The sequence below is a fragment of the Magnolia sinica genome, chromosome 15 (assembly GCF_029962835.1).
Source record: "Magnolia sinica isolate HGM2019 chromosome 15, MsV1, whole genome shotgun sequence".
In the NCBI taxonomy this organism is placed as follows: domain Eukaryota; kingdom Viridiplantae; phylum Streptophyta; class Magnoliopsida; order Magnoliales; family Magnoliaceae; genus Magnolia; species Magnolia sinica.
Genome location: NC_080587.1, coordinates 72,138,594 through 72,426,951, shown reverse-complemented (window position 1 = coordinate 72,426,951; position 288,358 = coordinate 72,138,594). Strand labels below are relative to the sequence as shown.

Sequence of the window (288,358 nt, the reverse complement as noted above, 5' to 3'; positions counted from 1 at the left end):
AGGTATTGTGGTTGTGTATGTGTAGGAGAGCATTTAAGTCTCGTTAATGCTTAAAACCTATTTTGAGCAAAATCTCTTTTTCATGTTGTGCAGAGTGATATACTTTCACAAACCTAGTATGATTCCTACTCATTGAATGAAATAGGTGCTAAAAAGCCCACTTCTCCTAACCAATCAATTGCTTTAAAAAAATAAATAAATAAAAAATCAACTTTTGAGGGAACCTTCTTTCTAATAAGGCTGGCCTAACCCATTGCTAGTTGAATTTATATGAACCGCTGTCCTAATGGTGTCCATGTAGACCCTTCAGGCCCATTTGGACCTCTCTCTATAAGGGTTTTCACGTATCTCTATTATTTTGATTTGCGTTTTCTTTAACCCATAAAAATTCCATAAGTGAGCCATTTAGTGCCCATTTTGACAAGTAATAATTATACATGAGTTTGGGAAAGTACATTAAAACATATAAAAGTATGAAGATAGAGCATGGTTCAAATAGATATTTGGCCCTCATATGGCTTCTCGAGGGTGTATGCAAATTCTAAAGTGGGCCTTAAATGGAGCATAGGGCTCGATTGAGAGCTCGTAAGTGAAGGTAAATGGAAAATGGAACTAGAGGTAACTGAATAGGGAGTAAATGCCTTAGTTTTGTTTGGATGAGAGTAATTGAAATTTGTTTGAAATCCAAATATCTTATCTGGAGGGGAGTAAATGGGAGGAATCATAATGCATTGAAAAGGTTTCAATATATTCTTAGAAACACATGTGATATCCCAAATCAGCTTTAATATCTTAAAATAGTGTACGTATGTAATATTTAACATAATGATTATAATAAGCCTATTGAAATACATTAATAAAAAATGAGAAATTTGGAACCTCAGGTGAGCGACAATTATAAGGATTACAGCGGTTAACCTTTATACAGTTTGAATCATACTATTAGTGTAATTTTATTGATGTAGCTGATAACTAGATTATTTTGGAGTACCATCAGCAAGTCAGGTATGCGATGGACATTTTGGGAGGAACACCTTTGTTTACTTGTGCAACTCACAAAGAGAGCTCGTAAAAGCATTTCAACTTCTCTTGTAAGGAGTATTTTATTTACTCTCATTTTATTTCAATATTTCAAGCTTGATCCACTGTCAAGTAATCACATCGGTACGGCCAGTGTTGTGGGTATCACAATGATGCATGTGTTTTATTCCTGCTATCCATCCATTTTGCCAGTTCATTTTAGGGCATTAGCCCAAAAAAATTAAGCAGATCAAAAATCTCAGGTGGACCACATCAGGCCAAACAGTGGTGATTGACCACCCACCGTTAAAAATTTATTCGGAGCCATGAGTTTTGGATATCAAGCAATACCTGTGTTTTCCCTTCATCTAGGTTTATATGACATAATTAAATGATTGAATGGCAAATAATTATTAGAGTAGGCCCTAGGAAGTCTTCAATGGTGGGTGTTCAGCCACCACTATTTTTTATGGTGTTGTCCACCTAAGATTTGGATCTGCTTCATTTTTTAGCTTGTGCCCTAAAATGAGCTATGAAATGAATGAACGGACTGGATAAAACATATACATTGTATTTGGTCCCATAGCTCTCACCCAGTTACTGTATGGGTCACTACCTAATCCGAGTCTTCTACTTTCGGGGGAGAAATAATTAAAATTGTAGACGTGTTCATACGATGCCTTTTTTTATTTTCTCCGCCTGAAAGCTTATTTTGCGAAAAGCAACCTTTTAGGGTTCGGACGTTGGTATTTTGATCAAAATACCCTTGTCTGTTAAGGTAAGCGACTGAAAAAGCAGGGGTATTTTGGTCTTTTTGGGTTCATTAGTACAACTTGAGGTCTGCTTTCGCAATTAAGGTTTCGTTTGGGCAAATGAAATTAATGAGTGGTACGTTGGGTCTATACGCCGTTAGGGAATGCGGATTGGGTACTCCACTGGGCTGTTCCAAGCTCGGCACAAGCAGTTGCTTTGAGCGGTCCACCGTGATGTATGGGTTTATCCATACCATCCATTCAATTTTTTCATATTATTTCATGTTGTATGCCCATAAATTAGATAGATTGAATGCTCATTTGGACCACACCATAGGAAGTAACGGTGATAATGACCACCACCATTGAAACCTTTTTAGGGCTCACCCTGTTGTTTTTTTTGCATCCAACCTGTTCATAAAGTCACGTAGAATTGGATGAAGGGAAACCACAAATGTCAACTGATCCAAAACTTCTACGGCTCCCAAAAAGATTTTAATGGTGAGCATTTAGTCCCCACTGTGTAGTCCACTTAAGCCTCGGATCTGCATCAATTTTGGGTGTCCAACTAAAATGATAATGAAAAAAAAAAATATGGATGGACGGTGTGGATAAACCCATACATCACGGTCGGCCCCTCAGAGCCCCAGCTTGTGCCGAGCTCCGGACAGGCGGGGTAGTATTCAATCCGCGTCCGTTTCATGGCAAGTGGGCCACCGGCTCGACGCCATACGTTGGCCACCTTAGTGGACACTTTGCTGGCCAAATCCAGGTCTGCATTGGCAACGTAGGCCACATATCCGTCTCGTGATCTGATTTTCCCAACCGTCCAATTTTTTTTAAAAAATGAGAAATTTCTAACTGTACGACCCATATATGGCCCACTAACCTTTTTAAGCCCACTTGCTTTTACCTCCCAAGAATACGCCCCAGCTGTACGGATAGCTATTCTTGGGTCGAAAATGCCCCTGCTTTTCCTTCCAGAAGCGGATTGCCTGGAAGACGAGCGCTGACGCTCCTCGAACTCCTAGTTGTACGAACGGCTCAAAAGAGATCAAAGTTACATGACCCCACAGTTATATATTTATTATATCCATAGTGTTCATCCATGTTTCGAGATCATTTCGGAGCATTATTCAAAAAAAAAAAAAAATCATATCTAAAGATCAACTGGGCCACACCACAAAAAGCCGCGACAAAATTGATTTGCACCGTTTAAAATTTTCTAGGGCACACCATAACATTTATTCACCATCCAATCTATTCATAAGGTCACAAAGACCTGGATGAAGAGGAAAAACAAATTTCATAATGATCCAAAACTTCTGTGACCCCTAAAACGGTTTCAATAGTAGACGTTCAATCCTCCACTTCCTTTTATAGTGTGGTCCACTTGATTGCTAGATCTAACTTATTTTTCGTCTCAATCCTTAATACGAGTTCGAAAAATAGATAGACGGGTTGGATATAACACATACCTCATAATGAGACCCACAAAAAGCAGCTGGGATTACAACAGGGAAAAAAGAGAAGCCAGCGAGGTCGAACATGTTAGGAGCCGTTCGACCGTATATGAGGCTACGAATTGTAACCGTAGCCGTTATAGCCGTAATGCCACCACAGACTATGCACTTTTCTTTTCTTTTTTTAAAATGGAGAACCTTATTCAACCTACATTTTTCTCTACTGCATATTTATATAAATACGTATATATGAGCATATAAAAAAAAACTCCCTTTTTTTTTCCATTTAACAAGAATATCTTCTAAACCAAAATTAGTTACTTGACATACCATATATGATTTTGGGGTAGAAGAAGCTACTTTAAGGTCTATTTGGTTTTTCAAATTACATTGTATTTGGATGTAAAGAAGTAATAATAACTTATTACATATAATTGTAATGATTGGTACTACCATAGTTGACTGTTGGCACATGTTTGTTTAATACAAAAGATACGGTGTACTAGAAATAAAATCACCAGTAGTATGTTTGGTTCACTGGTATAATAGACATGTCAAATTAATAAGGATGTTATGGTGTCCACCACCTCACCTCTAATACATCTACAAATGCTGTTTGATTTGCATTGCAATTCCAAAAACAGTAAGATTGTTAACCATTGCTTACAGTAACCATCGGTCACCGGTCAATGTATTCTCGACCCCAATTTTTGTACATCTTTCATCCACATTGTTCATCCAACTTTAATCATGTGTGCTACTTGGTTTGAATAACTAATAACTCGTAAAGTTACAGCTTTGTGATTAGTCCCACGGATCATCATTCAGGGGTTTTCACTGTGTTCTAATACTCAACACAAGAAGATGTCGAAGGATCGCACTCTCTTCTAATCGGTCGGTGGTTTAAATGTGGGAGGTATTTTATTAATCAACCAAAATTTTATGTTTGTTGTACCTGTTGGATACAAGTTGTTGTTCCTGATATTAACCAAGTGAATTCGAAGAACTTCGAGGGAAAGGAGATTTGTTTAGACCTCCACTGTTTCAGAGTATGACCTGGGAGGGGAAGGAGATCTGTTCAAAGCTCCGGCGCCCATCAAAACAGAACCCGAAGTGAGGTTTGAGTCGCTTGAGCCCATGACTATTGTCATTTCCATGATTTCCAGTGGTGAAGATGTTTTCTGCTTGGAGCTGATGAAGGTTACAAGCTTTGAATCAATTCAAAGCAACCAACTGTTTAGAGAGGTCTTCTATAAGTGCAAGAATGACCTGTTTACAGAAATCTATCCTCTTTAGCAGATCCAAAACAGATTGCTGCTATGTAATATATTTGAACAAGGTTCATACTGCTACTGGAAGTCTTTTGTAGATATAGCAGCAAATCCTTGTCTAAAACATGTAATAACATATGTTTTCATAGTCCATAACACTACAAAACCTATGTAAATCATTGTCTAAAACATATCCCAAAACGTCCAAAAAAATGAAACAAATGTAAAAGCTAGTAGCACCACGGGATGAGATGAATGACGAGGATAAAAATCAAGCAACCGAATATTAACTGTATTAAGGCCTCTATTGCATGCGGCATTTCTTCAATACCATCTCCTTGTGTCCCGTGGGCAGCACTATAATGACAGTAATATGATGCTGATTTGGAGCTCCCTATAGGATCGTTGCTGTAACTGGAAATGCAACGCAATCCATGCTTCGATCCCATGTTCTCATAATCCTCTTCCAATTCAGCCACTGTTGCATTCTGATGCGCTGAAACCTCGTAGAAAGCAGTCCATTGAGTAAAGGCCTCCGACGCCGACTTGTAGCCACGGAATCGGGCTGAGGAATATCCCTCAACTTGTTGACGACACTCCTCCCACATATAATAGATGCCGGGTCGGCGACCATTGAAAACAGCGTACATCTTTTTACCCATTCGAACATTACGAAATATTATCAACAACGTCAAACCATTTATATTAATATTGAAACATATTAGGAAGAAATTTCTATTTGTATATAACTACATGAGATAAGTGAAAATACAACGACTGTTAGATCATACCTGAGGCGATGCCCAAAAGTGTTAAAGCTTATCCTATACAGATTGTAAATATGAACAGGATAGTCATATAATTAAAACGAATTTACCAGTAGATTAAAACAGGTAATGCAAGTTAACGGACATTAATGGATAGATTATTAAATACACATCATAATCCAAAAAGAAACAAAAAAGATCATCCAAAATAACCCACATTCATCCAGCTAGTGAACACAACTAGCACGTGTAACCAAAAAAAGTTATGTCCAAAAAAACATTGGCTGACCAGCTAATGAAAACAGAAACCCCTACGGTCAGGTGGAAAGGACCATGCTTAGTCGGACGACTGATCAGAAGCAAGCAGCATCAGCACAAACTCCAACCTCCTATGCTCAGTGAGAGAAAGGAATGAAATAGATTGTTGTTTATCTTTCGATAGTATCCTTGTTGCACGTATGATCTCATGACCTATAAGGCCCTCAATCTGCTCCAGATCTGGTACAACCTGGGATATACGTATCATGTCCTTCCCTTGGTGTATGGTAATAGTCAGTGACTTGACGACTTCAGCAACGTCACTCATTCGTTTGCCTATGCTATCACAAGGGCAATTCATCATAGCTCTCTTCCTTGAATTGTTTGTACTTCCTGTGTTGACCGAGTTGTTCCCATTCACAGACAAACTTCGATTTGCAATATGAGTACCATCACGACTTTGATATGACCAGTGGATGTTAGGTGCACTGTTCCCTACATCGTCACTCGATAACACGAGCGTATCGTCATTCAGATCGACCGACGGTGTCAATAAAGTATCAGGATCCCTGGACCTTATCAATGGCTGAGTATTACGCATGTTTCTTGTGGAAGTATGCAATCCAATCGCTCGGTTATTACTAAATAGGTATATTAGGTCATCGTACCTTTGCACCGTTTTCCCCTGAACATGTTGTGCGTAAGGATGTGACTAGTGACAACAATGACGAAAAACCAATATAAGTAAATATACATGATAAAATATGTATGCTAAAGTTATACATAATAAGATACCCACTAACCCGTTCGTCCCCAAATTGCTGTCCACCCTCTTGCAATCACCCCAAGCCTGGTCGGCTGGGCCAACCCTATATCACAAAATTTTGTCTTCCCCATCTCTTTTATCCAAGACCCAAACGCAAGCACACACTTTCTCTTCTATTTTCTCAAATCTTTCTCTACAAATCCTCCACAAATCTAAAAACCTTGAATTGACCGTAAAGTGAAGGGAATCGCCAGAATTGGTCGTGAAATGCATGGAATTAACCATGAAGTGAAGGGGATTGACCGTGAAATGAAGGGAATTGACCGTGAAGTGAAGGGAATTGACCGTGAAATACATGGAATTGACTGTGAAATGAAGGGGATTGACTATGAAATGCATGGAAATGACCGTGAAGTGAAGGGAAATCGCTGAGATTGACCGTGAAATGCACGGAATTGACCTTGAAGTGAAGGGAATTGTAACGCCCTGAAAATCGGGGGTCGAGCAGAAGTTCAACTCTCGAGTTCCAACGCATCACCTATGCAACATGGATAATGATGATTAAATGTTGTCCGTGTTAGTGCACTAAACATGAGTGGGATTATACCAAATCAGCATATCATACCCCAGAGACAGTTAAATTACGCAAGCGGAAGACCATGATAGGTATGTATAAAACATATAAGTGGTGGTGCATCTCCAGAGTATAATCATGTTCCAGGTTAAATAATTACATGTATCGTTTCAAAATATAAAATATCAAAATGTGTAGGTCCGTCTACATCATGAAATCCTTATAGCCTCGATGATCAGAATGCGGCCTACATGAACCTGCCAGAATACTGCATATACGAGAACTCCTCCTCATCGTCTTAAAAATCAGGCTCCACTTCATAAGCTGCGTCATCATCTGCAACTAAGATAGAGTCTGGTTGGTGTTTTAAAATACCATCCCAGAGTGAAAGTGAGTGATCAACTAGTGGAACTATAAGGCAAAGGTTAACATGTTATCAATTCAGTCAAGCAGTATAGCAATCATGTCCTAGATTACTCTTGTTAATACAAGAATAGTATGCGATAATGATGCATGCCCTCGCCTATACTCCCTTAGCGACTTCATCTCACGTTCGCGCATGACATCGTCCCAAACGTGCACTTCCTCACCAAAGCACATGCAGTGCGGTGCATGATCGTGATTAGTCAAGTTCTTCATTAGGCATATTTATACAGCAGGATTGGGAAGCTAAGATACCTCCTTTCATATCATTTACCCAGACATTGATTCATTTAGGGTTATCAATCCTAGTTAATCACATACGAATAACAGTTTCAGGTAGTTATGGAGCGGCTCGTCACCTCAGCGTAGGCCTGGTTTATACTCGATGTCACTACGAAAAAGCTCGTCGCCTTAACGTAGTCTTAAAGTATATCCGAAGTCACTACGGGCTCGTCACCTGATCGTATACCAACAACTCGAATAAAGTGTTTCATACCACCATATTCAGCTCACGAGTCTGGGTTGCTCATTAGACACTACGGGGAGGCTTGTCGCCCCAACGTAGGCCGACAGCTCGACCACGGTGTCCCATACCACCATGCCCGACTCATGAGTCTTAGTGGATTGAGGTACCAAGGTTAAACGGGCCTTTCGTTGGTAAGTTTGGTACCTTAAATTCAAGCAGTAGCGTCCATACATGGTGAACATACATTGGGCCAATCGGGTTACTTGACAAGCTCGACTGGTACGAGCGTACATTGACTTGATCGACATGGAATGCGTAAGCATTCCGCGTGGCCTAACCACTGTCGACAAACAGCGTACGACTCGGATTCATCAGGCGTATCTATTGTGGCTAAGCAGTACGGCTACCGATCGTAAACCATTACCGATTGCCTGGACTACATCGTAGCCCCAATCACACTCCAACCAATAGAATCCACATGTGATATTCCAAGACAGCATGTGACAACCAAATCTAAACATAAATCACATTCGAGCATTTCAACAAACACATACCACACATGTCATCATACATAGGCATTCATCTATAAATCACATAGTAGTAAGATATGTTGCATAAAGAAAATTGTAACTATATATAAGGGAATTGAGAATCTTATCTCAACACCCTCAGTAAGTACATTACATCAAGCATTTTCTCATTCAGGCATTTTTTCAAATACTTAGACCACACATATTGCATACAGGTAATAAATTCGTTAAAAACACATACTATAGCTAGTCCTTTCACAAGGAGTAGCCACGTATACAACGATCATGTATTAGCGATCAATAATCATAGCAAGCACAAATCATAATTCCATACTCATTCAAACATTTTTATAGACACTTAGACTACACACTTCAACATACATTGCGTATGTTGGTTATAACATGTATTAGGGCAAATCCTTTCACCAAGGAGTCGTCACATATACAATAATCATATATCCATGACAGATAATCGTGGCAAGCACGAATCCAAATTTCATATCCATTCAAACATTTTTACAAACACTTAGACTACACACTTCAACATACATGGCGTATGTTGGTCATAACATGTATTAGGGCAAATCCTTTCACCAAGGAGTTGTCACATATATAACAATCATATATCCACGACGGATAATCATGGTAAGCACGAATCCAAATTCCCTACCCATTCAAACATTTTTACAAACACTTAGACTACATACTTCAACATACATGGCGTATGTTGGTCATAACATGTATTAGAGCAAATCTTTTCACTAAGGAGTTGTCACATATACAACAATCATATTTCCACGATGGATAATCATAGCAAGCACGAATCGAAATTCCATACTCATTCAAACATTTCAACAAACACATGAATTACACTATATTCAACATAGTTCATATATATTTGTAAAGCGAGGGAAACATCGTATCCAACATGAGAAATGGCAACCAAGTCAGTTATAAATCATTAACCGACATTGACAGCCTTGAAAACTATAACTTAAACATTTATAATCCGCACCTTTCGCCGGTAAACTACTAACGAATTCAGCTTGAACACTCTCGTCTTCTAAACTAGACTTTGAATACCTAATCAATAAAACCGGTTAGCTATTTCACTGATCTACGAATTTAGATTCCTAAAACAGGTTAGGGTTAGGGTTTCTTACCGAAGAACGGAATCAGAATCTCCGGTATAGCGACACGGAAGTGGTAGTTACGTACGTGGAGTAGTGGGATCGAATCCTAGGAACTATCTCACAGTCGCTCTCTCACTTCTCCACTTTCTCCTTGACTTTCTCTCTCTTTTCTCTCTTAGGGTTTAAAATTCGTATGGAATGAGAGAGAGGTGGGTAAAGACCCTTATATAGGCCCAGAACTGAAGGGAATGGCCCCAAGGCCATGGTATACTTAGGTTATAGTCAAAGAGTGGCTGTTTCGGTCCAACGAAGCACATCTGGAGGCCCATTTTCTGCATACAATCTGAGAAAAGTTCCCTGACATTGGATCTAGGTCAGGTTAAGTTTTCGGTCCGATTGAATTTACGGAACAACTGTAGAGGACCGGTTTCAGTTCAACGGTCTTCGCCGCTTAATCAGGGCCACAAATACACTGACCTGTGTATGAAATTTTTCATGATCCGAGGGTGTATTTGGGTCAAATTTTGACGGTCTGAAACCTTAGAATTAGCCTGCAAGTGAACGGCCTAGTTTACTTAAATCTGAGTACATTTTCTAAAGATATTCGCGTTTCTCACACACTTCGCTCCGGGCTAAAGTTGTGCGTTTCTGGATACTATCTGGACTTGATTTTCGAGATGGTCATCAAGCTCAGTAAGGCATCATATTCGTATAGTCTCGCGGTAATCGGACTTTCAACGTGCGGTACAGGTCTGATACGGAGTTTCGGTGTGCTCCCAAGGGCAACCGAGTTTTGAGATTGATTCTAAATTTCAGGATAATGTAGCGTCAACGATTCTACACATTTTGGGTCTTGCAGTTCGTATTTAAAGTGGTTCAAGCTAATTTCATAGATAATTTAGTTTAACACTTGATTAATTTTTGTTTAATTTCTAAAGGATTTGATCATGAGCGATTTTTGCCTGAGGTGGAACTCGGGTCTTTGAACGGATTTTTTTGAGATGTTAAAGGAATTGACCGTGAAATGAATGGAAATGACCATGAAGTGAAGGGAATTGACCGTGAAATGCACGAAATTGAACGTGAATCGCCAGAATTAACCGTGAAATGAATGAAAATGACCGTAAAGTGAAGGGGAATCGCCAGAATTGACCATGAAATGAATGGAAATGACTGTGAAGTGAAGGGAATTGACCGTGAAATGCATGGAATTGACCGTGAAGTGAAGGAGATTCGCCGGAATTGATGTTGAAATGAATGGAAATGATCGTGAAGTGAAGGGAGTTGATCGTGAAATGCATGGAACTGACTATGAAGTGAAGGGAATTGACCGTGAAATGCATGGAATTGGCCATGAAGTGAAGCGAATTGACCGTGAAATGCACGGAAATGACCGTGAAGTGAAGGGAATTGACTATGAAATGAATTGAATTGACCGTGAAGTGAAGGGGAATTGCTAGAATTAACCGTGAAATGCATGAAATTGATCATGAAATGAAGGGAATTCACCATGAAATGAATTAAATTGACCGTGAATTGACCAGAAAGTGAAGGGGAATCGCAGGAATTGATCGTGAAATGCATGGAATTGACCGTGAAATGAAGGAAATTAACCGTGAAATGAATTGAATTTACCGTGAAGTGAAGGGAATTGACCGTGAAATGAAATGAATTGACCATGAAGTGAAGGGGAATAGCCGGAATTGACCGTGAAATGCATGGAATTGACCCTGAAGTGAAGGGAATTGACTGCGAAATGAATTGAGTTGACCGAGAAGTGAAAGGAATTGACCGTGAAATGAATTGAATTGACCATGAAGTGAAGGGGAATCGCCGGAATTGACTGTGAAATGCATGAAATTGATCGTGAAGTGAAGGGAATTGACCGCGAAATGCATGGAATTTACCGTGAAGTGAAGGGAATTGACCGTGAAATGAATTGAGTTGACCGTGAAGTGTAGGGGAATTGCCGGAATTGACCATGAAATGCATGGAATTGACTGTGAGGTGAAGGGAATTGTCCGTGAAATGAATTGAATTGACCGTGAAGTGAAGGGGAATTGCCAAAAATGAACGTGAAATGCATGGAATTGATTGTGAAATGAAGGGAATTAACTGTGAAATAAATTGAATTGACCGTGAAATGATTTGAATTTACCATGAAGTGAAGGGGAATCGCTGGAATTGAACATGAAATGCATGGAATTGACTGTGAAATGAAGGGAATGGACCGTGAAATGAATTGAATTGACCGTGAAGTGAAGGGAAATCGTCGGAATTGACCGTGAAATGTATGGAATTGACTGTGAAGTGAAGGCAATTTGACCGCGAAATGCATGGAATTTACTGTAAAGTGAAGGGAATTGACCGTGAAATGAATTGAGTTGACTGTGAAGTGAAGGGGAATTGCCGGAATTGACTGTGAAATGCATGGATTGACCGTGAAGTGAAGGGAATTGACCGTGAAATGAATTGAATTGACCGTGAAGTGAAGGGGAATTGCCGAAATTGACTATGAAATGCATGGAATTGACCGTGAAATGAAGGGAATTGACCGTGAAGTGAAGGGAATTGACCGTGAAATGAATTGAATTGACCATGAAGTGAAGGGGAATCGCGAAAATTAACCGTGAAATACATGGAATTGATTGTGAAGTGAAGGGGAATCGCCAGAATTGACCGTGAAATGCATGGAATTGACTGTGAAATGAATTAACCGTGAAGTGAAGGGAATTGACCGTGAAATGTGTGGAATTGACCGTGAAGTGAAGGGAATTGATCGCAAAATGCATGGAATTTACCGTGAAGTGAAGGGAATTGACCGTGAAATGAATTGAGTTGGCCGTGAAGTGAAGGAGAATTGCCGGAATTGACCGTGAAGTGAAGGGAATTGACCGTGAAATGAATTGAATTGATCGTGAGGTGAAGGGGAATTGCCAGAATTGACCGTGAAATGCATGGAATTGACTGTGAAATGAAGGGAATTAACAGTGAAATGAATTGAATTGACCGTGAAGTGAAGCGAATTGACCGTGAAATGAATTAAATTAACCGTGAAGTGAAGGGGAATCATCGGAATTGACCGTAAAATGCATGGAATTGACCATGAAATAAAGGGAATTAACCGTGAAATGAATTGAATTGACCGTGAAGTGAAGGGAATTGACCGTGAAGTAAAGGGGAATCACCAGAATTGACCGTGAAATGCATGGAATTGATCGTGAAATGAATTGAATTGACCATGAAGTAAAGGGGAATCACAAGAATTGACCGTGAAATGCATGGAATTGATCGTGAAGTGAAGGGAATTGACTGTGAAATGAATTGAGTTGACCGTGAAGTGAAGGGAATTAACCATGAAATGAATTGAATTAACCGTGAAATGAAGGGGAATTACCGGAATTGGCCGTGAAATGCATGAAATTGACCGTGAAATGAAAGGAATTGACTGTAGATTGATTGAAATTGACTGCAAAGTGAATGAAATTAATCGCGAAGTTAATGAAATTCACTGCGAACTAATTGAAATTGACCGCAAAGTGATTGAAATTGACCGTGAAGTGAATGAAATGGATTTTCAACCATTGACTTGATGGAATCTTAGAAAATAACCAGGTTGGTTGGCTAAAGTAGCTTCTCCTACCCCAAAATCATACTTGGTACATCAAGTAACTAATTTTGGTTTAGAAGATATTCTTGTTAAATGAATAAAGAAATAAATGAATAAAAAGAGAGAATATTTTTTTATATATGATTATATATTCATATTTATATAAATATGTATTAGAGAAAAATGTAAGGGGGAAAAAAGTTTTTCATGAAAAAAAAAAGGGGTTACGGATCGGCGCGGCACTATGGTTATGGCTACCGTTATAATAGGTAGCCATAAGGAAACCAGCTTTCAGAAATCAAAAAGCTAAAAAAGTAAGGGCATTTTCGACCTGAGAAATGGGGCCGTACAGCTGGGCTTATTTTTGGAAGCTAAAAAGCGAGTGGGCCTAAAAAGGTTGGTGGGCCATATACGGGTGGTACAGTAGGAAATTTCTCTACTCGCAGTGTGGGACATGTGCCTAATGTAATTGCACTTGAACGCGTTGTACCTGCTACGAGGAAGCAGTTCTAGTAAAAGCCTGCCACACGTGCGACGTATGATTGATCCAAACGACTTATCAGGCGGATTATATCTAGTAGAAACCTAACTTATAATTAGGCTGATCTTATCATTAGATTAAGTAAATACGGCCTTTGACTTGATTTCTTTTATCCATTCATCATTTTGTATCTGATTGGCCATATCATGATCAAATCTACCAAAATTTCTAGAAAAAAGATTCTATAATGTGGGTCAACCTTTATAACGGTTTGGATCTTGTATACATTTTTCCAATCACCACACAAAAAACGCGTGTGCAAAAAATGTTTACTCATCCGCGGTTCACTGCTTGGAAGCGGAGCGTTGAGGAGAAATTTCCAACTGGACTACCCATTTATGGCCCATTTACCTTTTTAAGCCCACTTCTTTTTACCTCCCCAGAATACTCCCCAGCCGATACGGACATCTTGCCACAGGTCGAAAATGCCCCTGCATTTTTTGCAAGTACAGTTGGACAGATGAGGACGAAAATACCCCTGCTCTTTAAAGTAAAACTATGGCTACGGATTATAAGCGTAGCCATAGATAAAATAATCCGTAGGCATAAGTATTGTAGGTCGGTGTGTCAGCCTTCCCCCACTCCTTTTTATATATTTTTTCTTTTTTTCACACACACTCACCCCCACACACTCGTGGGAATGAAGGGAATGATCTTGGAATTCGCTGGAGTTGCATATAGTCCACATTCAACTATAAAAATCATCAACTATTTGGGTAATGCTTTTCAGTTAGAGAAAATCTTGGGACCAGTGTTCAAAGTATCAGTATCGCTACAAGTTTCACTAGCCAAGGATACGAAAACAATATCGATATCGTCGATAATATCGTTGATAACCGGAAATGCGGGCAATACAAGCAACACCTAGAATTTACATAGTTGAAGATATTGGTGATTACATTAGTGATATTAACACATTGGTGATACAAGGGAGAGATGTTTGAAAGATGAAAAGACGGTGGTGTAAAGATGAAGAGAAAGATATTTAGAAGATGAAGAGTGGGGTGTTTGGAAGATGAAGAGAAAGGTATGTGGAAGATTTCGAGTTTGCCCCGCTCAACTTTCAGTTTGCCCCCCTGATATTTCATGTTTGCCCCGCTCAATTTTCAGTTTGTGACGCTCAATTTTCAGTTTGCCCCACTCAATTTCATGTTTGCCTTGTTGAATTTCGTGTTTGCCCCGTTGAATTTCATATTTGCCCTGCTCAATTTCCAGTTTGCCCTGCTCAATTTCATGTTTGCCCCGCTGAATTTCATGTTTGCCCTGCTCAATTTGTAGTTTGCCCCGTTGAATTTCGTGTTTGCCCCGCTCAAGTTCCAGTTTCCCCCGCTGAATTTCATGTTTGCCACGCTCAGTTTCCAGTTTCCCCCACTGAATTTCATGTTTGCCCCGCTCAATTTCATGTTTGCCCCGCTTAATTTTTAGTTTGCCTTGCTGAATTTCATATTTCATGTTTGCCCCATTGAATTTCATGCTTGCCCCATTCAATTTCATATTTGCCCCGCTCAATTTTGAGTTTGCCCCAATTAATTTCATGTTTGCCTCGCTCAATTTCATGTTTGCCCCGTTGAATTTCATGTTTGCCCCGCTCAATTTCGTGTTTGCCTCGCTTAATTTCCAGTTTCCCCCGTTGAATTTCTAGTTTCCCCCGCTTAATTTCATGTTTGCCCCGCTCAATTTCTAGTTTGCCCCTCTGAATTTTCTGTTTGCCCCGTTGATTTCTGGTCTTCTCTACTCCCGTAAAGAATCTCTACGAGAAATTTCCTACTTTACGACCCATTTATAGCCCACGGGAGTAGAGAAGACCAAAAATCTTAATGAGCCTCGCGTGAGTGAGATTATGGAAAGGCCTTGCCATACATCGGACAGATATGATAATTTTTAGCGATCGGGTCCACTCATCGGATCATAAATAATTTAATTCCTTCTTACGAGTAAAATAATGCACTCAACACGTAGATTTAGCATAAGATTATGAGGTACATTGTTAGATGATCCGTTTAACCTTTGCATATGGATTTTATAAAGGAAGGGCCCACATATTTAATAGCTTGGGTATCTCACAATCATGTTAAGTTCTCCACCTATTCAATGGTAAGTCATCGATAATATCGAGACTGAATCGATAGTATCGATAACTAATGATTTATGTCCATTGATGTAGATGGAAAAACTTGTATCGACATATATTAAGAGTGTCTCGATAATATCAAGATTCAATCTTCGATATATCGAGCGTTGCTCGATAATATCGACTTTCTCTTTGAAATGTCCAGCAGCCAATATTGAAATTTCAATAATTTCTCGATATATTGAGCATGTCCCGAAAATATCGACGTTCAAATCTCGATATATCGAGCAATGCTCGATAATATCGAACGATCTCTCGATATTATAAAAACCCTTTATATGCTGCATTTAATGTTTTCACCAAACACTTCATTATTTCGAGCATGAAATTGAGCGGGGCAAACTAGAAATTGAGCGGGGCAAACATGAAATTGAGTGGGGCAAACTGAAAATTGAGTGGGGCAAACATGAAATTCAGCAGGGCAAACTGAAAATATAGCGAGCCTAGCATGAAATTGAGCTGGGCAAACATTAAATAGAGGGATCCTAGCATCAAAGATTACAGCTACAACCAGTTTGGAGGATTTCATGTAACCCTAGCCAATATGGAAAATGACAAATGTAGAATGATAATATGTAGATGATAAAAGAAGATTTTAGCTAGGAAAATAGGAAGAAAAACGTACTTACGAGTGTTTTTCTTTGAAATGGGGTGAGAAAGGCATGTGTTTTGAAGAGCAGGGGTATTTCATGTTTGCCCCGTTCAATTTCTAGTTTGGCCATCTCAATTTCCGGTTTCCCCTGCTCAATTTCATGTTTGCCCGGCTGAATTTCGTGTTTGCCCCGCTCAATTTCTTTCTGACTTTATCGACAGGATGAATTGCAAATAAAAATTCCAGTGACGCATAAGATGTTTTTAATTGTGGGTATTCAATCACAACCGTTTCCTGTGGCGTGGTCCACCTAAGGTTTGGATCTACTTCATTTTTCGAAACATGCCTTAAAATGAGCCATCAAAATAAATAGACGAGTGTGTGTGAAAATTGTGTGAATATATATATATATATATATATATATATATATATATATATATATATATATATATATATATATATATATATATATATATATATATATATAAGGAGTGAGGGGAGGCTGCCACACCAGGCTATGGTGCTTATACTACGGTTATAATCCGTAGCTATAGAGGGCAGCTGGATCGCCGTGACCTTGCCGGATAGGCCAGCAACTGGCGGGGGATCGCTAGTTCGGTAAGCCTGCCCCGATACGGGTTTTTTGGTTAGGGCTGTGGATTATGTTATTTATGGCTACGGTTATAATCCGTAGCTATATGTCTACTTTAAAGAGCAAGTGTATTATCGTCCTCAACTGCTTCAACCGTTCTTGCAAAAAATGCAAGAGCATTTTCGACCTTTAGCAAGACATCCGTACGGCTGGGGAGTATTCTGGGGATGTAAAAAGAAATGGGCTTAAAAAGGTAAATGGGCCAAAAATGGGTCGTACAGTTGAAAATTGTCTATCTGGAGAAATTTCCAACTGTACAAGAAAAAAATGACAGTTGACCAAGCTTGTGACTCAGCTTAAGTCACCATGAGTCATGTCGAGTCGACTGAGTCCACAGTCAAACCCAATGGGTTGATTCAGGACCAAGCCACATTCACCAGCTAGTTCTTAGTGAATTGACTTGAAAGCTCGTCGAGTTGAGTTGACTCAACCTGGTTCTGAAGCAAATCACTGGGTTTTAGAATTGTGACCTATGTGTGGCCACATGTGCCAAAATTTGGTGGACATCTGAATTATGCATCGAGTGGGCCACAACATGTATGCTGAATGAAGGCAGTTGGCAGTTCTATTTACAACCTTCCATTGTTTCATACATGTGTGGCCCACCTGATGAGTTGATTGTCTGATATTTGGGCTAGGTACTATACACGGTACACCACCTAATGCATGCATTGGATATCCACATTTAGAAGTGCATGTGGAGAGGTATATGTGGGCTCAGGAGAGCTCTAGACCATCATGTATTTTATTTTACCAAGAGAAATCCAATACCAGGAGAGCCACCAATGCTCCCTGATTTTGCAAATGATCACCTTTAGCTGCTCCCAGAGCTACTGAAAGCCTATTCTTGAATTCTAGCAGTTCATTGGAGATCTGAGCTGCACCTAGAGGAAAAAAAAAAACCCATAGATCTATGTGACCAACTTGCCTATAAGTTCATATTGGAAGTAACAACACAATTACCATATAAGTGACTGGAAACACTGCCATTAGCTATGTACTCATAAACAAGCATTTGCTGGTTGTTTTCCTGGTAATATCCCAAAAGAATCAAAATATTTCGATGCCTGATCGATGACAAGTAGTGTACCTAATAGAAAATTAAAACTTCATTATATAACGTTTAAACGATAAGAAAAACCAGAAAATGCAGATATTGATGCATATCATTACACATGTGCATATGGTTGTATGCTATCTTGTAAAACAGAGATTTCTATAAAACAGACTGCCTAATCAGTCCAAAATATGTTATGCATAGACTTGTATGCTATAACACGGTCTATATTATATGTTTTACTTTGAAATTACAGAACTAGATCTACAATAAGAGCCTGAGCTCCCTGTTCAAAACTTCTCTGTTGTGCATCTAGTTTGTAGATGTGGGGTCCATGTTGGTCGATCCAAGCAATTGATCTGATGGCCCCATATGGATGGACCATTTCCCCTAATATCCCAAATTGGAAGATCCTAGCCATCGAATCTTTGGTCTTTCCTACACTGAATGTTGCTTATTTCTGCATTCCTTTTAACCACATATTTGCATGCCAACAGTGGGAAGGTTAGAGTTGACCAGTTGAGGGGATTTTTCGGGTATGGTCTATCCATGATGGGCCATCAGGTCAAGGGCTTGGATAAACCAACCATGGGCTTCATATGTACAAACTTATTGCAAATAGGGAATTTCCATGGTCGAAACAAATAGGGAACTTGGCCTCTTACAATAACTCTTTTAGAAGTATATAAAATTGTTTTATTTTTTGTTATTTTGAGCATTTAAATTTGCTTGTCTTTTATTTCCTTGGTTATACATATTGAAAGCTTTTTTTTTTGGTGGAGGTTATGAATTCGGCCCTTGATCGGTGTTTTTTATATTAAGAAAACAGTTATGCACCTAGTAAGCTATGTTTCGACTGAGCTGGCCCATTTGGGTGGTTGGTTCCAGTCCAAACTGGTCTGATCTGGGTGTTAAAACACAGGCTCTACCGACCCGATTCAGTGCATCCATAACTAAGTAACACGGGCTCTATTTCATAATCTCATGTGGATAAAGATGCAATAACCACTTTGATAAGTTCCTGATTAGGTGCACCAGGCCGCTTTTTGATGGCCACAATCATCCCATCATTAAGCAAACCCTTGTACACTTCTCCAAATATTCCTTGCCTGATCAGATTGATATCGCTGAAATTCTTTGTAGCCAGGTGTAACTCATCCAACATAAAACGCCTTGCCTCTCGCGAGTCGGATGGGTGAGGGCCACCTCTCAGAAGAGAGAATTCAATGGCTTGTCCTGCTGCAAATTATCAAGAAAACCACGTGATTACTTTCTTCAGACTGAAATCCACATGACTCCCACATACTCTTAAGTTGGCGTTTGGATACATTAAATAATTGAATTGCAATAATTAGTTCAATCTAGCAGAAATTACCAAATTATAAGTACCTTTGTAGTAATAGTATTCAAATTGCAGAAGTTACTTTCAAGTTGGAATTGGAAGGGATTTAACTGCTAAATGAATACTATGGAAGGTAAATGCAATTTGGCCATTTCCAGTTAATTGAACTGCTATCCCAATCGAATTCAGTAGTGCACCCAAACACATCCCAAAAGTAAGGCTATGTACCTTGAAGAGATGGATCTGAAGAACCTGTCTCAGAAGTTCTTGAAACACTCCTCTTACGTAGTAGGCAGAACCATAGGAATACAAGTAGTGCCACCAATCCAACAGCTCCTGCAGCGCCTCCAAGTATCACTGCAAGAGATGTTGTCATTTGGTACGTGCCACACTTCAATGATGCAGAACAGGAGCCTGGAAATATATATTCCTAAACATCGAAGCTGAAATATAAAGGACATTACTTGATGTCAACAGAATCACCAACTGAAGACCTAAAAAGGAATTATGGCCTGTTTGGCAGACACCTAAAGATTGGTCCATCTCATTTTAGTTAACTCTGATTATGCAGTAGGAATCATATTTTTTTGGACAACCAACAATCATGATCTCTAATACATAATTACAGTTATCTAAAATGAGAAAAACTCATTTTTAGGTGTCTACCAAACAGGCTCTTAGAAGATGCCAATGACATGTCCTAATTCAAGAAACCAAGATCAGAATTATCGAACACAGGAATGCTGATTCAAGAAAGCCCATCTTCAAGTGTCAAACTCCTGTGCCAGATGTGCAATCATTGCAGATGCCTGTGGCATCCGAGACTTTCATCACACATGCATGTTGAACATGATCGTTGATGTCATTTTTCTAATAATCTATTTCTTGATACACGTGTCCCACCTGATAAACGGACCAACCGGACTTTTGGGCTAATGGACATTCACCACAGGCACCAACCAACATCCCGGATCCTGCACACAAGCATTTGTGTTGGTTGAAGATGGGGCATCTGGAATTAGCATCACCTTGTCGAACCTGTTTCAATTACATGATTCGCATCTCCATATTGATAGTCCTAAGAAGGATCGATCTAGAGTCAATTTCCACTCTTTCTTATTGTTATAGAATTTTAAAATATAACATATTGCAACCAATTCCATGTTTCTTACTCCAAATCCAAAATCCTGTTATCCATCGATGATCATACTCTACTATGAATGAGGAAATAAAAGAAAAGAAGAGAAATCTTGAATTATGTCGACATATTTCAATTTCTGGCAAGAGTAGTTCAATACCCGCAACCTTTTCCCGCAAAAAGATCGCAGCACAATCTCAACAACGCTTCGCTTCATTCGCCAATCATCGATTGATTCAATCACATTCTCCACACACCCACATTGCCGATACAAAAAATCACCCACATTCACATCAAGAATCCTCCTTGGCAAATCCTTACAAACCGACAACCAATTGAAAAAAATGAGATACATAAAGACAGTTCCACCCAATTCCCCTCAAAACCAATCTGGAAAGTTCCTGTAAAGACAGTGAACCAATCCACCAAATGCTTCTTGAGTGTTTGAAGAGCACAGCTTGATTTGAACAAGCTTCACATCATATCAATTCAATCAAAATTCCCATTCGTGCATGTGTCGTCCTAATCAAAATTCACATGCATTCTTCCTCATTGGACCCCAACAAAACCTCCCACATCAATAGGAAAGAAATCGATGAATACCCAGATGCCGCCCCATGGCATCTAGAGAACAGTTCCACCTGCTCCTAAACGAATCTGATTCATGATCTCCCAATCGAAAACAATCCCAACTTGCCGGCTTTCAAAAAAATAAGACCCTCCAACTACTCTCGGATCCCAATACAACCAACACTCACCTTAGGCCAGGAGAATCTGTACTGTATTTGGATTAATTAAATCGAGTCCGCTTCTCTGTATCATCGTTTCGAATACCGACAATGCCGACAAATGGACAATGACCCCACACTGATAGTTTGGGTATAAAAACACCATCAAACTACCATTTCAAAGTTCAAACCAATTAAAATTTTCAAAACAAACATTTTTTTCTTCTTATTTTGATGTTTCAAAGAAAACCCATGTGAGCAAAATTCAAATGGATGGTAAAAAACCTCGCCCCAAAAAAACATGGGTCTTGAACAATACATACATAGAGAGAGAGAGAGAGAGAGAGAGAGAGAGAGAGAGAGAGATAGATATAGATATATTGAGAGAGAGAACATGGGTCTTGAATAGTATATACAGACAGAGAGAGAGAGAGAGAGAGAGAGAGAGAGAGAGAGAATTTGAATTATAGGGGCTGTAAAGCAGTTTGAACGGGTTGTCTGGTACTGCAACTTGGAGGGATTTGGATGTTTTTTTTTTGCCATCCTGTCCTATTTTTGGGATGTTGGGCAATGGCAGCAGAGAGAGAGAGACTCTTCCCCCCTTTAAAAAAAAAATTTAATTTAATTTTTTAAAAACCATATATCTATCTATTGAAAGCTGTGGGGTTGTGTTATTGTTAACATCCAGCTGCATTGACGTTGCTCCAACCGAAGGGGGTAAAAAAAATAATAATAAGAGCTTTGCTAAGCACATGTGCCAGAGTGTCCCACATGTGCAATAGAGAATCCATTCAGAAGGTTGGTCAAAATATGTAAGTGTTCTTGCACAAAAAATAGATCTGGTCCACCCAGCAGGTGGGCCACAATCTAAAAAACATCTGAACTGGTTAGAAATTTTCATCAGTAGAGTTTTTTTTTTTTTTTTTAAAAAAAAAAAATTTAAGAACGATTTTTAACCATTGATTTACATGGATAATGTTTGGATGGCATAGGTTATCCTATTAAAGTAATTACAGTGATGTAGATAATATGATTGTTTTGATATCATCAATGGGTCATGTGCCCAATATATTAATAGCCTAGTGACACACGTGTTACACATGCAACTCTTGAAAGGATTTTAGATGTAATCCAAGCTTCTACTTTGGATTTAAAACCCCCTCTTTAACAAGATTTGAAATTCCTTGTATTTAAAACCCACAATTACTTTATGATGCCAAACCTATAAGGGAATTTGAAATCCTCCCAAATCCATGGTGTCAAACTAACCCCAAGTCTAATTATCTAGAAGTGTTCCAAGTCAATTTTGGTGATTTTGCTACTTTTAGTGACTTTACTAGCATTTGAAGTGGAGTTGAGTTAGGAATTTAAGGCCAGTATAAGCATCATCAATTTGTTTGTAAGAAGGGCAACTCATTTTAATCAATTTTATTTCACTTCGAGAAGTTTTCTTTTCTTGTGGATTCTAGTCCTTACATAGAGAAAGAAGAGGGATGGTCTTTTTTATTCTCCTTTTGCCTTTGAGAAGTTTTCTTTGAATGTCGCTAGACATAGCCCTTCCAAGTTGGGGTCCATTGAATTAACAATCTTATAAATCTAATCACTAAAGCATATCAAGTTAGAAGTCTTGGATACTAATTACATCTTTAGGGCCATTTGGGAGCTTGTATTTCTAATGCTTAGATTTTGAATCAAGGTGATTCAGAATCCTTCACTTATGTTTGGCAACTTGTATTCAAATTGCACTGGAATCCAAAAATACAATGCATTGAAATTATGTAGTATATTAATGGGATATTGAATTTGATTAGTAAATCAACTTTAATATCCCTAATTAATGTGGTTATATAATGTTTGTCACAATGATTGTAACAAGCCCACTAAAATATGTACTTTGGCAAAAAATAATGAAATTCAAAGCCTCGAATGGGCCACAAGCATAGGATCACAACTGATGAACCAACCAACATTTTTTAACCATTGATTTATGTGGCTAACTTGGACTGCTCGTATCATTCTATTAATGTAATTTTAGTGATGCAACTGATAATATGATTTTTTAAAGGATATCATAAGTGGGCCATGTGTGCAATGGATGATTAGACTAACGATAATTATGTTATACACATGTGACGCTCCGACCTTTAAAAAGGAGTAAAATAGAGGAATGACAATTTCAACAAAAATAAGAGACTTCAAAACTCAGCAAACTGAGTATTTAAAATCCACATAGATTCCAAATACTTCCTAATCCATACCGCCAAATGATCCCTGGTTTCTGAATCCATTCAATACCCCCAAAATCCATTCAACACCCCCATCCACGACCCCTTAATAGGTTCATAATTTAAAATTATATGAATACTTTAAATGGTATGAATCAAGGAATAACGATATTTCACTTGTCATCAATCTTGTGGAGACACTAGCCATAGATTCAAAAAACCAAAATCCAGACAACCAATCCACTCACCCAAACAAAAAATACGATTGTCCATTTCTAAAATTTAAGCCGTGGACATGTGCCCGGTATTAGTTCGCGCCGGCAAAGGATCTCTTCCAGCGTTGGCTTTGCTCCGGCAAAGGCATAAAAGGGTATAGAAAAATGGATGGATGGTTTGAATCGTACACATACAACAGGGTGGGTCCTACGAGTGTACCACCTATTGTTTGGAATGTTACTAGTTCAGGCCTGTATCACCTTATGAAAAGTCAAGTGCAATGAATGCAATGGTACTGGGTGGTGTCCAATGGTGGACGTTTTTTTCTCCAACCATTTCCTATAGTGTGGCCCACCGAGAATCTGGGTCAGGCAGATTATTAGGACCAATGTCTAAAATGGAATAACCAATCAAATGGATGGTGTAGATTCTCACAAAACGGTGGATCCACGACAATATGTATCAACTATATATTCATGTTTTCACTTTACATAGGCATACGTGACAATACTAATAGATTAGATGGCAATATATGCCATGCTATGGCTATAGGAATATTTCAATGGTGCACAATGGTGAACACTGTATTTCATTTTCGGCTTTTTCCTGCATAACATGAAATGGGCATAAATGCTTGGATGAAGACCATCCATCCACAAACTTGAAAACCCATGTCCCAAAAACAGAAACCAATGCTTCTCTACTTATTACAAAGTCTACATGATCTTTCGGGAAGTGTAAAAATTCAACACGTTATATGAATCAAAACAAATCCTAACTTAAAATGCTGAGATGAGTGGGTTATACCTGAAAATGATAACCAACAAGAAGGTCATTGATGGAAATAAGTTGGACATGACATATACAAATGTCGATGAAGTTTGTTCTAGTCGTCCAATATAATACAATGTCCTAGCAAGCATGGCCCTGAAACACACCATAACAAAAAATAAATAAAAAAACCTCGGAAAATCATGGGTATTAAAGACTGCATTTACTTACAAATTTCAGCTGAGTTGGGAACATCGATTCTGTTTTCCAGTAACTTTTGGGAATGCATGGTCCATTAAGCAAAAGAGCTTGTATAAGAAACTTCAGCGATTTTATTTCCAGATAGCTATCTATAGCACCTGTCGTGTGCAATGGGTACAAACCAGCCTATCATGTTGTGTGTGACATCTACTCGGTCGGCATCTCATGTGAATGGATGGTCCTAATCATAGGTGAAGATGCATTCATCATGAGGCCAGAGTGACAAAGGGCTTGGACCACCAGCATGTGTTTCAACTTTCTGTTAGACACCTATGCTGCATACATGACCTCATAATTACCCTGAGTAGATAATAAAACCCATCTGATTAAGAGCCTTTGAAATGGACGATAAGACCATTTTGCACTACCGTCCCTTTTGCTACAAATGAATGGTCATGGAGTGTCATACCACATCCAAACTGAGAGTTGGATCTACTTCATTTTTGGGCTCATGCACTAAAATCATCTAGAACAATGGATGGACAGAGTGAATAAAACTCTTACACAATAGTGTGTAGTGTGTTCCACAAAGCTTTTCCAGAACCACCAAATAACTATGTTGGTGTGTGCTACAACAGCCAACCATGTGTATGTGAAATCCTATTCTATCAGTAGATGTGCCTAGAATTGAATATTCTTATGGTTATAGCTATATTGTTGAGCGCACAAGATACTGTTGGAGTCCATCATTTCTATTATCTTGCTTCACCATGGAATGCCGCATGATGATTTTATTGTAGGACATTTTCGGTAAGTGCCGGCTCTTCATTTTTTCCCCCACTTTCAAAATAGCTCCTACCTTTATCTTTAGAAAAAAGCAAAGCTAAAAGAAAAAGGAAAGAAAAAAAGAAAAAAGAAAAACTAAGGGCTTCTTTATCTGTTCATGACCCCACGTTTTTAGACCTTGTTTTCAGTTCAAGCAAAAGATTTTTCTGAAAAAAAAAAAAGAGAGAAAAGAATCATCCCAAAAGCAGAAAGAACTGCATCATCATAATCGTAAAGAAACTGTCCCTCTCATGGGACAAAATGGCAACTGATGGTTGAAAAAAATCAAACTGATAGGACAATCCTAGCTGCCTAAAATTTTCCCACTGAATGTGATCCAATGCCATTTTATTTAACTGCCTGTTTTAAGGCCATTAATCTGACGAATAGGAATAACCGACCTGTATTTATACAACTGCCCACTGCATGCAACTAGAACCCACATATACAAATCTCTTCTGTATTTTGAATCTCATGTAAACGTTTTGAAATGAACAGACCAATACCTTTCTTAAGCATTGAATGTGGGGTCCATCTATCTCAGACAAAGTATCGAGATCTGAGCATTCCACTTTCTTTCTTCTTTTTTTTGGAAAAAAGGGCTTTCCCCTGTATCTTTGTTAATTAGCAAAAAGAGATATACAAAGACTGGACATCCACAATCACATCGGGCCTCACCTATCATATAGCCAAGACGGGCAGCAGGAAAAGGAAGAAAGGAAAAAAGAAGGAGAGAAAATTGGATAGACAAAATGGGCGCTTCTCGAGGATGAGAAGAGGGAGACAGGGAATCATGTACGATGAGAGGTTGAACCTAGCTGTGATGCACTCCAAGCTCCCAACCCACTCCCTGAGATCGAGTCTCTCAACCTACTCTCTGCCTTGCGCTGGAGCTCCTGATAAAGCCTGTACCGGTGCAATCTAGCACAAGGGAGCCTCTAATGTGTCTCGGGAGATCAGCTCTGGAGTGATAAAGGGAGTCAGCCTGTTTATCGCTACCTAACTTTGTTAGAGCATCCGCGACAGAGTTACCTTCATGGAGGGTGTGGGAAAAAAGCAGGTTAAGCGGCCGAATCATGCATCTGAGCATTCCACTTGAACCTGTATGCAACATGAAAATTAAAGCATTTGAGCAAGTATTCAAAAAAAGCTAAGGTAAGCTAACAACATTTGAGCAATGCAAAGAACTCCAGCTGCAGCACCATTCCACATCTAAAATCCTTTAAAATCCATGTATCAGAAAATTGATTTCTTCTCGTATAAGTGAAGATCTGATGTAGTGAGAAAAATTGAAAAATCATATAGTAGACTAAGGAAATAAAATTTCAAACAAAATTCACAATGAATCATTAAATACAAAGAAGCAGAAAATTCAGAATTTCAATCAAACTAGCAGGTCAGGACAGATGCAACCTATTACTATGAAATCTAAATTTTTTGAGTAAGAAATGATAACAGAACAAAACCTTTCTGTAAATCTTCACAATGAGCATATGTTTTTATAATTTTTAGTTGGAACTTGGAATTATAATCTAATGGTACATATCATGTGCCGTGTACTCATGATGCATTGTGCACACTCTTTCTCTATTTTCAAGCAACCGCTAATTTTCTTCTTGAAAGTGCTTTAAATTTGTCTGCATTGGAAATCTTTCCATCTCTTCTGCTCTGTTTGTTTTATTCTCTTAGCTTCCATTTCTAATGAGTTTTCTCACTGCCTTTACTGAAAGATATGATTGTGGGACAATTCTCATATATTATATGATTATTTTTATTTTTATTTTCTGTGCTCTTGACTCTCTTCTCAATATCATCCAAAGAATCTTATTATTATTCAGTAAAATCCGGAAAATCTGGCTGTAATGCTCTGTGCATTATAATGACTGACTTTTTTTAATCAGCCAAATTCTAGCAATGTGAAGGAATTCAGAATGAAGCTTGAGGAGCGGAGACACATGTTCAAGCAAGACAATGTAAGAGCACATGATGAAAACATAGCCCACGTACAGCTAAAAGTAACTGGGTGATTGGAGTGACAGATAGATTGATTTTAAAAGTTTAAATTAACCTATGAGAGGCAAGCATAATCTATCATGCGGCTGAAAATGAAGAGAACGCAGATCAGAAAGACATTACACTTGAGAGTGAGTTTCAGGTGTAAGTTGCATACAAGTGAAATCACTTCTTTTGCTCAGGATTTCAAATGCACTAAAAAAGTTGTGAGTGATTTACAGCTTGTAACTCGCTTACAGGTGAAATTTTCTGTCCAAACACCACCTTTAAGTGGGGTTGCCTGTAAACCCTTGACAACTAATAAAACTTCCAGGCATCCAAATGACCCCTAAATGCACCGGAAAATTGAGAAATCATATGATCATTGGTCTAAGCATGTAGTGTCCTCAGATAGATGGCTAGAAAGAACTAGAGTGACAATCTAAATTCAACAGAAAATGCCAAATTTGGGTTGGTGGGTCTTTCCAATCTTGCTATATTTGGGGCATGGTCCATCCACTGTGCGTTCCATCATAGCAACGGTCTCAAAGACTGAACCACAGGCCCCACTTGTACAAATTCAAGGCTTATACAATAAGTATCCCTAGGCCAAGGGTCAATTTCAAGGAGAAAATCAGATAGAGGAGATAATTACCACAGTCAATGCGGTCCAACCATGAAAAAACCCATGCTGTCTGATGGCTTCTCCATCTGGAGACTTAGACATACTTGCCAATAAGCACAGGCTTCCAACTATAGACATTTCCACATTCATGAAGCATGAGCTGTGTTTCTTCACCTGCACCAAAAGGAAACAATATAGAAAGGATAGAAGAAAATGGAGAAAATGGAGGAATGTAAAGGAGTCTAACTTGAGAAGCCCACTGACAAAGAGAAGAAGCCAAACCAGAGAGCACAGAAGCAACTAAAACAAGAATGATTCCATGAAAGAGAACTTGATCTGAGTTAGTGCCACTAGAATCCCTGCCAGAACCTTCTCCAAAGCCTAGAAGTATGGCAGCAATTATTAGTAAGAATAGGGCCCCCATTTGTTTAACTGATTGCTTCTGCCTACAGATTGCACCCAGAAAAAATATAGTAAAGTGACTGTCAGAGAACCTGGTAATTCTCTGAAATTACCTGCAATCGCATAGCCATTAAAATGGCCTAGCATCAGCCTAGCCAGCAGAAATGCTCAACTCAGAAAATATAGGAAAAGCTTTCTCCTGCCTTTGGAACCAATAGGAAATGATTGAAAAGTTAGACATAAGACGGTGATTTACTATCTGGAATAGGCCTAGGAAAATAACCAGTGATTAATAACCACTGCATTCAAAGAGTAAGTGGAGAATAAAAAACAATCTACAATACATCTGGTAGTATAAACTATAAAGTGAGTCAGGAGTCAACAAAAAACATTGAAACTTCTAAAATACTCTTACATGTATCAAGACCAACGGACCAAGTCTATGGTTCTTATACTGTTTCCCCTCAGCTAGAAGCAAGGTTCTCAAAACTCGGTTTCAGTGTGCAATTCAACAATGAATTAAACCAACCAGGCAGACAGTGACTCATCAAAGCAAGGTTCTCAAAACTCGGTTTCAGTGTGCAATTCAACAACGAATTAAACCAACCAGGCAGACAGTGACTCATCAAAGCAAGGTTCTCAAAACTCGGTTTCAGTGTGCAATTCAACAACGAATTAAACCAACCGGGCAGACAGTGACTCATCAAAGCATACATGTTTATGGTCAAAAGTCCAAAAAGAAAGAAAGAAAGAAAGAAAAAACTGATGGCTATGGTGGGGCTTGTGGGACTCCCCCTCCATCGCTTCTCTACAACACAAGATCCACATACAAATAGGCACATGTACTAAAGAATAAAAAAATAAAATAAAATAAAATAAATCCATGAACAAAGAACCAAATGCATATAAAAGAAACACAATTATTTATCATGTTTCCATTTCCATCTTTAATGAAAGTGAGATCTCATGCATTACCTTGTAGAAATCGACAGCAATGAAGTTGGGCCATCGTTTTCCTGTTGCTTCATGACATGTACCAGTCATGCCAGTAAGTGGAGCTAAGTTGTCCTTACAAGCTGTTGCTAAATTAGGATTGTCAGGGAAATAGTTCTCTAAAACAAGGGATCTTGTTGTTGTGTTCATGGGAGATGATTCCGCATGATTAGGAAAAGAACTCGCCTTCATCCCACTGTCACCATCTGCAGTTTCAGCCCAATCACCAAAACCAAAAAAAAAGAGAATCAACGATAGCTTCACATGTTTATACTCCTATGCATCAGAAATTTAAATTGGACAATGCTTCCTATTTTGATGTATTTTATATCAATTTCATTTTATCTCCAAAAGCAAATTGATTCAAGGAGAAAACACAGAAATTTTATATTTTTACTGAATTTCATTAACAGTGCAGACCTACTCATGAGGCCACATTCACCAACCTGCGGAAAGCATTAAAGCATGCATCAAGCGGTCCACGCTAATAAATAGCCAGGTCCAAAAATCACGCCAGTTCACTCGTCAGGTGGAACACATTTAAAAAAGAATAATGAACATTTTAAAAGAATTACCAGGAGTCCACATTCAACTAAAGCACGTGGCTTGCCCAATGAATGTACAACAAGCCTGATTTTCATGCCACATCATCTACTCGGCAAGGCCCATGTAATGCACGGCTCTAACATCAGGGATGGATGCATGTGGGCTTAGCAAAGCATGTACTAAATTTCTACAGAAAAAAAATAAAATCATCCGTCTATCTATAATAGTTCCATTGCAAGATCTGCATGGGATATACATTTATGAAAGGAGAGAAAACAGGGCTTACATTGGTTTTCTACAACATATCTCCACTCATAGGCAATGCCTTCAGAAGCCTCCTTGGCTGATTTTGAGGTGAATACCAACAAACGCTGGTTCTTACTAATCATATCATCGATGATGGGCCAATCCTGCCCATTTTTAGGCATCCCTGATACCAGAAACCAAAATTTCCTAAGGCCGGCGGCATTGAATACCTTAGTTAGGCCTTGAGGTGATGTGACATAATCTTCTATGAAGATTGTAATGATCTCCAAAGGGTTGGCATCAAGGAACACTTGAATTTCTTTCAGCACATTAATAGCAGGTTATTATTAATCAGATAGGTTAATCAGAATTCAATCATTTCATTGGATTTATATAAAAAGGAATCAGCTGCGACTTACGAATGCTATCAAATTGTAGCATTGGCCTCCAAAGGAGTGGCACAACCAAATGTCATTGTTGAAGTCGTACGTGTCAGGCATCACCCCTCTAACATCCTTCTGAAATGATTCAGAGTATAAATAGCAGCAATAAAAAAAATAACCATATCTTTTTTTCGTTCACTTTTTTCTTTTTGCAAAAATAATTATATATTTGTTAAGATGGACATCTTGTTCATGAACATTATACAGTAGCGAGCATGTAAATCATATCTTCTATTTAAGAAGACCCACCTACACATACATACAGATCCCATCTCCACGATGCAAGTATTTCTATGTTGCGTGTATGTGATTTTATGTTAGTAGAGTTTGCTTACGGGTTTATTATGGATTCCTAGCTGAGCCCAGGTGATGACTTCCAAGAGCTCTTCTAAGGTTCCATACCCACCTGAAATAGGAAAGGAAATAAGAAAACCTGAAGGCTTTAGGAATCTGATTAAATGGGTTATTGAGAGAAGAAGAATAGAACCTAGTAATGCGATGAAAGCGTCGGAATGGCGGGACATCTCTGCTTTCCTTTGATGCATGCTGGCCACTGGTTTCACCCTCTCCTTCTGTTTCTCCTGTAATCTGCCATTAAAGAACGTCTTTCAGCAGTATAAGAAAATGAGAATAGATGAAAGAAGCAAGAGAAGAAAGGCATATCTACTTATTTCTTTGCACATGAGAGTCTTCAGTATGATCCTACAAAGAAAAGCCATCAAAGAAAAGGTCGAAAAATGTTCATTAATTCAATGAAAAACAAAACCCATATAAAAAATCATTCCTTTCTTTTATGATTGTGTCGGTTTTTCTCACCCTAAAACATGTCCTCCTCCTTTATGAAACGAGTGAGAAAAACTCTGTTTTAACATTAAGAAAAGAGTGACAAACTCATCTCCTTTCTTTCAACGAACATTTATGAAAAAATTTGTTTTCTTCATCACGGAAACAATGATAAAGGTTGATGAAAAGAGTAACAAACTCAGCTCCTTTCTTTCAACCAACATTTATGAAAAAAAAATAATTTCTTCATCAAGGAAACAATGATAAAGGTTGATGAAAAGAGTAGCAAAACCTTGAGGAGAAAATAAAGTGATGATGGAATGATTAATGCCCCAGTCGCGATTACAGGATTCAAATGTCTAAAAAGCAAGATATGCACACATGCCAATATATTAGCATTAATATTATAAAAACTTATGTATCAAAAAAATATATTATAAAAACCTACAAAAAAAAACTAACAAGCTTTTATTCTCTTCACAATTTGTTGAGAGAAACCAAGAAGACAAATAGTTTGATCCGGATCCAAAAGAAATAGTACCATGCCTAATCAAATGACACTTGATCATCACATCAAGGATTAAAATAATTTGTGTGATGACTTCCAATGTGTCCACACGTGCAAACATGGGTAGAAGCACGATTGTCAAACTTAATTCTAAAGCATTTAAGCAACCATGAAAGGTAAAGATAAATTAGTACAGGGTGCATAGGGTGAGATTTAGCTTACAGGAATGATTAGCTTTTGCCCCCCACGATGGAATTCAATTCTCCAAAAGGTTCCTTACAAGGACAGTTTGAGTCTAAATACATTGAGCATGACAAAAGGAAAAACAAATCTCAACAGGATAAATGGTGCTAATTCAAGGTAATTATGAACCATCGACTAAAAGATGATTTTTTAGAAATTGAAACGTGAATTGAAAAAATGACAAAATGACAAAATGACAAAGAAAGCAAGAAAAGAATTCACATTTAGATACAAATGGCAAAACAGAATACCTTTGACAAAAACAGAATTGTAATGAAATCCCAATTTCCTAGTATTCATGATGAGAAAGTAGCCCTCAAATTACAAATAGATTCTTTTCAAATCCAACTTGAAAGTAATGCAATTGCAATTTGGAGCATGGTTCCTCAATATGAATGCTAAGGAAGGTAACTACTAAATATTTTTCTTGCTCTAATTTTAGTGATTTTCAACTCCATTGCTGAGCATTGGAGGAAAATCGATGTGGGTGTCGTCGTTTGGGGCCCGCCAAGCCTTCAATCAAGTGTTGCAGCAAAGTGCAGATCACGAACCATATGGGGCACATCCAATGGACCAATCTTCCACTTCAACAACCACAACTTTGAGTTATAGAAACTTTCCACTAATGTATAAAAGATCAGAAACAGTAACAGATCAAACCTCGAGAACAAAACATGGTGAGCACATCTAAGGTCTTGTAGCAATCGTTTGAAGCTTCAAATTCGAACCTACAGTAGGCCGATGACATTTTGCCGGCTAGGTTATTGCAAGATCCAAATGCGATTGAATTAGCTATATATGGGTAGTAATTGTTAGTTGATAGTTAGTAACAATTACATCATTTGGAACATTACTCATGTGAAAACTCAGTTGTAATTTCTATATTCAACCAAGACCTAACTTAAGACCGACCCAAACCCAAACCATGTGATAAACGGGTCGGGTTTGAGTCCTCTGCTCTTACTGATCACACCAACAAGAGTACTGCAATGAAATCCCAACAACAGCCTAGCAGGAGTATTGTAATGAAATCCATAACAAATATACATCAGCAGTTAAAAATACAATGCAATGGCAATACACAAGTAGCTTATCTTTTAAGAATCCATCTTCATCTTTCAAAAAGAAAAGGAAAAGAAATAGTTCAATGTCAAATTTGCCCAGATTTGCTTTAGATTTATCAGAACCGATATGAGTGTCCATCCGGACAGGGGATAGCCCAAAAACTGGGATATTGGCTCCATGACCTCCATGTTGGATTTGCTTAATTACAACTACAAAATTGTGACTAAGTAGGGAACTCCATCACCTTTGGAAGCAATTAACCATCTCTTGCCAAGCGGGCATGGAGGATGAATGGCTGTACATGCACAAAGGTCCCCTATGGAAAAGAAAAACAGATATTGTAAAATAAATTAAGCTATATTTACAAAGCTCGTCCATGACCAAGCAAGATGGGGCCTATTCAAAATTGAATGGTGAGGATTGACAGCCCTACCAACCAACCAAGTGTGTCCGTGTGTGTGTGTGATTTATACAAGCTTCAATTTCTCCTCACTTGATCTATGAAAACACTTGTGTCCATTTGCAAAACTCAAGAACAACCTAATTAGATGTTAGTATTAGAATTTTCCATTAAATAGAGTTAGTAGATTGTTTCGCGCTATCTTACTCATGAAAACAAAAGCATGTATAAAAACTAAGCTAATTAGATATTAGTAGTAAAATTTACATGGCTCGTGTCTCTCAATCCTCACAAAACACAAAAACAAGCTGTGGTTGGATTAAAAACTACATGTGTTAACAACAACCTAATTAGATGTTACTATTAAAATTTTCATTAAATAGCGTTAGTAGATTCTTCAATGCCATGTTACTCTTGAAAACAAAGGCATGTATAGAAACCAGTGTTTCAAATAGCGCCCGTAGCGTAGCGGTAGTGTACACTACGTACTGTAGCATAATTGTAGCACTATGTATCGTCCTAAATAGCATAAATGTACGCTATAGGGGTCATAGCATACGCTAAAACTAAGCTAATTAGATATTAGTAGTAGAATTTAGATTACTCGTGTCTCTCAATCCCCACAAAACACAAAAACAAGATATGGTCGGATTAAAAACTGCATGTGTCAACAACAACCTAATTAGATGTTAGTATTAGAATTTCCATTAAATAGCGTTAGTAGATTCTTCAGCGCCATGTTACTCCTGAAAACAAAAGCATGTATAAAAACCAGTGTTTCAAATAGCACCCGTAGCGTAGCGTTAGCATACACTACGTACCGTAGCGTGATTGTAGCTCTACATAGCGTCCTAAATAGCATAAATGTACACCATAGGGTTCATAGCATACGCTACAACTATGTAGCACGTAGCGTCCGTAGCGTAAGCTCCAATGTATTTTTTTTACTATTTTATTTTCTTCACGTTTTCTTTGTATCTAATGTTGAGGAATGTGACACTTGTATTGTACTTGATACTTTTAACCGATGAGATTTTTATTTCTTTTCATAATTATGACTTGTGGTTTCAATTAGACATTATTAATTAAAGTGGTTTGATTAGAAAGTTGTTGTTGTGCTAATTCTTTAATTTGGCTTATATATGTGGATAGGCTTTTGAAAAATGATAACTAATAACTTGTTTGAAGATGCTTATAATTTATAAAATTAATCATCTTTTAGGCATATTTATATTTGTTTTTTCTTTTTTTCATATTTATTTATTTATTTTCCTTTTTTTCACTATTTATTATATTTGTCCTATTTTTAAATTAATCATCATTTAGGCTATAATAATGCTACACACTATAGAGGGCTGAGAGCTACGCATCATGCTACCGCTATTTAAAACACTGTTAAAAACTAAGCTAATTATATATTAGTAATAGAATTTAGAGGGCTTGTGTTTCTCAATCCTCACAAAACACACAAACAAGCTGGGGTTCAGATTAAAAACTGCATGTGTCAACAACAACCTAATTAGATGTTAGTATTAGAATTTTCCATTAAATAGCGTTAGTAGATTCTTCCACGCCATGGTACTCTTAAAAACATAAGCATGTATAAAAATTAAGTTAATTAGATATTAATAGTAGAATTTAGATGGCTTGTGTCTCACAATCCCCAAAAATTACACAAACAAGTTGTGGTTCGGATTAAAAACTGCATGTCTCAACAACAACCTAATTACATGTTGGTATTAGAATTTTCCATTAAATAGAGTTAGTAGATTCTTCCATGACATGTTACTCCTGAAAACAAAAGCATGTATAAAAACTAACTAATTAGATATTAGTAGTAGAATTTAGATGGCTCGTGTCTCTCAACCCCCACAAAACACACAAATAAGCTGGGGTTCAGATTAAAAACTGCATGTGTCAAGAATAATCTAATTAGATGTTAGTAGTAGAATTTTCAATTAAATAGCATTAGTAGATTCTTCCGCGCCATGGTACTCCTGAAAATAAAAATAAGTATAAAAATTAAGCTAATTAGATATTACAGGTAGAATTTAGATGGCTCGTGTCTCTCAATTCCTACAAAACATACAAACAAGCCGTGGTCGGATTAAAAACTGCATGTGTCAACAACAACCTAATTAGATGTTAGTATTAGAATTTCCATTAAATAGCATTAGTAGATTCTTCCGCGCCATGTTACTCCTAAAAATAAAAGCATGTATAAAAACTAAGCTAATTTGATATTAGTAGTAGAATTTAGATGGCTCGTGTCTCTCAATCCGCACAAAACACACAAATAAGCTGTGGTTGGATTAAAAACTGCATGTGTCAACAACAACCCAATTAGATGTTAGTAGTAGAATTTTCAATTAAATAGCATTAGTAGATTCTTCCGCACCATGGTACTCCTAAAAATAAAAACAAGTATAAAAATTAAGCTAATTAGATATTATAGGTAGAATTTAGATGGCTCGTGTCTCTCAATTCCTACAAAACATACAAACAAGCTGTGGTCGGATTAAAAACTGCATGTGTCAACAACAACCTAATTAGATGTAGAATTTCCATTAAATAGCATTAGTAGATTCTTCCGCGCCATGTTACTCCTAAAAATAAAAGCATGTATAAAAACTAAGCTAATTTGATATTAGTAGTAGAATTTAGATGGCTCGTGTCTCTCAATCCGCACAAAACACACTGACAAGTTGTGGTCGGATTAAAAACTGCATGTGTCGACAACAACCCAATTACATGTTAGTATTACAATTTCCATTAAATAGCGTTAGTAGATTCTTCTGATAAAAAACTTTAAGCCCCAGGCTTCGAAACCGGGCTCGCGGTGTGGACATTTTAACCGTCATTCTTGCATCTGAGTGTGAGGCATCCCATGACATTTGCTCACTGTGGTGGTAAATTAAAAATTTCTGCATTAGTTTACGTTTTAAATTTGTTAAATGGCGTTAGTAGGTGCAACGCGATATGTTAAATCACGAAAACAAAAACAATTATAAAAATTGTCACGCCTCAGGCACAAAGCTTGCCCCCAACCCATGATGTGAGCGTTTAACGTCATTGTCGTCAGTATTGACATTTAAGCATTTAACTCATAGGTAGCCGGGTGCAACAAGCAGAAGTAGATGTTAGTATTAGCATTTTATTAAATAAGCGTTAGTAAAGTCTTAGCGATATATTACTTTTAGCAAGCAGTTATAAAAGCGTCACCCTCGAGCTTCCGAGCGGCGGGCTTTCATGTGTAGAGCGTTTAACGAAGCCGTTCTGCATCGATGTGGGCGTGAGCGACATTGCACCCTAAGAGTAGCCATTTAACAACCAAAACAGATGTTAGTATGAGAATTTCTATTAAATAGTGTTAGTAGATTCTTCCGCGACATGTTACTCCAGAAAACAAAAGCAAGTATAAAAACTGTCACGCCCAAATTTCAGAAACCGCGCTCACAATGTGGACATTTAACCATCATTGCTCATCCATGTGGACATCTAACCAACATTGCTCCCTATGAGTTGCCATTTAACAACCAAACTAAATGTTAGTCTTAAAATTTCTATTAAATAGTGTTAGTAGATTCTTTCACGACATATTACTCATAAAATCAAAAGCAATTATAAAACTGTCACGCCCCAAACTCGAAAACCGAGCTCAGAATGTAGACATTTAAGCATCATTGCCCATCAATGTGGACATCTAACCAACATTGCTCTCTATGAGTGGCCATTTAACAACCAAAGTATATGTTAGTATTAGAATTTCCTTTTAATAGCGTTAGTAGAGTCTTCCGCAACATGTTGATCCAGAAAACAAAAGCAAGTATAAAATATGAATCGCTCCAAACTCGGAAAACGGGCTCACAATGTGGACATCTAACCAACATTGCTCCCTATGAGTGGCCATTTAACAACCAAACTATATTTTATTATTAGAATCTTTATTAAATAGCGTTAGTGAATTCTTCCGGGATCACAATGTGGACAGTTAACAATCATTGCTCCCTAGGAGTGGCGACTTAATAACCAAACTAGATGTTAGCAATATAATTTTTATTAAATAGCATTAGTAGATTCTTTCCCGAAATGTTACTCCTGGAAAAAAAAAAGTAAGTATAAAAATTGTCCCACCCCAAACTTGGAAACCGATCTCACAATGTGGACGTATTACCATCATTGTCCATCAATGTGAACATCTAACCAACATTGCTCCCTAGGAGTGGCCATTTAACAACCAAACTAAATGTTACTATTAGAATTTCTATTAAATAGCGTTAGTAGAATCTTCCGCGATATTTTACTCATGAAAACAAAAACAAGTATAAAATCTGTCACGCCCCAAGCTCGGATACCGGGTTCACAATGTGAACATTTAACCATTATTGCCCATCAATGTGGACATCTAACCAACATTGCCCCCTAGGAAAAGCTATTTAACAATCAAAGTAGATGTTAGTATTAGAATTTTTATTAAATAGCATTAGTAGATTCTTCCGTGACATGTTACTCCTAAAAACAAAAGCAAGTATAAAAACTGTCACGCCCCAAACTCAAAAATCGGGGCTCACACTTTAGACATTTAACCATCATTACCTATCAATGTGGACATCTAACCAACATTGCACATGTTACTCCAGAAAACAAAAGCAAGTATAAAAACTGTCACACCCCAAACTCGGAAACCGGGGCTCACACTTTAAACAGTTAACCATCATTGCCCATCAATGTGGACATCTAACCAACATTGCTCCCTAGGAGTGGCCATTTAACAAGCAAATTAGATGTTAGTACTAGAATTTCTATTTAATAGCGATAGTAGATTCTTCAGCGACATGTTACTCCGAAAAACAAAAGCAAGTATTAAAACTATCATGCCCTAAATTCAGAAATCGGGCTCACAATGTGGACATCTAACCTACATTGCTCCCTAGGAGTGGCCATTTAATAACCAAACTAAATGTTAGCATTAGAATTTCTAATAAATAGCGTTAGTAGAATCTTCCGCAACATGTTACTCCTAAAAAGAAAGTGAGTATAAAAAATGTCACGCCCCAAACTCGGAAACCGGGCTCACAATATAGATATTTAACCATCACTGCCCATCAATTTGGACATCTAACCAACATTGCTCCCTAGTAGTGGCCATTGAACAACGAAACTAGATGTTAGTATTACAATTTCTATTAAATAGTGTTAGTAGATTTTTCCATGACATGTTACTCCTGAAAAAAAAAAGTAATTATAAAAACTGTCACACCCCAAACTCGTAAATCGGGCTCACAATGTAGACATTTAACCATCATTGCCCATCAAGGTATACATCTAACCGACATGGCTCCTTAGGAGTGGCTATTTAACAACCAAAGTAGATGTTAATATTAAAATTTCTACTTAATAGCGTTATTAAATTTTTCCGCAACATGTTACTCCTGAAAACAAAAGCAAGTATAAAAACTGTAAAGCCCCAAACTCTAAACCCGGACTCACAATGTGGACATTTAACCATCATTGCTCATCAATGTATATATTTAACCAACATTGCTCCCTAGGAGTGGCCATTTAACAACCAAACTAGATGTTAGTACTGAAATTTTCATTAAATAACATTAGTAGATTCTTTCACGACATGATACTACTGGAAAAAAAAAATAAGTATAAAAATTGTTACGGCCCAAACTCGGAAACCGGGCTCACAATGTAGACATTTAACCATCATAACCCATCAATGTGGACATCTAACCAACATTGCTCCCTATGAGTAGCCATTTAACAAACAAACTAAATGTTAGTATGAAATTTTCTATTAAATTTCGTTAGTAGAATCTTCCATGGCATGTTACTCCTGAAAACAAAAGCAAATATAAAAACTGTCACGCCCCAAACTCGGAAACTAGGCTCACAATGTGGATATTTAACCATCATTACCTATCAATGTAGACATCTAACTAGCATTGCTCCCTAGCAATTGCCATTTAAAAACCAAATTAGATGTTAGTATTAGAATTTCTATTAAATAGCGTTAGTAGATTCTTCCGCGAAATGTTACTCCTGAAAACAAAACCAATTATAAAAACTGTCACACCCCAAACTCCGAAACCAGGCTCACAATGTGGACATTTAATCATCATTGCCCATCAATGTGGACATCTAACCAACATTGCTCCATAAGAGTGGCCATTTAACAATCAAAGTAGATGTTAGTATTAAAATTTTTAATAGATATCGTTAGTATATTCTTCCATGACATGTTACTATTGAAAACAAAAGCAAGTATAAAAACTATCATGCCCGAAACTCGAAAATCGGGTTCACAATGTGGACATTTAACCATCATTGCCCATCAATATGGACATCTAACCAACATTGCTCCCTAGGAGTGACCATTTAACAACCAAACTAGATGTTAATATTATAATTTCTATTAAAAAGCGTTAGTATATTCTTCCGCGACATGTTACTCATGAAAACAAAAGCAAGTATAAAAACAGTCGCGCCACAAACTCGGAAACATGGCTCACAATGTGGACATTTAACCATCATTGCCCATCAATGTGGACATCTAACCAACATTGCTCCCTATGAGTTGCCGTTTAACAACCAAACTAGATGTTAGTATTAGAATTTCTATTAAATAGCGTTAGTAGATTCTTCCACGATATTTTACTCCGGAAAAAAAAAAGTATAAAAACTGTCATACCCCAAACTCGAAAACCGAGCTTACAATGTGGACATTTAACCATCATTGCCCATCAATGTGGACATCTAATCAGCATTGCTCCCTAGGAGTGGCCATTTAACAACCAAACTAGATGTTAGCATTAGAATTTTTATTAAATAGCGTTAGTAGATTCTTCTGCGATATCTTACTCTTGAAAACAAAAATAATTATAAAAACTGTCACGCCCCAAACTCAGAAACCGAGCTCACGATGTCGACATTTAATCATCACTGCTCATCAATGTAGACATCTAACCAACATTGCTCCCTAGGGGTAGCCATTTAACAATCAAACTAGATGTTAGTATTAGAATTTTTATTAAATAGCATTTGTAAATTCTTCTACGACACGTTACTGCTGAGAACAAAAACAAGCATAAAAACTGTCACGCCTCAAACTCGGAAAATGGGCTCATAATGTAGACATTTAACCATCATTGCAATCAATGTGGACATCTAACCAACCTTGCTCCCTAGGAGTGGTCCACATAGAGCCAAACATATAGTGAGCTCATAGCCTCACAAAAACAAAGGTAATTAGATATTAGTAATAGAATTTAGATGGCTCTTGTCTCTCAATCACCACAAAACTCACAAACAAGATGTGGTTCGATTTAAAAATTGCATGTATTAAGAACAACCCAATTAGATGTTAGTATTAGAAGTTTTCATAAAATAGCGTTAGCAGATTCTTCCGCGCTATGTTACTGTTGAAAACAAAACCATATATATAAACTAAGTTAATTAGATATTAGTTGTAGAATTGAGTTGACTCGTGTCTCTCAATCCTCACAAAACAAATTAACAATCTGCCGTCGGATTAAAAACTACATGTTTCAATAACAACCAAATTAGATGTTAGTATTAGAATTTCTATTAAATAGCGTTACTAGATTCTTCCGCGACATGTTACTCCTGAAAACAAAAGCAGGTATAAAAACTATCACACCACAAACTCGGAAACCGGGCTCACAATGTGGACATTTAACCAACATTGCCCATCAATGTGGACATCTAACCAACATTGCTCTCTAGGAGTGGCCATTTAACAACCAAATTCAAAGTTAGTATTAGAATTTCTATTAAATAAAGTTAGTAGATTTTTCTGCGATATGCTACTCCTGAAAACAAAAGCAAGTATAAAAACTATCACGCCCCACACACTGAAACCGGAATCACAATGTGGCCATTTAACCATCAATGCAGACATCTAACAAACATTGCTCCCTAGGAGTGGCCATTTAACAACCAAAGTAGATGTTAATATTAGAATTTCTATTAGATATCGCTAGTATATTCTTCCACGACATGTTAATTTTGAAAACGAAAACAAGTATAAAAACAGTCACGCACTAAACTCAAAAATCTGGCTCACAATGTGGATATTTAACCATCATTGCCCATCAATGTAGACATTTAACCAACATTGCTCCCCAGGAGTCACCATTTAACAACCAAACTAGATGTTAATATTATAATTTCTATTAAAAAGTGTTAGTATATTCTTCCGTGACATGTTACTCATGAAAACAAAAGCAAGTATACAAACAATCAGGCCCAAACTCGGAAACCGGGATCACGATGTGGACATTTAACCATCATTGCTCATCAATGTGGACATCTAACCAACATTGCTCCCTAGGAGTTGCCATTTAACAACCAAACTAGATGTTAGTATTAGAATTTCTATTAAATAGCGTTAGTAGATTCTTCCACAACATTTTACTCCGAAAAAAAAAACAAGTATAAAAACTGTCATGCCCCAAATTCGGAAACTGAGCTCACAATGTAGATAACCATCATTGCCCATCAATGTGGATATCTAATCAACATTGCTCCCTAAGAGTGGCCATTTAACAACCAAACTAGCTGTTAGTGTTAGAATTTCTATTAAATAGCGTTAGTAGATTCTCCCGTGACATGTAATTCCTGAAAACAAAAGTAACTTTAAAAACTGTCACACCCCAAACTGGGAAACAGGGCTCACAATGTAGATATTTAACCATCACAGCCCATTAATATAGACAACTAACCAACATTGCTCCCTAGTAGCAGCCATTAACAACTAAACTAGATGTTAGCATTAGAATTTCTATTAAATAGCATTTGTAGATTCTTCGGCGACATGTTACTGCTGATAACAAAAGCAAGTATAAAAACTGTCACGCCCCAAACTCGGAGACCGGGCTCACAATGTGGACCTTTTAATCATCATTGCCCATCAATGTAGACATCCAACCAACATTGCTCCCTAGGAGTGACCATTAACAACCAAACTAGATGTTAGTATTAGAATTTCTATTAAATAGCGTTAGAAGTTTCTTCCGCGACATATTACACCTGAAAACAAAAGCAAGTATAAAAATTATCACGCCACAAACTCGAAAACCGAGCTCACAATGTCGACAGTTAACTATCATTTCCCATCAATGTGGACATCTAACCAACATTGCTCCCTATGAGTGGCCATTTGACAACCAAACTAGACGTTAATATTAGAATTTTTATTAAATAGCGTTAGTAGATTCTTCTGCGAGATGTTACTTCTGAAAACAAAAGCAAGTATAAAAACTGTCACGCCCCAAACTCGGAAACTGGGCTCACAATGTGAACATTTAACCATCATTGCCCATCAATGTGGACATCTAACCAACATTACTCCCTAGGAGTGGCCATTTAATAACCAAAATAGATGTTAGTATTAGAATTTCTATTAAATACCTTTAATAGATTCTTCCACGATATGTTACTTATGAAAACAAAAACAATTATAAAAACTGTCACGCCCCAAACTCGGAAGCCGGGCTCACAATGTGGACATTTAACCATCATTGCCCATCAATGTGGACATCTAACCAACATTACTCCTTAGGAGTGGCCATCTAACAACCAAAGTAGATGTTAGTATTAGAATTTTTATTAAATAGCGTTAATAGATTCTTTCGCGATATTTTAATCCTTAAAACAAAATTAAGAATAAAAACTGTCACGCCCCAAACTCAGAAACCGGGTTCACAATGTGGACGTTTAACCATCATTGCCCATTAATGTAGACATCTAACCAACATTGCTCCCTAGGAATAGCCATTTAACAACCAAACTAAATGTTAATATTAGAATTTTTATTAAATAGCGTTAATAGATTCTTCCGCGACATGTTACTCTTGAAAACAAAAGCAAGTATAAAAATTGACATGCGCCAAACTCGAAAACCGGGCTAACAATGTAAATATTTAACCATCATTGACCATCAATGTGGACATTAAACCAACATTACTCCTTAGCAATGGCCAATTAACAACCAAAATAAATGTTAGTATTATAATTTCTATTAAATAGTGTTAGCAGATTTTTCTGAAACATGTTAATCCTGAAAACAAAAACAAGTAAAAACTATCACACCTCAACTAGGAAACCGAGCTCACAATGTAGACATTTAACCATCATTGCCCATCAATATGGACATCTAACCAACATTGCTCCCTAGGAGTGGCCATTTAACAACCAAATTGATGTTTGTATTAGAATTTCTATTAAATAGCGTTAGTAGATTCTTCAGCGACATGTTACTCCGGAAAACAAAAGCAAGTATAAAAACTTTCAAGCCCCGAACTCGGAAACCGGGCTCACATTGTGGACATTTAACCATCATTGCCCATAAATGTGGACATCTAACCAACATTGCTCCCTAGGAGTATCCATTTAACAACCAAACTACATGTTAGCATTATAATTTCTATTAAATAGCGTTAGTAGAATCTTCCGCGACTTGTTACTTCTGAAAAGAAAACTGAGTATAAAAAATGTCACCACCCAAACTCGGAAACCGGTATAACAACGTGGACATTTAACCATCATTGTCCATCAATGTGGACATCTAACCAACATTGCTCCCTAGCAGTGGCCATTTAACAACCAAACTAGATGTTAGTATTACAATTTCTGTTAAATAGCGTTAGTAGATTTTTCCCCAACATGTTACTCCTGAAAATAGAAACAAGTATAAAAACTGTCACGCCCCAAACTTAGAAACCGAGCTCACAATGTGGACATTTAACCATCATTGCCCATCAAGGTGGACATCTAACCAACATTGCTCCCTAAGAGTGGCCATTTAACAACCAAACTAGATGTTAGTATTATAATTTTTATTAATTAGCGTTTTTAGATTCTTCCGTGATATTTTACTCCTGAAAACAAAAACAAGTATAAAAATTGTCATGCCCCAAACTTGGAAATCGGGTTCACAATGTGGACATTTAACCATCATTGCCCATTAATGTGGATATCTAACCAACATTGATCCCTAAGAGTGGTCATTTAACAACCAACCTAGATGTTAGTATTATAATTTTTATTAAATAGCATTAGTAGATTCTTCTGCGACATGTTACTCCTGAAAACAAAAGCAAGTATAAAAATTGTCGCGCCTTAAACTCGGAAACCGAGCTCACAATGTGGACATTTAACAATCATTGCCAATCAATGTGGACATCTAACCAACATTGCTACCTAAGAGTGGCCATTTATCGACTAAACTAAATGTTAGCATTACAATTTCTATTAAATAACGTTAGTAGATTCTTCCACGACATGTTATTCCAGAAAATAAAATAAAAAAACAAGTATAAAAATTGTCATGCCCCAAAATCAGAAATTGGGCTCACAATGTGGACATTTAACCATCATTGCCCATCAATGTGGACATCTAACCAACATTGCTTCCTAAGAGTAGCCATTTAACAACCAAACTAGTTGTTAGTATTAGAATTTCTATTAAATACCTTTAGTAGATTCTTCCACGATATGTTACTCATGAAAATAAAAACAATTATAAAAACTGTCATGCCCCAAACTCGAAAACCGGGCTCACAATGTGGACATTTAACCATCATTGCCCATCAATGTCGACATCTAACCAATATTGCTACATACGAGTGGCCATTTAACAACCAAACTAGTTGTTAATATTAGAATTTCTATTAAATAGCATTAGTATATTCCTCCGCGACATGTTACTCCTGAAAACAAAAGCAACTATAAAAACTGTCACACCCCAAATTCGAAAACCGCGCTGAGAAGTGGACATTTAACCATCATTGCCTATCAATGTTGACATCTAACCAACATTGCTCCCTGTGAGTGGCCATTTAACAACCAAAATATATGTTAGTAATAGAATTTCTATTAAATAACGTTAGTAGATACTTCCACGACATGTTACTCTTGAAAATAAAAGCAATTATAAAAACTGCCACGCCCCAAACTCAGAAATCAGGCTCACAATTTGGTCATTTAACCCTCATTGCCCATCAATGTTGACATCATACCAATATTGCAACCTAGCAGTGACCATTTAACAACCAAACTATATGTTAGTATTATAATTTATATTTAATAGCGTGAGTAGAATCTTCCGCGACATGTTACTACAGAAAATAAAAGCAAGTATAAAAACTTTCTCGCCCCAAACTCAGAAACCGGGCTCACAGTGTGGACATTTAACCATCATTGCCCATCAATGTAGACATCTAACCAACATTGCTCCCTATGAGTGACCATTAAACTACCAAACTAGATTTCATTATTAGAATTTCTATTAAATAGCGTTAGTAGATTCTGCTGCAATATGTTAATCCTGAAAACAAAAACAATTATAAAAATTGTCACGCCTCAAACTCAAAAACCTAACCCACAATGTGAACATTTAACCATCATTGTCGATCAATGTTGACATTTAACCAACATTGCTCCCTAAGAGTAGCCATTTAACAACCAAAGTAGATGTTAGTATTAGCATTTCTATTAAATAGCGTTAGTAAAGTCTTCCGCGATATGTTACTTTTGAAAACAAAAACAGTTATAAAAACTGTCACCCTCAAACTCGGAAACCTGGCTCATAATGTAGACATTTAACCATCATTGCACATCAATGTGGACATCAAACCAACATTGCACCCTAAGAGTAGCCATTTAACAACCAAAACAGATGTTAGTATGAGAATTTCTATTAAATAGTGTTAGTAGATTCTTCCGTGACATGTTACTCCAGAAAACAAAAACAAGTATAAAAACTGTCACGCCCAAATTTCAGAAACCGCGCTTACAATGTGGACATTTAACCATCATTGCTCATCCATGTGGACATCTAACCAACATTGCTCCCTCGGAGTAGCCATTTAACAACCAAACTAAATGTTAGTCTTAAAATTTCTATTAAATAGCGTTAGTAGATTCTTTCATGACATATTACTCATGAAATCAAAAGCAATTATAAAACCGTCACGCCCCAAAATCGAAAACCGGGCTCAGAATGTAGACATTTAAGCATCATTGCCCATCAATGTGGACATCTAACCAACATTGCTCCCTATGAGTGGCCATTTAACAACCAAACTATATGTTAGTATTAGAATTTCCTTTTAATAGCGTTAGTAGAGTCTTCCGCAACATGTTGATCCAGAAAACAAAAGCAAGTATAAAATATGTATCGCTCCAAACTTGGAAAACGGGCTCACAATGTGGACATTTAACCATCATTGCCCATGAATGTGGACATCTAACCAACATTGCTCCCTATGGGTGGCCATTTAACAACCAAACTAGATTTTATTATTAGAATCTTTATTAAATAGCGTTAGTGAATTCTTCCGCGATATGTTAATCCTGAAAACAGAAAAATTATAAAAATTGTCACGCCGCAAACTCAGAAACCGGGCTCACAATGTAAACATTTAACCATCATTGTCCATCAATGTCGACATCTAACCAACATTGCTCCCTAGGAGTGACCATTTAATAACCAAAATAGATGTTAGTATTAGAATTTCTATTCGATAGGGTTAGTAGAGTCATCAGCGATATGTTACTTTTGAAAAAAAAAACATTTATAAAAATTGCCACCCCCAAACTGGGAAACCGAGCTAACAATGTGGACATTTAACCATCATTGCCAATCAATGTGGACATCTAACCAACATTGCTACCTAAGAGTGGACATTTAACAACCAAACTAGATGTTAATATTACAATTTCTATTAAATAACGTTAGTATATTCTTCCGAGACATGTTAATCCTGAAAATAAAAGCAAGTATAAAAACTGTGTCGCACTAAACTCGGAAACCGGGATCACAATGTGGACAGTTAACAATCATTGCTCCCTAGGAGTGGCGATTTAACAACCAAACTAGATGTTAGTAATATAATTTTTATTAAATAGCACTAGTAGATTCTTTCCCGAAATGTTACTCCTGAAAAAAAAAAAGTAAGTATAAAAATTGTCCCGTCCCAAACTCGGAAACCGATCTCACAATGTGGACATATAACCATCATTGTCCATCAATGTGAACATCTAACCAACATTGCTCCCTAGGAGTGGCCATTTAACAACCAAACTAGATGTTACTATTAGAATTTCTATTAAATAGCATTAGTAGAATCTTCTGCGATATTTTACTCATGAAAACAAAAACAAGTATAAAATTTGTCACGCCCCAAGCTCGAAAACCGGGTTCACAATGTGGACATTTAACCATTATTGCCCATCAATGTGGACATCTAACCAACATTGCCCCTTAGGAAAAGCTATTTAACAATCAAACTAGATGTTAATATTAGAATTTTTATTAAATAGCGTTAGTAGATTCTTCCGCGACATGTTACTCCTGAAAACAAAAGCAAGTATAAAAACTGTCACGCCCCCAAACTCGGAAACCGGGGCTTACACGTTAGACATTTAACCATCATTGCCCATCAATGTGGACATCTAACCAACATTGCACATGTTACTCCTGAAAACAAAAGTAAGTATAAAAACTGTCACGCCTCAAACTCGGAAACCGGGGCTCACACTTTAGACAGTTAACCATCATTGCCCATCAATGTGAACATCTAACCAACATTGCTCCCTAGGAGTGGCCATTTAACAAGCAAATTAGATGTTAGTATTAGAATTTCTATTAAATAGCGATAGTAGATTCTTCAGCGACATGTTACTCCGAAAAACAAAAGCAAGTATAAAAACTATCATGCCCTAAATTCGAAAATCGGGCTCACAATGTGGACATCTAACCTACATTGCTCCCTAGGAGTGACCATTTAATAACCAAACTAAATGTTAGCATTAGAATTTCTAATAAATAGCGTTAGTAGAATCTTCCGCAACATGTTACTCCTAAAAAGAAAGCGAGTATAAAAAATGTCACGCCCTAAACTCGGAAACTGGGCTCACAATGTGGACATTTAACCATCATTGCCCATCAATATGGACATCTAACCAACATTGCTCCCTAGTAGTGGCCATTGAACAACGAAACTAGATGTTAGTATTACAATTTCTATTAAATAGTGTTACTAGATTTTTCCATGACATGTTACTACTGAAAAAAAAAAGTACTTATAAAAACTGTCACACCCCAAACTCGTAAATTGGGCTCACAATGTGGACATTTAACCATCATTGCCCATCAATGTATACATCTAACCGACATGGCTCCTTAGGAGTGGCTATTTAACAACCAAAGTAGATGTTAATATTAGAATTTCTACTTAATAGTGTTATTAAATTCTTCCGCAATATGTTACTCCTGAAAACAAAAGCAAGTATAAAAACTGTAAAGCCCCAAACTCTGAACCCGGACTCACAATGTGGACATTAAACCATCATTGCTCATCAATGTGTACATTTAACCAACATTGCTCCCAAAGAGTGTTCATTTAACAACCAAACTAGATGTTAGTACTGAAATTTTCATTAAATAACGTTAGTAGATTCTTTCACGACATGATACTCCTTAAAAAAAAAACAAGTATAAAAATTGTTGCGCACCAAACTCGAAAACCGGGCTCACAATGTATACATTTAACCATCATTGCCCATCAACGTGGACATCTAACCAACATTGCACCCTAGGAGTGGCCATTTAACAACCAAACTAGTTGTTAGTATTAGAATTTCTAATAAATAGCGTTAGTAGATTCTTCCGCGACATGTTACTCCTGAAAATAAAAGCAAGTATAAAAACTGTCGCGCCTCAAACTCGAAAACCGGGCTCACAATGTGGACATTTAACCATCATTGCCCATCAATGTGGACATCTAACCAACATTGCTCCCTAGGAGTGGCCATTTAACAACCAAACTAGATGTTAGTATTAGAATTTCTATTGAATAGCGTTAGTAGATTCTTCCGCGATATATTTTACCTAAGAACAAAAATAAGTATAAAAACTGTCATGCCCGAACTCCAAAACCGAGCTCACAATGTAGACATTTAACCATCATTGTCAATTAATGTGGACATCTAACCAACAATGCTCCTTAAGAGTGGCCATTTAACAACCAAAATAGATGTTAGTATTAGAATTTCTATTAAAAAGCGTTAGTAGATTCTTCCACGATATGTTACTCGTGAAAACAAAAGCAAGTATAAAAACAGTCACACCCCAAACTCGGAAACCGAGCTCACAATGTGGACATCTAACCATCATTGCCCATCAATGTGGACATCTAACCAATATTGCTCCTTAGGAGTGGCCATTTAACAACCAAACTATATGTTAATATTAGAATTTCTATTAAGTAGCGTTGGTAGATTCTACTGCGATATGTTACTCCTGGAAACAGAAACAATTATAAAAACTGTCACGCCCCAAACTTAGAAACCAGGCTAACAATGTGGACATTTAACCATCATTGCCCATCACATCTAACCAACATTTCTCCGAAGGAGTGACCGTTTAACAACCAAACTAGATGTTAATATTAGAATTTCTATTAAATAGCGTTAGTAGATTCTTTCGCGAAATGTTACTCCTGAAAACAAAAACAATTATAAAAACTATCACGCCCCAAACTCGGAAACCAGGCTCACAATGTGGACATTAAACCATCATTCCCCATCAATGTGGACATCTAACCAACATTGCTCCCTAGGAGTGGTCAATTGACAACCAAACTAGATGTTAGTACTGAAATTTTCATTAAATAACGTTAGTAGATTCTTTCACGACATGATACTACTGGAAAAAAAATAAATATAAAAATTGTTATGCCCCAAACTCGGAAACCGGGCTCACAATGTAGACATTTAACCATCATAGCCCATCAATGTGGACATCTAACCAACATTGCTCCCTACGAGTAGCCATTTAACAAACAAACTAAATGTTAGTATGAAATTTTCTATTAAATTTCGTTAGTAGAATCTTCCACGGCATGTTACTCCTGAAAACAAAAGCAAATATAAAAACTGTCACGCCCCAAACTCGAAAACTAGGCTCACAATGTGGATATTTAACCATCGTTACCTATCAATGTAGACATCTAACCAGCAGTGCTCCCTAGCAATTGCCATTTAAAAACTAAATTAGATGTTGGTATTAGAATTTCTATTAAATAGCGTTAGTAGATTCTTCAGCGAAATGTTACTCCTGAAAACAAAACCAATTATAAAAACTGTCACACCCCAAACTCCGAAACCAGGCTCACAATGTGGACATTTAATCATCATTGCCTAACAATGTGGACATCTAACCAACATTGCTCCATAAGAGTGGCCATTTAACAATCAAAGTAGATGTTAGTATTAAAATTTCTAATAGATATCGTTAGTATATTCTTCTATGACATGTTACTATTGAAAACAAAAGCAAGTATATAAAAACTGTCATGCCCGAAACTCGAAAACCGAGTTCACAATGTGGACATTTAACCATCATTGCCCATCAATATGGACATGTAACCAACATTGCTCCCTAGGAGTGACCATTTAACAACCAAACTAGATGTTAGTATTATAATTTCTATTAAAAAGCGTTATATTCTTCCGCGACATGTTACTCATGAAAACAAAAGCAAATATAAAAACAGTCGCGCCACAAACTCGGAAATCGGGCTCACAATGTGGACATTTAACCATCATTGCCCATCAAAGTGGACATCTAACCAACATTGCTCCCTATGAGTTGCCATTTAACAACCAAACTAGATGTTGGTATTAGATTTTCTATTAAATAGCGTTAGTAGATTTTTTCACGATATTTTACTCCGGAAAAAAAAAAGTATAAAAACTGTCATGCCCCAAACTCGAAAACCGAGCTTACAATGTGGACATTTAACCATCATTGCCCATCAATGTGGACATCTAATCAGCATTGCTCCCTAGGAGTGGCCATTTAACAACCAAACTAGATGTTAGCATTAGAATTTTTATTAAATAGCGCTAGTAGATTCTTCCGCGACATGTAATTCCTGAAAACAAAATCAAGTTTAAAAACTGTCACACCCCAAACTCAGAAACCGAGCTCACGATGTCGACATTTAATCATCACTGCCCATCAATGTAGACATCTAACCAACATTGCTCCCTAGGAGTAGCCATTTAACAATCAAACTAGATGTTAGTATTAGAATTTTTATTAAATAGCGTTTGTAAATTCTTCTACGACATGTTACTGCTGAGAACAAAAACAAGCATAAAAACTGTCACGCCTCAAACTCAGAAACTAGGCTCATAATGTGGACATTTAACCATCATTGCAATCAATGTGGACATCTAACCAACCTTGCTCCCTAGGAGTGGTCCACATAGAGCCAAACATATAGTGAGCTCATAGCCTCACAAAAACAAAGGTAATTAGATATTAGTAATAGAATTTAGATGGCTCTTGTCTCTCAATCACCACAAAACTCACAAACAAGATGTGGTTCGATTTAAAAATTGCATGTATTAAGAACAACCCAATTAGATGTTAGTATTAGAATTTTCCATAAAATAGCGTTAGCAGATTCTTCCGCGATATGTTACTGTTGAAAACAAAACCATATATATAAACAAAGTTAATTAGATGTTAGTTGTAGAATTGAGTTGACTCGTGTCTCTCAATCTTCACAAAACAAACTAACAATCTGCCATCGGATTAAAAACTACATGTTTCAATAACAACCAAATTAGATGTTAGAATTAGAATTTCTATTAAATAGTGTTACTAGATTCTTTTGCGACATGTTACTCCTGAAAACAAAAGCAGGTATAAAAACTATCACACCACAAACTCGGAAATCGGGCTCACATTTTACTCCTGAAAATAACCTACTTAGGTTCAAGCAATTTTCCCCCTTTTCTAGAAAGATGGTGGGAATGGGATATTGTAATATTTCTACCTTTGCCTACATTTTAAAATATACTAGCATTTACCTCTGTCCAAAAAGTAAAAAATATTTTTGCTGAAAGTGCTGTAAGGGGTAATGATCTGATAAGGCCGACGAATGGGGCTAGGCTGGGTGTGGCCAGGCTGAAGCATGCTCAAGTCCAATACATGAGCTGAGGACCTGAGTCGAGGCCCACATGAATTGGGCTCCTGCCACCCAGGGTGGATGACGAAACCAACAGGCTGCAAGGCTCAGCCCAGTCTCTTCATCCCCTGCATACAGTTACTATTCTTCTTAACCATCTATTTGTAGGCCACAAATAAAAAATGTTAAGAATGCCATTAGTTAACAGCTCACCAAACTAGCAGAATGGAAAATAGATTCCTTCTTTTTTTACTCAATAACTTCAAAAAACACAATACCATGAATTTCATTACTACAGCTTCTTTTCCATTTCCATGCACAAAACTAGAATGACCCTTTTAGCATTAGAGCTTTGGAAGCTCCAAATCAACACACCAAACAAAACACCATTTAGAATTTCTTGAAATGGGCATCTAGAAAAAACCCCCAAAAAACATCAATTTCTGCTGAAATTATTTAGGAATGGAAATTTGCAGGACTGGTTTATGGTTACAGCAAACACAATAATAGTACTTTTTTGCCAAATGGGGTGTCCTAACCATTGCATTTTAATTGAGTGTTGACTGTTGCTGTATTTTCTTTCTTGCCCATCTTTTTGTTGAATGTGAACCTCTGAAATGGCCAATTCCAGAGCATAAAACAGGAAGGTTGATCTAATGTGGGCAATCAATCCTAAAACGTCACCAATCTAACATTTAAAAGTTGACCCCAAACTGTTGGAGAAAGGCTAAGATGATGACAGCATTAGAAAATCTTACTCTTGGCCAAATCTCCACCTTGATTCTTGGGTCAACACCCTGCACTAGAAATAGCAAGAATGAGAAAAAAAAAAAAGAAAAAAAACAGAATTATAGCAAATTGTGGCCATTGTGTTCATTTCTTCTATTTGATGAGGTAAGCTCACTTGCCATTTGTATTTGAAGGATGCCCACTCATTCCTCTATTTGTGCTATTTCCAAAATTGTCACTTTGATATAAAAATGAAAGAAACCTTGCAAAACCAAGGCCAATTGTAAAGACCTTTGGCTAAGCCCAATAGATCACATAAACAAGCCTCAAAACCTACTGTTCTACAGATTTTTTTTATTTATTGAAAGGTTGCAAAAGCATTGGAAAACAAGCCTCGAAACCTGCATTTCTACATTGAACAATCATAGTTGGTAAATGACAGGATGCACAACTAGATAGGGAAACAAGCCTCAAAACTTGCATTTAACACTGAACAAAATCATGGTTGATAAATTACAGGATGCACAAGCATAGGAAAAGAAGCCTCAAAACCTTCATTTCTAGATTAAACTATCATGATTGGTACAAATGACAAGATGAACAAGCATAGGGAGTCTTCAGTCATAGTACTTCTGAAATTCTTACTTTGGCATATTGGGTTATATCATCATACAATCCAAAGAAGAAGCTTCCTAATTGATGGATGTGCCTCAAAGAGGATTCTCAATCCTCTTTGTACATTATCCTTAGCATTCATGATGCAACATTTAAGAGTTGCTGAAATAACATTTAGAACAGCAATAGGACCAAGACGTTATTTGCCACAAAAATTATTGAGTTGTTTCAATTTCAGGAAATGGTCTTTCCACATGCTAGAATGCCAAATCAATGGCCCCATCACTATTTGCATTCATCAAGTGTGTGGTGAGGACCATGCTAATGGACAGCATATGCATAAAGCACATTGGTGGGCCCATGGGTGAGAGAGTGGATTCAATAAGGCTCTGACATGGCGCGATTTGATTGGGTCATGTGCTGCTGCCAGAGTCAAGCAAAGCATGTTTGAAAGTGGGGCTGGACCAATCAAATCTAGCAAAGCCAGGGCCTCACGAAATCCACTCCCAGTGAGTGAAGGGTCTGCATAGTACCCATGAGAGAATTGACCAAACAGCTTTGATAAGCCGACGAGTGTAAAAATCTTCTCTCCTACATACTGCCACATTCACTTGAGTGGCAAATAGCATGATATCCATTTATCAGGTGGACCATACTATAGGAAACAGTGGTGATTGAACATCCAATCATTAAAAACTTCCTATGGCCCACTTTAATGTTTATTTGCCATCCAACCTGTTGATAAGGTCAAATAAACATGGATGAAGGTACCAAAATAAAAAATAAAAAAAACAAATATCAGCTTGATCCAAAGCATTTGTGGCTCATTAATGGTCAATCACCATTGTTTCCTATGTAATAGCTGACCTCTATCAAAATCATCAGCTAAGAGGCTTTCATGGTCAGAATGCCTAGGTTAAGGATCTATAAATCTTGATATCTTAAGAAAAACATAGGAAGTCAACCGTGCCTATATAACTGTGACCGATCATTTGAAAATTATGGCCAGTCAAATAAACATGTGGGCCAGTATCTCCACCACAATGGAGGAGCTGAAGAGTGGACTGGCCTGATTTCAGTGAAGAGAGATAAGCATGGTGGAACCAACATGATGGGTGCCTTGGGATCTCATGCCCAGTTCACACTGCCACATGGTGGCCTGTTCACGAATTGCCCTGTGCATGCTTGTGGCCTAAGCAAAAACCTCATTGTAGATATACAGATTTGAAACCAGCAATTAGATTTCCCTCTAGATTTTAAATAGAATCAAGTGAGACTTTTGTGCCATTCATCATATTGTTTGGGGGAAAACAGAAACTGGAAAATACCTAAGCGAGTGCACCTTATGGATGGAGATCCCTAAGCGTATGGACCAGATCCAAACTCCAGCCGCTCCACACCTGCGAAATCCGATCGTCGGAAGCTCGATCAGATCAATGGCTCGAAGATCGCTGTTTCTGTTGAAGGAAGAGGAAGAGTGAGAGAGGAAAATAGAGAGAGTGAGAGAGAAAGAGAGAAGGGAGCGAAAGAGAGAGGGAGAGATCGAGACGGAGGGAGATCGTCCATGAGGGAGCGGGAGACAGATGGGGAGAGAGATCGAGAGGCAGGGAGTGAGGTTGCAGGAGAGAGAGGGAGAGAGATCGGGAGGGAGCGGGAGAGAGACGGAGAGATCGAGAGGAAGCAAGGGAGAGAGAGAGAGAGAGAGAGAGAGAGAGAGAGAGAGAGAGAATGGGTGCGGCTGCGGTGGAAATTGGGTTTTTCTTTGGTTCGGGAACGGCTTAAAAATTTACAACCGTTCCGGAACCAAATACGTGGTCGTTCCTAAATGGTATTTCTGGTGGAGTGTTCCAGCTGGCGCCGGGCTGTTACCGTTACGTTGACATGTTACCGTTCCATTGATATGGGTTTGAAACTGGACGCGGATTTCCTGCGAAAGCCTTTAGCAGGAAGTTCCTGCGCTTGGGAATCCAGGTGGGGCCCACTGTGATGTTTATGAGAAATCCACCCCGTTCATCCGTTTTTTGTGTTATTTTTAGGTTATTATAGAATAAATGAACCAGATCCATCGCTTAAGTGGGCCGATGACGTGATAATTGAACGTCCACAGTTGAAATATTCGTGGGGCCACAGAAGTTTTTAATCATTTTAATATTTGTGTTTTCAGCTAATCCCAATAGGAATGAGGTTATGAATGGTATAGATGGCATGTGAACATCACTGTCGACCCAAGAAGGTTTCAACGGTATGAAATTTCCTAACCACCTTCTCTTTAGTACGGCACACTTGAGTCTCGAATCCTGCTCAATTTTGGTTTGATATTCGAAAATGAGCTCAGAAAACGGATGGACGGAGTGGATTCCTTACAAACATCACGGTGGGCTCCACCTCGGTTTCCAGCGCAGCTCCCAAAGCTTTGGCAGTAAATCCGCGTAATTCAAACTTGCGCGCGGATTAGGTATCACCGCCATCTCAGGACAGGGAAGGCTTCTACAGGGGATACTGTGATGTATGAACTTTATCCACACTATCCATCCATTTTTCCATATTATTTTGGAATATTATCCCAAAAATACAGGAGATAAATTTCTTAAATGGGCCACATAATGGATATTAAATTTCTACTGTTGAAAAATTCTTAGTGACCACAGAAGTTTCGTATCAAGATGATTTTTTTTTTTGAACTTCATCCTAGTGTATATGATCATGTCAAGGGATTGGATGGAAAATAAACTACAAAGTGGGCCCTAAGAAGATTTCAACGGTGAGCGTTCTTAGCAGCACTGCTTTCCTATGGTGTGGTCCTCTTGAGAATTGGATATGCGTTATTTTCGGTTGTATACTCTAGAATGATATGAAGAGAGGGATGTACAGTGTGGATAAGAGTCATACATCACGGTGGCCCCTCGGTGGCCCTCGGAGCCTCCGCCTGCCCCGAGCTCCGAACAGGCGGGGTGGTACCGCGCAGGTTTCAAAGGACGCGGATTTCCCGCCAATGGATGGTTCCTGCGTGAGGATTCTGGGTAGGCATACTGCGATGTTTATGAGAAATCAAACTCATTCATCCGTTTTTCTACATCATTTTAAGACATGCTACCAAAAATGAGGAGGATCCAAAACTAAAGTAGACCATAGGAGATGAAACAATGGAGAAAGGAATGCCTACCGTTGAAACTTCCCTAGGCTCCACCTTGCTGTTTATATGTCATCTAAACCCTTAATAAGGTCATTTTCACTCAGATAAAGTGAAAACACCAAAAACTTATACCGTTAAAAAAACTTTTATGGCCATATAAATGTTTCAATGGTGGTCACTAAATCTCCACTGTTTCCTGTCGTGTGGCCCACTTGAGTTTTGGATCCTCCTCGGTTTTGGTGTCCCCTTATAAAATGAGCTTAAAAAATGGATAGATGGGTTAGATTTCTCACAAACATCTAAGTGGGCCCCACACAGAATCTTTGCACAGGAACTTCCTGCCAAAGGCTTTCCAGAAAATCGGCGTCCGGTTTCAAAGGGGCGCGGATTAGGTACTTCCCCCGCCTGTTCACCTTGATCCAAAACTTCCGTGGTCCTGAGAATCTTTCAACGGTAGGAATTTAATCCCCACCTTGTGGTCCATTTAAGCCTTTGATATTCTCCATTTTTGTCGTAATAATTTAAAATGATATGGAAAAATGGATGGACGGTGTGGATAAAATTCAAGCGTGACGGTGGACCCTTAGTTGCCCTCAGATCGTCCGCCTGTCCCGAACAGGCGGGGGAACTGCCTAATCCGCACCCGTTTCAAACCCATATCAACACAACGGTCACAGCCCACTGGAAGGCGCGAACGGATACTTCTCCGTTTCCAACGGTCACAGCCAGCTGGAAGGCGCCAACGGATACTTCTCCGTTTCCAACGGATACTTCTCTCTGCCCGCATCGTTCTCTCTCCCTCTCTCCCTCTTCCGAGCAGGCGGGAGTATCAAAGTTTTTCTCTTCCAAATTTGAACGCGGAATGACGGTCTGTGCATCATGTATGTTTGCCACCGTTTACCGTCCACCATACATGTCTACGGTTATCCCGACCATCCAAATTGTGAGTCCGTGGTGGATTGGGAATAGCGCGACAAGACGGTTCCTAGTCACCTCTGCCGATAAAATGGGTTGCCAGAAAGAAAACGTTCAGTAGCCGAATTCAACAGGCTAAATAAGAGAGCGCCATGATCTTAGATCGTGGATGGTTTGGATTGAGAGACATGGGAAACTTTGTGGCCCAAATATCAAGACGCAAATTTCTTATAGAGATCCTGTGCAAAAAAAAAAAAAAAAGCCTCTGTGGGGTCCACTGTACTGTGTGAGTGAGATCCACTTCGTCCGTCATTTAGAATGCCTATCTAAACCTCAAGTAGACCCACCCCACATAGAGAACTGGAAATAGAGGTTAAGCTTAACTTACAATGTATTGTATCGGGCCCACTATGATGGGTGCATGACAACCAATCCGTCTATCATCAGTGTCTTCTTGGGTCATCCTTGCCTCCCAAAAAATCAGATGGGACATATCATGAAAAATCATGCCTAAACCTTTAAAATCCAGTGGTCAGGTCCACGTGGATTTTGGACTGGTCTGATTTTCTCTGTATCAATTCATCCTTGTGGGATGTATCTTGTGAATGGATTAGATGACATGTAAATAATAAAGTGTGGCCCCACAAACAATCTAAAAGGTTTCTAATGTTGGGTATTCTCATTCCAACTGTTCCTGTGGCATGACCTACTTGAGTTTTTGATCCGTCTGATATTTATTTTCTAATAACAACACGAGGGCCCGCACATAATGGATGGATTGGATGTCATGCATATATCATGGTGGGCACTATACATTGACTTGTACGTTGAGCTTCACTTACCAAACATACTATTGGATCCAGCCTCGTTTATCAATGTGGTTTTTGGTCAATGGCCCATCCACAATGAAGCCCGTAATTTGGACGGTGCAGATTGGTGACTACATGCTACGTGTACGTTGGATAAGTTGCCACAATCTAGCAAGCAGTTGCAAACGCAAACCGTAGTGCCTGCCCCCGGCTTGAAAAAATAAGACCAATTGTCTACATTGAGTCGTTGCGACCATTGTTCGGTAATGCGAACCGCTAACATGGTTGGGACCATTTTAGATGGCTCAGGCAATAAAAAGGAAAAATAATAATAATAATGATAATAATTTCTACTAGGTGGATGAAATCTAACCCTCCAATGGGAAGTCCCGACTCCCGAGCAATCAAAGAGCTCCCTTCCACCAAATGAAAGTATCCAAGTTATCAATCATGATATCGATGCACGTATGTACGTTGCATACGTGTACCAGATCTGGACCATTTATCTATGAAGCCTTACCTTAGATAGGCCATACCCCCAAAAGCTATAGTCATATAATTCTAGCCAAGTGAATGACACGTGGATGGATGGAGATGGATTTTTGCCTTCCAACTAGTGGGCCTATCTTCATGGGCAGAATTGTCCGGTTTAAGTGTTTTTCAACCTTAGGCCATCCAATCACTGACCACTGGATAGACGGTTTGGATCCACTGCCTCACCTGCCAGGTTTCAAGTACTAGAAGCGCACGTCTGCAAGATAATGACCACTCGTCTTACCTTACGGGGGCTCGGACATGTGACATGTTGACACAGACTATGTGCTTCGTCACCACTAGGGCAAGTGGACACAGATTGCCTGGTTCGGTAGTGGGAAGCTGGGTGGGCCCACAGATATGCGTGTGACAAATCCACTCTGTTCATAGGTTTTGCAATGTTACAATAGGACAAAATTTATTAATTACTCCTAAAAGCAAAACATGTATAAAAACTAAATTAATTGGATATTAGTAGTAGAATTTAGATAGCTCGTGTCTCTCAACCCCCACAAAACACACAAACAAGCTGTGGTCAGATTAAAAACCATATATGTCAACAACAACTCAATTAAATATTGGTATTAGAATTTTCATTAAATAGCGTTAGCTGATTCTTTAACGCCATGTTACTCCTGAAAACAAAAGCATGTATCAAAAAATTGATTTTTTCTTGTATAAGTGAAGGTCTGATTTACTGAGGAAAATTGAAAAATCATATAGTAGGCTGAGGAGATAAAATTTCAAACAAAATTCACAATGAATCATTAAATACAAAGAAACAGAAAATTCGGAATTTCAATCAAACTAGCTGGTTAAGACAGACGCAACCTATTACTATGAAATCTAAAATTTTTGAGTAAGAAATGATGACTCACAGCGAGCATATGTTTTTATAGTTTTTAGTTAGAATTATAATCTAATGGTACATTTCATGTGCAGTGTACTTGTGTTGCATTGTGCACACTTTTTCTTTATTTTTAAGCAACCACTAATTTTTTTTCTTGAACGTGTTTTAAATTTGTCTAAATTGGAAATCCATCCATCTCTTTTATTCTGTTTGTTTTATTCTCTTAGCTTCCATTTTTAATGAGTTTTCTCATTGCCTTTACTGAAAGATATAATTGTGGGACGATTCTCATATATTATATGATTATTTTTATTTTTTTCTATGCTCTTGATTCTCTTCTCAATATCTTCCAAAGTATCTTATTATTATTCAACAAAATTCATAAAATCTGGCCGTAATGTTGTGTGCATTATAATGATTGACTTTTTTTAATTAGCCAAATTCTAGCAATGTGAAGGAATTCAGAATGAAGCATGAGCGGAGACATATGTTCAAGCAAGACAATGTAAGAGCACATGATGAAAACATAGCTCATGTACAATTAAAGGTAACTGGGCGATTGAAGTGACAAATAGAGTGATTTTAAAAGTTTTAAATTAACCTATGAGAGGCAAGCATAATATATCATGCGGCTGAAAATGAAGAGAACACAAACCGTGAAGACATTACACTTGAGAGTGAGTTTCAGGTGTAAGTTGCATATAAGTTAAATCACTTCTTTTACCTAGGATGTCAAATGCACTAAAAAAGTTGTGACTTACAGCTTGTAACTTGCTTACAGGTGAAATTTTCTGTCCAAACACCACCTTTAAGTGGGGTTGCCTGTGAACCCTTGTCAACTAATAAAACTTTCAGGCATCCAATTGACCCCAAAATGCGCAAGAAAAATTAAGAAATCATATGATCCTTGGTCCACTTGAGCGTTGGATATGCCTTATTTTTGTGTTCATGGCTTAAAATAATATGAGAAAAGGAATTGACGGTTTGAATGTACAGATACATCACAGTGGGCCAGCCCACAGACCTGCCCGTTCGGAGCCAGGGACGGGCAGGGTAGTACGCAATCCGCGTCCCTACCGGCTTATACGGATCCTGGAAGGGAGAGCTGCTGCTTTTTTAAACTGGTTTTATCAGCAAACAGACGAAATGATGCCACGTGGACGCGCGCTTAAACGAAAAGAAGTTTTATTGGGGCCACGTTTCAATGATCGGAACCTTTTATGTCATGGGCCTCAACGTGGATTGTGGAAAAAAAATAAAAATTTTGTAATATTTTAACATTCATGCCCGTTGTTTTGTGGAACAAGTTTAGTTTATTCTAGCCTTGAAATTTTCAAGGCAGCCCCAGAAATTTTGCATCGTCTGATCAACGGCTTGGGAAATTGAAACCAGATCCAACAGCTAAAACTCCACGTGGTCACCAACAGCTACAACCCTCTAAAATCAAGTGGTCACACGTGGGCGCGTGTTACATGTGTTAAAGATCAAGCTTTCAATTTGGACGGATGAATTGATGGAAAGTGATCAAAATTACTTACAAATCAAGTTATTTATTTATTGTATTAAATACCTGTGCTTGGAAAAGTTTTAACCGTGCATTCTTTTGAGGGCTGCGGATGCTTTTGATCAACCCAACTGATGAACCGAATGGATCTCCCCACGAGTGTTCACGGCTTACTGCAATTACTCGGTGCTTGGTACGCACACGTCTCCTTGTCAGGAATTTTGTCTTGAACAAAAACAAAATGCATGGTTTTTTATATTCTGCTGAAAAAATCTGGTATCTTAAGCATTGCGTATTAAAAGCTTGGGACACGGTGTTCATTCCAGGCCAGACATGAACGGTGCGACCCTTGCCACAATCCCTGGATGCTTTTCTCGCCGTAGATCCATTTAGGGAATGAACCCAAAAATAAAGCAGATCTAAATCCAGGTGGACCGTGACTTAGAAAACACTGGTGACTGGCCATTAAAAGCTTTTTTGGGCCACACAAGTTTTGGATTTTCCCTTCCATCCAGCTTTTTGTGACCTTATCAACAGGTTAGATGTCAAATAAATATTATTTAAACATTACAGTGGATCCGAACAAGTTTTTAGTTGTAGGATGCTCCATCAGTACTGTTTCTTTTAGTACACTCCACTTGAAATTTGGATCTGCGTCATTTTTGACCTCATGTCCAGGACTGATCTAGAAAAATTGATGGACGGTGTGGATATACAATAAATGCATCAAGGTGGGCCCCACAAGCCACACCTAATCCGCTCCCAGTTTCCCACCCATTAGCAGGTGCACATATGAGTGAAATAATAGCTTGTAAATGTAGGTATTTTCTTGCACCCAACGTGAACCCAACAAGGCGCAAAACACCAACCACACCAACCCAAGCTCAATAAGCATATACGTGCCTTTTCAATGCTGCTAATACCACGATGCGATAGCGCTAACCTTACTTAGTAGGTCGAGCTAAGACTCAAAGAGCCAATAGCCTCATAGTGCAAATTGCTCGACAGTCTTGAACCGTAGTAGCGCCAGTTATCTATATAGCTGCACTACACAGTATCCACCCCAATGTTATACTTATATCTGCTCAGTACTCAAGCTTCGTACAATGTTCGATATATCCTGAGCCCAGCCTAGGTCCACCATGAGCCAAGTACAACTTAAAAGCTGCCCATAATGTTTGTGCTAGTTCTAGGTCCCAGCTCAAGATTTTGTCTACGAGAGAGCAATGCTCACACAACGAGTTGGAGTATAAATGGGAAGCGGATTGGCTCACACCAGTTATATAATTGTTGTATTGACATCAGTAAGTTCTGTAGGTCTCATCACGAGGTATGTGTTATATCCAAACCATTCATCCATTAGGCCAGCTCATATTTAGGCTTGAGAAGAAAAATAAGACAGATCTAACTATCAAGTGGACGACACTGATAAAAGCAGTGGGGGATTGAACGTCGATCAATATTAAATTTGTTTTTCCTCTTTGTTCAGGTCTTTGTGACCTTATGAACAGATTGGATGGAAAATAAAAGTTATGGTGGGCCCTAGAAATTTTTTAACAATGAAAATCATTATCTCCGCTTCTATTTATGGTGTGGTCCAGATGATCTTTGGATATGATTCGTTTTTTGGATATGCTTTAAAATTATCTCTAAAAATAGATGAAGGGTGTAGATATAATAAATACATCACTGTGGGGCCCATAAAACTTTGATCTCCTTTGAATCGTTCGTACAACTTGGAGCTCAAGGAGCGTCAGTGCTCGTCTTCACAGACAGGTAACTACAGCAGCTATATAGTTGGTGTGTGGTACACCAGCCAATCCACTTCCTTATAAATGAGGCCTCCACCGGACGCGGATTTCCTGCGAAAGACTTTCGCAGGAAGTTCCTGGGCTGGGAACTCAGGTGGGGCCTATTGTGATGTTTGTGTGAAATCCTCTCCGTCTATCCATTTTGTGAGTTCATTTTAGAACATGATGCCAAAAATGAACCGTTTCCAAAGCTCAAGTGAGCCGAAAATGTGATAATTGAACGCCCACAGTTGAAATATTTGTGGGCCGCAAGTGTTTTGAATCATGCTAATATTTGTGACTTCAGTTCATCCTAGTAGGAATGAAGTTATTAACGGTATGGATGGCATGTAAACATCACTGTCGAAGTATAAATAGGAGAGAGGAAGCCTCTGCTATTTATTTTATTTTCATTTAATGTTCTCTCTCCAATCAATGCTCTCTCTCATTTGCTTTATTTAAATAAATAAATAAATAAAAATTCTACCAAAATGAAACAGGGATAATGTTAGAGCTGGGTATTGAATTGGGCCCAACTCAACTCAGTCCGAGTTCTGCATGGCCTGACCTGAACTCGGTCCGATCCAGGACCGAGTCCGGGTCATCTGACTTGATTCGATCCTAACTCATCTGACCTAGACCGATCCGAGTCCAACTCGGTCAGGAAAATCGAGTCAGATCGGATTGGTCCAGGTTCGGATTGGTTTTTTTTCCTTATGTAATCTCACTCATCAGGTTGTTTGCAACATCTTTTAATAGTAAAGCTGTAGTTTTTATAATGCAAGCAAACCAAAGTATCACATTATATATAGTGGTAATGAAGATGCAGATGTTTGGCTGATCGAATGAATTAATGCAAGCAAACCAAAGTATACTACAAACTAGGGATTAGATCAAGATTAACCAGACACACATCACAATATTACAAATGCAGGGAAGTGTTTGCAGGGAACGCAATTGAACCACTATTGGATAAACGAGAGTTCTCTCTTACCATATTTGGACTGTAATTACTAATCAGGTAGGCTGCATTTGGATGCACAAGTGAATTGGACTGTCAAGCATTCATTTTCATCATAGATAAGAACGTTTAACAAAGAAAACTAGTGACGCTTCCAAGCATTTATAACAGGTAGGGCCCAACTGTAGCTGCATCGCTTTCAACTCCATCCCAATGATGTAATTACAATTTTTTTTGTAATAAACAAATGTTAAGGTTTAGTGATTGTCACCTCATTAGACTAACTTCAGTTCAATTTTGCAACCAAATGGACTCTTAGTATTTGTATCAGGCAAAAAACCCAAACCCAGAGAGTTTTCGGTGATAATTGCAAATAAACTCAAACGCCTGACCACATATCTTAATTAGAAACAAGAACATAAAGATATAGAGATGAAAGAACGCTTCAAATCTATATTCTATACTCATGTGTAAGGAACCTATGCATATCCGACACCTGATATGTTTCCCCAAGCTTAAATATCTCTTTGAAACCTAATTTACATATCAAATAGCACTTGAGAGATCAGCAAAGAGAAAACAAAATTTAAAAACACAGAACTTGCGAACCTTCAAAGTACACAAATGAATGAAAATTGCTAAAATACAAAAATAAGAGATGGTGGACATCATTACGAAGACATCATTCATGGAAGCACCTTTATAGTCCAATGAGTAAATTCCCACACCTTAGCACATGGAGATGGTGGACCCCAGATAACAAGGAAACTCTAGAATGAGTGCTTCAAATTTGAAAGAGAAGACAAATAGGTGATGCTGCACCCATGCTCTCTTTTTTATAGCATTCCAAGGGATGCATAATTCTCTAACCTACCCAGAACATCCACTAGAGATCCAGTATTCTCATCTTTAAGATTCCTTGAAAAAGAAAAAATATTCTATCCTAGAACCCCCCACAAACAACAACAACAACAACAACAATAACATATAGAAGGAAAAGAGAATTCAAACAACTTTTGAAAATAAATGTAAACAGACCAACTATAAGCAAAATAACACCCATCTACCAGTCATGAAAGAAACAGCTTTACAGTTACAGCACAGGGAGTACATCACCCACAAAAGGAAAAACTACTCCTAAGCATTTCATCTGAATCAATGACTATCGGCAGAATCAATTATATCAACTTGGGTTTTTTTCCTCTTTTTCCAGATGGTGTTTGCACTCAGTAAATTATGCTTGGCCAAAACAAGTAAGCTAGCACTATGCCATTCAATCACATTTTCTAAGAAGAAAAATATCTTGAAAGCTGATGGTGGCTACCTTGAAAATCACCATTAATAGCCCACAAAACAATAGTTACTGAGACAATGTGTTAGATTGCACCATTATTTCATGAAAATATCATGATATTTTGTGCCACATTAAACATGATATTTAGTGCAACCAAGATGTTAAGAAGTTGTATAGATAAAAAATGGTTATGGTTGCGGCAAATACTATGAAATTTCATAACTTATCAATCTAATTTGGTGCAGATTTGAAATTTGGTATCAAACACACTTTAAGCTAAAATTTAAAGAATAATAAAGAAAGAAAAAGAAAAAGATTAGGCCAGAAAAGCAAAGTAGCATCCAAACAAAAGAACATAGCCACCAAATGAGGTATCCCAATGATCCAATACCCATCCTGGCATATTTGCAACAGACCAACCATGAACTGTGAATTCTGGTAGTTCTCTGCATTATTATTATTATTATTATTATTTTTTAAATTTATAAAATGCTTCTTTCACTTTCTTTGTGAAGAAAACCTAAGAGCATGCATCCAAAAATAGAGCATTGCTAGTAAAGGTACCCTAAAAGAAGATACAAAGTCCATAAGCTCGACTTTGGGACTATTGCAGCATATAACAGCCCCAAAGTGGATGAGTAACCCAAAGGATAAGCTTTATGTGTCTGTTGCTTTCCTCATGGTTTTCATAGATGTCTTTGATGAATGTTTGAGAAAGCATTGGAAAGTCAAACTTTCAGTTTTCCACCTATATGTCCAAAACTCAGAAGTTGCAAAGAAAAAATTTGTCAATTTAGCTCGTTCTAATAGCCAAAATAAAGACCGAAAAGATCAGCAATGTTGCCATTAGGGGGATTTTGGCACATTGCAACAATATTGGCAATTTTTTTATAGTAAGATTTCAGTGTGATTTTGAAATATCCAGTGGAACGTTGAAATATTCCAGACTAAAACAACTACTCTTGGACATGCTCTGCATGTTCACAGAAACATATAACTGAAGTTTATGATACATGCAACATAGACAAGTTATGGAAATGTGGGTCTGTGCCACCTGGAAATCTGGAAATCCTAATGGATGCACCAAAAAAAAAAAAAACTGATATAATTAATTGAGAGTTACAGTTCCCTCATTCCATCTAAGTTTTGGGGAGCTCTTACCAATGATCTTCACAAACATGAGGACTGGATCTACATCCTGTAATTTGGTCTGTGCAGTTAGGAAGAAACTAATGCAGAAGTGGTGTCGGGGGTGATGATTCATCATTAACTTCTAACATCTTGCACAGGAATTGACTTGTGTTGATATCGCCCTTATATTTCGTCCTTTTCCATATTAGTTTTGATCCACTGAATACCCTATTCCAGGTTGATGGTGACAGCTGCATTTTTGTGTGGAAGATGCCGGCTTTACTATCATCAACAATTTTGCAGAAGATTATGGAAAATGCTTCTTATCTGTTTCCAGTAAGCTCATCTCAGTCAGCAGCTCCAAGTGAGGGCATAGTACATGAAGAGGTCAACCACCCAAACACTGATTTCAAGGATATCTCTGCACTGCAAAATTGCAACCTAGATGTTGAAGGAGTGGTTACTGGAAGGGTGTGCGAAGGAACATCAGCATTTAAATTTAGTATCTCAAGGCTTCCGAAGTGGGCACAAATCAAAGTAACAAGCAATGAGACTTCTGATGGAGACCCTGAATTCAATTTGTCTCAGGTAATTTGTAGGAAAATTGGAGATCCTGAAATTCATCAATTTAGTGTCTGGCTGGCTTATTCAGAAACTGTTGGTGGTAGTTTTCCATGTGAGCATTTTGGTTGGTTTAAGATGATGTTGGTCATTGTACTCAATATTTTGGCATGCTATTGGAATATCCATGCTATTGTTGTAATCTGAATGGTGATTTTATTTTATTTTTTTCCCTTTGGGATGGGGTTGCTTTTATTGCAATCTTTCTTGATGCCACATGTGGCTGTTCGTTAGATATTTAATTTCTTAGGATTATTGTCAGCAAGTAAAACTGGAAACTCTTTTTTCAATCGATGGTCAAGGTCAGGCCTCTGGTACCATGGTTCCTATCGCAGTCCGGATTCCATGTCAACTCAACTTGGGAAACAGTCAAGTATGTCACACTAACACATCTGAAAGCCCATTTAGTGCGGAAGCTCCCCAGAGTTCTCCAATGGGTCAAGGGATTCCAAGGTGGTTACTACGATCAATTTACAAGTTATGCTGCTTGTTTATGTGATTGTTCTAGAACCCGTCACTTCTAATTTCTTTTGTTTGTGCATACTTAGCAGCTTTAATGTGGACGGGCATTGGCGCACCATCCATACTGTTTATCTTGATCTACTGGATTCCCCTGAAGTGCGAGATGTCAAGGACATCAAGTTGTCAATTTCCATCCCGTAAGTCCAAACATCATGCACTATTTGCACTCTTTGGTCTTCCTCATGTAGAAGACAGAATGTTCTGAGGTATTCAGCTAGGATATGAAGAGATAGATCATTTACTTGGTACATTTTGTCTAAACTTGTGGAAAGGCAAAAATAGGAGTCCCTTGAAAAATTTCATATACTCAGATAGGATGTGAGGAGATAGATCATTTACTTGGTACATTTTGTCTAAACTTGTGGAAAGGCAAAAATATGACTATGGGTCCCTTGAAAAATCCCTTTGTGCCCATATATTCTAGAATGGAATAGATCCACTGCCGTTGGAGGCACAGTCATTGTACTTTCATAACAAGTCTTGTACATGTGGCGCATGTGTTTGATAGTCTCGGCCCTTGATCAGACTATCCTAGTTTCTGTCTAAGAAAACAACATTTTCCTATTGGATGTGAGCCACTGCTAACAGTCTTTTAGTTTCCATTTATATGCAACCGATCGCATGGCTAGTGTCATGCAAACAATGTGTTTTTTGGTCCATGGTCCATTTACTGCATAAACTGTTGAATAAAGGGCCTGTAGTTTATCCATCTATGCCATGGGTGACGCATAGTATGTCCCATCCCTGAAGGCATTGGATCAGCTCCCTTCTAAAATAAATGTGCACAACATGTGATCCTTCATAAATGCTTAGCTGTTTGTCACATCACTTTGATGAGTTTTGCCTGACGAGTTCTCTGCTCGCACCTCCTACCCCACCATGTGATGTCCATACATGTTTATCTAGAAGTATCCAATGTAGATGGTCCATGTGGAGAAAATCTTACCAATCGGAGATGTCATCATTTGTACAATGTGTCTAAGAAACAATGACACAGAAAAGTAGTAATAACTCCATATAAGTGCTGATGTTCCTCTATCAATGAGATTAGTTCCATGGTGAACATATACTACAGGAGCTTTTGAATCATCATGTGGTGTGGCAGAAAGGTTTTGTGAAATGAAGATCAAGATCCACACTATTCTCAACATATCAAGACCCATTATGTCTACTTTGGGTTTAATACAAAACCATCATTAATTTATCAGAAACAATTACTTAATCAGTGATTTGGTTTGCTTTTGTTTCTCCAACACTACGTAGGAAACTCTACTACCATATGGGCTGTCCTAAACTGCAATATGACTAGCACTTTCTGTTGATTCATTGACATAGGGTTGGCTCCCTATCCCTTAACTTTCCAAAATTTCCTTGAGTCCTAAGATACGAAAGATTTCACAAATTTCTGGGAGTGAAAGCCTGAATTGTCAAGTACTAGTGAGATTCCATTATCCAAAATTGCATGACACTCAGAAAAAGAAAAGGAAAAAAAAGAAGTGAGCCTGATGGGCAGTACGAGTTTACCAAGATAACCCCAAATTGAAGGAAAGAACTCTTGTAAGTCTAATTAATTGTCCTTTTATCAAGCCTTCAAATTATCAAAATTTCTTCCTTCTAATGAGGTCACGGAATTCTACCTATTCTCATGTTACACTTGCATCCTACATGGATATATATGCCAGTAGATAGTTATGATAGAAAGTCCTCAATTTTTCTTGGTCCCATGGCTTACAAGTTCACTGCTGTAATGCAGTAGAAGACCCACTCCTGGATGGACCAGGCTGTGGTGAGGGGAGAGAAAATCACGTTAGGTGATCATCCTGCCACAGACCATATCTTGCTGCGACCACATTGTGGGCTTGGTGGTGAGGCAATAAATGAAGAGAAGGGATGTATATCAAGTGAGCAGCTCATGCTGAGTATCATTAGCAATTCAATTAAGAATAAATAATATTCTTGTGTTAGTAATGCCTTGACGTGTTGCAAAGCAGCTGCAGGTCAAGGTTCAGGTGAACAGTTATGCTCAGAGGCAAGTGAAATCCCAGCGCAGACAACTAAGGATGATGAAAGCAATGGCCGACAACATGAAGATGATGATCTCTTCAGCCAACACTTCAGCAATTTATCAACACTATTGAAGGTAGGAACTTTATCATTTGTGTTTCTTGTTGATATAGATGGGAAGGCTAATATATTGACGGACCACTGTAATTTTTGATAGCATCTCTTTACTTATAAAAGCACGATACCATTTTAAGAAAAGTGAAGGTGGAAAATTTGAGACTTGGATTCAAATCGACCATGTGTGCTTGCATTCATTTACGCACATGCATGCCATCGTTTATGCACGCATGCATCTGATAAGTGAGAACCAGTAGGAGATTTGTTTGTGTATCATACACTTTTAATACATGTTCTCTTTTTCTAGGTTGAGGGCAGGAGATCATCAGCAAGAAGAAGCTTTTCGTCACGCTTTGTTGTGCACCGTGACCAGCTTACAGGCTGCAAGAGTCTTTTTGAGATGACTGCTGAAAATTTAGGTGCCGAAGACTTGAATTGTTGTGATGAAGCTGTGCATCAAAGTTCACAAGGGGATCCATCAACCGATCTGTGAAAAGACCCACAAATCTCAGATATTTGTGATCTGGTACGTCTGCTAACGATTAATTCTTTCAGATATGCTAGAATTATTGTTGCATTTTGATTCCTAAAATTCCCAGAGATCATTAATTTCTCCTGTTTTTCTGGGTGAAAAAAAGTCGGAAGTACCTCAATGTAGTATTTCAATGAGAATAATCAGAACCAAGCATTTTTACATAACTGTGCAAACCAAAATCTTGTTGAAGGGAAAATTGCTAGAATATAACATCCCTGGTTCTATAAAAATAAGAAAGAAAAGATGCGCCAGTTAATAAGTGGAATGAGCTCAGACAACAATTGACATGCTAAGCTTCCCATGTTGCACCATTTTTCCTGCCAATGTGTCAAAAATGTAGGACGTCCCGGCTGTGCAAATGATGGGACACATACACTCATTATGAAGATCATCTGGCACCAAAATCAGGCTGATCCACTAGTTAGGTGGGCCACTCCATTGAAATGAACGGATGACCATCGATCTGGCACAAAGTGCAGGTTTGAACGACGTCCGTTTGTCGCTTACTAGAGCCATCGAGATTATCTTGCAAATCTATGATATCGATTGATCCCATAGGGAGGAAACTCCCGCTTCGAATGATTTTATATACCTAAAATGATTTGGCAAAGCATTTAGTTTACATTAACAAGATATTTTTAGTTGCTCAAGAAGAGAAAGATGTCATGATAAATTGTTTGCTCCTACCTTTTCCACCCGAACAAAATAGTAAACATCCATTAAAAAAAAAATCAAATAGTGAAAAAAGAGTTTACGTTTCATGCGATATTTTAATTTGCAAATTGAAGAAAAAGAGATTTCCCTCATCAAATTGCAATTCAAATACTTTCAAATAGCGTTTACACTTGAGCTGACGTGGCCTAAACAACCGAGCAAGATACCATCACATATCGTCACACACGTATGAAGCTAAAGAACAAACCTACTCTCAGTTGCAGAAGATCTTATGTACCTATCTGTTGAGAACACGTATTCTGTAAAAAAGGCCGGGCACCCAGAGACGTTTTCATGGCCAAAGCTCTAAAGACGGTTGTCCACCTTATGATAGGTGACCAACATGTGCAAAGCGCATTCAATTTACAATGTATAAAAGCAGCATCAGTGAAGAGTTTCCATTGTTGAACTATTGCTTGACTAGAAGTTGTCATAAGTCAACTTGACGGTCAAGGCATAAGTCGGGTTAAATGTGATTGCTCCCATTTTCTAATGCAGAAACTCCATTTGGGGACTCAAAAATCTTGAAAGCACTCAAGAAAAGTAAAAAATCATATTACAATATAAGCATTCTAATTAAAGGAACTGGTTCGAGTACTCATTTTGAGTTGGCTACGATTAGAACCCTCATTGGGTCCTGGTTCAGGTCCTAGTGTAACTAATGTGGGAGTATTTTCACACCGGGCTCGAGTAAGGTAGCCCGTGGGATGCAGGGGTACACTTGAGGTGGGCGGCCTGTACCCATAGATTTGGGGCCCGTGTGAAGTGGGTGACTTGTGTGAGGCGGAACCCATGGATTTGGGGCCCACGAGGAGGGTTCGGCTGAGGACCTAACCCATGGATTTGGGGCCCACGATGAGGGTTCGGCCGAGGACTTAACTCATGTATTTGGGGCCTGAGCTATGAGATAAATGGATCAATTCGCCATGTTCTATCAGTTTGAGCTTTTAGAGCAAGTGGTTAATTATCATGCATCAAATTAGTATCAGAGCGAGAGGTCTTGTGTTCGAGACTCCTCATGGGGGTGATTAATGCAGGAGTGTTTTCACATCAGGCTCGAGTGAGGTCCCTTGTGGGATGCAGGGGCACACTCGGGGTGGGCGGCCCGCAAAACCCATGGATTTGGGACTTGTGTGAGGCGAGTGGCTTGTGTGAGGCGGAACCCATGGATTTGGGGCCCACGATAAGGGTTCGACTGAGAACCTAACCTATGGATTTGGGGCCTGGGCAGTTCATTCTGGTTTCTAAAACCTTGATTTGAAGGGAATCTTGGTTGTTTCACTTAAAACGTGAAACTTTAGTTTCTTTTAGAATTTTCATTTACTAAAAGATTTCAGTAATATAAGCCAAGCTTGCGTATATTATATGATCGAGGGCATAAAGTTTTTTCCACCAGCAAATGTTTTAGTTTCAATAATCTTTGTTAGGAATCCTACTCACAGTTGCACATCAGTAGTCACCATACCTGGTTGCCATCCACGTCTATGCCATACTCGTATTAGATTTGGTCCATACGTGAGGAGCTCTTCAGATAGGGTGCGTTTGGATCTTAAGTTGCTTAAGATAAGCTACTTATTCCACAAGTAGCTTATCTTATTTTCTACTTATTAAGAAGATAAGTATGTTTGGCAAACAACATATTTATCAGCTTCTCATCTCTTTCATCTCTCTTGATACACCTCTCTTCAACAACTTCTGAAAAGTAGAAAAGCTTTTAAAAAAATAATTGAAGTGATTATGTATTTTTAAGTAAAAAAGTTACTTAAAAGTTATAACTAATCATAAACCAAACTTACTAATCTGAAATAAGTAACTTATCTACTGTTGTAAGTAGAAAAGGTAACTTATTTGGTGGTATCCAAACAGGCCCTTAATGTGCCCTAGTCAAAATCAGACCAGTTTAATCAATTAGGCGAGCCTCATGCGTGTGCGAATAAATGGATGCTTAAACAGGCTAGTTCATGTGTATGCTTTCCTCCCTGATGAGAAAATTGGCCAATGGTTTTAAATAGCGGTTCCCAAGTGCTACTCGCGAGGAGAAAGAAACTGGTATGACTTGCCTCAACTCGTTTAGTTTCAGTCAGTCTTGCTCCAGTGACTCTTTTGCGTGCCCATCAAAATTGTGACAACTCAACCAGGTTTTGGACAGTATTTAGAAGCATGGAATGGTTCGATCTACGATCCAGGACTAATTAACAGCAGGCCACATGGCGAATGGCTTGGATCTCATACAACCAAGCCACTTTGGTAGGCTGCCTGGAGATTGATGGCTGCAAGTAGCATTCCTCGTTTTGGGTTTGTGCTGTATACCAGTTTGCTGAGGCCTTGTTAAACATAACCCACAACTAACATTTTTGAGAACTTGATCGTACTAAGATTCGGCTGCCATTCCATACCTATTGCAGGGTGCAGAACAAAGTGGAAGCTCTTCAGGCTCCACTGACAATCATGAAGAAAGTGACTCGACTAATGAGACAGCAAGATGTTACATGACAAACACAACTTACTCAGAAAGAATCACGGAATGCAGAGCAGCATTACTTAGTTTAGATACTGCTGCGGAAAAGGCACTTCAGTTATTCACAGACTTGAGGTTTCCGGTGGCTAGAGAAGATGTGCTGAGTGGGCCCACGACTGAACTATCAGATTTAGCATCGGAGCTTGTCCCATCGATAACTAGGAAAGTTCAGGAGCTTGCTGATTTGGTGCACTCTAGCAAGATGAATTCCTGTTTGGATGCTCGAGTTGAAGCAGTTGAGTTTGAGCCACTGATCGGGAAATTCGTGGAGAGTCTTTCACGTCAGGTTCTTTAATTGGTGAAGAATAATATCTAACATGATTTTTCTTTCCCGCCTCTTTGTTTCTATCCTATTGATAATAATGTCTGATGTATCTATGTAGAATCCGACGAGCTTTGTACAGTGAACTGCAACTGTTCTGAATAATAGGAATGATAAAAGAGGTATTATACAATGCTTGGGAAGAAGGTTTGTACAGTACAATGGGCCTTTTGGTTTGTACAAGTGAGGCCCATACATGAGTGATCCAAACAGTTGGATCAATGGGTCTAACTGTCGGTCGTCTACACCAAAAACCCTGCAAGATTGATAGATCCTGGCCACAGAATGTATGGATTGCTCTTGGTCGAATGCCAACTTTGCCCCTGTTTGCTTTCTTAAACCGTCCATTTCTTGGAATCAATTCTAATTCTCATACCTATCCTCTCTTGAAAATTGGATCATAGGAAGTTCAGATTTGGATTTTAATGGAATATCTTCCAACTGGATGAAGATGGGACTCTGAATCCAGTTGCGCTTATGAATCAAGCATAGATTTCCCTGATCTCTACAAATGGATCCTTGACGCCCTAGTTTCCTACCTTTGAATTCACAAGCATTAGATTAATATTTCACCATTATTCTCTTAAATTTTTCTGATTTAAATTACATCTTCTTTTAGTTCTAGTTACTTTCAGAATACGTACAAGGTTTAACGCCTGTGGATACGACCTCGGTCTTACCGAGATTATTACTACATCGTAACCCTATACTTGGGGAAGTGAACACATGACCCCTAACTATCGCCTGATCCGCCATATATGCACGTATAACGTGTATCCCAGGTCGAGCAACCGCACGGAATGCACTAGATTCATAGTGAACTTCTTGTACCGGGTAGGATAAGGAGATAAGGTGTGCCTGCCTACTCTTGTCTTGACCCAAATTGTGAAGGCGACACAATCTGCTCAGGGGGATCAGTCCCTCCCATTTGGCCGACTAATTTGCAAGATTGCCCATAGTTTTGGGTTCAGACTGTACATAGACAATCTCGCCCCCATTCACTTCATCGACAAGAACACCCTCAGCAATATGAAGATAGGCCTCTGGCAGCGCCATGCCCGACTTGAGGAACTTAGGGATGAGATAGAAGAGGAGACTGAAGAAGAGGAAGAAAATGAGGATGAAGAACAAGAAGAAGAAGTAGAGGCTCAAGACTCCGACTAGGAGCCTCCTGCCTCTCATGACAAACGCTAGGATTGGGTCGCTCGTGACGCCCGCCTGCCAAGATTGAGGAGAACTATGAATATCTGAAGAAATTCAAGAAGATGTCCCGCACTCTTAAAGCCCTCCTGTGTTTCATGCAGGATTATGGAGCACTCCCACCTTCGCCAGAATCGGAGGACTAGGAGTGTAGTATGTGGTTGTTTCTTTCTTTTGTAATAGCCTTGGATAGGCTTAGTTTGGTTGTTTTGGTTGTTGGGATTATAAATGCTGAAATACTTTTGTTTAGTCAGCAATCATGCATTCTCAATTATTGTACATGTAATGTCTTAGCATATGTAACTATGATGAATTTTGTTTAATGAAATGCATGAAGCCGCTTTTGTTAATGTAACATCCCGTCCAACCAGTATAGTGTCCTGGGGCGTCCACGTAGGACTTTTCGCAAGACCGTTCATTTAAACCATTCGTGGTGGGGTACCAAAATCAAATCAACCTAGGATTAGCCCATTAGAATAAACCAGACGGGTTATGACAGGACCCGGTACGGGTTGTCAAGCCAGATGGCTCGTTTGCACTTAGCAACAGCCATACGGGCTACACCGCGACGTAGGAAGGTCAAAAAATTCTAAAAATATAGGGAACCATAAATCTCACTGGGCTTGTGGACCATCGCGGATCGCAGACCCAGTGGACACCCAGGAGTGGGATCTGGCACTGGCTAAATGTGCCCCACCAATGCCAGGATCAGAATCTGGCACTTGCAAATGAAACCGAGATACCAGGCTATCCAACCGTCGGATCTCTTCTACATTTACGGTGGAGGTCTAATGAATTTTTCTACACCTGTCCACAAACTCTGGGACCCGATTGTGGAACGGTGACCGTTGATCACAAATCAGACTCATACGACCAAACTCCAGATCCGATTGTCTCCAAATTTTGCATGGCCTTTCATCGAGCCATGGAGCAACTATCCTATGAATTTCATAGCTAGAGGGCCACTAGAACTACTCCAATCACCAGAATGGACCCCACGGGGCCAGATAAAGATCGGAACCGTTGACTCAAACCCCATAACCGTCCATCCGTTTGTCCCCAAATTTTATATGGCCCCTCATTGGGCCATAGGGCACCTACCCACCAAATTTGGTGGCCAAAAGATGTGTTGGGTCCACCCCAAATTCCATATGAAGACCTACAATGCTATTTTGGGCAAGTATAGGAACTTAAGGCCAAAGGGCCCAAGTCTAGGGAATAAACCCTAACTCTCATAACTCACTCTCATTTGCCACAACCACCAAGAGAAAAAAAGAGAGTAAAGGAGCTAAGAGGAGAAGATAGTGTGAGGGAAGGAGACACAAGGTGGACCCTAGATCGAAGTGGGGCCCAAGAGAGTCAACCCTTCCAACTCCCTACCTCTCTTATAAGGAAACTCTCCTCCTTAACCTCAACAATCGTCCATGGGTTGTTTAGGTAAGATCTTTCATCCATTCTTCTTGAAATCCATGAACTAAGATGGGATTGGCTTGGAATTCTAACATGCAAGAGCTTGTTTTAGGGATTCCGGCCGATCGACCCGAAAGCCCTCTTTCCTAGGGCGTTTTCCGAATCTCCAACAACCCATAAGTGCGGACTATTATTCTTAGGTGGCGTAGCACCAATTTTAGTATAAACTTAATGATTTTGATCATTTGGATGTAATATTTGAAATTCTAGAGAAACCCTAGGAAGTATATGTTTGTGAAATTTTATGGATTTGTATGTTTGGCTCCTTAATGTCGTTCTTGCCTCTCACATGATTTTTGTGTATGTACGATTACATGATTATGCCATGTTTGATTTCTCCATGTGTTGTGCCTCATAGTATATATGATGTCATTTCGCTTGTGCACATGATTTCGTAACATGGGGGAAGTGTTTAACTTCCTCGTAGACCCACATAACTCACATGCACTTGTTCATGATAGCGATAGCTTGTTCCTTGAGAATATATGATTTTTATGATTGAGAGGCATGAAAACATGATGTGATATACTAGTTGATAACTTAGATTGCTGATATGTCATGGATCACCAACACACTATTGGATTGGTCAGTAACAGGATGAGAGGCGGTAGTCTCATCGATAGGATTATACTATGACAAGACCCATGGGTTTGGGCGGGTGTGTTTGGGTGGCTGTAGTTTCACTACATGGGTCCCTTATGCCCGATGTCACTATCTCACGTTCGCCTGACTCGCGTGGTCTAGCCTACTGTCTGACCAACCTTGATTGTTAACCATGTTTGCTCACACATGTATGGAATCTAGAACACCCTACAACCGTGGTAGCCCATTAATAACCCACTTGAAATTAGTCCACAGCCTCGTGAGCCGGGCATGGTGGAATGGGACACTGTGTCTGAGCTGTCAGCCTATGTTGGGGTACCGCGTCTCCCCGTAGTGACCGCGAGCGATCCATTTCCTTCGGCACTCCTCATGTGCTTGGAGTCGGAGATGAGGAACCTGACGAGATCACAGACCGCGGGGTCTCAGCCTCACACATTGGGGGGTCTTGGCCTTGTAACCAATTTAGGGCGTTGATACGTGGGGTGTACCAGAATCCCCAACCTGCTAGATGAAAGGACTTAACTAATAACTCGGTTAACACGATCGCATTGCACCGCATTAGTTAGGGTGGCGACTCGGCAGTCGAGGTCGCTCTGAGGGAGTATTGACATGCGCAATCGTTAGATGGAGTCGCTCGAAGGAGCGTTGTCGTGAGGGCATGCATCATATCATACAGCATGCATACGCATTAATAAGATTAGTTGGATGTTTATGATTGACTGTTTTTCATTAAGATCATATTATAATTGATATCTGTGATAACTTAAGATTAATAGCACCCACTGAGTTGATCACTCACTCCCAATCTGGGACGGTGTTTTCAAACACCAACCAAACCCGTTCATAGATATAGGTGACTCAAGAATGGAGAAGCCTGGCGAGGCAAGCTTCGACGAGGAGGATGAGTTATCTTATTTCCAGTTAATGGACGGCTCTCCATCGGCTTGATGGGCAGGATCGGGATTGCTGAGTAGTGGGCTCATCCTTATTATTTTTGGGATATGGTATACTTTTATTGTTTTGGTTGGGCAACGCCTTATGCGACCCACTTATATTTTTGGACCTGTATATATGATAGGTTTCCTTCATTTTAGGAGACTTGTGTGATTATGTTCATGTTCCAGAAAATTTCAAGCTGCGCAATTAAACCGGATTAAATGCACATTAATAAAAATCGGTTATAAGTGACTCTCGGGAACTCGGGAGTTGAGCGTGTGCGCGACCCCCAAATTCCAGGGCATTATAGTTAAGTTATGTGTGAAATGGTTAGAGAATTGATGGTGTATGTATGATATCACTCTAATTCTATGAATATTGTACCCTATGTTGTATATAGGGAATGTCTCCTAAGACTAACCGGAACATGATACGTCTTCTACATGGCGAATTGGTCGACGGGGCCCCTCCCCCGAACAATAGCCAATAGGGCCCTAGTTTGGGTCCAAGTAGCGAGACGATGCCGGACTCGCAACTGGCCACCGACGTTACTGATGGGCCAATGCCAAATGTGTCATCGACTCTAGGCCAGAACCATGCCTCTTCTTCGGCGCCACCTGTGCCTCAGGCAGCCCTGCCCGCAGATAGGATGGAGCAGATGTTGCTTCTGATGCAACAACAACAACAGGTCCTAGCAACTATAGTGGGGCCATTGCACAAAATATGAACATAGCCCCGCCGGTGCAACACATGCAAGCTACCGGGACAATGACTGTATGCGGGCTATTTGAGCGTTTTCAACGCCTCCGTCCTCCCACGTTTGCAGGCACCCATCGGCCCGAGGAGGCCGAGTATTGGCTAGACCGAATATCCAAGATAATAAGGATGTTACACTGCTCTAGGGCAGAACAAGTCGAACTCGTTACTTACATGTTCGAAAAGGAAGCTAGCATGTGGTGGGACAGTGTGTTAAGGACCGTTCCCGCGGGAGTTGTGTGGACGTGGGACAGGTTCGAGACACATTTCCACGAGAAATATTTCCTTCTCACCTATTGCAATGAGAAAGAGGGTGAATTCCTCCACCTTAAGCAGGGGGGAATGACAGTGGAGTATGAAAACCATTTCACGGAGCTATCCAGATATGCTCCCCTAATCTTGGCTAATGAGCCGATGAGAATGCGACGTTTCTCGGAGGGTTTGTAGGCTAACATCCGCACCAAGATGTGTTGTACTAGCATCCATATGTACACTAAGCTGGTGAACATGTCCCTGTGAGTTGAGCAAGACGGTGAGCGAGTGTCTCAAGCACACTTACCAATGGGCCCGAGGCTTAGGCCCAAGCTAAAGACCCAGCCACTTCTCGGCAAGAGGCCGCGTGTGAACTCGCCCCCAAGACTAACGGCTCCACCGGCCCAACAAAGGCGTTCCGATCGCATGTGCTCCTACTGCAGCAGAGCATGTCACACTGACCCCTTCTGCTTCACCAAGATGAGGGATAATGGCTACGTGTCACCCCAAAGGATCAATCGCTAACCCCCACACGCTATTTTGGCCCCTCCTTTGCTAGTCATGGCACCGGCACAACAATTCAATCGGCCTCCTGCACTCCGAAATAGGCCGCCTCAACGGCCTATGACAACGCCGCCTAACCGCTCGAACAAGCTCGCGTACATGCACTTGCCGTCAAGGCAGCCGAAGCAACGACAGCGATACCTCTACCTTTTGAAGTCACAACTCACATCCAAGGTACATCTGTGTTTCTATTAGTGAACACCGGATCCATTGCTTCCTTGGTATCGTGCTCCGCAGTCAAGCGCTTAGGGTTGGATACTACCCCCATGATTGGGGTGAGGGTCATCGCCGTGGCAGGGACCATCTCAGACGCCACTAAACTCTATAAGGGTTGCCCTATAGACTTAGGGAGCAGAGTAGTGCACATTAACCTGATTGTAACCAAGATTTACCATTACGACGTCATCATCGGCATGGATTGGCTCACCGAAATGAAGGTGGAGATTGACTGTGAGACTAGATTGGTGACTGCCCATGGGCCCGAGGGTACGACCTTCACCTTCCCTCTGAGACTAGACTTAGGTCAGTTGTCCCTTGCAGATTCGTTGTTATGCTTCCCTATTAAAGGATTATGATGGTTCATCACTTGGGGCCACGCCTGTGGTCTAAGATTTCACTGATGTGTTCAGAACGATCCCTGGACTACCTCCTCACGGATGTATTCATGTGTTCAGGATGATCCCTGACAACTAAATCATGGCAATTATTCATGACAATTAAATCAGGGTAATAATACAACACATCAAACAATCCATCTATTTTAACTTGATGGACAAAAAATACATCGAGATCACTCACTTTGATGTGGTGGAGATGATTCCGTGAACTAACGGTTTGAATTGAATTAAAACTTCCTAAAATCACATAAATAAGAATTTTCTTTAATTTTACGATTGCACATAATGAATAAAACATATGATTTATTATTTATCATTTGTTCAGATCGATGTTGCTCATCCAATGGTCTAATCTGTCTAGAATTTAAGATTTTAATTTATTTTGATGGGGATTTTCTCCTTATGGCTCTACCGGGCGAGTGCCTCGCTCGACCGGTCGAGGGTGGTGCTCGACCACTCGAGTGGGGCTCGACTTAAAGTCCAGCGACCAATTGTGTTAAATCTTCAATGTTACTCAACCAGTCGAGGAGTCTACTTGACCGGTCGAGGGTCCGCTTGACCGGTCGAGGACTCTGCTCGACCGGTCGAGGGTCCACTTGACCGGTCGAGTACTCTGCTCGACCAATCGAGGTTACGCAGATTCATGTCCGAATTTTATACGGACTGCGTAAATTTGAAGCGGTTTTCAAAGAGGTGCAGAAGGAAGTTGCCTAAACTATAAATAGGGGTCCCTAGGGCTATTTTAGGGTATGCAAGAGAGTTTTCTAAAGCTTTGCAAGGGTTTGTTAAAGGGTTTAGGGCTATCAAAAGGTATGTGTGAGAGAGAGAGAGAGAAAGATAGAGGAAGCTTATGGAAGGGAGGTTATGCTCGTAGAGGTGATCCATTGTGCACTCGACATCTCAGCATTTCTACGTCCTCGTGATCGGTGATATCTCTCCATTTTTTTAAATTCTCTTATTGTTTATCCACTCCTGTGTGAGTGAAGAAGGTTTAATCCAAGCAGCGTATGATTGTGATCAGTTGTAACGTTCTACTTCATAGTGGATTGTTGCTCTCGACTAGGTCCCGTGGTTTTTACCTCTTTGAGGGTTTTGCACGTAAAATTCTCTTGTGTTGTATAGTTTGTGTTTTGATTTATTTCATTGCTTTATTATCCCATAATTCTGGTATTTTTGGGAGGCTAATCCTAAGGTTTTGTGCAAGGCCCCCAACAAAGTAGTATCAAAGCTATTGGTTCATTGAACGGAGTGGGATCAGTTCTGAATTATGGAAGGTGGCTCATCAAGGATGATCAGTCTCAATGGTTCTAACTGGACCATATGGAAGGCTAAGATGAAGGACTTGCTTTATTGCAAGGACTTGTATGCTCCAATCCTTGGCATATCAGCAAAGACTGATGATTGGAAGAAGTTGAACCGGAAGGCTGTGGGGTTTATTAGACAATGGTTGGATGATTCCATATTCCACCATGTGTCTAAGGAGACCTCGGCCGCCAGCCTATGGCTGAAATTGTAAGGGTTGTATGAGAGGAAGACAGCCGACAATAAGATTTTTCTGATAAGACAGCTTGTGAATCTCAAGTTCAAAGATGGTAGTTCTGTGGCTGAGCACATGAATGAAGTCAACAATATATTGAACTAGCTCTCCGCTATGAAGATGGTCCTGGACGATAAATTGCAAGCTTTACTATTACTTAGCTAAATTGCCTAATAGTTGGGAGACATTGGTGGTGTCTCTGAGTAATGTTGTGCCAAACGGAAAGGTGTCCATGGAACAGGTAACTAGTTGTCTCTTCAATGAGGAGACAATGAGGAAGTCTCAGGGGTCTACTCAGCAAGAGGCCCTTGTGACACAAGAACGGGGGAGAGGAAAGAACAGAAAGGGCGAGAAGGCTTGAGATAAATCAAGAGGCAAGTCGAGTACCAGTAAGGATGTTAAATGCTGGAAGTGTGGCAAGAAGGGCCACTACAAGCATGAATGTCATAATAAGAAGAACGACAAGAAAGGAAAAAGAAAGGAGAAGGAAGATAAATCAGATTCCACTGCGATCGCTTAAGATGGCGACGCTGTAGTTATTCTTTCAGCAGATCATGATGTTTGTCTCAAGGCTACGAGTTAAGACACCGACTGGGTGATAGACTTGGGAGCCTATTTTTATGCGACTCGACGCAGGGACTTCTTCACAAGCTATAAGTCAAGTGACTTTGGGACCGTGAAAATGAGAAATTCTGACATATCAAAGATCTTAGGGGTCGATGATATTTATGTGAAGACAGATGTGGGATGCACATTGGTTCTCAGGGATGTGAGGCATGTCCCAGACCTTCGCATCAACTTGAAGTCGACAGGAAGGTTGGATGAGGATGGCTATGAAAGCCGGTTTGTTGGTGGGCGCTGAAAGGTCATCAATGGTTCGTTGATCGCAGCCAGAGGATGGAAGTGTTGCACCCTTTATAAGGTAAGTGTCAGTGTGTGCAAGGGTAGGTTGAACACAGCAGAAGATTCAGCTATAGACATGTGGCACAAGCGTCTAGGCCACATAAGTGAAAAGGGGCTTCAGCTACTAGCAAGGAAGTGGATCTTTCCAGACGTGACAAGTATACCTCTCAAAACCTGTATTGATTGTTTATCAGGGAAACATCATAGAGTTTTATTTGTTAAATCTGCTTCTCATGTTAATAAAGTGCAGACATTAGATTTGGTTTATTCTAATGTTTGTGGTCCTATGAGGACAAAAACCTTGGGTGGGGTATTGTGTCTTGTCACTTTTATAGATGATGCATTAGGAGGGTTTGGGTTTGTGCTTTGAAATCTAAGGACGAGGTCTTTGGTGCTTTTAAATTGCTTCATTCTATAGTCCAGAGAAAGACAAGTAGATCATTGAAGTGCATCTGCACTAAAAATGGTGGTGAATACATCAGTGACTTTCATAAGTTTTACAAGTCCCTGGGTATACGGCATGAACAGACGGTTCTCAAGACCCCCTAGCATAATGGTGTAGCTGAGCGAATGAATTGCACCATTAGAGAGAATCAGATGCATGTTATCCCATGCAAAGTTACCCAAGACGTTCTAGAGAGAAGCAATGCACACGACATTGTATTTGATAAACAAGTCTCCATTAGCCCCGTTGAATAGAAAAGTACCCGAGAAGGCGTGGACTGGACAGGATCCATCGTAGTCATTTCAGGGTGTTTTGATGCAAGGCATCCATTCACGTACCAAAGGACGAGAGGTCCAAGCTCGATATGAAGATCAGGCAATATGTGTTTTTAGGGTACGATGATGAAAAGTTCGGTTACAAATTGTGGGATCCGACCAAGAAGAAGCTCGTTGGAGCAGAAATGTGGTATTTTTTGAATATCAATATATAGAAGACATTTGTAAACTGGAGAAGAACCAGCCTAGTTCAGGAGAGCTTGCCTGATGACAGGGGAGTACAAAAAGGTGCAGAGGATGAGGGAGTTCGTACAGAAGATGGACCGAGGAAGCATCCCCCAACTTATCCACCTGTTGAGCCACAGGTGAAGAGGTCATCTAGGGATAGACAGCCGTCTAAGAGATATTCACCGCATGAGTACATTATTCTCACTGATGGGGGAGAGCCAGGAGATTATTCTGAGGCCCTAGCCTACAAGCATAAGGAGGAGGAGTTGAAAGATATGTTAGAGAAGATGGAATTCTTGCATAAGACCACACTTATGATATGATGAAATTGCGTGAGGGCAAGAAAGCTCTAAGCAATAAGTGGGTGTTCAGAAAGAAGATTGAGTAGAAGAATTCACAAACGAGGTTCAAGATCAGACTTATGGTAAAAGGGTTCGGTCAGAGGAAATGCATAGACTTCGAGGAGATATTCTCACTAGTGGTGAATATGACATCTATACGGGTGTTGTTTGGGTTGGTGGCTAGCATGGATCTGGAGATAGAACAGTTAGACGTTAAAACTGCCTTTCTCCATGGTGACCTGGAAGAAGAGATCTACATGCACCAACCAGAGGGGTTCCAAGTCAGGGGCAAAGAGCATATGGTGTGTAGGCTAAGGAAGAGCTTGTGTGGGTTGAAACAATCTCCAAGGCAATGGTACAGGAAGTTTGACTCATTCATGTTAAAGCATGGATATGATAAAATGGAGTCGGAGCACTATATGTTCACGTGCAAGTTCTCAGATGGTGATTTCTTAGTTCTGTTGTTATACGTTGATGACATGTTCATCATGGGAAAAGACATCAAGAAGATTGACAGGCTGAAAAAAGAGTTGGGAAAGTCGTTCGCGATAAAAGACTTGAGCCCAACTAAGCAGATCCTAAGAATGGAGATAACCCGTGACAGAAGTAGTAGGAAGCTTTGTCTGTCACAAGAGCAGTATATTGAGAAAGTCCTAGAGCAGTTAAATATGAATGCAGTGAAGCCTGTCAGTACTTCACTAGATGGTCACTTCAGATTGAGTGACAGGCAGTGTCCCAAGACGAAGGCAGAGGTGGATGAGATGCAAAGGATACCTTACACGTCAGCGGTAGGAAGTTTGATGTATGCTATGTTGTGTACGCTCCCAGACATAGCATATGCGGTTGGTATTGTCAGCCGGTATCTTGCCAATCCTGACAAAGAATATTGGGCAGCGGTGAAATGGATATTGTGACATCTAAGATGCTCGTCCAGGTTGAGCCTATGCTATGGTGACGAAAAACCTGTGTTAGAGGGTTACACAGATGCAAATATGGCAGGTGACATAAACTCCAGAAAGTCTACATCGGGGTTCATGTTCACATTTGCAGGGGGAGCGGTCTCTTGGCAGAGAAAGCTACAGAAGGTCGTAACATTGTCGACGACAGAGGCCGAGTACATTGCAGTCACAGAGGCATGTAAAGAGATGCTTTAGATGAAGAGGTTTTTATAGGAACTTAGCCTTAAGCCGAAGCAACACATGGTCTATTGTGATAGTTAGAGTGCTATACACTTGAGCAAGAATCTAAGTTAGCACAAGTTGAAGACATAGAGATTTAGTATCACTGGATCAGGGATACTTTGGAACAAAAGGTACTACAGCTTAAGAAGGTCCACACGGACGATAATGGGTCAGACATGATGATGAAGGCTTTGCTCAAGGGCAAGTTTGAGGTTTGTAGAAACTGGGCTAGCTTGAAGAAAGTGAATTCCTCCTGAGTCGAAAAGGGAGAGATTTGATGGGGATTTTCTCCTCATGACACTCAACCGGTCGAGGGTGGTACTCGACCAGTCGAGTGGCGCTCGACTCAAAGTCCAGCGACCAATTGTGTTAAATCTTCCGTGCTGTAGTCTACTCGACCGGTTGAGAGTCTGCTCGACCAGTTGAGGTTACGCAGGTTCATGTCCAGATTTTGTGCGGACTGCGTAAATTTGAGGCGGTTTTCAAAGAGGTACGGAAGGAAGTTGCCTAAACTATAAATAAGGGTCCCTAGGGCTGTTCTAGGGTATGTAAGAGAGTTTCCTAAAGCTTTGCAAGGGTCTGTTAAAGGGTTTAGGGCTATCAAAAGTTGTGAGAGAGAGAGAGAAAGAAATAGAAAGTGAAAGCTTGCGGAATGGAGGTTCTGCTCGTAGAGGTGATCTACTGTGCACTCGACATCTCAGCGCTTTTACGTCCTCGTGATCGGTGAGATCTCTCCATTTTTTTCTCTTATTGTTTATCCACTCGTGCGTGAGTGAAGAAGGTTTGATCCAAGCAGCGTGTGCTTGTGATCAGTTGTAACGTTCTACTTTATAGCGGATTGTTGCTCTGGACTAGGTCTCGTGGTTTTTACCTCTTTGAGGGTTTTCCATGTAAAATTCTTTTGTATTTTGTGGTTTGTGCTTTAATTTATTTCATTGCTTTATTATCCCATAATTCTGGTGTTTTGGAAAGGCTGGATCCTAAGGTTTTGTGTAAGGCCCCCAACATATTTTAATCTTAAAGAACTAATGAATTGTGATGATTTAATCACATATTTTAAATTATGTCATATAATTCTCTGTGCCAAATTGTATTTTGCGCAGATAATTACTCTTCTGTTTTTTTTTTCAATTTCGTTAGATTAAGGAGTAAAATTTGTGGGTCTATGATCAGTACAGTCCATTAAGCTGTCGAATTAGTCTGATTCTTAAAAATATTACATAATTAAGTCTTTTAACACTCATGAATAGTACAAATCACACTAATCGCTGTCCATCATGAAAAAATCTCACATTCTACACATTAGCCTTAAAGTCACGCGCATACCTTTTTTTCATGAATGAATTAAACCTACACAATGGGTGTTTGATTGATCCAATCCATCAAGTATGTAGATCATGCCAGATTAATTATTGCATAAATAAAATAAAATACTTACCTGAATAAGTGAATTCCAAAAATTCTCCTTCCTACTTTCCTTTCGTTTTAAAAAATAAAAATAAAAAAAAATTACGAGTTTTTCTTTGCTTTTTTCAATTTTGATAGAACTCTCGCTCTTTTACGTTAAGAAAAAATGTTCGTCAAGAAACTACGACATATGAAAATTTTATATAACGAGAGATAAGAGGAAGGATGTGATGCGATCGGTGGATTTCATTCCCAATCAAAACCTAAAACTTAAAATTTTAATAACAAAAATTGGAGGCATTACATCGTATCATGTGAACCACACTTGGATGGTTAGGATTGACTTGACTCAGCAACGTGGATGCCGTATGCATGTTTGTCGTGTGCATATGCACAGTTGTGAAAGAGACGGTAAAGACTGCAAAATCTTCAAAAGTTCTTAGAATAAGGAAATGCTACGGTACAGGTAAGTCATCCAGACCGTCCATTCAGTGTCCCTCACTAAGTATATCTAAAATGTCGAAAATCACCCCTATCCAGTGATTGATTATATTCGTAAATTTTATTCATTTTATTGAAATTAATAATGACCGTTAATTACTCCTCTTCACTTCCCTTTTCTTCGATGGCCACGATTCTTATTACGTCAATCATCCGAGCTACGTGTCATCAGATTTCTCCGTCTGTAGTATGTCCCACTAGATAGACAGTCCCGATTGACAGATTATCATGCCACGTGTACTTCAAAGAGATCGATGTGTCATGTTCCGGTTCCTCCGGTTCCACCTTATCATAAAATAAAAAATGTCTGTCTGACGAGCGCGGATTGGATACTGACAAGGTCAGTGGCCAAATTACTACTGAAGTGACGTCACCAAGCTTTGTGGACCCCACCATGGTGCATGTGTTGTATCCATACTGTCCAAACATTTTTATAAATCGTTTTATGGCATTACAAAGAGTCTAATTTCAAGTGGACCCATTACAGAAAACCGTGGGAATAGTCACACCCACCGTTGAAACATTTATAGAGCCCACCATGATGTATTTTTGAGATCCAACCTATTCATAAGTTAAAATAGATATAGATGAAGTGAAAACAAAAATATCAGCTTGATTGAAAACTACCGTGGCCCCTAAAAAGTTTTGAACGGTGGATGTCACTGTCTCTACTATTTTCTGTGGTGGGACCGTTTGAACTTTAGATCTATCTCATTCTCTTCATAATTCCATAAAACGATCTCTAAAAATGGTTGGACGGTATGAATACAACATATGCATCATGGTGGGGTCCATGGAGCTTGGTGACATCACTTCAGTAGCGATTTGGCTACTGACCTTGTCAGTATCCAATCCGCGCCCCTGACTCACATGTATCCAGCGTGTGTTGCCGACCAAGGGCCCACATGCAGACCAGTCCGATGCGTCCTACCCCCGCTCGTTTCCAGCTGGGAACGAGCAGGATCTTTGAGAAGCCACCGTGATGTATGGGTCTTATCCACACCGTCCATTCTTTTTTTTTTCGTATCATTTTAGGTTACAAATCCAAAAATGAGCCAGATCCAAGGCTTAAGTATACTACACAATGGGGTTAAACTCCTACAGTTGAAAACTTCTTGGGGGCCACAGAAGTTTTGTATGGAGCTGATATTTGTGTTTTCTCTTCATCCATATCTATGTAACTTTATGAATAGGTTGGATAGTAAATAAACAACACGGTGGGCTCTAGAAAAGTTTCAACGGTGAGAATCACTATCACCGCTGCTTCCTGTGGTGTGGTCCACTTGAGCTTTGGATCTGCTAAGTTTTAGGTTTGTACGTAAAATGATACAAAAAATGGATGGACGGTGTGGATAAGATCCATGCAGCTGGAGACGGGCGGGGTAGGACTCAATCCGTTTCCAAGTCCATTGATCTGAACAAGTGATTTTGACCATTGATATCAGTAAATAAGTTTGGATCATCACTGACGTGTGATTACATGAAAACAGCGTATTCATGGTAGTAACGAGAATACAGACGGTTCAAACCAACGGACCATCAATGTGGGCTCCAGATCGTAGTGGCGGCGGAGACGGACGCAATTGTGTCCTACCCCGCCTGTCTCTAGACAAGAGCAGGCAGTTCTGTGGGCGGGCCCACCATATTGTATCTGTTTATCCACGCCGTCCATCCCTTCTCTCAGATAATTTAAAATTATTTTTATAAAAATAAGGCAGATCCATCACTCAAGTGGACCACACCAAAGATGATCTTGCATTTAATGCTTCGTGTATTTAATGCAACCCAAGCTTATTATTTGGTGTGGTCCACTTGAGCATTGGATCTATCTCATTTTTATGTACATATCTTGAAATGATCGAAGAGAAGTGATGGACAGCGTGGATAAACGGATTCATCACGGTGGCCCAGCCACAGAACTGCCGTTCGTGGCCAGGGACGTGCGGGGTAGGACGCAATCCGCGTCAGGCGGAGACAATACTTTGATACTCTGGCAGACTGTCATTTACAGGCAGTTAGAAATTAAATAAAAATTGCATACGTGTTATACAATTATTGAAGATAAACCGTCCAAATTATTTGAAAAAGAATTTGGATTATTATGAAGAAAAAATTAATTTTATTTGGTTATCCAACAGTTAGATTTTTGGACATTTAAAAAAAATAAATCTAACCTTCTAATTTCATAAACATAAGTATATGAATCAAGGGTTATGATTTATAAATAAATTTTATTTTTATATTCAATTACTTACACAATTTAGACGGTTTTCTTTATACTAATATACACAATGTGTGCCATTTCTAAGTGCCTGTGTATCAAGTGTAATATGCAGCTGGAGTATGAAAACACCCCAATTAAAACGGTCAACACGGTCTGCTTGCCAATAGGCAATAGCCGACGCGTGAAGCATCTTATTTCTTAAAGCCCACACGCGCGTAAAGGACTACCCATCTCCACGCAAGCATACGTGTGAGAATAAAATCTTGTGAAATATCAGATTCATCCATTAGGTGGGAAAAATAATTCAGATCTTCTACTATTTTGTTTAAAGTTTTAAAACATAAACAGATGGATCAAATAAATTGCTTCCAGCCATCCATTCGCCTCGCACACAGTCGATCATATGAGAAGTGAAAACGTCTGGGTTTTAAAGATCTAAACCGTGTTGCCCAACAGATGGAAATATCAGATATCTCACAAGTGTTCCAAATCGCACCTGTGTCCGCTTGTAAATGGGCAGTGATCGAAGCGCGCGTTTGGTCTAGACCAAAACTAGAGGCCTGCTAATTCCGGAGCGGATTTGGTAAAGCCCTAGCCGGCCCTAATCATGGGGCCTAACCTGATATATTTATATTATATCCATGCCGTCCATTCATTTTATAATATTATATTATATATTTTTACAAATATTTAGGAGATAAAATTCTTGGGTGAATCACACCAAAGGAAACAGTGTAGATTTACCATTATAACTGTTTATGGGCCACCAAATTTTTGGATCGAGACTGATAATATTTATTTTTACCTTTACACAGTTCCTTGTGACCTTATCAACAGGTTGGATGGAAAATAAAATTTACAGTAGTCTCTAGGTATTTTTTTAATGGTGGGAGCTCAATCATCACAAATTCCCATCTTTCGATGCATCTTAGTATTGCATATGGTTAATTTTTCGTATTATAAACTAAAATCATCTGATAAAACGTATTGACGGAGTGGATATACGATATATACCTTCAAGGTGGGCCCACAGTCAGGGACGCACCATGTTCGATGAGGAAGGGGCCGTACCTTATCGGCTCATCCACCCGCGGTCGCACGTGTAAATACAAAACACGTCTGCTCAGATCTGATCTTTCCAAAATGTTCGAAATAATTCCTAGATATTCTTCCTAAAATATCAGAGAATTTCCTTCCTCAGGCGGCCCACAAAGCAGAAATTAAATTAACGGCTAAGATTTTTTAAAATAGCCATTCATTTTTCCGTGGCCCACCTGAGACGTGTGATGGCCCGATTTTTATGCAATACGTTTTAAACAGTGTATCTCACCTGATGGAAAGCTCGGATCTCACACACGTGCCAGCTTGTAGATCCTACACACGTGTGGATTTAATAAAACCTCTCAAAGACTCTATATAAGAACGGCCCAAGCGGAGGCACTTTGGAGTGGAAGCATGGCTGGGGAAGACGTGAAGCTGCTTGGGGTGTGGTTCAGTCCGTTCGTTCGGAGGGTCGTTTGGGCACTCAAACTCAAGGGGATCGGATTCGAATACGTGGAGGAAGATCTGACCAATAAAAGTCCTTTGCTCCTCAAATACAATCCTGTCCACAAGAAGGTTCCCGTCCTCGTTCATAATGGCAATCCGATCGTTGAATCTCTCGTGATCGTCGAATATATAGATGACACGTGGCGTGATAATCCGATCTTGCCTGCGGACCCTTACGAGAGGGCCATGGCTCGATTCTGGGCTAAGTTCGCTGAAGAGAAGGTCAGGATTTATTTATTTTTTCTTTTTTCTTAGAATTGATATTTAAGTCCTTTTTTCTACACGCGGGCCACTTTTCTCTGCTTTTGGTGATGGAATTGTACATTTTGGTACTATTCCGGCAGAGAAAAGGAGGAAAATGAGAAGCGACCTTGCGTGTGAGAAATCCACGCCGTCCATCAGTTTCGGCAGCTGATGTTAGGACATAAGGTCGGAAATGAGTTAGACCCAAAACTCGAGTGGGCCACTTAAGAGGAAAGAGTGGGGATGGAAAGGCCTACCGTTGAAAAGTTGCTGGAGCTGGACGCGGATTTCCTGAAGTACTTGCGCTGGGATGCTAGATGGGGCCCACTGTGACGTTTGTGAGAAATCCACCCCGTCCATCCGTTTCGCGAGATCATTTGAGGACATGTGACCAAAAATGAGTGGATCAAAATCTCATGAGGGCCTCGCAAGACGGAAAATTGGGGAAAGAAATGGCTACCGTTGAAACCTTCCTGGGCTCCATCTTGATTTTTATATACCATCCAAACCGTTTATAAGGTAATTCCCGCTGGGATGAAGTGAAAAAAATAATAATAATAATTATCCTGATACAAATCTTTTGTGGCCATGCGTATGTTTCAACGGTGTTCATTGAATCCACTGTTTATTCTCGTGTGGCCCATTTGAGTTTTTTGATCCGCCTCGTTTTGGTCTCATGTTTAAAATGATCTCATAAAACGGATGGATGGGGTAGATTTCTCACAAACATCAAGGTGGGCCCCACATCATGGGCATCACCCAATCCGTGCTCCCGGCTCGAAACCAAAGAAGGGATTTACTCGAAAGCTTCCCGATGTGTTCCGAATCGATACGTCGGGTCTGACCTAATCCGATTTGGATGTTTATATGCCGCCGAATGTTAAACTTATCCAAAACTTGTATGGACCCACCGGTCTAAGTCTGCACTGTTTCGTCCGGTGGGTCCCACTTTGGATCGGGCTCTTTTTTTGAACTGATGTACTTGACATGAGCCGTCGAAACTGATGGACGGAGTGGATGCCACGTGGACATAGCGGTGGGGTCCACATAACTTCAGCCGGGTAGAATCCGACTCGATTGGGTGGATCCGACCCAATTCGAACTGAACTGAAGGCCTGGATCAGTGTAGATCGACTAGGATCACTCAGATCCGATTGTACATCGGATTGAGTTTGGATCATGGTCAATTCGAACCGATTCAATCCGAAATTCAAACGAACCCTAATCCCTCTTTCTTTACTCGAAGTAGGCACCACACCCACCCATCTTTCATCCTTTCTCTCCCTCTTTCTCTCCCGATTTCCCTCCTCTCCTTCCTTCTCTCCTCATTTCTGTCCTTCTTTCTCTTCCCGTCTCCCACGTCTCATTCTTTCTCTCCTTCTCTCTCCCTATACTCAACTTGCTCCGACTCATTTCAGTTTCCCAAATCAAGTCGGACTCAATTCAAGTCAGGCCAACATGGATTCAAATCAGATCAAGTTAACCCTATTGAACTCAGTCCCGGATAGGATCGAGTTCGAATAAGGTTATTGCAAAATCCTCTCGAGTTGAGTCGTACCAATCCAGTATGATCAGACTCTACGCCCGCCTCTACATCTGCCTACGGAAACTAATGGTAGCCGCGAGGGGCACGGGCAACTCGTGCACCTTCGACTTTGGTGGGGCCCACCGTTTGAAGTCCTCTTGTTTGAGGCCTCCTCTCTCATCATGCTGGCGCGGATCTGATGGATGGATTGGCTGGCAGATACCGAGCTAGTTGGGCCCACATGCAATCCGGAAGTTTTTGTGGTGGAACTCTTTTTCCATCTCTCCCCGTTGTATTTTGATGGTTTTTGCTTTCTGGGCCTTACATGGGTATGGACGGTTTGGATGGATCACAAACATCATGGTGGGCCCCACAGGATTTGTGATCATTCCATTCGCAATAAAATATAGAAAACAGCCAGTGTCCGGACAACAATCACCTGTGACCGGGGTCCCAGGGAGTCCCTGTGAAGATAAGTTCTGTGGGGCCCACCGGGATGTCTGTGTGACATCCACTCCGTCGATCAGTCCGGCAAGCTCATGTTAGGAAATCAACCCAAAACGGAAGGAGATGTAAAATCCAAGTGGGCCTCATCACAGGAAACGGTGGAGATGAAACATCCACCGTCGAAACCTTCGTACGTAGCCCTGTGACGTTTATATGCCATCGAACCCGAACCCGAACCCGTTAATAGGGTGATTCCAACCGAGATGGAGGGAAAACACAAATATCGGCCCGATTCATAAGTTTTGTGGGCCCCAAGAAGGTTTCAACGGTGGATGTTTCATTCCTGTGGTTTCATGTGGTGTGGCCCACTTGAGTTTTGAATTTTCCAGGTTTTTGGTCTTATATCCCCAGATGAGTTGGCAAAACTGATAGACCGAGTGGATGTAACACAGACATCACGATGGGCCCCACAGAGATCAGGATCGCAGGGACTGTCATGGATGGGCCCACTTACTTTAGTACGTTGCGATTGATAGGGTGGGCCCACTGTGGACTGTCATGGATGATCATATCTTTCTTATTAAGGGCATGCAAGGTGGACATAAATAGAAAAACTGATCCCACCGTCCATCTTGCACACCTTTAAACAGATGGTTCTGATAATCTGATCACTGATCTCACCGTACACCCATCCTGTGCACGGTGGATCTGCCATGTTCCAAAACGAACCCACTTCTATAGCTGAATCTAGACGGTTGATCTTTCCCTCTGTTACCCTTTTATTGAATAAGACCATGGTCAGGTCCACCAATCGTGGACCGTCCATTGCAATTTTTTGACATTGGACCATCCAATGATGATGGGCGGATCCGATCATCAGACCATACATTCATGTGTACCACCTAAGCAAGTGTTTGTGGATCCGAGCTCGTGCTGCTATGTATGCTCAACGGACCTGATTTTCAGGCCCACTAAGACAGCCTAAGATTTTTTTTCGTAATGTAAATGGGCCTGGCAGCCCATCTGGCTCACCTTCTTTGGGCCATGCTTGTGCTGGAATATGAGACCTGATGGCTGGGCCCAGGCTAACTTGAACCCATTTATTAACCATGTTGGGCCAGGGTCCCACCCAATTGCCTGGCCCATTAAAAATCCTCAAGGACATTTTTGTCATGTCTGATGCATAGTGGTCACACCTAATGAATGGCTAAGATCTTGCACAAAAACGGGTTGTTGGCCTATTTAGTTGGGCCCTTCATGGGCCAGGCCTGGCTCATGCTTAGGATTTAAAATCGTGCCGGTCATAGACAGACCTCGTCCGTCGGATATGAACGTGGCCCACTAATAGCCCTAGCTTTGGTATTAAGTGCTTTCTTATAGGTATATCGGAGCTGATCGCCCGACATGTTTTTGTTATGGTCCTTGTTACAAACCCAGCCCATGAAAAACGAGGCCCCGGCCCATATAATAAACAAGTGGGCCCCACCAGCCCATCCAACCCATTCCCATTTATATACAAGATCTAATGAATCCCATGTGCATTGGCCCAGTGCATGAATTCCATGTGGACCGCTTACATGTCGGACGGCGACGATCAAGCGAAGGCGATTGAATCGATGGAGGAGGCCTTGAAAATCCTTGAACAAGAGCTGAAGGGGAAGAAGTTCTTTGGAGGGGAGACGATCGGCTTTGTGGACCTTGCCATGGGGTGGGCCGCACACTGGCTGGGCGCGATGGAAGAAGCCGCTTGCATTAAGGTGGTGGACACACATAAATTCGCTACATTTCATGCGTGGATGGAGAACTTCGCGGCCCACCCTGTGATCAAGGACACATTACCACCTTACGATCAGTTGGTCCCATTTTTCAAGAGCTTCAGGCAACTTAGCGCCGCTTCCGAGTGAGGTTTGGTGTGGGCCCATGCCCATTAGTGGTAGTTTACTATGGATGGATGTTATCATGATGGAGTTGCTGATGATGATGTGGAGTGGGCCACACTATCACATTTCTATGTCAGTTTCAAAGTGGGGCCCACTTTCCACAATGACTTGATCTTTATCTTGGTTGAATGGTTTTTGAATAATAGTGGTTGTGTTGCAGTCTCAAAATGAATATACTGATTGAGTTCTAGGCGGCCCAGCGGCCAGAGTAGGCCCACATGATTGAATCGAGTGATCTAGACCGTCCAATCTGGAGGGACATTCTATGGATCTGGGGAGCCTTAAAACAATGAAATTAGTTAGTAGCTGCTGAGATACGTTCATTAAAACAATCAGAGGGTAAATGGACCGGTTGCAACATTTGGTGGGCCGTTCTATTTACGAGCTATGGCCCATAAATCAGGTGAATAAGATGATCCTAGCCAATGGTCTGGATTGTATTGCCATGGGGCCTGCATGTGCTGGCCACTAGGGTGTTTGGCACTGTAAGCTGGTGGTAAATCAAATGTTGCTTTTGTTGACATCTGCTTTTTGAATGTTAAAATGGAGGACAGGTACCAAATAAATGTGGGGTCCACTGTGATGTACGTGGCTTATCACACCATCCATCCGTTATGCTGGCTAATTTTAGGGCATGAACCCAAAAATGGGGCAGATCCAAAGCTTAGGTGGACCAAATCGATTTGCATGGTTTTAGAGAATTTCAATATCCATTCTTCTCCTTATTGTTTTAATGGTGCTGGTTTCCTAAAAGATGAGGCATGTTGATGGGAAAGATGGTACAATACCAAAAGGTAAGTCGTGTTGACGGGAAAGATGGTGCAATACCATAAGGCATGGTGCAGTGCTTATTTGGTGATCAGTCATTGTCAAGGGCACATTAATCCAGGATGTACAACTTTAATCCAATAGCCATACGAGGAGATGATTGCATGCTTTGTCCTATCTTTCAATATAATACTGTACGACGGATGAAAGTGACATCATTATTGTGGGCCACGAATGTGTGGTGCTTTGCTCTTAAGGGCCCGTTTGATTTGTGAAGTAAATGGAAATTACCCAGGAAATAAGTAATAATTACTTACCAGGGAATTGCCTTTCGTTTCCTGTGCGCTGATGTTGACGGCATAACCTTTTGGCGTTAAAATCGAGGATGGCTGTGAAAAGAATATAGGGCCCACTGTGATGTGCATGATGTATCAACACCGTTCATCCTGTACGTCGGCTTCATTTAGGCCATGAACTCAAAAATGAGGCAGATCCACCCCACGTTTGCTGTATAAAAATTTTGTGGCACTTAGATGTTTTGGCTGAAGCTAATATTTGTGTTTATCCCTTATTAATTTTAGACTTAAGCCCTAAAATCTTCTGATAAAATAGATGGACGGTGTGGATATGTCATACACATCACAGTGGGGTCCACAAATGCAAGTCAACTTTTTCGGACCAATTTTTGAGGCAGAATTGCATTTGAAAATCCAAACAAGGGAAAAGGTAATAATGAACTTTTGCAAGGGTATTTCCCAAATCCCTTGAAATCAAACAGGCCCTAAATATAATACTATGAATCATATTTGTATACAGTGATAATGTTATCCAAAATTATTGTTGCCGACCTTAACGAGGGTGGGAAACTAGATGGCAACAAGTATTGTTAAGATTATGTTAACTTAAATTAAGGGATATTATTTCACGTGCATATTTATGAGATTTGTAATCCCTTCAATCAAGGGAATTAGATAGATCTTAAAGGATATTATTTCATGTATATATTTAGGAGATTTATAATCCCTTTAATCAAGGGAATTAGATAGATCTTTATTTTATTTTTCTTTAATTTAGGATCTAATTTAGTATCTTGATTTGCTCTTGTAAATTTATATATAGCAGTCCATTTTGACTGTTAAAAATAAGACAGAGAAAAACATAGATTTTTCTGTAAACTGATTTTTCTCATGGTATCAGAGCGCCAATAATCTTGTTGCCTCTGTAAATCATTTCCGCCTACTCTGATCACACCATGTCTGCGTCTGCGATTGATTCTGCAGATCCTTTTTTTCTCCATCCTTCTGATCATCTTGGCATGATTCTTGTTCCAAAAGTCGTAGATGGGACCAATTATGCTATGTAGAAGAGATCTATGCTGGTAAGTCTCAGTGTTAAAAACAAACTGAGGTTCATCAAATGAACAATTTCCACCCCAGATGAAAAAGATACAAAATACTCTTTATGGTAGCGCTGCAACGATATGATGCTTTCTTGAATATTTAACTCTCTAAGTTAGGAGCTTACAAACAGCGTACTCTATGCTGAAACGCCTTCAGAGATCTGGACAGATCTTCAAGAACGATTCTCTCAAGGTGATTTTTCTCATCATTATCAAACTCAACAATCTATTGTTGAATTGAAACAAAATCAAGAATCAATTTTTTCTTACTATACAAAGATGAAAATGTTGTGGGATGAGCTAACTACCTGTAGTCCTTCAATCACGTGTACTTGTGGAGGACAAAAAGATCTAAAAGAAAAGGAAGAAAGGATTCGGCTGGGACAATTCCTTATGGGATTGAATGAGACATACTCTACTATGCGAGGACAAATCATGTTAATGCACCCTCTACCAACTGTCAAAAAGGCATATTCACTTCTATGTGAAGAAGAAAGGCAGCGAGGACTTACTGAGGCCAAGGGTATTGATCTCATTCATGCTATGAGTATCAAAACCTATGACAACTCTAGGGAATCACAGTCTGATGCTCAACGACAACATAGATAGTGGTCATCCTCTCATTCCAAGTCACATGGCACCAGGAAATCTCTGTTATGTTCTTATTGTGAGGGCACAACTCACACTGTGGATCGTTGCTACTACTTGAATGGATTCCCAATTGGTCACAAGCTCCATGGCAAAGATGTCCAGCCACCAAATCGAAGCAGAAAACATGCTGCACATCAAACCAGTGCCGAGATGCATCAGGACTCAATCAAGATACTAATAAAGCAGACCCCTCAATTCACCTCTGAAGAGCTTGCCCAAATAAAAGCCTTTTTCCGTAATGGTAAAAATTCTGCCAGAGCAAACTATACAGGTATCTCTGCCCCTTTTTGCTTATCCTTTAGTGTCCAAAAGACATCCTTGAATTATTGGATTAATAGTGGTGCAACAAATCACATAGCATCTTCAATATCTAATGCCTCTCCTTTATCTTCTCAAGTAACCTTGCCCAATGGTGCATATTCTAAGATAACTGGCATTAGCTCCACACAACTCTCAGATCATATGCATGTTAAAAACATTCTATGTGCACCATCTTTTCATGTCAATTTACTATCAGTAAGTCAACTCACAACTGCCATGAATTGTTCAATTCACTTCTTTCCCACTTTTTGTATATTGTAGGACCTAACTTCGAAGAAAATGATTAGATTGGGAAAGCAGCTTAATGGCTTGTACTACTTTGTTCCTCCAGTGAAGTCTATACCAACTTCTTATCATGTTGATTCTACTATAAACCTTCCATGGCACAAGCGGTTAGGACATCCCTCCAAGGCACCTTCACAATTTTTGAGTCATGTTATTCCCTCATTTGTATTTGATTCTAGACATTCTTGTGAAACTTGCCATTTGGCTAAGCAAACGCAGCTACCATTTTCTTCAAATTCTATTCAAACTTTACATCCATTTGATCTTATTCATTGTGATATTTGGGGACCTTTTCGTACTGCAACTCATATAGGGGCACATTATTTTTTAACCATTGTTGATGATTATACTCGATTCACATGGATATTCTTAATGAAATTCAAATCTGAAATGTAAGGATTATTAAAAACCTTCATCTCTTTTGTCAACACTCAGTTTAATTGCCAAGTTAAATGCATTCGAAGTGATAATGGCTCAGAATTCATCTCAATGAAATCTTATTTTTCCAACCTTGGCATTTTATTTCAAAGCTCTTGCCCATCTACACCTCAACAAAATGGTGTAGTTGAACAAAAACATCGACATCTTTTAAACGTTAGCAGAGCCTTAAGAATTGATGTTAATCTTCCCTTGCGAGGGAGAGTTTACTTACCGCTGCTTATCTTATTAATTGTCTTCCTACCCCTGTTCTGCGACATAAATCCTCATATGAAATGTTGTATAACAAACCATCTATCTACTCTCACTTGAGAGTTTTTGGATGTCTTTGTTATGCAACCAATTTGCAACCATTTCACAAATTTGACTCTCGCGCTAGAAAATGCATCTTTGTCGGTTATCCTATAGGCCAAAAAACCCATCGCTTATATGATCTCAACACTCAACAATTTTTTTCAAGCCGTGATGTCATTTTTCATGAATCATTTTTTCCTTTTCTTGCTCCAAAAACCTCACCAGAAAACATTGTTTCCCAACCTAAGATATCTGAATATATTACTGATTCACCTCCACTTGCAATTCCTCCTATTTCTTCATCATCCGAGATCACTCCTTCTTCTCCTTCTTCCTCTATATCTCCTGCTGCACCTCCTCTTCGCAGAAGTGAACGTGTAGACAGCCATCCACCCTCCTTCAAGATTTTCATTGTAGACAAGTTAGTACAACGCCATCAACTGCAACTTCAAAACAGGCATCTTTGACTAAGTCAGGTACTCGGTATCCTTTAAGTACCTATCTTTTATATGATTCTATGTCTTCTACTCATAAACACTTTGTTAATACCATTTCGAGTGTCCTAGAACCCACCTCATATGCTCAGGCTATCTTAGATCCCAAATGGCAAGAGGCAATGTAACGTGAACTTAATGCTCTCACTACCCAAAAGACATGGTCCTTGGTTCCCTTGCCTGTTGGTCATCACCCCATTGACAGCAAATGAGTTTATCGTATCAAATACAATTCCAATGGCACAATTGAACGCTACAAAGCTCGATTAGTCGCTAAAGAATTTTCTCAACAAGAAGGCTTGGATTACACCGAAACATTTGCTCCTGTTGCCAAGTTAACCATTGTTCATTGTGTTCTTGTTGTTGCTGCTGCTAGACATTGGCCATTGTATCAAATGGATGTGACCAATGCCTTCCTACATGGTGATTTAGAAGAAGAGGTGTACATGACTCCACTACCAGGTCTTTGTCGACAGGGGGAGAAACTAGTATGTCGACTGCATAAGTCTCTTTATGGGCTTAAACAAGCCCCTCGAAATTGGTTTACAAAATTCTCGCATGCTATCAAACAGGCTGGCTTTGTTCAATCACATTCAGATTATTCTTTGTTCGTGAAGACTAAAGGCTCATCTACAACTATGGTGCTTCTCTATGTAGATGACATAGTAATAACTGAAAATGATGCAACTGCTATATAAAGTCTTAAATCTCAAACAATTTCTTCATCAACAATTTCATATTAAAGATCTTGGTCTCCTTAAGTATTTTCTTGGATTGGAAGTTGCAAGGTCTAAAACAGGTATTGTTATCTCTCAACGAAAATATACTTTAGAGATCATAGAAGATGTTGGATACTTGGGTGCTCAACCATCAAACTTTTCCATGGAAATGAATCTGAAGCTCACAGATTATCAAGGTGATTTGCTACATGATCCAGCTTGCTACAGGAGATTAGTTGGACAACTAATCTATCTCACAATTACAAGGCCAGACATCACATACTCAGTTAATATTTTAAGTCAATTTATGCATGCTCTAAGAAAGCCTCACTAGGATGTTGCTCTTCGCATTATCAAATATTTGAAAGGCAGTCCTGGTTTAGGATTGTTGTTCTCCTCAAGCAATTCATTTGCCTTAAAGACTTATTGTGATGCTAATTGGGCAAGCTGTTCTATGACAAGAAGATCAACTACAGATTATTGTGTGTTCTTAGGGAATTCATTGATTTCATGGAAAGCAAAGAAGCAGAAAACAGTTTCAAGATCATCCTCAGAAGCTGAGTACAGGTCTATGGCAGCGGCAACCTGTGAGCTAACTTGGCTCAAATTTTTGCTCAATGATATGCAAGTTTCTATAGGACCATCAATGTTACTATGTGATAATCAAGCTGCTCTCCACATAGCAGCAAATCCAATATATCATGAGCGCACCAAACACATAGAACTTGATTGTCATGTTGTAAGAGAAAAGATACAAGATGGTCAGATTATCACCAAATTTGTTCTATCTCATTTGCAGCTGGCAAATGTTTTTACGAAGGTTCTTAGAGGAAATGTGTTTAAAGAATTAATAATCAAGTTGAACATGCTGGATATACATGCTCCAACTTGAGGGGGAGTGTTAAGATTATGTTAACTTAAATTAAGGGATATTATTTCATGTGTATATTTATGAGATTTGTAATCCCTTCAATCAAGGGAATTAGATAGATCTTAAGGGATATTATTTCATGTATATATTTAGGAGATTTGTAATCCCTTCAATCAAGGGAATTAGATAGATCTTTATTTTATTTTTCTGTAATTTAGGATCTAATTTAGGATCTTGATTTACTCTTATAAGTTTATATATAGCAGTCCATTTTGACTGTTAAAAATAAGACACAGAAAAACATAGATTTTTCTGTAAACTGATTTTTCTCAAGTATGATGCATTGGGAGTTGGATCATTCCAACTCCACCTGCAGATGGGTCGAACGCTACTACTCCATGACGCAGTCTATGCACCTAGTGTCGGGCACAATTTGTTTTTTGTGCTTTCATTAGCTCGACTTGGTTTTTCCTTTACTTTTCATTTCGATGTGGTGGACATCATTCTTCATTCTTCTTATTATGCCTGCATTTTATATTAATGATAATTTATTTATGCTTTATTCTGATTATTCATATGATTATAATGCACATACTTTTTTTTTTTTTTAAACTTCAACTAACACTAACCTACACATTTGGCATGCTAAACTAGGTTACATGGGTCAAGATAAAATGCGTAGACTCACTAGAGAAGGCTTCTTAGACCCGCTCGCAGACATAGTTCTCCCCACATGTGAACATTGTCTGATTGAAAAATCAACAAGAAAACCATTTAGAAAAGTACTACGTGAATCAGTTTATTTAGAACTAGCTCACTATGACATCTGTAAACACCTAAATGTCAAGACCCTCCGTAGACACTTATGAGTTCTTTGAGATGATAGACTCGTACTCTAGTTCAATCTCAATTAACCCCATTTGTCGCTCAATGAGGGCGGAGATATTGATCACCCACCTGTCGGTCCAACTGATCCACCGTTTACCGAGGACAATGGGAGGGATCTTTTTACCTAGTGGGAGTGTTCCATGAGAGGTTGAGATTGACTCAAACCATGAGCCTAAAATAAGAAGGAGTACTCGTGAACCAAAATCCCATCGTCATTTTGAGATTGACGATCAATCATTCATGGGTGCTTCCTTAGATGACGATGAGCTTGGCTTATCTCATGAGGCATTGCCATCTCCTGTTGTAAAAGAGTGGATAACAACTATAGAGGATGATATACGCTTCATGGAGAAGAATGAAGTCTAAATAGTTGTTGATATTCTGTGTGAACATAAAACTATTAGGGCCAAATGGGTCCTAAAAGTAAAGCGAAAGGTAGGTAGAGCGATAAACAACTTCGAAACTCGACTTATAGCCAAGTGCTATACATAGATTAAGGGCATAGATTGCGATGAGACACTCTCCTCAGTGGTGAGACTCGCCTTGATCTGCCTCATTATGGTTATTGTTGCACATTTAGATTTGGAACTCTATCAAATGGACATCAAGACATCATTTCTCAATGGTGACATATATGAGGAGATCTACATAGATCAACCTATAGGCTTCAAGGTCCAAGGACAAGAGCATAACGTTTACCGCATTAAGAAGTCTATATATGGCCTGAAGTAATCATCTAGATAGTGGTGTATGAGATTTCATCGAGCCATCACCTCGTATAGGTTTACGATGATTGAGGAAGATTATCGTGTGTACATCAAGCTGTCCGGGCATACTTTTATAATCTTATTTCTATGTGTTGACAACATTTTGTTAGTTGAAAATGACAATGAGATGATTGTTGCCACTCATAAATAGTTGTCCTTTAGTTTGAAATGAAGGATATGGGCAAAACATCGTTTATGCTCGAGATTAAGATTCAAGGATCACTTTAGAAGACTTTTCGATATCTCTCAAGAGAACTTTTCATTAAAAAAGTGCTCGAGTGCTTCTAGATGTAAGGTTGCAAACTCATCGACACTCCTGTCGAGAAGAGTAAGAATTAGTCTCAATCTTTGCCCCAAAGGCGGACACAAAAATAGTTGATATGACGCATATTCTGTGTGTAAGTATAGTTGGTAGTCTAATGTACACTATGATGTGTACTTGATCGGACATCTGTTTTGTAATAGGGTTGGTGAGTTGCTATCAGAGTAACCCGATATTTGCTCATTGGAGGGATGTTAAAAGAATATTCCAATACTTGCATGGGACAGCATATTACATGTTATGATACAGGGAACAAATCTTCGCCTACGAGGATACCATGATGCAGATTGGGGTAGCGATTTGGATGAGTGCAACTCTACTACTGGATATGTGTTCTTACTTGTGGAGGGCATCTCTTAGGCAGTAAAAAGCAACCATGCATCGCACTTTCTACCATGGAGTTGAAATATATTACGGATCACTTTGCCATTTAGGAAGTTGTACGGTTGATGAGGTTGCTTTAGCATTTGAAATGTGTACCGCATGCTGATGACCCCATTAAATTGTATTGGGATATCATAACGGTCGTTGCTTTATGTGAATGGTCCTAAGTATCGTGGCAAATCAAAGCACATACAAATCCGCTATCATTGCACTCGAGATATGGTAGCGAAGAAGAAAGTGGTATTGGCACATGTACCTACTGAAGAGATGGTTGTTGATATGCTTACTAAGTCGATCGCCCGAGACGCTTTTCAAACTCATGTTCAAAGTTTGGAGTTTTTGTCTGATGCAATTTTGTGACATTAACACTTTGATACCTTTTCATTTATATATTAGACCCACGTGTGTATATTAGCGGTTCTCTATATTTGTGTTTGTGAATGGACACATTGTGGGCACACACATTCACTACGTTCTTTTTGTGTGAGACGTGGATTGAGATACATCACTAGGCAAAGGTTATATATCTTACATGACAATCGCCCTGTGGGGAGCAAGATAAGATATGTGATTGTCATATATCTACAATCGATCATAGTTGCATATTGCCTTAACTGGGTTTGAAATGAGGTCTATTTTTTTATTGAATACGACCATTCTCGTTAGGGTCATACGGCCTAAATAAGCTAGATGCGAGACTTTATCTAGGTGCTTATGAGAGCAACTGAGTTGAGTGGCTCAGACAAGGTATCCAGATGGCTGCCATGTTAAGATTCGTACAATGTGGAGGTTGACGTACTCCTTTTAGGAAATCCATCATAACATGCATTCATATGACATGTGTTAGAGACGACCGAAAATACCAATAGCTGATGAAGAATTGATATGAGTGTCTCCTCCGCGTGAGAAAAATAGTACATATGTGACCCTCGTGCCTTTAGGACTATGGACTATGCCTTAAAGTTGAGGCCTAATGCTACTACTCTAGCTCATTTTTCAAGGACCATGTAGAAAAAGGTATAACAGAGCGAGTATGGGAAAGCAATTAGGCCAAGATGGATGTGTATGAGCGCTTCGGGAAGGTTGTCTAGTTTTTCACCTTACGAGTTTATGCATGTGAGCACGATGAATTCATGGTCGGCCAACGAGTTCCTCAACACGTTCGAACTTATGGTTGCGAGCAAATACTCAAAATTCACTCGAGTTGACAATATCGTCGAGAGGTTGGTGTATGTCCAGTCTAGTATAACCAAGACAAGTATGGGGCAGGTTAGTCTTGCAGAAATGAGATGTATTATGCTAGTTAAAATGAAAACTTGGTATAATTGCTTTCTCTCTTGGGTTATGCACTTCACTGATCGCACACTGCATTTCATGGTATGAAGACTTCTTTTTGCCACTTGTGATACAATCAACAGTTGGGTTGGTGCTTGACTTGTATGATTGGGAGATGATGGATGTAACGTCTTAATGGCCCCCCACCCATGTTTAAGATGGAATTGAATGGGGATTTAGTTATGGTAACTCCTAGGCCACTTTAACGCAGTTATACAAACTGCTATCATCTTTCTCCATAAAACAAAGAAAGGTGAGAAAGAGTTAGGAGATGCATGGTGGTCTACATGGCTTGCTATGTGGAAATCCAATCGGAAAGGAAAATTTTTGGTAAACTTATCCTTCGCCCGTGAAGCAAGCAAATCCATTTTCCGCCGACGTAAGACGCATCCGGTAAGATCCAATAGTTTTCCACCATCTTCCGTTGTGGGTGGATCGGTGATTCGCTAATGGACGAATCTCACACCTCCAAATACACATTACTAAACGAGCCAATGTAGTTCCATCAACACTCATATCCACTCAAACACATTCAAATACAAGGTTCCAAACTATCCTTTATTAGCTCAATTTTAAAGGTGAGAAAGTCACGAGAGTAACAATGGTGTCGCTAAACTATTAATCCATTATATACATGTCACACTGATGGTATAAGAAGAAATCCAAATACGACCGCATCACTAAAATCACACAAAAGAAATGATTTTAATTATCCAAACGTTGGCAATATAATAGACTTTTAAAAAACTTTGGTGAGTTGTGTCACTTGGGATCCTTATGTTTGTACCCACCTGAGGCTTGAAACTCTCTCTCTCTCTCTCTCTCTCTCTAAAGAATGTATTTCAATTGGCTCATCACTAATTTTATATATTAAAGTTTATTTACATAATTAAATTCAAAATTTCACAAATATATTACAAAATTTAAATGCATTCAAATTAGAGTAGCTAACATAATTTTCAAATTCCAATGATTTTCAATTACAGGCTTCGAATCCATGGCATTTATAATTTAATTTATAATTCATGCCAAAGACAGGCTACCAAATGGGAAGCGGATTAGGTGAGACCGTGACTCACTCAAGACAATGTAGCCCTTGTTGTGGGGCCCACCTTGATCTATGTATTGTATATCCATGTTGTCCATCGGTTTTTCCCGACCATTTCAGGGATTTATCCCAAAAATGAGGCAGATCCACTAATCAGGTGGACCATACCATGAGAAACAGTGATGATTAAACGCCCCACCATCAAAAACTTCCTCACGTGCAACATAATGTTTCTGCAGTGTTGATTTGCCATCCAATCCGTTGATAAGGCCACATAAGCCTGGATGAAGGGAAATATCAAATATCAGCTTGATCCAAAACTTTTGTGGCCCATTAATGTTTAATCACCATTATTTCCTAATGTGTGGTCCATCTGATAATTGGATATGCTTCATTTTTGGGATAGTACCCTAAACTGATCCTTAAAAAAAATGATGGACGGTGCGGATACAAAATAAATGCACAAAGGTGGGCCCCACTGTAAGGGCCGCACTGTATTGGGTGAGTCCGGGGTCTCACCTACCGAACGAGGCTAACGGTAAACCCAAGTACATTGAGACATATCCTCAAAATGTACTGGACTTTTTTAGTTTCCATAAGTGGGGCCAACGGATTAGTGATCCAGACCGTCAATCATTATTTGACTATACTCAATTGGCCATTCTCCAAAATTTTCTTGGGTCGACAGATCACAGCTGCATTTTTTCAAACTTAATTGCCTGAGACAGCCGGTCACAGGAAGTTACTGTACTAGGATGTTTGTAAGAAATCCACTCCGTCCATTCATTTTTCCAGATCATTTTAGGACAGGAGATCAACAATGATTAGGTTACAAAACTCAATTGGGCCACATGATAGAGGATTGAAGGATTACCGTTGAAACATTTGTAGGGCCACGGGAGTTTTGTATCGGGCTAAGTTTCTTTTTTTTTTCTTGTCATCCCAGTGGAAATGACCTTATGAACGGTTTGGATGGCATTTAAACATCAAGGTGAACCTCAAAAAGATTTCAACGGTAGGCGTCTGCCCATTGAGTTCAGTATCATCCTCATTTAAATTTATTTATTTTTTACATCTCCAGTCCTAGAATGAGCTAAACGGTCAGGTGAATTTCGAAAATAAAGTTACAGTGGGCCCCACCTAGCTTCAGGCAATCCGCCTCCCATTTGTTCTCCACCGTCCTTTCAAAGTTCATAAATTGAGAGGTTAGGATCGCTCCATTTCATCTTCTACGGATCATGGCATCTCTCCCTTGATTATCCAATTAAAAAAAATCTCAGTGATCACACTATCTCAACCGTCTGATCAGCAAGTACGAAATAGATGGCCAGACCTTGAGAATACCTGGAACAAGTTGTGGTGGGCCGTACCTTTATAATCAACGGACAATCAACAGTTTGACTCAACGAACACATGTGGCCCACACTATGAACGGATCAGCATGATTTTTGAGAAGAGAGATCTTGACCGTGAGGCCCATCATCTTCACGGTTGAGATTTACCACACGTGTGGCATGTTGGTAGGAAATATGGCACAGTACCACAAGTTGTGGTCCCTTCACTGCCAACTGATCAGTTCCAAAAATGAATACTACCAACAGCCAACAAACTAAAAGGCGGTCTATCGATGGGAGGCTAAGAACCGTCCAACTGTATACAGTGGTCCATACATGGTGGGTCCCACAAGGGTGGAACACGTCAGCATAATCAACCTCCTGCCACGCGTCAAATTCATATGGCCGGGGTCGGTGCGCGCAGCGCTCAGTTGAGATTTTTTCTTTTTCGTAGTTATTTGATACTCGGGCAGCTTATGACGGTTGATATACGGAGACACTTAGTAACTGTACACGTGGCATGAATGGACTCAAATTAAACTGACAGGACTGTGGATCCACTGCTGCTGATTCAGATCCCCAGAATCAGACGGTTGAGCAATGCTAACTTCAGATTCATAGACATTTTCCTATTGAAATAGAAAATAATGGATTCTTCTCAATTTTTGACCGTCCAATATATGTCCACCAATCCAATGGTCAGACAATCTAAGAATCTTAATTTCGCTTCCCCATGCATCTGAGTACACTTCCACATTACCATGTGCCACGTATGTAATTTCTAAGTGCCTGCGTATCATCTGTCGCACCATGCCAGAGTATCAAAGTTATTCTCAACCAGAAATTACAGGACACGAGGCTTGAGTTTGCACAGTACACGTGTCCAGTTTCGCAAGTGGGGCCGTTGTTTCTTAATCCAGACCAACGATCTGTTTCGCTCGTCTGATCTGACGATGACCCAAATGTCTCCCAGAATGGAAGATCCTGGCCATCGTACTTGGAAATTGATGCTTTAGTTCTCTTCTCAACCGTCCATTTTATCCACAAATTGAACGACTTACAACAATCAATGTACCTACCAACGCAAGGTTATTACCATAAGATCAATCGCAAGGCATCTACCGTGATCTCTTAATACCATCTAAACCGTCCATTGTATGTGCCTCGACCATGATAGTCCTAGCTGTCAACATCCAGACCGATCCATAGCTCAGGGGGCCACACTAAATACAAAATGGGAGAGTGGGGAGGGTGAGACCCACCATAGAAACTTCCAGTTCCAATGTGCAGTCTACAGTAATGTGTATATGTCATCCAACCCGTTCATCAGGTTTGACCCACCACAATGAAGGGACCCACTAAAACTAAGGCGATTTCAGTACTCAGGTGGGGCCTACCACGTGAATACGTAGGTTTTAGTGGTGACTGTACATTTCCTCCTTTCATGTGCCCAACCTGAGTTTTGGGTCGGAATGATTCTTCAGATGTACGGTGAACGAGATAAGTACCAGCAGAAGATTCCACTTATAGCGGGTGGACCCCACACAGCTTTCAACATTTGGCCACTGCCATCCCAGTATGTGATCATTCGCCCACAGAGTTGCGTTACTATCCAGATTTTTCTGATATATCAAGGTGCACTTGGGCTGGGGACTGCTCCGACTCGTCTGACTCGTTACGACCTGACCTGACTCGAATTAAATGGGTGAGTCGGTCCCAAACAAGTAGGTTTCTCTCTATTTATCCGAACTAAAATGAGTCAAGTTCGAAGTACCCAGTAACTCTTCCCGTGGCTTGATTTGATCCGACATCTTTTTGTTTTTTTCCCTCACACACCCTCACACACTTACACTACAACGGGATTTCACCACCTCTAGATACTCAAACCCTTGACCAGGTGATAAAACTCCTGAGGGTCTACCACCAGATACTTGATTCGAAACCGACTGGACTTGGTTTCGTGTGTATGTAGCTTTCAACTTTTGGCCACTGCCATCCTAGTATGCGATCATTCACCCACAAAGTTGTGCTACTAATTAGATTTTTCTGATATATCAAGATCCACTTGGGCAGGGGACTGCTCCGACTCATCTAACTCGTTTCAACCTGACCTAACTCGAATTAAATGGGTGAGTTGGTCCCAACTAAGTAGGTTTCTCTTTATCCGAACTAAAACTGAGTCGAGTTCGAATTACCCAATAATTCTACTCATAACTTGATTCGATCCGATTTTTTTTTTTTCTCACACACCCTCACACATTTACACCGCAGTGGGATTTCACCACCTCTGGATACTCGAACCCTTGACCGGTTGATAAAACTCCTGAGGGTCTACCACCGGATACTTGATCCGAAACCGACTAGACTCAGTTTTGAGTATGTGTGTGTGTGTGTGTATATATATGTGTGTGTGTGTGTATATAAACCCCCACCTAATTCCAAGTTTTCTTTTCCTCCCTCGTCATCCTCCATTTCCAATCCCGGTAACCACCCACCTCCATCACCACCCTCCTCTCTCTCATTCACTCTCCTCTCCACTCCCTCACACCCTCCTCTTTCAAGCCCACTACCATTACCAACACCCTCCTCTCTCTCTCTCTCTCTCTCTCTCTCTCTCTCTCATGCCCACTCCCTCCTTTCCTTAGCTCTCAATCTGAATCAAATCCGAATTACTACTAACTCGAACCAACTCGGTACTTTTTACTAGTAGGATTTGGTCCAGATTAGTCCAGGCCAAACCCGATTCGGATCGCTTAGAGATGCCGGACTCAGTGCCGATTTGAGTTGAGCTTGGGTCAGGCCTATTTCAAAAACCGAATCAAGTCGGGTCATCCCTAACTCGGTCCGACTCGACTCGATGCCCAACTCTATGTTCCACCCATCCACAGTGGGTTGCAACAGACCAACGGTCCGGATATCTTTCAGTGGGCCCCATTTGTCAGAACATAAAACCCGAGCACACCGCGCAAAAGTCCTCGGGCCGCGTAATTCTATTTCCCCGTTCCTCTTCCCGATGAAATTCACATCCTCAGCTTTCTCTCTCGCGCAACCACATCTCCGTCTTTCCCTCGCAACGCCGTCCGTCTCCTCTTCCCGACGAGGTGGGGAGCACGGAAATCCGTGTCCCTCTGCGAGACCACCATACCTGAATTCCTTCTTTCTCTGCGAGACCACCATAGCGGAAATCTTCAATTCTCGTCCAGGTACGTCGACTCGTTTCGACTTTCTATACGTCGCCTCTTTCGCCCTTTCAGAAGTTGGATTTTAGGGTTTCTTTCATTCTTCTGTGTTCTTGTCTTTCCATCTGTCTCGCTTTCTCGGATGGGTTTGTGCTTTTGATGGATGGGCTGCACACGTGGCAGACGGGTAGGCTGATCTGGGCCGTTGATGTGGTGGGCCACCATATGGACGGGCAATAGCCTCGGAATCAAGGTCTATTGGACTATCTCAGCCGTCATATACACAGAAATGTGAGATCTTGGTCATTCATCCAGTGCGCCACGGCACGTGTATGCTCTCACCCGGAATTTGAGCTGGTATGGGATAACGGACGGCTTAAATCAATTGCCTGGTGGTCTGATTTCAGTGTACACGCATGGCCCTGATGAGCATGCGGCCGATGATCGGGGCATGGTGCACATGAGGCAGAGCGTGTGTGATGAACGGCTGGATTTTCTAAATTGTCGTGCATTGGCACTTGGGGTGGTTCCAGATACGCGGAACGAGCTATGGTCTGCATATCAATGGCAGAAATTTCTTAATTGCCGGGTGGCTAGGATCGTCGTGTGGCTCGTCCACATGGAGGCCCACCATGTGGATGGTGCTGATACTACCCCAGTTGCTATTTATACAGTTGTGATGTTAGAGACCTTTCAATGATTCGGGCTGCATTCCAACTTCCAACAGCTTAGTTTGCTAGCATTGCCTCGGCATATGCTAGGGATGGTTGCTTGTCTATGTTAACCGCAGATGCGGCAATCGTCTCAGGTGATTGCGAGGTCTTTGAGTGAAGTCCATCTCTTAGTTGTGGGAACTTTCTACCCAGATACTGCACCTGGTTTGAATCATGCTTCGGAATGACATTCCTGCTTGTGTTTTAGATTCCTAGCTGCTATGCTTGCCAACATTTAGGAACATCCTACACCTGAATCTGTTGCTGCTTCACTACACTGTTCGTGCAACTATGTTACAGCTCAAATCTCCCCAAAAATTCATGTAGGGCAATTGGAGCCATTCATATGTGGCCTATCATATCCATTGGCCATAGCCTGTAAATCACAGTGATTACATGATCCTGTCCATCTGATTTTGTCCACTAATTTGGACTGTTTGTTAAAATTTTGAACCTCCCGTGTTGTATGTTGAACATCACCGATGCAATGTCTAAAACTAACCACTACTATCTCTCAGCCCTTCAAGACTACTAAAATCTTAAAGACTGTAAGTGATACTTTATTTTTATTTTTTTCTATTTATTATTATTATTTTTTTAATGGACTCAAAATTATATTTTAAGTGCATAGGGGGTCCAGTCTACTGGATGGGCCATAGGTCCCAGGTTTTGGGTCTTTGGGAACCACAATTTTATTTTATTTTATATTTGTTGAAGATGAGGAATTTTATTAGGCCACAACCAAAAGAAAAACAAAAGCAGAAGAAGAAAATGAAACAAAGAAAAGAGAACTAAGAAAATACAAGGCAGCCCCATGGCTGAAACACCCAAAAGCCCTAGAGATCAAGGAGCCCACTCTTTAATAAACTGGAACACATTACATAGAACTCCTAAAGGCGATCCTTTCCTATTACAGAAACATTGATTGTTTATTTCAAACCAAATAGCCCAAAGGACAGCACAAAGGGCGAGTGTCCATCTTTTCTTTCCAATCTTTCCTCCACCCCCAGAGTGCCAAGACCTGAAGTGACCCTTGATAGCTCGCATTACTTCTAAGGTCCAAAGCCATGAAAATGCTAGGAAACTGCTAATGTTGGTTGTTTCGATTTCCCTGCTGTTAAACTTTTCTTTCTGGTATTCAAAACCAATTCTTAAGCTGGGTTCTCAATTTGATGGAGGAACAAGAAAAACCTTTGGGGTGAAAAATAAAAGGAAGCAAAAGGATGCAGAATCTATGTTCTTCTGATGGATTTTTTCAAACTGCTGGTAAAAAAAAAAGAAGAAAAAAGAAGAAGAAATAGGATGTGTTTCTCACCTTTCCAAAAAAAGAAAAAAAGGATGTGTTTATCAAACTGCTGTTTTTATTGTTTTGATGGCTGGAATGTGGAAATTTTGTACTTACTAACGTACGTGCCCATCTAATGAATAGCTTGGATTGTGCACACATGTGTGTGCATGAACGGCTTGGATTGTGCATTACATGCTATGTGCCTCTAATGAACGGGTTTCCATTTTTTAGCAGGAGATTATAGCATTCCCTTTTTTTTACTGGAATTGGTCCCACCAAATACAAGACACATGGCACTTGAGGGGTGGATCTAGACCATTCATCCGGTGGGCCAGGAAAAGTTGGGACTGTAAAAAGGAATTTAGGAATCATTGATGGTTCATCAGGTGGGCCATAGATTTGCAAAAAGAGATGGATGATCGGAAGAAATTGACCGACGGTGCCCATGTATTGTATGGCTTGGATCTTGCGCACATGTGCATGCATGAATAGCTTGGATCCTTCGCTATATACCACATGCCCATCTAAAGAATGGCTTGCAGCGTGCACAGGTGTGTGGAAGAATGTCTTGTATCCTGATCCATATGCCAATGATTGTTTGTTGTGGCCCACCTAATGAGTGAAATGGCCTTGTCCTTGGAATGTCAACTACTGTCAAATTTCTTTTCAGTTGGAGCTAACGTATCCAAATGCTAGGATGACAACTAAGGACCAATGGAGGAATTTAAGAATGAACTAATTGGTAGTTTGGGAGTTGAAAATGCCTTGAATGGTTGAGACTGTTGCTTTATATATTCTACACTTATTTCTGGGTAATTTAAATTCATATTTCTTTTAATCTGGCCTATGTAGGAAGATGATGGGTTTTATTGCAAGATGTTAATCTATCATGAGAAGCAGAGATGGTAAACATGCATTATTAAGTTCCATGTATTTGGGAGATACTGTCATAGGATGTGGGGCAGCGAACAACCTTGCATGAATAATCAGGCCGACACAGGAGTAGACTATATAACTTTGGAAAACGATAACACTGATAGTGAGATGGCGGCGGATGTTGAACCTGAAAGTGATACAGCAGTGGATGTCGAACCTGAAAGTGATACGGCATTGGACATTGAACCTGAAAGTGACGCAGCAGTGGACGTTGAACCTGAAAGTGATACGGCAGCAGACATTGAACCTGAAAGTGATACAGCAGGGGATGCTGAACCATGTGCAAGTTCAGAGGGCAGTTCAGTTCCTCATGTAGGTATGCGGTTTAAAACTGCCGATGAGGCATACACATGGTACAATGATTATGCAATGCGTGTGGGTTTCAGTGTGCGTAAAGACCGCCAGGAAAAGTCGAAACGCGACGGAGAAGTTATCTCCAGACTATTTGTATGCTCAAAGGAAGGAAAACGTCGGGATAAAGACCCAGATAAAGAAAATAAAGACAAGCCTGAGCAAGCACACACAAGGGTAGGTTGCGAGGCATATCTCATGGTAAAGAGAAGGAAGAGAGGTACTCTGGAGGAGTTTTGGGTGGTTACAAGATTTCGGGAGCATCATAACCATGATTTAGTATCTCCAGATAAAACGCATTCCCTTCGATCGCATAGGAAGAGGGGTCGTTCGGGTGCACATTTTCGTGGGGTTCATATGTCTTCCTCACTCACGGAGTCCAATGCTATTGAAAATGGTTTGTGCAATCATCTGAGTGTTAAAGGGCATGAGGCTCCTACAAAAGGAGATGGTGCAGCAGCTGACTATGATTATGGAAGTGACAACCCCGAGGATACTTCAGCAGACAATCCAGGTCCACGTTTAGGTATGCAGTTTAGAACTGCTGACGAAGCATATGCATGGTATATTGATTATGCAAGGTGGGTTGGTTTCAATGTGCGAATCGATCGTCAGGAAAAATCGAAACGTGACGGAATAGTCATTTCTAGATTATTTGTATGTTCCAAACAAGGAAAGCGTAGAGATAAATACCTAAATAAAGAGAATAGAAGCAAAGTTGAGCAAGTGGAAACAAGGGTAGGATGCCAGGCATATCTTATGGTAAAGAGAAGGAGAGGTCCTGTGGAGGATAGTTGGGAGGTTACAAGGTTTCAAGAGCGTCATAACCATGACTTAATGTCTCCGACGAAGTGTGGAAGGCGTGGGGCAAAAGCACTTGAAGATAACAATATGACAACCTCTGCCATAGAGAAGTGTTGGAAAGATATTATTGAAGGCAAACAAACTGAAGCAAAAAACGGACAGCTCAATACTCCATTGACTGGAAGTATTCAAGAAGGCAATATTGGGGAAGGGAACTGCACTGGCCATTCCAATAGCCAAACAACTCTGCATGGACATGAAGACATGGACAGAGGTGGATTCCCTTCTAATGAAAGTGGTAAGAGCAGGTCAGAGAAGCGACGGAAGGGTACCAAGAGCTGCAGCATTTGCAAGAGGCGCGATCACAACAAGCGCAAATGCCCCTCATTGAAGGCCACAGGGTAATATGAGAAAAGCTCATTCCATAGCACTCTTATTGATGTTTGTGCATGCCAAACAATGGGTTCTTAATCTCATGTCTTCTAATTTTCTTTTGTTTCCCTTCATTTTTTATTTTTATTTTTTTTAATTTTTCTTTTTTAAATTTGTAGGGATACTCTACAGCCAGACAATGACTTGCATCCAGACATGATAGATAGGTACAATTTGGTTTAGCAAAATCTTCTGTTCTAGTTCATGACTTCGAAAATACTCCTTTTTTTTTACTATTTCTTCTTTCCTATTATGACTTTGCAGTGAAGTTATCAAGGATCGGCTCCCAAATGGTATCATGTATCAGGTAATGTCAGCCTATTGGTTGGTTTTTCTGTTATCGATAAAATTCATCACCAAAGAGTTCTCTTCTTTGTTTGCTAATTGTTATCTGGCACATTGGAAAACAAGCAATTCTCAAGCATGAAGTTTAGCAGGTTATGATAACATTACATTCTCCCTCATCAATCCTTTTATCTCATCATGCACATAACTGAAAGATGTCTACATGAATTACAAACTCTTCGCAATCACACTCATTCATTTCTTTGATTTGTAATGGATGCCGTAGGGATCCTCACTATCTTATTTTTGTAGAAACCAGCAGTAGGGAGGAAAAATGTGAGAGAGATCAGACGTTGACGTTGTGGGGGGAAGAGAGAGGGAGGGAGGGAGATGTCCTAGCGTTTAGGTGTCCTCCCCCTCTCTTTTATTAATAAAAGGATAATTTACAAAAAAAGGGCCTTTGGCCAGCTGGGCCTAAATACAACCAAGCCCACCAACACAAGTTCTTTAACAATGTCAATATTATGTTCACTATTACTGTGGTTATTTTATGCCCAGATCTTTCCTAGTAATTTCTGCCATTTTAGTTGGTAGGGTTTGAGCCGATAACTCGATTGGGTATTGTCTTGTGTTGCAACCTAGATGTAGTAGGTAAGGCTGTCAATGGCCAGACTGGCCTGTTGGGCTTTGGGCTTTGGCCCATGGATTACATGGGTCGTGAATCATTCGCCAACCAATAAACTGGCTGGGGCTGGTTTGACAACTTTTTCTATCAAAGCCTGGCCTGAGCCAAGGTTCCAGGCCTGGTTATGGCCGTTACATGTTGGCCCCCGAGCCTCAATTTCAGGATTGATAATGAACGTCTCCGGCTTGGCATACCGTGTTACTTGTAGGCTCAACTAATGAACAGTGTGAATGTGGCCGATTTGGAACCCAGCCCATTTCGACCCCTAATAGAGGTTATTGATGAATTAGAAAAGGAACAGTTAGGTTACAGGTTACTTACCAAGAAAAGAACAAATAGGTCAATCAAGAAAGGTTAGTGATAATGGAATCTGAATGATAACATGTTATGTCTGACTTTTCTCCCTCAACAATTTTTGAAAGATCAAAGAAGACGTTGGGTTGATCCGCTTAGAGGAGGATCATGCCTCCTAAATCTCATAAGAGAAATGTTTTTGGAAGAAAATTTCTGCCTACACTTCCATTAACAAGGTTTATTTAATACAATTCATAGCCCATAGGCCACATCACCATAACTACCTACATGCTACAAGGACCATTCTCCCCACTATTAGGTAACTACTCCACTACACACTACTGGATAACTAACCCCACTACCCACTACTAGATAAGTAACCCCACAACCCATTACCAATCATGGGTTCTCATGCAACTCCATTTACTTGGCACGCATCACTCTTCCCCCCTTGCACCCACCTTCTGCTTAAGGTGAAGGTCCGTCCGGGAAACAATCAATGATGGACTGGTACTTCTCCCATGTTGCATCTTCTATGGGTGCACTCTGCCATTGAATCAGGACTCCAGTAATAGCTTGGTTCCTACGGTTAACCATCCTACAATCAAGGATTGCTTGTGGTAGGGGTTGTAGGATGCCTTCTTTAGTAAGGGGCACCAACACATTGGATGACTGAATTTTCTTCCCTAACTCTTTTTCTTAAGGCATGAGACGTAGAACACAGGATGGATCTTGCAGCCAAGGGAAAGGTTGAGTTTGTATGCGATCGGTCCGATTCACCATAGAACTTGATATGGTCTGAAATAATGACCCAATATTTTGAGAGACCTTACCGCTAAGAAAGTTTGACAATAAGGCTGTAATATGAGGTAGACCCAATCTCCAACTGAGAATTCTCTCTGTGTTTGGTGGCGATTGGCATACTTCTTCATTCGTTCTTGTGCTAATTTTAAATGCTCCTTGAGTGGTTTTAAAACCTAATCTCTATTTAGGAACCCTGGTAGTTCCAAAAATGTAGGCGGGCAAGTTTGGTGGTGATACACCATACACCACCTCATAAGGAGTCATCTGTATTGCTAAATGATAGGTGGTGTTGTAACACCATTCAGCCCAAGGAAGCCACCTGACCCACTCCTTGGGTCTCATGCTTGTGAAGCATTAAAGGTAGTTCTCGAGACATCGATTTAGGACTTTGTTTGGCCATTAGATCGTGAATGATAGAATGAACTCATTTGAAGCCGGGTTCCCTGTAAGCGAAACAATTCTTTCTAGAAGTGACTAGTGAACGCTGGATCCTGATCACTGACAATGGAGACTAACATTCCATGAAGCGTAATTAAGTTTTCAATGAAGACTCTTGCTACGGTAAGTGTTGTTTATGGGTGTGCCAGAGTGATGAAGTGTGCATAGTTAGATAATCAGTCTACAACTATAAAGATGATAGGCTTGTCATGGGATGGAGGTAGCCTGTCAATAAAGTCCATGTCGATTTCAGTCCATAACCACTATGAGACCATAATGCAGGGGGGTTTTCATATTGGGCTTGAGTGGGGTGGCCTGTGGGATGTAGGAGCACACACTCGGGGTAGGCAGCCCGTGAGAGGCGGGTGGCTTGGGTGAGGCGACAATTGGAGAATCAAAACAATTCTCTTTTGAGATTTTGAAGGTACAATCCTCCTTGAAGTGGATCAACCCAACGTCTTTTTCGATCTTTTAAAAATTGGTTGGACGAGAAAATGTATACATAACATTTTGGTATCAGAGTCGTTGACCCATGGAATGACTGATAGTAAAAGAGCAACAAAAATGAAGGAAGCGGTGAAGTAGTTTCAAGATACCGCCAAGCAGCATGAGCAAAAGCTTAGGGAGATCCTTCAATTACTCACAACAATTGATCTCAAGTATGATCAAATGTCCCAAAACCTTATGCGAGATCATGTAGAGACATCAGATGGGCAATCGGTTAATCACCACCCTTAAAGCAAAGTTGGGGCTATACGGCTTGATTTCCCCCGATTTGATGAAACCAACTCATCTGGATGGATATATTAGGCAGAATAGTTCTTTGCTTACCATAACGCTCCTATGGAACAACAACTTGCCATCACTTCCTTCCACGTGGAGGGGTAGGCTGTACAATGGTTCCATTGGTATGAGAAGTGCCAACCTCATTTGGCGTGAGCAAGGTTTGTCACAACTCACAACGCTCAACACGAGGTTTGACAATAAAGTTCATGGCGATGTCAGTCCATAATCACTATGAGACCATAATGCAGGGGGGTTTTGATACTGTGCTCGAGTGGGGTAGCCTGTGGGATGCAGGAGCACACTCGGGGTAGGCAGCCCGTGAGAGGCAGGTGGCTCGGGTGAGGCGAGAATTGTAGAATCAAAGCAATTCTCTTTTGAGACTTTAAAGGCACAATCCTCCTTGAAGTGGATCAACCCAATGTCTTCTTCGATCTTTTAAAAATTGGTCGGACGAGAAAATGTATACATAACATTTTGGTATCAGAGTCATTAACCTAAGGAATGACGAACAGTACGAGAGCAACAAAAATGAAGGAAGCGGTGAAGCAGCTTCAAGATACCGCCAAGCAACATGAGCAAAGGCTTAGAGAGATCCTTCAATTACTCACAACAATTGATCTCAAGTACGACCAAATGTCCGAAAACCTTATGCGAGATCATGTAGAGGCATCGGGTGGCCAATCGGTTAATCACCACCCTCAAAGCAAAGTTGGGGCTGTACGGCTTGATTTCCCCTGATTTGACGGAACCAACCCATCTGGATGGATATATTAGGCAGAATAGTTCTTTGCTTACCATAACGCTTGTATGAAACAACAACTTGCCATCACTTCCTTCCACGTGGAGGGGTGGGCTGTACAATGGTTCCATTGGTATGAGAAGTGCCAACATCATTTGGTGTGGGCAAGGTTTGTCCCAACTCACAACTCTCAACAAGAGGTTTGACAATGAAGTCCATGGCGATTTCAGTCCATAACCACAATGAGACCATAATGCAGGGGGTTTTTTATACTGGACTCGAGTGGGGTGGCCTGTGGGATGCAAGAGCACACTCGGGGTAGGCAGCTTGTGAGAGGCGGATGGCTCAGGTGAGGCGAGAATTGTAAAATCAAAACAATTCTCTTTTGAGATTTTGAAGGTACAATCTTCCTTGAAGTGGATCAACCTAACGTCTTTTTTGATCTTTTAAAAATTGGTCGGACGAGAAAATGTATACATAACATTTTGGTATCAGAGTCGTTGACCCAAGGAATGACTGACGGTACGAGAACAATAAAAATGAAGGAAGCGGTGAAGCAGCTTCAAGATACCACCAAGCAGCATGAGCAAAGGCATAGGGAGATCCTTCAATTACTCACAACAATTGATCTTAAGTACGACCAAATGTCCCAAAACCTTATGCGAGATCATGTAGAGGTGTCGGGTGGGCAATCGGTTAATCACCACCCTCAACGCAAAGTTGAGGCTATACGGCTTGATTTCCCCCGATTTGACGGAACCATCCCATATGGATGGATATATTAGGTAGAACAGTTCTTTGTTAACCATAATGCTCCTATGGAACAACAACTTGCCATCACTTCCTTCCGCGTGGAGGGGTAGGCTGTACAACGGTTCCATTGGTATGAGAAGTGCCAACCTCATTTGGCGTGGGCAAGGTTTGTCACAACTCACAACACTCAACACGAGGTTTGGACCTAAGGAGTACGAGCAAGGTATTTCGTAATGGTAACGGGGGCCATAACGGCCACTGCCATTACCTTTGCAATACGGGTCATAACAGCTGTTACAACCCTCGTAACGGCTGTTACAATGTCTTTTTTTATTGAAAGAAAAAACCAGAAAAAACTGTATCTATCTCGTAACGTTGAAAAAAAAATAAATCTAAAAAACTTGTATTCGCCCTATAACAGACCATTACGGGGTAGTTACAACCTTTACAAGGGGCGTAACGAGCTGTTAATGACGGTTATAGGTCATTTTTTTAGAATGACCGTTACAACCATTACGTGCCCGTAACATGTAACGGTTGCCACCGTTACCTTTACATAATGGCCTTTATGGCATATCATGAGTACGGGGATTATATGGGATCCCTTGCCAAGCTACATCAGATGACCATGGCCTGAGACTATCAAAACTAATTTGAAAGCTTGCTAACCGTACAGATGGGCTCAACGAGGCCTTTTTAATAAGATGTTTTATTTGCGGATTGAAGGACAAGATACGCCTTGATGTTCAAATGTTCCATCCTATGTCATTGTCTGTTGCCCTAGGATTGGCCCGACTCCAAGAGGAGGTGGTGGCACAACATAGGCGTATCCGGTTTAAAGCAAACAAGTCTATCCCAACTAATCAAGCTAGTGCTTCTAAACCATTACTGCCTCTCATCAAGCAATTACCTGGGGGGAAAGGGTGGATTTGCCACAACTGTAATGAAAAGTTTCACCTTGGCTGCGAGTGCAAAAATCAAAACTTTTTTTTGATAGAGGATCATAGCGAGAAGGGGGGAATCGATGAAGGCTACTAAAGTGATCAAAGATAATCCAACCAAGTCAGAGTAGGCCTCACTAGAGATATCACTTCACGCCATCGCTGGTTCGACCACTCCGCAGGCAATGCGGTTGGAGGACTTCTACGACGGCAACCTATTATGGTGTTAATCAACATCAGAAGCATGCACAATTTCATAGATCCCAAAGTTGTTCATAAAGCCTAGGTACCGGTAGGCAATGGAGATTGCCTTGCCAGCAAGGGGAGGTGTGCCGGTCTAATCATTCAAGTTCAAGGTGTTATGATCACAACAAATTTCTTCTTGCTCAACCCGGGTGGCAACAATGCCGTTTTGGGGGCTTGATGGTTACAAACCCTTTGATTGGTATTTTTCTCAACTCATCATGAGTTACACGGATGGCAGTCAACTGCGTAAGCTCAAGGAGCTATGGCCCTCTCGCATGGAAGCCATCGATCAAGGGTTGCTCGAGAAGGAGGTTCATAAAGGGGGAAGGGCTATGGTGCTACAACAATACATCATCACGCCACCCCCATCAGCCACAATCAAGGATGAAGCATTACAGAATTTACTGGCCGAATTCTATGACGTGTTTCATGAAACATCTAATGTGCCCCCCGCCGCGATCTCATGATCACCACATACCCCTCATTAAAGGAGTGAAGCCTGTAAGCATCCGCCCATATAGGTACCCTTCTTATTAAAAAGAAAAAAAAAATGTGATGGAGCGAATAGTAAAAGGTGTGCTATCTTTGCGGATTATAAGGCTGAGCATGAGTCCATACTTGTCACCAATGCTCTTGGTCTGTAAATGGGACGGAAGTTGGCGCTTTTGTGTTGACTACCATTCTTTTAACCAAGTCACGGTTAAGGATAAATTACCAATTCCAGTTATAGATGAGCCGTTAGATGAGTTACACGTGTCCATGTTTTACTCGAAGCTAAACTTGCGATCCGGGTACCACCAGATTCGAGTCCATGAATAAGATATACCCAAAACAACATTTTGCACTTAGGAAGGCCATTATGAATTGCTGGTGATGTCGTTTGAACTTGTCAATGCTCCATTGACTTTCCAAAGTTTAATGAATGAGGTACTCAAGACATATCTTCGATGCTTTGTTTTATTCTCTTTTTTTTTTTAACGATATTTTGGTATATAGTCAAACTTGGGAACACCATCTCCACAATCTTCGTTTGAAATTGGAGGTTTTAAGGCAACACCAACTCTATGCTAAGGAGGCAAAATGTAAGTTTGGTCATCAAAGAGGTAGATTATCTTGCTCATATACCTTAAAAAAGAAGAAGATTATCTTGCTCATATAATTCCAATCAAAGGGGTTTCATTGGACCACACAAAAATTACAAGCATGTTGGAATGGCTACAACCATGGACCCAAAAGGTTTTGCATGGGTTTCTAGGCCTAACGGGATATTATTGTAAGTTCATTAAGGACTATAGTAAAATCACATCCCATTCATTCGCATTGCTAAAAAAAATGCTTGGGGGTCGTTCGATGAAGCTGATCGAGCATTCAATGAACTTAAGCGAGACATGACACAAGCTCCCATACTTGCACTACCTGACTTCTCGAAACCATTTATTGTCGCGTGTGATGCATCAAGAATAGGGATTGATGGTGTATTAATGCACAAGGGCATCCAATAGCATTTTTGCATTAAGCATTGCATGGCTGAAACCTAGTTTTGTCAACGTATGAAAAGGAGTTGCTTGCTTTTATCATTGTTGTTAAAAAACGGAGGTTGTATCTCTTGGGTCAAAGATTTGTAATACAAATCGATCGAAAGAGTCTTAAATTCTTGTTGGAACAACAAACCACTATCCCGGTACAACATAAGTGGTTGTCTAAACTGTTGGGTTATTATTTCATAATCGAATTCAAAAAGTGTTAGGAAAATCGAGCAGATGATGCCTTATCCTAACATGATGAGGAAGTTGAGATCCTGGCCATCTCTATGCCAGTGACTACACAGCTAGATAAGGTGCAATTGGAGACTTCAAACGATCCTTATTTACAATCCCGAATCAAGGAATTAGAAGGCAGAAATCTCAATGAACAAATAGAGTTGCACACGAGTCGAGTTAGCTCAGTCAGCTCGCTTGACTTGACTCGGAAAAGCTTAACTCGCCTTGGCTCAAAATTGGATTTGGACCGAGTCGAGCTGGTTTTTGGAACTTGAAAAAAAATTAAGCCGAGTTCAAGCTTGCCCGAGCTCGACTCGACTCGACTCGGATCGAACCTCGACTTGAATCGACTCGGATCGAATCAGCTCGGTGACTCGATTTTTTTGATATTGATGTTGCTCGCCGAGTGTTTGATGAAATACTTGTAAAGCGTTGTTAATATTTTGCATTTTGAGAGAAATTGAAGATGCATTCTATGTGTTTGAGAAAATGTCGCACCAGCTCAAATTCGGCTCGAATTGCTGACTGAATCGAGTTGAGCCGACTAGACAGGCTTGAGGACTGAGTCGAGTTCGAGCTAGGGTTAGCTACTAGCCGAGTCGAGCCGAGCTGTGCCAAGCTCGACTTGGTTCGACTCATGTACAACTTTGTGAACAAAGATGTGCGTTCAGGAAAGGACTCTTAGAAAAGTGAGAGCAGTAATAGGGCCTACCTCACCACTACGGAATATTATTCTCATAGAGATGCATGGAACTTCCTCTTATCAATCGGGTTACCACTAAACCCTTAAAAGGATCACAAATACATTCTATTGGCCAAGGACGCATAGGGACGTGTAAAGGTTTGTGAAAGAGTGTGACACATATCAAAGGCACAAGGTTGAAAGCGATCTTGGAACCTTTGTAAAAGTCGAAGATGGATGGTGCACATCTAGCAGTCCGACTAACCATCAAGGGAGCAGAGAGGTCTGATCACCCCTCTGATTCCACGGTTAAGATGACCCTGGATTACTACGATCCATGGCTTGGATCGTTAATGGGGCAATCCATATATACAAACTTTGGATATAATATTTATACCTGTTTTATCTTTAATAATTCGCGACTTTAGGATATGATTAATGAGAGAATCCCTCCCTTTTCTATAGGAAATGGTCGGGAAGTTAGGATGAATCTGGATGTTATTCGGTCTCATCCAATCTTACCCTATCCCAATCTCAGTTTTGAAATTGAATTTAAACCTTGAATGTTTGAAATTCAACTTCAAATCTTGGAAAGAAATTTAAAAAAGAAGATAAATATGAGGAAAAATTCGTGGGACCCACCCACTAGTGGTTGCCCACAAGTGAGCCTCACGGGCCCTTATCCAACATCTACCACTCAATAATGTTGTGGGATGGGCACAATATAAAATTGTCCATCTGATCTAGCTCGTCTCATAACAATCAAAACAAAAAGTCACAATCGAAAAAATTAGAGTTGTAGGACCAGTTGGAACATCGTTGCATTCTCACAGGTGTTTATGTACTAAGTGACCACCTAACTAGCACTCAAGAACCCAAGCTTTGCAATGCCTATTCTAGCACGTACAACTACACAAGATGGAATTGACTCCCAATCTGGAGTACTCGACTAAGAAACATACTTATCCAACTTATCAAATTATTATGAAAACTTGGTTTTTCGCAAATATCAATTGATTTCTTTTGAAGTAATATTATAATACATATACTTTTGGAAAGAATCTTGTTGGCAAAAAAAATGTCAAAATCTCGATATTACCAGGGAATAAGTCTTCAAGTGTGTATTAATAATTATAATTTTAGAAACTTGGTGTAGCTACCATAGGATCTTCTACACGTAGATGTGTAATTTGGAATTTACCAAGCTGCTTTTCTAGCGTAAGTGAGTCTGACCAATCAAGGGCCCTTCATCATCGTTCACTGAAGTTGTGATACTCAATCTCATCCTCTTGTACACAAGAGGGTAGCTAAGGACAAAGAGTCACCAACGGGACTGGCTACTCGCATGTTATAACGATTAGATTGAATCAAAGCAATTTGTAAGTAAAAGATCCCAACACGTGGCTATAATTTATATTGTGAAGTAGACAATACTAGTATATGTCAGGTCTACAATAAACATGTTATCTCACATAAGATATGACTCATCTCATATCCTCACGATCTGGCTTTTATTCAGGCCATAACATTGATCGCATGGAAGAGAAATTGAGTGATTATGTTATTCAACTTGATCAGTCTCATCTTCAATCTTTTAGGATTGAAGGCGGATGCGACTCATTTGTGGTCTCATCTTCAGTTCTTCACAATAGATGGCGGTTCACACATCAACGTTTGAACATCACCCTGATTGTACCTCTCTTATACATTTAGGATTAGTCTACTTGTGAGAGTGGGTGACCGATTTGCTAACAAAGGTAGAGATCCTACATGATCATAAGATAAATGCTGATGATCTATAAACCTAGTCAATAATTATACTCATCTCACAACGTGATTGAGTGGGAGATGTTGGATATGGGCCCATGCGGCCCACTTGTGGGCAACCACTAGTGGGTGTGACCCACAAAATTTTCCTCCTATTTATCCTTTCTGATTTCTCTTTGAAGTTTGAAGTTGAATTTCAAATATTTGAGATTTAAATTCAATTTCAAACTTAAATTTGCGATAGGGTGAAATTAGATGTGACCGGATAACTTCCAGCCTCATCCAAACTCCCTGATCCGTCGCTATGAAAAAGGGGAGGGATTCTCTCATTAATCCCATCTTAAAGTCGTGACTTATCAGTGAATAGATTGAGAGAGAGAGTATATTCAAAGTTAATCCATTTAGCCCACCCTATTAACGATCTAAGCCATTGATCGTAATCCGGGGCCATCTTTAACTGTACAATAAGAGGGGTGATCAGACCTCTCTGCTCCCGTAATGTTAGGTGAACCATTGGATGTGTACCATCCATCTTCATCCTTTGTGAAGGTCCCAAGATCGCGTAGATCGCCGGATCCTATGGGCAAGCAATTGAAGTATCTCCCCAAGCCACTACCCATGCTACACGGTGGGATCTTGAAGCTGCTTCACTGCTTACTCCATTTTTACTGCTCTCATACTGTCAGCCATTCCCCGGGTCGATGGCTTTGATACGAGAATGTGACGTCTACCTTTTCTCCTTATGCCAATTTTTGGAAGATCGAAGAAGACGTTGGGTTGATCCACTTCGAGGGGGATCGTACCTCCTAAATCTCAAAAGAGAATTGTTTTTGGGAAGAAAAGTTCTGCCTACACTTCCATTAACAAGGCTTATTTAATACAAATCATAGCCCATCGGTCACATCACCAGAACTACCTACAAGGTCCATTCTCCCTACAATTAGATAACTACTCCACTGCCCACCACTACTAGATAACTAACCCCACAAGGCATTACCAATAATGGGTTCTCATGCAACCTCATTTACTTGGCATGCATAATAACACTGTAGATTTATGAGATGATGGGGATTGTACTAACTACCAACTATTCTGATGCGTTGCCGATTCAAAATTGTGACTATACCTCCAATAAAACAGGCTTAAACTATTTCCATGAGAGAACAGTAAACCAGCATTATGATAACTTGCAGTCACAGCCCATGCTGGACACTGCACTGACTCTTCCGTGATTGGTTTTCAGAACTTGCTAGTGGTGTAATGATTCTGAAACAGATTGCGAAAATATCAAACTTCAGACTCAAAACCATATAGCAAACAATGAAGATGCAGACCTCCACCAATAATCTAATATGTAAGAGAGCTACCACTCGAAATGGTGTCAACGTTAAGGACTTCTGCAGAAGTAATAGGGGCTGAGGTTGGTTATGGAATTAGTTATTGATATAGAGGAAAGGTTAGAGCTAGGAATAAGTCTTTTGGGGATAGAATTTAGGGTGGGGGGTAGTTCTGGTAGGAGCTCAGTCATCTCCCTGGTGCCTGGGGCGACCTGCAAAGTAATCCAACTTAGTCATGGAAATTGGGCGGTTCTAGAGTCACCACAAGTCTGATTGGGTTTAGCAAGTTTGTCGACAATTGTGGTTTGATCAACCTTCCGATTCCAGGCACTAAACCTAGTTTTACAACCAAAAGTTTCCAATGATGAGCCGCCTTGGTAGGTTGCTTATCTTATTTTGTAGATTGCGAATTTTATTAAAGGGAGCCAAAGCAACCCAAAAAGAAAAAGAAAACAAGGCAGAACCAAAACAACAAAAAAGGAGCAGCCGTACAGAAAGGAAAGGGAAAAAAAGAAAAAACTAAAAAACAAAAAACAAAGAAAAACAAAAAAGAGAGATGCCTAAAACAGCCATACAACTCAAGGATGACAACCAATGCAGAGCCTCAACACTGAGGGTAGAATAATTCCATTCAAATTGGTTTAGCCAGTCCCTGCCGATGTCGTTGCTGTTCATGTTGACCTGTCTGGTTAGGGTTTTTGCGAAGATTGAAGCAATTAGAAAAAAGTTCCTTTGGATGAAGATGAAGTGCACAAATAACATTTTGCTACGTGGAAATTGGTTTGCAAACCTATTTGATATGGTTGTTTGGGTTTAAAAGATATCAGGACATCTAAAAGCCTACTGCGGCATTGCTGGGAGAAAGGCTAAATAGCCTTTTAATAAATACTTCCAAAAAGAAGGGGGGGCTGAAGGCCTGTTTGGGGGCCACTTAAAAGTGTGTTCATCTTACTTTATTTAAGAGTTGCTCCAATGCTCTCAGGCACTATGACTTACAGTGCTCCTAGTTGCATGGGGTAACTTGGACTGCAATAGATCAATCTTAGCTGTACATAGGGTATGTAACACATTTGAAGAGCTATCATGCAAAATTAAGGCTGATTGTTGATTAATCCATCAGTGTGGACTTATTTTTTGTAGGCAACTTTTTTCCAACCCATTGATGCGATGGTTACAATTTCCTAATAGAAGTGATTCTATAGAATCATAAGCAATCCATGATGGAAACTATCAGTAATCAAATACATGAATTGAATTGTTGGGTAGACCTCTTTTTGTACAATTATTCTTGACTGTCCATATCAGAGGCCACTTATCAGGTGGTTAAGATCATGAGATTGGTGTGATATTTGCGTGGTAGCCCATGAAATGTGTTTTGGACCTAACGGGTAGTCTGGATCAATCGATTGAATTGCTTAGGTGTCCAAACACTAGGAGCATCTCCAGATAAAAAATAAAATTATAACCAACAATTTATATAAACCATGATCTCTAATACGTAATTGATGTTAACAGAAGTGAAACAAACACATTTTTAAGTGGGGCATTGGAACACATTTTCAAGTGGTATCCAAAAACGTCCTAAGATGACAATTATGGATACTCAAGAGACATTCTCATTGCTATTTCCTCCTACTTAGAATGAAAAGTTCCAAATTTATTTCATTTGTGCATTCAAACATTAATTTTTGATTGTAAAGTGATCATTTGATCTAAATTCTATAATTGCATGCTTTTCAGGATTTTGTGCATAATCGGGGAATTTACAGACAACCAGCCAGTGACATTGTACTTGGTTTCTACTTTGGAGACTGATCTTTTGTTCATGGTCTTCTTTTAAAATTCTGACGACCGATAAGGTAGTAGGGCCTGTTCTTTGTAAGGTATCAACTACACAATCTTAGAACATTAATTACATCTTAGAAGATGTTGATGTAATTCATGTCACTAGGAAACATGCCAATGCAAGATGAAAGACCATGATGGGCACTTCATGTCCTATGGTCAGGTGGGGCTGCCTATGGCCTGGGCCTGGGTAACACAGTCCGGCCAAGGTCAGACTCTGGGCGAAAGCCACGCGGGCCCTTGACAGCCCTAAATTGGCGGTTAGTATCATTGTTGGGCTGGACCCTTATGATAGGTAACCACCATTTTGAAAATGGCAGTGACTCATTTTCCTCGCATGTGGCGCTCATGTAAAGCTATCTAGACCGTCCAAATTGCGCACTGTGGGTGGAGCATATTGTATAAAATCACACTGATAAAAAACCTAACCATGCAATGGATGGCTATCAAATGAATGGTTAGTGGGGAGTGGTCCAATTTCAGAGGGAAAATTCACATGTTTACAATCATGTTCTCATTGCAATTTTCGGCATCTGCTCCATCCATAATTGGTTCAGAGATTTGTATGGTCTGGAACACACCACAACTATCCCATATGTCGGGTTGAAGAGTCACCGCCATTTTAGAAACATTACTGAACTACGAAAGGAGTCTAGCCTGCCATTGTTTTATGTAGGGGTGCAAATGGGTCGGGTCGACCAGACAGGTCATTGGACCCCACCCGACAATATGTCATGGTCCAAAATTTGGATCTATGGGGGCAGGTATGGATCCCAAAGTTCGACCTGAAATACTAAATGGGTCCTGGTCTGGGACATGTTGAAGTCAACCCGACTCGACCAAGGCCCAGTTTTTAAACGGGTCTGATTTGGTTCATACTAAACGAATGTGACCTAGACCTGACCCAAACCCAAACCCAGAGTGGACCCAGACCTAGGAAGAGTTGTTGATTAATATATAGGTAAGTCGACCGAGTCTTTTAAAACATGAATGATCACATATCTTCGAACTTGTGCTAAATACCATACATTCAAGCTGTGTGGGGCCCACCATCCACTAGATGCACCCAAAATCCAGCTTGATCCATAACTCACATGGGCTGCACCAAAGGGAACAATGGCGGACACCCCGGGGAGGGTGAGTCTCACCATAGAAAGCATTCTATATTATTCATGGATTATTTTCTTCTTCTTATTCTTTTTTCCTTTTCTATATGTAGTTTGAGAGTAGTTGTTTGAAGACAATTTATATGTAGATTTTCATCTTAAATTCTTCTCGAGTTTATCCAAGATTGCATATTAATGTTGTGTTCTTGAATCTCATCCTACTTAAACCTTGATACAACTAACGTATTTCGAATGGTAGTTGCGACTTAGTTATTTCTACGTCTGATGCAGAGCCAACACATGAGTTATATGGGTCGGGTCTGAATTTTAATGTGTTGGGTCTGGGTCCGGGTCCAGGCCAGAAGTTCGACCGAATTGCTCCCCCTAGTTTTATGTAGAAAGGCGAGCCTTATGGGAAAAAAGTATGATTATAGGTCAGGTGAAAATGTACAATGCTTGATCCAGGGCTTGTGCATGATGCGGCCCACCCGATGAATGGCGGGAACCTCCGTAGCGCATGGTGACGGGGGGATTATTGGGCTGATTTATATATATATATATATATATATATATATATATATATATATATATATATATATATATATATATATATATATATATATATATATTATTTTTTTTTGAAAGGTACACTACAGTCTCCACCACCTCATCTAATGAGTGGGAGATTGTTGGGCTGATATTGATTGTGTTAGGGGCCATGGCCCTGCAATCCATACTGTTTGATCTGATGGGCCTTACCTGGGATGGGTCATACTCCAAAAGTCTCCCAAGTTGAGAGATCCGGGGCCGGACATTTATCTGTTGACCATGGCCGCGTCTTTTCTCAACTTGGGTTCGTTTTAACCATCACCCACTGGGCCCCACATGCAAAGATGGTCTATGATTTGAGCTCAACATATTCTGTATAATAAGGTATTATACCATAGTCACACTTAAATCGTGGTCCTAACCCTTGATTTGTAGAGTCGAATGTGACCATGTAGAGAGTGATGGTCACAAGCATCCGTTCAGCGAATCTTCTCATAGTGGGACTGCAGGGAGTAGTGTGGTCGACAAGGGAGCGTTTGGTGCATGGTATTAGATGGGATTAAGTACGATGAAATTGCATTTGGTCCCATGCAAATTTCATTCAGCATTCGGGGTGGGCTGGAGGGTTGGGATTAGGTGGGATGGAATTGCATTTGGTCCTATGCAGGATTTTCGTGGATTTTAAAATCCATTTCATGTGGGCCTCATATTGATGCATGTGTTATATTCATGTCGTCCATCCATATACACCATTTACAAGTGACATTCTAGTTATGTATGTGTACAAGTAACAGACATCAATTGTGAATTTGGTTAGTTGATTACAATTTCATGGTCTACCAAATGAGGTTTTGCTTAATCTAGCATTTTTCTGTGATAAGAATTTTATTCCAAACATAGGATTGGATGGTCAAAATACCATGATATTTTTGGACATGAAATCATTATGCAATAATAGTGCTTAATCCCATGTAATACAATTCCATACCATTTAATCTCACCGAAGAAATGAGCACTCAGACTCTACCATCCAACTCGGCGGACTAACTCGGTTTGACCCAATCGGGTTCGACCCTACACTGGAGAGAGTTGGGCCTGACTCGAGTCTCGAGCCATCAGGTTGTGCCAGGGTGTCCCACCATGTGTGGGATCATAATAAGTGGGACCCACCATCCCTGTGTGCTGTAACTCACCTATTCAGTCCAATCGTGTCTGAATCATCAGCGTAGCTTATGTTTGAATAGCATATTAACATCTCAGTGGGCCTAGAAAGATTTCAACGCTAGGAATCTTAATTCCCACTGTTCCCTCTGGTGTGGTCCACTTGAGCGTTGGATCTGCCTCGTTTTTGTGCACATACCTTAAAAGGTTCTGAGAGAAGGGATGGACGGTGTGGATAAACGGATACATCATGGTGGGCCGGCCCACAAAACTGTCCCTCCGTGGCTAGAGACCAATGAGCTGGTGAAAAACGGTGGGCCCCACAGAGCTTAGGAAGAATCCCTACAGCACCGGATCCAGGTTTTCTGCGTCCTTGCGTCCTAAGATAGCGGCAGGGGGGGATGCGGATTGCACACTGAGTAAACTCTGTGGGGCCCACTGTCTTTCATGCATTTTATCCACTCCGTCCATCCATTTTACCAGATAATTGCAGGGCTTTAGCCCAAAAATGAAGCTTTTCCAAAGCTCATGTGGACCACACCACTGGAAATAGTGTGAATTGAACCTCTACCGTTGAAAAGTTATTGGTGCCACAGAAATTTCAGATCAAGCTGATATTTGTTTCTCCTTTCATCCATGTCTGTGTGATCTTATGAACAGGTTGGATGACAAACAAACATCACTGTGGGCCTTAGAAAGGTTTCAACGGTGGAAATCATTACTTCCACTGTTTCCTGTGGTACGCTCAACTTGAGCTTTGGATGTGCTTCAATTTTGGGCTGAACATCTAAAATGATCTGTAAAAACGGATGGACGGCATGGATGAACCATCTAATTTCACGGTGGGCCCAACAGAGTTTACTAAGTAAATAAGAGTGTATCGAGTAACTCACTACGCAATCCGATTTCGGCAGTGGGTTCACGAGAAGTACTTGATACTCGGGCCGCATATGATGCCTGGTACGCAGATACTGCAAAATTATACACGTGGACTTACTGTCTTAAAATCAGATGGATATAGCATTCCGCATCTCTGATTCGTGGAAAATTAATTGTTGAAATAAGGCCATTTGGATATTTTACATTCTTAACCGTCCAATGAATGTCCATCGATCAGATAGTCCAATAATCAAGACCGTATGTTTTGTTTAATGACACACCTGAACTGGAACCCACCTTTTAATTTAAATTACTTGTCTGTCAGGTACGCAATTTGTGAGTTATTTCTAACTGCCTGCGTATCATCCATACACTCTGCCAGAGTATCAAAGTTTCTCTTGACAAAATGGGTCGAAAGGGTTTTGCTAGGGTACGGTGGCATGTACCTCAGCATGATGTGGTGGCTGGTTTTCACGTAAGCTGATTGGGTTGTGTTGGGTGCTGTGGGGCCTACCTTGATGTATGTGTTTTATATCCATGTCGTCCATCCGTTTTATCAGCTCATTTTAGGGCATGTGACCAAAAATGAAACAGATCTGAAGCTCAGGTGGACCACACCACAGGAAAGAGTGGGGACATGACATCTACCATTGAAATCTTCCTGGGGCCCATTATAATGTTTATTTTCCATCCAACCTGTTGATAAGGTCACACAGACATGGATGAATGGAAACCACAAATATCAGCTTGATCCAAAACTTGTGTGGCCCCAAGAAGTTTTTAACGGTGGCCGTTCAATCATCACTGTTTCTTGTGTTGCGTACGTCCACTTTAGCTTTCTATCTACTTCGTTTTTAGCTAATTCCCTAAAATGATCTGGAAAAATGGATGTACGGCGTGGATAAAACACACATAACATGGTGGGCCCCACAGTGGTGTTCAGGTCACCACCCAATCCGCTTCCACATTTAAACGAACGGGATTCTATGTCATGTGAAGAAATATTTGTTGAATGGTGTCTGTGCATGAGATGAATACTTAATGCCTTATATTTAAATTCATATTCAAAGGTCAGGATCATCAATGAAGTATGATTATAAAACCTAGCTTCTATACGGTGGTATTGAGAACGTGAACGGTTCAGATCAATCTAGTGACGGAAACCAGTCAACGCACCGAACGGCGGTACGCGTCCAGCGTACGCTAGCAATATACGCGTCCGACTCCTTTCCATTTCAGGTCCCTAGGACACTGTGAATGGCCGAACGATTACAGAAAGAGATGGGAAGGGTATCTGCACGACGACAGCTTGAAGGAGTACTTCGCAGTAGGTCACACGCGTTTGCGGCATGGGCCACTCAAGAGGTGGGGCCCACAAGTTTGCGGCATGGGCCCACTGATGAATGGGACGGCCTGGTTGCGGTATGCCGTGGGGCTCCACACGATCAGTGCCCACTAAAAAATCACACGTGTGCCACCATTCTGTCACGTGACCCGCGATTCGCCTTTCGGTAATTCTCTCTGGGAGTGAATGGTCGCGCCATTCATCTTCACACAATCACTCCCTCCCGCACGCCCGAGTTCCTTATTGCCTCCATCGCGAGTCGCGACTAACCATCCTCCGTGTGTTGCCACCCACTGGGGCCCACATTCTTATATGTGCCATTGATTTCAACCGTTCGTACTCTCTTTAATACTATAAATAATCCATTTCTCCATCATCAAGGTTCAGTGTTCATCCTAACCTTTGATTTTTGGATATGAATGGGACCAATTGAAAATACTAAATTCATCTACTGTTGGAAAAAATCATGCATTCATCATATTTTTCAAAATAGGTACTTTTTCATATTTTCCACAAAATGGACGGTTTCGTTTATCATATCATTTAGTATGTGGGTCCCAGTGGCGGCTGCACACGCCCGATTGTTTGTCGCGACAGAGGCAAAACGAACTCATTCCGCCCAACTTCCCAGTTCCCACGAGCGCGACTATCCGGACTCCACGGCTGAAATTCAAATATAGCAGATTTCTTTTACGAATCCGCTGCAGCAAGCAGAACAGTCGAGTAGAACAGAAGGAGAGTGATCTGAAAAAAGATTCTCTCTCTCTCTCTCAATTCCCTTCCATTCAACACCTCTCGTCTCTCATCCGTCCGATCCGAAATCAACGCCCCAGATATCTCTCCTGCAGAGACAATGCCGATGCGAGTATCGATTCGCTAACTGCTTTCAATCCTACGGTGAAATTTTCAAACTCCAATTTCCCAAATATTTATTTTATTTCATTTTCTATTTTCAAATTCTTGCTTTTTAGTTTGATTTCAAATTGATATTAATAACCCCCTGATTTTGATAGTTCCACCCCCCTAATTTTGATAGTTCCACCCCACACGATTTATTTGGTTCTAGAAAAGCTTGTTAATTATCAAAATGGCTGTTTGTCGGGTGGAAATATCAGTTTTGGGGAATTGATATTTCGACCCCATGAAATTGTTTGTTTCACCCCTAGTAGGGTCATTTGGTCATTAATAGAGGCCTTTTTGGAACTTAAAAAGCACTCATAGAGGACTTTTTATGGCCAAATGAGCCATTTTTTGGGTGAAAAATATCAACTTTTAGGAGGTGGAAATAACCTTTTCTTTTGAAAATTTGGGATTTGATATTTCCACTCGTATAAGGCTGATGACCAGAGTAGTTTGTATGGGTGGGAATATCAAATTTAGGGGGTTGGAAATAACATTCCCCCTTAATGAGATTTTTTATTTGTTCTTGAAAAAAATAATTAATATTATTATGTACTTTTGGGATGCAGTTTGTCAATGCATGTGGAGGATTTTAAATGGAAGAAGTGTTTATTGATGTGGAGACGGATGGTGGAGATCACGTTTATGAGACTTCGCTTGGAAAAATAAGCTCTTCTGAGTCTTCTTCAACTGATGCTGATCCTGTTGTTTACAAGCTCGTTCGGGTAGCTACTTTTTATTTTTATTTTTTTATTTTTAAAACTAATGTATTTTTAGTTTGTCATCTGTTCTTTACTTTTTTTGGTATTGGGTTGTAATTACTTGCTTATAATTCGGTGGTCGTTATAAACTTTGTTGATCGGATGATCCTAACCATCCAATTGCCTGTGATCAAATGGATGGTCAAGAAGAAAATAATGAGCAGGCCAATACCAAAAGTTGTATTTTTAAAATCATTTGATGAGTGTGAATTTCTCGCATATGTTCTATACATAATTGGGCCCACAATTTGGATATTTTGGATTGAGTTAGATGTATGCCACATGTATAATGCAGCTAAGTCCCCACCATAATAAAAATGGTGGAGATGGCAAATGGTAATGCAGCCCTTTCTTTTTATACATTTACATACTAACATCCAATAGTTGTAAAATTGGTATTGGATCATTTCAAGGGCATCATCATCATCATCTAAGCCTTATCTCAACTAATTGGGGTTTGCTTCATGAATCCATTTCCATCATTCCACTCTATCAAGGAGCATATCCTCAGTTGATCCATAGGTCACCAAATCTTTTCTTGTTACCTTTGCCCACGTCCTTTTGAGCCTTCACCTTGCCATCCAAAGTCTTCAACTTGAACCAACTCACTCCTAACCGGTGCAATTTTTGATTTGCTAGTCACCATTGCACATGGCCAAACTATTTAGCATACTTTCTCTCATCTTACCACATATTATTGTTACTCCTAAGTTCCCTCGAGTGCATTCATTTCTAATTCTATCCCTCCATGTCTTGCCACTCATCCATTTGAACATCCTCATTTTATCTATACTCAACCTTTAAACTTGTTGTACCTTGACCTCCCAACATTCTGTCCTGTGATGTATTTGTGGTTGTATAGCTATCCCATAAAATCTTCCCTTCATTCTGATTAGTACGTTGCGATCACGTAAAACTCTAGAGGCACATCTCCACTTCACCCCTAATTCTATGAGTAGCATCCTTCTCGATTGTTCCGCTCGTATAAATTATCAACCTAAGATATTGAAAATGGTCATTTTGGGGTGCCTCTTAATTAGTAATCTTAACTAATTCCTTGTTTCCACTCTTGTTGTTATTAAAATTACATTCCATCTACTGTTTTGGTCCAACTAATTTAAAAACCTTTAGATTCTAAAGCATCCCTCCGGAGTTTTGTGTTTACCCCTCCCTCAGCTCATCAATCAAAACTATGATGTCATCTACAAATGACATACACGAGGGGACTTATTTTTGTAAATGCCTTGTTAGTTCATTCATAACCAATGGAAGAAGATACGAGCACAATGTTGAACCCTCATGTAAGCCTACGATAATTGGAAACTCACCTATCCTCTCCATTGGCGGTCCTCAAAATTTTCAATATATCTTCTTGAGATTCCTTTATTCTCGATACCCATTAGATTCTCTCTTTATGGACCCCGTCTATGCTTTCTCTAAAGAGAAAGAGAGAAAAAGAAAAATCCCTCTAATCGCTTGTAATCGGGTCGCCTTGTTGGCAGTTTTTTGTTTTTTCTCCTTCTTATACTTTTCCCGTTTATGCTTCGCAAGTAAGCCTTTAATAAATTCCCCATTTGGAAGGGGGGGGGAGTGATCCTATGCTTTCTCTAAGTGAATAAAGACCATGTTGAGATCCTTCTTCCTCTAGCTGTATTTGTCTATTAGTTGCCTAAGTAGGAAAATGGCCTCAATGGTTGACCATTCATATCAAGGGCCTGGGCACCAAATTCCACTCGTGTTACTCTCTAGTCGGACTAGGAAGGGACATAATGAGTACATTTGAGAACAACTTTGTCATGGTGAATACTTGGAAGCAACACTAAATTTTGTTGTTTCTATTGATTATAGTGATTATTATTATTATTATTGTTATTATTTTGTAAGTAACGCCCTTCCATCATATTTCTCCATTTATTTATGACTCTTTCAATTGAAGCTATCTCCAAATTCTCCAGAATTCCTCATTACATCGGAAATTTCAGTTTTGACCATTCCACTGTCCGATCCGAACTTGCATCACTCTTAAGACAAGTGGCCAAGTGGCCAAAAGTCACTCTAAATTTCATAGTCTTTAAAACCCACTTTACTCAAACCCTCATTCCCTATCTATTAAATGATTCAAATCCAAGTTCCTTACACTTCTCTAACTCCAAATCTCCTAAACAATCTAAAAAAAGACATCCGAATCTTCAAAATCCATATCCCACTAGCCATCATAACCCAATCCCCCCAAAGCCATGTGTCACAAAAGCAAAGTAACACCCACCAACACACACTCGAAGTCCAAGATCCTATCCCAACAACACCAGCCAAATGCTGCCTAAACGAACTTTAATTTTGGATCTATGACCATTAATCTGCTTGTGTAAATACCCTCTATTGTGTCTTATATCCATTGTCCATATGTAAATGTGCAATGAATTGGATATTTCAATGTTGTTTCCCTTGCCTTATAGGTTGAAGGTGATGGAAGACTAGTGCCTGCTACAGATGATGAGGTTATGGAAGTTGAAGATTCACTTGAAGATGACAAGATAGAACCTCCTCTAGTTAAAGACCCTGCACACACCGAAGGATACATTTCAAATGATGGGTTTTCCTCCAAGACGGCTGATTTTGAGAGCTTAGAAGGTTTTCTTTCACAATGGTTCCTTCTATGTTGTTTCTTTATGGTTATTTATGATTGTGCACATATTCTGATTATGAATTATATGTGCCCACTTTAGTGAATTGGGTACTCAAAGTTCTATTTTGTTTCATCTCAAGGCATTTCAACTATTTCCTATAATCATTGCTTTCTAGAATCTTCTACTCTAGGATGCATTGCCCCTTAGGAATTTCAAATATCTAGATGCCTTAGAACCCAAAAAGGGCTTACTCTTTTCCTTCAATTCCTACTACGCGCCATCTAGTTGCTTTTGGAGACCAAGGTTTTACTTATTTTCGTTAGGTAAGAAAATATATGGAATTAGTAGAAAGAAGGTAAAAAAAGAAAAAGAAAAAGAAAAGAGGAAGATATTAAGGTGGTCGAAAGGTTTGAGTGAAAGCTATCAAGTTGGAAGGGTTGGCTCCTCTTATTGGGTGGGTGGCTAACTCTCATCAAAGCTGCTTTATCTAACCTCCCTCTCTACTATGTCCCTCTTTTGCTGCCCAAAATCTGTGTTGGATAGGTTGGAAAGATTGAGAAGGAAATTCTTGTGGAAGGGAGCCGAAGACAGTCACGAGTTCCATTTACTTGAGTGGAAAGAGTTATACAAGCCTATCCATGGAGGCATAGGTGTGCGAGACTTGGAAACTATAAACAAGTCCCTATTAGGAAAATGGGTGGAGCAGTTCAATATGGAAGAGGTTAACCTTTGGAGGGAGGCAATCACACACAAGTTCAAGGTCCATGAAGGTGGATGGTGGGTGAATCACTCCTCTCTTTATAGGGCATCTCATGTGCGGAAGTCGATTTCAAGGGCGGCATCGTTGGTTGAAAGGGGAGGTTTCTTTTCCTTTGGTGGCGGTCGTATTTAGTTTTGTGGAGATTGGTGGGTCCCCGAGAGGCCACTTCTCTTGGTGTTTCCATTGCCTGCTTGGCTTACCATAGTAAAGGGCATTGAGGTTGCTCGATGTTTCTTAGTGAGTGGGCATGGTGTGATTTGGTCTCCATCTTGCTACAAGGTCTTGATAGATGAGGTGGTTGCCGAGTTTGTCAGGCTTTTGGAGCAGCTTGAGAGTTGTCACCCCATGGTGGGGGCAAGAGACTTGATGGTATGGGGTAGGGAGATATCATGAAGGTTCTCGGTTTTTTCATTTGGTGGGTGGTGTGGAAAGAACGTAATGAGAGATTCTTCAACAACGCTCACTCATCGGCGTCCACCGTGGGATCCCGGGCTAAATCTTTTGTTTTCAAATGGGGTACCAATGTATCGGCCCTCAACAGCTTTGATTTTCTTTTCTTAGGTTCCTAGCGCTGTTCTTTCCCTTTCTTTGTTTTTGTTTTTTCTGCCATCTTGGCAGAGCTTGTTGTTTGTGTTCTTGTTTTTCTTTCTTCAATGAATTTCTTCGTTATCTTTATAATAATAATAATAATAATAATAATAAAAGCATCTTGGGGGGGGAGGTTATGTGTTATTACAGTGCACCCTTTAAGGTGACGAATTTTGTGTGGTTGGTTGGAAGGAATCGAATTCTCACCATAGATAATCTCCATTGAAGATCAATGGTGCCCCCTGAAAGATGTGGAATCGGCAGGTCATCTTTTTTTGCTCGGTCAGTTCGTGGCTGAAGTTTGAGTAAGCTTCCTCGAGTTGTTTTCGACTCTATGGGTTATGCCGAGGTTGATTGTGGACCTCCTTTGGCTTGGCATGGGAGAGGGGTCGGTAAGGATGAGACTCTTTGTGTGGAGGCTAGTTCTTATGGTAGTGTTATGGGCAATTTGGGGGAAATGGAATAAGCGGTGCTTTCAGAACCAAATCGAGTCGGTTTTGGATGTTATTAGAAGGGATGTTAGGGATTGGGCATCTGTGGCCAAGCTTGAGGATGTTTGTAATCTTTTTTCCTTTGTTTAATTTGTAGTTGGGTCCCTAGTTGAGGGCTTCTTAGCACATAGCTTTTTAATAAAAGCTCGGTTACCTTTCCAGAAAAAAAGGAAATAAAGAGATTTGTGTCAAAAAGAAAGAAAAAAATATTAAAGTGAAAACAATCTTATGAGAAGATAAAGAGAGTTCTTAGTATCAAGTGATCTTGCATGATTGGTGACCTATGATATTCATGTCAGGTCCTTAAATTCCTCAAGAGTACCTGTCAAATATGGTGTGGCACAATGCTAGGATGGTTATGAGATTTGTGTCGGATTTAGCTTAGCCGGATGGAAATATTTTATATTAACATGATATTAATCTTTTTTTATAAAAAATTTATTTGACACAATAATAAAAATGACACAGAATCTGGGTTCTTGTAAATCTCCTCCCTCTAGGTATGCTAAGGCTAATTTTGATGGTTTCTTGTGGGGAAAGCTAGGCCGTCCGCTGTTGGTGGTATTCTTTGAGACTAGGATGGGAAGATAATTACTAAGTGCTCTTGGACTCCCACTATGTTGAAGATGCAACTTTGCTTTAAGCTTGTAACGCAGTGATGGAGTTTGCCTTAGGCCTAATTATTTTTAGGGCAATCCCAACAATGTTATCACTCGGGTAAGTGGTGATTCATATCTACAGAAAGTCGCTAATCTAATTGAGGAAGTTCGTGACCTGTGCCAAATGGTTGGATTGTTTCTCTCTCAAAGTGCTAAGACAAGTTAATGTGGATGAGGACTTCCTTGCTAAGGCTAGTGATAGTATAGATCGCCTTAAAACAATTATTTTCTGATTTTTGTTGCTTTTCTTCCTGCAGTATTTTGCTACTTTTTTTTTTGGTCTGTGTTGCATCCGAGCTCTTGGCGTAGCTCGGCTTTGGCTAGTTTTTGTTTTTAAAGAAATTCTAGCTTACTAATAAAAAATTAGAACTACAAAATATATTTTATAAAATAATTAAATATTTTAATTATATTTTAGTCATTAAGATAGTAATTGTTAAATGCATGGTCATGTCACTTGGAGTGCAATTCTAGTAACAATAGGAGTGGGAACAAGGAATTTGTTAAGATTGTTGGCCAAGAAGTTTCCCAAATGACTAGTTTGATATTATTGGGTTGATAATTCATGAAAGTGGAGAGATTGAGATTTGAGAAGGATGTTGCCCATAGACTTCAAGTGGGGTGAAAGAAATGGAGATGCACCTCTAGAGTTTTATGTGATTGTTGGGTGACACTCAAATTGAACAAGGAAAATTTATAGGGTGACTATAAGACCAGCTATGCTCCATGGAATAGAATGTTGGGCAGTTAAGGAACAACATGTTCATAGGATTAGTGTAGCTGAAATGAGGATGTTGAGATGGATGAGTGGCAAGACAAGGAAGGATATAATTAGAAGTGGATGCATTTGAGGGAATTTAGGAGTAGCACCGATAGGAAATAAGATGAGGGAAAGTAAACTTAGATGGTTTGGTCATGTATAACGGAGACTAAGAACTACACGGGTTAGGAGTGAGTTTGCATAAGTTGAAGGCTCTAAAAGGGCAAGGGGAAGGCCCAAAAGGAAGTGGGTGTAGGTAGTAAGAAAAGACTTGATCTATGGTCTAACTGAAGTTATGGCCCTTGATAGAGTTGAATGGCAGAAAATGATTCACGTAGCCGACCCCAATTAGTTGGGATAAGGCTTAGATGATGATGGTGATAGTCATGCCACCATATCTTGGGATTTGAGGTTTGAGCAATTACGACACCTAGATTGTACCCTTACTTGGCACCTGTACGTAGGTGACATGGTGCGATATTGTGAGACACGTCAAATCTAAAAGTCACTCATCTAAACTTTTTTTTTTGGCCTCTTATGAATTTTCGAACTCTTCATGACATCAAGCTGCATCCTTCAAGTTGGAGGCATTAGAGAGAGGCCTGAAGAACTGGAGATGCCGCCACACAGGATCTGCATGAGTTGTCGAAATCTAGATTTCCTTAATGAAGTGACTGTGATGAAAGGTGGGGATTGGAAGACTGTTTGGCCAAGGATACTGTAGCTGGGAGGAAGGCAGGAGAGAGGGGCACCTTTTATGGTGCTCGTGGTTGGTTTTGATCTCAGGTGGAGGGAGGTAGAGCTAGCTTTTGTATTTGAAAAATTATTATCACTATTGGAAACAATAATTCAAAGAAGAATTTCTGCGAAAATGTGCATTTTTTTACGGCTCTGGTGGGATGAAGCTTGTACACCAATGCGAGGGATGGATGGATGGAGGGAATTAATTGTTATGTATCAGAATATGGAAGAAGCCAAAAGAGGGTAGAAAGTTAATTCTGTAGCAAATTTTGGAAGAAGGCAAGGATGAGTGGAGGGTGCGAAGAGAGGGTGAAAATTGATGGTTAGTTGGGTAATCTGAGAGCTTGGAAGGATTTGGATGGAAGGACCAATATGTTGATTACTGCATTTCAACATTGAGGTCTTAGGTTTGGGCCCAGCTTACCTATTAAAAAATTATCAATATCCTGATTAGGACGAAAAAGGTAGATTGGATGTATGTTATGTTCTTCTCAGTGTTGAGAAAGAAAGTCGAGAGGATTTTAAAGGAAGGTTGCATGAGAGAAGGGGATTTGGCCTTGAAACTTCAATATTAGAGTGAAAAGCTTGGTTCATTTAGGAGAGTTTTGTGCCTCAAGACAAGGGGCATCAGCTTCATGTGTGGGATATAGAAACCCACATGGCGCTTGGTTCCTGCTAAGGGTGGTGGTAAATACTCATACAGTATATAAAAATGCCATGCAGGTGGGCAGCTTAGTCAATGACACCATTGGAACGAGATTGTCATCCAGCTGATGGTAGAAGGAAGATTAGAGGCGGATGTAATGCTTGGAAGTTGAGGAGATGGGAGGAGATGGGGGTCAAGGATTATGAGTGGATGTAGACATTACAATCCAAGCATGAGAGGTGGTCAGAGCACCCTGAGGGGGGTAATGGATTCCTTTAAAGGACAATTTTCCTGGTGCGTACCATTGAGGGATACTTTGACGGGTTTCCAATGGGTTTTCACGACTGTATACGGACCTAATAGGCCAAGGCAAAGACTTCAATTTTGGGATGAACTAAATGTATGTTGGAATTGATGGCACCGTGGTATGGGAGGGGATTTTAATGTGGTAAGATATTCGTATGAAAAATCGAATGGGGTAAGATCACGCGCAATATGAGAGGTTTTTCAGAATGGATAGAAAGAAATGAATTCGTGGATTTGCTGATGGGTGAAGTAAGGTTCACATGGTCGAATGGTCAAGACAAACCTACGAAGTCAAGGCTCGATCGATTCTTACTCTTGGCGAATTTTAATGTGGTAAGATATTTGTATGAAAAGTCGAACGAGGGTAAGATCACGCGTAGTATGAGAGGTTTTTCAGAATGGATAGAAAGAAATGAATTGGTGGATTTGTCAATGGGTGAAGCAAGGTTCACATGGTTGAATGGTCAAGACATACCTTCGAAGTTGAGGCTCGATCAATTCTTACTCTTGGCGGATTTGATAGAGTTGCCTGTAATGCATCAAAGGGGGCCCTTCCAAGACCTATATCAAACCATTGCTGTTACGTTGGAAATAGATGAAGAGGATTGGGGTCCACGTCCATTCATATTTGAACTAGTGTGGTTGGAGGTAGAGAGTTTCTCAATTTTGGTTTAGGAATGGTGGAAGTCCTTTGTGGACTTTCTTTGTGGTGCAAGGAAGTGCGGGGAACAAGTTGTTTCAAAAATTAAAGTTGTTAAATATCAAAATGAATATCTAGAAGGAGGAGGTTTTTAGAAGCAGGGAAGAGGTGTCAATAAGGTTGTTGCAAGAATTCAAAGCTTGGACGCCTTAGAGGAAAGTGGTGATCTGTCAGAAGAAGACAAAAGGATGGAGAGAAATTTATAGTGCTAAATATAATGCAAGGTTATGAGAGGAAGGGATAAAATGGCGATAGCGTTCTCGTGCCTTCTGGTTGAAAGAAGGCAACAAAAACACAAGATCCTATTATGTGGGTAGCAAGCGCTCGAGCAAGGGTGAATAAGATAAAATCAGTGGTGGTGGAGGGAGGCAGAATGCTAGGCAGAGCCAGGGTCTGTGCGGTGATAGTGGGCTTTTATAAGAAGCTTCTGTCAAAGGAAAACTAGCGTAGACTGAAGCTAGAAAATTTGCCATTTGATATGTTATTAAGTGGGGTGGCTGAATCCTTAGAAAAAACATTTTCAGAAGCGGAAGTGAAGCAGGCAATCGACAATTTGGGTAGTGACAAAGCACCTAGTCAAGACGGATTCCTGATAGCATTTTATAAAAAAATTTGGGAGTTCGTTAAAAAGGATGTGATTGATTTCGTAAATGAATTCTATGAGAGAGGCTCTATTGCGCCAGAGCTGGGTGCTACGTTTATAGTATTAATCATTAAAAAAAAGGAGTGGAGGCTTTGAAGGACTTCAGGCCTATAAGCCTATTGGGAGGGCCTTATAAGATCTTGGCTAAAGTATTGGCATCGATATTTAGAGAGGTGATATCTAAATTCAAGGGGCTTTTATGGCGACCCAATAGATAGTAGATAATGCAGTGGTGTCCCATGAATGCATTAATGAAAGTAATAAAAGAGGTTCAAAAGGGGTGGTGTGAAGTTAGACATAGAGAAAGCCCACGATCATGTAGATTGGGAATTCCTCGATTATATGTTAGACTGGTTGGGATGTGGTGCAAAATGGCGAGCTTGGATACAAGCATGTGTGTAGTTGGCTAGATTTTCGATACTGGTTTACGGCTCCCCGAATCAAGGTGTTTCATAATGGTAACGATGTTTGTAACGGCCACCGCCATAACTGTTACGATATGGGCTATTATGGCCTTTTTTAAAAAAAAAAAAGAAAATTTTGCAAAAGAAAAAAAAAAAACCATGGTTTGAGACTATTACAAGCAGTTTTTTCTGTAACGGCCGTTTCGGCCTTGTAACGCAGCCATTACTCGTAACCGTTTTTGTACCATGCCCCGAATGGTTTGTTCTCATCTTTAAGAGGCTTGAGGCAAGGGGATCCGTTGTTGCCATATCTATTTGTCGTGCTGATGGAAGCTTTGAACAGAATGATCGGAAAGGGGGCAGAGGTGGGGCTCTTAAGCGCTTTTGAATAGACAATTCGGATTTCCTAATCACTCATCTTCAATATGCGGATGATAATCTCCTATTATGCAAAGCTGACGAAACAATGGTAGACAATCTGCGATTGATTATAATGTGTTTTGAAGTAGTTTCGGGCCTAAAGTTCAACATATGCAAGAGTGAACTGCTGGGGGGTTGGAATTTCAATGGAAGCGACAAGCTTTATATGCAAACGTATTTGGGTGCAAAGAAGGCTCTTTCCCATCTACATATTTGGGCCTTCCATTATGCTTGGGCAAACCGGCGAAACATCTATGGGATAAAGTGATCGAAAATTTTCAAAAGAAATTATCTCTATGGAGTAGACACTTATTGTTCGGTGGTAGACTAAATTTAATTAAATCGCTGATGTCAAATCTCCCTATTTACTTTATGTCACTTCTTAAATGTCCGAAATTGATGGTGGAGAAATCAGAAAAAATTAAAAGGGATTTTTTGTGTGGCAAGGAGCGGAGGATAGGCAAAGGTTTCAACTTGTGTAGATTAGATGAAATGAATTTAGCGTTATTAGGAAAGTATGTTTGGAGATTTGGGGTGGAAGCATTTAGTTTATGGAGGGAGGTGGTGGGGACGAAATATGGGGTAGAAGATGGGGGTTGGTGGACTCAGGCTTCGTTATTATGTAGGGCATCTTTTATGTGGAGGTTTGTGGCACTTGTAAAAAACAAAGTTTGGGAAGGGATAGCTTTCTTGTGAGGCAATGGTAAAAAAAATAAGGTTTTGGGAGGATATATGGGTTGGGGATCAAAAATTGAGTGAGGCCTTTCCTAGGTTAGCGAGAGTGGTGGTGGAGTCAAATGTATGGGTGACGAATTGTTTTGATATGAGAGGCAAGGAAATTGTTTGGTATTTGTCGTGCAGGCAGAACTTAGATGATGCCGAATTTGAGGAGCTTGTTAACTTGCAAAAGCTTTTGTTCGTCCAGTGTTGAGCGAATTGGATTCGCTCCTTATTTTCGAGCTTTCTAGAGAGTTGGCTTGAGCCGTAATTATCTGTATTTTTCTTTCTTTCTTTCCAGAGTGTTGTTTTGCTTTGTATCTTTTGTTCTCTTTGTTCATTTGTATTTTTTGGCTTCGGCCGGTTTCTTGATATATACGCAATGTTCAATAAAAAAGAAGGAGAGAATGCAATATCTGGTCTCATGAATTATGATAAATCAAGAAATCAGGACAAAAAGAGGGAAAGGGGCAATTTGGGTAAGAGATAGAGAATGAACATTGTTTCATAGAATGTTGAACGATTGGGTAATCCCAATAGAAGAATGGCATTGAGGGACTTCCTGAAGAGGAAAGTCAAATTTGTGCCTTTGTACTGAACTGGAAGTGGCCAATGATGAAGTGGCTGCGGAGCTTTCGGGTTTCTGGAAGTGGCATCTGTTGGGAAAAGCATTATATGGATGTAATTCAGCCCATTTTACCCTTCCTTTCCATGCCACTGGCTGAGTCATAGAAGCTTATCTTGTTCCAATAATGTTGTTACCTCAATGACTCGAGCATGGACATGAGCTGACGGACAGGGAGCCCTTAAAAGGTGATACATTGACGCATTCGTAAAGATAAATGACAATGTAAAAAGTCAAAACATTTATTGTTATATAAATTTTAGGCCACGAATGCATAAAGTATAGGAAAATCTATATGCATACATACATATGTGTGTATATATCTCAATATAGTTAGAACCATACAACTTCTAATCACAAGAATAAAGCATACACGAAGGTTTTCTCCAAAAATGGGTGTCGATGGGTGTCCACCAGGTGACTGATATGGATGTTGGTCATGGAAATTTCTTTTAAATGGCCTTGTCACATATGTTGCTAAAGATGGGCACAATTTTGTCCATCTTTTACTTCTTTTCTGGTCTCAAAGGCTTGCTTCTGCACCTGACTATACATTTGAACTTGAAGTTTATATTTGCTTTGAGTTTCCAAATATTTCTATCTTAATATGTTTGTTAACTTTTAGACTGTCTTTGTTTTCCACGTTGCGCACATGATTGTAACAAAAGTACATTTCTAAATGAGCTAGATATGCCAGGGTTATCGAAATCTGAGAATACAGAAGGCAGCGGTCGGAAGTTGAACGCTAGGCTTGAGGTGCGTTACTGGAAGTCCACCTTTATGTGCACACTTATTTTTAATTGGCTGCTGCATTTGTTTTTCTGCTTGATTACCTCTGGAAGAACTCTTTTTGCATCTAATCCCGTAGCTACTTTGTGGCTTATCTTCAGGTTTCATGGTGATAAACTGCTACTAAATTACTGAGAATCACACACACACACAGGTTTTTGCGAACATCATGTTAATAACCCCCCCCCCCCACAAAAAAAAAAAAACACAGATGCGCACACACAAATGGGAGCATTAGCATTTGTACCGTTCATTCATTCAATAGCATAGAAAATGGAGAGTCAAGATTGAGCGGAGAAGCAAAATAGGTCCAATCAAACATCTTGAAACATCTATTCAATAGATCCCACTTTGTATTGCTTATGATTCCAAACTAGCACTTTGGTCTTATGATCCTAACCATGTGGTCTATGGCTCGTAAACAGTGGATGGTTGTAACAAATTGACCATATGCAAAGAGTTACGATCATCCGATCACATGATTCTTGCACTATGGCTGCTCCCAATGGTACTATTGAATTAACCGTCTCTATTGATGATTGGATATCTTTGTGTCTGCAAAAAGCTACAGGGACGTTGGTAAGGGGACGCTAGCAAAGCCCATTATATTTAATATATGTGGAGATAGTATCAATTCATCATGTTCTTTGATCTAGATGTTGTTTATTTTGTTCATGAAATTATTATTGCCTTCTGCCCCGTATTATTCATCAAACAACACCATGTATTGTTGACTCCATGATTCCCACATTTCTAGACAAAAGCAACATGTTCTTTTTTCTTTTTTGGAAAGGTGAAATTATATTAAACAGAGCAAGAGAACAAACAAAAACAGAAACAAAAAGCAGAACAGAAAGGAAAAAACACTACAAACTATAAAGAGTTCCCTGAACTCAGAAACCCCACCCGAGGCTCAAGGATCCCAATACTACTATATGAACCCCACCCAAGGAAGAGGACTTATCCTCAAAGCATCGTCTATTCCTTTCAAGCCAAAGGGACCAATACCCAGTGAGGAAAGCAAGCTTCCATCTATTCTTTCCTAACTAATATTCATTGCTTATGAAGCACAATATTTTTTCTTTCTTTCTTTCTTCTTTTTGTTTAGATTTTGAATGGCCTATTGTCTTTGTTTTGAAAGATTTTTGGAGTCTGTATGATGTGCTATTGGAAACTAGTTTCCATTGCAATTTTTATTTCAACCACAATATCTAAGGTTAAATCCATCTAACTCAGCATTAAAATGTGTATCTACTCTGTCCCTAAAGCTCGAAAATTTTGCATCATAGCACTGGAATTTAGTTTGGCTCCACTTAGTGAATAAATCATTGTGTTGTGGGAATATTTTTCTTTTTTGAGATTCATTGCAAATTCCAGTAACTTGATTGTTCCATTAGTGGCAAGGAAATTGCTCCTACTTTTGGATCCATTTAACTCAGGTTGTGCATTTGCATGCACCGCTTCACTTGCTTTTGTATCGTTAGAAGAACATGCTTACAACTCATTTAGAGAGTTGCCCTGTTAATTTTGTTATGGTGAAGAATTTCTAGTTCTTGTTTGATTGACTTGCTATTAAGCTACGTACTTTCTCATACATCGATACTTTTTTTTTCTCCATTTTGTATTTATTTAGTTAAACTGAGGGTTTGAACACATACTTTTGCCAATATGTGTTGCATCGGAATGCCCTCTTATCTATGTTTCTAAACCCCTGCCATTTTATACTCTCTTGCAGTATATTGGGGAGATGCTGCAAAAGGTTAAACAAGAAGAAAGGCTCCGATTATCATGTGAATCTCCTGATCACTCTTCCAAGTACATGAATATAGACGGCCGGTCTTCTGATCAACAAGAGCAGTTGCCATCTAGTGATGAGAAGCTCCCTGCTGAAAATGCTCTGCGGGAAACTATTCTTCCTACATCACGCAGACTAATTAGTGATGATGCTACTGAATTAGCCAGTAGCATGACATGCCCGAAACCAACAGATGAACCAATTAGTTGCAAATCGGTTTCTGACACTGGGACCAGTTCCATACCTGATTTTTCCACTATAAAAGGGGAAATCATCTGCTTGGATAATCTCTCAATAAGAGAGCTTCATGAAACTTTCAGAGCGACCTTTGGGCGAGAAACGTCTGCCAAGGACAAGCTGTGGCTTAAACGGAGAATTGCGATGGGGTTGACTAATTCTTGTGATGTTTCAACTACGAATTTTATAATCAAAGGCAAAACATTAGTCCCTGAGAAAGCCAAAGAAGAATCGCACTGTGGGATGGATGGCAATAAATGCTCAGATGATTCGCAGCTCTCCGATCAAACTATTAGAGGAATATATGATGATGACGGGGGCCCAGCAACGTTCCTGACTAACCAAATGGAAGACCAACATGTTTCATCAGGGAAGAGATTCAGAGAACCTAAAACAGATTCTGACACAAAGAGTGAAGATCTCCATATGGAGCAGTCTACAGCCAAGAGAGTAAGAAAGCCAACTAGACGGTACATCGAAGAATTATCAGAAGTTGAGACCAGAGAGTGCAGCGGGAGACTGATTTCTTCTGTTAAATGTTTGGAACATGGTCAGTCCTCTCCAAAATCACGGATCAGACTTGTCCAAGATGTTGGTTTGGCTAGAACAGCTTTTGTCACTAGGCAGGACTCTCTTGGAGGATGCGGTGTTCAAATCCCGTATGTTTCTAGGGTGCGAAGAGGGCGCCCTAGAGAAAATTTTAGGGCTCTTATGGTATGTTCGATTATAAAATCTAGTCAATAAATATATATTTCTGATTGTAATTTTTGCATAATCCTGATTTTAGTGACTGCTTTAGCAGAATGATACAAATTACCCATGCAAAACCATTCTCATTCTTAGCCATTTAAAGATTTTCTGGTCACTTTTCATCAAATGCTGATGTTGTCATCTTCAGATGATTTTATTTATTTTATTCACTGTCATTCATTTGGTGGTATGTTTAGTAGAATTTTGATTGACTGTACTTTTTCAATTAAAGTGTGGGCATCTTTGACTTTAGATATCTTGTTTTTTCTTTTTCTTTCTTGTACAAAACGTGCTTACTGGGATTGGGTTATATCACTCTTTGATTTATTATAAAAGGATATTTGTTGTTTTTTTAGCTTTGTTCTTTTATAGTCTGTAAGAAGTGTGTGAGCCTGCGACCATATAGTGGTTATGCCATATGTGGCATTATGTGAGCAATCACCTTAACTAACTGAAAATAAGGGTGCTTTTGTATGCAGCACTGAATTGAATTCCAATAAAGTGTAAACTTGTGTTGTGTGTTTTGTACACGCACTGGTAAGTGGATATGACATCCAACTGGTCCATAAGGTGACCCCAACCATGGAGATTAATATGCACAAAATGAGACGGTCCATTCATCTGGCAGGCCACATATGTATTTTTACATCCATTCATTTTGGTATAGATGTTACCTGATGAGTAGATGGTGGAACAATTTGAGGCAATCGAATTGCAAGTACAAGGATCATTGCACTTGCCAATTTGAGCCTTCAATCTTCTCCTTTAGATGCCAAAAATTGAAATTTGAACCCAATAAATGGACATTGCAAGTATATTCCGGTGGACTTCTAGTTTATCTAACTAGAAAGAAAAGGATGAAACCCAACTAGTTTATTGTTTAAAAACAAAGAAGAAAAAAAGAAAAGAAAAGGAGAAGGAAGAAACCCTCCAACAAGAGTGCAAAGGGGGACTAATTATCTGAAAGAATTCTAGTGAAGAATTCTACCCGAGCAACAAGAAGAATAGCTGAATCTTCTGAGCAAGGACGGAAGAAAATACCCAAATAATTGTATAATAAAAAAATATCATTATTCTCTAGTCCATACATAGGGGTTATGTTTATATAGCAGTTCCTTACATGTGTCCCAGTTTTAAATTACTAGCTACTTGCATCCTTGCACAAAAAATTCAATTAAGGAAACTAACCAATAGAATCTATCTGAATAAGACTCCAGTAACTCCACATACCACTTACATGCCAAAAAATACTCCAACTATATGGCATTGTGGGCTATTATGAAAAACCCTAAAAGGGCTGTGGTAGGTTTATGTAATTGTAATAAGCTGAAAGTAGACAGTTACTAGGGCAGTTTCACTTACGGTCGGACTTGTGGGCCCCACAGTCCAATTATTTCTTTCAATAGACCCATCCGATCAGACTCATAGGCCCCATAGTCCTTGTGGACTGCTAAGAACCATATCTGATTGATCTTGTTGGGTCCATAAGTCGGGTGTCCCCTGTTTAAGCATAAGACTTGTGGGTCGGATCTTGGGAGCCTTTTGGTGGATAGATGACCCAGAGCATCAATTGACCAGCCTGATTTTTGTGTATGATCATCTTCATGGTGGGGGCCACCTTAGGACACTGCATAGATGTCCTTGGGTGTACCACACACTTTCCAGGTTGAAACATGAATTATGTATAGAGATGTGAGTTAGGGGCTAACCAATGTTTTAAATATCGACAATATCAGCCGATATATCCTACGATATATCTTGTATCCCACTTGTGCGATACGAAACGCATAGGTAGTGCCGATATATCCCACATGTTCGATCTGGTGAGCATTTTCAATTTCTGATCTTTTTTGTTTTGTTGAAATTATGTTAAATCAGTGTCAAATGGTTATAAATCCATTGGTTCTTCATGTTTCGCATGAAAAATCAAGGAGCTGGAGCTTTGATTTCGATATCTATTGGTTCATCATGGTCTCCATTTTTTTCTTCTTCTAAATTTCTGTTCAGTCAGCTGTCTATTGAGACTAATATCAAAGTAATTAGGAGTATTTGATGAAATGATCATCACATACATTCTAATTTCCAAATTTGAGTGTAGGTGGTCCGATTTGGGGAAAATTCGAAATTTCCCCAATTTCTATTTGGGAAAATTTCCAAAATTTCCAAAATGCTTGCAATATTGCACTCCAAACATGAAATCAAGCATGTATGAGGGCTGATCTACTAATTTGTTAAGTCCTTGTCAATTTTTGGAAATAAAAATTATTTTTTAATTATTATTATCTTCTTAATTATTATTTTTTTCCGAAACTTTCCTTCAACCAGCTGTCAACTGAGACTAATTTCTAAGTATTTAAGAGCGTTTGATGAAATGATCATCACATACACTCTAAATGTTATGCATTCAAAAAGGAATATAATTGCATTAGTTCAGTCAGAAAACGCATAGCTTAGGACCCTATACAGAGGAAACCTATTATGCGCACTTCTTTTTTTTTGAGATGTTATGATTTAAAAGTGTGTATTAAGGTATTTTCTAACAATCCTTGAAGTTTCATTGAAAAATTCAACCATTTTCCCAATGTTTCCCCGGGTTTCCCAAAAAGTGCGATAAATTATCTGTGGCTAACACGCCTATTTCCAGTTTCTTTCTATATAGGAAGTTTCTTATTTGACATGCTTCCTTTTTTGTTCTGTGTGGATCATGCAAAGCACTTTCTATATGTAGATCCATCGCAAAAGGCATCGTGTCCTAAACTGACAACATGAACTAATTCTCTACTGTTTTCTTCCTTAATGGTAAGTTTCATCGTATGTTACGGATTGTTCAATGAACTATCACCACTTTTCACGCTTTCCATTACAATTCTTTTCATTGCACTTTTCATGTGATCTGCATGGCACTATTTTGGTCAGTCGTTCTATAAATTTGCAGAAGTCTCAATGGCATAGAGAAAACAATGAATATGTTGTTGATATTGAATATGTCCACTGTATAAGAATATAGGCAACGTTTATATCTTTTGTAGAGTTTACACAGCCCTTATGGGGCTCATCTGATACCTAATGGTTATTGATTTCTTTTTCTCCATAAACTGAATTAGCTCTTTCTTATTAAAAATCTCTGTTGCTATTGGGCAGAACTACCATGACATGGCAGACAATTTGGTGGAAAAGGCCTTTGATGTTTGCGCTTCTCGACAAGATGATGATGGTGAAAGTGGAAGCAAAATAATGAAACATACAGACCTTCCTCAACAAGATCTGCCCTTGGTAAGACAAATATGGTCACGCCATGTAGGAGACTCTTCAATCTTCAATTATTGTTTCTTTTAGTCGTAATGAACCTAGTTAAATGAATGAGAGAGAGAGAGAGAGAGAGAGAGAGAGAGAGAGAGAGAGAGGAAAAGGATTCCATGTTCAATGCCAATATATAAGTAGGTAATCCTCTATGTCTGCACACTTGGTGGCACATGTGTGAGATCCAGAGTGTTCATCTGTTGGGCCTCCACGTGGGTGGACTATATGCTGAAACCCGAGCCTGTCAGATGATTCTAGCCACCGGTTTTTTGATGATGATCCTAACCACCATGGAGGACTTTCCTTATTGAATTTTGATCATTTTTGTAACCACTCAATTGTATTCCACTAGAGTCATGAATCTATGGAGATGCGGTTCTTTGTGATTGACTTAGATACAGCACCAGATCCCTTCTCGGAAAAGAAACAAGCACAGAGGTAAAGGGACGTCTGGATGCAAAAGTTGTTCTGGCTAATACTTCTCTTTTTGTTTCTGAAGTTCAAGTGCTGCTTGTGGAAACTTAAAAGACCCAGGGTACTTGTCCCAAACCTGAGTTTGCTACTGTGAAAATATGATACTGTGGCACTTGAAAAGGGGCATGTATCCATATCTGGCACTAATAACATAGAGGAGTTTGAAAATGCCAAAGAAAAATATAAGGGCCAATGATGCACAATAGTTAGGCTAAAGTGCAGTGTTAGATGTGAGTGGTGTTTGCTAAACATGTATCGCTGGGCTTCCTTCCCCACAATCAACTAACTACTCCAAGGCCCCAACTCTTCTTACTAGACCCACTTTACAATGATGACCCACTTGAAGTTATGGCACTTGATAGTGTAGAATGGCAAAGCAGGATTCATGTAGACAACCCCAATTAGTTAGGATAAGGCTTAGATGATGATGATGGTGATCCACTTGACTCCTTTCAAAACTTCCTTACTGGTGAAGACAGATGACAACGAATGGATCCCTTTCCCATACTTCCATTCTCTCAAGAGATGTGAGTGGGAGTACTCGGGTGGGTGTCACTCAGAGAGCACTTTTCTGCCTGAGACTGCTGCCTTCTTGGAATATTACATTCCATTCTCTCAAGATATCTGAGTGGAATACCCAGGTATTCTGGTCTGATTAGTGCCCAATCTATAATCATAGAGGTCATTCTGTGCTTAATCAGTTCGACCGACGTGACTTTGTCTTGAAGATTCTTCTATTTCTCTCCTTCTGCAGGCCTTGCATGGCCCCAAAAGGCACCATCTTCCACATTGCCTTCCCAGATTGAAACTGGCTAGGGTCTATCTACTTAGCAAGAGATCCATTGGGAGTCCATGATATCTCAAGCCTGCTAAGGAATTCCATACCACTTAGCCACATAGTAGTGATGGAACAGGTGGTGTGCATTTTTCCTCCTTTTCTTACACATGAAGTGCATCTTAGGGACAGCCATTGGACGCTGCTTCTGAGTGTCTGCCATTAGAATCTTATTTTGCCACATCCATGTGAATGCTTTAGGTAGAACATGAATTTTCTGTATCTTTCATTTTGTGTGCGTGTAATCTGGGGACTATATTTGATCCAATATCCAAGGAAAACTACAGGACACTGCAATAGCCATTCTGATGCGGAGGAATTGTAGGTCCTGATGCATTAGGCATGGACACTGACCTTATCCACTCATTCCGTACAATTGGGGCCCATGGTTTGATGATCTAGTCCATCGATCTGATGGGCCCTGTTATGGATAGGGGATGCTCTGAGAGTTTCCCAGATACTAGTCATCCAACCTTTGGCCCTTTACTCAGCATCCCTTATCGCCCATCAAATCAGAGGTCTATCACCAAACCATGCACGAAAATTGTTAGGACCGTGGGCATCAGGGCCCCTATAATCCCCCGTCTCAAATGACACTCTTGCAATTATTTTTCTCTTGGAGCGATTAGGACTGTAATCTATTTCATAAACGTGATGGCACAGGGCACAAGAATGCTAACTGGTTTTTTTTTGCTGCCAGATTGTTGCTGAAGCAGAAAGAGAAGGGGAGGCCATGGTAACATGTGCTGGGGAGCAGCAGCAAGAACACGAGCCTGCCCGCTTAGATTCATCTGGAGATAATTCAGATGACAATGTAGCAACTGTGCCAACATCAAAAGGTGGGACTAGAAGGAAGCATCATCGAGCTTGGACTATCAACGAGGTTATGAAACTAGTAGATGGGGTGTCTAGGTATGGAGCTGGAAGGTGGTCCGAGATCAAACGGCTCGCTTTTGCATCTTACACTTATCGCACCTCTGTTGATCTCAAGGTATGGTAAATTATGTCCTAAAACATCAAAGAATTTATGATCCTGGACGGGTTTTAGTTTTTGCAAGGGGCCCCAAAATTCCCTTGATGGGACAATACTTAGCCATCCAATCGGCACCCAGCAAATAGGCAGTTAAGCAGCGCAAATATGGGAAAATGGTTGACCATGGATGGCTGGGATCTTCTAATCTCGGAGAGATCTCTGGAGCATGGTCTGCCCAGGGTGGAGCCTATTAAGATCAACGGTTGGATCACTGGACTGTGGGCCCACTTGCACAAACTAGAAAATTGAGGATACATTCCTTGACTTTGGAATGGATATGGAAATTCTGGTAATGGAAAATGGTTCCCGGCAAGCGTTAATGGCTGGGACAAGTTTGTCACTGAAAGCTGTGAAGTATATGGCAACACGTGTTTCATTTTATAGGACAAATGGAGAAACCTTCTGAGAGCTAGCTTCTCACAAGCACCTGCAGCAAAAGGGGTAAGGTTTCTATCACTTTCTCGTCCTAGGAAATGTACATTGCTCATCCTGAACTTACCTACTTTTGTGCTGGCCGTCATTCAGTGTTCCAGACCATTCATTATGTTGGATCCCGCTGTTCATGTATGGACAATGTTGGAAAAAGAAGCACATCCACCCATCAGTTTATCCCTGCCCTCTGATCATTGCTACATGAATGGATAGTAAAAAATTAAATACATTTGAAGGTCCATACAGGCAAGGAATGGTCTACTGATAGGATGGCTGGATGGTTTGGAGGAGTTTGTTAGTCCTTGCAATCCAAGGTGGGACCCAACAGATGAAGAGTCTTGATCACGTAGAGGTGGGACCCACTAGTACGGGATGCTTTGCTGGTGCAGAAATGCCTGGCTGCTCTGGACTGAGCATTGTACAAGATCTGATCTATTTCTAGTATTGAATCACTGAAGCAAGTGGCATGCTAGCATCAAAGTTTTCACCCCAACGCCACAGTTGGGCATGCTGATCCAAGTTCACCAGGGAAATGCTTAAGAGATCCCGCTCTAAAAGAAATTTGAGAGTTTTCTACACGGCATGTTTGTGACATCTGGGCCACTCATCAGGTAGGGCCCACCATGAGCACGCTCCAACCCTGAAAAATCAGGCCAGCCTGTTCATTAGGCTGGCTGAGAAAGAAATGGTCAATGCTCCATATTCAACTTGCAATTGCGTTGTGCCCCTCTTGATGATTGGACCAGCCTGAATTAGGTGGCCCACCTGATGAAAGTCCCAGATATCGCAAATGTGTGTGTAAACCCATGGATTGCTGATCTTCTGAGTTGACTCAGACTTGGTTGAGTCTGATCCAGTCCAACACCACCATAAATAGGCCCGATTCAGCCAGACCCGATTGAGTACTGACTTAACTCAGGACCTGATGAGTTGGTCCAAGTTGCATGGGAAGCCCTCAATCATCTTCAATCCCCTCCATTTCCCAAGTGCACTAAACATGGTTCCGCATTCTTTGAATTCCATCTTTTCGGTTCTGTTCTCTCTCCTTAAATGGGTAAAAATCTGTAGGTTGGCGGGTCCCGGAAACATGCTTCGATGCCCATCCCCATGCCGATTCTAATCCGTGTAAGAGAGCTGGCGGAAATGCACTCGCAGGTCACATCCGAGCAGAGCTCTGGCAAGTTGGCAGGCTGTAGTGGTAGAACTGTACATGAAACCAGGTCTGGCTATCTATAACTGTATATTTCATAGATAGAAAGAATAATAACAGAACATATAATTAATGTGTATGATACCTAACACTTTCCCCTAACATGTATCATACTAGCATTTGGACTCCAATCGACGAGAAAGTTCTACTGCTTATCATGATCGTTGGAATGGTGGTACAAGTGAGCCATACTCTGATCAATAAGGGGTCGTGATGCTATGGCCCCTTGTGAAAACGGATTCTATGAGCGGAGGTATGCTAAGCTCACATGCATGTACACCCTGCTCATGCAATTGCCATTACATGTTCCAACGTGGCGTACGTGTACAAGATCCAAGTTTTCTGTGATGATTGCCACAATGTCCGGATCATTTGGCAAAAAATGATGCCGGGTCATGTGGGCTGGGTGGGTTCTGGGCTCCAGTGGTACCCGTACTGCTGTAATACAGAGATGTGCTCATGGAATCCAACCTTAGAAAACCTTTAGAAACGATAAATCAGCCTGATCTAAAGCATAGATGGGCCACAGCACAGGGAATGTCGTATTGAGTGGGAACACCCACCATTGATTAACATAGGGGCCCCACTGTCTTGTGTATATATAATCAATGCTGTCCGATCCTTATGCAATCCAGATGAAGGTTCATGTTAAAATTCAGGCTGTTCTGTGATTCAGGTGGGGTCCCCTGTGAAATTCAAGGGTGGGTGTTTCCTCACAGCTTGTCCCCTTTTGCTGTGGCCCATCTTGGTTTTGAATCTTGCTGATTTTGGGTCCTAGAGGTTTTCTGAGGTGACACATCCACTAGATGGGTTGGATGGTGTGAATACATCACATGGGTGCCGCTACTGCTTGCATAGGAGCCCACCCCTATGGTATGCAAAATAATTGAATTGCTAGACCTACTTATTTCACACACTCCACCCGACCTGAGGAGTGAACATCCTCTAACATCTGGACCTTTTGATCTAAGAAATGTGGCCCATCTCATGGAAAGCTCGAATCTTGTCCGCACGTGCTGTATCGGCATGCTTAGTGGCGTGTACACGAGGAGGATCATACATGCATATGCGCATAGCAAACTTCTAAAAGTGAACTCGTTTCCTATGTTTGGATGCAGGGACAGGGACTGGAAAGAGATTACCACTGGAAAATGTGAAGCTTTCATTTGACTATGGTGCAACTCCCTCCATCCAAATAGGCCAAGCTGGCCCATTGGGTTCGGGTCAACCTGAACCCCATTGACTTGGGGTTGGGTTCAGGTTAAGCAATTTCGGTTCAGGTTAGGTCAGGTTGTCAAAGTTGGGAACAATCACATGTATTTGGGTTGAGTATATATAGAGGAACTCGGGTTGGGTTTGAGTTGGGCACTTCTGGTTGGATCCTCTTGAGGTCGGGTCTGTCATGGGCTGACCACAACCTGACCTAGTCCGCTCTGGTTGCACCCTAACCCAATGTGGATGTGAAAACATCTCCTTGAGTTGTGTAGTCATTTTTATTTTCATTTTGGGGACGTCCAAACAGGCCATAAGACTGATATATAAGAGCACGTGCATGTACAAGGCAGCTCATCTACACAACAACCTGTGTGCCAACGTCGCAAATGTGTTTGAGATCCAAGCCATCAATGGATGGGTCCCACTCAGTAGAATGCCCCTGCCCAAAGATCAGCTCAATCAGCCCATTGGCCATGCTGTGATGTTAGAAACGAACGCGGTAAAGGTCATCAACATGGTGAGACCCATCTGTTCGACGGCTTGGATCTTTCACGTGCTTGCCACTTGGGCACATAGGTGCCTTGTAGATGGGCTCCCTCGTACACGTGTGGCCCCGTTTGTAGAATGTGGTTATTTTATGGAGGTTGCCTGTGGGCCCACCGTGGTGGCATGTCCCACCGCAAATATGGGACGCCCCCAAAATCAGGCTGATAAAAAACCATCGTGCGGTCCACAACGAGCATTTGGAGGTTTTTAAGTGGTTGTTACATTTTTTCTATGGTGTGGCCCACCTAATGAATGGATAGGCCTGATTTTGGAGGATTTCATCATCACGGTAGGCCCAGTGCGCTGGTTCAACGGGACACGGATTGCGTACTGCCCTTGCCCGTCTCCAGCTGGGAACGGGCAGGAGTTTTGAGCGGCGAACGTGATGTATGGGTCTCATCCACACCGTCCATCCATTTTTTTCGTATCATTTTAGGGTATAAACCCAAAAATGAGGCAGATCCAAGGCTCAAGTGGACTACACAATGGGGATTAAACTCTTACCGTTGAAAACTTCTTGGGGGCCACAGAAGTTTTGGATGGAGCTGATATTTGTGTTTTCTTTTCATCCAGGTCTATGTAACTTTATGAATAGGTTGATGGCAAATAAACATCACGGTGGGCCCTAGAAAAGTTTCAACGGTGAGAATCATTATCACCACTGCTTCCTGTGGTGTGGCCCACTTGAGCCTTGGATCTGCCTCATTTTTGGTCCTATATCCTAAAATGATACGAAAAAAAAAATGGATGGACGGTGTGGATAAGACCCATACATCACGGTGGCCACTCAAAGCTCCTGCCCGTTCCCAGCTGGAGACGCGGGGGTAGGACGCAATCCGCATCGGTTCAACGGTATAGACACAACACGGTGGGTCCCACAGAGAAAGTGGTGTATCATCTCCCGTGGTCAAGAGGCAATATTGTATCATCTCACACTGAAATGGCTCGTATTTAGTGTGAGAAAGGCCTCTTTTTATTAGATGGCTGGGATAGTTAGATTCTTAAACGTGGCCCATCAATGCCAGCAGAATCCCTGGTTTGGATCATCCCACGCACGTTGAACGGCTATGATATACGGTCTGGAAGTACCAAAAGATGCCGCCCTCCACAGGCAGTGGACCCCAGTTCGTTTGGAACCAGCCTCTGGGGGCCACATGCCAAGATGGTCCAATGATTTGAACCGTTTGTGTACTTGTTACGACCATAGATAAGATATTTTCCTCGTACAATTGTCCTGTATAGAGAGGAGTCCACAAAATGGACGGTTCGGATCGTCCGAGTACTGAGCATGTGGACCCTAGTGTCGGCCAAACACGAAGGAAATGAGCTTGCATGAAAATGACCAGATTGCCCTCATTCTATTTATTTATAGTGCACTCGGCGCACAGGTAATTGTTGTTTAGCTTAAGGACTCGTATTTCCTTAAAAAAAAAAAAGGAACGCTTAAAATTAGATGGAAGGTGTGGATAAATCATATAAATTCACAATTGGCCCAACTGAATTTTGGATAAATCATATAAATTCACAATAGGCCCAACTGAATTTTCTAAGTATGATTTCGTGGCCGAGTAGGTGCACGGCTGAAGCGGAGAAATCCGTTAACGGATATAATGGAGTAGCATTTATACCAAGGGAACCTACTGGCATCTAACCAATGGTGTTTTGCCAGCCTTTTGGCTTCCGAAGCGGAATCGGATTGCGTACTGAGTTACTCAGTACTACGCTCTTATCTTACTAAGTAAACTTTGTTGGGCTCATCGTAAATGCATGTAGTTTATCCACGCCGTCCATCCGTTTTTCCAGATCATTTTAGGGGTTGAGACAAAAATTTAAATATATCAAAAGCTCAAATGGATCATACCACAGGAAACAGTGGAAGTATTGATTTCTACCATTGAAACATTCCTAAAGCCCACAGTGGTGTTTACTTGTCATCCAACCATTTCATAAGATTACACAGACATAGATGAAGGGAAAAAACAAATATAAGCTTGATCTAAAACTTCTGTGGCCCCCAAGAACTTTTCAACTGTAGATGTTCAATTCACACTTTTTCATGTGGTGTGTTCCGTTTGAGTTTTTGATATCATTCATTTTTTGGATGAACCCCTAAAATTATCTATTAAAATGGATTAACGGAACGGATGAAATTCATGAATGACAGCAGGCCCCACAGGGTATAGTGTACTGAGTTACTCAGTACGCAATCCGCTTCCTTCCGAAGCGTTCAGTATCCAATCCGCTCCCAAGATAAACAACAATTACCTGTGCGCCCAGTGCGTTCATGGCTTGAACGGAAAACACCAGCTAAGGGATCTCCAGTTGGAAGAGCATTTATTGAAAGAAAACGGACGATTCGTATTTACCAATGCCATTTTGCCACGTCACTTCAGTAGTCAAAAAGCATTCGGTATCTAATCCGCTCCCGTGAAAGACAATCCGCGCGTGCTTCTGCTAGTTTTGAAATTCTCCTATGCTAGTTTTGCACCATTTAAAAGGTGATGGTAACTCATCTCATAGCATATGGCACTGATGCACAGCTATCCTGACCGTCTAAATTATAGGTCCTATCTTATCTATAAAGTCACATCGATCAAGCTATCCTAACCATCCAATTAACATCTCTCAAATTGATGGTTAACATAACCTTCGTCTCGAATATTCAGTCATGCTCCGTTCACGGTAGTTTCAGCAGTTTGGATGGTCTGGATGTATACAGTTGGATAGTCTAGCTTTGCCAGGTGTACAGGGATGTGGTACATGCCACATGTGTGCCAGCATGGCACAAGATCCAATCCGTACATCAGGTTGGTCCAACCTTGTACATGTTTTTACAAAATAATAATAATAATAATAATAATAGTAATCTGGAGCACTAAACTTGAGGGCCCAATATTGGAAACAGGCCATTGTGTTAATTTTCATAGCCATATCTTTGTTTCACCATCCGTGGTCCACCTGATGATTGGATCAAGCTGATTCTTGGGCCAGAAGATCAACATAGCAGTACCTTTCTAATGTATGGACTGGATCTTGGAGTTATCATGCCATGCTAGCACATAGGGGGTGAGCTTTGTTGTACAAGCGTATTCACTTAGCTAGGCTCCTGATAATCACCACCGTTTTCTTGATGGTGTAAAACTAAAATGGGTCCAATCTAAATTATAAATAGCAGGCATCTCCTTACTTTCTTACCTGCTTTCTATAGTTTCCCTCACCTACATCAAAGAAATGATACATGTAAGAAATGCAGAAGATGGATCTTTTGGCAGTGGAAAGAGAGGTTTGTATGTGAGAATCATAGGAGATCAAACTGTGATTAGTGTTAGATAAAACCCTAGGATGGAAATGCTTTTGGCAGTTTGGTTTCCTCTGATATCTCACCTCCAATCCGCTTTCAATCTTGTGAGCAATAACCCCCTTCAATACCCATGTGGTCATCTTGAAATTGAATGTGAGGCATGGTAGGGGACCAAACAGGCAAGAACCATACTAGTATCTTGAGTCGGTTTGGTCTCCTACTATGTCCTTGCCTTCAACCTTTTCTCAGTGAGAAGACTTCAGGTGAGCTTCTCCAGGGCTTGTTTTGATTAACTCTAATAAGTAGCCGTTTTATTTACTTATTTATTTATTAAAAATATGGATGTAATTTTTTATTTTTTTTTAAATAAAAGTTAATTTAGTAACCATGTTTGTAAAAGTAGATTATTAACAATGTTGTCAAAATTGTTATTGTATGGCAAATCATATAAGGGTTGAATTGTAACGAATGGCAAATTATATTGTAAATTGTAAGTATTTTTTTTAATGATTTTCTTAAAATTTTGAAAATTTATAATAAATAAACAAATAAAATGAAAATTTGATGATCATCCTTTTGTAATCAACATGCACCTAATAATACTATGTCATGATAATGTTAAACGTTTCCCATCTTTTCCTTTTTTTTTTTCAGATCCATTCCATTCATCAGATTATATACATTCCATTATATATATATATATATATATATATATATATATATATATATATATATATATATATATATATATATAAAGACAAGTTATACATCAATTTAGTGTTTTAACCAGTTAAAAAAAAAAAATCATAAAATACAAGGCTCTGTGATTTAATGTTTAAGACGTCATATATTTTTTAATTTTTTATAAAGAACAAAATAAACTAATTTACTTTTTCTAAACTCTTCTTTTTTCTTTTGAAAGTTTTTTTTTTTCCCTAAATGATTCTTAAAGCCCTCACCAATTTAAAAACATAAAATCAAAATCAAAATCAAATAAAAGTTAAAATAAAAGAAAAAAAGCATAATTTGAATCGTATATTGAAACAGATTTAAATCGTAAAAGTGTAAGATTTAAATCATATAATCATAAAATTCATATAAAAAGAGGTGTGATTCAAATCATTCTGCTTGAGATTCAACTCAAATCATAAACATAAGATTTTAACAACACTGCTCATTAACTTAAGAGCCATGACTAAATCTCTCTCTCTCTCTCTCTCTCTCTCTCTCTCTCTCTCTCTCTCTCTCTCTCTCCACATATTGGATGGCCCATATCACAGGTGGCCCCACCTGATGGATAGTCCACATCGAAGGTGAGCCCCACGTAATGGACAATCCATGTCAAAGTTCAGCCCCTTATGGTGAATGGCCTGTAACCAAGGTCGGCCTTGCATACGATGAAAGCCCACTTTAAAGTTGGGCATGGCATGATGGACGTTCCACATTAAAGGTGGGCCTCGCGTACTGGATGATCCACATCCAATGTCCAACATGATGGATAACTCACATCCAAGGTGGCCATGCATCATGGATAACTGACATCGAAGGTGGACCTGACAAGGTGGATGATCCATATTGAACTTAAGCCCCTCATGATGGATGGTGCACATTGAAAACGAGGCCAAGGTGAGACCAACCTAATGAACAGTCCACATCAAAGGTTGGCTTCACATCACGGACGGTGGATACTAAAATGACCCCACATGAATAAGTAAACGTTGGAAGAGATTTTAATGGAAGATATTTGAAAATGATAGAAAAGAGTAAAAGAAGAGTGAGATTAATAAAAAACATTTAAAAATTACTTATGTGATGTTGAAAACAAAACAAACTTTACTACTTTTTTGCTGATAAGCATACTTATCTATTGGATAAGTAGAAACCAAGATAAGCTACTTGAGGCATACGTAGATTAAGCAAAACAACTTACGAACCAAATGAGCCCCTAATGTATAGCATGAGGGCAACAACAAGCATCATAAAAGATCAAACCATCAATATTAATAGTACCATCGACAAACATACCATGCTATCATTTTAGGGTATGGGCCCAAAAAATGAGGCTGATCCAAGGCTCAAGTGGGCCACACCACAGGAAGCAGTGGTGATAATGATTCTCACCGTTGAAACTTTTCTATTATTTGCCATCCAACCTATTCATAAAGTTATATAAACTTGGATGAAAAGAAAACACAAATATCAGCTCAATCCAAAACTTCTGCTGCCCAAGAAGCTTTCAACTGTAAGAGTTTAATCCCCATTGTGTAGTCCACTTGAGCCTTGGATCTGCGGCATCTGCCTCATTTTGGTTTTATACCCTAAAAATGATTGGGAAAAAATGGATGGACGGTGTGGATAAGACCCATACATCAGGTTCGCCCCTCAAAGCTCCTGCCCGTTGCCAACTGGAGACGGGCAGGGGCAGTACCCAATCCGCGTTCCGTTGAACCAGCGCACTGGGCCCACCGTGATGATGAAATCCTCCGAAATCAGGCCTATCCATTCATTAGGTGGGCCACACAAATGTTACAACCACTTAAAAACCTCCAAATGCTCGTTGTGGACCGCACGATGGTTTTTAATCAGCCTGATTTTGGTGGTCCCAGATTTGCGGTGGGACATGCCACCACGGTGGGCCCACAGCAACCTCCATAAAATAACCACATTCTACAAACGGGGCCACACGTGTACGAGGGAGCCCATCTACAAGGCACCTATGTGCCCAAGTGGCAAGCACGTGCAAGATCCAAGCCGTCGAACAGATGGGTCTCACCATGTCGATGACCATCATCACGTTCGTTTCTAACATCACAGCATAGCCAATGGGCTGATTAAGCTGATCTTTGGGCAGGGGTATTCTACTGAGTGGGACCCATCCATTGATGGCTTGGATCTCAAACACATTTGCCACGTTGGCACACAGGTTGTTGTGTAGATGAGCTGCCTAGTACATGCACGTGCTCTTATATATCAGTCTTATGGCCTGTTTGGACGTCCCCAAAATGAAAATAAAAATGACTACACGACTCAATAGAGCAGGAGCTGTTTTCACATCCACATTGGGTTAGGGTGCGACCAGAGCGGACTGGGTCAGGTTGTGGTTAGCCCACAACAGACCCGACCTCAAGAGGATCCAACCAGAAGTGCCCAACTCAAACCCAACCTGAGTTCCTCTATATATACTCAACCCAAATACATGTGATTGTTCCCAACTTTGACAACCTGACCTAACCCGAACGGAAATTGCTTAACCTGAACCCAACCCCAAGTCAATGGGGTCCAGGTTGACGACCCGAACCCAATGGGCCAGCTTGGTCTATTTGGATGGAGGGAGTCACACCAAAGTCAAATGAAAGCTTCACATTTTCCAGTGGTAGTCTCTTTCCAGTCCCTGTTCCTGCATCCAAACATAGGAAACGAGTTCACTTTTGGAAGTTTGCTGTGCGCATATGCATGTATGATCCTCCTCCTGCACATGCCAGTAAGCATGCCGATACAGCACATGCGGACAAGATACAAGCTTTCCATGAGATGGGCCACATTTCTTAGATCAAAAGGTCCAGATGTTAGAGGATGTTCACTCCTCAGGTCGGGTGGAGTGTGTGAAATAAGTAGGTCTAGCAATTCAATTATTTTACATACCATAGGGGTGGGCTCCTCTGCAAGCATTAGCAGCACCCATGTGATGTATTCACACCATCCAACCCGTCTAGTGGATGTGTCACCTCAGAAAACCTCTAGGACCCAAAATCAGCAAGATTCAAAACCAAGATGGGCCACAGCAAAAGGGAACAAGCTGTTAGGAAACACCCACCCTTGAATTTCACAGGGGCCCCCACCTGCATCACAGAACAGCCTGAACTTTAACATGAACCTTCATCTGGATTGCATAAGGATCAGACGGCATTGATTATATATACACAAGACAGTGGGGCCCCTATGCTAATCAATGGTGGGCGTTCCCTCTCAATACGGCATTCCCTGTGCTGTGGCCCATCTATGCTTTAAATCAGGCTGATTTATCGTCTCTAAAGGTTTTCTGAGGTTGGATTCCATGAGCACATCTCTGTATTACAGCGGTACGGGTAAACACTAGAGCCTAGAACCCACCCAGCCCATGACCCGGCATTATTTTTTGCCAAATGATCTGGACATTGTGGCAATCATCACAGAAAACTTGGATCTTGTACGTGTATGCCACGTTGGAACATGTAATGGCGATTGCATGAGCAGGGTGTACATGCATGTGAGCTTAGCATACCTCCGCTCATAGAATCCGTTTTCACAAGGGGCCATAGCATCATGACCCCTTATTGATCAGAGTATGGCTCACTTGTACCACCATTCCAACAATCATGATAAGCAGTAGAACTTTCTCATCGATTGGAGTTCAAATGCTAGTATGATACATGTTAGGGGAAAGTGTTCAGTATCATACACATTAGTTATATGTTCTGTTATTATTCTTTCTGTCTACGAATATACAGTTATAGATAGTCAAACCTGGTTTCATGTACAGTTCTACCACTACAACCCGCCAACTTGCCAGAGCTCTGCTCGGATGTGACCTGCGAGTGCATTTCCGCCAGCTCTCTTACACGGATTAGAATCGGCATGGGGATGGGCATCGAAGCATGTTTCCGGGACCCGCCAACCTACAGATTTTAACTCATCGAAGGAGAAAGAACAGAACCAAAAAGATGGAATTCAAAGAATGCAGAACCGTGTTTAGTGCACTTGGGAAATGGGGGGGATTGAAGATGATTGAGGGCTTCCCATGCAACTTGGACCAACTCATCAGGTCCTGAGTCAAGTCAGTACTCAATCGGGTCTGGCTGAATTGGGCCTAATTATCGATGCTGACTTGTGGTGTTGGACTGGATCAGACTCAACCAAGTCTGAGTCAACTCAGAAGATCAGCAATCCATGGGTTTCCACACACATTTGCAATATCTGGGACTTTCATCAGGCTGGTCCAATCATCAAGAGGGGCACAACACAATTGCAAGTTGAATATGGAGCATTGACCATTTCTTTCTCAGCCAGCCTAATGAACAGGCTGGCCTGATTTTTCAGGGTTGGAGCATGCTCATGGTGGGCCCTACATGATGAGTGGCCCAGATGTCACAAACATGACATGGAGAAAACTCTCAAATTTCTTTTAAAGCGGGATCTCTTAAGCACTTCCCTGGTGAACTTGGATCAGCATGCCGAACTGTGGCGTTGGGGTGAAAACTTTGATGCTAGCATGCCACTTGCTTCAGTGATTCAATACCAGAGATAGATCAGATCTTGTACAATGCTCAGTCCAGAGCAGCCAGGCATTTCTGCACCAGCAAAGCATCCCGTACTAGTGGGTCCCACCTCTACATGATCAAGACTCTTCATCTGTTGGGTCCCACCTTGGATTGCAAGGACTAACAAACTCCTCCAAACCATCCAGCCATCCTATCAGTAGACCATTCCTTGCCTGTATGGACCTTCAAATGTATTTAAGTTTTTACTATCCATTCATGTAGCAACGATCAGAGGGCAGGGATAAACTGATGGGTGGATGTGCTTCTTTTTCCAACATTGTCCATGCATCAACAGCAGGATCCAACATAATGAATGGTCTGGAACACTGAATGACAGCCAGCACAAAAGTAGGTAAGTTCAGGACGAGCATTGTACATTTCCTAGGACGAGAAAGCGATAGAAACCTTACCCCTTCCGCTGCAGGTGCTTGTGAGAAGCTAGCTCTCAGAAGGTTTCTCCATTTGTCCTATAAAATGAAACAATCACGTGTTGGCATATACTTCACAGCTTTCAGCGATAAACATGTCCCAGCCATTAACGCTTGCCGGGAACCATTTTCCATTACCGGAATTTCCATATCCATTCAAAAGTTGAGAGATGTATCCTCAATTTTCTAGTTTGTGCAAGTGGGCCCACAGTCCAGTGATCCAAGCTCGATGATGCCTCCTTCTAGTCCCACCTTTTGATGTTGGCACGGTTGCTACATTGTCATCTGAATTATCTCCCGATGAATCTAAGCGGGCAGGCTCGTGTTCTTGCTGCCGCTCCCCAGCACATGTTACTATGGCCTCCCCTTCTCTTTCTGTTTCAGCAACAGTCTGGCAGCAAAAAAAAAAAAAAACCAGTTAGCATTCTTGTGCCCTATGCCATCACGTTTATGAAATAGATTACAGTCCTAATCACTCCAAGAGAAAAATAATTGCATGAGAGTGTCATTTGAGACGGGGGATTATAGGGGCCCTGATGGCCCCAGTCCTAACAATGTCCGACCATGGTTTGGTGATAGACCTCTGATCTGATGGGCGATGAGGGATGCCAAGTAAAGGGCCAAAAGTTGGATGACTAGTATCTGGGAAACTCTCAGAGCATCCCCTATCCATAACAGGGCCCGTCAGATTGATGGACTAGATCGTCGAACCATGGGCCCCAATTGTGCGGAATGAGTGGATAAGGTCAGTGTCCATGCCTAATGCATCAGGACCTACAATTCCTCCATATCGGAATGGCTATTGCAGTGTCCTGTAGTTTTCCCTGGATATTGGATCAAATATAGTCCTCAGATTACACTCACACAAAATGAAAGATACACAAAATTCATGTTCTACCTAAAGCATTTACATGGATGTGGCAAAATAAGATTCTAATGGCAGACAATCAGAAGCAGCGTCCAATGGCTGTCCCTAAGATGCACTTCATGTGTAAGAAAAGGAGGGAAAATGCAGACCACCTGTTCCATCACTAGGCTAAGTGGTACGGAATTCCTTAGCGGGCTTGAGATATCATGGACTCCCAATGGATCTCTTGCTAAGTAGATAGACCCTAGCCAGTTTCAATCTGGGAAGGCAATGTGGAAGATGGTGCCTTTTGGGGCCATGCAAGGCCTCCAGAAGGAGAGAAATAGAAGAATCTTCAAGACAAAGTCACGTCGGTTGAACTGATTAAGCACAGAATGACCTCTATGATCATAGATTGGGCACTAATCAGACCAGAATACCAGGGTATTCCACTCAGATCTCTTGAGAGAGTGGAATGTAATATTCCAAGAAGACAGCAGTCTCAGGCAGAAAAGTGCTCTGTGAGTGACACCCACCCGAGTACTAGGGTATTCCCACTCAGATCTCTTGAGAGAATGGAAGTATGGGAAAGGGATCCATTCGTTGTCATCTGTCTTCACCAGTAAGGAAGTTTTGAAAGGAGTCAAGTGGATCACCATCATCATCATCTAAGCCTTATCCTAACTAATTGGGGTTGTCTACATTAATCCTGCTCTGCCATTCCACACTATCCAGTGCCATAACTTCAAGTGGGTCATCATTGTCAAGTGGGTCTAGTAAGATAAGTTGGGGCCTTGGAGGCTAGAATTGTGTAAGGAAGTGATCATGCAATCTTCAACCAGGCCTTGTCCAATATGTTTTGAGGCCATGGAAGCTAAGTTGGGGCCACTTAGACTAGTACTGCGTGGATATTATTATTATTATTATTATTATTATACTGGATCGACTTTGGCCTGAAATATGGCCAATGAGTCAGGCCAGACCTGATTTTGAGGCCCAATTAACAAATAAGCCAGGCACAAGTACCAGGTTTGGCAGAAACATATATGAACATTGGGCTCAAGACCAGGTACAGATATGAACCACCAGAGGACAAAAAGTGGAGAGGCCATGCTCAAGTAGTTAGTTGATTGTGGGGAAGGGAGACCAGTGATACATGTTTACCAAACACCACTCACATCCCAACACTGCACTTTAGCCTAACTATTGTGCATCATTGGCCCTTATATTTTTCTTTGGCATTTTCAAACTCCTCTGTTATTGGTGCCAGATATGGATACATGCCTCTTTTCAAGTGCCACGGCATCATATTTTCACAGTAGCAAACTTAGGTTTGGGACAAGTACCCTGGGTCTTTTAAGTTTCCACAAGCAGCACTTGAACTTCATAGACGAAAAGAGAAGTACTAGCAGTACTAGCTAGAAAAACTTTTGCATCCAGACCTCCCTTTACGTCTGTCCTCGTTTCTTTTTCAAGAAGGGATCTGGTGCTGTATCTAAGTCAATCACAAAGAACCGCATCTCCATAGATTCATGACTCTAGTGGAATACAATTGAGTGGTTACAAAAATGATCAAAATTCAATAAGGAAAGTCCTCCATGGTGGTTAGGATCATCATCAAAAAACCAGTGGCTAGAATCATCTGACAGGCACGGCTTTCAGCATATAGTCCACCCACGTGGAGGCCCAATAGATTAACACTCTGGATCTCACACACATGTGCCACCAAGTGTGCAGACATAGAGGATTACCTACTTATATATTGGCATTTAACTCTCTCTCTCTCTCTCTCTCTCTCTCTCTCTCTCTCTCTCTCTCTCTCTCTCTCTCTCTACGTGTTGTGACCATATTAGTCTTACCAAGGGCAGATCTTGTTGAGGAAGGTTGCTTCCACTTTCACCATCATCATCTTGTCGAGAAGCACAAACATCAAAGGCCTTTTCCACCAATTTGTCTGCCATGTCATGGTAGTTCTGCCCAATAGCAACAGAGATTTTTAATAAGAAAGAGCTAATTCAGTTTATGGAGAAAAAGAAATCAATAACCATTAGGTATCAGATGGGCCCCATAAGGGCTGTGTATACTCTACAAAAGATATAAATATTGCTTACATTCTTATACAGTGGACATACTCAATATCAACAACATATTCATTGTTTTCTCCATGCCATTGAGACTTCTGCAAATTTATAGGACTGACCAAAATAGTGCCATGCAGATCACATGAAAAGTGCAATGAAAAGAATTGTAACGGAAAGCGTGAAAAGTGGTGATAGTTCATTGAACAATCCGTAACATACGATGAAACTTACTATTAAGGAAGAAAACAGTAGAGAATTAGTTCGTGTTGTCAGTTTAGGACATGATGCCTTTTGCAATGGATCTACATATAGAAAGTGCTTTGCATGATCCACACAGAACAAAAAAGGAAGCATGCGAAAAAAAAAAAAAACTTCCTATCTAGAAAGAAACTGGAAAGAGGCTTGTTAGCCCCAGATAATTTATCGCACTTTTTGGGAAACACGGGAAAACATTGGGAAAATGGTTGAATTTTTCAATGAAACTTCAAGGATTGTTAGAAAAGACCTAAATACACACTTTTAAATCATAACATCTTAAAAAAAAGAAGTGCACATAATAGGTTTCCTTTGTATAGGGTCCTAAGCTATGCATTGTCTGAGTAAACTAATGCAACTATATTCCTTTTTGAATGCATAACATTTAGAGTGCATGTGATGATCATTTCATCAAACACTCTTAAATACTTAGAAATTAGTCTCAGTTGACAGCTGGTTGAAGGAAAGTTTCGTAAAAAAAATAATATTAAAAATATATATATATATTAATTAAAAAATAATTTTTATTTCCAAAAATTGACAAGGACTTAACAAATTAGTAGATCAGCCCTCATACATGCTTGATTTCATGTTTGGAGTGCAATATTGCAAGCATTTTGGAAAATTTTGAAATTTTCCCAAATAGAAATTGGGGAAATTTCGAATTTTCCCCAAATCGGACCACCTACACTCAAATTTGGAAATTAGAATGTATGTGATGATTATTTCATCAAATACTCCTAATTACTTCGATATTAATCTCAATTGGCAGCTGATTGAACAAAAATTTAGAAGAAAAAATAAAATAAAATTGGAGACAATGATGAACCAATGGATATCGAAATCAAAGCTCCAGCTCCTTGATTTTTCATGCAAAACATAATTTCAACAAAACAAAAAAGATCAAAAATTGAAAATGCTCACCAGATCGAACATATGGGATATATCAGCACTACCTATGCGTTTCGTATCGCACATGTGGGATACAAGATATATCGTGGGATATATCGGCTGATATTGTCGATATTTAAAACATTGGTTAGCCCCTAACTCACATCTCTATACATAATTCATGTTTCAACCTGGCAAGTGTGTGGTACACACAAGGACATCTATGCAGTGTCCTAAGGTGGCCCCCACCGTGAAGATGATCATACACAAAAATCAGGCTGGTCAAGTGATGCTCTGGGTCATCTATCCACCAAAAGGCTCCCAAGATCCGACCCACAAGTCTTATGCTTAAACAGTGGACACCCGACTTATGGACCCAACAAGATCAATCAGATATGGTTCTTAGCAGTCTGCAAGGACTATGGGGCCTATGAGTCTAATCGGATGGGTCTATTGAAAGAAATAATTGGACTGTGGGGCCCACGAGTCCGACTGTAAGTGAAACTGCCCTAGTAACTGTCTACTTTCAGCTTATTACAATTACATAAACCCACCAAAGCCCTATTAGGGTTTTTCATAATAGCCCACAATGCCATATAGTTGGAGTATTTTTTGGCATGTAAGTGGTATGCGGAGTTACTGGAGTCTTATTCAGATAGATTCTATTGGTTAGTTTCCTTAATTGATTTTTTTTGTGCAAGGATGCAAGTAGCTAGTTATTTAAAACTGGGACGCATGTAAGGAACTGCTATATAAACATAACCCCTACGTTTGGACTAGAGAATAATGATATTTTTTTATTATACAATTATGTGGGTATTTTCTTCTGTCCTTGCTCAGAAGATTCAGTTATTCTTCTTCTTGCTCGGGTAGAATTCCTCACTAGAATTCTTTCAGATAATTAGTCCCCCTTTGCACTCTTGTTGGAGGGTTTCATCCTTCTCTTTTTCTTTTCTTTTTTTCTTCTTTGTTTTTAACCAATAAACTAGTTGGGTTTCATCCTTTTCTTTCTAGTTAGATAAACTCGAAGTCCGCCGGAATATACTTGCAATGTCCATTTATTGGGTTCAATTTTCAATTTTTGGCATCTAAAGGAGAAGATTGAAGGCTCAAATTGGCAAATGCAATGATCCTTGTACTTGCAATTCGATTGCCTCAAATTGTTCCACCATCTACTCATCAGGTAACATCTATACCAAAATGAATGGACGTAAAAATACGTGTGGCCTGCCAGATGAATGGACCGCCTCATTTTGTGCATATTAATCTCCATGGTTGGGGTCACCTTATGGACCAGTTGGATGTCATATCCACTTACCAGTGCGTGTACAAAACACACAACACAAGTTTACACTTTATTGGAATTCAATTCGGTGCTGCATACAAAAGCACCCTTATTTTCAGTTAGTTAAGGTGATTGCTCACAGAATGCCACATATGGCATAACTACTATATGGTCGCAGGCTCACACACTTCCTACAGACTATAAAAGAACAAAGCTAAAAAAACAACAAATATCCTTTTATAATAAATCAAAGAGTGATATAACCCAATCCCAGTAAGCACGTTTTGTACAAGAAAGAAAAAGAAAAAAGATATCTAAAGTCAAAGATGCCCACACTTTAATTGAAAAAGTACAGCCAATCAAAATTCTACTAAACATACCACTGAATGAATGACAGTGAATAAAATAAATAAAATCATCTGAAGATGACGACATCAGCATTTGATGAAAAGTGACCAGAAAATCTTTTAAATGGCTAAGAATGAGAATGGTTTTGCATGGGTAATTTGTATCATTCTGCTAAAGCAGTCACTAAAAACAGGATTATGCAAAAATTGCAATCAGAAATATATATTTATTGACTAGATTTTATAATCAAACATACCATTAGAGCCCTAAAATTTTCTCTAGGGCGCCCTCTTCGCACCCTAGAAACATATGGGATTTGAACACCGCATCCTCCAAGAGAGTCCTGCCTAGTGACAAAAGCTGTTCTAGCCAAACCAACATCTTGGACAAGTCTGATCCGTGATTTTGGAGAGGACCGACCATGTTCCAAACATTTAACAGAAGAAATCAGTCTCCCGCTGCACTCTCTGGTCTCAACTTCTGATAATTCTTCGATGTACCGTCTAGTTGGCTTTCTAACTCTCTTGGCTGTAGACTGCTCCATATGGAGATCTTCACTCTGTGTCAGGATCTGTTTTAGGTTCTCTGAATCTCTTCACTGATGAAACATGTTGGTCTTCCATTTGGTTAGTCAGGAACGTTGCTGGGCCCCCGACATCATCATATATTCCTCTGATAGTTTGATCCGAGAGCTGAGAATCATCTGAGCATTTATTGCCATCCATCCCACAGTGCGATTCTTCTTTGGCTTTCTCACGGACTAATGTTTTGCCTTTGATTATAAAATTCGTAGTTGAAACATCACAAGAATTAGTCAACCCCATCGCAATTCTCCGTTTAAGCCACAGCTTGTCCTTGGCAGACGTTTCTCACCCAAAGGTCGCTCTGAAAGTTTCATGAAGCTCTCTTATTGAGAGATTATCCAAGCAGATGATTTCCCCTTTTATAGTGGAAAAATCAGGTATGGAACTGGTCCCAGTGTCAGAAACCGATTTGCAACTAATTGGTTCATCTGTTGGTTTCGGGCATGCCATGCTACTCGCTAATTCAGTAGCATCATCACTGCTTAGTCTGCGTGATGTAGGAAGACTAGTTTCCCGCGGAGCATTTTCAGCATGGAGCTTCTCATCACTAGATGGCAACTGCTCTTGTTGATCAGAAGACCGGCCATCTATATTCATGTACTTGGAAGAGTGATCAGGAGACTCACATGATAATCAGAGCCTTTCTTCTTGTTTAACCTTTTGCAGCATCTCCTCAATATACTGCAAGAGAGTATAAAATGGCAGGGGTTCAGAAACATAGATAGAGGGCATTCCAATGCAACACATATTGGCAAAAGTATGTGTTCAAACCCCTCAGTTTAACTAAATAAATACAAAATGGACAAAAAAAAAAAAAAAACCATGGCAGAAGAAATGTAGGCTATCAAAAGCTCCTGGCAGATTATAATGAGAAAGAATTAAAACATTTAAAAAGATCAACAAGGATATCGATGTATAGAAAGAAAATGAACTTAGCAAATCCAATAATGAGAAAGTATATAGGTTAATAGCAAGTCAATCAAACAAGAACTAGAAATTCTTCACCATAACAAAATTAACAGGGCATCTCTCTAAATGAGTTGTAAGCATGTTCTTCTAACGATACAAAAGCAAGTGAAGCGGTGCATGCAAATGCACAACCTGAGTTAAATGGATCCAAAAGTAGGAGCAATTTCCTTGCAACTAATGGAACAATCAAGTTACTGGAATTTGCAATGAATCTCAAAAAAGAAAAATATTCCAACAACACAATGATTTATTCACTAAGTGGAGCCAAAGTAAATTCCAGTGCTATGATGCAAAATTTTCGAGCTTTAGGGACAGAGTAGATACACATTTTAATGCTGAGTTAGATGGATTTAACCTTAGATATTGTGGTTGAAATAAAAATTGCAATGGAAACTTGTTTCCAGTAGCACATCATACAGATTCCAAAAATCTTTCAAAACAAAGACAATAGGCACTTAGGCCATTCAAAATCTAAACAAAAAGAAGAAAGAAAGAAAGAAAGAAAAAATATTGTGCTTCATAAGCAATGAATATTGGTTAGGAAAGAAGAGATGGAAGCTAGCCTTCCTCGCTGGGTATTGGTCCCTTTGGCTTGAAAGGAATAGACGATGCTTTGAGGATAAGTCCTCTTCCTTGGGTGGGATTTGTATAGTAGTATTGGGCTCCTTGAGCCTCGGGTGGGGTTTCTGAGTTCAGGGAACTCTTTGTAGTTTGTAGTGTGTTTTCCTTTCTGTTCTGCTTTTTGTTTCTGTTTTTGTTTGTTCTCTTTCTCTGTTCAGTATAATTTCACCTTTCCAAAAAAGAAAAAAGAACATGTTGCGTTTGTCTAGAAATGTGGGAATCATGGAGTCAACAATACATGGTACATGGTGTTGTTTGATGAATAATACGGGGCAGAAGGCAATAATAATTTCATGAACAAATAAACAACATCTAGATCAAAGAACATGATGAATCGATACTATCTCCACATATATTAAATATAATGGGTTTTGCTAGCATCCCCTTACCAACATCCCCGTAGCATTTTGCAGACATACAGATGTCCAATCATCAATAGAGACGGTTAATTCAATAGTACCATTGGGAGCAGCCATAGTGCAAGAATCATACGATCGGATGATCGTAACCCTTTGCATGTGGTCAATTTGTTACAACCATCCACTGTTTACGAGCCATAGACCACACGGTTAGGATCATAAGACCAAAGTGCTAGTTTGGAATCATACGCAATACAAAGTGGGATCTATTGAATAGATGTTTCAAGATGTTTGATTGGACCTATTTTGCTTCTCCGCTCAATCTTGACTCTCCATTTTCTATGCTATTGAATGAATGAACGGTACAAATGCTAATGCTCCCATTTGTGTGTGCACGTCTGTGTTTGGGGGGGTGGGTTTATAACATGTTCGCAAAAACCTCTGCGTGTGTGTGTGTGTGTGTGTGTGTGTGTGTGTGATTCTCAGTAATTTAGTAGCAGTTTATCACCATGAAACCTGAAGATAAGCCACAAAGTAGCCACGGGATTAGATGCAAAAAGTTCTTCCAGAGGTAATCAAGCAGAAAAACAAATGCAGCAGTCAATTAAAAATAAGTGCGCACATAAAGGTGGACTTCCAGTAACGCACCTCAAGCCAAGCATTCAACTTCCAACCGCTGCCTTCCGTATTCTCAGATTTTGATAACCCTGGCATATCTAGCTCATTTAGAAATGTACTTTTGTTACAATCATGTGCGCAACGTGGAAAACAAAGACAGTCTAAAAGTTAACAAACATATTAAGATAGAAATATTTGGAAACTCAAACCAAATATCAACTTCAAGTTCAAATGTATAGTCAGGTGCAGAAGCAAGCCTTTGAGACCAGAAAAGAAGTATAAGATGGACAAAATTGAGCCCATATTTAGCAACATATGTGACAAGGCCATTTAAAAGAAATTTCCATGACCAACATACATATCAGTCACCTGGGGGGCACCCATCGACACCCATATTTGGAGAAAACCTTCGTGTATCCTTTATTCTTGTGATTAGAAGTTGTATGGTTCTAACTATTTTGAGATATATACACACATATGTATGTATGCATATAGATTTTCCTATACTTTATGCATTCGTGGCCTAAAATCTATATAACAATAAATGTTTTGACTTTTTACATTGTCATTTATCTTTACGAATGAGTCAATGTGTCACCTTTTAAGGGCTCCCTGTCTGTCAGCTCATGTCCATGCTCGAGTCATTGAGGTAACAACATTATTGGAACAAGATAAGCTTCTATGACTCAGCCAGTGGCATGGAAAGGAAGGGGTAAAATGGACTGAATTACATCCATATAATGCTTTTCCTAACAGATGCCAATTCCAGAAACCCAAAAGCTACGCAGCCACTTCATCATTGGCCACTTCCAGTTCAGTACAACGGCACAAATTTGACTTTCCTCCTCAGGAAGTCCCTCAATGCCATTCTTCTATTGGGATTACCCAATAGTTCAACGTTCTATGAAACAATGTTCATTCTCTATCTCTTACCCAAATTGCCCCCTTTCCCTCTTTTTATCCTGATTTCTTGATTTATCATAATTCATGAGACCAGATATTGCATTCTCTCCTTTCTTTTTGTTGAACATTGGGTATAATATCAAGAAACCGGCCGAAGCCAAAAATATACAAATGAACAAAGAGAACGAAAGATACAAATCAAACCAACACTCTGGAAAGAAAGAAAGAAAGGAAAAAACAAAAAAAAAAAAACAGATAATTACGACTCAAACCAACTCTCTAGAAAGCACTCAGCCGCCTTTGACACCAACGCCCACTCCATAACATTCCTTTTAGCCCTATTGAACGAACACCTCTGAGACTCGCCCTGATCGGTTCCTACAACATAGGTTGTACCTTCCTAGCCATATCAACCAAAATCCCACGAGTAGAAAAAGCTGCCAAACTTCTGTCTCTCTTTTTCCATATGTTCCCTAATGCCACGTAAAGAAGAAATGCGCGACCAAACATGGTGAGACAAGCAATTCCAAATAATTTGAAGAAGCCTTACCAAACTGCTCTTGTGAAAGCAGCAACCTCTGATGGAGTGCCATATCACCAAACATGCACTTGACTGACTGATTTCATCACTCCTCAACCCTCTGGAAAGCATCCTGAAGAAAGACGAAACTGAAAATTTTCCCGACTTTTCTTTTCACCAAAGGAGCAAATCCAATTCGCTCAACACTGGACGAATCTTGAACAAAAGCTTTTGCAAGTAAACAAACTCCTCAAATTCGGCATCATATTAGTTCTGCCTGCACGACAAAGACCAAACAATTTCCTTGCCTCTCATATCAAAACAATTTTGACTCCACCACCACTCTCGCTAACCTAGGAAAGGCCTCACTCAATTTTTGATCCCCAACCCATCTCTCTCTCTCTCTCTCTCTCTCTCTCTCTCTCTCTCTCTCTCTCTCTCTCTCTCTCTCTCTCATCTATCCACATATTGGATGGCCCATATCACAGGTGGCCCCACCTGATGGACAGTCCACATCGAAGGTGAGCCCCATGTAATGGACAATCCATGTCAAAGTTCAGCCCCTTATGGTGAATGGCCTATAACCAAGGTCGGCCTTGCATATGATGGAGGCCCACTTTGAAGTTGGGCATTGCATGATGGACAGTCCACATTAAAGGTGGGCCTCGCGTACTGGATGATCCACATCCAATGTCCAACATGATGGATAACTCACATCCAAGGTGGCCATGCATCATGGATAACTGACATCGAAGGTGGACCTTACAAGGTGGATGATCCATATTGAACTTAAGCCCCTCATGATGGATGGTGCACATTGAAAACGAGGCCGGGGTGGGACCAACCTAATGAACAGTCCACATCAAAGGTTGGCTTCACATCACGGACGGTGGATACTAAAAGGACCCCACATGAATAAGTAAAAGTTGGAAGAGATTTTAATGGAAGAGATTTGAAAATGATATAAAAGAGTGAAAGAGGAGTGAGATTAATGAAAAACATTTAAAAATTACTTATGTGATGTTGGAAACAAAACAAACTTTACTACTTTTTTGCTGACAAGCATATTGTTTACCAAACATACTTATCTATTGGATAAGTAGAAACCAAGATAAGCTACTTGAGGCATACGTAGATTAAGCAAAACAACTTACGAACCAAATGAGCCCCTAATGTCTAGCATGAGGGCAACAACAAGCATCATAGAAGATCAAACCATCAATATTAATAGTACCATCGACAAACATACCATGCTAGCATCTAGGTTGGTGTGGTTTTCTCTTATGTCTCCCCTTCGACCTTTCTTCAATACAAAGATTTCCCTAACATCCAACTCGACAACTGCAATGGGGTGAGCTCCATGTGAGCACTAAGAACCACGGCAACTATATTAGCATCTTGAGTTGGTTTGATTTCATCTGATGTCTCACCTTCAACCTTCTTCAACACAAAGACCCTCATTCTCCTCTCTCTCTCATCAACCCATGTGAACTTCTCTAACATCTTGCTTGACAGCAACAACAGGTGTGGATTGCATGTGAGCCTCGTGCGAGATAGCTATTATGGTAATGTTACCACCAACAACTATACCGGCATCTTGAGTTCGTTTGGTTTCCTATGTTGTCGCACTTTAACCTCTCTTCAAATGAACTTCTCTAATGTCCGACACAACAACAGAGATATGTGCAGGTGCAGGTTGAATGTGGGCATCATCCATTCTTTTAGCAATGGTACTATTGACAACTTCTCTAACATCTTGCTTGACAGCAACAGGTGTGGATTGCATGCAAGCATCGTGCGAGATAGCTATTATGGTAATGTTACCACCAACAACTATACCGGCATCTTGAGTTTGCTTGGTTACCTATGTTGTCTCACTTCAACCTCTCTTCACATGAACTTCTCTAATGTCCAACACAACAACAGCAACAGGTGCAGGTGCAGGTGCAGGTTGAATGTGGGCATCATCCATTCTTTTAGCAATGGTACTATTGACAACTATGGCATCTTGGGTTGGGTTGGTTTCCTCCAATTTCTCACTTCAACCTTTCTTCAATATGAAGGCTTCATATGAACTTCCCAAACACACGTCTTGAGAGATGCATTGGCTTCCTCCAATGTCTCGTATTCAACCTTCCTTCAACAAACAAACTTCCTCCTTGTCAACAAAGCCTAAACCTTAATATCTGTAAAGGCCAATTTGGATTGCAAATTATATCAATAATGTATTATAAAAGTGCAATGATAAAAAATTCCTTTACCTATCTCCTGAAAGCATTGCATTTGACTGACAATTCCATGTTTGGTTTATCATGGTAAAATTGTAGTGATGATACTTTTCCATTACTTCAACGTCAAATCTTCAAATCCGTAAATTGATGCACGTGTTTAGGTTCGAGATTTCCATTGCAATGCAATGTAAAATTGTAATGATTACAAACTCATCTCCTAATACATCTGCATTTGACCACCAATTCGTGCGTTTCGTTTATCATGGTAAAATGATAACAATGTTGCTTTTATAGTACATTACTAATGTAATTCACAATCCAAACAAGCCCCAACCAATATAATACCTGCATTCTGGAACGGATTGCCTTCCTCCCATGTTTCTTACTTTCAACCTTTTCCACTGGAGTTGCTCCTCTACTAGGAAGTGATTCTCTTGTGACGACGCGGCTGCTTGGAAAATGTGAAATAGCAATGGCTCGGAGATGGGGTTCTTGCAATGAAGCACCAATACTAGCCAGCATACCATCAACATCGATGCTGTCATTTCTCCTGTTGTGAAAACATTGGATTTACTAACATTTCTAGCATTGAGAGACGGTTTGCTTTTCATCTAACCGTCAATCCTTGGGTTACCATTGGCAGAAGACATGGGCCCCACGTGAAGAATCATGGAACATTCTGTGTTTTATGCAACGCCCATTGTTAAAAGCGTGGAAGCGGGCCTTATCACTTTGAAATCCAGCTGTATCCTGGGGACTTCATCATTCCTCTCTCCCTCATCATATTCCTCACCCTTGCCGCTTCATTCCATCTGTTCAAGGATGCGTAAATGTTTGATAAAAGAACATAGTTCCCAGTATTCTCGGGCTCAATTTTGAACAGATGCTGGGCAGCAATTTCACCCAGTTTCGCATTGCAGTGCACCCTGCAAGCTCCTAACAAAGCACCCCATACACCCGCATCGGGTGCACCGGTCATGCTCTCGATTAGCTTGTGGGCCTCTTCGAGCTCCCCAGCTCGCCCAAGAAGGTCCACCATGCACGCGTAGTGCTCAGTTAGTGGGACGATCCCATATGTCTGTGTCATCAGCTTGAAGTACTTGCACCCCTCGTCGAGCATGCCCACGTAGCTACATGCATTGAGGACACCGACGAAGGTGATTTGGTTGGGTGCAATTCCTTCCTTTTGCATCCTTTCAAAGAACTCTAGAGCTTCTTGGCCCCGCCCATGATCGGCGAGGCCGGTGATCAATGCAGTGTAGGAGATTACATCTTTCTTAGGCATTTTGTAAAATATCCGGCATGCTTGGTCTATGCTCCCACATTTCGAGTGCATATGGACCAGGGCATTGGCTGCGACAAGCGTGAGTTCAGCACATCTCTCTTCCATATGTTCTGCCACTGAATCCGCCATGTCAGCATCCCCAAGCTGTGTGCAAGCGGAGATCACTGCCACCATTGCCACCTCATTGGCATCCACATTTGCACCCCTCATCTCCTTATACGTCTCTATTGCTTCTTTTGAGAACCCATTCTGCGCATAGCACGCGATCATGGCCGCCCAGGAAGTGGAGTCAAGTGCAAGTGCTCCGTCAAACACACGACGGGCACCTTCCACATCTCCACATTTCCCATACCCCGCAATCATAGCCGTCCATGACACTGCATTTTTCTCCGGCATTTTATCGAACAGATCTCTGGCGGCACCAACATCCCCCAAATTCGCGTACCCAGCAACCATAGCAGTCCAAGAAACAACATTCCGCTCCGGCATTTCATCAAACACTTGTCTCGCATCTTCCATCAGGCCCACCTTCGCATAACCCGAAACCATTGCCGTCCAAGAAACAACATCTCTCTCAGACATTGCATCGAACACCTCACGTGCATCATCGACGACACCGCATTTCGCATACATATCCAAAAGCACCGTCTGCACGATCTTATTGCAAGACAACCCTGATTTGATTACTCGATCGTGAATCTGTTGCCCTTCTTTCATCGCAGGCAAACGGGCACAGGCCGTCAGCACAGACGAGAAGGTGAAGGCAGTGGGTGGAACGTCGCTCCGGTGCATTTTAGTGTAAATGGACAGGGACTGGCTAAATTGCCCATGGAGGGAGTGGGACCGGATGAGGGAGGTCCAGAGGAACTGGTTTTGGCAGTGGGGAATTTGATCGAACACATGGCGAGCATAGGAGAGGTGATGGGGGAATCTGAGAATTTGGGTGGTGAGCGAGAGGAGGAGATGGTGGGTTTGGTGGGGCCCACTTGAGATGCGGAGGATGCGAGCGTGAGTCTGCTTGAGGTGTTTGATGGTTTTGCTGATTTGGAGGCAGAAGCTAAGGGCGGGCTGTGTGTTGTAAGAATATTGGGAAGAGGAAGAGAGAAGGGATTTGATTGCCATGGACAAGAATCTCACCGTTCATCAGCATGGGACCCACCCTGATGGAAAATGGATTACGCACTACCCCAATCAGGTGATCTTAACCGTCCGATCGGAGGCTTTTGACAGCAGATGTATAATAAGCGATTTGACGGCCGGGCTGCCTCTGCTATCTTAGGATTTTTAGAGAGAGAGAGGGAGGGAGGGAGAGAGAGCTGCGACAATGGTGGCGGGAAAGAAGGCCAAGAAGACTCATGAGAGCATCAACAATCGGGTGGCTCTTGTGATGAAGAGCGGCAAGTACACTCTCGGTTACAAGACCGTCCTCAGGTCCCTTCGCAGCTCCAAAGGTAAGTTGATCATCATTGCAAACAACTGCCCTCCACTTAGGTAATCTGAGATCAAGCACTATGCGATGTTGGCAAAGGTTGGAGTTCACCACTTTAATGGGAATAATGTGGATTTGGGCACTGCTTGCGGCAAATATTTTCGGGTGTGCTGCCTCGGCATCATTGATCCAGGTGACTCGGATATCATCAAGAGCTTGCCCGGGGAGCAGTGATTTAGAGAGAGAGTAAAATTCTAATTTTAATGGCTGGTTTTACAGGGGTCTGTTTGTCATAGAGGCCCTTTCAGTATAATGTGAATTTTCTTGTTAGAAGCCAAAATAATAATAATAAGCGGTTTGACAGCCGTTCCTACTTTCTCAAAACGATGACAGGCTTCCAACCTTAGTCAATTGGTCGGTGACCAAACACCACCGACATCCCTACTAACCAGACTCTAGGAGATGGGCCATCGTGATGTATATGCTTTATATCCACGCCATTCATCTGTTTTGCCAGCCCATTTTAGTGCATGACCCTGAACTTGAATCATATCTAAAGTTCAATTCAACTACACCATTGGAAAGAGTCCGGATAATGACATCCACAGTTGAAACCTTAGTAGACCCCACTGATGTTTATTTATCATCCAACGTATTCATAAGGTCACACTTACCTAAAATTCAAGCGGGCCACACTAGAGAAAAACAAAGGATGGAAATGCTAATTGTAGAAATGTAATGTTTTTTGTTTCTTATAGGATTGCTCTTATAAGTTTCGAAATTATTTAATCATGTGATCGCATATAGAAATAAGTCAGTGCAACATATGTATGTAATGGATGTTACAATATTTCATATTGGTATCAGGTTGTTTGTTGGGCATATTATGAGAAATTCACATTCGTAAATGACCTCATCTATCTTCCCTTCCTCGTATTGGAATCCCATGCAATACCTCTCAAGCCTGTGGAACCCACCATGTTGTATAGGTAAAAAATCCACTGTATTGGGTTCTATCCTCAATGTTAGGACTTAAGACAAAATCATTTAGATTCACAAATTAGATGGGCCACTGGATGGAACAATAAGGATGGGAAAGCAACCATATAAGATTGTGGTTAGGGTTATAATGGTTAGAGTTGTACATGAGTTGAATTGAGTTGAGCTTAGCACAGCTTGACTTGGCTCGGCTAGTATTTGACCCCAACTCAAGCTCGGCTCGGCTCAATACTTGAGCATGACTGGCCAACTCAACTCGGTTCGATCAACAGCTCGGGCTAGTTCAAATCAAGTTCAAGCATACGCGATATTTTCTCAAAAATAGGGAGTGTACCTTCAATTTTCACAATATACAAAACAACAACATCAATTGACAAGTACTTCATCAAACACTCGATAGGCATCATCAAAATCAAAATACCAAAATAATTTTATTATGTAAAATTATTATTTTTTCTTGTAGCGATTTGTTTTGTATCATACCTTCTTTGCCACCAACCGATCCTGCGGAAAATGTATGCATCCAAAACAACGCTTCATTGAGTCATTCTATCAAACACTTGGTGAGCAATGTTAATATCAAAATAACCAAGTCACCGAATTGATTTGATCTAAGTTCGATTCGAGTTGAGGTTCGATCCGAGTTGATTTGAGCTCAGACAAGCTAGAACTCGACTCAAAAAATTTTCGAGCTCCAAAAATCAACTTGACTTGGCTCGAATTCAATTTCGAACCGAGTCGAATCAAGCTTTTTCGAGTCAAGTGAGTTATCCAAACTAACTTGGTTTGTGTACAGCTCTAATCATGTTACGTATCTTTCTTAAACCCATTAATCATATGCAAATCACCACGATGAAGAGAATATACAAAAATCAGCATGATAAAAAACTCAAGCAAGCTACATGGGGTGAACCTAGCAGTTTTTGGAGCAATTTTACATTGCGCCTAACTTTCCAATGGTATAGCCGAAAATAATGGTTTTCATATGTTGGAAGAAGTGGATTTCACACACACAACCTGGCAGACCCATGGGTGGTTTACCCATTGCATATAAAATGGGTGTTTCAAGCGACATCTTCCAATGATATGAACCTTATCTAAGATGGGTCTCCCTTTTTATGGTGGATGCAGGCTAAATAATTCATAAATTGAATTATTTCAAACCTTTGATGATTTGGTTATCTTGCTTTGAATATTGATTGTCATTGAGAACTACATATATTTGAAGGTTGATATATACAATTTTAGGTGTTTTTTTCTTTCTTTATGTCTTTCACATAAATGGTTTGAAACATCTAAAACCACAATCACCGGCCGATATTGCCTAATCATGCTTTCTAAGAGAATGTCAGTTATTAGCTAGGAGGTGTCATCATTCCTAGCTCTTTTCATAATAGCCATTATTGACCATAGTCTATCAAATCAAATATTATATACACAATGTGCATGAAGTAAGATTCTTATCAGGTGGGCTACACATGATCATTAGATTTGACCGTTGGATTATTCAAATTGAGCGATTCAGTGGCACTCACTTCAGTTGTGATCATTATAAATAAGTTTTGAGACAGGACGCTTAAATCGTGGTCCCTATACTCAGTTATTAGGCCAGATATGGAAACCTATGACATGGAGACCTTAGAGGAAGAAGTGTAATGGGCAAGCTTCTAGTCTTTTTCTCTATATATTGATATTTTGGTCCCCTCACCAACACAAGTGAGAAAATTATAATCTTATTGAAGGTTCTCCTAAGGGTGTAAGGTGCCGAAGATCAAGATTCCTATCAGCATAATGTCTTCTCAATTCAATACGCTTTTAGGTTATGGTTTTGAATCTCTATTATTAATGCATAGACGATCTGCCAATTCTACAATACAGGTATAATACATGATTGTCGAAAAGCCTATTAGTAAAACATGCTAATGCGCTCATACATTTTTCAACAATTGCCTAACTGCTAAAAAGCCTGTTAGCAAAAATTGCTAGTGTGCTCGTACATTTTTCAACAATTCATGAGCTATTCCTTAAAAGCTCCTAGCTGAGTAGCCCTAACTTAAGGGCATGCTTTTTTGTTTCAAAGCTGGTTTAGAAAGTCACAAGTCTGTAGGTTTTCAAAAGCTGATCGTAGCAGATTACATAAACCGACACAGGTGGTGTGTTAATGTGACAAAGTTATGTGGTCGTTACCATGATGTGTAATGGTATGTTATTTTCATTTTGCCATGTCATTTTATGGCGTGAGTCTAAAATAAGATAGATCCAAGCCTCAATCAGACCACACCACAAAAAGCATTGGGGAAAGTTTCAACAGTGAGTTGCATTATCTTCGCTCTTTCTGTGCTGTAGTTCACTTGAACTTTGGATCAACTTCTATCTATCTTTGGGCTTAGACACTGAAATGATCCCGAAAAATGGATGGACAGTGTGTATGTAACACATACATCACGACGGGGATCATAGAAGGCTGCCACGTCAACCCACCATGCAATCCATGTCCGTACTGACCCCTATGCCAGTACGGATTTAGCTACTAATCGATGCGCCGTGGCCATCATGATTTTTGTGTTTTATCCACACGGTCCATCGATATTTTCAGCTCATTCTAGATGATGACCACAAAAATGAGGCAGATCCAAATCTCAGGTGGACCACACCGTATGAAAATAGTGATGATTGAATGCCCACCATTAAAAATTTCCAATGCTCAATGTAATGTTTATTTGCGATCAAACCTGTTGATTAGGTCACACAGACCTAGATGAAAGAAAAAACATCATCCTGATCCAAAATTCTGTGGCCCCTAAGAATTTTTATGGTGGGCGTTCAATCAACATCGTTTCCCGTGATGTGGTCCACCTAAGATTTGGATCTATCTATTTTTTTTTGGATCACGCCTTAAAATGATCTGAAAAAATAGATAGACGGCGTGGATAAAACATATACATTATGTTGGGGCCCACATGACACCGTCCAGTAGCGACGTCGGTATTGGCGAGGTAAGTATGCAATCCGCGTCCATTGAAAATATAATCCATATCCAACGTATTGTAATAAGCTATGGATGTTATGCAATTGCTTAGAAATTGCACACGTGGCATAAAAGTAATCAAATCAAACCGTCCAAATTATGATATCAAGTGTGCATTTACCATGACCCAAAAATCAAGCTTATTTGATAATATTACTATCGGCTCCGCAGACTCTTTATCGAACGGTTAAAAACGAAAATATCCAACGGTCCTATGCCCTCAAACAAGTGTACATTAATCAGAGTTTAGGATCATTCATCCAATCTGATCTTGATATTATGTATTGATGCCAGTGGGATACACAATCTAGACGGTTTATCTGTGTCAATATATCCCACGTGTACGATTTCTGAGTACCTGCGTATCAAGCATCTTACGCAGCCCGAGTACCATATAACTGATTACTCTGTCTCTGTCAGAAGCCGTACGCCCATTCGTTCCAGAATCCAGATCAAGATCCAGAGGAAAAACAAGAGGTAAATGTTAAACGCATGCATACATACATACATACATACAGCATTCATGGAATGATCGTATACGTCTTTGTGGGGCCACCCATGATATTTATATAGTAGAATCCAAACCGTGAATCTGGTGCTGCTCCTCATTTTCACTGTACATCTCCAGAACCATCCGATCCCAGACTCAGGTGAGAGTCAACGCTGGTAGCAATATACGATACATACATATATACATACGTACGTATTTCTCATTATACAATACATACATATATAAGTACGTACGTATTTCTCACTACACCCACAACAAACCCGCCTTTCTTCCTACCGTCGCGCTTTTCCGGAAGGGAGACAAATAACCATCACCCCAGGCGCACGTTAGATACGTCCCTTCCTTCGAAACCCGCCTTTCTTCCTACCGTCGCGCTTCTCCGGAAGGGAGAAAAATAACCTTCACACCAGGCGCACGTTAGATACAACCCTTCTACTCGAAAACCTCTTTCAGAGAAATGAAATCGCCCTTCAAAAAGCTCCTGAAACTCCGATCTCCTCTGACCGAAAAACCACCAGATTTCCCCAAACTACCCTCCATGAATACCCAAAATACCCTTCCTATCCCCACCCTCTCTATTTCCCTCGCTTCCCAAAATGCCCTCACTCAATTCCTGAAATCCCATCTCACTTCCCCCATCACTCCATCCCAGCTCCTCTCCTTCCTGCGAACCAAACTCCATCATCACCCTACATTCACACAATTCGATTTCCACATCTTCCGGTGGGCCGCTTTGATTGATGACTCCTTCCGCCACGATCACTCCACCTACGAGTGGATGGCCCGCACCCTCGCCATCACTGATCGCTTCGATGATCTCAATTCCCTCCTCCAGACCGTCCTCTCCGATCCCTGCCCGTGCTCTGATGGCACTATCTTTGCCTGCCCACGCATTGAGCCCATCTTCCGGTTTGCCCTCAATTCTTTTGTCCGGGTGGGCCGACTCAATGATGCCATTGCTGCCTTTGAATCCATGAAGAGATCCATTGATGGGAAGCCTAATATAGTCCTATACAACATTTTAATAAACGGGTTTGTTAAACATCAGAATCATGAAAAAGCCCTCGAGTTGTATCGGAAGATGGTGAAGGATGGCGTGAGACCGGATGTGTTCACGTTCAATATTTTGATTGGGAGTTGCTGTCGGAATTTGAATTCCGATTCGGCCCTGGGTCTGTTTCGGGAAATGCGGATCAGAGGTTGTAATCCAAATGTGGTTAGTTTCAACACGTTGATTCGGGGTTGTTTTAGAGAAGGGAAGGTTGAGAAGGGCATTGGGATCGCCCATGAAATGCTCGATTTGGGTTGTGGGTTTTCGGTTGCTACGTGCGAGATTTTGGTGGATGGGCTTTGTAGGGTGGGGCGGGTAGTTGATGCTTCCACTTTTTTGGTTGGGTTTTTGAGGAAAGGAGCCATTCCTATTGGGTTTGATTGTTTGAATCTCATCGAGGTACTATGTAGGGAAGGGAAGATGGATCGAGCATTGGAGGTTTTGGATGAATTTTGGGCAAGTGGAAGAAGGCCGAGTGTGGTCGCTTGTACTACGTTGATTGAATGCATGAGGAATTCAGGGAAGATTGATGAAGGGTTGAGATTGATGGAGAGGATGTTGAAAGATGGGATTGTTCCGGATAGTGTTACGTACAATTGTGTTGTTCAAGCTTTATGTGATGTTGGGCAGGTAATGGATGCGAATAGACTGAGGGTGTTGGCTTCGAGCAAAGGATTGGATCCGGATGGTGCGACATTCGATATGTTGGTTTCTGGGTTTGCGAGGGAAGGTTGGAGGAGAGAAGGCGAAGGTGTTGTTGATGAGATGTTGGATGCGGGATTCATACCGGATATTAGTACGTACAACAGGTTGATGGATGGGCTTCGAAATGGAAGTATGCCCATTCGTCGTCATAGAAATGTTACTGGTGAGTGAGAATTGATTGCTGTATTGGCTAGTAGTGAGGACCACCCTAACTCCTTGGGCAATTAACTAGTCGGCGTTCTTTGGTGTTTTGAACTGTGTCAGGCCTCATGTTCAACTTGAGGAAAAGTGGCGTCGCCGGGGTTGCTTTTGATGGTGAATTTGTGGATTCCTTTGCCGACTTTTTGGAATGTAATTTTACGTCTCCCGATGAAGGGCATTGGTCTTATGATTGGGGGGAATTCAAATTTTTGAGACCCAATTGTGGAGAGAATTGAAAAGAGCCGGCAAAATGGGAAATTAAAAAACCTTATCTTACATTGGGAGGGAGAATTTGATAACAAATCTTCCAATATGCTTCCTTTCTTTATTTAAGATGCTGGCAAGCATTGCTAAGAGAATATAGAAGATCCAGAGGGATTTTTGGTGGGAGGAAAGAGAGAAGGGCACAAATTTCACATCGTCAATCAAGGTTTGAAGTATTGCCAACACCAGTACATGTTGCCCATGAATGATACAGCTGTATCAGCCTGTTGGCCCAAGACAGTGATATCGGGTGATATGGGGCCATATTGGTGGTGAACTATATGATACCCAACACACCGATTTTAGAACCTTGTCTTTAACTGAGGGAAAGTCCAAATTCAAAGAGGGAAGGTCTTGGGATGGTTTGGTTAAGGGAGACGTATTGTTCCCTTGGAAAATGGTGGTGGCGGTTCAGGGATGAGCTGGAAGCCTTATGGAGAGAAGTTAAATGGAAAACATGGACTTTGGGAGGTGGTTCTCGGGCAGTTATCTAGGAATGAAGTTTCAAATGTGTCAAGGGCAATTGACTTGATTGGCAGGAGATCTAACATTGAGGGCGGTCACTTCCGAACAAAGTGGGTGACTTCGAGGAGGACCCGAGGATGGTGTTGGTTGAGGAAACAAGATCTGTTTAGGAAAAATGTGTGGCTTGGGGGCTCTAATTAGATGCTTCTTTTCCATCCATTTGCTCTTTGGCTTTGAACAAAGAGGCCATGGTTGATGAAAGCCCCTTTGTTTTGTTTTTTTGGGGGTTAGGGTTAGATGCAACATGAATGAAGATGAAATGAGGGGTTTTGCTGACCTTATGGGTTCACTTCATGAGGCTGACATTGTTCTCTTGGGTGAAGATTGGAAGTATTGGAGTTGGTTGGCTTGGGGAATCGTCTCATACAAATCTATAATGTCCAAGTTGTGTGACATTGGTAATTACAGCCACCTGTGTGCCTTTGTGTGGAAAGTCCCCATCTGTCCTAGAGTTCAGTCCTTTGGTTGGATTGCTGCTGCAAACGAAATCTTAACTTTGGGTAATTTATAGAGGAGAAACATGGCGCAAACAAATATCTGCTTTATCTGTAGGAAAGTTGAGTTGCCGGTGGATCATCTGTTCTTGCATTGCATGTCAATGTGGGCAGTTTGGGATTATTTTCGCAGTTCTTTAGAGTTCAATGGGCTGTTGGAACATTGGTTTTTGATGTAATTTTGGGTGTTAGTGCTACCTACCTTCACTGGGACCTGATTTTGTTCTTGTGGAGGGGTTGGGGTTTATTGTATTTGTGGAGGTTTGGATTGGAGGAAGATTCATTGTGGAAAGACACCATTGGGAGGAAATATGGGCATCAAATAGGGGGATGGTGGACATGAACTTCATTGCTATATAGAGCCTCTGACTTATGGAATCCTGTAGCTTCACTAATTAGCAAAAATACCAGAGGGAGTGGCCTTCTTATTGGGTAATGGGAAAAGGATACATTTTTGGGAGGACATTTGGATAGGTGGCAAACCGTTGAGGGAAGTCTTTCCAAGGTTGATGCGATGCTCCACCTCAGAAAATATTTCAGTTTCACATTGTTTCTTGATAGTAGGGGGAGAGATTGCCTGGGCCCCACCATGTCACAGGATGAAGAAAATGAAGATCTCGCTGATACTCTTAATGTTACTCCGCTATGCAAAGCCAACACTTGGGATAAACGATGCTATGATTTGGCTCAAAGAGCAGTCTGGCCGACGCTCCGTGAAATCCTTGTATAAACTTCTTAGTGGTCCGCCTTCGGGCTCCCCACCTCATCACGCTGCTCACTTCTGGCATTATGGGGCTGCTCCCAAATTTGTGGTCTTGGCCTGGTTAGTCGGGAACAATAAAGTGCTGGCAGTTGGTAATCTTCGTTGCGGGAATTTGCCACTCACAAATGTCTGTATGATGTGTATAAAGGATGAGGAATCAGAGGACTGTCTCTTTTTTTCAGTGTCCTTTCACAAAGGAACGATGAGTCAGCTTCTTCTCCCTTTTTGGCATTTCATGGATGGTCCCCCAATCAATGGCAATTTTGTTTATTTATTTATTTATTTTCTAGTGTGGCATTTTGGATAAAAGGTCAAACCATTTGGAGATTGGCCCTTCTGGCAGGTATTGGGTCACTTTGGGAAGAAAGGAACAATCGCTGTTTTAGAAATTGAAGTGGCCGGGCTCTAGATTGTTTCAATGGGGCAAAACAGCTTGTTCGGGGTTGGGCTGTTGCTGTAAATTTTCTAGATCTTAGCTTCTCCTTTCCAGCTCTCTGGTCAGCTTTGTAAATTTTTTGTTTTATTTGTGAGATAAATAAATTATTGCCTTTTAAAAAAAGTCTCCTGTATTTGGGTGATTTTTATTTGGATTTCCTGGCATTGGGGTACCTTTGCTTGTTTTTATTTTTAGATTTTATCACTTTCCGAGCAAGGTGGGGTGATGAGAGGGTCACCTCCCACCTTTGTCGTCTTTGTCCTCATCATCTAAGCCTTATCCCAACTAATTGGGGCCAGCTACAGGAAACCTTTTCTGCCATTCTACTCTATCAAGGGCCATAACTTCAAGAATTATAACCGTACAAAGATAAAATAAATAAATAAATAAATCAAGTTAAGAATGATATAACCCAGGCCCAGTAAGCACATTGTATACCCAAAAAAAATAAAATTTGAATGAACTGGTCATCTTCTCCAAAATATATAAATAAATGAACCAGTCAGTGTTTATTGCTGCTTGATGGTGCATGTTCTGGGGTCGGAAAAAAACACACTAGACATGCAATCTTATCGGTCCATTTGTGGCCTCAAATGGACAATGGAAATCGAAAGGTGTAGATTGTTTGGGTTCAAATGGGGGAGGTGTATTAACCAGACGCTAGCCATGCAATTGGATTGGTTTTTGTGCCATGGGCCCTGCATAGTAGGGCCTGCCATTTTAACAGTCCAGATTCACCAACCATACAGCCATGCTTGGAGCGCTCTCTTTGCTAATCCATCTAAACATTTCAATATTAAAAGATTTCTTAAGGTTAATTGCTGATAACCAATGTAATTCCCTTTTTATTTTCTAATTGATAACTAGATACTTCATTAGGAAAAGATACAATAATTGATTAGATAATGGATACAAGGACCATATAATCAGACCATTCCAAGAGACGCCTTCCTTTCCTAGTACCAGTAGCTGATATGATTACTTAATCAGCTTCAATGTAAAGGAAAGATTTCAACAGAAAGAATGAGCAAAATAGTGTTATGGACTAAACTCATAAGCAGTTGAGGGAGAGAGGGAGGTGATCATCTGCTGACCCCATGGTTTGGTAGTCTAAATGATTGGTCTGTTGACTTCAGTTGTGGATGGACCGCGCCCCATGAATCTCCTCAATAGGACAATACTGACCTTTTGATTTATTGCCTACAAATAGATGGTTAAGAAGAAAAATCCAGCAGTGGTCTGCATTCTACCAAAGAAAGTCCCTAGATTTGTGTCTAAGATCTTCCAACCTATGAGATTTTTGGTGCACGGTCTGTACATGGTGAGAGGCGACAGATCTATGGTCTGGGTTGCCATTGGCTCCACTTGTCAGAACTATAAACCTGTGTAAAGCCTCTGAGTCGAGGATCCTCTTATTCATCCCAAGAAGTATAAATCATTTTATTTTATTTTAGCCAGAAAAAGTATTAATGGCATTAGCCATTTAATATTTTCTTGGTAATGTTTTAACCAAATACAGGTGTTGTTGGTGTAATATTGTTTATTCCTTTACTCGCTGTGATTTATTTAGTAGTGTGGCCATACTTTTCAATTTAAGGGCAGGACTCTTGACTTGTGCGAAAGGATATTTGTGGCATTCACGTTTTTTGGTTTTTTTTTAAAAAAATCTGTGTGAACTGTAAACCTGGAACTCTATGGTAGTTATATCTGTCGCAAATGTCATTACATAGGTAATCACCTTGACTGGTAAGAAAACAAGGGTACTTTTGGACCTTGGTGCAGCGCTGAATGGATTTGCAACATTTAGGGTGCATTTGGTTGCACCAAATCGCATGGAATTCCATGGTATTTTGTTCAAAAATGGACTCAATAAACATGAAATATCATGATATTTGGTACAAGCAATGTGAGTGGTATCGAGGGGATCTTTTGCCATGGCTGGTTCCAAGTGCCCTGGTAAAAGAGGAAGGTTCCAACTTCTAATTGTAAAAATTCTGCCAAAGTGCTGGGAGAAAGGCTGAGATGTTGACGATGATTAAAGTGGAAATGACCAAATTTAATTAACTTTGTTTGATGGATTGAGCTCAAAATCTCAACTACAGTGAATTTCAAGTTAGCTTGAAACGGTTGTAGCTGCCATTTTAGGGCTGCTCCTAATCAGAAATGCTAAGAAATGCCATTAGAATAATCCTTTCTTCCTGATTGAACTGAATTTTCTCAATTCAATCAGTTACACGTCCAAACACAGCCAAGTTGACCAATTTCCTTTCCTTTCCTCGCCATGCGAATACAGGGGTACAGATAGTATGGTAGAAAGAACTATATGAACCTTTCTACCATACCATCTATTATTGTATTGTATAAAGTTGCATAAAGATATGTGCTTGGTTTGGATCAATCTATAATATGTATCTACATGTGTACGTGGGGCTCTTGTAGTTACATTGTTACTGAATTGTTGTTATGCAATTGGTGTGTGGTTATCCTCATTTCTCAAAAGAAACATGTATCAAGAGTCCCGGGAATAATCTTTTGAAATGTGCAAGTTGAAGAGTGCACTTGATGTTGGAACATCATGAACAATGGTTTTTCTTTCCCCCAACCATTCATTCATTTCATGTATAGGTATGACCCACCTGATGAGTGGATAATGTAGCAAATTGGGGAAACTTTAGTTGCTTTTACTAACTTATTTGAGCCTTCAATCTTCTCCTTCAGATCTCACAAGATTGAAAATTGAGTGCAATATGGACCGTGGAATTTCCCGCAGCCTGCTAGTTTATTCAATCAGAAAGAAAAGGAGGATCCATCCAACTAAAGTGAAGGGAGACTTGTGAAAGGATCCAACAGCCATTCTAGTAGAGAATTTCATTAGATCAAGAAGAATTACTCTTATAGACAAGGATTAAAGACTATAACCAAGTAAATTTATTTAATAAATAATAGCAATATGATTTAGTCCATACTTTTGACTATTTTATAGCCCTTCTTTACAAGCAATTCCATATTCAAAATAATTAACTACTGGCACCCTATTGGCTGTAATTTCCTCAAGTAAGATCACCCTTGCACAAAAAGTTAGGAAACCAACCAATAGGAACTATCCAAATAAGGCCATATGATTGGAATATTGTGTACGAGTGGTATTTGTAGTCATTGTAGTCTTATTTGGGCAGTTCCTTATCACCACCACCACCACTATTATGACTATTACTATTACAAGGTAGTTCCTTATCATCACCACCACCACCACTATTATGACTATTACTATTACTATTATTATTCTTCTTGTTATTATTATTGTTATTGTTATTGTTATTGTTACTCTTCTTCTTCTTCTTCTTCTTATTATTATTATTATCCAATTCCAATGACCGCAAATACCACTCAAAAACCAACACTCTGACTATATGGCCTTATTGACTGTTATCCTAAAACTGCTGCACTGTTGGACCTGTGGGGCCTACAACCATACAGAATGCTATAAATCTCATCTGATCTATTTTGTGAAGTGCACAAGTCAATTGGATCTCCATCCATTAACCATAGAGCTTGCAGGGCCCATCCCTCTGGTGGATGGGTGCTCTCAATGCATCAGTGGACCAGCCTGATATTAGTGTATGATCATCTTCATGGTGGGGGCCACCCATGGTTCTAAAAAATGGCTGCTCGATATGTGACGAGGGTGGGGTTGAATTTGGGCCGTCTGAGAGAAAAAGCTATATTGGCTAATACAGGCTGATATGGGGCCATATTGGCACTTCCATGGCCATAATGGCATTTAAAAAAAAAATAAAATTCTTCTTCTCCAACTTATTTCTTCATTTTGTCCATGGAGTAAGCTTAGAAATCATTTTAGACTAGATCTAGGCCTATTTGGGGATCAGAACACCACATTTTAGTTGGATTCGATGAACCAAAATGGGATGGACCATTTTGGGAAAAATTGGAATGAGGGTTAAACCATCCCTTTCTTTATTATTTTTTCTTCTTTTTGTTATATTTCAATGTAATGGGCCCAAACCCACCAAGTCACACTTGATTTGTGTGTGATCAGGATGTATTTTGATTTCAGCAGGTCAAGTTGATGGATGGCATTCTTATAAAAAATTCTTATACACCATTGCATACATGTTAAAAATAGCACCAAAAAGATAGATTTTGATGTTTTACATTTTTCCAATAATTTGCATACTTTTTTTGGGCAAAAAAAAAAGAAAAAAAAAAAGAAAAAAGAAGAAGAAGAAGAAGAAGAAGAAGAAGAAGAAGGAAAAATGGCCAATATGCCCCCTGATATTCAAAACCTTTGGGTCACCTTCAGACACTTCCTAGATGTCCCACACAATTCCCAGGTTGCAATGTGAGTCGTTAATGCAGGGGGATTTTCACACCGGGCTCGAGTGGGGTGGCCCGTGGGATGCGGGGGCACACTCGAGGTGGGTGGCCCACAACCCATGTGATTTGGGGCCCACGAGGGGGCGGAACTCATGGATTTGGGACCCATGAGGAGGGTTCAGCCGAGGACCTAACCCATGGATGTGGGGCCTGGCTATGAGATAAATGGATTAATTCGCCATGCTCTATCAATTCGAGCTTTTAGAGCAAGTGGTTAATTGTCTTGCATCAGTCATGTTTAAATGTGAGTGGGGGTGGGGGTGGGGCTAGCAAACCTCTTTTTACTTTTTTTGCTGGTTCTGTCCTTATAGACAGTTTTTATATTTATGGTTTGCCTTGTTCAATGAACTATCACCACTGTTCACACTTTCCTATACAATTCTTTTTTATTGGATTGGGCCTTTTGCTTTATTCCAGCTGGTCCGACGATAGGGAAACTATAGAAAATTATTCCGGGCCGTCCTATAAGTTTGCAGCAGTAAATTTCAGTGCAATGGAGAGCTGATTGTATATGTTGAATATGTTCGCTGCATAATCATACAAATAATAGATATTGTTTGTGTTCAAGCTTCTTTCATCTGAGAAATTGATTGCTTATGGTCCATGAGGTCCTTTGGATATCTAATAGTTATCGATTTGTTTTCCTCCATGAACTGAAGCAGCTTGGTATTCTTCATTAAACATCTCAGTTGCATTTGGGCCGAACTACCATTGAAGTGAAATGACGACTGAATGGGTGAACAAGGCCCATGGCCTTCATGCTTCCCGACAAGATGGTGAAAGCAGAAGTAAGATATGGAAAGATATAAACCTTCCTCAACAAGCTCCGCAACCGGTAAGATGAACTATGGTACCACCATGTAGGAGGTGTGCTTCACTTTTGCTTCTTTTCTAGCAATAATCCACTTCATTAATCAAAGAAAAATAAACGGAAGGACCTGATGCTAAATGCCAATATCTAAGTTGAACGGGCCACAACACTTTGCCTCTCACTCTTCCATGTAACAGGATCACCACTTATAAAAGTACAGTAGCTAGGTGTAGATCGCTTATTAGATGGAGAACCAGCCCAATCTGCATTAGAATATCCTTTTACTTGAAGATGGCCATTCCACTTGTAGAGGATACCACAACCATGAGCTCCTTTTAAATACCCGAGGGTGTGAAGCATAGCCTCTATATGTGGAACCTAGGGAGCTTGCATAAATTGACTAACCGCGTTGACAGGGTATGTAATATCAGGTTGGGCGTTAGGTAAATTAATTTTTCCACTGGTCAACGATGTCGCCCTGATCCACAAAGTTTTTTATTTGTATCTATAGGAGTTTTGGCAGTCTTGGCTCTTAAAAGACTTGTCTCATTCAGTAAATCCATTACATATTTTCATTGTAACAAGTTGATGCGTACCTTGGACTTGACTACCTCAGTGCCCAAGAAATATAAAAAATTGCCCAAGTCCTTCATAGAAATGTTGTTGTAAGAATTTCTTCAACTTGTCAACACTTGTAATGTTACTGCCTGTAACCATGATGTTGTTTACAAGTACAAAACCAACACGATAGTGCCTGTCTCACTTTGCCGAACAAAAATGGATTGGTTGGCCTAGCTACGTTTCATCTTGAACTCGAATACTATTTACTAAACTTGTTGAACCAAGTTCTTGGAGACTATTTAACCCATAATCTCTAGTGAGGGCTTCCCTTCATAGAAGCCCGAGCATTAAGGAGTTCTTCGATTCTCACCCGCAATTTCGAATTTGATGAGTAATTGAGAAGGGGCAGACATGCTCAACTCAAGGAGTGTTTGATTTTGAGTCATCCTTGAAATGAACCTTTTAATGAGGAAACAAACGATTTAAGGTATACCTTATCTGCCTCCCCCTAAGAAACAAACTCAACTGGTTGCTCCATGTAAACTTCTTCAACTAGATCTCCATGAAGAAAACATTTTCACAACAAGCTAATACAATGGCTAATTCGAATTTACAGTAATGGAAATAACTACTTGCATTAAGTGGAGCTTTTCCACAGGTGGGAAAGTCATGCTTTGGTTATGTAATTGTAACATATATGGCTCAATGGATCATCTAAAAGCTTGGTTAGTTGCCAAAGGAGACTCTCAGACCGTTGTAGTCGACTACTCAAGTGCATGCTTTCCAGGAGATAATTAGTTAACATCCAAGTTTGATCATGACAAAGTGCAACCATTTCTTCTTCCATAGTTCGTTTCTACCCACAACTCAAAGCTTCCTAAAAAGAATGAGGAGTGGACACAAATGACAAAGACAAAGCACATTGTCAAAATGATGGAGATAAACCACTGAATGAAACAAAGTTGGAAATGGGATGCTGCATACATGATCAAATACCCTTACGAAGAGCAATGGGTAGATTACCTTCATCTGATGGTGGAGGCATGGACTTAAAAGAATGATGATCTTCTGACGGATCAGGAGGATTGGTAGAAGTCATGATCGTATATACTTGATCTCCATGTTTGGAATGTCTGGAGTAAACTTGCAAAGGCTGATCTGCGCATTGCATAGACATCTCCCCAACTCCAGTGGTAATATGTGGTACAATGGGAAGAGTAGTTATGGAATTCTCTTCAAACTATAAAGACTTTCATTCCTCAGAGAAATTTGGAGTTTGTTCAAAGAACGTGACATTGGCTGACTCATAATGTCTTATGGAAACAAGGTTATAACATTTGAATTCACGTTGGCTACGAGAGTACTCAAGAAAGACACACTCGATAATCCTTGCTTTAAAATTATCACGAACATGATCAAGCTGATGCACAAAGCATACACAACCAAACACTTTGGGAGGAATAGAGGAGGAAGGAATATGAGGACACATGACAAAGATGCAACTTTCCATCTAGGACAAAGGAGGGCATCTGATTTATTAAGTAGCCAGCAGTTAACATTGCATCACTCCAAAATATTTTCGGAACCGTCATATTCAACAATAAGGCTCTAGCGACCTTAAGTAAATGATGATTCTTATGTTCTACTTCCTCATTTTTTTTGTGGTGTGTACGCACATAAAGTTTGGTGAATAATGCCGTGACATGCCAAGGTTTGAATTAAATTCATGAGATAAATATTCTCTAGCATTATTTAAACGTAGAACACAAACAACAGAATTGAATTGAGTTTGTGCTTCAACATAAAATTCTTTAAAACAAGAAAACACTTCTGATCGATCTCGTCAAATATAGCTATGTCATATGAGAATAATCATCCAAAAAACAACGAAGTACTTGTAAACAGATAAACTAGTTAGATGAACTGGATCCTAAATATCATAATGTACTAAATAAAAAGGTTGATCACTTCTTTTGTCTAGCGAGGAAGAAAAGATACTCTATGGTGTTTACTCAACTCACAGGTTATTCTTACCTAGACACGCGACAATGATGAGATTAGACTCTTCAAACTACTTGAGGAATGACCAAGCCTGAAATGCCACCGATGAGGTGAGATGTATGTCCTTAATGCAACTCCAGTTATTTCATGATTGAGGTAATAGAGTTAATTTGCTTCATGCTCTCCACTAATCAACCTCTCCATCCTTGGATCCTGGAATTCACAATAAGAAGGATAAAATGTGACAGAACAATTTAAAGACTTTGTTAGCTTATTCACTAATACCAAACTCAAAGAAAATTTAGAAATGTAAAGTATTGATGACAATGAAAGCGATTTGGTAGGAAAAGCTGTATTGAATCCAGATACATGGGTTGAAGTACCATATGCTAATATTATAGAAGATATGGATAACGATTATACTAACTAGGATAACACACTATGCTTACCAGTCATACGATTATAAGCTCTTGATTAAATGACCCAAGGTACACTGTCGTGCAAGGCAAATGGTACTTGACTACGCGAGAGTAGTTGTGGATGATGATGTGTTGATGGAGCAATCCTTCAAAAGCCTGGCATATTCTTCCTTAGACTGTGTAAGTATATTACTTGAAGTACTGGGGAGTAGAACTGGAGGAGATAGGCTTGGAGTCATAACCCTCAGTGCCATAATCAGAGAAATGAGCCTGATTCGCTAGGCAGGCTTACTAATAAGATCCTAACATGTGTCTGTTGTGTGGTTACTGACACCACAATGAGTACATGTCGATTGCCACAACCACGATCACAGTTAAAATTTGTACCACAACCTTCCCAATTATTTTGGCCTTCAAAGCAACCTCCCCCTTAAATCTTTACCACCAAAACGGTCACCACGATTGCAACCACCATCATCACTTCCCCCATCTCCTCCACTAGATGCAGACATAAATGCAGAAAACTATCTGACGAAAATGAACTCTGTACACTGATCGCATGTTGAACACGAGCAAAAGCCTCGATGGTAGATGGGAGCTTGCTACTTTGAAGAATCTAAGCCCAGAAAAGCTCAAATTCTGGATGAAGACTAGAGAGGAATTTGGCAAGACGGAAATGCTTTTTCTACCGTTGCATACTCTCATAACTGTAGATAGGATCTGGTATACATTTAATTCCTCCTACATGCCTCGTAAGGTAGAATAATACTCTCTGACACTCTTATCTCCTTGTTGAAGAGCAAAAATACTTTGAAGTAACTTGTAGATCCAAGTTAAGTTCTTCTCTCTTAAATAGATCTCTTTTAGGTTATCCTATACGTAACTTTCCTGAAAAAGAAAACATTTGCACTAATTTGAGGCTCGATAACATTCCGTAACAAAGCCCTGATTAGGGCATCCTCTGCCACCCAATCTTTGTACTCTTTTAAACTTTCATCGGGTTTGGGAAAGTCAAATATTTTTATTCCCTTTTACCCGTAAGGAATATCTCTACTGATGTGGCCACTGTAAGTAATTTGCCCCATTGAGTCTAGTCGATCTATCTGAAAGTTCATCGACTCAGATGGAGACTAATGACTCTTGGCTTTATTCTTGGCATCCATTGATTAAGGAGAAATCCAAGACCCAAGGAGGAATGGATAACTTTTAACTCCCCCAGTACATATTTCAAAAACTGATGTACACCAACAAACATGATCACTTGATGGAAGTTCTTCTTTCAACACCTTTACACATACGTTGATTCTTTAACCCTTGCAATGCTCATCTTCAACACATATTTTCGATATCAAATCTGATCACAAATATGACCATAAACACACAATGCCCACTTTTGTCCATCACGATGGATCTATGTGAAAGTGGGCCTCACACACTTTCATGGGACATGATTGCACGGCCCACCATATGGTGGTTTGGAAAGATTTGAGTAGATTAGTCCCCAATGACTATAGATTTTCACCTCAAAACGGTTAAAGGAAAAAGAAAAGAGAAGAAATGTTGAAGAAGGAAGAGATCGATGATCGGATAAATTTCACTCTAATACCATGTTGATGGATTGAGTCATGAGGAAAGAGAAGAAGAAAAAGAGAAGAAAGGACAGAAAGAATGTGAGAAAGAGAATGTGGTAACATTAGGGTTCACCTGTCCGCACCTCTCTCAAGCTATTGACATAGTTTTTAATACTTTCAAGAATGTGATTAATAACAAAAGCAAATATGCCCGTTACATCCTAAACTTATATGGGCCTAAAAAGGGCCATATAACAGCCCACACTCACATTAGATAACTCTATGATCTGGACTGTTCATCTATGGGTTCTTACCATGGATGGGCCATGTGCCATAAAATCATGTCCATCAGATGATCCTAACCACCAACTATTTTTTATGACCCTAGCCACCAATTGGAGGAATTTTGTCGTTAAACTTTGACCATTGATTAGACTTCGTTGTGTCCACCCAATTGTAATCCAATAAAGTCATCAAATCCGTGGATAATACAAACTCATATGTGATTTTGGATGCCCCATCAATAGTGGGCTCAACAAATGAATGGTCCAAATCCTTGTGCATGTGTGGCACATCTATGGAGATCGAGTGCTTGATAACTGAACTTGGATATAGCACCAGATACATTCTAAAAAAAGAAAAAGAGAAAAGGGGAAAGGAAGATCCTGATAAAAAGATTGTTCCAAGTTCCAACTAACACTTTTTTCTTTTCTTTTCTTTTCTGGAGTTAGTGTTGCTTGTGGAAACTTATTGACCAGGGAGACTTCTCTCCCAAATCTGAACTTTGCTACCTTGGACATACGATGCTGAGGCAGTAAAAAACATGCATGTATCCATGTCCGGAACTTCTATAGCATAAAAAAGAGTTCGAAAATGCCAAAAAAAGAGATGTTTTTCAAAGAACTCTAAAATACGGGTCAGATAATGCACAACAGTTAAAAGTGCCATGTTGGAGACGATTGTGTTGGCACGTGAGTGGTGTTTGGTAAACATATATCACTGACCTCCTGCTATTTCCCGCAGCTGGTCACTTGAGCTTGTGCTTACCACTTTTGGTCCAATTGCAGTACATTTTTGTACTTTGTCCTGAGCTTGGACCTGGTCTTAATTGTAGTTCTAAAGCTCACTGACTTGACTCAAAATTCGGTTGAGTCAACTCAGTGAGATTTCAAGCCAAGTCACTGGGAAACTCGGTCATGGCTGTGACTCGACCCTGATGAGGGAAGACTCATGGAGTCAACTTGACCACTTGATCAGCTTGACATGACTTGCAGTGACTCGAGCGAGCTGAATAACTTGGTGAGTCATTCTGATATCAGCAGTCATGAGCAGTAGAATGCAAAAACCAAAATAGGGAGTCAAACCCACGACCCCTGACTGAGATAAGACACACCTAACCGATGCGTTGAGTAGTTTGTGGCTGTTAGATCAGCCCCCTTTTTTTTTTCTAATTTCTTAAACTATTTCTAACTAAAAGATATTAACTACTCCTACTGGTACTTTAAATTTATAATTATTAAACATCAAGTCAATTTGGGTCGAGTCTTTGAGTCATCCCAACCTGGCTACACATCAAGTGGATTCAAGTTTTCGGGTTTTCAAACTATGGTCTCAAGATAAATTTCTGCTGAACAAGGTGCTGTAAAAGCATCAGGTCAAGAATCCTCTTATTCCTCATGAAAGTTACCATTCACTTTATTTTATTTTGTGTTCAGTTCAAAATAGCTCTCTGCCAACTGTCAGTTACTTCGGACAAGCTGAGAAACATCACTCATGCACGCAATGCGATTGAAAGTGCTGCTGGAAATGGGGCCCAGCTTGTTGTTTTGCCTGTAAGCTTGCTATTTGAAATGATTTTGGATGTATCGATATTAATCACTAGCTTCATTCTGCATCAATATGCTTACTCTAGCACTTCTGCAGGGATTGTTGGGTCTTTAGCCTCAGGATTGTACCATTTGCTGAGGCCTCCCAATTCCATAGATGTGGAGCCCTGGTTCAGTGTTCTGGCAGTTGGTATGGTGGGCTCCACCATAGATGGTGGATGCCCCCAAACACTCTCCTAGAGATCCATATTGGAAGATCTGATCCTTTGATATTATGATCTACAAATGGACAGTTAAAAAAAAATCAGCAATGTTGCCATGCAACAAAAGTTCAAAGATCAAAGGGGCAGGATCTTCAATATGGGATTTTGGGGCATCCTCTGTCCCCATTGGGCCCCATGAGATCGACAGCTGCATGTACAGATTTGTGTCCTCAACAAGATCTATGCTTGTTGAGGCTTGGGGCTCAACAATTCCTTATATTTCTATTCTGCTTTGTGAATTTGCAAACATCATTGTCCTTGCCCATGTTGATTTTGTTTTTTGTTTAATGATAGGAAATATGGAACTGCCCTTATTTGAATGAAAATTTCCCAAAAAACGCTGAGAATTTTGACAATGAAGATGCGTCACCATCATTCTCAATGCTATCTGAAGTCGCTCGTGTTTGTGGGATCACGGTAGTTGGCGGGTCTATACCGGAATGGAGTGATGGTCAGTTGTATAACACCTGTTGTGTGTTTGGCATAGATGGAAAGCTAAAGGCTAAGCATCGGAAAGTAAGGATTTACTTTTATCATCAAATCAGCATGGTAACAATGTAGAAAATGTTTTGGTGCTAATAGGAATTATACAGTTCTCCCTTGAGCAAGTTTCTTGGCTGAACAAATTGTAAATGTGGCCCACCTTCTGGTGGTGACCCAAACGGTTTTATATTGCGCTAGATTATGGATGGTAGATACCCATAACTTCTTCCCCATCAGATGGTCTGAATTCCTAACCATTCTTACCTTGGTATATGTGCTCTTAAGTGTGCATTTGCAAGCTCCGATTGGATGTCTAGGATCATGTCATGGGGAAGATATTGTTTATGGTCCATCCGTGATGGGTCCCACTCGGTCGGCATCATCATGTTAGCCTTCTCCAGAAAATTGGGGTTGGCTGATGGAGCCCACTAGACAAGTTAGATTACTGAAAGGTGGAACTCACCTGTACATTGCTTGGTTGAACAAAGTCCTCTACTTCAATCAAGCATCAGATAATCCTTCATCAACAATACCATTCTAAATTGGGAGGATTCGTGGTGTGTGTGTGTGGGGTTTTGCTAACTTCCCAATTTCATGGGGAAGTTACCAATGTCCCCAAAGCTTTCAAGTGACACGTGGGATGCCCAATCATCAATCCGGACTGTCCATTCTTTCATACAATTAGGGACAAGCCACAGTGCTAAAATCATGTCAATGGGATGATCCTAAACATCCGATCAATAGCATGGAAAATGGATAGTCAATATTGAGCGAAAAAAAATAGGTCCACTCATCATCTTGAACCATTTATTCAATAGATTCTACCTTGTACTGCTTATAATTCCAAAGTAGCACACATTGGTTTGATGATTCTAACCATACAATCCGTGTCTTGTAAAAAAACAGACAGTTAGAACAAATTGGCTTCATTCATTAGGTTACGATCATCCCGATCATTGTGATTCTTGGGCCATGGCTTGTTCCCTATGGTACTATTGAATGAATGGTCTGGATTGATGATTGGGCATCCCATGTGTCACCTGAGTGAGAGAGAGTCCCACACCGAGATCTTAAACCATGATCTAATATGGTAAAAAAAATACTCCACGATCTTGTTGAGATTTCATATTTGAAAGTATAGACATGGTGATGTGTAGATACATCTGTTTGATGTCGACATTCCGGGGGATATTACCTACAAGGAATCTGACACTCTTTCAGCAGGAGAGAAACCCACGATTGTAGATACAGGTATTCATGGTAAAGTTCCTCCAGATAAAAAGGTCATCCTTACTGCTTATTTTTCTTTCATTGACTGTTATCTATTGTCTTTGTGATGATTGAGTTCCCATTATACTTGTAATGCTTGCTTACCCAACTTATTTCCACATATCTACTGAGAAGAATGTCAGACTATTTTTTGCTGGTGTTTGGATGGTGGAAAACAATGGAAAAACGTGGAAATGAAATCCATTTACACAGATGTGATGCTTTCCCCTGTTTGCAATAACACAATTAGGTGCAGAAATTGTTTTCCATTTCCATAATTTTCCTCAAAAAATGAGTAAGATCATTTCATCCCACCAAAAAAATTGTTACTTCCACGGTTATGAGAGACTCTTGCTCTTTGATCATTGACCTTTTAATATTTTTATAATTCTATGAAAAACATCAAATCCAAGCCAAACGGTGGAGTAACTGTTGAATTCTGTGGTTTTCCATCCTGAGGAATCCATAGGGGTTTTCCATGTCCTCATTTTGGATTCTCCCTATCCAAACAGGTTGCATTTCAACATTGAGGTCTTGGGTTCGAGCCCAGCTTACCTACCAAAAAGAAGTTTCACTGTTGAGATTGATTTTTGTACCATAATTGATGAGGACATCGTGCACACGCACGCCCGCACACCACTACCCCTACGCACTTATGTATGCAGAAGGAGGACCTCATCATCGATTTGGCTCGATTACGATGTCCAGGGAGGGCCTCTTAGTTAGAAGACAAGTTTTGGTTCAAAAAAAGTGGGCCCGATAGTTAAGAAAGCCCATCATGGGATCTCATGATCGTGGCTCACTCGTCGGATTGATTTCATATTTTAGGTTTTGCTTATTGTTATTATTTAGAACATTGTGAATGCTTTAGATTTCTTTGTTTGGTTTTTATTTTAGTTTACTTCATCGCCAAGTAATAGATTGCGCACATGGTGCGAGTTTTGGGGTATAGGATTTTCCCTATAAATAGGCACCCCTTGTGGTTCTTTTGATTCATTGAAGTTAATAAAAAAATTCCTGCTTTATTTTTCTGCTCTCTTCATGAGTTGTGGAAGAATTCAAAAGTGGGTGCGAAGCCCTCCCTTTTCAAAGGGCTAACTACCGTGGTGCGAAGCCACATCGATCCCGATTCACCTCCATCCTCCATCATCTTTTTTTCCATCTTCCCCCACCATCCGTACTTCAAATTCGTCCCTTTTGTTGCATTAGATTTCTTCATTACAGCAGGTTTCTAGATTTCGGCTCGCGGGCGAGCTGAAACTTCGGCGGAGCACCACACTCAGACCAGAGCTCGGATCGACGTAAGATTTGGGGGTTTTGTAGCCTAAGCCTGGCCGACCAAGGCCTAGGAATCCGTTTCTGGATTCCGTCTCCCACCACACGTGTGGCCAGCCTTAGGCGCACGTGCGCCCGCACATGACTCGCTGTCCACATGCAGGGATTATCTCGGGTTAAGGTTTCTTCCTATTTTCCTCTCTTTTATATATGATTTCATAAATCCTGACCCTAGATTACATTATCCCTAATTGATTTGCCTCTTTTCTCCTCCTAGGGTTCCTTGAATTGAGATTGGGGAATCCCTTGGATTAGGGACTGATTCTTATACATGTGTGGGTGATTTCTATTTCCCTTTGAGTATTGTTTGGTTCATAATTTTCAGTGATTCAGCCCTAACGTGTGTAGGCCTGGATCCGCATAGATTCCCCTTTAGTTGAATGTTTGGATTTTCATGTGGGATGTGGAATTTGTGTGATTGTTTCTGAATTGGTGTGATCTAAGCCTGAAATCTTGCATATCATATTTAAATTCATGTCCTGCATCAATAATTTGGTATCAAAGCCTAGGGTTCTTGTAGGGGAATTCACCACATATTTAGGGTTTAGTTTGTTTGAGTCCTACATGCATTCCGTCAATCATATAGCTGAATTTTAGTAACAGTGTGTAGTCTCCTCCATATAGAGTCTCGTAGGGTCATTTAGTTTTTTTTTTTAGATACATGTAGTTGCCATAGCAGGTCCTTAGGTTGAGTTAGCTTGTGTATGCTCACACGTGCGGGTCACGGTTTTGGTTTGCACCCTACTCTAAACATGGAGCAACTACAAGAATCAATGGCCAAGTTAACCCAGCAGGTTGAGTCTATGTCTAAGCGCTTGGAACAACGCATAGATCAACGCCTTAACCAATTTGATGATCGCGTTACTCAAATAGAGGCCTTCCTCAGGGCAAACCCCACCATTGGGGAAGATGCCCATTCCCAAGCAGGTGGTCAGGAGATTAGACTACGGAATGGAGGCGGCCAAGGAGTTGGTCATGGGTGTGCAGCTGTGTACCCACCCTGTGAGGGACATCATGACCAATATGACCCAGATGCGCAACTCCTCAAGGGAGTTAGAGTAGATGCCCCTACTTTTGATGGCCACTTAGACCCTAAGCTTTTTTAGATTGGTTGGCGGATATGGACCACTATTTTGAGTGATATGATATGTCGGATGCTCGATGAGTCCGATTCGCCAAATGAAGCTTGTGGGTCAAGCAAAGAGGTTTTGGGTGACGGTTGAGCGAAAAAAAGAAAGAGCGAGGGAACTCCCAATAGTCCATTGGGGAGAAATGAAAGAAACACTGAAAGAGAAGTACCTCCCTTTCTCTTATCGCCTGCGGTTGATTGAGGAGTGACAGTCTCTTCAACAGGGTTCCATGAGTGTTGCTAAATATATTGAGAAATTCGAAGAGTACTTGACCCGCTGTGAGGTTGATGAGGACCCCGTACTCACCCTTGCTCATTTTAAAACGGGCCTCTGTCCTGACATTAGGAGAGAATTGCTCGCCAAGGACATAGACACTATCGAATAATTGTACCAAGTAGTGTTAGATGTCGAGCGAGCAATACCTTAAAGCATCTGTGGGAAGGCGGTTTGACTTTCGCGAATCCGGTGCTAAGGCCAACCCCTTTGGGGCTAGATCTAACACGGGATTCCAAAACAAACCTTCCCCTAATGTTCAGCTCAGACCTAAGGATGATAAGGGTAAAGAGATTGTCGGGTCTAGTTCACGTGGAAGTGGGGCCACTAGGTGTTTTAGGTGTTAGGGGTTTGGTCATTTTGCTCACAGTGCGGCACGAGAGAGGGCACCAAAGTACTCCTTATTGATGGCAAGTAGAAGTAGTACCCCTAAAGAGTGATAGTGAGGAGGAGGAATATCAGCCAGTCGGAACCCCTAGTGATGAGGAAGAGGGAGCATAAGAGTCTGTGACTCTCGCAGTTGTGCGTTGCGCCCTGGCTCAAGCCATGAACACTGATGACTGGCGCCGCGATATGATCTTCTACACTTATGCAAAATGTGGGGAAAAAAGCTGTAAGGTGATCGTGGATAGTGGTAGTTGTGCCAACGTGGCATCAACTAGCACTATGAGTCGTTTGGGCTTGAAGATGGAAGCCCATCTTCAGCCTTAGAGTCTCCTGGGTTGATGAAACATCCATTCTAGTTTCGCACCGCTGTCTTGTCTCTATTCAGTTCGGATCTTATAAAGACACAATTTGGTGTGATGTTGTTCCTATGGATGTGGGCCATATTATTCTGGGTAGGCCGTGACTCTATGACAGGGATGTTACCATATTTGGTCGTTCAAATGTGTGTACATTCTAGTTTAAGGGCAAGAAGGTCAAGCTAAATCCTCTGCCACCCAAGAATACAACTGGAAAAGAGTTCACCACACAGAGTAGTGTGAGCAGCCCAAAAGAAGTGAAGGAGTCGAAGTCCAAGTCCAAACCGCTCCATATTTTGAATGCCAAAGACTTTGAGCGAGAGACGGAGGCTGACTCGATGATATACGCCCTTGTGGCTAGGGAGAGTGTACCAGAGACTAGCGTAGAGTTACCCACTGAGGCCATTCAGGTAGTACATGAGTTTCGTAATGTCTTTCCTGATGATTTACCGAATGAGCTTTCCCTTATGAGAGATATACAACATACCATTGATTTAATCTCTGGGGCAACTCTACCAAACCTCCCGCATTACAGAATGAACCCGAAGGAGCACGCTGAGTTGAAGAGGCAGATTGATGAACTCTTAGAGAAGGGTTTTATTCGAGAGAGCATGAGTCTGTGTGCCATGCCCACCCTTCTTGCACCTAAGAAGGATGACACATGGAGGATGTGTGTTGATAGTAGGGCCATCAACAAAATCACAATCAAGTATCGGTTTCCCATACTGCGTCTTGATGACATGCTAGATATGATGGCCAATGCTACTATCTTCTCAAAAATTGACCTCAAAAGTGGGTATCACCAAATCCGTATACGCCCTGGTGATGAGTGGAAGACGGCCTTCAAGACGAAGGATGGGCTATATGAGTGGCTAGTTATGCCTTTTGGGTTAACTAATGCCCCAAGCACTTTCATGCGTGTGATGACCCAAGTGTTGAGACCCTTCATGAGGAAATTCCTGGTCGTATATTTTGATGATATATTGATTTATAGCATGACTAAGGAGCAACACCTCAACCATTTGAGGCAGGTTTGTGGGATCCTTAGGGCTGAGAAGTCGTACGCCAACCTAAAGAAGTGCGCATTCTTATCTAGTAGTGTGATCTTCTTAGGTTTTGTTGTGTCAGCTGATGGCGTATCTGCGAATCCCGAGAAGGTTAAGGCCATCGTTAATTGGCCTGAACCCCGTAATATTCATGAGGTGCGCAGCTTTTATGGCTTAACTACTTTTTATAGGCGGTTCATTTGAGGCTTCAGTTCCATTGTGGCTCCCATCACGGACTGCATAAAAAAGGGAGAGTTTCAATGGACAAAGGCCGCATTGAAGGCCTTCAAGGAGATAAAGGTCAAGATGACCGAAGCTCCAGTCAAAAGCTTTTGAAGTCGTATGTGACGCGTTAGGAGTTGACATAGGAGGAGTACTTAGTCAGGAAGGGCACCCTGTCGCCTTTTTTAGTGAGAAACTAAATGAGACGAAGTAAAGATATTCCACCTATGACAAGGAATCTATGCGGTAGTGCAATCACTATGCCATTGGCGACATTACCTGTTACCACAAGAATTCGTCTTGTTCTCGGATCACGAGGCCTTAAGATACTTGAACTCTCAGAAGAAATTAAGCCCCAGGCATGCTAATTGGGTTCAATTCCTTCAAGAGTACACTTTTGTGCTTAAACACAAGGCCGGTGTAGAGAATAAGCCTGCTGACGCGTTGAGTCATCGAGTCGCATTACTTAACTCCATGAGCGTTGAAGTTACGGGCCTTGAGAGCATCAAAGAAGAGTATTCTGAGTGTCTAGATTTTGGGGTTGTGTATATGTCTTTATTAGAGAGTCCGTCAGGAGCTAACAGTGAGTATTTGATTTGGACGGATATTTATTTAGGAGTGACCGCTTGTGCATACCACGCACCTCCCTTCGGGATTTTCTTGTCTGGGAGTTACATTTAGGGGGGGCCGCGGGTCATTTCGGTCGTGACAAGACCATTGCCCTAGTGGAGGATAGATTTCATTAGCCAAGCCTCAAGCGGGACGCGGCTAAAATTATAGGGCAATGTCGTACTTGTCAACTGGCAAAGCAGAGGAAACAGAATACAAGATTATATACACCTTTGCCAGTCCCATTCATCCCTTGACAGGACATCAGTATGGACTTCGTGCTTGGACTTCCCAAGACTATTCGAAAGCATGACTCTATATTTGTTGTCGTGGACTGTTTCTCTAAAATGGCCCACTTCATTCCTTGTTCTAAGACCTCCGACGCTTCTCATGTTGCCAAGCTGTTCTTTAGTGAGGTCGTCAAATTGCATGGATTACCAAAAACCATAGTGTATGACCGTAACGTAAGATTCATGAGTTACTTTTGGAAGACACTATGGCACATGATGAATACTAGGCTCCAATTTTCTTCTGCCTACCACCCTCAGACCGATGGCCAGACTGAGGTGGTTAATAGGAGCCTAGGGAGTTTACTTCGATGTTTAGTGGGGGAGCATACCAGGACATGAGACGCCGTACTACCTATAGCCGAGTTTGCATACAATAGTTCTGTCAATAGATCCACAGGTCTAAGTCCTTTTGAAGTCGTTACTGATTATAAGCCTAGGAAGCCTACTGATTTTATCCCCATGTCATTGTCCCATAGGCCACCAGAGTCTGCAAAGTCTTTTGCGCATCACATACATTCATTGCATCAAGAAATCAAGCGAAAGACCACTACTAGTAATGAACATTACAAATTTTCTGCAGACCTACATAGACGTTTCAAAGAGTTCAATATTGGGGACTCTGTGATGGTTCGCATCAGGCCCGAGCGGTACCCTCTAGGGGCCGTTCGTAAGTTACACGCGCGTAGTGCTGGGCCCTTCAAAATTATAAAGCGAAACGGTCTCAATGCGAATGAGGTAGATCTTCCACCTTCCATGGGAATTAGTTTCACATTCAATGTGGAGGATCTAGTTGCTTTTCAGGGACCCACTGATACTTTGTCCGGCCTTTCGCCCACCCATCCTGATGCCCTAGCCTTACCCTTTGATCCATGGCCTCTTCCCGACCTTTCATCCCAGCCTCTGCCTCCCATACCTAGCTTTTACACACCCAGAGAGGAAATAGAGGATATCCTGAACCATGAGATAATATCCACGTCGGATGGCGGGTTTTAGAAATACCTAGTTAAATGGAAGTCACGCCCAGCTTCAGACAGCGCGTGGCTCACTGAGGAGGAGCTTCAGAAACTTGATCCCTACATCCTAGAGCGGTTCAGGAGTTTTATTTCTCCAGTGGCGAAATCTTCGCAGTCGGGGAGAGTTGATGAGGACATTGTGCACACGCATGCCCGCACACCACCACTCCTACGCATGTACGTACGCAGAAGGAGGACCCCACCATCGATCTGGCTCGATGACGACGTCCAAGGAGGGCCTCCTAGTTAGAAGACAAGTTTTTGTTCAAAAAAAGTGGGCCCGATAGTCAAGAAAAGCCCATCATAGGATCTCATGATCGTGGCCCACTCGTCGGATTGATTTCATATTTTAGGTTTGCTTATTGTTATTATTTAGAACATTGTGAACGCTTTAGATTTCTCTGTTTGGTTTTTATTTTAGTTTACTTCATCGCCAAGTAATAAGTTGCGCACATGGTGCGAGTTTTGGGGTATAGGATTTTCCCTATAAATAAGCACCCCTTGTAATTCTTTTGATTCATTGAAGTTAATAAAAAAAATTCCTGCTTTATTTTTCTGCTCTCTTCGTGAGTTGTGGAAGAATTTAAAAGTGGGTGCGAAGCCCTCTCTTTTCGAAGGGCAACTACCGTGGTGCGAAGCCACATCAATCCCGATTCACTCCCATCCTCCATCATCTTTTTTTCCATCTTCCCCCACCATCTGTACTTCAAATTCGTCCCTTTTGTTGCATCAGATTTCTTCATTATAGCAGGTTTCCAGATTTCGGCTCGCGGGTGAGCTGAAACTTCGGCAGAGCACCACACTCAGACCAGAACTCGGATCGACGTCAGATTTGGGGGTTTTGTAGCCTAAGCCTGGCTGACCAAGGCCTAGGAATCCGTTTTTGGATTTCGTCCCCCACCACACGTGCGGCCAGCCTCAGGCGCACGTGCGCCCGCACCTGGCTCGCTGTCCACACGCAGGGACTGTCTCGGGTTCAGGTTTCTTCCTATTTTCCTCTCTTTTATACATGATTTCATAAATCCTGACCCTAGATTACATTATCCCTAATTGATTTGCCCCTTTTCTCATCCTAGGGTTCCTTGAATTGAGATTGGGAATCCCTTAGATTAGGGACTGATTCTTATACATGTGTGGGTGATTTCTATTTCCCTTTGAGTATTGTTTGGTTCATAATTTTCATTGATCCAGCCCTAACGTGTGTAGGCCTGGATCCGCATAGATTCCCATTTAATTGAATGTTTGGATTTTCATGTGGGATATGGAATTTGTGTGATTGTTTCTGAATTGGTGTGATCTAAGCCTGAAATCTTGCATATCATATTTAAATTCACGTCCTGCATCAATAATTGGTGGTAATTGAAGAATGGGATTGCCCCCCTTTTTGTTTGATTGGGTATGAGATTGTATGGAAGCTGAGAATTTTTTTTTTTAAAAATCTATCCAAAAAATGATAAGAAGAGCCCACACATAAAAAAGAACATGAAACCCCTTCTTTACCAAGCCCATCTACCAATTCATGGCCTCTCTTGGATTAGATTAAACGAAATGCCTGCTAAAGGCCCAACATTCCAAACTCAAGGATGGGGAAGTAATTTTCCATGGGTTTGCCTTCTTTTGTGAAATCCATTGCACATTTGGAATTGCCTTCTCTGGCCTCTTTAATGGAGAGCGAGTCTTTTTAAAAATTTCATCCCTGTTAGAATTGCTCAAATTTCTGTTACATTCGCATTCCTATGCCAGATAGTCGGAAGAATTCCATCTTAATTCCACCTGTCTCATTTCTTAAGAATTGCTATTGGGTTCTCCTATTGATTTTCCATCAATTAAGTAATCTTGGATCCAGAGCAATCTACCACGCAAACTTCCTAGGAGGACTGAAGCCCGATTCAATCACCGAGGACCCAGCTCTTTTAGTCTTTTTAGGACTACGAATGACATACCTTTGAGAACTCCTTCGATACAATGCACCAATCCAATTCAAGATGCGATTTATCCATAGTCGTCGCCTTGTCAGTGAAGATTTAATTATTTCTCCTTCCAAAGGCAACAAACAATACTGAGGGGGTATTTTCCCTAAGTTGCACCAGTGGGCAGAATACAGGTATCGGTTTCTCTCGTGGAATATAGGACTCTGCAGCCAAGATTTATAAGAGATGTGGTCTATTGATGTCCACACACTCCTAGATGAAGCAATTTCATTTTCAACACACTTACAAAATCCTAGTATATCTGCAAGTTAGATCCTGTAGATGTGTACGGTATTTGTGCATGCTGCTCTAGCATGCTATCAGATTGTATACGCTTCTCCTTTGTTACATAGCTGGTCGGGTCCTCAGTGGCATGTGTACTTGATCCTATGATTCAGTAATGCTTGTATGCAGAAAATGCTGAGGCTCCATGAATGCCGTTTGACATTTTGATTCAACCACGAGACAAATGGCTTGCAGGATGCCAATTTCTCTCATTGGTGAAAGTTACCAGCAAGTGTTTTATTTTTTATTATTATTATTTTTTGTTTTTTTGTTTTTTTTTTAAATGCTGACAATATTTTATTGAGGAAAACAAAGGAAATACAGGCAATATGACAGGCCAAAAAATTGCAGTTGGAGTTCTCAGGGCTGGTAGGGACTTATGATTCAAGCACAGCTAATGTGGCTGCCCTACTCTCGAGGGATCAAAATTGCAGCTGTACACCTCTGTTAACAACCCTTCCTCATCTCAACCGCAACTACCTCCGGATGGTTGTCGCGTTACCCATCTGAAGGTAGTTGCGGTTGAGATGAGGAAGGGTTGTTAACATAAAGGGAAGATAGTTTTTGAAGGCAATTGAATGGATTGAATCTCACAGATCAGTTTGTATTTATAGACTATAGATACAATAACCTTCTTGATAAACTATAGTTTGAATTTAATTGTAAATTTGATTCGCCACTGGTAACGCGCTAACCATCCAAAGGTAGTTGCGGTTGAGATGAGGAAGGGTTGTTGACACACCCTCTGAAGTTAAACGGCAGATGACTGGTTATGTGAAGCTTGGCTTGTAACAATTTAAACTTGGCAAAGCTTAAGCCTTTAGTGAATATGCCAGCTAATTGATCAACTATACCAACATAACGAACAATAAGATTACCCTAAGTAACCTTTTCTTGTATGAAGTGATAATCCACTTCAATATGTTTGGTGCGGGCAAGGTAAACCAGATTGGATGCCAAAGAGATGGCACTGATATTATCACAGTAGAGAATATGAGGCTGATGCATGCAGATAAATGGCTAAATCGCCTAACACCATATAGATCCAAAACAATTTTGCGCCTGTGACGGCAAGAGAATGATATTCAGGTTCAGTGCTGGAGCGAGAAATTGTGGGCTGTTTCTTAGAACTCAAAGAGATTAAGTTGGGACTATGGGACCAAGAAATACAACATACTTTAAAGTAGAACGATGATCATCAGGATCTCCTGCCCAATCAGCATCAGAATAAACTTGGAGGGTAAGAGAGGACCAGTAGGGCCTTTATAAAACCAGAGGCCATCTGAAATGGCTCCCTTAAGAAAGCGCAGGATATGCTTAACCGCCATCCAATGAGTTGACCGCGGAGCATGCATGAACTGATGTACTTGATTAATAACGAAGGCAATATCTAGCCTTGTAAAAACAACATATTGCAGAGCGCCCACAACGCTGCGATATTCATGAGATATGATAAAGGATCACCGTCGAGTCTGGAGCGTTTAGAGCCGGAGGCAATATGAGATTGCAAGGTTTAGCATCTTGCATATGTGTGCGGCGTAAGACATCGTTGATATATTTGGATTGAGTCAGGTACATATCTGATGCAGTGTGAAGCACTCCAAGTCCAACACCAAGAAAATAATGAAGTGGCCCCAAATCCTTCATTTTAAAAGGGCAGCTGAGATCAGCTGGGAGAGAAAGAAGGGCACTATGGCTACTAACAGTGAGGATAATATCATCGACATAGATAAGTAAAACAACAAATTTCTAGGCAGAACTGTGAACAAAAAGAGAAGTATCGGCAGAAGAGCCAACAAACCCCAGGCCCTTAAGATAAGTAATAAGGTGTAGATACCATGCACGCAGGGCTTGTTTAAGACCATACAGGGCTTTGTGGAGTCAATAAACATGATGAGGATGAGATGGATCCACAAACCCTTGGGGTTGCGTCATGTAAAGTTCCTTGGTAAGAACGTCATGAAAACCGCATTCTGCACATCAAGTTGTCATATAGTCCATCCATAATGAAGGGCAATAGAAAGAACTAGCTGAACCGTGGTATGCTTAACAACGGGTCTGAATGTATCATCATATTCAATTCTAGGCTGCTGAACAGATTGTTGGTAACCAAGACAAGCAGACTCGGATTCAATCCTTATTAGGGGCAGATACTATCTTAAAGAAAATGACTCTGTAATATGACTTGAAGCATCTCTCCCTCTTTTCAGTTTTTATGTTGCTTATTGCTCGCTTAACACGACAACCATTGATCAATATGGAGAATAAGATGTTGGGATTTTGATGCCCCTTCAACATCATCATCATCTAACATGATCTAAGTCCCTCCCCTTCCTCCCCCTCATTTTACAAAGTTTGAAGACATCTTTCTCACCTTCTCATCCCCAATCTATTGTAAAGATCATAGTAAGAAATGTAGCATTCAGTACATCACTCATTCTCAGCCTGTCATAGAAATCATATTTAAATTCCATGCGATTTTTAGTCGCCACCGGTAAGAGTTTGGCTATGTAGATGGCTCATCTAGCAAAACGTCATGTCAATTTTAGCTTTTTAAAGTTTCAACATCAACCTTGGTTTATTGGATTTTTTTACTCTCTTTCTTCGTCATACTTTTTCAGCACATGATAGTTTGAGTTGATTTTCTTTCTGAATTACTCAAGTGATGTGGAACTAACAAAGGACACTGAATGCAGACGTTGGGCGGATTGGATTGGGCATTTGTCATGATATCCGCTTCCCAGAACTTGCCATGTTGTACGCAGCAAGAGGTTCATTGTTTTCTCCATCTTCGTCTTTTATCCTTGGATTTGGCTGCTAACTTTATCACAGTGTATCTTTTATACATCAACTGCCTCTAATATATTTACTTGTAAATTTGTACTATCCTACTATCTCAAAATAGGCTTTTGGATTTTACTATTTGAGAGTCAAAACTCATTGTAAAGAAAATAGGTAAAGTAAATTGTGATCATTACATTTTCACATTATAAAACTATCATTTTTATAGTGATTTCTAGGTGAAACAGATAATGTAGTAAAATCATTATTGCAGTCAAATGTAGGTGAAATCACCGCACAATTACAAAAGTAATCTTTACTCATTTATGGCCATTTACCATTGTAATCAGAAAACCAAACAGGCCCATAAGATTTAAAATCCTTTTAGTGGTTATTATTTTCTGTTATGTATATGAATTTTAGATGTCAATCTTTAGGATGATTTAGATATAAAATAACTAATAGTACAAATTTCAGGTATCCCTTTGGATATTTATTTTTGTATTTTTGGTCTATTGATGCAGGACATGAAATTCAAGTATGATGTGCAAGATTTTCAGGCTTTAGATTACACTAGTTCAGAAACAATTACACAAAATTCCACATCCCACACGGAAGTTCAAATAGTCAATCAAGGGGAATCTTATGCAGATCTAGGCCTACACATGCTAGGGTCGGATCAATCAAAATTATAGACCAAACAAGAATCAAAGGAGGATAAATTCATCCACACATGCACAGAAATAATTCCCCCAATCCAAGGGATTCAGAAATTTCAATTCGGGGAACCCTAAGGTTGAAGAAAGGGCATAAAATTGGGGATTTGAGTAATTTAGTGTTAGGTTTAGGGATTTTGGGTGAAAGAGGAGTGAAAGAGAGGAGAGAGACGAACCGGAAAAGTACCGCACGTGTGGACAACAACAATGGCCCAGACGCAATGCGTGTGATCCCGGCCGCACGTGTGTGGGGCCCACTATTCAGAAAAAGGCCACCTTCGCCCTGGTTGGCCAAATATGGACTCCAAAACTCCCAAATTTCAACTCGATCCGACGCACGGTTTGTGCATGGTGCTCTGCCAAAGTTTTAGCCCTCTACATGGCCAGATTCTAGAAATCTGTTGTAGAGAGAAAAATGTCTGCAAATATTGATGGATTTGTAGACGGAATGCTTGTACGAGAAGAGAAATATGGATGGAAGAAGGTGAAGGTGAATCGGGATAAGTGTGACTTCGCACTACGGTAGTCAGCCCTTCGAGGAAGGGAGGGTTTCGCACCCAATTGAATCTCCACAACTTAGAAATTTAAAGGAGCAGAGAAACGCAGTAATTTTATTAATCTTCATTGAATAAAAAAGACTAAAAGGGGTGCCTATTTATAATAAAACCCTATACCCTAAAACTCGCGCCATGTGCGCAACCTATTACTTGGCGATGAAGTAATAAAAAATAACAATTAATCAAAGCAATCTAAACCATCCATGATACTCCTAATAGCAATAATAAGCAAAACCCAAAGTACTAAATTAATTGGAATAGTGGGCCACGATAATGAGAACCCATGGTGGGATTCACATGACTATCGGGTCCACTCCAACGAACCAAAACTAGGAATCCCTCCCTGGACGTCGTCATCAATCCAGATCGATGGTGGGGCCCTCCTCCTTGTGTACGTGCGGGGGGGCGTGCATGTGTGCGAGATGTCCCCATCATCTATATAAGCCATCTAAGGCCATATATATGAAGGGGGTTGATGAAAGGAGCTTCGCTAAGTGAACATACGTGTTTAATAAAGCTCATGGACATACCACACATGTGCCAGCATGCCACATATGTGCAATACCCAATCCATCCATCAGGTTGGTCTGAACTCGTACATGTTTTCCCAAAAAATAAATCTGGTCCACTCAGCATGCGGGCCCTAATAATGGAAACAGGTGGATTGGTTAGAAAACTTCAGCCAAAGTTTTTTGAAGCCGTACAATTGTTTTGCTGTGGCCCACCCGACCAGTGGATCAACCTGATTCTTGGGCTGGATTCTTAGGCTGGGGCATTAATGTAGCAGCGCTGTTCTGATGGGTGGATCGGATCTTGAACCTATTGTGCCATGTTGGCATGTGTGGCGTGCACGTGAGCTTTTTTGCACATCCATGTGGGCCTATCAAGGCTCTGATGAAAGACAGTTTGGAAGGAAATAAAAAAGAGTTTAGGGAGAATATTCACTTGTAGAGAGTTAAAACCCATATAACAACTACTACAACAACATTTCTGCAACTTTTGGTCCTTGCAGAAGGTGGGTTGTGCTTACTGTGTAGGTAACTGGACAAAAATCAGGTCGGCCACACATGTACAAAAGCAATTGATGGCTGAAAAAGAAAATCCATTGGTCCACATTCAAAGCGCATGTCCTGACTGCCTGATAAGTGGACCATCCTATTTTCGAGCCAGGTGATCTAAGCAGTAGGGCCTGCCTGATGGGCAGCTTGTATTGCACACCTGCAGTCCCTCACATGACAAGCATAAAAGCCAGTGCATACGTTCGGTCTTTAACTGTTAAAAGGTGATGCAACTGTTTCGCATTTTTTCAGCTGGATCAACTTCAAAAGTTAGCTGGCTGTCCGCTAGCACTGCAACTTGGGTTCGGGTTAACCCAAACCTGACTGACCCAACCCGAGTTGGGGTCAGGTTGAGAAACACCAACCTGATTTGACTTCGGGTTGGTCAAATTCAGGTTGGGTTAGGTCAGGTTGGGAATACTCACATGTACTTGGGTCTTAAGTCAGGTCAGGTTGGGTCTAGAGGACTTTGGCATGGATTCAGGTTGGGTGCCTTGGGTTAGAATTCAGGTTGGGTCCTCTTGAGATTGGGTTGGGCTCAGGTTGACCCTGAACCCAACCCAACCCGCCCAAGTTGCACCCCATCTCTCTCTCTCTCTCTCTCTCTCTCTCTCTATCTCTCTCTCTCGTTTTCTTATGCCACTTTCCTGAATATGAATTACTCACTGAATTAATGCTTACTGTCCATTGGTTGGACACTAGGTGCTCAATTGATATGCTATCCTGGAGCATTCAACATGAGCACTGGTCAGTTGCTATGGGAACTAATGCAGAGAGCAAGGTAATAATACACTGGTTCTTGCTTGATATTTGTTGGTCACTTTGTTTAAATGACTCGAGCATTTATTATGAGATATCTCAATGTGGGAAGCTATTGTGGCATGTTTTTCTACAGTTGGAGATGCTGCAGGAGGAAGCATTATCTGACATGTGACTTGAGGCTTTGTGCAGAACACATGGGTTTTAATTCTGACAAGTGGGGCATATGGTTTGGTAACCCATGCCATTGGTTTGCTGATTCTTACTGTGGATGGACCATGGCCCAAGAATCCTCTAGATTGGAAGATCCTAGCCACCAATCTTGGGATTTTTTTTTTTCCTACTTGGATGTTGATTATTGCTGTATTTCTCTTATTAACCGTCCATTTGTAGATCGAAAGGTTGTGATTATCCTATCGAGGAGATTTTTGGGGCATGGTTCACCTACAGCGGGACACAAGTCACACAACAAATCACTGCTCTAGATTGCCAAACCATGGGCCCCACTTGTCGGAATTTTAAATTGTGCAAAGCCTCAGGTTGCAAATCCTATTCTTTTCTTACTGGAGAATAATTTTCTTGTAGGTTCTTTTTTCAGTTTAATTTTTGTGAGATTAACTATGATAAAGCAGCGAATTGGGATTATCCAATGGGATTCTTCTTCCATAAGCAAAGATTTAACAAATAATAATCTTGGTTAGTCTATTCATCCATGGAACGTGGACAATTGATACTCTTACCAGTGTCCTTGCTCGACTCTCCTCACTCCCTGCTCTTAATTTGTCCTGACATGTCTTCTACTGTTTAAGTACACAGCACTTATCATGCCATGGTGACCGCATCTGATGCTTGTGGACATGATTCACATAAAAGACGAATATGTTTAGTTACTATTATCTTTTATCTTTTGGATAGTTTTCTATGTATGTTTATTTATTTATTTATCTATTTTTGGGAATCAAGTTGATCCCAGATAGCTATGAGCCTGGGACGAGGATATGATGATGATGATGATGATGACATTCAATACAATATTTTATTGGATGTTGGTGAATCCGAATTTCAAAATACATTGTTTGTGGTAGCATGTAGATGTGGGGCCCATGTGATGCATGCATAAAATCCAACCAGGCCATATACATCAACACATGCTATCCCCAGGGCCTTAAAATCAGGGTGATTAGTGAATCAGGTGGGGCACACCACAGGGAACAAGTTGGGAGGGAACTACCACCCTTGATTTCCATGGAGAAACCACTGTGTTGTACATATGAAATCCAGGCCATTCAGACTCTTCATCTGGTCTGGACGAAGGATCGGGCCGAAAATAGGCTGTTTCAAAAATCAGGTGGGCCCTTGTGGAAATCAAGGGTTGGAGTACCCTTTCACATTGTTCCTTGTGTTGTGGAACACTTAAGACTGTTAGATCAGGCTGATTTTTGGCACCTGGACATAATATGATGTCTCGCATCTGATGGATGCGTTGGATGGCCTTCGTACATCATGTGGGCCCCACACCTGCCGGCACCATAGTTGTCAAAATCGTACGATTTACAATTTATGATTTGAGTCTAATATTGAGAAAAATCTTGAATCCCTTTTTAGATGAATCCCACAATTCTATGATTTGAATCCTATGATTACCCTTCAAATCCCGATTTAGGATTCAAATTATACTTGTTCTCTTTTATTTTAATTTATGATTTGAGTCTAATATTAAGAAAAATCTTGAATCCCTTTTTAGATGAATCCCACAATTCTATGATATGAATCCTATGATTACCCTTCAAATCCTGATTTATGATTCAAATTATACTTGTTCTCTTTTATTTTAAGCTTTACTTGGCTTTTATTTTATGTTTTTAAATTGGTGGGAGTTTTAATAATTGTTTAGAAAAAAGTTAATTATTTTATTTTGTTCTTGATAAGAGATTAAATGATAGATATTCTCTTCAACTTTAAATCATGGAGTTTTTCTTATGATTTCTTAATGTCGAAACACCAAATTGATCTTTGACTTATCTGGAGTGTTTTTATGGATGGTTGTGATCATGTTGACCTATATGTAGCGTGGTAATGATGGTTAGAAACCAAAATGTCTTTTCTTGTCCGTCTATAGAATCAAATGATATGGTTTTACTATATGTATTGTGGTAACGATGGTTAGAAACCAAACGTAGCATGGTTGACCTATATGTCGTATGTTTTTTTAGGGTAAATTTCTTAAAAGACATAAAAAGAGGAAAGACAAGAATCCTTTAACACTGTCATGAGATGGTATTACTTGGTGCATAATGAAGGGGAAAGGATGATTGATGAGTTTTTTTTTTTTTTTTTTTTAAACTATTTATATTTTTTAGATTTTTTTTTTCATTTTTTAAGAAAATCATGAAAAATCTAACCATTTACAGTACGATTCGACTCCTATTATGATTTGCAATACGATGTCGGGATCCTAATCTAGCCCCTAGTGATCCATATCTATATCCAGGAATCAAAATCAAGTTATCAAAAATGGAACCATACAACCACCTTACTTTTGTGGATCCTGCTACAACATATCCCGATCAGGCTTTCCCACTTCCTAAGCTCCAACAGACATGTTTCCTTGCTTCAAAAGACTCAACTCGATATTAGTCTTCTAGCATACGTATCTTGAGCATATGACTGAGCAAAGAAATCCCATACCTCTTGATCTTAAGCTCGACAACATTGCCCGGCACCACCATTAGCTCACGGTGGTACCAGTAACCCTTGAGCATGCTCCTTGTTTGATACAAAGTATCTGTGCATGGCACTAATACATGCGTTCAATTTCCGAATTTCCATTAAGTAGCTGATGCCACTTTTGTTCTTTCACTTACTTTCTGGGGGTGAAATCACTGAAATATGCATCTTGCCTCTGGCCTGCCATTTTAACTTTTGTAGTTGCTCCACCACATATCTCCACGTATTGTTAAGAAGATCTGTCAAGACTAATCTAAAACTTTTTGGTGGCTGCCAAGTGAAGGTTTTTAATAATTTCATACTTTTGTGTCGACCCCAGAAGTTTGCTCTAGTGCATATACAATTACTAGGATTTATTTTAAGGATAGCCTCTACAGAGGTCTAGGCCTTCTGTAATCAGCTACACTGCTCTCCAGGACCCATGGCTGACTTAAACCCTTCTAGAATAACATTTATGGTGTCCCCTTCAATCACAGCAGGAAGCAAATTGAACACCTGGAGAGATGTAAACAAATTAAATTTACTTAAATTCCCTTGATTTTGTGCTGGGTGAGGCCGGGTCTGGCTAAAATGACCCAAGCCCAAGCCCAACCCAAAAAAAAATTTGTGGACCATGCGTGCTAGGTCCAAACCCAGTCCAAATCCAGGCCTGGTGGGCCGCCTGGCTCATTGCCACCCTTAGTTATGTCTGCCCCAAAAGTTTGCTCTGATGCATATACAATTGTCTGGTTTTATCTTAATATCTCAAAATGTCAAAATTTCATGCACATGTACTCATCCCTTTCATGCTCTATCCATTCCAGGGCAGTGGATAATCAGGTATGTTCTTTGCTCTCTTTCAACTTATTTTTAGAAGCTTTCTGGTTCCACAGAAATGAACCAATCACGGTCAGTTACTACTCTATGGTGCACATGGCAATATGGCCATGACTTTGGTCGTCCAACTGGCGGGCCCTACAGTGGATGAATTCTACAAAAGCCTCTCTAATAACAATTGGGTCTTGTTAATAGATTTCTCCTGTTTGGATCTGGACTGTTAATGCTTCACTGTCCATTTGGCGCTGCAAATTGTTGGTCATCCACAGTAGAGCCCACCACATGGATGGTCCATAATCACCGATAGCACAGCCACTTTTACTGTGGAGCGGCAACGAGGTATAATTGGTTCCCCGAGTGATGAAATTTGTGACGGGATGTTAACACCAATGATGGTTTGTTCTGGTGATAGTTATTTGTGGCCACTTGCTCACCGGCTCGAGACACTAGCGCTGATTACGTTACGTGGGGCCATTCAACTCTTGTTGGACCAGTAAGAGTAACCTCTTAAATTGTAGAGTCTATTTTGTATTTTATTTAGAAATGGACGGTATATGTGTGAGTGTTTTGGATGAATAGCAACTGGTGGTTTTTTATTTTTATTTTTTTGCAGTTTGGAGAAGTAATATCAACCACTGGGCATGAAGAGAGTACTGTCATTGCCGAGATCGATTATTCTCTTATTCAACTCCGAAGGTGATGGTCCCCACATCCGAACAGAGTATCTTTAGTCGTGGTGTGTTTTGTACTGTTTATTACATGGTATCAACCCAATAATTATGAAATTGGTGAATGCACCAATCAATCCATACTTCCACTTGATGGTCACCTCGTGCATATGCTTTCTGCAGTAGTTGGATGTTTCGGACCATTTTTGTCTATAGCACGCTCCAGTGGTACCGGTACCACCATAAGCTACGATGGTACCAGGATGTGGTTGGGTACATGAGGTGTGCACAACATCTAAACCGTACATCATATGCGTCACCCCATTTTACCTCCAGATCAAAATAAGAGCGATCCAAGCTTCAGTTGGGCCACAACACGGAACAGTTTGAGAGGAGATGCCTGCCGTTGATTTGCACGGGGGAACCACTATGTTGTGTATGTGAAATCCATGCCATTCAGGGTAAAAATCAGGCATTTTTGCAACTCAGGTGGCTCCAGGTGAAATCAAGCTTGGGCATCCCCTTTTTATGTGCTATGGCCACCTGATTCATGGATCTGCCTGGTTTCTAGTCCCTAGAGGTAAGTTGAGGTGATGCACCTGATGGACGGGTTGGATGTCATTCGGACATCACGTAGGCCCCACATCATCCTGGTATCACTGTAAGCTTATGGTGGTACCAGGTACCAATGGAGCGCATGCCATTTTTTTTTTTTTGGGTCCATTCTTTTTTCTTGATCCAAAAGTGGGTGATGGACATGACCTTGTAATCTTCTAGTCGGCATGATTTCCTGGGTATAGTTCATGCAAGAGGTGGTCCACTAAATGAACAGTCGAGGTCCATTTTCAAAGTGCATCTATTCAGGGTTCACAGGGTTATACCATTTACTGGATGTAATGGACGCACTGGATCCTCTCTCTCTCTCTCTCTCATTAATTAATTTGAAATGTGCAGGTCAAACCTCCCTCTTGAGAAGCAAAGGCGGGGAGATATATACCAGCTGAGGGGGGTCCATGGACTGGATTCTGAAAAATGACACTTTAATCACCTGCTTATCTTTTGATTCAATAAAATGAGGTTAGAAATATTTCCAGACTACAACTCCATTCAGAAACTCAGCTCTACTATTGTCAGAGCACAATGAGTTATAATGCTCCTAGTTGCATCAATTCATTTGGACAGTTCAATTAGCCTATCTGAACTGTCCATTAAGTCCAGTACAGATTCCATGGGCTATGATGCAAACATCACATTAATGGGATGATACAATCTATCCTTGTTTTGGCCTCTTTTTTCTTTTCTTTTTTGCCGTCCATTTTCAAAGTCACGGATGGGATGGTTACAATTGCCTAACTTTTGTTATTTTTTAGAATCATAAGCAATCCGTGATAGGTTCAAACAAATAGATGGATCAAATTGTTTATTGGACCTTTTTTTTTGCAAGTGATCTTGACTGTCCACATTAAAGACCATTGATCCAATGGTTAGATTTATCACATCAGTGTGATGTTTGCATGGCAACCCATGAAATATGAGCTGGACCTAATGAACAGTCTCGATTAATGGATTTGACTGGTTAAGTTTCCCAACACAACTAGGAGCACTATGACTCATACAATGAGAGCACTGGAGCATTTCTCATAAGATTTTGGGTGCTTAGTCTTTACCAAGTAATTTATGAAATTGAATCACATACTTTTTTTTTGCGAAAGGCGAATTGATTCACATGCAATCATTGTCGTAGCCTTATCCTGATTATTTGAGGTCCGCTTTATGAATCTTATTTTCCTAATCATATACAAAACAAGAACCAAAAGACATCTATTTGGGTCCTTACTCATGCCTTGGTGGTAGACACACAAGAGTTTCAACACAAGGTCATGGGTTCGAGTACCCATTGTGGTGGTGTGAGTGCGTGGGTGTGTGTGGGGTGTTAGTGTGTTAAAAAAAAAAAAAAAAACCTACTCGTTTACTTGGGCTTGGCATTGCTTTCTTAGTGAATGACATACAATGGGAATGGAAATAGTGAAAAGGCCCTCTTAATAAAGGGAACCATAGAATTGCATCTGATCAGAATTTGGTGGATGGACCATGCCCCAGAAACCCTCTGCGCTAGAAGATCCCAACCATCCAATTTTATTATGTTTTTCCCATTGGATGCTGCATTTTTTTCCCGGGCTGTTTGCGAAGATATGGTATTTTCCACTTGTTTGTACTAGACAAAGTAGACGTGGAAATCCATCGTGTGATTATTATGTTCTTCCTCGGAAAATGAGTTAATTGATTTCTCTAGAAAAGTGAATTCATGAGCATTTTCTCTAATTTTGGGGACACCAAACTGACTAATGAGGGGTCTTTTTTGTTTTCCAGGCGAAAAAGAACCTCTATCCAAGCAAGATATGGTGTACGAAAAACAAATCAATTTCCATGAAAATTACTTGCAAAACTAATCAATTCTTTTTCACGGTTTTCAATATTTTTTATACAATACTTTCAGGCCATTTATACCATTAGACATTAGACCAGTGATCTTTGAGATAGAGGTGGTCCAATCATTCATCTTCAAGATCTATCCAATCAAACCATTGACCATTGATTTTGGAGACCAATCCAAACAGATCATCAAAATCTATTCAGGGGGGTGTTTCTGGGTTTTTTTTTTTTTTTTTAATGGTGTTTTTCAGATTTTTCTGAATGTTTTTCAGCATTTCTCGGTGTTTTTTCAATTTTCTCATGCTCATGGAGCGTTTGAGCTACTGAAATTGCAATTTGGACTAGCCATAATTTCCAAAACCCAACCTCATCTGTAATGTGTCACTCTCAAATTTTAGGTCAGGATGATTTTTTGGATATATGGTGAGGAGGGAATCCTACTTCCAAATGCAAGCAAGAAATAGATAATTTGCATTGGACGAAAATGCCATCATCGTAGAAATTGTCTACTCTACAAAGTTTTGTGGTGGATCCAGCCTCATTTCGATTCTTCATATCCAAACAAGCCCTCCTGATTGCAGTTTGGTAAGAAACCCAAGAAACAAAAATGACAGATACTTCTATTAAAAGAGCTGGAGAAACCCTTACCAAATGTTGAAAACTAAAACCAAAGGACCCAAAGCCCTTCATATAGGTAGTAGTCATTAAACACAACCACATTATTACAATAAAACCTATGAAACTGCTGTATTCCAAACACAAGCCACTAATCCAAGGGATGGGGTTTCTTGTCCCATTAGGGAGATTTTTGGGGCATGGTCTGTTCATGTTGAGGCCCATCTGATCGAACGGTCTAAATTGTGGAACCATGGGCCCAACTTCTACATTCTGTATGCATATAATGTCGAGGCAAATCATACTTAAAATCCTCTTATTAGTATATTCTGCATGGTAGCATCCCTTGGTGTAATCTTAGTGTCTTTCATATCTACTTATCAATACAAAAATGGATGGAAGTGATCTTTCCGACCTAAAGCTTTGGTTCGTTTAACTGCTCTTTTATCTTTCTCAGAGCGCAGGTGACAATGGCAAAGGAGGGTCTGATCGAAGGGTTTGCATCCCAGGAGTGGCGGATGAGACAGATGAGCTCTTCAAGCCGTCCATCGTCGTCCGTAGGAAGTGTAGGTCTGAGCCTCCCATTCCCAACTTCTCGTGCAATCTGTTAGGAAGATGTGGTAATGAGAATCAGTGATTATGGGCCGGCATTTTATACTAATGTTTAAATATCGTCCAATATCAGGACATATAGCCGAATGTGTACTGATCATGGTTTTAAGACTCATCTGAGTCGGGTGCAACTCGGATTCGGCAATACCCGATCCAGTTCGAGTCACCCCAGACTCGGGTGATTCTTGACTCGAGACTGAATGAGTTGATCCGAGTCGCCGAGTCTAGAAACCATGGGGCGATTCTGGTGAGTCTTGACTCGACTTGACTCGAGACTGAATGGGTTGATCTGAGTCGCTGAGTCTAAAAATCATGGTAGTGGTATCATGCCTCTGTCTAAGGTGAGACCTGATACACTGATTTTAAACCTTGATTTATAGTGGGATTTGTTGATTGATTTGAGCTCTTCTACTTGTCTAATTACCACACGTTTGAGCTGCAGGCCCACTCTGTGATGTGTGTGGAATCCAAACCGTGCATCTAGTGCGCCACCTCACGTTTACCTTACATGCATCTCAATAATCATCATGATTCAAAACTCAGGTGGGAAACAATGTACTATTACACCTGAAACCTATATACATTTAGGAGGTTAGGTCCACTTGAGTTTTGTAATGGTCTGAGTTCTGGTATGTCCCTTCATCTTGGTAAGGCGCTCTAGCTGATGGTGTTGGATGGAATGTAAACAACATATTGTGGACCCCACACTCCATCTGGAATTTTCTACTATGGGCGTAGAGCTCCATGATGTCCCTCATGGATCCCTTTGGTGTGGCCCATTAGAGTTGTGGGTCAATCTGGAATTTGGTATCAAGGCCTAATATGGCTGGGCACATCTAATGGACGGGTTTGATGGAACTCACAAATCACGGTGTGGACCCCATATAGCCCAAACTTATGGTAATTACTATACATCGGGGAAGACAGTTGTGATCATTCCACGCGATGAATGTTGATGGATGGCCAGTCCTTTCAACCATCCATTTCGCTCATTCATCTAGGTCTTCGTTTTCAGTCATCCCCACCTGATGAATGGCCCAGGTTTAGACACATGGGAAGGATAGGATTCAAGTGGCCTTAGCACAGTCATGCTAAATGGTCAGGGTAAAGATGAAGAATGCATTGATTGGTTTCCTGGTTTACAGTCATGGCTGGAATGACTTTTCACGGCCATGATGAGACAACATCAGATGAGGTCCCATTTCATTATCAATCCAACGGATGTGATTAACTGTAAAATGAAACCTTCTGAGTAGGTTGAATACTGAGTGTTGTCTGAAATGTAGCAGATGGGTGGATAGGCATATCTAGTCTGGTAGAAATGTGGTAGGAGTATCTTGATAAGTGGCCCTGATTTGAATGGTTATGATGATGAGTGGACCGTACCTCAAAGGGCCCATAATCCGTATCTACGTATGGATATTGGCCAGTGATCAGCTCATTCAGTATGATTCCGAAGCTGTAGACGTCGCACTTCTCATCGTATGGTTCGACGCGGATCACCTCTGGTGCCATGTAGACAAAGGTCCCTGGAAAATGAAACCAAATCTCCACCGTTGGTTTATTCATTTGGAGCCAACTTCCTATCTATGTTATCTCATTCTACTTTGTAGGCGTGGCCGTGGCCCAGGCCAGGGCTGGGCCCTAGCCCCATAAGCTGTGGCCGTATAAAGCTTGTCTCTAAGAATTTTTTTTCTCCTTGAGATGATCTCTCCAGGCAACTTAGTAGGTGAGGCCCTGACTGTGGGGCCCACTTTGATGTATGTTTTGTATATCCATGCCGTCCATCCGTTTTTCCAGATCATTTTAGTAGTAAGTTTCAAAATTGAGGCCGATACGAATCTCAGGTGAACCACACTACAGGAAACAGTGGTGGGTGAATGCCTACCGTTAAAAACTTGTTAGGGCCCACTGTAATATTTATTTGACATCCAATCTGTTGATAAGGTCACACATACCTGGATGAAGGGAAAACAGAAATAGCAGCTTGATCTATAACTTTTCTGGCCCCCAAGAAGTTTTTTAATGGTGAAAATTCAATCCCTATTGTGTGGTCTACCTGAGATTTGGATATGCCTTATTTTTGGAAGCATGCCCTAAAATGGGCTGGAAAAACAGATGGACGGCATGGATATACAATACATACATCGAGGTGGGACCTATGGTCAGGGCCTCACCCACTATGTCATTACCCACGGTGAATGGGAGCCATAGCCGATTAGGTGCGGCCCCGCCTCGCCCAAGATGGTGTGACCCTTACGGTGGAGCCCACCTTGATGTATGTATTCTATATCCATGCCGTCCATCGGTTTTACCAGATCATTTTATGGCATCCCTAAAATGAAACAGATCAAAATCTCAGGTGGACCATACTATATGAAACCGTGGTGATTGACCATTAAAAAAAAAAATTCTAGTGGGCCACAAGTTTTAGGTCAAGCAGATAGTTGTTTTTTTTTTTCCCCTTCATCCATGTTTTTGTGACCTTATCAACAGGTTGGATGGAAAATAAACATTACGGTGGGCCCTAGGAAGTTTTTAACGGTGGGGCATTCAATCACCACTATTTCCTATAGTATGGTCCACCTGAGATTTGGATCTGCTTCATTTTTTTGTCTCATGCCATAAAATGATCCAGGATGGACGGCATGAATACATACATCAAGGTGGACCCCACAGAAAGGATCACACCTAATCCTCTTCCATTGAGATTTGTATCTGCTTCATTTTTGGTCTCATCCCAAAAAATGATCCGGAATGGACGGCATGGATACATACATCAAGGTGGGCCCCACAGAAAGGGCCGCACCTAATCCTCTTCCATTCACAAGCCTCTTTAAACCGTCCATTCTTTCTTTAATGGTGACCCCATATTGGAGAGAACCAATGGGCTGGACTGGGCCATTGATCATTAGCCCGGGCTTAGATTTCAAGCCTCGACCCTAAGCCCATGCCCTGCCCTTAAAACCCCACTTCTTTAAATGATTTTCAATTTGTTTGTTAGGCGTCGCTTATCCGTTCATCAGGTGGGCCACACATGATGACATGGACATGTGACACAAGGAAAAGACAAGGAAGAGAATCTCTACCTGTTTCACCGGTATGGGCTTTCTCTCCTTCACGCAAGAACCGAGCATGACCGAAATCCGCCACCCTTACGTGCATGGCATCGTCGAGAAATATATTACTGGGCTTCAAATCTCTATGAAGAACTTTGGGCATTTGTCCATGCAAGTATTGCATGGCCTTAGCTATTTCCAGCCCTTTATCTATCCTATCCTCCAACGGTGGTAACGGTATCGACCGTTCCTTTTTCCTTTTTCCTGGCCCATGCAACCATTCCTTCAACGTCCGTCCGCTCAGGAACTCCGTTACGACCCACCCATTTTCAGGTGGGCCCAGACACGCACCGATCAGGTGGAGGACGAAAGGGTGGCGCTGGCGCGATAAGGTCTCGAGCTCTTGTGCAAACCACATGTAGCTGTTCTCTGATGAATGGAAGTGATCCGGGTATATGCACTTCACGGCTACGTCGAGGCCTCGCCACGTGGCTCGGTATATATCAGCCGTTGATCCCTGGCCCACCTTTTCGTGTAACTCGATCTGTGAAGTGGTTGATGTATCAGAGAAAGGGAGTTTTGGAATTTTCAACTTGTGGACCCCCATGTATGAGAAATGATCTATGCTGTGTTGTGAGTGGTTGGATGCAGTTTGGCTAGTGACGCAGCCAGGTGGCTAGTGGTCGGTGCTATGTGGACCCCACTATGATGTATGTGTTTTATCCACGCCGTCCATCCATTTTGAAAGATAATTTTATGGCTTGATACCAAAAATTAGATAGATATAATTCTCAGGTGGACCACACCATGGGAAAACAGTTTGATTGAATGTCCACCATTAAAAACCTCCTAGGGCCCACTGTAATGGTTATTTGACATCTAACCTGTTGATTAGGTCATACAGACTTGGATGAAGGGAAAAAAAAATATATCAGCTTGATCCAAAACTTTTGTGGCCCCCAAGAAGTTTTTAATGGTGGGATTTCAATCAACACTGAGTGGTCCATTTGAGATTTGAATCAACCTAGTTTTTGGGATCATACTATAAAATGATCTGGAAGAATGGGTGGACGGCATGGATGAGACACATATATCATGGTGGGGCCCACAGAGCACTGACCATAGCCATTGGCTAGTGGCAGGGTCAATAGCCAATCCGTTTCCGTGAGTGGTTGCATGTGGAAAGGTGGACACACTTCGGTCATTGTACTGGACCGTTCATTACATCCAACCATCTGCTATCAGTTATCCAACCCATGGATCGGACGGTTAGAATCCTCCAGTGGAATTGGTCATTGAGAGCTATAAGCAATCCAAAATTGAACATACCGTAAAGTTGGTTCGGATTGATGAATAGGCCTACTATTTTTATCAATGATCTTGACCCTTCATTCCTCGACCTGTTGACTGGATGGTCGGGATTGTCCATTTTACCATAACGTTTTATAGCATGGGCACAAAAACGAAGCAGGTCCAAATCTCAGGCAGACCACACCACAATAAACAATGGTGAATGATCATTATAAGCTTTTTGTGGGCCATGGAAGTTTTGGATCAAGCTGATATTTGTGCTTTCCATTCATCCATGTCCATGTGACCTTTTCAACGGGTTGGATGGCAAATAAACATTAACCTGGATCGTAGGAAGTTTTTAATGGTGGGCGTTCAATGACCACTGTTTAACGTGGTGTGGTCCACCTGAGATTTGTATCTTCTTCATTTTTGGGCTTATACCCTATAATAATTTGGCAAAACAGATGAACGGCATAGATATACAACACATAATTGAGGTGGGCTCCTATGCAGGCGGATGGAAGTCATAAATGGGCCTATGACTAAGCCCAAGCCCATCCTGTGATGGGCTTGGGCCAGCCCATAACTGTAGATATGTATGCACCCCAGAAAAAAGTGACCTACCTCATGTGGCTCAATGAACCATCCGTTCATCTTAGCTTGATTTGTGATGGATGAAAGGTGCTGATCAACGGTCATGGTGGGCTGCAGCGTGGAGATGAAATCAGTGGAGAGAGGAGATTGGCGGGCGAAATTGACAATCAGATCCATGAAGCCTTTCTCTTGTGCAATCTGCAAGCAGTACTTGAGGTAGTCATGCATCATTTCCAGCTTAGCTTTTATCATCTCCTTCTGCTCTCTCTCTTGATTGAGTTGCCTTTGAAGATCAGCAACCTTCACGGACGGCCAAGAAAAAAAAATTTAAAAAAATCAGTAAAATGAGTGGGCCCCACTTGGAATTATAGGTGGAAATTGATTTTGTGCGCACGGTGCGCATTGGGGGGGTGTGCACACAATTTCTCACCAATGATCCACCGTTCATCAACGGTTGCGGGCGGGAATCTCGATGCACATTGTAAAGTGGGGATCTGGAAATTGGATTTAGCTTTTTGAAATGCTTGGTAGACACCGCCCGCTGTTTTGTAATGGTATGAGAGAATGTGCGCATCTAGTCTCGGTGCGCTTTTAGTTGTGGCTCCAATGGTAGTTTACCACTATTTTAAAATTGTGGGGACTCATCCTCTTACATGTGGCCCATGTGTACGGCCATCCGTTCCAACCGAATTCTGGGGAGATCATGGATGGGCCATAGATCAAAAATCACAACCGTTGATCAATTTTTAACCATCAAATAGATGGTTAAAAGTAAAAGAGTAATCTGTTCAAATTCAATGGCCAATATCAGAAGGTTCCTGTCATTTGGTTAGCATGATTTTGGGTTATTCTCCATCGTCCATCCAAATTTCGGTAGCAATCCTGATGGTTTGGATTGCAATACAGTACGACATATGGATGAGTCACTGCCTCTTCTAAATGGTGGTGAATTATCTCAGGAGTCTTGATACTATTGAGATCAAAGACAAAAAAGAAAGGAAGAGAGAAGCATAAAGCTCTGATAAGCCCACACGTGTGTAAAAGACCATATACACGCCACACATGTGCCAGCATTAACACGTGCAAGATCCAGATCATCCAAACCATGTTTCCTGTACTTATATTAATTAATTACTTTTCTTAGGTATGTTGATTTTGGGTCTAGATTGGGTCAAGGTCAGGTCCGAATGGGTCCAATCCATTTTGTACGGCAAGCCCAACTTTTAGACCCAGACCTGGTTCATGGGTCCAAAATGCAGACAAGGCCCCACTTACTGTTGGACCCACCCTAACCATATATATATATATATATATATATATATATATATATATATATATATATATATATATATATATATCAGCCATAAATGGGCCCGAATCCTTTCTGGGCCTAAACAAGAAGCTTTTTCAAAATTTGGGCCTATGTTTGGTGGGCTTCGAGAATGCTTGTTAGGCCAGTGTGGCCCATTGATGGCTACGATAGATTGAATCCTATACGTTCGTATGTAAATTCACCTGCCGTTTGATTTTCGACGGGCGCAGATGCGTGCTCTCAAGAGTGGAAGATGATATGCCCAAGCATCCCAGTGTATAACACTTACGCTGCAGCGCCGGAGGTTTTCGGAGCGTCGCCGGAGACTTCGTGACCGGAGATCCACATCGATACTCTCTAAAGAGTTTATTCTCTTGCTTTGAAGGGCTGTCGTTGGAGGGAAGGTTCATCCTTCTATGTGGGCCCTAGCATGAGAGTAGGTAAAAAGAGGGAAAAATGGATGAGGGGTGGTGGGCCTTAAAAAGGCCACCAACATCTTCTACCTCGTTCTCAATGAGAGGTTCATATCTTGTTGGGTAGTGGGCACAAAAGACAGATCTGGGCGGTTGGTTCAAGGAACTTGAACGGTTTGATAAAATGTTTTTTTGGGAATGTGTAGTTAATTAGCTTGGATCGTTCAATAAATTACAGAAATGCCACCTTAAATCCATATATGGGTTGGGCCTGCCTTCATTTTTCCATTGGTATAAAAGTAACTTCCATTTTGCCTAGAGGTGGGCACAGGATGACTGGATCTGGCTAACTCAACTCGTTCTGATCCAACTCGATTCGAACCGAATGGTCCGAACCGAATAAGCTTATCCTAATCTGAACTCAAATCAAGTCGAGTAACTCGACCTAACTCGACCCAAAACTCGATCCGGTTAAACCCAACTCGACCCAACTCTCTAACCCTACCCCAATCTGATCTCAACCTCTTTCCCTCCCTCCCTCATCCTCCTCTTCCTCTTCCAAGCCTGACAACCACCCATCACCATCACCCTCCTCATCCTCCTCTCTCTCCTCTCCACTCCCTCCCTCCCTCATTTCTCAATCCGACTAAGCGACTCGACTCGGTTCGAATCAGTTCAGGCCAAAACCAAACTCGGAACGAGTCAAGCATGCTGGGCTCGGGATCGAGTCGGATCGAGTTTAGGTCAGCCCTATTTGAAAATCGGATCGAGTCAGCCCTAACTCGGTCTGACTCTGACTCGATGCCCAGCTCTAATTTTGCTGGTCTGATACTTAACTCCAGTGGACCATCTGGCCCAATTCTATCATTACTGATCTGTTATGGACCATCCAATCTTCTTTTGATGGAAATCTCATTTCTATCTTCAATTGACGGTGTAGATCATGCAAAACAGTGATATCCTCTCGAGTGGCCCATCCACAGCATGGAAACCCTCATCAATGATCATGTGTGCTAAAGGCAGTATCTTATAGTGGGCCCAGCCCAACCAAACCCAATTATTTAGATTATGGAATGGGCTCATGGACTGATAACTCAGATGAATCGGTTACCAGGTGTCCGAGTCGACTCGACTTGAGATTAGACGTGTTGGGTCCGGGTCGGTCTTTTTAAATACACGGTTGGATTTGAGCAGGTCCATTTTCCATGAATTGAGGGGCAATCTTGTAAAATTGGTTAAAATTGGAGGTGCCTTTGGGAAGACACTGTAAACCATTGCTTTCTCCACTCTAGTTTTTATTTGTTGGGATCGTACAGAGCGATGTTTCCAATGTACACGTTTGAGAATATCCGTGTGGGAGCCTCGACAAGAAGGAATTTATTTAAAATAATATGCAGTGATATGGACCGTCCGATCTTCAATCTGGATGTAGGCTTTTGTGGGCTGTGATTGATCAATCCAATCCATTCAATTGTTATGAGTTTGAAAAATGATTATTATTATTTATTTATTTTTCGTGTGTGTATGGGTTGTAGAGGTGTACACGAGTCGAGCCGAGCTGTGCACACGTATCTCTCACCAATGATCCACCGTTCATCAAAGGTTGCGGGCGGGGATATCGATGCACATTGTAGAAGTGGGAATCTGGAAATTGGAATTAGCTTTTTGAAATGCTTGGTAGACACCGCCCGCTGTTTTTGTAATAGTGTGAGAGAGTGTGCGCATCGAGTCTCGGTGCGCTTTGAGTTGTGCACTAGATTCCAATGCTAGTTTACCTCTATTTTAAAATTGTGGGGACTCATCCTCTTACCTGTGGCCCACGTGTACGGTCATCCGTTCCAACCGAATTCTGGGTGAGATCATGGACGGGCCATAGATCAAAAATCACAACGGTTGATCAATTTTAACCATCAAATAGATGGTTAAAAGTAAAACGGTAAGCTGTTCAAATTCAATGGCCAATATCAGAAGGTTCCTGTCATTTGGTTAGTATGATTTTGGGTTATTCTCTATCGTCCATCCAAATTTCGGTAGCAATCCTGATGGTTTGGATCGCAATACAGTATGACATACGGATGAGTCACTGCCTCTTCTAAATGGTGGTGAATTATCTCACGAGTCTTGATACTATTGAGATCACAGACAAAAAAGAAGGGACGAGAGAAGCATAAAGCTCTGATAAGCCCACACGTGTGTAAAAGACCATATACACCCCACACATGTGCCAGCATTAACACGTGCAAGATCCAGGTCATCCAAACCATGTAGACTTTCCTGTACTTATATTAATTAAATACTTTTCTTAGGTATGTTGATTTTGGGTCTAGATTGGATCAAGGTCAGGTCCGAATGGGTCCAATCCATTTTGTAGGGCAAGCCCAACTTTTAGACCCAGACCTGGTTCATGGGTCCAAAATGCAGACAAGGCCCCACTTACTGTTGGACCCACCCTAACTATATATATATAGGGAAAAGGTACTATACGACTCGACTGTATTATACTTTCCATAAGGTCGAGTGCTGGTAGCACATTATTCATCGGATGGTAAAAGTTTTAAACAACGGGGAGATTTTATAGGAAACCGAAGAAACACGAAATCAGATTGTGTACCGAGTTACTCAATACACTCTTATCGTACTGAGTAAACTCAGTTGGGCCCACCGCGAATGCATGTGGTTTATCCATGCCGTCCATTCGTTTTTCCAGATCATTTTATGGGTTCAACCCAAAATTGATGCATATACAAAGCTCAAGTGGGCCATACCACTGGAAAAAGTGGACTATTGATTTCAACCATTGAAAATTTTCTAAGGCCCCCAATGATGTTTATTCGTCATCCAACCTGTTCATAAGGTCAGAAGGACATAGATGAAGGGAAAACACAAATATCAGCTAGATCTAAAACCTCTATTGTCCCTAAGAATTTTTCAACGGTAGATGTTGAATTCACATAGTTTTTGGTGGTGTGGTCCATTTGAGGTTTGGATATACTCCATTTTTGGGATAAATCCCTAAAATTATGTGTTAAAAGATATGAACGGAGTGGATATAATGCATGAATGACACAGGGGCCCGCGGAGTTTATTCAGTATGCTTACCATACTGAGTTACTCAGTACGCAATTCACTTCCAAGAAACACGGTGTGGATTAGATACTAAAATAGCTAGAAACGTTATTAAAGTGACATCACCAAGTTCCATTGGGCCCACCATGATGTATGTTTTATATCCACACCTTCCATCCATCCGGAGAGATCATTTTAGGGCAATATGCAAAGAATGAGTTAAATCTAAAGCTCCAGTGGACCCAACATAGAAAACAGTGAGGATAGTGAGGCCCACCATTGAAAACTTCTAAAGGCCATGAAAGTTTTAGATCAAGTTGATATTTGTGTTTTCTCTTATTTCATGTCTTTTTTAACTTTTGAACAGGTTGGATTTCAAATAAACATTATGGTGGGCCTTGGGATAGTTTCAATGGTAGGAATCACTCTCCCCACTGTTTTCTGTGGTGGGTCCACTACAGATTTTTATCTGCCTCATTCTTTGACTCATGCCCTAAAATGATATTTCAAAATGGATGGACGATGTGGATACAACACATACGTCATAGTGGGGCTCATAGAACTTGGTGACGTAGCTTCAGTAGTCGACTCGCTACTCAACTGTGCATACATCTACTTCCAGATTAAAAGGGGAAGCGGATTACTGGTGTACCTCACTCTGTATTGACGTTAGCGAGTTTATTTGGTCTAATCATGAGGTATGTGTTATATATATATCCAAACCGTCCATCTATTTGGTGAGCTCGTTTTAAGGCTTTGGACGAAAAATAAGACAGATCTAACTATCAATTGGACCACACTGCAAAAAGCAGCGTGAGATTGAACGTCTACCATTGAAACCCTTTTTGGGTCACAGACGTTTTGGATCAATATAAATTTTTTTCCCCTCTTCATTCAGGTCCTTTTGACCTTATGAACAGATTGGATAGAAAATAAACGTTATGGTAGGCCCTACAAAATTTTCAACAGTGAAAATCATTATCTTCGCTTCTATTTATGGTGCGGTCCAGATGATCTTTGGATATGATTCATCTTTTGAATAATGCTCTAAAATGATCTCTAAAAATAGACGAACCGTGTAGATATAATAAATACATCAGTGTGGGCCATGTTACTTTGATCTCCTTTAAATCGTTCGTACAACTCGGAGTTGGAGGAGCGTCAATGCTCATCTCGCACGACACGTACCTACAACAACTATATGGTTGGTGTGAGGTACACTAGCCAATCCTAATCCGCTTCCATTAGAACACAGATTGCGTCCTACCACCTCCCGGACAGTAATCCATCCAGGCAGGGCTCTGTGGGGCCCAACGTGATGTAAGTGTTTTATATCCACGCAGTTCAACAATTTTCACAGATCATTTTAGTATATGAACCAACAAATGAGGCAGGTCCAAGGTTTAAGTGGACCACAAGGTGGGGATTGAACATCCACCATTAAAACCTTCTTACGAGCTGGAGAAGTTTGGGATCAAGCTGATATTTGTGTTTTCACTTCGTCCACGTCTACATGACCTTATGAATAGGTTGGATGGTAAAAATTCAAAAACAACTTATCTTTCCCTACATAACCATTACAGTGCGCCATAGGAGTTTGTAATGGTAGAAATTCAATAACAACTGTTTTCCCATGGTGTGGTCCATCGGAGATTCCGATATAACTTATTTTTGGTGTAAATACCTTAAATTATATTTCAAAATGGATGGACGACATGGATAGAAAATAAACATCATGGTGGGGTCCAAATAGAACCAGTTTTGTTTCTCCAGTTTTCCTATAAAATCTCCCCGTTGTTTAAAATTTTTACCATCCGACTAATAATGTCCTGCCAGCACTCGACCTTATGAAAGCTATAATACGGTCGATCGTATAGTACCTTTTCCTATATCTATATATATATATATATATATATATATATATATATATATATATATATATATATATATATATATATATATATCACCATATGGGCCTGAATCCCTTCTTGGCATAAACAAGAAGCTTTTTCGAGATTTGGGCCTGTGTTTGGTGGGCTTCAAGAATGCTTGTTAAGCCAGTGTGGCCCATCGATGGCTACGATAGATTGAATCCTGTACGTTCATATGTAAATTCACTTGTCGTTCGATTTTTTACGGGCACAGATGCGTGCTCTCAGGAGTGGAAGATGATATGCCCAAGCATCCCAGTGTACAGCACTTACGCTACAACGTCAGAGGTTTTTGGAACGCCGCCGGAGACTTCGTGACCGGAGACCCACGTCGATACTCTCTGAAGAGTTTGTTCACTTGCTTTGAAGGGCTGCTATTAGAGGGGAGGTTCATCCTTCTATGTGGGCCCGAGTATGAGAGTAGGTAAAAAGAGGGAAAAATGGATGAGGGGTGGTGGGCCTTAAAAAGCCCACCAACATCTTCTACCTCGTTCTCAATGAGAGGTCCGTAGCTTATCGGGTAGTGGGCACAAAAGACAGATCTGGGCGGTTGGTTCGAGGAACTTTGATAAAATGCTTTTTTGGGAATGTGTAGTTAATTAACCTGGATCGTTCAATAAATTACAAAAATGCCACCTTAAATCCATATATGGGCTGGGCCCACCTTCATTTTTCCATTGGTATAAAAGTATACCAACTTCCATTTTGCCTAGAGGTGGGCACGAGATGACTGGATCCAGCTAACTCAACTTGTCTAACTCGTTTCGATCCAACTCGACTCAAACCGAATAAGCTTATCCTAATTTGAACTCAAATCAAGTCGAGTAACTCGACCTAACTTGACCTGTAACACCCTGAAAATCGGGGGTCGTGCATACGCTCGACTCCCGAGTTCCCGGGGTCACTTATAACCGGTTTTCATTAATATGCGATTAATCCAGTCTAAAGGCGCATTCTGAAATTCCCTGGAACATGAAGCACAACCATACAAGTCTACTGAAATGGAAGAAAAACAACTATACCTATATATACATGTTCAAAAGAATACAAAAGGGCGCACAAGGTGACGCCCAACAAAATCACAAAAAAATGGCATGACCAAAAGAATAAAGCTGAGCTGCTGCTCGGCGATCCAACGACCCATCTACTGATCCGACGGGGTCCCGTTCATCAACTGGAAGTAAGGAAACTCGTCCTCCTCCTCGAGGCTCGCGTCACCAGGCTCCACGAAATCTGTATCACCTACATCTATGAACGGGTCTGGTTGGTGTTTTAAAATACCGTCCTAGAGTGGGAGTGAGTGATCAACTCAGTGGGTGCTATTAGTCTTAAGTTGCAACAAGCATCAATTATAATAAGAATTTAATGAAAAGCAATCAATCATAAACATCTATCTAGTCTTGTTAATGTGCATGCATGCAAAATGATATGATGTATGACCTCACCACAACGCTCCCTCGTGCGACAACATCTAACGATTGCCAATGCCAACACTCCCTCAGTGCGACCTCGACTGCCGAGTCGCCAACCTAGCTAATGCCATGCAATGATGATGTTAACCGGGTTCTTAGTTAAGTCCATTCATCCAGCAGATTTAAAAATCTGATACACCCCACGTATCAAATGCCCTGAACTAGTTGCGAGGTCAAGCCCCCCATGTGTGAGGCTGAGACCCCGCGATCCTTGACCCCGTCGGATTTTTCCCATCCCCGACTTCAAGCACATGGGGGGTGCTGAATGTGGGGTCGCTCGCGGTCACTACGGGGAGGCGCGTTACCCCAGCGTAGGCCGACAGCTCGGACATAGTGTCCCATTCCACCATGCCCGGCTCACGAGACTGTGGATCAATATTCCATCCGGTATCGATGGGCTACAACGGTGGTGGGGTGTTCCAGTTTCCATACATATGTGAGCAAACAAGGTTAACAAATCAGGTGGGTCAGCCAGTGGACTAAACCGTACGAGCCCAGGCAAGTATGTGGCGGAATGACATCGGGTACAAGCGACCCATGTAGTCTAACTACTGCCGCCCACACGCACTTGCCCAAACCCATGAGTTTAGCCTCAAGGTGGTCCTACCAACGGAACCACCTTCGCTCTCCTCATGTTCCTGACCAACCTAAGGGTAGGAATAGTGACTCATAGCATGCCAACTACCAATGTAACATCAAGCATATTCAACACCATGTTCTCATGTTGCTCAACATACAATTCAAATTTTCCTACAAGCGAATCATTAATATTATAAATAAAGTGTATGTGTGTGGTGTGGGTTATTGAGGAAGTTAACACTTCCTCCGTGTTGAGAAATCATATACACAAGAGTAATGAAATCATACGAAATATGAAGCAACAACGTATAAAAATTAACACGGCATGAGTATATGATCATCCATACATCAAATCATGTGAGAAACATAAAAGACATCATGAGAGAGAGAGAGTCAAACATATAAATCCATACTATTTCAACCAACATACAATTCCTAGGATTTTCTAGGCTTTCAAAAATAACATCCAAGCAATCAAAATCATTAATCTCGTATTAAAATTGGTGCTAGGTCACCTAAGAGTAATAGTCCGCACCTATGGATCGTTGAGATATTGAAAAATGACCTAAAAGTGCCAAACTCGATGTTGATCGGCCGGAATCCTAAGACAATACACTTGCATGTTAGGATTTCATACAAATACTAGCTCAACACAAAGGATTACAAAAAGGATGGGTGCTTACCTCCCTAATCGGATGGAAATCGCTTGCATTTGTGGATGTGGGGTTTCTTGAGGAGAGGAAAGAGGGGTTTCTAGATCTCACCTCCCTTTGGCCCACCTTTCTCTCCCTTCTTCCTTCTCTCCTTCTTTCTTTCTCCTCTTTTCTCTTCTTCCTCTCTTCCTTCTCCTTTTTCTCTCCTCTCTCCCTTTGTTCCCTAGGGCAAATTCGTATGAGAGAGGGGTGCCCCAAATGAGGCCCTTTTATAATGCCAGATTTGGTGACAAGGATCCCAAGTGTTGGGTTTTTACTATACTAGACCTATGAGAGGGTCTTTCTAAGCTCTAGGGCCCACTATGAGGTGTACAAGTCAATATACACCACAAAATAGTTAGCCTTAATGATGATCTACGTATGGATACGATCGGCCTGCCATTTGGATGCGCCGATCGACAGATATGATTAGAAATCTGTTCAACGGTCACCGATGGTCGATCGGGGCCACGGTTATACGGATATGAGCAGGAAAATATCCTTACTCCACGGGTAAAGTTTGGTCCAAACCGACGGTCCGAAATCCTCAACTTTGCATAAGAGTGGACGACTCAATTCATTTAAGTTCCAACTCCTTCCTTTAGGATATTTGCACTTCTCATGTATTCGTCCTTTGGCTCAAGTTGACCGGTTCTAGGCAGTACCTAGGTCTGATTTCCGCGATGGGCGTCAAGCCCAGTAAGGTGAACATTATTCTATAGTTTTGGACCTAGTGGCCCACCAACGAGCGGTCTAGAGCTTGTTTGGAGAATCAGGGCAGTTGTGGTGGCCCTCTGACCATGAAACTTATAGGATAGGTGCTCCATGGCCCGATGAAGGGCCATGCAAAATTTGGATATAATCAGATATGGGGTTTGGTCGCACGGGTCTGATTCGCTATCAACGGTCACCGTGCCATGATCGGGACCCAGATTTTTGTGGGCGGGTGTAGAAAAATACATTATACCCTCATCGTAAATTATGAAGAAATCTGACGGCTAAAATGTCTTACATTTTAGTTTTATTTACACGTGCCAGATTCTAATTTTAGCATTGGTGGGGCGCATCTGACAATTGCCAGATTCCACTTATGGGTGTCCATTGGGTCCGTGGTCCGCGATGGTCCCCAAGCCCAGTGAGATCTATGCTCTCCCAAATTTTTATAATTTTCTGACCTTCTCGTGTCACGGTATAGCCCGCACGGGCTGTCGCTAGGTGCTAACGGCCATCTGGCTTGGAGGCCCGCACCAGGTTCTATCAAGGCTCGTCTGGTCTATTCAATCGAGCTAATCTTGGTCTAATTTATTTGTGATACCTCACTACGAGTAGCTTAAATGAACGGTCCTGTGACAAATCCTATGTGGACGCCCCAGGACACTGTTCTGGTTGGGCGGAACATTACACTACACCTGATGTTCAAGTGATTGGGCGGATTCATTGGCTTCCTATAGCTGATTAATTGGACTGGTGCAGCTCTTTACTGGTACCACCCCTGTATAAACTAGCATTGAGTGCTATTGATCATTTAAGTGATAATATAAGTTAATTAATAAAAAAAAATTCAAGGATTTTTGGAAATCCAAAACAGTGAAAATCCAGGATGTTACATGACCTAAAACTCGATCCGGTTAGACCCGACTCGACCCAACTCTCTAACCCTACCCCGATCCGATCTCAACCTCTCTCCCTCCCTCCCTCATCCTCCTCCTCTTCCTCTTCCGAGCCTAACAACCACCCACCACCATCACCCTCCTCATCCTCCTCTGCCTCTCTCTCCTCTCCACTCCCTCCCTCCCTCATCTCTCAATCCGACTCAGCGACCCGACTCGGTACTTTTGACCAGATCGGACTCGGTCCGAATCACTCCAGGCCAGACCAAACTCTGTTCGAGTCAGGCATGCTGGGCTCGGTATCGAGTCAGATCGAGTTTGGGTTAGCCCTATTTGAAAACCGGATCGAGTCAGCCTAATTTGGTCTGACTCTGACTCGATGCCTAGCTTTAATTTTGCTGGTCTGATACTTAACTCCAGTGGACCATCTGGCCCAATTCTATCATTACTGAGCTATTATGGACCATCCAATCTTCTTTTGATGAAAATCTCATTTCTATCTTCAATTGACGGTGTCGATCCTGCAAAACAGTGATATCCTCTCGAGTGGCCCATCCACAGCATGGAAACCCTCATCAATGATCATGTGTGCTAAAGGCAGTATTTTATAGTGGGCCCAGCCCAACCAAACCCAATTAGTTAGATTATGGAATGGGCTCATGGACTGATAGCTCAGATGAATCGGTTACCAGGTGTCTGAGTCGACTTAACTCGACTCGAGATCAGACGTGTTGGGTTCGAGCTAGTCTTTTAAATACATGGCTGGATTTGGCCAGCCATGTATGGGCCAAGCCAGGCCCATTTTCCATGAAATGAGGGGCAATCTTGTAAAATTGGTTAAAATTGGAGGTGTCTTTGGGAAGACGTTGTAAACCGTTGCTTTCTCCACTCTTGTTTTTATTTGTTAGGATCGGACGGGGGCGATGTTTCCAATTTACACGAGTGAGAATATCCATGTGGGAGCCTCGACAAGAAGGAATTCATTTAAAATAATATGCAGTGATATGGACCTTCCGATCTTCAATCTGGATGTAGGCTTTTGTGGGCTGTGATTGATCGATCCAGACCATTCAATTGTTATGAGTTTGAAAAATGATTATTATTATTTATTTGTTTTTCGTGTGTGTATGGGTTGTAGAGGTGTACATGAGTCGAGCCGAGCTTTGCCCAGCTCGTGCTTGGCTTAGCTTGGCCTTCAAGCTCGTTGCAGCAGCTCGTGCTCGGCTCGGCCGAGTTCGAGTAGAGTTCGAGCCAAGTTTTCGAGTCGGTGCAGCCGTGAAGGATCGTGCGGGTCAAGCGTATTTCGGGGTCCCAAATCACACGATTTTGACAACATTGCCCTAAACATATATTGGGGTTGTAGATTAGGTAATTCGTCCCCAAAATATTTTATAATCACTTTGAGGAATCTAAATGAAAAGAAGATGAAAGAGTATTGGATAGAGAGAGAGACCTCAGTTTGTGAATGGACATGGGATTTATGAGTGCCATTGAGTAGCTTCACATCTTGGTCATAAGAATTTGCAAGAACAGAAATAGTCCTGCGTAGAAGATTTTTCCAGAGTAGAAAAATTGTAGAAACACTCTGCTTGTTGAAATACTCAACTATTTCTTTGTGATACTTCAGGACGCCCTGTACTAACCTTGCAAAGACAAAATCCTAATTCTTTCCTATAGAGGTATTTTTCTTTCCCATAGAGAAGGGAGATCGGACGGCCACTTTGAGGAATCTAAATGAAAAAAAGATGAAAGAGTATTGAATAGAGAGAGAGACCTCAGTTTGTGAATTGACATGGGATTTATGAGTGCCATTGAGTAGCTTCACATCTCGGTCATAAGAATTTGCAAGAATAGAAATAGTCTTGCGTAGAAGATTTTTCCAGAGTAGAAAAATTGCAGAAACACTCTCCTTGTTGAAATACTCAACTATTTCTTTGTGATACTTCAGGACACCCTATACTAACCTTGCAAAGACAAAATCCCTATTCTTTCCTATAGAGGTATTTTTCTTTCCCATAAAGCAGGGAGATCGGACGACTGTGCGTCGGTGCAGTCGTGCGGGTAAGGAAGGATGAGGGACAAAGTAGAGAGAGAGAGAGAGAGAGAGAGAGAGAGAGAGAGAGAGAGAGAGAGAGAGAGAGAGAGGTCAGCTTCGCCGGACTGAGAGAGAGGGAGGAAGAGAGGGTTAGGGTCTAGGGTTCGTGCGGGCGCGGAGTGAGATGTTTTTTGAAAACGGATAGGGTAGTTTTTTTTTTTTTTTTTTTAAAGGATATATATACCATGTACCGAGTCGAGCCGAGTTCGAGCAGTATTTGAGTCGAGTTGAGTCGAGCTAGGGCAAGATCGAACTCGTTTCGAGCTCCAAAAATCAGCTCAACTCGGTTCGAACTCAGCTTTGATTCGAGTCGAGTTGAGCGAGCTACCAAGCTAACTCTGCTCGTGTACAACTCTAATGGGTTGTAAGTTGTAACCATGGTTTTAAAACTCGGTGTCTGAGTCAACTCGGATTTTGGTAGTACTCGATTCGGATACCATGAGTTACCTCCAACTTAGTTGAGTCAGGCTAATAAAGACCCGACTCAGGTGAGTCTGACTCGACTTGGAAGTGAAAGCGTCGATTTGAGTGTTTTAACCATGGTTGCAAGTGGGCCAAGCTGAATTGGGCCTAAATGGGCCTGGCCCAGTTCAAGTAGAATATTCAGCCCGTTCATAGTAACTAAGTTTGGCCCACTCCGGCATATATCCTCATCCCAGGCGCATTTCCAATCATTTTCCACGGTTCATCTGGCATGACAGAGACACTGCATATGTGATCATTTCCAATCATTTTCCACGGTTCATCTGGCATGACAGAGACACTGCATATGTGATTATAAAAAATGGATGGTTGTAACAAAATGGCCCATGTTCAAAGGGTTGGAATCATCATACCAGCATAATGGTACAAACCATAGTCGGGTCAACTCAAAACTTGACAAAGTTTAGGGTTTTGGCCGGTTAGATTTAATATTTATTAATTAAAAAATATTAATATTAATGAAGTGTGGGCCGTATACAAAGATGAGATAAAATAATATAGGCTAATCTCATAAAAAATTAAAAATGATAAAAATGTTTATGATTAAATGCTCAAATACATGAATATTCTTTTGCCTTAAAACTCCAGCAAAACTAATTGCAGGGCTGAAAATGTCTACTATTATTATAGAAGGTAATAAGGAAAGCAACTTAGCGCCTCAGTCGGCCTATCCAGAGGTCCAACTAAATAAGTCTCGTCAAGTTAGGGTTAAGTCATTTAGATTACGGAGTTTCTCGAAAAAATCAGCTTGACATCTCATTGAGTTGAGTTGATTGACCTAGCTGAGTTTCAAGTCAAGTTAGTGAGTTTTCGAACTAGGGTATGAATTAATGGAGAGTCTAGATTAAATCATGAGCCAGTTCAATTATCCGTTTTTAAGACTATATGATCGTCGCTAAGAACTATACTTTTACTAATCCAAATGATTATGTAGGATGCCACTTGATAATGTAAAAGTAAGGGTATTATATTTTGGGTGGTCTTGAGGACCATTGTTTTATTTTCGGATGTGTTCGGCAATGGCTGCCAATCAACAGCCCAAATTTAAAAAAAAGAAAAGAAAAAAAAAAAGTGAATGTAGCTTGAGCGGTGCGTTGGATGAAGGAAAATGAGACTAGGGTTTTGAGAAGGATGAAAAACGATAAGGTAGATAGTGAGAGTTAGCTCTGATACCATGTTAAACATAATTTAAATAATTTTAATTCTAATTTTTTTATTTAAAATAAAATAGTAATCCACTCAATACATAATACTCTCACTCTAACACAATCTTAGAACCATGGTCTAAACTAATTAAAGATCTAATGTGGAATCACAATCATGCCTAGTTCAATTAACCGAGGCATGTCAATTGGCTTAACAATCAAATATAGATTGCGCACTTTAGCACCATTCGTTTTAGAATCCGTAGATGAGATAGGTAAATTGTTATACACACTGCTTAGCGAATTTTGACTTCTACGAATAATCCATTAAATAAATATATATCATCTGGAATCTCCCTGAAAAATAACTTAGGGTTTTGATTCTTTTGCCTCCCCCAAAATAAAAACTGTCAGATCATATGCTTTTGAGTCATCCATCTATGGCATGCCCACTTGATAGGGTATCACCTTTCCACGTGAGTAGACATACGACTTGACTTGAAAAGAAATCATCACAATCAAATACTTCTGGTGGGCCATGATCAACATATTCCAAATGGAAAGTCCTATTGTCATTCATCTCTCTTTCATGCATCATCGAAGGTTCGACAATGCAAGTGGGATGTTAAAGTAGCCAATCTGAATCATGAAAAATGCAATAATTGATGCCAAACGCACCACCTAGCCAGCATCCGGTGTGCTAGAAATTCAGAGAAATCAAGAACCCTTAATTAAAGAAATCTAGATGTTTGATTTTGTAGATGTGGAGCCCATGTTCACTTACCTGAGCCACTTTGTGGTGGGACACAATCTCTTGAAAGATTCTAATCCTTAGTGCCTTCAAACAAGCTGAACCTGGATTTCCCATTAGGGCTCTGTGGGGCCCACTTTGATGTGTGTGTGACATTAATCTGTAGAAAAAAAAAAAGGCTAATCCAACACTCAAGTAGGCCACACCATAGGGAAGGCGGGGATTGGGACGTCCACCGTTGAAACCTTCTTGAGGCCCAATGAAATTTTGGGTTCAGATGATTTTTTTTTTCCCTTCATAATGGTGGGACTCACCTTATGAATGGTTGGATGGCATGTAGACACTACAGTAGTTATGAGGATGGTTTTTCAGTGGTAGGTATCTCCATCCCCACCGTTGGTTGTGGTGTGGCCCATTGGAGCTTTTGATCGTCGTGATTATTATTTCATGCCCTATCATGAGTTGACCCAAAGTTTGGATGGAGTGGATGTACATAAGGACATCATGGTGGTCCCACAAAGCTTTTGTCTCATACACTTGTATTGGGAAATTTGCATCCAAGCCAATATAAAAAGGGAGCAGGGTCCCTACTCCACACAATCTAAAATAGACCCAACATAAGGTTGTTAGGATCCTCCAATTTAGATGACTTTTGGGCCATTCCTCAACCTGGTGAGCCCACTTGAATAACGGCTTGGATGATGGAACCATAGCGCCGCATGCAAGGAATCTTGCACATAAAGGACACTATATATTGTTGTGGTTAAGGGCCCTATAAGTAAGGTTGTAACCTGAGTTGAGTCAACCCAAATTCAATTGAATCGACCCAAACTCAAAGTTGGGTTGGGCTTGGCTGACAATCTTCAGCCTGACTTACGTTTGGTTGGGCTTGGGTTGAGGCCTTAGGCAACCCAACTTTGATACACGCATGGGTTGAGGCCCAAGGCAACTTAGCTTTATATGCTGTGTGTGTGGAGAGAGAGGAATGCTCACTTGTGCACCTTCTTACATGAGCACCCCTGCACACCTTTGCATACTTGTCTTATGCAAAGAATCTGAACGGTCCATGTGATGCGGCACCCCTTGAAACCATACAGGCCCAATTTTCAGCCTGATCCAAAACTCTAGTGGGCCATATCAAAGAGAAAAGCAAATCAAGGGAGGATTTTTTTTTCCCCTTTTTCCATGGCCCACCAGAGGTTTGGGTCAGGCTAAAAATTGAGCCCATTGAGTTTCAAGGGGTGCCACATCACATGAACCATTCAGATTTTATGCCTAAGACACATGAAAGGTGAACACAGGCGCCCATGTAAGAAGGTGGGCATGTGAGCATTGCTCACTCTCTATGCGGTCGACCTCGTGGGAACTTCCCATGAGGTCGAGCTGTGTGCGCCCCACCGATTCGTGTCGAAAATCTACCCCATCAGTCATATGCACCATTCTATGTTGGGCGTAGGTCTTAAAAATCAAGTCAATCCATGACTTTTGTGGGCCACACCACATACAAAAGTTGAGAGGGGTTACCCTCCCATTAAAACATTCATAATCATTTGTTAGCCCCATGGAGATGTGGTTCACAAATCTAGCCCATCCATTATGTGTGTCCCACTTGGATGAGGGCCCAAACCAAGTTTCATATGCATCCAAATTTTAAGTAGGCCCTCCAAGTACTTTTATATGTTTTAGGCATGTCTTCGCATGATTTTAGATGGTATGACCCACCTAAGTTCCATATACAACTTATTTTTAGCATATCTCATAATTTAGAGGGGAGCCATCAAATGCATAGTATTGATGTTCGACACACATCATAGCAAGCACACATAGCTCAACTTCTCCATTCCCACACATATGTGTGTGTGTGTGTGTGTGTGTGTGTGTGAAAAGGTACTATGCACTCGACCTCACAATAAGCTCCCATGAGGTCGAGCTGTGTGGGCCCCACCGTGATGCGTGTCGACCATCAACACTGTGCATTTGATGGGTCCCCATTAAATGCTGGGATATCCCAAAAATCAGCTGTATATGGAACTTAGGTGGGTTATACCATCTAAAATCATGTGAAGACACCGTTAAAACATATAAAAGCACTTGGTGAGGCCCACCTGAAAGTTGCATGCATCTGAAACTTGGTCTGAACCCTCATCCAAGTGGGACACACATAATGGATGGGCTGGATTTGTAAACCACATCTCGGTGGGCCTAAAAAACTGATTATGAATGTTTTAATGGTGCACAGCCCCTCTCCACTTTTGTATGTGGTGTGGCCCAACAAGTCACAGATTGACTTGATTTTTGAGACCTAGGCTCACGATGGAATGGTGCATCTGACTGATGGGGTAGATGTTCGAAACATATTACGGTGAGGCCCACACAGCTCAACCTCATGGGACGAACTCATGAGGTCGAGCGCATAGAGCGTGTGTGTATATTTATATATTAACATGGTAAAATTATGCCCCACCATGAAAAATAGTGTTCAGCGCTGGAATTAATCCATCTTGGCAACTCAATATTAGGCGGGGTTCATGATCAAAGCCATTTATGAAATTAAAATTGAAATTTATGATTGAAATCCATCTGAAGTTCACATATTAAATTAGGATTGTAGATTTTATTTTGCTAGTTATATTTTAATATTTATAAATATTTAATAATTAACTATTTAATTTTATCCGCTCACTTAATCTAATTCGAACTATTTTAAAGTTGAGTATTCAGTGTATTAAGGTTGGGGTCCAGGGCTCGCACCCTTACCTGTAACCTGGGTTGGTGGATTTCTTATGTACCACCGTGGTTTTTTGGATTTTCTTGCAAGAAGAACGTTGATGGTCCACATGCATCCACTCATACAAGTAACTCGATCAAAGTAGTCCGAATCATGGGACCCACCAAACTGAATTGACGTGCTATCAGTCTAACTCGGACTAAATTCAATGGACGGTTGAAATGAAACGTAGTCAATGAGCTGAATTCAAAAGGCAAATGTTCATTATTCGGACGGTCATTCATTCCTATCTTGAAACTATAAACTATTTATAATTAGCAGCAAGATATGAAAGATTTAATTGGAGTTACATGTCCAATTTCTACCATCAAACTTCACTAAGGTATCACATAACTCGATTTTCTTGTCTTCTAGCCATGTAGCACTGTAACTTGGGTTCAGGTCAACCCGAACTTGATTGGCCAAACCCAAGTTTCGGTTGGGTTGGGTTTGGCCCAAGAGTACCTGGACCCTACTCGCAAATGAGCATTGCATGCATACCCACATCAAGCCCAAAATGGACAAGCATACCTGTATCCATTAGGATATTGACAATTCATTAGAATCCCATGTAAGAACTCTAAAATATGGGTTTTATTGATCAACAGTCTAGATTGTTCTAAGGGTTAGATAATGTGATCGGGTGCACCAGCGGACCCCACTAAGTCATGATACATCCAGAATTCATGTAAGGGGTGGTGTGCTATTATTGTGACTCGGATAAAGCCTTTAGGGAGAGGAGTTTTGATAGGTTTCAAAATTCTCTAGCATCTGCATTATAAATCAGGGCTAGATCCCCAATTTAACATCATCGACAAAAGTAGCAATATTATCTGAGCTTCTCTAAAGGTGTAAGGAGAGGAAGATTCAAGCATCCGACCTACAGTAGCAATGACGTCTTAACAAGATACATGCATATCCAATGCATAGCACAGTCCTTGCAATTCCACATGCAGTATTACATCTCACGCACCCATTAGTGTATTGGGTATTTATTTATAATTTAAAATTAAAATTAAAATAACTATTAATTTAATAAATTAAAATTTATAGCAGAAATTAGAAAAAATCAATGTTTTTCTTTGAAAACATAAAGTAATATAATAACATGTTTTTTGTATTTAAAAAAGAAAAGAAAAGGGCCCCTTTGGCCGAGTAGATTGAATGGTTTTACAAAGGATTGCATATATTTTAAGGGAATTATTGTAGCATCAGTGGATTGTCGGCAAAGCCATAAGATTGCTATATCTAGGGACAAGTGCACCGAGTCTGTTTGGCACGCTCAGCCTATCCCTGGATTTTACCTTCAAATCCCTTCCAATCTGTCCAACCAAACACGTCCCAAGCAAAATTGAACGGGATTAGGAGGGATTGGATGGATTTTAAGGTAATGATGGTGATGTCAGTGGATTAGTTAAGATCCATGGGATTGCTATAACCTGGGAGAGGTTCAGCTGAGTCTGTTTGGCACATCTGGTCAATCCTGGGGTTTTATCTTCCAATCCCTTCCTATCCCTTCCAATCTGCTGGCCAAATGGGCCCTACGGAAAGATAACCTAAGAACAATTTCCGCTCATGATGGGTGGTCCACTTTTATATGGAGTGAAGCTGATGGGCTGTATGACACTAGACACTATACATGCGCCCCTATCTAGTGCTTACGTAATAGGGGCTAGCCGCCTACTCTATGTTAGTAAGTCTCTTTTGCTATCAAAGAAACCGACAGAAACACAAAAAATCCAGTATAGATCAAGACTTGTAGCTTTATTCTTAACTCATTCCATACCGGGAAGAATTGCAGGAAATGGACAGTTGATCAATTCCACGTGCAATGATTACTCCTTGCAATGCATATTGGAAATACTCTAGCATTTGACCATCAAATGTCACATTTGGATAGATTTCATATTTTGGAAAAAATATAAGCTTTCGGCGGATGCTGGAATTATAATCAAGGGACCAGATTACACATATGATGCTTCTCACTATATATCCATATGCACCTTGAGTGCCACTTGTAAAGGGCATAAATGAATGGACGGCGTGGATAGAACACATGCATCAATACGAGGCTCACGGATATATTGGAATTCAAAATCCATTAGAAATCTTGCTATCGGGACTAGAAGGTTAAGGGCCCATTTGGGAGTGTGGATTTGGAACCCCCTGGATTTGAAATCCTCTCCGCATAGTATATTTACAAGGGTTTGAATCCAAAACTTGGATTTAGAATCAACTTTAATCCAAAAGCAGCTATGCATAGTATGTTTACGAGGATTTGAATTTAATTACTAAATCAACTTTAATATTTCTAATTAGTGAACGCATGTAATGTTTGATACAATGGTTATAATAAGCTGGATAAAATATATACTTTGCCTGAAATGATGAAGTTCCAAGTATCAGATAGGCCACAAGCACAATATAACATTTAAGTGACTAACCAACGACTTTTAACCTTCTGATTTATATAGACAATGTTTGGACCGCGTTGATCATCGTATTAAAGTACTTATAATAATGCAATTGATAATCTAATTATTTTGGTATATCATTAGTAGGTTTTGGTATATCATTAGTAGGTCATGTGTCCAATAGATTAGTAGTCCAGTGACACACATGTTATAAATATAACTCTCTGGAACATTTTAGATGCAATCCAAGCTTTAACTGTAGATTTTAAACCCCCTATTTGAGTGGATTTGAAACCCCCTCAAATCCTCGTAAATCCATGGTGCCAAACGGCACCTAAATACCAGGATTACTTCAATCCTTTCCAAATAATTGCTTAATGTTATTATGAAATTAATGCAATACATTATCATTTAAAAAAAAAAAAACCCTTCCAAACACGCCCTTATTTGTGATTGTCAGTTTAGACTTGGACTCTTGAAAATTAAAAATATCCAATGATCTTATTTCAACAAACAAGTGTCCCATGATCAGAAGCTAGCATTACTCAAATAATGTAATTTTTGGAATGTGAATTAGACACATTGGATTCCACCATTTTTTTTGTTTTATGCTTGAATTAATGCAATGAAAGTATAGACATTCTGAGTACCTGCGTATCAACTTCATTCTCTGACGGAGTATCAAATAAACCCCTGCCATTTTGTGTGTCCTTTTCCCTGCTTCAAATGGGCAAACATTAAGTGGGCCACACCACCATCCACTCATCCACTGAAATTGAGTGGTCCATACCATCATCCACTCATCCACTGAAACTGAGTGGGCCACACCTCTTCCCACTTTCATTGTAGGTGGGATTTTTCTGCACGTATCAGTGGGACACGTGGCGAACGGTAGTGGCACTATTCATGCTACATTTGTGTGTGTGCATGCGTTTTAGTTCTTTTTTACTTCATGTTTACAATTCCAACATCTCTAGAACATCTCAGCCGTGCAAAAGGTGGAATGCTTCATAGATATGGCGTGAGACAAAAATTAGGATGGTCCACTCATCAGACGGTGTATACAATTAAAATAACGGGACATAAGATGATCTGACTCTATGTACAGATGTGGCTCACCTAAAGAGTGGATTGGTCTGTTTTTCTTCCCACCTAACTTTAAACGAGTGGGCCACCTTTTGAACGGCTCGGATGTTCTACCCAAGTGGCACGTTGTCAGGGAACAGAAACTTTGTTGTTTTGGAGGAGCCTTATAATCAATATGCATACACTTGTGATGAATGGTGCAAATGATGGAATGGCCCATCGTTTGCATGGATGTTGTATGGCACAAATACAGGTTGCAATGGGCTGGCTGGACCGCTGGGTTTTGGGTTCCACCTTGATATGGGTTAGGCTCGGGCCTGGCTCTAGAAGAGGCTGCTGGGTCGAACATGGACCTGTATTTAGAGCCAGAGTAATGACTCTATGCATAGATCTTGCAAAATTTCCTACGTGGGCCAAACCCCAGCTCGAGAACGGTCCATTTTGGGCTTGGGCCTGAAATTTAAGGCCCTGTTTGAAATTAATCGGATTGCGTACTGAGTACCTCTGTATGCTTTTATGGTACTGAGTAAACTCCATTGGGCCTATCATGAATGTATGTGGTTTATCCACGCCGTCCATCCGTTTTTTCAGATCATTTTAGGTTTGAGCCTTTAAATTGAAGCTTATCCAAATATAAATGGACCACACCGCAGGAAACAGTGGGAATAATGATTTCCACCGTTGAAACTTTCCTAGTGCCCACAGTGATGTTTTACTTTTCATCCAGATCATAAGATCTCAAAGAAATGGGTGAAAGGAAAATACAAATATTATCTTGATCCAAAACTTCTATGGCCTCCAAGAATTTTTCAACGGTAGAAGTTCAATTCATACTGCATCTTGAGGTGTGGTCCACTTAAGATTTGGATGTGCTTCTTTTTTGGGATCAACGACTAAAATTATTTTCTAAAATTGATGGACGGAGTGGATAAATTTTATAAATGATGGTGGGCCCCTCAGAGTTTACTCAGTACGCAATTCGCTTCCTATTGGAAAATGGGGCGTGCGTCACGTGACCGCGAGTCAGTGCTGAAATATGCCCCGAGTCCCAATGACTTGGTCAGAGTCGCTGAGTCATCAATCTATCTGGATCGCTGAAGGGCATGGTGGGCCCGATCTCAAAGAAGCTGATGGACGGTGTGGATTTCACACGGACATCGTGCTGGGCCCCACAGAGCTTTGGCTTATATCCTTCGATTGAAAAGCCTGCCAATTGGCACATGAGATGTGGTGAATGGGCCACACGAACGGATTTGTTAGCATGGCACACGTGTATGATCCGGGCATCCATTAGTTAGTAAACTCCATAAATTCGCCATGGCACAGAAAATAAATCCAGGTGACTCATCAGGTGGGCCACAGTCGTGTAAGAAAATCCACGGTCAGAAATAGAAGGCCTAAGGTCTAAATTCAACACACTTGTAATCCAATGGTTGATTGGTCCAATCAGATCTTTCTATCTGGCATGCTCAAATTATTCCCAACCTAATGGATGGTCTGGATCTCCCAAACACATGACACGTTCCCATGTGTGCAGCGAGGCTCATTCTCAATCTCACACGCGTGAGTAGCACTTGCATTTATCCTTTTAAGAATCCTCGTGCGGTGGGGTCCACATTCCCACCCAACTCTCTGCACTTCCTTGAGAAGGTTGGTTGTTTTATACTCTGGTAGAGTGCAAGGTAGATGAGCGAGCAGTTGGAGATCTCACACGTGGCATATACAAATTTAAATCAAACCGTTCAAATTGCGGTTCCCAATGTAGATAGGCCATAATCTAAGTGGTTGAACAATCTGATACTGAAATCTGCGGATACCTGTTTAATAAGGTGGGACCACTGGCTATTTCTCATTTCAAGCTGTCCACCAATCCTAATGGAAGAAGAGTATTATACTTTTAAAATATTTTAAAGCGTTTTTTAATTGGGAGCTTATTATGTGCAAAGCTTACCGTGGGGCCCACCTTGATGTATGTATTCCATATCCACGCCGTCCACCTTCTTTTCCGGCTCAATTCAGGGCATGGGCCCACAAATGAATCATATTTAAATTTCAAGTAGACCATACCAAAGAAAAAAGTAGTGATTGACCATTAAAACCTTATGTAGGCTAGAAAAGTTTTATATCAAGATAATGTTTTTTGTTCCGTCCTTTGTCTAAGTTTGTGTGACTTTATTAATGAGTTAGATGGCAAATAAACATTAGTATGAACCTTAGGGCCCGTTTGGCCGGTCGGATTGGATGCTATTGGAAGGGATTGGAAGTTAAATCCCGGGATTGGCCAGGCTGCCAAACAGATTCGGTGAACTGATCCCAATCTCATGGATCTTAAGACAATCCACTTACAACACCATCATTATCTTTAAATCCCATCCAATTCAACCTATTCCGTTCAAATTTGCTTAGGACGTGATTGGTATGAGGGATTGAAAGGGATGGTTTAATCCGGGATCAAACAGACTGGATATAGCAATCCAGGGATAGAGCAATCCCATGGATCTCAAGACAATCCACTAACAACACCATCATTACCTAGAAATCCATGCCATCCACCCTAATACTATTCAATCCCTTCCAATCCACCTGGCCAAACGGGGCCTTAGGAATTTTTTATGGTAGAGCATTCAATCACATCACTACTTCCCATAGAACAGTCATTTACTTCAATTTTGGGCTCATAACTTAAAATGATTTAGGAGACAAATGGGTGGGTGTGGGTTTAGAATAAATACACTGAGGTGGACTCATAGTAATAGGCATACCACACCTACACTCTCGTGTTAATTGTCATTACAGCGCGAGGGATGAGAGCATGTATTTGATAGGCATTGGGAATTATCAAAGAATTCATATAAAAAGTAATTGTATATATATTATTGTATTTTATTGAAATTCATATGATTTTAATTGTAAGTATTTGAAAGGCATTGGTTGAGAGAAAGTCACAAAAATGACTCTTACCTATGAGTTGATGACATTTCATAACAATTAAGGGCTTGTTTAGGAGTGCCGATTCGGAACCCATTTGATTTGAAATCCTCCTATTGTATTTGATACTGGATTGAACAACTAATCCAAAAGCAACTATACATAGTATATTTACATGGGTTTGAATTTAATTACTAAATCAAATTTAATATTTTTAATTATTGTACATATGTAATGTTCGAAATAATAGTTGTAATAAGCCTGTTGAAATATATACTTTGCTTGAAAATAATGAAATTTTAAATCTTAGATGTGCGACAAGCACATGACCACATTCGAGTGGCTAACTAATGGTTTTTAACCATTGATTTACATGGACAATGTTTGAACGGCACAAATCATCGTATTAAAGTAATTATATTGACGCAATTGATAATTTAATTGTTTTGGGATATCATTAATGGGCCATGTGCCCATTAAATTAATAGTCTAGTGACACGTGTTACAGGTGCAAAAATTAGAAGTAATGCGGCCCACTTCTGCTACAGCGGCCATGTGTAATCCCTGGTGGATTCGGCATATCCATCGGTCCACGTGATGAAATGTGGGCCCACTTCTGCCACTGTTGATTAAGGCTCATAGTTCTCCAACACGTGCAAAAGAACAAAAATTGGGTCCTTACTCTTGCTCGGCTGGTAGACTCTCAGGAGTTTAAACTCGCGGTCAAGGGTTCGAGTACCCATAGGTGGTGAAATTCCACTAGCGTGAGTGTGTGGAGTGTGTGCGCGTGTGTGTAAAAAAAAAGAAGAAAAGAACAAAAATTAGAAGATGTTGCATGGGTTGGGGAATGATCAAATATATTGTGGGGCCTACTCATAATACCTACGTGGGATCCAGACCGTGAATATTGCGAGCCTCCTTATCCTAACCGTACATTCTAAAGAATAATTCCGATCCAAAATTGAGGTGGGACAAACCACAAGGAACAACGTACAATCTTCCTGAAACCTGTATATTTACCTTTTTGTGGGCCACCTGTACTTTAGAATAGATTGAGGTTTGGTGTGTCCCTTCATGCTGATGGGACGCACCTGATGAATGGGTCAGATGACAGATGCAAAACATTGTGGATCCCACATTTCATTGGAAAATTTCTTTAGTGAGTCCAATGCAGGACACCAATGGTGTGCCCTTATAATCCAAAAGAAGAGTAGATTTTAATCTAAGTGAGTTACACCACCGGAAAAAGGAGAGATGAAAATCTAGACCATTGAAATCTTTCTCGGCTCACTGTGATCTTTATACTCCATCTAACTTTGTCGTAATGTGATTCCCACCGGTAGAGTTGGGCATGGGATGACTCGACTTGTTCAACTCATTCATACCCAACTCGATCCGAACTAAATAGGTGAGTCGGCCGACTTCGCCTAATCCAAACTCAAACTGAATAGAGTCTGAGTTACTTAGTAACTTGAACCAACTCAACCTGAAACTCAATCCAGTTAGAATCAACTCGATCCAAAATTCGGCTTAACTTGAATTTCACCTGAAACTCGATCCAGTTAGAATCAACTCAGTCCAATACTCGGCTTAACTTGAATTCCAGTATATATATATATAAAATCATAATTTTTAAGTATATCTAACCCTACCCACTGCACCTGACCCCGACCCTGATCGAAACTCTCTCTCTCCCTCATCCTCCTCTTCTAAGCCCAGCAGCCACCCACCACCATCACCACCCTCCTCTTTTCTCTCTCACTCTCCTCTCCACGATCCCTCCCTCCTTAATCTCTCAATCCAATTTGGTGCCAACTTGACCTGACTCAACTCAATGCCCAGCTCTACCCACCAGCATGTAAGGAACAACTTGTATAGGCCTCGATAAGATTTCAACGAGGGCATCCAAGATCCACTGTTTCTTAAGGTGTGGCCCACTTGAGGTTTGGATATGCTTCATTTTTTGGGCTCCATTCCTAACATTATATGGTGACGCTGAAGGATGGAGTACATTTCAGGTGTACATCATGGTGGGCCCCACACAGCTTGGATGTATGCGATTACCACACATTGGCACTTATTTCTTGTGATCCATGTTCTTTTTTTCATATATTTGTCTGTTGTGAATGTTTCTGGGGTTCAGACCCGACATGACAACGAAATTACAGGAAAAATGCAATTTCTGCAGGTGCACGCTGCAGTGCACCACGTGCATGTTAACTTTAAGTGCACTCCAGTAGCTCTAGACAGGTGGACTATGGGATCATTGATCTGAACCGTTCATCAGGTTCATTCTCCTTTTCATAGGCCCTTTCCATCCAATCATTGCCCAGTAAAATATACGGTCTGATTACAGTAAAAGAAAGTCGAATATACGGTGAATCAAGAAGAAGGGGAATGCAGTAGAGCCAATGAGCCATCTCTCACGGTACATGCTATCAATCAGGTCCATTCATCTACTGGAACCTATTATGGATGGCTTCTGTTTCAAAATAACCCCTGTTGGACTATTTTATCCATCTGATCAGTTCATCTGTGCCGTTCCAAATGATGGCGGACAATGAAAATAATTAATGGTCAAATATTCATTGTGGTGAATTGAAAAAAGAAAAAAAGAAAAAAGAAAAAGACGGCAGAGATCTTCTATGGAAATAGGACAGTTTTGAAACGTTAGAATCTTCTGATCATGGTGGATTGTGATAGTACTTTGACCTCATGAACGGTTCTGATTTATGATTGGACAGTCGATATATCTAAAAGCAACAGGCGCAGTTAACGCTAGTAAAAATTAGGGCTGTACACGAATCAAGCTAGCTCGAAAAGCTCACTCGACTCCGCTCGACTCAGCTGGTATTGACTCGGCTTGAAAGGCCAACTCAAGATGAGTCGAGCTTGTTTACTAAAGCTTGAGTTGAGTTCAAGCCAAGTTCGTGTATTTCAACTCGACTCGACTTGACTCGAAGCTCGACTCAACTCGAACTCGACTCGATTCGAAGCTCAACTCAGCTCGAGTAATATATTTTAATAATATATATTTTATATATTATATTAATATTAAATATTATATATATAAGTTTTTTTTTAAAAAAAGTTAAAACTAAAATGTTTTTACTAAAAAATCCTACATGACCTTACCCGTCCCCATACCCTTTTTTTCTTTCCCTTACCCTATCGAGGTAAACTCGACTCGACTCAAACCACTAGCTCGACTCGAACTCGACTCGAACGTTTTGGCAAACTAGCCAAGCTTCAATGTTGAGCTCGAGGGTGAGCTCGAACTCGAGTATAGCATGGACGAGTCAAGCCGAGCATGGCCCACCTCGACTCAACTCGGCTCAACGTACAACCCTAGTAAAAATGCAATGCATACTCAGGACACATGCAAATGTTGATCCATGTAAATGAGATCCTGTCCATTAATCGGGTGAAGTGCTAGCGTGGCCCAAATTTTGGGGAGGTCTAATAGTCCAATTGCATTTCCTTCGTAAATGCATGGACAGGATCTTACACATTAGCATGCCATTTGCTGTGGGACCCAATTAGACTGTTGGGAGGCTTAGCACGGTCATTTCAATGGGGAAGCATGCATTTGAAATGAATTGAAATTCAAATCACAATTACTATATATTTCATGTGAGTTGGAATACTCAACTTTCTTTGGTAAGTTATAATTAAAACATGTTTAATACTTACAATAAAAATGCATTGAAATTCTTTAATATAAGATTTTAATATTTGATAGAATGATTATAATAAACTATTTAAAATATATTTTTGAATAAAAATTAAGAAATTTTAAACCTTGGGTGAGCAACAGATATAAGGAAACATAAGGACAACCAAGTAATGGATCATCAAAGGTATCAAAATTAGGTGCGGACCTTACTATGGGGCCACTTTGATTCTAATATTTGATAGAACGATTGCAATAAGTTATTTAAAATATATATTTTTGAATAAAAATTAAGAAATTTTAAACCATGCATGAGCCACAGATATAAGGAAACATAAGGACGACGAAGTAATGGCTCACCAATGGTGTCAAAATTAGGTGTGAACCTTACTGCGGGGCCCACCTTAATTCTAATATTTGATAGAATGATTGTAATAAACTATTTAAAAAATATATTTTTAAATAAAATTAAGAAATTTTAAACTTTGGGTGAGCCACAGATATAAGGAAATGTAAGGACGACCAATTAATGGCTCACTAATGGTGTCAAAATTAGGTGCGGGGCCACCCTGATTCTAATATTTGATAAAACGATTGTAATAAGTTATTTAAAATATATATTTTTGGATAAAAATTAAAAAAATTTAAACCTTGTGTGAGCCATAAATATAAGGAAACGTGACCAAGTAATGGCTCACCAATGGTGTTAAAATTAAGTGCGAACCTTACTGCGGGGCTCGCCTTGATTCTAATATTTGATAGAATGATTGTAATAAGCTATTTAAAATATATATTTTTGGATAAAAATTAAGAAATTTTAAACTTTGCGTGAGTCACAGATATAAGGAAATATAAGGACGACCAAGTAATGGCTCATTAATGGTATCAAAATTAGGTGTGGACCTTACTGCGCGGCCCACCTTGATTCTAATATTTAATAGAATGATTGTAATAAGCTATTTAAAATATATATTTTTGGATAAAAATTAAGAAATTTTAAACCTTGGATGAGCCACAGATATAAGGATGCATAAGGATGACCAAGTAATGGCTCACCATTGGTGTCAAAATTAAGTGCAGACCTTACTGCGGGGCCCACCTTGATTCTAATATCTGATAGAATGATTGTAATAAGCTATTTAAAATATATATTTTTGGATAAAAATTAATAAATTTTAAACCTTGGGTGAGCAACAGATATAAGGAAACATAAAAACGATGAAGTAATGGCTCACCAATGGTGTCAAAATTAGGTGCGAAACTTATTGTGGAGCCACCTTGATTCTAATATTTGATAGAACGATTGTAATAAGATATTTAAAAAATATATATTTTTGTATAACAATTAAGAAATTTTAAACATTGGGTGAGCCATAGATATAAGGAAACATAAGGACGACGAAGTAATGGCTCACCAATGGTGTCAAAATTAGGTGTAGACCTTACTATGGGGCCCATCGTGATTTACTATTTGATAGAACAATTGTAATAAGCTATTTAAAAAATATATTTTTGGATAAAAATTAAGAAAATTTAAACCTTGGGTGAGCCACAGATATAAGGAAACATAAGGACGACCAAGTAATGGCTCACCAATGGTGCCAAAATTAGGTGTGGACATTAATGCAGGGCTCACCTTGATGCATATATTTTATATTCACTATGTCTGTTCATTTACTGGATCATTTATGAGCCTAAAAGTGTACTAAATTTAATTTTCACACAGAAGATAACATAAGAAATTACTCTACCATTAAAAATTTCCTAGGGCTCACTTTAATGTTTTAATAATGTTTATTTGTCATTCAACTCATTTATAAGATCACATAAATATGGATTCAGGAAAAAAACAATAATATAAATTTAGATCTAAAATTTATGTGGTCTGTTAACTATCAATCATCATTGTTTTCTATGACATGGTCTACCTGAGAATTGGATTTGCTTATATTTTGTTTAATGCACTAAAATAATATGACAAAAAGGATAAATTGCGTTAATATAAAATATATGTATCAAGGTGGGCCCAGAGTAAGAGCTACATCACCGTGGGGAGGCCGAGGCCGCACCTAATCTGCCTCCTTGATCTCATTAGGAGCAGTGACCCATAGAGATATCTTTGTGGCCGGGGCTATGTGAGGTCCACATAAATGTTTGTGATAAATCTACTTTATTCATCTGTTTTGAAAGACCATAATAGGACAAGATCATAAAAATTAGGCAGATCAAAAACTTAGGTGGGTCACACTAATAAAATAGTGGAAACAACAATATCCACCATTAAAACCTTCATGGAGGTAACCATGAGGTTTATATGCCATCCAAAATGTTCATAAAATTATTATCACTTATATAATCTGTAGGAACAAATAAAATCCTAATACAAATCTTTTGTCATTGCCATCCCCACTTTTTCATGTCTTGTGGCCCACATGATTTTGGATCTGCCTGATTTTTAGAATCCTGATGTATTGCGGTCTTTCAACACAAATGAACGAAGTTTCAAAATAGATGAACGGAGTGGATTTGTCATAGACATCTTTATGGGACCCACATGTCCCTGGACATAGAGATATCTAGAGGGGGTGGGGGACACACAGTCTGCTCCAATTTCATTTACCTTCAATATGGCGCCCAATGTATCCGACAGGTGCACTTACACACCAATTAGGGGGTGTTTGGTGCATGGAATTACATGGTATTAAGTGGGATGGAATTGCTTTTTTGTAATAAATGTAGTTGTCGGTGGATTGTCTCTTAACGACATGAGAGTGAGCTATTTAATTTGGTTTTTGGATAATGTAGGATGGAGGGCTTAAATACATATTTTGATAAAACAACTACAAATCTCGAAAATTGTATTTGAAAACTATAATGAGAAGTAAGGTGAGGCCCACCTTGATGTTTGTGAGTAATCTACCCTGTCCATCCATTTTGTGAGATTATTTTATGACATACTACCAAAAGTCAAGCAGATTCAAAACTCAAGTGTGCATACGAGAGGAAAGAGTGGGGAAAGAATTTCCTACCATTGAAACCTTTCCAAGCTCCACCTTGATGTTTATATGTCATCCCAACTGTTTATAAGGTCTTTCTTGCCGAGATGAACTGACAACATAGAATACTTCATCGTGATACAAAACTTTTGTGGCCATATGAATGTTTCAATGGTGATCACTCAATCTCTACTATTCTATCTTGTGTGGCCCACTTGAGTCTTAAATCTACCTCATTTTTGTTCGCTTACCTTAAAATGATTTTGTAAAACAGATAGATGGGGTGGATTCCTCACAAATATTAAGGTGGGCCCCACCTCCCTTACTAATGTAAGAATTTCCTAGCTCATGCTATGAATTTCCCAAATCGTAATTGAATCGAGGAAAGTCCTCCCTAACCCTCCCTACTACATGCATAGGATCTAATGTTGAAAATCTATAATGAACTAAATTGAAATGATTTTTTAAACTAAGGGATATAAAGTTTCATCCCACTTAATACCATCTAATTCCTTCCAAACACTCCCTTATTTTGCTATGGTAGTGAACCCTTGGCCCACCATGATGTATGGGTATTATTCACCCTGTACATCCATTTTTAATGCTCATTTTCTACCATGATTCAGAAGACGAAACATTGGCAATTTTATTTATTATTATTTTTTTTTTACACACGCACACACACCCCCACACACTCACTCTGGTGGAATTTCACCACCCATGGGTACCCGAACCCTTGACCGGGAGTTGGAGACTCCTGATAGCCTACCACCCGAGCAAAAGTAAGGAAACATTGGCAATTGAATGCTCACCGTTAAAAGGTTCCTACGATCCACTGCAACATTTATTTTCCAACCAACCTTTTATTAGGTCACATATACCTGGATGAAGGGTAAAAACAAGTATCATCTCGATCCAAAACTCTCGTGGCCCTCAAAAAGTTTTCAGCGATGGGTGTTTAATCGCCACTGTTTCTTATCATGTGGTCCACCTGACATTTGTATCTACCTCATTTTTTAGACTTTACCCTAAAATAATTCTTAAAAATGGATGAACGGCGTGGATAAACCAAATACATCACAGTGGGCCCACAGATCTTTTTCCTGAATCGACGTACCAAGGTAGGTACTCTCAATTACTTCTAAATACATCCAAACACAAGTACCAAACGATAACTTAGAAAATCCTCCTCCTCTGCATATACTATTTCTAGTTTGGTGGCCCACCAAACGATCGTATGAATCGATCTCGAGGATCTTCCTCTTTTGGTTGGCAGGCCTTGCAGTAAAAGTGGGTCCCACTCCACTTGATGTGTGGGCCCACCTAATTTGGTTGTTAGGTGGCCTTCCCTTTCCTTACCAAATCACATGGCACGCAGGTACTGGCTAGCTGACTCATGCCTGGGCACACCAAACTGTGGATCCCACCAATCTTAACCGTACATTCCTCATCCTCTGCTACTAAAGGTGGACCCCATTTGTCAGATTGACGACCAAAACTCGTGAACCACTCATTCATCGATACGAACGGATCTGGGAATTGATTGGTTGGATCTATCCATCAGAACTCCCACAAAACCTACCTATCATTATAAAGGTATCAAGACCGTAGATCAATGCCGTTCATTTAGTGACCTCACGAATAATCAACGAACGTGATTGTATCTTGTCCAGGAATTGATCTGACATTGGTGGACCTCACAGACGGTTCAGATACGGGAGCGGATTGCCTGTGAACAGGGGCACAGAGATATATCCGGGGGATGCGTGGGGTCCACAGAGATGTACTGATAAATCCACTCCGTCCATCTGTTTCGAAAGAACACAATAGGAGAGGTGCATAAAATTAAGGCAGATCCAAAATTAATGTGGGCCACGCCAAAAAAACAATGGGAACAAGAACATCCACCGTTGAAATCTTCTTAGAGCTGACCATGATGTTTATATGCCATCCAGACCGTTCATTGAGTTCAATCTCCACGGTTTCGTGTGGTATCGCCCATATGAGTTTTGTAGCTGAATACTGGAAGCGGACTGGCTAGTGTACCTCTATATTGATGGCCGCTGTAGGTACGTGTCGTGCGAAGACGAGCACTGACGCTCCTCAAGCTCCGAGTTGTACGAACGGTTCAAAGGAGATCAAAGTTACATGGGCCCCACATTGATGTATTTATTATATCTACACCGTTCATCTATTTTTAAAGATCATTTTAGAGCATTATACAAAAACCGAATCATATCCAAAGATCATGTGGACCACACCATATATAGCGGCGGAGACAATGATTTTCACCGTTAAACAATTTGTAGGGCCCACCATAATGTTTATTTTACATCCAATCTGCTCATAAGGTAAAAAATACCTGAGTTAAGAGGAAAAACAAATTTCGTATTGATCCAAAACTTCTGTGACCCTAAAAGGGTTTCAATGGTAGACGTTCAATCTCCCACTGGTTTTTGCATTTTGGTCAATTTGATAGTTAGATCCGTCTTATTTTTTGTCTCAACCGTTAAAACGGGCTCGCAAAATGGATGGACGGTTTGGATATAACACATACCTCATGACCAGACCCACATGACTTGCTGACGCAAATACATCAGCTATATAACTAGTGTGAAGTACACCAGCCAATCCGCTTCCCTGAATACATTTACAATCCTGTCCTATCATGTCCTATCATGATCTTTTAAAACAGATAGACGGAGCGGATTCATCGCAGACGTCTCCATTTCCCCATAGGGAACGGATTGGCTACTCCCCCTGACACCAGCCAATGGCTGGTGGTCGGTGCTATGTGGGCCCTACTATGATGTATGTGTTTCATCCATTCCATACATCTGTTTTTACAGATCATTTTACAGCATGAGTCCAAAAATGAGGTATATCCAAATCTCAAGTGGAACACATTACAGGAAACAGTGTTGAATGAGGTTGACCATTAAAAACATTTTGCGGCCATAAAAGTTTTGGATCAAGCCGATATTTGTTTTTTCTCTTCATCTGGGCCTGTATGACCTAATCAACACATTGGATGTCGAATAAATAGTATAGTGGGCCTTAGGAGGAATTTAATGGTTGATATCCAATCACTATTGTTTTCATGTGGTGTGGTCCACCTGAAATTTATATCCCTCTCTTTTTTGGGACGAAGCAATAAAATGATCTGTAAAAATGGATGAACGGAATGGATGTAACACATACATCATGGTGGGGCCTACAGAGCATCGACCACCGGCCACGGAGCTGGTGTCAGGGGGAGTAGCCAATCCGTTTCCGTCTCCATAGAGCTGTAGAGATATCTCTGTCCTGGTGTCGCAGGCAAACGGCTCCCTTAGATCCGACCGTACATACCTTGATTTGACGGCCAGGATAGATCCCCAACTACCATCAAGCAGTAATTAATGCTTTGAACAGAGCGTTGTTAATGTACGGTGAAGATCTAACGGATCTACATAGTCAATGATGACGGACTCTGTATAAGAAAGCCGCCGATCTACCCAATCAATTGCCAGAGGATAAGGATTGGATGTATTCAACTTTCTAATCAAACAGTGGAATATTCAGCAGGACATGATCAATGGCTTGGATTTTAAAGATGTAAACAAATGAACGGTGTAGGACAGCCTGTATTATCTTTTATCTCTCTCTCAGTGAAGATGTTACGGGGCTTATCCCCTCTCATTAGAGATTGCAATGGGAATGTGTGGGTTTTAACAGAGATGTTTTGACAAATCCACTCCGTCCATCTGTTCAGAAAGACCACAGTAGGAGAGGACTATAAAAATCAGGCAGATCTAAGATTCCTGTGGGCTACACCAACAGAGCAGTGGGAACAGCAATGTCCACCGTTGATGGCATCCTAGAGCTGACCATCATGTTTATATGCCATCCAAACCGTTCATAGAATTATTGCCACTTAGATAAACTGTAGCAACAAATATTATCTTGATATAAAAGATTCTGACACCACTAAGCTTTCAATCACCACTGTTTTGTGTGGTATGGCCCACATGAGTTTTGGACTTAGTATTTTTTGAATCAGGTCCTGTTGTGATCTTTCAGAACTAGAGTTGTACACAAACCTAGTTAGCTCAGTTAACTCACTTGACTTGGCTTGACTTGAAAAATACCTATTCGACTCAATTCCAAAATGAGTTCCAGTCGAGTCAAGCTGATTTTCGGAGCTAGAAAAAATTTCAAGCCGAGCATGAGCTTGTCCGAACTCAAATCAACTCGGATCGAATGGACGGCATAGGTTAGCCCCCATTCTCTTTTATCTCTCTCTCAATGAAGATGTTACAGGGCGTATCCTCTCTAATTAGATGTGGCAATGGGCCTGGTTTGATCTGGGCTAAGCTAGGCCCAAGCCTGGCATGGGCCTATGCCTAATGCTAAAAAAGAAAATATGTTGGGCTCGGGCCTAAACATATTCAATTTGACCTGGCCCAAAAATTAATCAATTCCTATTATCCCTTGAATTTTCATAATCTATAATCAAATGGGTCTCATATGCGCGAAGAAATAAACATTTAAGAAAATAAATTCAATGGTCTACATCTAAGATAGAGGATTGCCTGCTTAGGATAACAATGGCATATCTGTAGGATAGTAACACATTTACTAGATTGCGTTGATCTAAAATGACTGAAATTGAAGCTCAATGGAAAATTTAATTGGACCATCCAAGTAATGCCCAAGCTTAACCCATGGACCATGCTAATCAGCCCAAATTGACCCAATGCCGGTTCGTCGTCTAGTTGGGAGGGCTACTCAGCTCATTGTAACTTTTGACTTTGGCGTTCTCCTTCGGACTTCAAATTTAGGGCCTATTTGGTTTTCCAATTACCACGGTAGTTGGGTGTAAAGACAGCATAATTACGTCTTTACATGTATTAGCAATGATTGTTTCAATACCTGTATTTTGCTTTCCCACGCTTATTTTTGGGTATTTTTTGGATGTAATTGACGGAAATTCAGTAGGAACGTGTTTGAATAGCCAGTATAGTAGTCACGTCATTCCTTTTTTGCTCTTATGGTGTCACCATTTCAGCTCTACAACAACTGTAATCCGTCGTTTGATTTTTATAGCAGTGCTGAATATACAACTTCTCCTTTTAGTAATTTAGTCAACTCTGGACAAGTGATCATGGGACCCAATCTTTACATATGCTTAAATTTTTTATACAGCACTATGTGGTGGACCACATGATGATCTTTGTGATAGATTGTCTGGTCTACAACATATATTGAAATGCACCAAAACATATATCAGCACTATGTGGTGGACCTGTTTCCAACGGACGTGTCTCACGGTTGACATTGCAACAACTGAATCAAGATGGCCAACATATTGGCAGAATAAAAGCAAGTACATGAGTCCATTTAAATTTGGATTTTGAAGGATAATGGATGATTGTATACATAATTCAGCTATAACATGCATAAATAGACACATGATTCAGAAGTAGACATATAGGGGTCAAGGTGTATATGTTACACTTCAAAATTTTAAATTGAAGTGTATCAGCGTACACACACCACTGAAAATCTGGATGTGGGATCAGTAACCCAATGTCAGTAGCAAGCGTTTGCTACTAATCCTTACTACGTGAGGAAATATGGGCCCAACTGAAGTATAACATAATGTACTCATGTAAATGTGACATGTTAGTAATGAATTATGAAAACCACCTAAAAGTTAACGCACAAATTCCTAAACATCCACACAGCCTGTTTAAAGCAAACCACAGTCCTTCAGAAATTGCACAACAGTCGTATTAAAAATAACCATGGGGCAGAAAGCTATAAACTAGCGCCAGAATGGCGAGGATTAAAAGCAAGCAACCGAAGATAATCCTAAGGAGGGCCTCAAATGACCCTGGCGTTTCTTCAACGCTATCTCCCGGTGTGCCGTTGCCAGCACACTTTGCATAGTAGTAGGATGGTGACGGGGAGCACCCTATAGAAAGGTTGCTACAACTGGTAATGCAAGGTCGTTCAATGTTTAACGTCCTTGTCTAATGGTCGTCCTCGATGTTGGCCACCGGTTCATTGTGCTACACCGCATACTTGCAGAAAGCAGTCCATTCAGTATATGCCTCCGACATGGACTTGTATCCTCTAAAGCGGGCTATGGAAAATCCTTCCACTTGTTGGCGGCACTCCTCCCATGTATAATATAGTCCGGGTCAACGTCCATTGAAAGTGACATACATTTTCTTGCCCATCTGCAGACTATTGAAATACGAATAAGTACAACATGCAGATGATTGATATTAATAATCAAACATAAAACAATTTTTATACACTTTACCACTACATCAGATAACTGATGATATAACGAATCTGAGAATCTGAGAGCATACCTGAAGCGATGACTTGTCCAATAAAAATTTGGTACTTATCCTATACAAAGTGCAGATATGAGCAAGATAGTCATATGGAAAATAATATATCAAGGAAATTAATATCAGATAATGTAAGATGGGCATCAACAGGTAATGCAAGTTAATACGCATCAACGGTGGGATCATCAAAAACACACATCAAGATCCAAAAAAAACAAAAAGAAAAATATCATCTAAAATAAGCAACATTTTTCCAGCTAGTCAACAAAACTAGCCCTGTATCAAAAAAAAAAAAAAAGAAGTTTTGTCCAAAAACCATGTGACTGACAAGCCAAAGAAAATAGAAACCCATCAACGGTCAGGTGGATGGCAGTGTAATCAGTCAGAAGACTGATCTGGTGCAAGCAACATCAGCACAAAGTCCAACCTCCTATGCTCAGGGAGTGAAAGGAACGAGGTAGATTGTTGTTCATCTTTTGATAATATCTTTGTGGCGCGTAGGATCTCATGACCCGTGAGGCCTTAAATCTGCTCTAAAGCAGGCACAATCTGAGACATACGTACCAAATCTTTCTCTAGATGTATGGATATAATTAGTGACTTGACAGCTTCTGCAACGTCACTCATTTCTTTGCCAATGACATCGCAAGGGCGATCCTATCTGGCTCTCTTCCTAGAATTGAATGTGCTGCTTATGTTCACCGAGTTGTTCTCATTGACATTCGGACTACGGGTTGCGACATAAGCACCGCTACCACTTTGAAACGACCACTGGATGTTATGTCCACTGTCCCCTACATCGTTACTCGACAACACGAGTGTATCATCGTTCAGATCAACCGATGTTGTCGGCATAATGTCGGAATCACGGGACCTTCCCTTTCGCACAGTACTATGCATATTTCCTGTGGAAGCACGCGATCCAGTAACGCGGTCATTTCCAAATAGGAAGGTGAGGTTATTGTACATTCACACTGCATTCCCTCGAATGTGTTGTACATATGGATGTGACTATTGACAACAACCAAGAAAAATCTGTATTAATAAACAAATATTGATGAAATGTTCTTTAAATAAACATTGTGCTAAAGTAACAGACCGATTCAATATAAAAAATAATCACACCCGTATGTAATCCTCTCAGACATCATCTGGGGCCGTAACTAGCTTATTGTCCTCATCCCATCCAAACACACTGGCATTGAGGATGTCCCGAACCTCAACATACAACCGTTTCAATGTCCGGAGGCGATTACCAATATACTTTTCCTGTACTGATATCCCTAGGGCACTCCTGACAGTTTCCACGACCGTTTTATAGGTCTCCTTCTTAAAACCGTTAGCACTCTTGTGGCCATTCACCACAATATCCATCAAGATACATGATTCCAACTTACTAAAAGTTATCCACAAATAAAATTCAAGATTCTTACTTCTAACATTATAAAGCATCAAAATGATGAATTTTATTTTAAATGAATCACAAACTAAATAAATAAAAAATATGTAACTCAAATTTAATGGAACCCACTTTAGATGGGCCACAAACTAACATGAGAGATGATATTTTTAGTTTATCTTTATTTTAACTATAGTTCTAAAGAGGCCCTCGTATGAAAGCAATTGCACACCATGGACCTCATCCATGTGCATGTCACTAAGGGGGTGTTTGGCGCATGGTATTGTGAAGGATTGGGTGGGATGGAATTCAAAAAACATAATTATTACATATGGCAGGGATTATCCCTTATACTACGAGATAAGCTTAAATCGACGATATGTTTGTAATACGGGGCCACAATGATTAATGTGTTATATCTTTTCATCTATCCAGTTTGCAAGATCATTTTCGGGCATGGACTAAAAATGAGATAAATCTACAGTTACCATAGAAAGCAGTGGAGAATGGAGATTGAACCTCCACCATTAAATATTTCTTTGATCTAAGTTTTAGATCAAGCATATTTGTGTTCTCCTTTTATCTAGGTCTGGGTAACCTTATGAACAGGTTGGATGGTAAATAATATCAAGGTGGGCCCTACGAAGGTTTCAACCGTGGATGTCATTTTTTAAAATTTCTTTATGTGGTGTAGTCCGCTTAAGCTTTTGATTTTCCTAATTTTTTCTCATGCCTGAAATCATCCGGAAAAATGGATGGACAGTGTGGATATATCAAATATATTATGGTGGAGCCCACAGAACTTGTTGACGTCAACACATCACCAAGGTCGGTGGTGTGAGCACACCACGCAATCCGCTTCCCCCTTCGTATGCCTTGACGCCGATTTCCTGTAAAGCCTTACGCAGGAAATTCCAGTGCTGGAAACCAAGGTGGGGCCCACCTTGATGTTTGTGAGAAATCCACCACGGCCATCCGTTTTTTGAGATAATTTTATGACATGGAGCCAAAAATGAGCTGGATCCAATACACTAGGAGGCCTAAAACGTGAGGATTGAACGTACGCCGTTGAAATTTTCGTGGGGCCACAGAAGTTTTAAATCAGCCTGATATTTGTGTTTTCCGTTCATCTCAGTATTAATGACGTTACGAACGCTATGGATGGAATGTGATCATCACTGTAGGCCCCAGGGAGGTTTCAACGGTAGGAATTTCCACACCCACCTTTTCCTTTAGTGCGGCCAACTTGAATTTGGATCCTTCTAATGTTTTTGTCTCAACTCTTAAAATGAGCTCACAAAACGGATGGACGGTGTAGATTTCTCACAAACATCACAATGGCCCCACCTTAGTTACCTGCGCAGGAACTTCCTCCAGAGGCTTTCGCAGTAAATCGGCGTCCATATGGGAAACGGATTGGCTACTCCGGTGGTCGGTGCTTTGTGGGACCTATCATGATGTTTTATGTTCATCCATACCGTCCATATATTTTTATAGATCATTTTACGGTATGAGACAAAAAATTACATATATTCCAATCTCAAGTGGACCACATTACAGGAAACAGTGTTGAATGAACGTTGACTATTAAAAACTTTTTGGGGGCCATAAAAGTTTTGGATCAAGCTGATCTTTGTTTTTTTCCTTCATCTGGGTCTGTATAACCTAATCAACAGATTGGATGTCAAATAAAAAGTATAGTGGGCCTTAGGAGGATTTAAATGGTGGATATCCAATTACTATTGTTTTCCTGTGGTGTGGTCCACCTGAGATATATATCCCTCTCATTTTTTCAGTAAAGCCCTAAAATGACCTGTAAAAATGGATGAACGGAATGGATGAAACACATACATCATGGTGGATCCCACAAAGCACCGACCATCAGCCACGTGGTTAGCTTGTTAGTACACACCCATGTCAGTACACACACTCCATGTTAGCCACCCCCACTAGGGATCGATACCGGAAACGGATTGGCTACTCCCCCTATCACCAGCCCGGTGGCTGGTCGGTGCTCTGTGGGCCTCACCATGATGTATGTGTTTCATCCATTCCGTTCACCCATTTCTAAATATCCTTTTAATGTTTTAACCTAAAAAATGAGGGATGTAAATCTTCGGTGGACCACACCACAGGAAAACAATAGTGATTGGATATTCATCATTTAAATCCTCCTAAGGCCGACTGTACTGCTTATCTGACATCCAATATGTTGATTAGGTCATAAAGACCCAGATGAAGGGAAAAAACAAAGATTAGCTTGATATAATACTTTTATGGCCCCCAAAAAGTTTTTAATGGTAAACATTCATTCAACACTGTTTCCTGTAATGTGGTTCATTTGAGACTCGGATATACCTAGTTTTTTGTGCAATACCATAAAATGATCTATAAAAATAGATAGACGGAATGGATGAAACACATACATCATTTTGGAGCCCACAGAGAACCAAACACCAGCCATTAGCCGGTGGCAGGGGGAGTAGCCAATCCGTTTCCATCGATACCAAGACCTCAAGTGTTGAAACGAGGCATCTCCACTCAGTTCAGCCACGGGGCTGGTGGCAGGGGGAGTAGCCAATCCGTTTCCGTCCATATGCCTTCGATCCTATGATCTGCTTACGTGGCAACCCGCTCTATGTTGACCAGACTTCAAATTGTCTTACATTATCTTTAACCACCCATGATGGGCCCCATGACCAACGGTCTGGATTAGTAAACCGTGGCCCCCACGCGCGGAACTGAGTGTACTTTACAAGGCATAACCCTATCATTACTCACCAAAGAAAGGCCCACTTTGGGAGACCATGGCTGCACTGACGCTCCAAATGTGCCGGGGGCGCTTTTAGACACGTGGATGGTCAAATCATAGTTTTGAACTCAACCCCAGTGTTCATTGATGTACTAGTCGTACTGACCATCTGACCTCCAATCCAAATCCAAGCCGTCTATTTCTTTCATGCCTCCTCCAAGGAAACATTGGTAATAACCATCCAACGGTTATTAGAATGTCATGGTCAAAATGGGTTTTTAATGCTACCTCATGCAATGTGGGCCTAACCAAATGGACCGTCCAGATCGACGATATAATCATCCATGGGTCGTGCAGGGCCATGGCGCGTTAAGAACGTCGTTTTACCCATTGGGGAAAAGAGCTTCTAATGAAATGATGAGAAAACCTTGATACTCTGGCGGAAGTGATAGATGATACACATGATCTTATAAAACTACTTAGAAATCGCACACGTAAAATACATGTAATTCAAATTAAACTATCCAAACATGGTTTCAAGTTCGTATATGTCATGAATCAAGTAGACATTTATTGAACGGTTATGAATAAAAATATATCCAACGGCCCTATTTCAATGAACAAATGTCTATGAATCAGACATATGGACTGTTGATCCAATCTGATTTTTGAACTGTGACTTGACAAGAGTAGCTTCCACATTTTAGACGATTTAATTTAATTTTTTATATTATTGATGTAAAATTTCTGGCTGTCTGAGTATCAAGCCTCATACGTAGCCGGAGTATCAAATAACTCCCATAAAATAATTACAAAAGCCACGTCATCAAAATGCCACCCTGTCCTTCCTGCCTCTGAGGGAGTTCGTTTGCCTCCGTCGCGATGTAGCTAACAGTGTCTGTCGCTACCTACTAAGGCCAACATTCTAAGTGGTTTGATTATCTGAACTGTTGATCCGATTCAAAAATGGAAATACTAAGTAATTTACCCTGAAACTGATGAGTTTAACCATTACTTTCTATAGATGAATTGAGAATAATAAAAGAATTTTTAATGGTTGACAAAATCCACAAATCAAAGAATATGATCATCATGGAAGGATGATAATTAGGCAGTAGCCTACTTATTGTAGTAAACTATAATATGGACGATTTTAAATAATCGGACTATCTGAACATGTGGGCCCAGTGACTAGCGACGGACCTAACTGTTAAATCGCAACGGAGGCAAACGAACTCCCTGCTAGAATAGCATGCAGGCGCGGGACAGGCCTCAAAAGCTCGCTCTCTCTCTCTCTCTCAGCGCGTGTCCTTTGGCTTTCATTTAAAGAGAAAAACTTGGATACTCCGGTTGAGCTTGATAGATGATACGCAGGCTCTTAGAAAAATCAAAACAACCCAAATTATGGATCCAATTTAGATATATCATGAGCAAAAGATTACGCTTATTTGAATGGACATTTATTGGACGGCTAAAAAAGAAAACATCCAACGGTCCATTTTCAACAAACAAGTGTCCATTAATCAAAGGTTAGATTTATTTGACAAATCTGATTGGGGACTGTGATTTTAGATACAGTTAGTTTCACAACTTAGTCGGTTTAAATTGAGTTAAAGCATACGCCAAGTGTGCATCTCATGAGTGCCTGTGTATCAAGCTTCACACTCTGCCAGAGTATCAAATAACTTCTCTTTCATTTAAAGCCCAAGACCCCCTCTCTTCTTCCACTCCTCTCTCCCTCTGTCTCTCTCTCTCTCTCTCTCTCCAAAAACCCTTCTCTTCAAAGTTCGAAACCTGGAAAAAAGGCCCTCTTCTGACATCTACACCCCTTCTTCCGTCGCCTTATTTCAAAATTACCCCCTTTAAACAAAAACAGTAACAAAAAACCGCCTCCTCTTTCTCCTCAGAACATGCCTCCCTTTCTTTTTCCAATCTACCGTCCATCAATCAATCCCCTGCAGCTTTTGCCCCTTCTATAACAGACAAAATCACCAAAACCTCTCTCTCTCTCTCTCTCTCTCTCTCTCTCTCTCGTATTTCTCTATAAAGCTTGTAGAAGCCATGGATTTGTATGAGAAATCTCTGAAGGAGAAGAGATTCCATCAGAGCCAGAAAAACCCATCTTTCTCTTCGTCCCTTCTCGACGCTATCTACTGTTCAATCGACAAAGGAGAAGAAGCAGAGCTGGTTTTCTACAAAGAAACAATGAGAAAGAAACAGAGCACTGACAGAACAGAGGAGAAGAAGAAACCCGAAAAGCTCGGTCCACGACGCAAACCATCGGATTCTGGAGATGGGTTTCGAAAATCTCAGAAAAATCAAAACCCCATCTTGTCCAGTTCCAATTCCAGCTCTTCAGAATCCAGCTACGGCGGGTTCGGATTCTCTTCCTCCGAAGCAGAGTCCCTCCAGACCCCACGCCCGAAGCCGATCCGAACCGGGTTCGTGCCTGAAATGCCTTTCCGATCCACCTCCAAAAAAAACCAATTCCCCGAAATTCAAGTGAAGGAAAAGCCAAAGACAGCCGCTTCAAAGATCTACAGCGATCTGAAGAAGCCGGGCCAGCCAATCTCGCCAGGCGGCCGCATCGCCAGCTTCCTGAATTCGCTATTCGCATCGAATTCCAAGAAAGCGAAAATCGACCATTCCAGGAAGAACGGATCAGCCCCGCAGGCGCTCTCATCATCAACGACGCCCACGTGTTCTTCAGCATCTTCCTACTCGAGATCCTGCCTCAGTAAAACCCCATCCTCGAGAGGGAATTCAAACTCGACCAACACCAACGGCTCAAAACGCTCTGTCCGATTCTACCCAATCACCGTCATCGTCGACGAGGATTGCAGGCCGTGCGGCCAGAAACGCATCAGCGATCGTGATCCTACCGTCAGTGGGAAGATCGGGGTATCTAAACCATTGATCGGCGAGGAATTGAAGCTGCATTTGATGGAGAAGAGCAGGAGAATCGAAGAAGCGGCGAAAGATCTGCTGAAAGGGTATCAGAAGAAGAGCGATTTTCTTGAAGAGGTGATGAGAAGCATGCATGATCATGGCCATGGCCATGGCCATGATGATAATGATGATGATGGGTATTCAAGCTCCGATCTTTTCGAGCTTGAAATGCCGATTCAAAGGTATAGAGAAGAACTTCCCGTGTATGAAACGACTCGTTTCGAAACGAATCGTGCCATTGCTAGTGGTCTGATTCGGTAAATATGTTATCTTTTGAGGGTAAATTGGAGAAATGGTGTCTTCTAATTACTTGGATTTTGGGGTTAATTTCGATAATTACTTCTCTAATTACTGGCTTTTTTTCTTTTTCTTTTTTGCTACTAAATAAGACTGAGTTCATATGCATGTCTTAGTTTATTGTGGTTTGATTTGCACTAGATACTTGGACGGTTTGATCGATCGATCTGGACCGTCCATTAGGTGCAGCCACCTTTAATGGGAAGGAAAGGAAATTTTGGGAAGTTTGTGATGGTTTTATGGGAATTTCTTTGGAACCCAAATCAATCCATGGACTTTGCTTTTGTAAGCGATCTGGACCGTCACCATTTCATAGGCTATTGATTGGATTGCCAGTCAGATTTTTACATGGTACCTTATGAAATTTACCCTGTAGTTAATGGACGGTTCAGATTAACAGATTAGACTGTCCAAGTGTCCCAAACGAAACTAGGAGAACCATAACTCAATAGTACTCTTAAGAACAATGGATCACTCCGTCCAGGCTAGGGGCCTGTGGGGCCCACCGTCATGTATGGGTTTTATCTACACCGTCCATCCATTTCCCACATCATTTTAGGATATGAACCTAAAAAATGAGGCAGATGGAAGGCTCAAGTGGACCACACTACAGGAAGCAACGGTGGTAATGGCTTCTTCCGTTCAAACATTCCTAGGGCCCACCTGATGAAGGGAAAACAGAAATATCAGCTTGATCAAAACTTCTACCACTCCCAAGAAGTTTTCAACGGTGCCGTTCAACTCCACTGTGAGGTCCACTTGAACCTTGGATCTGTCTCATTTTTGGGATTATACACTGAAATAATCTGGAAAAAAGGGATGGATGGTGTAGATAAAACCCATACATCACGGTGGGCCCTGTGGGGTCCCTGACCAGACCGAGTCCGTCCAGCTTGTAGGATGCAATCCGCTTCCCCAATTTTCCTCGTTGGGGATAAAATAGTAGAATACCCACAGTTTTGGGACGCGGATTTCCTGTGAAAGCTTTCCGCGGGAAGTTATGCTGGGTGGGGCCCACTGCAATGTACGTTCTAAGTCCATTCCGTTCATCCGTTTTCGAGCTCGTTTTATTACATTCTATCAAAAAAATGAGGTGGATACAACACTCAAATAGGTCACACGAGATGGAAAATGGGGAAAAGAAATTTCTACCGTTGAGACCTTACTGGGCTCCACCTTGATGTTTATATGATATCCAAACCTTTTACAAGGTCATTCCCAATGGCATGAAGTGAAAACACCAAAACTATAGCCTGATATAAAACTTTTATGAACGCTGATTTCCTGTGAAAGCCTTTCGCAGGAAGTTCCTGCGCTGGGATGTTAAGTGGGGTCCACCGTGATGTTTGTTATAAATCCATCCCGTCCATCCGTTTTCCGAGATCATTTTAGGACATTCGACCGAAATTGATGTGGATTCAAAACTTAAGTGGCTCATAAAAGAGGGAAAACTGAGGAAATAGTTTTCTACCGTTGAAACCTTTCTGCGCTCCACCTTGATTTTTATATGCCATCCAAACGGTTTATAAGGTCATTTCCACTGGGATGAAGTGAAAACACGAAATCCGCGGTTTATAAGGTCATTTCCACGGTTTATAAGGAACCTCTCCGCGTCCACAGTTTTGTACCGTTTCAATTCCAAAAATAGAGGTTAGTATATCAATTCCCTAGGCTTCCACGCTTTCTTACCGTTGATTGGTGGGCCACTTTTCAAAAAATGTTTGGGACCCACTGCGGTATCGATCCTATCATTGTCCTGCAACTGAACGGTAAAGATAAAGTCAGGCCAAACAAAAAGGAAAAGCAACGGCCCATATTTAATGGGAAAAACATTGGAATAATCGGACTGCTAAGGTTGTCCAATGTCTGTGATTTTTGGGCCATGTTCTATCTATGTATGACCCATAAGATCAACAGCCTTGATTACGATACATGAGTGCCACGTGTACGGTGGTCTTGAAAAGATGGCATCTGAGATTTTAGAAGTGATTTTTTTTCTTTTCTATTTTTAAAATGAGTATGAAAAGGAGAAGCTGGAGTAAGGGAGATTCCAGATGTAGTTTCACACGCTTGGTGTGAAAGAAAAGAAAGGAAGGTCGGATCTTCCTTTCAGATGAGAAAGCGAAGGTGGGGGTGAGACTGAAGACCTTTTGCTTTCCTCCGTTTTGGTGGGCCCCACACTTCTGAAACGTGGCGTCATGGCTATCATTGCCAATCGAGCCCTGGTGAGGGCACTTGCACTTGCACGCGACCACGCTCGGGTGGATGGCTTGACCCAGGGCTTGGACAGGTTACTCATTCCTGAGGTGGGCCCTACTTACACGTGTCTCATCTGATGAGCCCGCCGGGCTGATTTTTGGTTAGGGGATCTGGAAGGGCGTGGCCCACCCGATGAAAGCCGTAAAACCCTATATCTTTCCCACACGTGTGAGCAGTGCACATTCACATGCGAGCACACGCCTGATAATGTGACACGTGTAAGATGCGAGCTTTCCATCAGGTGCAATAGATCTTCTGGCATAAGAATAAAGGTGGGCCACCCACAGCTTATCAAATCAAATGAATAGGTAGAAAATTTTCTAAAACCGTCAATTAACTTTGTACGTTGTGTGGCCCACCTGAAGGGTAAAATTGTCTGATTTCTTGTCTAGAAGATCTAATTATAATTCCCAACCATATGGAGAGCTCAGATCTCATGCACGTGTTTCATACTTGTAAGTGCAACCCGCGCGTGTGGATTTATCAAACCTCTCACAAATCACACTTAGATTTTTGGGCCCCAGAAAATCCAGGGTGGGGCCTACCAGATGAACAACCCCAACATACAAACATCAACCGTAGTATTATTTCTCAGAGATTCTCCCACTGTAGATTCTTTGCCTCAAAAGGCTGATCTGATCATCAGGTGGGCCACGTGTCTACATCGACTGTCTAAACTGTTCTTTTGCCCCCCATCTTATGATCAGAAGGCTGATCTCTGAGAAAAGGCATAGGTGGGGTCCACAAAAGACTAAAGTCTCTGGAACCGTCCAAACCGTATAAGAGAGGAATTATAGCGTATCATTCATTGGTTTACGTGCCAATGGTGGGCCATATAAAACTCGGTGACTCAACTTAAAACTCGCTGAGTCAACTCGGTCGAGTCACCTTTCTATGATCTGGATTATTCATATGGTGGGCCCCTTTATAGATTGCTCATGCTACCAAAATCTTCTCCATCAGACTCTCTTTATCATGTGACAGGGCCTTTGATCATGGAAAGTGGGGCCCACCCTTCATTGATTTTAGGCTCTCCACTGCAATGGGGTCCACCATCAGAGATTTGAATTGTTCGTTTAACAGTCACAAATGTCAGTTTTGGCCATGGAGTGAAAGTCCCATCAACCGAACAATCCTAGCCGTCTAATTAACATGCTTTGTTTTTCTGACCTTTTGCCCTTTTATATTGTAAATCCGTTTAGAAACAACGCTGGGGCCCACTCGATCTACGGTTGATCTGATTTTGAGATTAGTCAGGTGGCCAAGAAATCAAGCTGGCCATCCACATGAAACAAACAACGGATGCACTAAAAGTTTTCATTTTGACCGTCCATTGTTTTGTGGCCTACCAAATTGCTGGCTCGTTTTAATTATCAGCAGATGATATCAGTGTTCGGCTCCACATGACACACGGCTCAGATGCAGACGCACACGATAGATTGGCACGTGCAGAAGTGCATGTGCACGGCTACGAGGAGTGCACTCACCACCACAGACAGTTACGTGCCATAAATTGAAAGGTTAGGGTAGTCCTAGAGTAATACTTTTGCTTCATGGTCCATACACAGAAGGACCCGACAGATAAACGGTCTGTGATCTTCGATCAATGGGCGTCACTTATACAACATGAAAACCCGAGTATATTTTGCATTTCCACCGCTCGAGGATCACACTAATTCCTCCTACGTTTTTGGGTGTGACCGTCTCATGTTCAACCCGTTGGACCATAGTTACAGTCCATCCAGTAGATAAATTTCAATATATAGTGTTTCTAATTTATCTAAACCGTTAAATGTGTTATAAATCATTATATAACTTTATTTGAATTATATAGATCGATTTCATAATTTAAAAGACTTCAATTTTCTGTTTATCAATTAATATTTTTTGTGTGGTTCACCTATATATTTATAGGATTAATTATATTTAAATTATTTTCATGATGGGACCGAAATATATTAAGGATTGGATTTTAAATTAAATTAATATATTGGAAGTTGTAACCTAGATGGACTGTAACTTATGGTCCAACTGGTTGGACATGAGACCCGTTCTTTCAATTATCTCCCGTACAGTTGGTGGCGTGGAAACTGCCTCACAATGATGGGATTAGGCCGACTACAAGCGCGTTCTCTTCAGCTCGCTCTGTGAGTATACTCTCCTCGCACGTGGGAAACGGAAACATACGAATGAAATATCTGAGCCGCTCACAAGAAAACTCCCCACCATCATATAAGATCTTCAAAAAATTATGCATATGGTCAGCAGATGTGACAGACTCATATAATCCAGATGAATGGTCAATAGATCAACCGTAGGAATTCCTTGCTCGTGTGTGGAGCACTTGATTATATGATCAGAATTTTTAAATCCTGGCATCTATTTACTGGTGGTCGCCTGATGTGTGGCACCGATCTAATACATGGATACCTTGTTTCCACGTGTGAGACGAGTTCACATGCGCGAGTACAATTTGGCATTAGATGAGGTTGAGGAGGATGAATGGCTAACAAGACCTACACACTCATGCGTTGACCTCCCTACCACAAACACGCGACATTCCTCTAAATCAACTAATCATTACTACAGTATCATATGTGTACGAGCTTTTCTTGACAGACTACGGACCACGTGATGATCCAGACCGTTCATCTGGAAGATCCCATCGCAGATGTACCACATGAAAAATATCTCACCCGTTAAAGATTTCATGGTCAAAATAGCAAGTGAGTTGGAAACAACGGTCTAAAAAAGGAATTTTATACATTGCCATCACATGGGCCCTAAAGACATTTGATCAATTGGCCATTTTGAATTTGGGTCTCTTCAATCAACAGTATGGATCATCAGGTAGTGGGGCATAGGGGGAGTGAGCCTATGTAGCAAAACCTCTAATTAGAGAATGTGAAGTCCTTGAAAAGGTGTTTCATTTCAGATGATTAAGTGAATAATTTATTAATGACAATGATCAAAGAAAGCAATGAATTGCGGCGGACATGATGGATGTTGTTTAAGTGGATTTAGGAATGTTGTTTTCAATTACATTAGATTTGATCAGGCCATGTGCTATTGTAGATGTGGGGGTAACTATCAATCATTTATGAAAATTTTTAGAGAGGAAAGATACTCAATTTTCCTAATGAGCCAGTTGCTATCGAAAAAGAAGAGTCCTCGACAAAGATGGGATGAGTTGTGGGTTGGAGGAGATGGATTTGGCGGATTGTTGTGCTATGATCTTAGCAGAGAAAAGGATGGGTTATAAAAAATAATGACATAAGATCTATCCGATGAAGTTGTTGCTATCTAATGACTACGGTGGTGCCACAATAGTAGTGAGATCGCAAGTAATAACAATGACTGAATCAAAAACCTTTGATCAAGTGCTCTGATACCATATAAATGTATAAAAAGTAAAACACTAATGTTTTTAAAAATAATTTCTATGATAAAATACAATGCGACTCATAGAAGATGGGTTGAATCAACTCCCCAAATAAAAAATACAATCAATAGAAAAGAAAATAAGCAAAGGATAGTAATGAATTGCCTTATGTTCAATTAATGCAACACATGGCCCAATCGCCCTGTCGGGAACCATGGTGCTCGGTTGCTCCCCAAAACACTGAATCCACATCCAAATCAGATGTCAAAATGTAAGGCCCATCCAAACGGAAACATAATAACTTAGATGGACCATTTGGATTTCATCATTCTTAGCTAATCACAAGGTTGTAATGGCTAATGGTGCCCTTTAATGTAGGAAAATGTTTATTATTATTATTTTTTAACATCATCTTAATGTAAATTATGGTAAGGGAAAAATTTATCAACCCTAACGCCATATATGTTGGACTTAGTCTGGTAGATTGTGCATATGATTATTAACTTTGAGCAATGTGCAATAATATTTATCGAAACATGACTTTATCTGAATCTCATGTGGTAAAAAAAGTAAAGAAGCAGAAAACAAGTAATTGAAAAACTCATTCCTAAGAGATCTAAAATCCTCGTTAACTAGACATATACATAATTAATGGGTTGGATGTACAACATCTTTTGTGGAATCCCACAAATAAGTAATATAGTTGGTGGGCATTCGCTCTTAATTGTTTTGTGTTACCTGGCTCACTTTAGTCATGTATCAAGATGAATTTTAGACTAAAGGCCTAATAAGGAGGGACATGCGATGGACGGGTTTGATATCGACATATGTCGTAATGGGTGGGAATAACTTAAACCTTACCCTTAGGTTATAGTTAGGTTGACTATAACCTCTCTGACATTTGCACATATTACATTTAATTATTCAGCTTTATATTAAATGTAGACTATAACACTCTTTTTGAAAAACATGTGAGGTTGGAGAAAATACAATGCATATCTATCAATTATCAAATCAATGATAGGTTTCATTCGACACTCAAATCAAAACCTAGATATTGTGGGCCATATGATGTGTGCTTGACATCTAACTTATCCAACATGTGGGACCCTGCATCATGTGCACCAGCACGAGAATTAGGCATACACAAGACAAGTGAGACATGCCATTGAGAAAAATGTACGACGGCCCAAAACCTTCGTAATTCTAGTGGTGGGGCCACATGGTGCGTGCATGACATCTCATACATTACACAGCTTCCTCCCACGTGATGAGAGGATGCCACACAAATCAGGCCAATGCTATCAACAAGGGATGCGGAACACTTGAATTTGGAGATTTCTGTGGATTGTTATTTTATATTGTTGTGTGGTGTGGCCCACCTGATGGTTGGATCAAACTGATATTGAGGGTATCTGCCCATTACTACAGGAAGCACCAGTTAGACGAGTGTGATGCAACACAAACGCTCAGTAGGATCCCCCTTGTTGGATCAGATTGATGGAAAGCTTGGATCTTACACACGTTTTTTATTATTGTAACATCCCGCCCAATCGGTACAGCGTCCTGAGGCGTCCACGTAGGATTTTTCCGCAGGACCGAACGTTTGAAACATTCATGGCAGGAATGCCATGAGCTAATTAATCTAGGATTAGCCCATTTGCCTGTACCAGACAGGCCATGGCAAGACCAAGTGTGGGCCGCCAAGCTGGATGACCACTTACAATGAGCTACAGTCCGTCCGGGCTGTACCGCGACGCCGGAAGGTCAGAAAAATCTAGAAATTTAGGGGATCATAGGGCTCACTGGGCTTGTGGTCCCTCGCGGACCGCGGACCCGGCAGACGCTCAGAAGTGAGATCTGGCACTGACTTAATGCACCGCAACCATGCTAGGACCAATCTGGCGCTTGCAATTGGAACCAAGATTCCAGGTTATCCGACCATTGGATCTCTTCTGTATTTACCGTGGAGGCCTAATGGATTTTCCTGCGCCTGTCCACCAACTCTGGGACCCGATCGTGGGCCGGTCACCGTCGATCACAAATCGGACCCGTGCGGTCAAACTCCTGGTCCGATCGTCCCCAAATTTTGCGTGGCCTTTCATCAGGCCATGGATCACCCATCCTAAAAACTTCATAGCCTGAGGACCGCCAGAATTACTCAAATCACTAAAATGGACCCCATAGGGCCGTTTAAAGATCAAAGCCTTTGACTCAAATCCCATTTTCGTCTATCCATTTATTCCCAAATTTTACGCGGGCCCTAGACGGGCCATGAGGCACCTACCTACCAAATTTGGTAGCCAAAGGAGTGTCGGGGCCACTCCGACTCAAAAAAGGAGACCTTGTAGGCTATTTTGGGAATATGAGGGAACTTAAGGCCAAAGGGCCCAAGTCTAGGGAATAAACCCTATCCCTCATAACTCCCTCTCCCATTTGCTACAACTACCAAGAGAGAAAGAGAGTAAAGGAGAGTAAAGAGGAATAGAGAGAGAAGGTGGAGATCAAGGTGGACCCTAGATCAAGGTGGGCCCCAAGAAAGCCAACCCTTTCTACTCTTTGCCACACTTGCAAGGAGAAAACTCTTTTCTTTAGCCCCAACAACCGACCGTGGGTTACCTAGGTGAGTTTTTCACCCATCCTTCTTGAAGTTCAAGTGGTAATGTGGAATTGGGTTGAAAAATCTAACATGCAATAGCTTGATTTAGGGATTCCGATCGTTCCACCCGAAAGCCCTCTTTCCTAGGGCGTTTTTCGAGTCTCCATCGAGCCATAGGTGCGGACTATTGCTCCTAGGTGCCCTAGCACTAATTTCAATATGTGTTTAATGATTTTGATTGTTTGGTTGATGCAATTAGAGAGTGTAGAGAAAACCTAGAAAATTATGCCTATCTTAAGTGTATGGAATTGTATGTTCTATTTGATTCTCCTCACAAAACTTGTTGAATCTTGATTATCGCTTGTTGGATGATTTGTGGATTGCTCACATGATGTGCCTTGTCAATTCCCATGTTGATGTTTCTATGAAATGTAGGAAGTGAGCAACTTCCTCACCAACACCCACTACACTTGCATTATTACTAATGAATCGTGAGAACTTGCTTATTTGACGAGTATGATTTACATGATTGAGGTGAGTGAACATGATTACGATTTTGCCTGCTGATACCCTTGTCCGTTGATATGTTGGACCCCCATTAAAACCCTGCGGTTGGCCATGGAAACGAGGAAAGCTAAGGCGGTCTCGTTGGTAGGACCGCCTTGAGGCTAAACCCACGGATTTGGGCAAGTGTGTGTGTGGGCTACTGTAGTTAGACTACGTGGGTTGCTTGCACCTGATGTCGTTCCGCCATGCGCTCGCCTAGACTCGTGCGGTCTAGCCTACTGTCTGGCTAACCACGATTGTTAACCCTGTTTGCTCGCACTTGTATGAAAACTGGGACACCCCACAACCATTGCAGCCCAACAACAACCCACTTGAAATCGGTCCACAGCCTCGTGAGCTAGGCATGGTGGAATGGGACACTGTGTCCGAGCTGTTGGCCTATGCTGGGGTACCGCGCCTCTCCGTAGTGACCGCGAGCGATCCCTTTTCTCTTGGCACTCCTCATGTGCTTGAAGTCGGGGATGAGGAACCCGACGGGATCACGGACCGCGGGGCCTCGGCCTCACGCATTGGGGGGTCTAGGCCTTGCACCCAGATTAGGGCATTAATAGATGGGGTGTACCAGATTCCCCAATCTGCTGGATGAATGAACCCAACTAATAACTTGGCTAACACGACGCATCGCATCGCATTAGTTAGGTTGACGACTCGGCAGTCGAGGTCGCACTGAGGGAGTGTTGGCATTGGCGATCGTTAGATG

The 288,358-nt window shown here is 40.6% G+C and overlaps 13 protein-coding genes, 2 long non-coding RNA genes and 1 pseudogene across 21 annotated transcripts; 10 read left to right on the top strand and 6 right to left on the bottom strand.

Annotated features, from left to right (window-relative positions):
• Window positions 1–17,699: 17,699 nt before the first annotated feature.
• On the bottom strand, window positions 17,700–21,400 carry LOC131226993 (receptor-like protein kinase THESEUS 1). The gene is made up of 5 exons (XM_058222681.1): window positions 20,647–21,400; window positions 19,577–19,791; window positions 19,013–19,245; window positions 17,913–18,039; window positions 17,700–17,827 (listed from the first exon to the last, which is right to left on the bottom strand). The coding sequence occupies exons 2-5, from the start codon at window positions 19,722–19,724 to the stop codon at window positions 17,700–17,702; spliced, it is 636 nt and encodes a 211-aa protein (XP_058078664.1). The 5' UTR covers window positions 19,725–19,791; window positions 20,647–21,400.
• Window positions 21,401–26,317: 4,917 nt separating this feature from the next.
• LOC131226992 (uncharacterized) lies at window positions 26,318–29,234 on the bottom strand. Its single transcript, XM_058222680.1, has 4 exons — window positions 28,317–29,234; window positions 28,100–28,243; window positions 27,685–27,793; window positions 26,318–26,553 (listed from the first exon to the last, which is right to left on the bottom strand). Exons 1-4 carry the CDS (start codon window positions 28,491–28,493, stop codon window positions 26,318–26,320), a joined length of 666 nt encoding a protein of 221 aa, XP_058078663.1. The 5' UTR covers window positions 28,494–29,234.
• Window positions 29,235–29,240: 6 nt separating this feature from the next.
• Window positions 29,241–31,418, bottom strand: LOC131226991 (PI-PLC X domain-containing protein At5g67130-like). The gene is made up of 7 exons (XM_058222679.1): window positions 31,381–31,418; window positions 31,187–31,287; window positions 31,035–31,105; window positions 30,676–30,774; window positions 30,297–30,588; window positions 29,447–29,670; window positions 29,241–29,279 (listed from the first exon to the last, which is right to left on the bottom strand). The coding sequence occupies exons 1-7, from the start codon at window positions 31,416–31,418 to the stop codon at window positions 29,241–29,243; spliced, it is 864 nt and encodes a 287-aa protein (XP_058078662.1).
• Window positions 31,419–67,203: 35,785 nt separating this feature from the next.
• On the top strand, window positions 67,204–68,678 carry LOC131227517 (uncharacterized). Its single transcript, XM_058223299.1, has 2 exons — window positions 67,204–67,655; window positions 67,908–68,678. Exons 1-2 carry the CDS (start codon window positions 67,250–67,252, stop codon window positions 67,985–67,987), a joined length of 486 nt encoding a protein of 161 aa, XP_058079282.1. The 5' UTR covers window positions 67,204–67,249; the 3' UTR covers window positions 67,988–68,678.
• Window positions 68,679–69,893: 1,215 nt separating this feature from the next.
• On the top strand, window positions 69,894–74,667 carry LOC131226990 (uncharacterized). The gene is made up of 4 exons (XM_058222678.1): window positions 69,894–70,023; window positions 70,114–70,262; window positions 70,551–70,769; window positions 73,898–74,667. Exons 1-3 carry the CDS (start codon window positions 69,894–69,896, stop codon window positions 70,734–70,736), a joined length of 465 nt encoding a protein of 154 aa, XP_058078661.1. The 3' UTR covers window positions 70,737–70,769; window positions 73,898–74,667.
• A 16,534-nt stretch (window positions 74,668–91,201) lies between these two features.
• On the top strand, window positions 91,202–95,634 carry LOC131226749 (glutathione transferase GST 23-like). The gene is made up of 2 exons (XM_058222445.1): window positions 91,202–91,542; window positions 95,086–95,634. Exons 1-2 carry the CDS (start codon window positions 91,228–91,230, stop codon window positions 95,437–95,439), a joined length of 669 nt encoding a protein of 222 aa, XP_058078428.1. The 5' UTR covers window positions 91,202–91,227; the 3' UTR covers window positions 95,440–95,634.
• A 15,170-nt stretch (window positions 95,635–110,804) lies between these two features.
• On the top strand, window positions 110,805–128,951 carry LOC131228198 (uncharacterized). Of its 2 annotated transcripts, XM_058224076.1 has the most exons (6): window positions 110,805–110,996; window positions 113,208–113,524; window positions 113,826–115,465; window positions 115,616–115,663; window positions 115,761–115,803; window positions 128,754–128,951. In XM_058224076.1, exons 3-6 carry the CDS (start codon window positions 113,928–113,930, stop codon window positions 128,826–128,828), a joined length of 1,704 nt encoding a protein of 567 aa, XP_058080059.1. In that variant the 5' UTR covers window positions 110,805–110,996; window positions 113,208–113,524; window positions 113,826–113,927; the 3' UTR covers window positions 128,829–128,951. The 2 variants fall into 2 exon arrangements, with proteins under 2 accessions (XP_058080059.1, XP_058080058.1); XM_058224075.1 differs by lacking the exon at window positions 113,208–113,524.
• A 5,639-nt stretch (window positions 128,952–134,590) lies between these two features.
• On the top strand, window positions 134,591–158,970 carry LOC131226654 (uncharacterized). 2 transcript variants are annotated; one of them, XM_058222262.1, is made up of 10 exons: window positions 134,591–134,795; window positions 135,368–135,523; window positions 138,016–138,190; window positions 147,335–147,402; window positions 149,171–150,181; window positions 153,359–153,490; window positions 155,527–155,817; window positions 156,244–156,300; window positions 157,360–157,511; window positions 158,620–158,970. In XM_058222262.1, exons 2-10 carry the CDS (start codon window positions 135,395–135,397, stop codon window positions 158,669–158,671), a joined length of 2,067 nt encoding a protein of 688 aa, XP_058078245.1. In that variant the 5' UTR covers window positions 134,591–134,795; window positions 135,368–135,394; the 3' UTR covers window positions 158,672–158,970. The 2 variants fall into 2 exon arrangements, with proteins under 2 accessions (XP_058078245.1, XP_058078246.1); XM_058222263.1 differs by having other exon boundaries at window positions 134,592–134,795; window positions 147,344–147,402.
• On the top strand, window positions 139,687–140,203 carry LOC131226655 (uncharacterized). Its single transcript, XR_009161959.1, has 2 exons — window positions 139,687–139,946; window positions 140,026–140,203. It is a non-coding gene; the product is annotated as an uncharacterized LOC131226655 (long non-coding RNA).
• Window positions 158,971–171,019: 12,049 nt separating the features above from the next.
• LOC131227595 (uncharacterized) lies at window positions 171,020–177,387 on the bottom strand. Its single transcript, XR_009162378.1, has 3 exons — window positions 177,177–177,387; window positions 174,252–175,260; window positions 171,020–171,108 (listed from the first exon to the last, which is right to left on the bottom strand). It is a non-coding gene; the product is annotated as an uncharacterized LOC131227595 (long non-coding RNA).
• A 3,644-nt stretch (window positions 177,388–181,031) lies between these two features.
• On the bottom strand, window positions 181,032–183,209 carry LOC131227331 (putative pentatricopeptide repeat-containing protein At5g37570). The gene has a single exon (XM_058223117.1). The coding sequence runs from the start codon at window positions 183,205–183,207 to the stop codon at window positions 181,528–181,530; it is 1,680 nt and encodes a 559-aa protein (XP_058079100.1). The 5' UTR covers window positions 183,208–183,209; the 3' UTR covers window positions 181,032–181,527.
• A 200-nt stretch (window positions 183,210–183,409) lies between these two features.
• LOC131227332 (large ribosomal subunit protein eL30-like) lies at window positions 183,410–183,847 on the top strand (annotated as a pseudogene).
• Window positions 183,848–187,945: 4,098 nt separating this feature from the next.
• On the top strand, window positions 187,946–229,145 carry LOC131228213 (omega-amidase, chloroplastic-like). 5 transcript variants are annotated; one of them, XM_058224100.1, is made up of 12 exons: window positions 187,947–188,018; window positions 197,549–197,721; window positions 203,965–204,081; window positions 204,633–204,854; window positions 205,979–206,081; window positions 217,703–217,777; window positions 220,821–220,899; window positions 224,408–224,423; window positions 224,833–224,913; window positions 225,034–225,116; window positions 226,043–226,165; window positions 228,594–229,145. In XM_058224100.1, the coding sequence occupies exons 2-11, from the start codon at window positions 197,608–197,610 to the stop codon at window positions 226,122–226,124; spliced, it is 972 nt and encodes a 323-aa protein (XP_058080083.1). In that variant the 5' UTR covers window positions 187,947–188,018; window positions 197,549–197,607; the 3' UTR covers window positions 226,125–226,165; window positions 228,594–229,145. The 5 variants fall into 5 exon arrangements, 4 of the variants coding, with proteins under 4 accessions (XP_058080083.1, XP_058080086.1, XP_058080085.1 ...); XM_058224102.1 differs by having other exon boundaries at window positions 187,948–188,018; window positions 205,979–206,072; XM_058224101.1 differs by lacking the exon at window positions 187,947–188,018 and adding an exon at window positions 188,045–188,191.
• LOC131228212 (pentatricopeptide repeat-containing protein At2g36240) lies at window positions 188,198–192,236 on the top strand. Its single transcript, XM_058224099.1, has one exon. It carries the CDS (start codon window positions 188,510–188,512, stop codon window positions 189,977–189,979), a length of 1,470 nt encoding a protein of 489 aa, XP_058080082.1. The 5' UTR covers window positions 188,198–188,509; the 3' UTR covers window positions 189,980–192,236.
• Window positions 228,552–235,416, bottom strand: LOC131226989 (serine/threonine-protein kinase STY13-like). The gene is made up of 5 exons (XM_058222677.1): window positions 235,210–235,416; window positions 233,725–233,994; window positions 231,838–232,351; window positions 230,135–230,277; window positions 228,552–228,740 (listed from the first exon to the last, which is right to left on the bottom strand). The coding sequence occupies exons 1-5, from the start codon at window positions 235,414–235,416 to the stop codon at window positions 228,552–228,554; spliced, it is 1,323 nt and encodes a 440-aa protein (XP_058078660.1).
• A 41,925-nt stretch (window positions 235,417–277,341) lies between these two features.
• Window positions 277,342–278,959, top strand: LOC131227558 (protein BIG GRAIN 1-like B). Its single transcript, XM_058223359.1, has one exon. The coding sequence runs from the start codon at window positions 277,667–277,669 to the stop codon at window positions 278,813–278,815; it is 1,149 nt and encodes a 382-aa protein (XP_058079342.1). The 5' UTR covers window positions 277,342–277,666; the 3' UTR covers window positions 278,816–278,959.
• Window positions 278,960–288,358: the final 9,399 nt, after the last annotated feature.

Bases quoted from the DNA above. Each gene is read 5' to 3' on its own strand.
- LOC131227517 (XM_058223299.1), top strand. From the start codon at position 67,250: ATGCCGGCTTTACTATCATCAACAATTTTGCAGAAGATTATGGAAAAT. The intron at 67,656-67,907 runs GTGAGCATTTTG...GGTCAAGGTCAG, and splicing joins TGTTGGTGGTAGTTTTCCAT to GCCTCTGGTACCATGGTTCC.
- LOC131227331 (XM_058223117.1), bottom strand. From the start codon at position 183,207: ATGGCAATCAAATCCCTTCTCTCTTCCTCTTCCCAATATTCTTACAAC.
- LOC131227558 (XM_058223359.1), top strand. From the start codon at position 277,667: ATGGATTTGTATGAGAAATCTCTGAAGGAGAAGAGATTCCATCAGAGC.
- LOC131226654 (XM_058222262.1), top strand. From the start codon at position 135,395: ATGGAAGAAGTGTTTATTGATGTGGAGACGGATGGTGGAGATCACGTT. The intron at 147,403-149,170 runs GTGCGTTACTGG...ACTCTCTTGCAG, and splicing joins AGTTGAACGCTAGGCTTGAG to TATATTGGGGAGATGCTGCA. The intron at 156,301-157,359 runs GTAAGGTTTCTA...AAAAATCTGTAG, and splicing joins AAGCACCTGCAGCAAAAGGG to GTTGGCGGGTCCCGGAAACA.
- LOC131226990 (XM_058222678.1), top strand. From the start codon at position 69,894: ATGGACCAGGCTGTGGTGAGGGGAGAGAAAATCACGTTAGGTGATCAT. The intron at 70,024-70,113 runs GTGAGCAGCTCA...GTTGCAAAGCAG, and splicing joins AGAGAAGGGATGTATATCAA to CTGCAGGTCAAGGTTCAGGT. The intron at 70,263-70,550 runs GTAGGAACTTTA...CTCTTTTTCTAG, and splicing joins ATTTATCAACACTATTGAAG to GTTGAGGGCAGGAGATCATC.
- LOC131226993 (XM_058222681.1), bottom strand. From the start codon at position 19,724: ATGACAACATCTCTTGCAGTGATACTTGGAGGCGCTGCAGGAGCTGTT. The intron at 19,246-19,576 runs GTACATAGCCTT...GATAATTTGCAG, and splicing joins TTCAGATCCATCTCTTCAAG to CAGGACAAGCCATTGAATTC. The intron at 17,828-17,912 runs GTAATTGTGTTG...CTCTAGGTGCAG, and splicing joins TGTTTCCAGTCACTTATATG to CTCAGATCTCCAATGAACTG.
- LOC131226991 (XM_058222679.1), bottom strand. From the start codon at position 31,418: ATGGCTTTTCTTTGTAGGATCATACTGAAGACTCTCAT. The intron at 31,288-31,380 runs GTGCAAAGAAAT...CTTTAATGGCAG, and splicing joins ATCATACTGAAGACTCTCAT to ATTACAGGAGAAACAGAAGG. The intron at 29,671-30,296 runs GTAAGCCCTGTT...CTGAAACTGCAG, and splicing joins ATATGTTGTAGAAAACCAAT to ATGGTGACAGTGGGATGAAG.
- LOC131228198 (XM_058224075.1), top strand. From the start codon at position 113,928: ATGTGGGGCAGCGAACAACCTTGCATGAATAATCAGGCCGACACAGGA. The intron at 115,466-115,615 runs GTAATATGAGAA...TTAAATTTGTAG, and splicing joins CCCTCATTGAAGGCCACAGG to GGATACTCTACAGCCAGACA. The intron at 115,804-128,753 runs GTAATGTCAGCC...CATGCTTTTCAG, and splicing joins CAAATGGTATCATGTATCAG to GATTTTGTGCATAATCGGGG.
- LOC131226749 (XM_058222445.1), top strand. From the start codon at position 91,228: ATGGCTGGGGAAGACGTGAAGCTGCTTGGGGTGTGGTTCAGTCCGTTC. The intron at 91,543-95,085 runs GTCAGGATTTAT...GCATTGGCCCAG, and splicing joins CTAAGTTCGCTGAAGAGAAG to TGCATGAATTCCATGTGGAC.
- LOC131226989 (XM_058222677.1), bottom strand. From the start codon at position 235,416: ATGAACCTTCCCTCCAACGACAGCCCTTCAAAGCAAGAGAATAAACTC. The intron at 233,995-235,209 runs GTGAATTTACAT...CCGTCCGTGAAG, and splicing joins CGTCGAAAATCAAACGGCAG to GTTGCTGATCTTCAAAGGCA. The intron at 232,352-233,724 runs GTAGGTCACTTT...ACCACTTCACAG, and splicing joins GGTTCATTGAGCCACATGAG to ATCGAGTTACACGAAAAGGT.
- LOC131226992 (XM_058222680.1), bottom strand. From the start codon at position 28,493: ATGGGGGCCCTATTCTTACTAATAATTGCTGCCATACTTCTAGGCTTT. The intron at 28,244-28,316 runs GTTAGACTCCTT...CTTTTGGTGCAG, and splicing joins TTTGTCAGTGGGCTTCTCAA to GTGAAGAAACACAGCTCATG. The intron at 27,794-28,099 runs GTAATTATCTCC...CGGTGCATTTAG, and splicing joins GTTGGACCGCATTGACTGTG to GGGTCATTTGGATGCCTGGA.
- LOC131228212 (XM_058224099.1), top strand. From the start codon at position 188,510: ATGAAATCGCCCTTCAAAAAGCTCCTGAAACTCCGATCTCCTCTGACC.
- LOC131228213 (XM_058224100.1), top strand. From the start codon at position 197,608: ATGACGACTGAATGGGTGAACAAGGCCCATGGCCTTCATGCTTCCCGA. The intron at 204,082-204,632 runs GTAAGCTTGCTA...GTTTAATGATAG, and splicing joins CCCAGCTTGTTGTTTTGCCT to GAAATATGGAACTGCCCTTA. The intron at 204,855-205,978 runs GTAAGGATTTAC...GGTGATGTGTAG, and splicing joins TAAAGGCTAAGCATCGGAAA to ATACATCTGTTTGATGTCGA.